The sequence below is a fragment of the Podarcis erhardii genome (genome assembly GCF_964252035.2).
Source record: "Podarcis erhardii genome assembly, chromosome: 12".
Classification (NCBI taxonomy): domain Eukaryota; kingdom Metazoa; phylum Chordata; class Lepidosauria; order Squamata; family Lacertidae; genus Podarcis; species Podarcis erhardii.
Genome location: NC_138513.1, coordinates 21,458,831 through 21,740,533, shown reverse-complemented (window position 1 = coordinate 21,740,533; position 281,703 = coordinate 21,458,831). Strand labels below are relative to the sequence as shown.

The window sequence follows — 281,703 nt, the reverse complement described above, 5'->3', positions numbered from 1 at the left end:
GTGGCATGTTAAGAACATCATGGCTCCTAGGCCAGGTCACTGAGAAGGGTTCATTTATCTGGTCATGGAGAAAATTGTGGGCCCTTAGGGCAAAACCTTGTTAGAATTGCTTTATAAATCCCTGGTAAAAACGGCCTTCATCACCACTGTTAAAGAAAACAAGTCAAGTGCAGGGTCAAGGTTAATTGTCCCATAACCTATTGGAAGAACACCTGAGCAGGACTCAAGGAGGACAGGACTCTTCCTTGTGTGTGCCTTTAAAAGCACAAGAAGAGTCCTGCTGGATCTGGCCAAAGGCTCATCTAGTACAGCATCCTGTTGTCATAGTGGCCAACTAGGGACCAATGGGAAGCTTGAAAGCAGGACCAACACTCTCCTCACCTGTGATTCCCAGCAATTGGCCTTCAGATGTACCTTGCAAAATGTAAGATAAATATGTGGTGGGTTGTGGTTTCTCTCTCTTTACATTTCTGAATTTAAGCGTGTTCACAAGCTTCCATTTCTATGGAGTTTGCAAGGGAAAACTTCCCAGTGGATTGTGTCCAAACTAAGCTCTCTCTACTCAAAGACTATTCCTTACAGCCTTTGTTAGTAAAAGAAATGGAATGTAGCTACCTCTCGGTAGTACCAGCACACATACCTCTTTGTGTGATCTTGTGCTGTGCTGGAAAGAGAGAGAGGCAGAGGCAGAGGCAGAGGCAGAGGGAGAGAGGGAGAGGGAGGGAGAGAGGAGAGAGAGAGAGAGAGAGAGAGAGAGAGAGAGAGAGAGATCTACAAATTTCGAAGCCAATCTTTTATGAAAAGTCAGTGTTAACAAAAAACCGTGCAGTAAAACTAAGTAGAAAACAAGACACCAGAAAAGGAAATAATGGTTTTGAGATTGAAATCTAATACAGAATGGAATAAATCCTGGCTTTCTTTGTGGATTCCAGGGCCTCATGAATACACAATCATGCCAGCTTTGGCCAGAGGCTATTGTAAAGAGGTTTAAATCTCAGGAACCCGGATAGGGGGGAAAAATGCAAAAATATAATCACAACTCTGATTTAGCTTTCATCCGTAGGTTGCATTTGAGAATGCGAAGAAGGAAACGCTCTTTTAGGTTAGTCCGCCAAGCATTTAAAGTTTTCATGTTTATTTTGGGAGCCAGAGTCCTTTTCTGAGATCTTTATGCTCCAATAAACTAGGTGTAACTAATATAAAGAATGCAATGAACCACATGATGCAAAGAATAAGGGTCTTGTATATGCGCAGCAGAAATCTTCAAAGGAGCAAACCGAGAACTATTTTAAGGGACGTTGAGACAAAGTAAGTTTAACTGGGTGACATTCTCAAATTTGCCACACGAGTATGTGACTATATCCCACATTGTGCAGAATTACACCCCCACCCCCAATATACATACAGAGCTCCTGTGCAAGTGTTGGTCCCTTGATTTCAATAGAAAGATCCAATTCTCATGCACACAAATACTCATATCCCTACAACCGCCCCCTGTAATATGGGATAAAATGGGGCAATGTGGGCTGAGGCTGTCCAGAATTTTACCCACTCCACTCCATTCCCCCTCCCTCCAAATTTTCCATTTCGCACCAATCGTAAGCCAGCATTCCATACCCACTGAACATGCTCAGTCCTCACTGAGCTGTTTCGAATGGTGCCCATTCTCAGCAACATTCAAAATCTTGGGATTTCTCCTTTGGCAGAACTCACTTCCATCTCTGGGGGCATATAAAAATGGCTTCATAATGTGAATCAAGACATTAACCGGCCGGACAATGAGATGATTCTCTACAATATGTACAGATCACTCAATTAGAACCCTCTGCTCACTCCAGTTTTCATTTTCCCCATCTCACCTACACAGCAGCCTTTTCTGTGGGTTTTAAACTCCTTTCCCACATCTTGGGGGTTTTCTCTGAAGACTTCCTGCATGTCTGCAAACCTCTGGGTTATCCAGATACCTTCTTGAGCGTGGTGGAAGGATGCAGGTTTGACCACATCTGATTTCACAGGTGAAGACTTAAACTGGATGCAGAGGGAACAAGTGGCGCCTGTAGCAAAAATGCTGCAGGATGGAGAACACTTGTTAATGGCTAGCTGGCTGGAACTCTGGCCAGTTCCAGGACACTCCTTTCCATGGCACCTCTCCTCCCCTGGTTTTATGTTTTCTTTTTCTTTCCTCCAAAAGTCAGCTGGTATCAGATATGCAATGCATATGCTCTACCACTGAGCAGCAAGAGAGGTGTAAAATATTAATAATCATGGATGGGTCTAGAGAAAGTAAATAGGGAGACCTTTTCTCCTTGCCTGATAATACTTGAACTTGTTGTTGTTGTTGTTGTTTAGTCGTTTAGTCGTGTCCAACTCTTCGTGACCCCATGGACCAGAGCACGCCAGGCACTCCTGTCTTCCACTGCCTAACGCAGTTTGGTCAAACTCATGCTGGTAGCTTCGAGAACACTGTCCAACCATCTCGTCCTCTGTCATCCCCTTCTCCTTGTGCCCTCCATCTTTCCCAACATCAGGGTCTTTTCCAGGGAGTTTTCTCTTCTCATGAGGTGGCCAAAGTATTGGAGCCTCATCTTCAGGATGTGTCCTTCCAGTGAGCACTCAGGGCTGATTTCCTTAAGAATGGATAGGTTTGATCTTCTTGCAGTCCACAGGACTCTCAAGAGTCTCCTCCAGCACCATAATTCAAAAGCATCAATTCTTTGGCGATCAGCCTTCTTTATGGTCCAGCTCTCACTTCTGTACATCACTACTGGGAAAACCATAGCTTTAACTATACGGACCTTTGTTGGCAAGGTGATGTCTCTGCTTTTTAAGATGCTGTCTAGGAACTTAGGGTCACCCAATGAAGCTGAATATGGGGGGGGGGGAGGGAATGGTGCTGAGTGTTTTGTCAGAACAGAGAAAATAAAGTGCTTCTTCACACAGAGCATAGTTCCACTGTAAACTCCCACAAGAGGTAATGATGGCTTTAAAAGCACATTAGACAAATTCATGGATGCTAGGGCTACTAGCCACAATGGCTACGTTCTACCCAAGGGTGGACCTTGGTAATATGGCACTCTGTGCGAGAGCAGAATTTGATGCCTCCCCCTGACCTCACGCTGCCTTCCCAAAGCCGAGGAAGAGGCCAGACTTCGGGAAGGAGGTGCAAGGGCTCTGGCACGGCCCTAGAGCACCCTCATCTCATTCCCAAAGCTGGACAAGCGCTTATTAGGCTTTGAGAAGGTGGTGGGGTGGTGGCCCTTTGGCTCGGGGCCCTGTGTGGGGGAACCGGTTATGCTGCGCTAAATCCGCCTCTGTTCTACCTCCATGGTCAGAGGCAGTATCTCCCTGGATATCAGGTGCTGGGAATTGCAAGTCAGGAGAGTGTTGTTGTGTTCAAGTGCTGCTTGCAGGCTTCCCATAGGGATCTGGTTAGCCACCATGAAAACAGGAGGCCAGGCTAGCTGGGCTTCTGGGTTGATCCAACAAGGCTATTCTTATGTTCTTACAATCACTCTCCAAATTTGTCTTCTCTCAGTTAATCTTGAACCCTTGGCCTAGGAGGGCTAAGTGTTCTCTTTGAAGGCCTCCTTCCATGAGAAATATTTAGATCTGGCATAGGCAAACTCAGACCTCCAGATGTTTTGGGACTACAACTCCCATGATCCCTAGCTAACAGGACCAGTGGTCAGGGATGATGGGTCTGGAGTAAGATCTCAAGCAGTTCCTGTTTGCCTTCCAAAAACAAGAGCAGCCCAGCCCACCATCATTTTAGAAAACCATAAATCCCACCATCATTTTAAAGGGAAAGTAATAGAATGAGGCCATCATCGTGAAATGCTTTTGGACTCGCATATGTGTCGAAGCCTTAGTTTTAAGATCCCAGGATTCTTTTTAAAAGACTTCATGCATCATAATAAAGTCTGGTTTATGGCTGAGGCTCCTCTTTTCTTCACTGCTAGGCTTTGAAAATATGTCATGCCTCACTCAGTCTCCACTTCAGAGGTCAGAGGTGTGCTGTAAAATGAAATGTTAATTTTATAGATATCTGGCTTTGGAATATCCAGACCAGTCAGTTCCAATACATTTCTTTATTTCTTTGAATTTCTAGCCCACCAATTCATATATTAAAATGTTGGAGTCCTGTATGGAGGTTGGGAGCATAGGAGTCTGCCGTATAGTGAGTCCATTTAACTCAATACTGCTTACACTGACTTGCAGTAGCTCCTCAGGGTTTCAGCCAAGGGTCTCTCACAACCTTAACTTGAGATGGAAGCTTGTATAAGGCAGCTTCCCATGTTCCCATTGTTCCTAGATAAAGGTGGAAAGCGTAATGCTGGTGGTCAACAAAAGAGGTTTAAAGACTGTCTCAAGGCAAATTTTAAAAAACGCAGTATAAACACCAACAATCGGGAAACACTTGCCTGCGAGTGCTCCAATTGGAGAACAGCCTTTACCAAAGGTGTCATGGACTTTGAAGACACTCAAACTCAGGACGCAAGGGAGAAACATGCTAAGAGGAAGGCACGCTCGGCAAATCCACACCGTGATCAACTCCCACCCGGAAACCAATGTCCCCACTGTGGAAGGACGTGTGGATCCAGAATTGGCCTCCACAGTCACTCATGGACTCATTGTTAATAACCATGTTTATGGAAGACAATCTTACTCAGCTACAAGTGATCGCCAAAGAAGAAGAAGAAGAGATAAAGGTATTTGGAGCCTTAAGTAGTGCAGGATTTGTGTCCAGGATAGGGGAACGGGTAGCAAAAATTTCAAGAAAAACCAAGAGCCTCGTAGTTTATGCCATTATAAATATGTTAAGTCTTTAAGGTGGCTTTCCTCCAGAAATAATTTCCAGGGTGAGCTCCAAAGCAATGAAAAATGCAAGGGCTTTTGATGACAATGGGCATCTACTTGTGCTATTTAACTTTAGCAGCCAGAAGCATGAAGTTACGCATATATAAATGCCAAGTTCTGTGCATTGCATCTTATGCCTGCTGCTGCTGTACTGTCACTGAGGGGGGAAGGCCCTTTTTCATAGAGTTGTTGGTACGGCATCAATAGAATGGTGGACCTGTGCTGAGGTCTTTAACAGCAGCCCACCCAGGCACAATTCAAGGTTATGTGGAATCTGGTAGATGCAAACAAAGCAGACACTGTGTCAACAGAGCACTGAAGTAATCTTTGAGAGCAAGATTCTCATATCTGCTGTATTCCTAAGAACTCTTAAATGAGGTCACAACCACACTCTCAATATTTTGTGGGAGGGATTCAAACCTACACCAGAAAATAAAGTCTGTACAATTGCAGTTGGGAAAGTGATGGAGAAATGCATAGAAAAAGTGTGGCTGAATTAATGTTTAGTGGGAAAATGTATAAAAACCACACAAGTACATCAGGATGAATGTTCATTGTGGCATAACCTCCCCACACACAATTCAGAATGAATGCTTGCTGAACACCGGACATGGTCTAACCTCTGAGTTTGCAAACAAATCAGGATGGATTCTCAATAAACTGGTTGTCAGGAGGAGCCACGAGTGACACTGGTTGCTGCACAGACACTGCATGGAATGAGTCTGCCATGTGCCAAGCATGCTCCAAACAACTTTTTTTTTTCTTCCCAAAATTTATTCCAAAATTTTTTTGAATACTGGCCGCCATTCTGAGTATTTGGATCTATTTTTAAATTTTATTTCTGGGAACATCCAGCTCATAATCACCAGGGAAACGCTCATAAATACATGCATATCAAAAGATGGGTAATATCACACAGATACAACTTGCTTAAAAACATGACCACCACCATTTCATAGCAATTATAGGCAACAAGATATCATGGTCCTTGCAGTCGTTCCGTCCTTTTCCTATAGATGGCACTAAAATGTTAAATGTTATAGCTCGCAGTTCTCAAGTACCGGTACTTTCCGTTGTGGCTCCTATGTGGAGTTTGAATATGTAACGAAATTGAAGTCCAACGGAAGAGGGGAAAATAGCTATGTAGAGATGGAGTGTCTTTACCTGCTTATTCTACGAGAAAGATATTTACCCATCTAATGTTGCACATGGCTATTGTGGATGGAAGAACAATGCAATGTTCTCTATAAAGTTCAGGCGTGGAGTTAAGAATCGGCTACTCTACTTGAAAGCTATCTTTCAAATTCTGTGTTCCTTTTCTTTCTCAGCTTCCCAGAGAGATTAATTTTACAGTCTTTGGGAACAGAGACAAAGGAAATAATAGTGAAAGGTAGAGATTCATATCAGTGAACTTAGTTGTGTGTGATTTCTTTCATTAAGAACAAAGAACCTCCAAGGGAGATTTGGTGAGTCTAATATCCGCAGGCAACAAAGACTTCATAATGTGTCCTTCATTAATGCAAGGCTACGACCTCACTGCCACTTTCAGCTGACTGTCATCGAATGCTGAGAAAGAAGCAATGCAAACTGCGTTCAAGGAATCCATAGATGCAGGCTTAATTTCTTGGGGGGGGGGGAGAGTACCTTTAATAGCTAGCTCTTGCCTAATATCCTATCACAGCACTGGAACACTTATCACACACTAAAGCTGCAAAGCTGTGCCCTTGCCATGCATTGTTCCACCATTTGAGGGATCCCGAAGTTCCAGACTGACTGGTTACGTTTGGACTTATATCAACATATCAGGCTATGATGTAGCCCTTTGTTCACACACAGAACCCCTTTGCTCCCCCATTTGCTGGAGTGAACAACTAAAACAGGAAGCCTTTTTATTAACCATAGTTTCCTGTTTCATTTGAAGCAAGAAACTATGGTTGCCAGTTTTAGAACAAGTCAGGATATTACAAATTGCTTGAAGTTGGTTTAATATCCTGGCTTGTTCCAATGGTGATAGCCGTAGTTTCTTAGTTAAGCTGCAACAGGAAACTATAGTAAATTAGAGACTTCCTGGTTTAATCGCAGGTTGCAGTGAAGGGAGAAGCAAAGAGGTTGCGCATGCGACTAAGGGTTTTGTGCATATCTTGGCTTAGTAAGAGGAGATGTGATCACCTGGCTGTTGTGTGTTCTATTTGCCAGCTCTGATGTGTGCGAATGTTTAAGTACAGTCGTAAGTGGCCACAATGGCAATATTCCCACAGCAAGGCTGGTCATATCATCCATTCTGTGGGGATGGGAAATTGTAGTAGAGAATTTGGTTAGTATTTTTTATTTAAAATATTGATTGTCTGTCTATAAAAATAGACAGTTGCACAAATTAATGTACAAAAGCCAAGACCAGCAAGAAGAAGAAAAATAGCAGCACTTAACCCCCCCCCCAAAAAAAACCCAAACCCAACTGCATCATTTCTGTGCTGCCCCATAAAAACCAGAGTTTTCTGAGTGGCTGACATCAAACATTAAACGTCAATAAAAAACTCAATAAAAGCACAGAAGCAAATGGCAGCAGGGGTACAAGTCCATAAGTAAGACGATCTAAAGAAACCCAAACAAACCTTAAAAGCATAGGATAATTTTAAACAATGCCATCGACATTCAAAATAGTGGCAGCAGTAAAAGTGTACCATTACAAATTCTAAGAACTGGTAAAAGCCTCAGTGAACAAAATCACTTAAATTTGCCTCCTGATTAATTGTCAGGAAAGTACATTCCTTAAATGGAGGTTCAGTTCCTGAGATGGCTGCCAATCACCTGATTTCATTTGCTGGGAGAATCCTGGTAAGGCTTTGGAGACATTCATGCTGGGGAACTTGGTTCTTTCATGTGTCCAGGGACCCAATGCATCTATCCCAGTGTGCTAGCGGAAGCCATCACAAAGACTAACGCAACAGGGCTTTCCCCACTCTTCTCCCCCTACGTGCCTCATGCCTCACCCAAATCTGGAGAGGAGAACCCCCCAGAACAGTGCACTGGGGGGGGGGGGGAGGGAGGGGGAGGATCATTCCACTGGGGAGGCAGAAATGCTTGCACTGATGGACCAACTGTAATTGTATGATGCTGAATTCCACCCCCAGTTCCAAGCTGTTGAGGCCTTCAAAGGTTAAGTCCTTGAAAGACACTTGGAAGAATAAGTGCAGCTATTTGCAAAATCAATTTTGAAATAAATGCTATGGAAACATACCCTCCAACATGTTGAGTCCCAAAACTGGGACATGCGTCTTCCCGTCTGTGCTCCTGCACAAGTCAATGTGACCTGTGTGAAATCACAGAGCCCAAAAGATAGATATTTGGAGGGGGGAATGATCTCATGTCATCTAAAAATGTGCGTTTTGGGGAGCCACGTAAGATCACAACCCCGGAAAAAGCACTTGGAGGGGGGGAGATATTTCGGGACAAAATCGGGCAAAAGGGCTGCTGTGTTTTTGTGGGGGAGGGAATGGGATACCCTGGTTTTTCCAGGACACTTGTGGGGTATGTGAAAATACCCTGAAAGTTGTGAACGTTCTGCATCATATGTCGCTGTCTATAACAGGAATGGGGAATCTCAGAGATCAAATGAGGCCTTCCAGGTCAGGGGGGAGGGAGAGAGGGAGAGAGGGAGAGAGGGAGAGAGGGAGAGAGAAGAAGAAGAAGAAGAAGAAGAAGAAGAAGAAGAAGAAGAAGAAGAAGAAACTATCCTACTGTAAAAAGGGAAAAATCTCATTTGCTGCTGTGTCTGTTTGCCTCTCACCCTCCCCATGATTTGCATGTGTCCCCCCAGAACGTAATCCAGAAGGAAATGCAGCTTTCATGCTGAAAAAGGCCCTCCCCCTGCAAGTCTATAGCTGCCCCTAAATATTTGGACAATTCCTTTTGCTCCATTAAAAGAGTCCTTCTGCAAATGCATTGCTGATCTAATGACAATGCAGCGATGTTTTAGTAATACTACTGTAAGTGTTTTACCAGTTTGGTTTCCGTCCTCCTGGGTAATATATTTCCATAAGAAAACGGTGTGTTTCTTTCTTTGTTGGCGTCCAGCCTCCGGCATCCAGACTGGTGAAAGGCGAGAAGGATCCAGAACTTATATAGTGCTCTTTGCTCTTCCAACATGACATCCTTCAGAGACGGAGCTGCTGACTTCAGATGTTATCTGCAATGTACGGTCAGGGATTGACCTCCCTTTGATCTTGCTCCTTTGCCCTATGGCATCCAGCCACCACCTGCTGATGCTGAAGCCACAGGGCAGCCAGCCCTGGGCTGTGTTGGCAAAGAAGATGGAGCGAACAGCGTCGGGAGAGCCGGGGAGCCTTAATAAGGATCTGAGCAGGCTGGGGAGGGAGCCTGCGAGGATCGAGGGAGAGGAAAGCCCTGCAAGACTTAGGGGAAAATCTGAGTGACACAGGCTCTATACCTAGACAGGCAGGAAATGTGGAGAAGGAGAGAAGAAGAGTTTTTGATATCCCGCTTTATCACTACCCAAAGCGGCTAATATTCTCATTTCCCTTCCTCCCCCACAACAAACACTCTGTGAGGTGAGTGGGGCTGAGAGACTTCCGAGAAGTGTGACTAGCCCAAGGTCACCCAGCAGCTGCATGTGGAGGAGCGGAGACGCGAACCCGATTCACCAGATTACAGTGGTGCCCCACAAGACGAATGCCTCGCTAGACGAAAAACGCGCAAGACAAAAGGGTTTTTCGTTTCTTGAGTTGCTTCGCAAGACGAATTTCCCTATGGGCTTGCTTCGCAAGACAAAAACGTCTTGCGGGTTTGCTTCCTTTTTCTTAAAGCCGTTAATACCTGGGGAATCCGCGCTCCGCAAGACAAAAAAATCGCAAGACGAAGCAACTCGCGGAACGAATTAATTTCGTCTTGCGAGGCACCACTGTACGAGTGTACCGCTATTAACCACTACACCACACTGGCAAATGGTGTTAGATGGAATTCACATAATTTAAGCAAGGTACTGTGAGATTTTGACCAGCTTCGGCCCATCTGAAGCTGAAGCTGATATAGGCTCGTCTTATCTTGAGCCCAAGCAGAGCGTCATCACACAGCAGAAGGATAAGCAGTAATTTTATTTACACTCTATGCTGAGAGAATACAAACATGCATCTTGCCTCTGTGAGAGCAGAGAAGCAACTCATCTCAGAAACAAAGAACACCGAGAGAAACAGTGAAAAACAGGAAACCAGTGAACGTCACATCCAGTCTCCCATTCCCGTGGGAACCCAACAGTAACTCTGACTGTGGAATGCAAAACAATGCCTTGTGACTGCAGTTGCTGCTCAGTGAGGGAAATAGAAACCAACAGGTACTTTGTGCCATAGAGCAACCCTCTGTTGGAAAGCCTCACAGGAGACAGGGTCCCCTGGAGTTGGCACGCCTGGTGGTGGATAGAAGTCCTTGCTCTGTCCTTCCTCAATGATTCTCTCTCTCTCTCTTTTTAATGAGACTTTCTCTGGTGGTCTGAATCAGGTTTAAACAAACACAGCAGAAGGGAAGATTGTCCATGGGTGTGCCGGCAGTGCCCTACTGCCCCTCCATGTTCAAGGCTGCCTGCTGTGGGAAGGTCCTCCTGCATTCATGGACACTCCAACCCATTTCTGAACCCTGGTTCCTCAGGGTGACTACAAGAGGCTTCCCTGCTGCTAACATCACCCTTGAACCCACACTGCTGATCATGAGGTGGAGGTAGTGAGGCTGGGTACACTCTGCCCTTTTTGCATGTTTTCTTGAGTCCCATTCAGAAGGCCTGAATATGAGTGAGGAATTTGTATCATTGCGTCTGCGCTTGCTAATTTTGCTTGCCATTTCATAATCCCATAGCCTAAGGATTTTTCAATCCAATCTCAACATTCACCTTTCGCCACATATGAATATTTGTGTGTCTGCATGTGTGCATATGCATTCCATTGGGATATGTATTTGTGCAGGATGTATTGATGCAAAATCTGTTCCAGAAGAAGGAATTCATAATGAATACATGCTCCTTCAGTGCTCTGTTCACTGACCAGTGAGTGAGTGTCCCAGGATTCATGTGAGCTACAGAGTACCTTTAGGCCTCATATTTTCATACTGGATCTGCAGTCCCCTGTGTGTACAGATGGGAAGTACATTCACAAATAAACACTTCCCCTGTCACCATGGCGATGAAAACACATTTTGAACAGTTCAGCAAAGTGCACAAATTTGCATTGTGCAAAGCCTCTGCTTTCCACAATTAACTGTAGCATATCGGTATACTGTTAAGCTTTAAATGTCCAAGACAAGAAATTGCCTACAACAGGAGCAACTTTTTTTATTTTTAAAAAGAAAAACCTACAAGTTATATATATTAAATTGCTTACTCTCCAGGTGTTCTTCCTTCGGACAAACCACTTTAAATAGTTTCCAGGTTTCTTTGCAAACAATGTTACATTTGCTAGTTTATAGTTTCCTGCCTTGAGGCCCGTTAACATGTATTCGAATCAATCTTGCTGCTCTGTAATCTTTGGGACCTCTTCCCTCAAATCTAGTGCACTTTTAAAAATGCCATTAAAAGGTTCCTCACTGTCTAAGCCATCACAGCTTCATGGATGCACATTATCTGGGCCTCGGACTTTGTCTACATAAACTCATTTTATGTTTTTATCGCCACTGCAGTTCTTATCTGGGTTGTCATCTGTGGGCGAGTGATCCCTGACGTACGCAGGCCCCATATCCCTAGTCCTTTGTATGGACGGAGACAAATGAACTGTTTCACAGACATGCAGTTTCCTATCATGCTATATCCGCTCGCTGCTATCTTCCTGCAGTGCACCCAAAAATTACCATTTGCCCATTGTGTATATGTCTGAAACACAACATTTGTTATACTAATCACGCAGTGCTCACAATGCCCGAGGAAACTCGCCATGCTCTCCATTAAGAATGAACAACACCATTTATCTCTCGAGGCAGAAGGAACGGTGCTTTAGGGTTAGAACAGTTTCACCTGTAATCCAAGCAAATCCATTGGGCTGCTGGACTTTGATACCAGCCCAGTTTTACACTGGCTGCAGCCTCATGATCAATTTTCCTCTATAGTGGGGATGGGGAACCTTTTTTCAGACCAAGGGCTGTATTCCGTCATGGGCAACCTCCCAGGGGCCACATTTCAGTGGTGTGCAGGGCCAGAGGCAAAAGTGGGTGGAACCAGTGGCAGAGCAAGCCGATTGAAGAGGAAGAAGAGAAGAGTTTGGATTTGATATCCCGCCTTATCACTACCCGAAGGAGTCTCAAAGCGGCTAACATTCTCCTTTCCCTTCCTCCCCCACAACAAACACTCTGTGAGGTGAGTGGGGCTGAGAGACTTCAAAGAAGTGTGAGTAGCCCAAGGTCACCCAGCAGCTGCATGTGGAGGAGCGGAGACGCGAACCTGGTTCACCAGATTACCAGTCTACTGCTCTTAACCACTACACCACCCTGGCTCTCAAGTTATATATATATAACTTGAGATTGGGCACATGGGGGCAGGGCCAGCCGCCTATGGGGGCATCGCGGGGCCTCCGAGGAGTCTGCCTGCCTCCTCCCACTCAGCTGCCCTACAGCTGAGGGGGAGGCAGCGGGCGTACTATTTGGGGCAAGCGAGAAGTCTGCGGGTGCCTCTCCCAGGAGAGATGTGTGGCTTGGGCACGCTGCAGGCCCCGTAATGAGTGCCACCCACCATTTTGTCACCCCCCTCAGTGGGGACACCCGGGGCAGACCACACCTACTGCACCCCCCTTGCTACGCCCCTGGGTGGAGCAAAGGTTTTTGGCATGGGTGCATATATCCATTTCGGTTTCTTTCCACTTCTCACTTTTCTGGTCTTAAATTACATTCTCCAGGTTTCTACATTGGATTGTGATTTTATTTATTTTTCAGTCCACATGAGAATTCATCATCATTTTAGTGCAATTTTCTCCCAATGTGCACATTACTGAAAAGCAATTTCTCTCAATATAATGTATTTCCAACAAAATGTGCCTTTTAATGCACACTTTAATGCACACTAGCATATGCACTTTTGTACAGATTACTTGGTTGGAGAAGTGTACTGCAGAATTGAGAGAAGTGCTTTTGTGTTTCTGTGAAGTGCCACGTTGAGTGGCATCCAACATTGCATGTTGTCGTTGTTTAGTCGTTTAGTCGTGTCCGACTCTTCGTGACCCCATGGACCAGAGCACGCCAGGCACTCCTGTCTTCCACTGCCTCCCGCTTCTGAATCTGAATTCTGATACAGCCCATCGGAACTCGCCTTATATCAAGCCAGGCCATTACTCCATCTATCTCAGTAGTGTTTACAATAGGCTGCCCTCACTTAATGCCCTCCAGTTCCCAGCAGCCCCAGTCAGCCTGGACAGTGGTCAGGGATGATGGGAGTTGTAGTCCAATAACATATGGAGGGCACTTGCTTAGGGAAACCTGATCTACGCAGACTAGAGGCAGTTCCCAGGAGTTTCACACCAGAGCCTTTCCCAGCCCTCCCAGGAGCTGCTGGGGATTAAACCTGGGATCTTTTGAATGCAAAGCATATGCTCTCCCACTGAGCTATGGCTTTCCCCCAGTGTGTACCAAAGTCACCAATGTCCTTGTTCAAAAGCAGCACAGCTGTGAGTACCAGACGATGGGACAAACACCAGGAGGGCTGTTTTCTTGACACTCTGCTTGTCAGCATCCCAGAAGCATCTGATTGGCTACCAGTACATACAGAATACAATACGAGATATTAAACTGAACCAGTGAGTTTCTTTTTATGGTTTTATGTAGATTAGATGTTCCTGAGAAATGTGGTGCATGAAAGAATCCATGTCTGCAAAGGAGCCTGTTTTCAATCCTCATTTTGGGGTTTTTTTGGTTCTTTTTTTTTTGGGGGGGGGGGTCCGCGGTGGATTGACCTTCCCTTGAAGAAATCTCCCTTTGATCAGAATGATTTCATGTTTGACTCTTCCCTCATCCATACACATTAGTTCCGAGTCGCAGTCGTAACCCTCAGCCAAATCTGCTCAGACAGACCTGTCTCAGCTATTTGAGCCACAGAAATTATGTAGGCACCTCTAGTAGATGGCTGTCAGTAATGCTAAGCCTTTGCCGTTTTGATATAAAGGCATGGAGTACTTCAGGTTTCTTGATTATTTCCAGAGGTTCTCAAGATGAGGTGTCTACAGTGTGCAGACTGTGTGTTTATCAGCAGCTGCACTCCATTCATTTGGAATTGTATCTCAGCTGCTAAAGTAGGAACATAGGTGTCATATTATATTAAGTGTCTGTTTTGTCTTCTGTGGCACCAAGCATGGGAACCTGACATTGTCATGGTCCCAGAGAGAGGACCTTCAGGGTCAAGTCCGAGCAGAATGACAAAGTCTAACCTTTGGAAGCTCCAGGAGCACTTTGGATTGTATCCAAAGCTAGTCCTACTTGAGGGAGATCCACTGAAATTAATGAACCTCAATTAGCTATATCTATAATTTCAACAGGTCTGCTCTGAGTAGGACCAGCATGGGATGCAACCCATAGCCTTAAGGGCATGCGTTCTCTGTTGACTTACAGGTATCCAATATGAAAACAGGATCCATACTCAAGTTTGGTGTGTGTGTAGAAGACTATATGCAGAGAAAATCCTGATCATTTCCACTGAAGATCTCAGGGTTAACACAGTGGGTTGGATCCATAACAACAGTACAATCCTCTGCATGTTTGCCAGAAGCCATTTCCACTGTGTACAATGGAACTTATCCCCAGGTCTGCGTTCACAGATTGCAGCCTAAATTAAGACCTACTTGGGTGTTTCTTTTTGTGAAGAGAGAGTAGGGTCATATTACTCTGGCCCCACCCCTGCCATTGTAGTCCCATCCCCATGCTGCTCCAAAGAATTATGGGAACTGTAAATTGTTAAGGGTGCTGAGAGTAATTAGTAATGTGAGAGTAATTAATAATGTGATAATCTTGCATTTCCATTTCTTTCCAACATATGGAAATAAAATATTTACTTTATTATTACAAGTGAGAGTTACTATTTCAACACTACTGTGTAGCAATCTCCTCTCAACATGAAATTTAAAGAAAATCTACGCATCATGTCCCATATAGTCTCCTGGATATCCATTGGAATTGTTATGTACTGAAGTTCTCACCCTGGGCCAGCAGGGGGATACTGTAGATAGTTTTCACTCAGGTCCACATATGCAAATAAGGAATTGAAAGTGAGATTCAGTGATTGGCTAGTTACAGAAAATTGTTACTGTTGCATTGTAGTGGAGCTCTATATAAGCAGGCTGGCTGAACCCTTCAGTTCAGTTCTGTTCTGGCCTTTGAATAAACAAGAGCTGTTTGAAGAATCGCTGTGTCGTCTGATATGTTCACCCACAACTTAACAGGGATAATTCTGCCTATATCTTGTGCATAGTTGTCCTTTATCTGTTGCAGTCCTGAATCAAATTGTAAAAGCGTTTTACAAATATTTGATAATAGACAGTCCCTAGTCTTTGTTATTAACCTGTCAGCTCGCTTAATCAGCACTTAAAGTTTAAGTACCGGTACCTGCTTACTGGTACCTAAACAACTCAAACTAAGAGGGATTTGTTTCATTTAATTCTTTCTAAATCTTAGAATACGTCGCCATCCTATCTTGATGTATTAAATTTTCATACCTACGAAAACTACAGACACACCCAATATCTGAAAATGACTGGTCATATTTCTTTCCAGCTCATCACAAATAATGAAGTTAAGAGAGTTTAGCAGAAGATAGGGATTTTCTGGCAGCTTGTTCCTTGGAGGACTACTAAGAATTGTCTAGTTTCACAATCATTTCAGATTCCTTTACAGGCAATGAAACTTTCCACAGATAAAATGGTTGCTAAACTGCTTAATATATTAAGTTAATGGCTTTTCCATTCTATCTTTACTTTGTGCCAGCCAATACGATGACAGAGTAACTAGTGGTCATGGATATATTTAATTTTATATACTGGTGCAGTCTTTTAGGTTTGTGTCAAATAACTGGAATATGAAAAAATGCTCCATCTATTTACCAAAAATTAAAATAAACAAAATGAAAGTAATGCCACCTCTGCATTGCCTGTCACATTGATCTCAGATGCTCAGTGAACATGTTTTTGAAAATAGAAGGTCTTGGGTTCAATCCCTGGAGACTCCAAGCAGGTTTGGGAAATGCCCCAATCTAAACTAGGTTGACCAATGGTCTGTCTTAGCATGAGGCAGATCTTTAGTATGAGGCAGACTTAAACCTGAGGCAGACTATGACCAGGATTGCAGTTTTCAGGTTAATATCCAAATCTTTAATGGGTAGGATAAATCTCCCACTCTTTACAGCCCAGTAAAAACATTTGGGATTTGTCCTTCTCAGAGTTTGGTAATGCATGCTGATTTTTTCATGCCAATTAAGTGTATTTGAATTAAGCAAAAGACCTTTTCCTTGTGAAGGTAAAGGTAAAGGGACCCCTGACCATTAGGTCCAGTCGTGACCGACTCTGGGGTTGCGGCACTCATCTTGCTTTATTAGCCGAGGGAGCCGGCGTACAGCTTCTGGGTCATGTGGCCAGCATGACTAAGCGTCTTCTGGCGAACCAGAGCAGCGCACGGAAATGCTGTTTACCTTCCTGCCGGAGCACTACCTATTTATCTTCTTGCACTTTGATGTGCTTTCGAACTGCTAGATTGGCAGGAGCAGGGACTGAGCAATGGGAGTTCACCCCGTCATGGGGATTTGAACTGCTGCCCTTTCGATTGGCAAGTCCTAGGCTCTTTGGTTTAATCCACAGCGCCACCCGTGTCTCTTTTCCTTGTGAAGGAGAATGCATATTCTTATTCTGGAGAAAAACGGGTAGCAGGCAGAGATTGTTTTGATAGCACCAACTCTTGTTTCACTTCAGAAGGTATAGAGACACCTCATCAGGCAAAATCTTGTGCCAAACATCTAGAATTTTATTTATTTTAAGCATCTATCTATTAAAAAACGTATAAATGGGCTTTCAGCCTGGTTTAGCTTATGAATGGGTGAGGTGAAAATGTAGCTTCCCCTAGCTAATTCAAGGCATGTTAATTTACAGTGTATCCCTATGCATATCTACTCAGAAACTACTCAGATGTCTACTCAGAATGAACTTATTCCCAGCTAAGTGTGCCTAGCATGGCAGCTACAATGTTCAACAGGGTGTTTGGGGATCTGAATTAGAATAAACAATTACTTCCCGTAATGTCAAGCTTATGTACGGACATTACAGAGTGAGTGGTGTAGTGGTAAATTTGGAAGTGCAGGAATTCATCCTGAGAAGCCCCTCTCAGAGTAAAAGAAATGCAAGTGGCTGTGTTGATCTATAGTCACATACATCCCGCCCCGCCCCCGCCCCAAGCAGCAATGCAGTACACAATTTCCAATTTATTAGGATCAAAGACTTTCACTGAATAGATGTTTATAGAATAAATTCACCATGTAAAAGAGATTTAGCAAAAGATCTCAAGCCAACTGAAATGCAATTTTTAGGCTTTCAGTTGGTCTTTCTATGCAAGATTGTTAGCCTTTCTAACAGTGACGAGCGAAACAGTGAAGCAGGAACCCCATCTAAGAATCAGAAAGAGCTATCCAGTGTCTTCTTGTTTAATTTCCGTACTCTCCACATTCACCCAATGCTCATCTGCCACAAACTTGAAAGCCTCGTTATCTCCTGATCCATTTACCAGCAGAGCAAGGAGGTTCTATCAATTGCCGTGGTGCTCTGGCAGATGACATCACCATTTCTCTGTTCTAGAGACAGCCCTGGAGCTGAGCTCCCTGCTGTTCCCTCTTCGCTATGCCACAGTACAAAACACAGAAAGTAGAGGCTGCTCAGATTGCTTTCGGATAAGAGTATTTCAGCTCCTTTAATAGATTAAAAACGCTTTGGAAAAGCTCGAAACCCATTCGCCGCCATGTTATCTTTTTGCTCTGTAAATAACCTAGCAAAGAAAACACATCCTGTGGATTTCTTTTTTCTTATTTTAATTTAAGGAGGTGTCTTTGGGTAACATTCTCATGACTCCGCACCTCTCATCTTGACCTTCTGCCCCAGGTTCTGGTGACAGGAAGTCAGTTGGATTTTGGAGGGTGGGTTTCGATTTCAGAGATGCTGCTGCTATCCAAGAAAGCAGGCAATTGATTGAGGTCAGCAGGTCCCACACATACCTTCCTCTTTGTTTTCCTGTCCTCCGGGGCAGCAGCTTTGAATAACAACTCTTCTCTTCTTGTAATTGAGGACATAAAAATCACTCTCAGAGGCTCAGATCCTGGACTTTACAAGCCATCTTCTCAGCGGGCCCTAGACTCCAGCTATTGTGCCTGTTTCGCATTGTGCCTTTATATTATTGACCCTGCTGCAGACTGTAATCAAGACCAAGTCCCATTGTGCTAAGAACCGCGCAGAAATGTAAGAAGCCGTGATCTTTGTCTCAAAGGGAATAGTGCTGAAGATAATCAGGTGGAGGAACAGGGACAAAAGACAACCTAGAAAGCAACATTTGAGCTGCTTTTGCCTGGCCACCAGGTAGCAGCATACACATGGCTCTCACATTGTTTGTCCTGCGGTGAATCACAAGAGTTTATGCTTCAAGAGGTGCAGCCCGGGCACCTGATGAGATAGGGCACAATCCAGCCAAATTCCCACCAGTCTCTCTTGTTTAAATCAGTGGGAGATGAAAGCTTCACTTTGGGTGAATTGCTGAAGTCAGGACTGATTGGGGGCATAATAGAGGTTTGTAAAAATTATGCATTTCACAGAGAAAGTGTCCAGAGAAAAGTTTTTCTCCTTCCCTCATGAAATTGGAACTTGTGGACATCCACTCATCACATAGTTCAGCTGTGGAACTCCTGTAGGAAGCAGTGGCAGCCTACAAAATGGCCACTGTGCCCTCGCATGAGAAAACAGGATGTCCCATTTCCCGCCCGGGACATGTGTGGGGTATGCTCTTGTACTTGGGTCCTGTTTGCAGGTTTCCCCCAGTCAGTGTCGGAACAGGATGCTGGCCTAGATGAGCCACTGGCCCTGGCTTCCATGAAGTCACTTGAAGGTTTGAATGAGTTGTATGCATGAGTACAAGTTGTCCATAAAACTGGAAACAAGTTTTTTTCTCTTCACTTGTCCCTACAGCGCTCTCCATTTGCATGCTGTTGTGCATGTGTAAGCTCTGTAAAACATCAGCTGAGCTCATGGAGGCCAGGAGTGGGAGCAGCAGCAGCAGCAACTACCCTGATTCCTCCCCCCACAAATTCATCCAACAGTGTGTGTGTGGGGGGGGAGAGGCTTACATCCACTGCAAATTGAGTTTCTAATTCACACCGGCAAATTTATCAAGACCCTTTTTCTTTTTATTTGCAAATACGTATTGATTTCACTATGAGCGTTTCTTCCTCACTCGTCTTTGAAACCAGGCATTTATGTTACAGTAAATGCAGCAACCTGATGCTCTGAAGATAAATGGGCCTGGTGAGGGCATGCCATATTTTATGGGCTATTTTTGTCCTTGGCTATGACCTGAGGTTGTTTCAGAGCCAAAGACCACTAATAATCTGCATGGAACGCATTAACATCCATCTCCTGTAAGCTCAATAGTGAGTTGTTTCTTGTGTCCCAAGTCAAAATGAAACATATATGGGTTTCTTTACACATTTATACATATTCCATATGGAAAGAGTCAACAATGCAAGCCTCAGAAATTCCTCTCTTTGTATGTAAAGTGGACATATTTGCTGGAACTTGCAAGAGAATGTAAAACAGTTTTAATGGCATATTATATGCAACTCGCATTTATATCACGAAGCTCCATCTCCCATCAAAAGGAGAATGAAGAGAACATTTCTTTTATTATTGCAATTATTTTGTTTACTAGAATTTTCCAAGGGAGAAAACATTTCTGAAAAGCTCTGAGAGGGTCTCTCTCTCTCTCTCTCTCCCTCAGTGTCCTTGAGTTCCCTCTAACATGTGGGAAATGTCTTTAACTCTTTATGAGTGGGTGGAAGAAAGATCAGCATTTGGGAACAATTTGGTTCAGAAACCCCATGTGGCTAAATCAATAGGTTTTGTGCTCCAGGGCTTACAATCAGTTCCCGCTTGATGTTCTCAAACATGCATCTAAGATATGCTTCCTGGAGGGCTTTGGGGGCCCCTCTGCCCTGTGAGGCAAAAGGAGCTGTTTTGCACAGCCAAATTCCTCAGTGCACTCTCATGCACATAGGTGGGCAGAGGTATGGAGGAAAGCTTGTGGGAACTTAGCTGTAAATGCAGGCGATCATCCCTGCGACTGCATCTGCAAGTTTAAGTAGGGCCACAGTGATAAAGTAGTTGCCAACTCGCGAAGGATGCAGCCTAGTGCAGCCTTCTCTCAACAACCCTGTGAGGTAGATTAGGGTGAGATTGAGTGGCTGGCCCAAGGTGGAGTGGAGATTTGAACCCTGGTCTCCCAGGTCCTAGTCCACCATACTAGCCACTATGCTACACTGGCGAGTTCCACAAATCTACATTTTAAAAATACAATAAATTACAACACAATCCTATGTATAACCTAAGTAAATTCAATTATACAATAGCCAACATTAAGCAAGCGGCCTTCCACTCATGTAATGGAACTTCCCTTTCCTCTCCTCCCCACAGAAATCCATTTCCCTCAGTGGAATTGGGGTCTGGCAGCACTGGAATCCATTCCTGGAACACTAAACTACTTGAAATGAATTCAAATCTCTAGGCCTGGTGAGCTGCGCCCAATTTAAGAAGGATATTGGCCAGTTGGAATGTGTGCAGTGGAGGGCGACCAAGATAACCAAGGGTGTGGAAACCAAACCTTATGAGGAATAGTTGAAGGAGCTGGGTATATTTAGCCTGGAAAGGAGGAGACTGAGAGGAGATATGATAGCCATCTTCTAATATCTAAAAGGCTGTCACACGGAGGATGGAGCAAGCTTGTCTTCTCCTGCTCTGGAAGCTAGAACCCAAACCAATGGATTCAAGTTACAAAAAAAGAAATTCCATCTAAACACCAGGATGAACTGTTTGACCATAACAGACCCCACCCCTCCATGAGAGGTCGTGGACTTTCCTTACTTGGAGGCTTTTAAGTGGCAGTTGGATGGCCATTTGTCACAAATGCTTTAATTGAGATCCCTGCTGAGGACTGGATTAAATGACCCTCAGGGTCCCTTCCAACTCTGCAATTCTATGATTCTACAAGGGTATTTATAGAATGCATACAGGAAGTGCAGAAACATTTAATCGTCCATTTGCCTTTCATAATGTTAAAATGCACTTTATTTGGGTATGTGAGATTGTGTGTGATATTTTACTGCAAGCTGCTTCCAGTACAGATGAAGTCTTTTATGAAACATGTCCTAGAGAAGGAATGAATAAACATTAACCAGCAATTCTGACTTTCCTTAAGCCTTTTCTACACAGCTATCTTGCAATTTATGATATGATTTTTGGAAAAAAATAGGATTTCTTTATTAGGCAAATGTATGCATAAAAGAGTTCATCAGTCAAGAGTACCATAAATGCTATATACATGCCTATCCTTCAACTGCCCCCCCCAACACATTTCCACTGCTATTATGACTAATCGGATAAAACCTGCTCTGTTGGCATTTGAAGGACCTCTGCTATCTTTTCAAACTTAAATCTGCCAAGTGCTGACACAAAATCTAAGGTGGGATGAGACATCTAGATTTTTATGTCTTTCAGAGCATCTGGGATCTTTAAAACCAAGAAAGGCTTTATGATTTATTACCTTTAATTGTCTCACACGGATGTTAGACAGAATAGATTGTTGCAAGAAACCAACATAATGCAGATGTCCCACTGCTGACACTTTGCAGGAGGGAGTATTTCTCCCATCTTTTGGAAATAAAAATTTTTTATTTTTTTTTAAATCTTATCTTCCCTCATTTTTCATGACACATTTTTTTTCTTTTACTTTTGTCCAGGTTTGGAGAGACATTTATGGTCAAAACTAAAAGCAAAGCTGCAGAGCTAACTTCCTTGCAGGCACGTTCAGTGCCCCAACACCCTGCACAGACTATGAACTCAACAGGAAACCATCCCACAAAGTCACTCCATTCTGCTGTGAAAATAGATTCCTCCATGGGGGAGTCGGGGTCTTCCCTTGTGCATTGCTGCGGATACTAATCTGTACTGGATGCTTACTGTGCTCCTTCTAGAGATTTGCTGGCCTCACAGGAAATGAATAGGCACAAAACAAGGATAGTCAAATCAATCAATTAATGCTTTCTTGTCTTCTCATTTTTCCAACTTTTTCTTCAGATCACTCCGTTTCTGAATTAGTTTGATTTTTTTTTTAAAAAAAGCACCAGTGTACAAATATTAATATGCATTTTCAAGCACATTTATCCTAATATATGCCACTTTCCTACACATTTTTTGATTCAATATATGGACGTTGAAAGCACTTTTGCTTAATATAATGCATTTATTATTATTATTATTTATTTAATTTCTATACTGCCCTTCACCTGAAGATCACAGGGTGGTTCATAACATAAACATGCAAAATGAGCACACAAAATACATAATAAAAAAGAACAAAAACAAACCAATACCCCCCCAAGCCATTTGCATATCATATCATGATTTTTTTTATTTAAGAAGATCTCCTGAAAATTCATAAACATTTTAGCGCACTGCTTCCCTAATATACACTTTTTTGCAAATACATTTTCATTAATATAATGCATTTTGCATCTTATTTTCACTAACATATGCACTTCTATGCATACTTTACCCCAGTATACACAGAGTTTTGCACGTATTGGCTGGAGAACTGCATTGAAAGATTCAGATGGGTGAGTTTTGAAGGACAGCTCTCATTGTGCATCTTTTTTCAGAAAGTGTGAGATAGGTTAAGTTCTCCTTTAAATGTGAACTGGATCAAATTTCTCCCTATCCCTAACTCATACCCCATCTTGTTACCATCATACTAGTAGTAGGAATCACAGGTGGTAAGAAAAATATCTGCACGTGTGTGTGTGCATGTGTGTGAGCGTGCGCGCACGCGTGCATGCACACACACACACACACACACACACACACACACACACAAAATGCAACAATATATTCTCTGAAGCTATTCTCTTTTTACATCATCAAAGATGATTATGTATTAATTCCATCAGGGTCTACTGCCATGTTGTCGTCATAGATGATATAATGGTTACAGCAGGTTACAGCAACAGCTGAGGTGACATTTTTCCATCTTTGCCGCATTAAGCAGTTGGTCCCTTACCTTTCCTGCCCCGATCTGGTCACAGTGATCCATGTGATGGTCACCTCCAGGCTTGACGACTGTAATTTGCTCTACGCGGGGCTGCCCTTGAAACTGTCCCACAAATTCCAGCGGGTGCAGAATGCTGCAGCAAGGCTCCTCATGGGGTCCCTGCCATGGGAGCATATTCGCCCAGTGCTTTACCAGTTGCACTGGCTCCCGGTGCAGTATAGGGTCAGGTTCAAGGTGCTGGTCTTGACCTTTAAAGCCCTTTGTGGCTTAGGGCCCTCGTATCTACGGGACCGCCTCTCGTGGTATGCCCCGCAGAGGACCTTAAGGTCCATGAATAACCATAGTTTAGAGGTCCCGGGCCCTAAGGAAGTCAGACTCCACCAGTGATGGCTCCGACCCTTTCAGTGATGGCTCTGACCTGGTTGAATGCTCTGTCCCATGAGACTAGGGCCCTTCAGGATTTAACCTCCTTCTGTCGGGCCTGTAAGGCAGAGCTATTCCGCCTGGCCTTTAATTTGAATTCAGCCTGATCTTTTATTTCCCTTCTCTTCCCTCCCCCTCCCCATTTATGAAGATCACCCGCTCTGAAACCCCACAGCTAATTCTCCCCCGGCCTCCTTGCTGGCCCAAGTAGGACCAATTCAGCCAGCTAGCCCTGGGGATTATCTAACGCTTATTTCCCCTAAATTGATTTTTGAATTTTATTGTTATTCATGTTTTTATACTGTCTTTTATGCTGCTTTTATAATTAAGTGTTTTAAATTTGTTGTTAGCCGCCCTGAGCCCGGTTTTTGAACTGGGAAGGGCAGGGTGTAAATAAAAAAATATTATTATTATTATTACTATATAAATAAAATGGTTAGAAAAAGCAGCTATCTATCATACTGTCTTGAAATCATTGATTTCTCCTGCTGCGCTGTGTCCTGCTGGACTCGGAAACACTGAAGAGGCAGCAGAGTTTAATTATTTGGATCACCATGCAAAGATAAAGCCAAACCCCATACAAGTTCTCCTTTCCAGACTGCTTCCTGTCTTTCCAGGCCAGGATGAATCTTTGGATATCCCAATGTAGCTTTCCAGCTACTTCAGGGCATCAGCCAGGATCTATGGATGGTTCACTTACGGAATAGGGATTCTGCCCAACTCTGGAAAAGATGGATTTTGATGAACAGATGACGGAGCCAGCCTTTGCAGATTTGGGGAAGGACAATAGCCAGACTTCAACAGGCAATGGTTGAAGCCCAGTATGTTGACACAGGCGGATGAGGACTTTGGCAATCTATATCAGTATGCATGCCTTCAGGCTGAACCTGGAAAGGCATGTCTGTGCCACCCTGGTCTGGAACTCAAAGTATTGTTTTTAAAAATAACAATGTTATTTATTTATTTACTCATACATACATACATACATACCCCACCTTTTACACTCCTCAATTATATCATTATAACTGCGTTACAATCATGTGACGCCAGATGGCACTGTAGAGCCAATGGGATTTTCCATTAAGAGCTTTTATAGTGTGTTTTTTTTGTAGTGTTTTTTTTAATAAAAAATTCCTGTATAGATCCAGTCCCAATAAAAAGTCTACATGAGACTGTGAGGCTAAAGCAGCTCCTCCTCTACCTGGTCTTCCAGTGTGTAATTGGTTGAAGGTGGGTCTTTTCCCTCCTCCTGAGTAGAGCCTTCTTCCTGGGTACAGCTGTGTTCAGAGAGATATACAGCAGACTAACAAAGGATCATAGAATTGCAGAGCTGCAAGGGAACCCTTCTCCTTGCAAGTGTTGGCTGCTTGTGTATACACTTCCATTTCTTATACATGCCAGTTTTACATCTCAGCTTGTCTGTAAGCTCCTTATGTAGCCACACCAGTTTCTATAGGTGCTTCCCACTTTTCTTTCTCGTTGGGATTGCCTGTCTTTGTGCCTTAAATATTTCACCTTTAACATGCCTCCATCCCTTCTCTTTGAGTTTTTCAGACCATGGGATCTCACCCAGTAGTTCCTTAAACTTTTTTGAAATTGGCCTTCTTAAAGTCCAGTGTGCATGTCTGACTACACTCAGCTTCCCCTTGCCTCTGTATAACGAAATCCAAGAGAGCAAAATTGCTTCCTCCCAAGGTTCCCAGTACTTTCACTTCATCAATCAGTTCCTCTCATTAGTGAGGACCATGTCCAAGACAGATGACCCCCTTGTTGCTTCTTCCAAATTCTGGGAAATGAAATAGTCAGTGAGGCAACTGAGGAATTTGTTGGACCTTACATTCTTGGCAGAGTTTCAACAGATATCAGGGTAACAGCATCTTAAAAAGCAGAGACATCACCTTGCCAACAAAGGTCCGTATAGTTAAAGCCATGGTTTTCCCAGTTGTGATGTATGGAAGTGAGAGCTGGACCATAAAGAAGGCTGATCGCCGAAGAATTGATGATTTTGAATTATGGTGCTGGAGGAGACTCTTGAGAGTCCCATGGACTGCAAGAAGATCAAACCTATCCATTCTTAAGGAAATCAGCCCTGAGTGCTCACTGGAAGGACAGATCCTGAATCTGAGACTCCAATACTTTGGCCACCTCATGAGAAGAGAAGACTCCCTGGAAAAGCCCCTGATGTTGCAAAAGATGGAGGGCACAAGGAGAAGGGGACGGCAGAGGACGAGATGGTTGGACAGTGTTCTCGAAGCTACCAGCATGAGTTTGACCAAACTGCGGGAGGCAGTGGAAGGCAGGAGTGCCTGGTGTGCTCTGGTCCATGGGGTCACAAAGAGTCAGACACGACTAAACAACTAAACAACAACAATGTGCTCTAGGAAGGCATCATCCAAGTCTTCAGTCTGGCTTGGGGGTCTATAGCAGACACCCACAGTAAGGTTACTGTTGTTCCCCCCTCCTACAATTTTCACCCATATACTCTCAATCTGCCTCCCATGCTCCAAGTCACGGATCTCTCCACAAGTGGGATTTTTGAAATTTACTAACACTGCCTCTGGGGGAAAAAAAAAATGCACAAGGGTTTCCATCTTCCTATCTGCACCATCAGGGATAATGCCAGCAGAGCAGCAGGAAAATGCATTTCAGGCTATGGCCTTAGAGCAAGCAATCTTTTGCTTCTGGATGATGTGGCCTCCATGGGAAGCTTTGTTTATCTCAGATAAACTCAGCTGCGCCCTGCATTGAGGATGAGGCCTCTTTGTTGACCTGCATGCAAAGAATTCCACGCAGAACCTGTATGCTTCTATTTCAAAAAACCTAAATAAATAAATAAATTTGAGGTTCAAGGGTTTCCATATTCCTCTAGGGCAGGGATGGAGAGCTTTTTCTACAGCCCAATAGCCACATTCCCTAGTGAGCAACCTTCTGGGGGCTGCATTCCAGCAGTGGATGGGGGAATGGAAGCCTAGCTTCTGAAAATTAAACAATTAGATCTGTCTCCCATCCACGCAAGCAAGAGGCTTTATTAGAGTTCAGGGACACACCTCAGCCAGCCAAAGACCCGGGAGAGGAGACTGAGCAGAGCTGGTGAGCGGTATGGCCCAAGGGAGTCCTGAAGTCCAGACAGAGAGGCCTGGGGGGCAGCATTTGCTCCCCAGGCCTGAGGTTCCCCACTCCCACCCTATGGAATGTGGCTTGCTGGAGCCATTTGGGATTATTTAGCAAGCACAATCCCTTTCCTACAAGCATCTGGGAGGGTGAACTTTTGCCATTCTCTTGTCTCCTGATAAAATATCTGATTACCTTCTGGCCTGTTCCAACCCAACAATATTTATCCCCAAGGGCTGTTTCCCCCACCGCCTCCCTCTGGCCAAATAATATTTTCCTGTGGAAATAACTGTGGGCCAGGATGTTCACATTTATTGAGCAGACCACTTAAAACACTTGCCAGGGCTTTAATGTTTTGCGAGTTTGTGTGTTCCTGAGACGATGGTTATCACGCAGGCGGCCTCTGTGCGTCCACTCCGTCTCCAATATGTGATTTTCAATTTAGGTCACTTTTGGGGTTGCTTTTCTCCTTTGGTTTTGCTAGTTATTAATGTTTCCAGATTTCTGAGTGGTGGAGAGAGGATGGTGAGCCTGATCGAGATGCTCCTTGATGAAACAGACCAAGGGTTTATCTAGTCCATTGTCTTGTTTCCAACACCAGCCATCCCGATGTCTAAGGGTGCATATAAGCAGGGCATCACAGTTAGGAATGGAGAATACTGTCAGTTTCAGTTCTCTCAGTTTCTCATTTGCCTAATCTTTTTTTCCAGTTTTCTACATTTCTACAACTGTTTCATAAAAATCTACTAGCATTTTAGTGCAAATTTATCCTGATACACACATTTTGGTATGTAGCTTGCCCTATCCTAAGGCACTTTTGTTTGCCATTTTCACTAATATATGCATATGTGCACAAACTTGGCACTAGTATGTGCATTTCTGTACGTCCACAGTACTTTGCAGGAGAACTGCATTTGAAGAATGCTGAGAAGTGTGTATTTGTATTTCAGTTTGTCTACTGCTTTGTATAGTGTGAATTAGCTACGTTTGCCTTTAAATGTGAACTTCCTCTCTCATTCCTAATCAAAGCAACCCCCTTCTCCCGTCACACATTTTCAGCATCTTATACAGTGGTGCCTCGCAAGACGAAATTAATTCGTTCCGCGAGTTGCTTCGTCTTGCGATTTTTTCGTCTTGCGGAGCGCGGATTCCCCGGGTATTAATGGCTTTAAGAAAAAGGAAGCAAACCCGCAAGACGTTTTCGTCTTGCGAAGCAAGCCCATAGGGAAATTCGTCTTGCGAAGCACCTCGAAAAACGGAAAACCCTTTCGTCTAGCGAGTTTTTCGTCTTGCGAGGCATTCGTCTTGCGGGGCACCACTGTACTCAGAGATAAACATGGAAGTCCTTTTTTGTACAGGATGTTTTTGCCATTTGAGCCATGTAAAGACCCACACCCAGGGAACAAAACATTACAGTGTGGACTGTTCCCATTCAAGGTTCTTGCCAGGCACGCCCTTTTCTAGGATACTCCATTCAGTTTGCCCCATCTTTAGTTTTTTGCTCCTCTGGAACAGATGCTCAGCAGTCATTGCCCACTTTGCATGCTCAGTCCTCACTGGAACATTTTGGGATTTCCCCCTCCCCAGTTAAGATTTTTTCTCTTAGGTTTTTTTGTGTGGAGGGAGAGGAGGAGACAGGGTCATGCCTCTGACAGTGGTGCTGTGCTAATCAGAATGGGGCTGGGATATGGGGAGGCAGCAACAGTGAAGTTGGGGGAGCTTCAGGGTAGCAGCCCACAGGCATTTGCACTTATTGGGCTGCAAACACCCCACAGTCCCTCACACCATGCTGTTGCTTCATTTCCTTCCCAATGAGCACAGCACCACCACTGGCAAGACACCGCCACATGCATGCCCTCCATAGACATCTGCTGTTCCTACGCAGTTCAGTGTAATGGTTAGAGTGTTGGACTAGGAGCTGGGAGACCAGAGTTCAAAACCCCACATGAGGTGACTTTGGGCCAGTCATTGTATTTCAAAAACCTAATCTACCTCACAGGGTTGTTGTGAGGATAAAATGCAGAGAGGAGAACCCTGTATACCCTTGAGCTCCTTGGAGGAAAATGATCACACACACACACACACACACACACACACACACACACACACGATTATTGGGATTCCTTAGGTATGTAGGAAAGGTGATTGTTTTTTGGGGAGGGTAAGGAGACCATTCTAACATGGCTCCTTCAAGCAGGCTGAAGACAACTTTCTCCACGCAGCATGAGTATATCCATCATTCTTGATTCGGAGGATGATAGTTTATTATTTCAGCCTAATTAAAATCAGTTGGATTGTTTAATTCCATATCTCCACCCCCACCCTCACATCTGTTCTTCATGGGCAACGTAGCAGTGGCACGTGGCAGAACTGGAACTCAAAGAAGATGCACCAGGGGACCAAAGAAAGCAGATTTGTATTCTGCCACGCTCCCACATACTCGCCAATGGAATTTCCACGAGATCTGGCTTCACTGAAACGAAGCAGCTCCTTTCTGCAATCTCCCTGAAGAAAACAACATTGCTGTATACAAGGAGCTTCCGTGTTGCCAGCATTCCAGCTGTCTCAAAGCCACAGCATTTAACTCTCTCCAGATGTAACCCTTCAGCCCCCCACCCCCTTATTACAAGATCATTCTCCTTAAAAATAATAAAAGCATGGAAAAAGGTTTCGGCAGGTGCCGATCAACATCAGAGTAGAGAAGTAGATGGTTTCCCCCTTTTCTCCGCATGTGTGATCCCCCCAAAAGAATGCTCCTCAAGCCACTGCCCCATTTTGCCCACAAGGCCTCCTAATCTTGAATAGCTCCGTAATTCAGAGAGAGAGAGAGAGAGAGAGAGAGAGAGAGAGAGAAGGTCCCCTGTTTCCCATTGAAAGAAGTGTGCTGAAAAGGTTATAGCTGCAGCTGTCAATTTCCATTGATGGGAAGGAAGTAGCCATCTATCAAGAACATCACTCTTATGTAGAGAGTTCTTGTGGGTTCAGAGGCTTTCATGCACTTACATTCTTATCTTAAGATGGGAACTGTGTTATTTTGTATGGAAGCATTTAACTTTTTCCAACTTGGGATCATTTATGATCCCTTTTGGTTCAGGTGTGTGTGTGTTAGGGGGAAGCCGCCATCAACAGGCTGCTACCATGTATTATGGAACTGAGTGGCCTTTTAGCAGCATTGTACTAAATCTTGTGCTTCCCACAGACATTTGGCTGGCCTCTATGAGAACAAGGATGCTGGACTAAATGAGCCGCTGGCCTAATTCAGCAGGCTCTTCTTGTGTTCTTAAAACAATTATTTGGGAGCTCCTTTTGAACAAATACCAGGAACATAAGAAGCTGCCTAGTACTGACCCAGATCATTGGTTCATCTAACTCAATGCCTGGCAGGCAGCAGATACCCAGTGTTTCATAGAGGGGTCTGTTTCAATCCAACTTGGATGTCTTTAAAGGAGGATTAGACAAATTTGTGGAGGAAAAGCTTATCAGAGGCTATAAGCCACGAAGGCTGTGCTCTGCTCCCACGATCAGAGGAGGTATACTTCTGAAAACCAGTTGCTAGAAACTACAGGAGGGGAGGGTGTTATTGCTAACAGGCTTCTCAGGCATCTGGTTGGCCAATGTGAAAACAGGAAGCTTGGCTAAATGGGCCATTGACCTGGTCCACCAGAGTTTTCTTATATTCTCATGTACAGTACTGTAATGCCATTCACAGATCATGTAAGGTAAGCCAGAAGAGCCGCCTCCTTGCTTTACTTGCAATGTTTCATAGTCCTGATATTTACAGCAAAATACCCAAAGAAACAAACAAAAGGTTTTCCAATGTTGATAAATAACAACAAGCAAAAAAGCATGTTCAGTTTCACAGCTTTGGTGTCTGAACTACCAACCCACAGGGCTGTTGTGAAGACAAAATGGGGGAATCGAGATAACAATATACACAACCTTGAGCTCTGGGAGGAAAATCAAGAAACAAATATATAGTAAGCTACGAATATGTGCAGTTTCACAACTCTCAGAAATATATATTTGAAACACTTTGTCAACCTTGATAAACAAAAAGAAATTATTGTGTTCAAACACAGTCAATAGTCATTTTAACTTGCAGCAGCTTTGAGATGTCCAGATATTTTGTGGCTGCATTTGTGGAGACATTTTGTATTTTATATTTTTGCTTTATGGTTACTGCATATTAACAAATAGCATCCCAGTTAAGACAAACAGACCAGTAGTGGCTGGGTGGGGGACTGTAATATTCCATTTTTTCTGAGGAAAACCCTCATTTATTTTCAAAGTGAGTTACTTTTCAGTAAAACCTACCAAACCCAGCCAGTTTCGTTTTATTCTTTAAAGGCAGCACATTGTGTAAATGAAATAATGGGGACACAAGCAAACTTACCGCCACGATCTCCTCCATTTAGCTTCTCCTGCTGCTTTGCAAAGGGCCTCTCCTGAGTCCCAGGTGGGGTGGTCAACATTCCTTCCTCTGATTGCTTAGCAACAGTGATTAAGTGACCTTAGCAACAGAGGCCTACCTAGGCTCCCTTGCACCCTTGGTATTGGTGTCCCTTGAGCCCTTGGCAAGGAGGGTGGGTGGGTGGGCTGGCTTCTAGACACCCCAAACCAGGGTCGAGAGGTGGTTGGGCAGACTCAACCAACTCCTAGGTATGTCCCTGCTTAGCAATGGTGCTGCCCACGGAGTGCCAAAGCCTTAGTGATATCTCACATATTGTTTTATAACTTTCATTAGATGTCTCTGATTCACTTCCTTTTTAAAAATGCCAAGTGCCTGGAGCCCCTGCTAGCATTGGGCCTGGTACTTTTGAATTCCTTGTACCCCCCCTCTGCCAGTGGCCCTGATGCAGTTACAACTATAGTATCCCTTGGAGATAGAAAGCTACCCAGTATGATGGCCTGGGATTCGGACTTGGATGCTGAACCTGAGGAATCCCAGCTGCACAGGATTCCCCGCCTCCAGAATCAGCTGGGCTGGGGCTGGGGCATGAGCCTGAAGGGTCCTCACCCGTGGCTCAGGTGCAGGCACCAGCTGAGTCTGCTCCGGCTCCTGAAGTGATGGAGGACCCATTGCCTGCAGGTGCTCTACTCTCAGCCCCGTCAGAGGAAGCTGAAGTTGCCTCTGGGTCCAGTAACCCTCCAGCCTCTTCTGAGCTGCAGAGGCTCAGGGCAGAGAGGCGGAGGGAACTAAGTTCCTGCAGGAGGAGTGCTCGCCTCCAGGCCAGGAGAGGCAAGTCACCAGAGGATCGGGGCCGCCCTATGCCTCGGGGCAGATAAAAGCCAGCCAGCCCCAGTCCCAAGTTGCGGGAGCAACATTGTTGGTTGCTAGTTCCCGCCTGAGCTCCTGACCCGCCCTGGCTCCCTGCTTGCATGCCTGTTCCTGACTTCACCCGACTCCCTGCCCTGCACCCAGCTTCAGCTACTATGGACTGCCTCCATGTTGCACCTTTGACCACGGACTGGACTTGGACCTCGCCTCTCGGGTAACCCACAGGACCAGCACACCCAGCTTCGGCTTAAATACTTCCTGCCCAGCCCCCTGCCTTCATATCCAGATCTTGGGCCGCAGTGCCTGATCTCTATTCTTCAGAAAAATGAGCAGCCGGAACCGGAACCTCTTACAGAAGTCAGGGAGTGTTACTTGAGCCACTCTGGCCTATCAGTGCAAGGCTTGTACCTTGTAGATTTTCTCATTTGGGCAGTTGTTTAACACCCACAGCATCCAAACAACTATCAAGGCATGGTTCTTTCAATGGAGAGGACAAATCAGCATATGTAGATGAGTACACGCAGAGTATGTAGATGAGTACACACAGAGAGGACTTCTACCTCAATTGATATGAATGGCGTAGACCTTGCAGATGGCTGGGGTGATGACTGCTTGAGGACTGGGCAAATGATTCCTGCATTGCAGGGGGTTGGATAAGATTACCCTTGTGGTCCCTTCCAACTCTACAATTCTATGATTCTATAGTGCCCCCGCCGCCCCCGGGGAATTGGAGGCGGCATGCCAGATTGGTTGTGCAGTCTATTGCAGGACCTGACCCCACAGGTTTACTTGCATGAGGAATGGGGCACCTGTGGCCCTCTAGATAATATAAATATCAATAATAAAATTATTATTATTTTAGAAGATATCTGAAGGCAGCTCTATATAGGGAAGTTTTTTTTTTTTAATGTTTGGTGTTTTATTGTGTTTTTATATTTTGCTGGAAGCCACCCAGAGTGGCTGGGGGCAACCCAGTCAATTTTATTATCTAAATAATAAAATCATTATTTAAAGTTGATGGGTTTCCATTTCTCAAGATCCTTGACCCCTGGCTATGCTGGCAACGGTTGATGGGAGTTGTAGCCGAAAACATTATGGAGAGCCATTGGTTTCCCATTCATGACCTATATAATGACTGATTCTCTCCTCATGCATATACCTCCCTGTTCTTGCAATTGAAGTACCGTATTTTTTGCTCTATAAGACTCACTTTTTCCCTCCTAAAAAGTAAGGGGAAATGTGTGTGCGTCTTATGGAGCAAATGCAGGCTGCGCAGCTATCCCAGAAGCCAGAACAGCAAGAGGGACTGCTGCTTTCACTGCGCAGCGATCCCTCTTGCTGTTCTGGCTTCTGAGATTCAGAATATTTTTTTTCTTGTTTTCCTCCTCCAAAAACTAGGTGCGTCTTGTGGTCTGGTGCGTCTTATAGGGCGAAAAATACGGTACTTATTTGACCCCACTATATTTTCTCTAAGCCCTTTGCTGGAGCATTGCAGCCATTTATCCAACCATAGGAAACAAGTATAACATACTGGCTAACCAAAAACAATTTCAAAAGTGCAGTTATTTGCGTGGACAGGCGGAGTCCCCAGATCCCGAGTGGTCCCCCCGTCATGTGGAATAACGACTCTAGACAACGTGCTATGGGATTAAATTGGCCACAACTTTATTAAATTTCAAATGTGGGTAGACCTTGGCTCAGGCATTGGGCGTTCTCCCTCCCTAGTCCCCAGCCGGGGACCTAGGGAGCATCAGGGTTATCCAGTGTGTGTGGGGGGGATGGGCCGGCTCTGGAGAACATATGTTCAAGCAGAGATAGCCGCCCCCGTTACGCCGCCGCAGGGGAGAGCAATGACGACCTTTCGGCGTACGGCCAAAGCCTCCCTTCAAAAACCCCTTTAACGGGGAACCCTGGTATCGCCGCCACAAAGAGGAAGATGGACTAAAGGATTCCGCCCAAGGCCTGATACCGCCAAAGTTGTGACGTTTTGCTACGGGAAAGGCGAAACCTGCCAATGCAGGGAAATTCCTTTCCGGCCCTTTAACAGCGACCTTATCGTAGCAGCGCCCGCATACCTGTGGAGACAGGTTAACCTGCAAAACCTATGAAGAAAAGTTAACCTGCAAAAGAAGACATTAACTGAGGGTGGGTAGGGTGGGAGAAGCTCTGGAGCCAAGTGAGGATTAACAATTAAGATCCACCCTCTATTGTGTGGGCAGGTAATCCCTCCCCTTACCTGGCCTGGTTTCCCTGGCAACACTTCCCCCAGGTGGGATTGGACAACTCGCTGGGGTAGGCGGGGACCTCCAGGTATCCCACCTGGGGGAAGGCAAAGCCTATGCTGATGGGGCCACTCCAGATCCAGGGCTGCACGCGTCCACGCAAAAGGCGCCCCCCGTTTTAAGTGGGGAGCGGTCATTCTGTTTCTGAAGAGGACTTCGTAGCGAAGCTCCATATGTGATACCAACTTCCTGAAAAAATAATGTCCTTTAATAGGAGTACATGGCAGGTCCCGATAGGACCCATGGATCTGAAGTGGAAAGGAGGTTTATTGACTATTAATGGCTCCCACCCACCTGGCAGGCTTTACACAACAGCTTGGGAAACAATTATCTGATGGCACTGAAATTTCTTAATGTTTGCATTGAAATACGAGTTTAGCTGGTTTCAGGCTGATGTTAATGGAATAAACAGACCTTCCAGAAGGTTAAGGAATGATGTCCAATTCCAGTCTCGATGCCTGTTAATAATACACCTAGTTCATTAAGTTTGTTTGCTATATTACATCAGTAATAACAGTTTGAAAACAAAAACAGCCACTTTTTAAATTACTTGTTACAATAGGCTGAGAAATCATCAGTAACGATCTTTTGGGGTAATAATGATGCATCCAGAAATTAAAAAGTCTGTTCCAGGCAAGTATTTGGTGCTTAAAAGTGGAAGTGATATGCAGTTACAACCTTTATGTTATTTCAACTTCCCAGATCTTATTCTTCAAACACATCACTACCAAATATCTGTAACTCATGCCTGCCTTTTGTGCTGTTCTAAATCCTCTTTAAAGTCAATGATGCCTCAGGTTCAGGGCTGCATTAAGACCTTTAGAGGCCATAAACTCTGAAAAAAGGTTATGGTGCCCCTCCCCCCTGCATATATAAAATAAAATAAAAAATAATAAAATACTAAACAGTAAAATAAGTTCTTTTTTTTAATGACACAAAACTTACACATATGCTGAAATTAAAATAGCAGCTTTCTAAATTTTTGGATTACAAAATTCTTTCAAAAACATGTTTCTCATTTTTCTGTGTGTGCCCCAACTTTGCTGGTGCCCTAAGCATGTGCTTACCTTGCTTACTGGGTAAACCAGCATTGTTTAGGTTTAACTATAATTTCAATGGGGTGAAAGCTAATTAGTAAAAAAGGAAACTCTGAATTATTATAATAATCTCCAATAGATTTATCAGTTTTCTGATAAATTGGGAGAAGAGTCTTTCTGGCAAAGCAACACTGCATTGATATATCCTTGTTTGAATGGGGGCTGGGAGACAGACTATGAGCGTAACGCGCCCTACTCTGATAAGGTGTAGGGTAGTTATTTCCTATGGAATACAGTGGGGTGAATTGAGTGTTGAACTTGATCCCTACCTAAATTCTTTCTCTGAATCAGCTTCTCTTTTTCGCGCTTGCACTCAGGCACGTGCGCGCGCGCGCACACACACACACACACACAGAGTAGGGCAGCAACACAGAACAGCGATGTCTCTGCAATACAATACGAAGTCAGTCAAAACAAGCACCAGTCCTTAGATATTAAAAACATTCCTGCTGTGTCACATCATGGCGCCGGCATAAGCTAAAGTCAAGACTTTATATTGTCAAGAGGCACTAACTTCAGACTGCATTACAACATGGATGTTTGCCAGCAAGCATAAATAAAGAACTCGCTCATAAACAATATCTTGAGGCAGTATGTCAAGCAGTTCTTTCTTTTTCTTTTTTTGCAGAAAAGAAAGCTTGCTACGACCGTCTGTTTAGGACTCTCTGTTGTCCTGTTGATCGTTGAGTTTTAAGACAAGCTTTATAGCGGTTCCCAGATGCTGGTGTATCTGACAATGGCAGTTGCAAGAAAATGAATGAGTAAACAGTTTGTAAAGCTTACGACTTGCTAGCTCTGGCGTTATACACCTTCATTTGTATGCATCCAGATCCTGAGGTGGGATAGCCTTCTCAGCAGATTCCAGAGGTGTTGGGGCACCATTTTTGTGAGAATTGGATTTGAACAAAACCTGAATCTTGAGCCTTGGAGGAATTTTTGGATTGACAGAGGTGAAACAGGATCTGTATAGGGCTGCATAAGTCAAAGAAGGGAGTCCCTAAGTGCTCTGTGGTGCCACTCAGATACAGCCTCCACTATCCTCTGACCTACACTGCTTTTAACCTTCCCCTGCTTACTCCCTTCTGCTGGCCTTCACAACAGGTTGGATCCAATGTTGATTCTGCTGAGAGTGGACCCATTAATTTGGCTGCTCATTTGTTTCTGTGTTCAGTTCAAGGAACTCACTTTCGTCCTAATGACTTAAGTGTCAGGGACTGGGCAGAGGAGAAATGGTGGAGACCACCTCCTCAGCTTGACCCTTTCAGTGAGCAGGAAGAGGAAGATGGTTTAGATTTACAACAGGGGTTTGAGGGAGGTCACAGCTCAGAGGCAGATGAGGGGAAAACTTGGGAAATAATGGGAGAGGAAGAGGAGGAGGAAGCACCAGGGGGACGACAGCTGATGGACACAGGGTCTTTAGAAAGCATTCCAGACCTTCCATCTCCCAGAACCCGGCGTGCCTTGAAAGTAGAAGAGCAAAGAGCTCAAAGACAGAGAGCACTTAGCAGCATCCATAGGAGAGACAATGAGACTGACGAATGAGGAAGTGGGGGAGACAGAGGTGGACATTCACTTGGGACAACACCAATATCCAAGAGGCTGGGTTCTATAGCCTCTCTCTGTAAATACTGAATAAAAAGCGGACAGTAAGAAACATTTCCTTGTCTTTGTCCACCCCTGGGCAACCGGCCGGGAGTCGCTGGCAGCAGCCTGACACTTTGGCCCTAACAGCTGAAAGACCAAGTCCTTACTTACAGACCTTCCTGCATGTTAAGATCAGCAGATGGGGCTCTCTTGGTAGGTCCACCTCTGACTTGAGGGTGGAGGTGCCTGAAATAACATTCTCTTTGGCTGCCCTTAAGTTGTGGAATACACACAGAAGTGCATCTGACTTCTTCACTGTACAGCTTTTAGCAAATGCTAAAGACACACTCCTTTGATCCCTGAGATGTGTGTTTCCAGGGCCCACCCTATTCCAGTGATTGTAATCTGTTTTGACTGGTTTTAATTTTGTTGTAACTTGCCCTGGGACCTGACGGTGAAGGGTGGGTAATAAATTTAAGACTAATAATTTCAATGGGTCTGCTCTGAGTAGAACCTACTTGGTTATGACCCTTGGCAGTCATGTGTGACAAAGGAAACCTCAAACATGCGCAACCTCGTCAACTGATACACACGTTTCTAGGATTGCGTTCTGGTATATTAACTTTGGTCTGCGAACCAACCTCAAATGAAGACCTGGTCATACCCATACCTTCACATAGACATAGCATTTCTGAGCTTTCAATTTCTAATTTATATCAACAAATCTAAGGAAACTGCTAAAAAGCTGCAGCCCTTGACAGCAGAAAAGCTACAAGGCTTCGGTGAGGGAGTGTAATATGCCAAGGACCAGAGATCTGAAAGTAAACAATGTCAGCTCATGCGCCTCTCACTTGCCTTCCTGTGACACTGTGCAGCTGCAGCCAATGGACTTCAGCCAAGCTAGTCGTGACTGATGTGCTTGTTTCCATTTCTGTAGCTTCCCATTACTGCTCTTCATTCAAAGAAATGTTAATGGTTAGGAACTAGGGATGTGAGGGAAATTTTGCTTGGGTTTGCCTTTTAATGTGCATCTTCCTAACTGAGGTTTCCTAAAACAGCATTTGAACTGAAATGCAGCTCTCATTTCTGGAAATGCTCTGAATCTTGCATTGAGTTTGCCCAATTAAAAATGTCTACTACATTGCGTATATCAGGGGAAAGTGTACACAAATTGGACACAAAACTGTGCACATTTGTGAAAATAACATGGCACAATGCAATGGGGAATATCACTTTCAAAAATGTGTGAATAAGGAAAAAAATGCACACTTAATCACTGACAAATATTTGTGACTCCCCCCCCCCCCCCATGGAACTGGTGCAGAAATGTGGTGATTTGAACTTAAGAAAAGAAAAATGAGTTACTAATATATTGATCCCTATCGAATCAAATACAAATTCATTTCAATCCCAAATGCTCTGGATGCTTCAATGAATGCCCAGTTGCTTTCTTGCACTGCGTTGATTCCATTCATTTAAATAGAGGAGCAGATCTGTAGGATGTGTAAAGGACCTGCCTTCTCTATTGAAATGAATGGGATCAGCCTATGTAAGAAATCCATAGGATAGCCCTTGTAAAATTCCCATGGCAATAGGGAAGCAATGAGCCAGTTCCATTGTGTTAATACATCTTGTGGCATCAGAGGACCCATATTAAACTGAAAACATTTTAAACACATGCTAACAAAGCCTGAAAGTAAGGCAGGGAAGTTATTTTTTTTATTTGGTTGTTAATCAATATATTCAAAAGTTTTCAGAGAATCACAAATGCCAGTGTAAACATGCGCCAGGTACATAGATAATATAAAGTATTGCACATAGAAAAAATACATATCATCCACATTTCCTAATGATGTTTCATCCATCTGTAGTTGATGTGTAGGTGTTCAGCCAAGCCACCTTTCTGGATAAACTATGGGTTTAAGTCAACAATTCAGCATTTAGAAAAGAGATACAACTCATTTCTTTTCCAAGGGTGGATATGTGAATAAGCGGGCAATGGTGTAGAAATCTGCAGCATGGTTTTGATACCTGAGGCAGTCATCTTCTGCATCTTATGAGTGCATAAGAGAAGTAAAAATGGCTGTAGCAAGAGAAAGCCCCCATCTTCACTGTCCTGCCTTGTTTCAACCAGGAACTGATCCCTGCCCCCTGAATGGTTCTCTGTAAAAACATAGCTCAACAGTTAAGTGGATGAGGGGTTCAGGAGCCAATTGTCCGTTTGTTCTTCCCAGTCTCTGGCAAAAGTAGTTTGGGTTTTGGCAAGGCAACAATTAGGATAATGGGAACGATTGAATCTGGGTCATAGGGTGTTAACGTGAATTCAACAAGCCAGGCAGGGAGAAGGGAAGAAAGTGAGCAATGTTAGTACTTTCCAGCACATTTACATTGAACATTTTACTTGTGGATTCAAAGGATATGAGTATAGAAGGTACAGGAAAACCTCATGCAGATTTTTTTTTTTAAAAAAACAGTGCATTTAGTTTTAAGCAAGGTTCACCATATGAGTGGAAGCTAATCTGGTCCAGCCATTCCAAAGTCTATGGACTGGTGGCTATTATGAAAGCTCATGTTTATAGGAAAACCTTGGAAATCTTCCTGGATTAGGTCCAATGATTATCCTGCTGAAATTACTGGGCCTAAACTAGTCTGAACAGGACTAATGCTAGATAAATTTGTAAGAGACAACAGGAAAACAAAAGTCAACTGTGGATAATAATAAAAAAGATCATTGCAATTCAGAAACCAGGTGTGTACATGGTGCTCCTCCATGTCCCCATTACTCTCAGTGGCGCCCTGCTAGTTTCCACACATGAAAAGGAAAGTACACAGATTAGCCCTCTCCACTGAAATTAATGGGAAACCATTCCATGTGCAGGAGTTCCCTACACATGCACCGCATCTCTCATGTTAAAAAAGAGACTTGCTGGATTGGGTTGTTAAAAGTCCAAGTGTCTCCAAATGGTTTGCTAAAAACCCAATAGTATGGAACTTCCTTAGGAAAGCTATGGGAGCAAAAAAGAAAGACATGACCCTTACATTGGTTTCAAACTAGATCTGGATACATTTATAAAGTTAATTTTTAATCTGTTATACAGATGTGCCACACTAGGATTAGGGGAGGTTTTGTTTCACTTTACATCTTCTTCACTTTGAATCATCAGTGGTTGTTTCAATTGGAAGCAGATGCTGAATGTTGGAAGCTCACTTGCGCTAGTGAGCCCAAGCTGAACTTTCCTTAAGAAGGCTTGGTGAATGGGGTTTGTTTTGCAGCAAAGGCTTAACTGATTTTGTTTAATTTACACTGGATGTTTTCTCCCAAATCAGGTTGGCCAGCTGATTTTTCCTGCTTTGCCTCACCTTATTGTATGGGACTTAGGATCACAGGAAGCTGCCCAGTCAGACAATTGGCCCATCGAGCCCAGTATCATCTACTGCGATAAACAGCAATTCTCCAGATTTTCAGACAGGGGACACTCTCAGCCCTAACTGCAAATGTCAGGATTAAACCTGGGACCTTCTGCATGCAAAACAACTGCTCTTTCATTGAGCCATTGCCCTTCTTAGTTGTATTATTGTATTACTTGAGTATGCACAATTTACTACTGTCTTTTCTACAATTAGGTTGCAATCCTATATAGGCTTTGTTGGGAGTAAGTTCCAGACTTTCATGTGAGCATAGGATTGCACTCTGTATCTCTAACATGGGACGCCAGACTTCTCTTTGCTTGGCAATCAGGATATAGTGGATAACCTTAGTCTGCTATGTCCACTGTGTGGGGCGATTAAATAAATGGAAGATTCTGTGTCATGTTCCTTAGGGTTCAGGGTTGAACTATAATCTTCAGGGTCACTTCCCAGGCCTGTGATTCTGCAATTCTTTATCATACACTCCAGCCTATAAAATAATATATACTTTTGCTTCCGTTCCGACTCTTATAACTGGTATATGGAATGTGCAGGATACATCCACTCTATTTACATGCAAAGTAATGTTATCATCAGTATAAAACTTCAGAGCCTATTTTGGTTAGGATGCCCAGCCTACAAAAAGATGGAAAAATAAATAATTGTGCCTCGCTTATGGAAAGTGTTTTAGAAGGCTACTTTTGCTTGTCAGAAGTACTTTCACAGTACCAACAATATTGCTTGTCTCCCTGAGCCAGAGTTTCATAGAAATTCCTATCCTTAGGGAGTCACCACAACATTATGCCATGATACAGTTGAGTTTGAACATTTTGTCTTTAAGCCATACAGCAACGCAGGCGATTCACCACCACATGGTCCAGGTTACAGGAGTGCTTCTAATGCCATCCACGTGTGAATGACTCAAGTGATCCTTTGTTTAAATAAAACACTCTCTCTCTCTCTCTCTCTCTCTCTCTCTCTCTTTGCTGCTCATCAGCTGATTATGTTTTTGAGGCAGTGATCATTGTTCTTGTCTTCCCTTCTAAGGTCATTTATGTAGTGAATGCATAAAACTCTGCATAGTATGGATTACAACCACATCTTGGCAAGAAAGTTCCTGGTAAGTGGAATCTGTTGTACTTTTCTGCTCTTGACCAGGAGGACTCTCCTCTTCCTATGTGTCAGTAGTCTTGTCATTTGTCAGTTGCACCCTGTCAGCCATGTCATCTCGAGGGGGCCTTGCTCTGTCAAAGAAGCCGCACTGGAACAAAACAAAGAATCATGTGTAGACAAGTTGGCAAAGCAACCATCTATGCTCTCTTTTTCAGGTCCTGCCCTCAGACTCAGACATCATGGCTTGGTGTCATACACCTGTATAAACATGTAGAGGAAATACATATGCATTGGCAGTGCTTTTGCCTTAAATTTTAATCAACCATCTCTGTATAAAAAAAACAAAAACAGTTTGCTTACCTGGTTGTGAGAAGTTTTTAAGCCTTAAAAAGATCTCACAACCAAATACCCAGGTATTCCAAACATTAAACCCCTTGTTGCCCTACTGGCTGCATATAGAATTATACCACGCAGAAGCTGTTTTTAAATGCCTCCACAAATTTGTGTGACTGTCTAAGTGCAGCATGAGATTGAATAGGCCTCCCAAAAGCAGTCTGGACTGCCTGTAGGAGCAATCCCTGAAACGAAATGTTTCAGGGGGAAAATCTGGTGTGGCATGAATTGCTCACAGCCACTGAGCTCAATCGAGCTATTCTGGACTAAAGGCTATCGAGTTTGCACCTTGGAAACTCAGTTAAAAAGTGAATTCATTTGAACAAACCGTCAAGGTGGTAACTGAAATGGAGAAGCCACTACAAGGTGATATTGTTTAAAAAAGCAGCAGCAAAGGGGCTGCTTGAATGTCCTGCAATGTCATAGTTATATGGACTCAGCCTGCTAAGTCATAAGCCCCTTGGAAATCTGCAATCTTATTCATTCTCGCAGCTTGCTTTTGAGTAAAGACTGAGCTGAGTCTTTCACAACAGGGCCCTGTAACAACGAACAAACAGCCTCCTGAGCAAAAATTAATTGACCCACCTTGGCATCATCTTGTTTATAACTTCAGCTATTTATGTGAATCCGCCCTAAGCCTCCCATGCTATTCCAGATGTTGCTGCAGTGATGTATTGACAATGCTGCTAGAACAGTGTTTCCCAACCTTGTGCCTCCAGCTGTTTTTGAACTACAACTCCCATCATCCCTGACTAGCAAGACCAGTGGCAAGGGATGATGGGAATTGTAGTCCAAAAACAGCTGGCACAAGGTTGGGAAACACTGTGCTAGAAGATACCCTGGGACAAAGATACACTGGGGAAATGGCAACTCTGTAGTTCTTAATCTTTGCAATGCGAACCACCTTTGGTTCTGTGATGGTGACCGTGGAGCAAGTGTTGCTGGTGCTGGTGGAAACCATGTGTTCAGCATCCGTACTCTAGTCTGCAACCCTTCACAGCTGTGAGCCATGAATCATCTAGTGGGTTAGATCAGAACAGTTGGCGAGTGCTCTGCCGAGTCTTATCTGTGCATTGCCATTTCATACAAACTTGCACTGTGGTTGACCTGTCCTGAAGTTGACCTGTTCTCAAACTATGGAGGCAAGATGTAAGTGTGGGGTAGATGACGGAATGACAAGAGTTTGGTGTTGGGCAAGAGCCTCTCACCTGCTTGACTTACCAGTCTAAGCGGCTGGATTTGATTATCTGCACCATCCTTTGGGGATCTTTTAAGTTCAAACAGAGATGATATAAAGGAATGGAATGCATTTTTAAAATATTAAATCTCTGCATGGCAGTCTTTGAAATTATCCTTTGGAAGGATTAATAGGAACAAGAAGCATGCTTGCTCTGTTCTTCTGAGTTTCTGTGCCAAGCCCGGCCAACTTGTGACCCTCCAAGAAGAAAGCAAGCCCACCCAACATGTGTGCCAGGGGCTCCACAGAGCTCCTGTTTTTGCTGTCTTCCCGCAAAAACAGAGGGGAAACCTAGCTTTGGCAGGATCTGGTCAGATTTTATACAGGCCTATCTGCCACGTATGGAGGATTTCCTTGCTGAACTGCCAGCCTGATACCTTGGAACTGACATGATTTATTTCAGGAGGCAAAAGTCAATGTGAGAGTTCCTGAGCATTTTCTATCTTCTTAATAGTCAAACTTTAAAAAAAAAAGATGGAAGGGGAAAAAGAAGTTTGAAATGGACATGAAACAAGTGGTAAGGTGGATGAATATTTATTTTCTTTTAAATCAGATGTTTCAGATTATTTATTTTAACTGTATTGTATCAGGGTTGTTGTTGGGTTTTTTAAAAAACAGTTCAAAACCAAATGTATGACCCTCTGTCAAACAATTTCATTTCTCCATTAAACTTGCTATTCTATGTTAATGGGAAACCCTGGGGAACAAGATATGACTTCTGAGGTCAAGCATTATAAATATGAGAAAATAAACCATGTACTGCATTTATTATTGTTGCAAGTTATGAATATTCATCACTCTTATCTACCAAACAACATGAATATTTACATTTCACCTCATTACTGTTTGACACAATACTTGTCAACTTTGCTTCTAAAAAGTTCAGGGGACAGTCTAGCACACTTAACTCTACTGAATTATGGCCCATGTCTTCCATGAAATGATTTGCTTAGTGTCCTTGCACACGTACAAATAGTAAAAAATATATCTATTAAATTCATGCTAAACAGACATCACTCTGTAGTGCAAAAGGCATGTAGTGGGCTACATGACAGAAACTTGGGATTATGATCTTAGCAAGATAAAAGTCCTGTTTAGTTGCCAACCAATATATTTTAATATTCGTAGCATTCAATTAGCATGCACTCTTGCTCAAGAAATGCATTAGTAATAAAATGGGAAATGTGATTTTGAATCAATTACTAAGGTTTTCTTCTTCTTCTTGGGGATTTAAGTAACCATTTAAATGGCCTTGATTTAAATTACTGCACTTGATATATGGTGTTATCATAGTGTTAAAGTATGCCCAAACCAGATGGCTTTCTGGATTTTCTCACAGGATTGTTTTGGGGATAAAACAAGAAAGGGGAGAATTATGGGATCCTGCCTTGAGCTTGTTGTAGGAAAGGTGGGATATAAATGTAGCAAATAAAATGAATAAACATCCAAAGTTAATTTAGTTACACACAATTTTGGTATGTGGTATCTATGGTATTCTTAAAGATAAAATAACCAAGTCTGTGGAAGAGTAAGTCTTGCTAAGCAAGGACAAGTCCTGTTTCATGAAACGGTTAGAGTTCTTTGAGAGTGTCAACAAGTACATAGATAGAGGTGATCTGGTTGATTGACACAATGTATCTGGACTTTCAAAAATCTTTCAATAAGGTAGCTCCCCAAAGACTCCTGGAATAAGAGGCGAATCTTGACCCTATTGTGAATCAAGATCTGGTTAAGGAGCAGACAGCAGGAATAAATGGGCAGTTCTCTGAATGCAGAGATGTAGAAACCAGTGTCTACCATGAATCGGTACTGGGACCTGCACTTTTTAGCTAGACGATCTAGAGTTAGGAGTGAGCAGTGAGGTGGCAATGTTTGCTGATGATACTAAATGGTTCTAGGTTGTTTAAACAAAAAGAAATGACAAAGAGCTCCAAAAGGACCATTCACAGAGTGAATGGGCAGTAAAATGGCAAATGCGATTCAATGTAAACAAGTGTAAAGCGATGCTCCTGTAGGAGGCAGTGATGGATAGCTTCAAAAGAGGATGAGACAAATTCACGGAGGAAGAGGCTATCAGTGGGGGAAAGACGGAAGGAAAGAGGAAGATGAAATAACTGGGAAAACATTGGATGAGGATTCAGAACTCAGCGTGGTCAGTAATAGGCATGATATAGACCACCGTGGGAAATGGCACCCATCAAACTGGAATTAAAAACAACGTCTACACATCAGAGACATAGTTTTAAGTACTTTGAAGTCAATTGTTTCCAAGTCCCTGAAACAAAAGCTTGTAAACTGCTAGTGACTCAGTGATTGCAAGACTTTAGCGATGTAGTAAAAACATCAAACAGGGCCTACCAATATTAAAATAAAATCACTTGCAGCCTTAAAAAGATAACATTTCTTTTCCTCTGAAGGGGGTGCTCGATCATGTTTCAAAAGATAATTCCTTGAGGTGCTTTGGGAGAAACAAACCTAGAGATGCTTCATTGTAGCAGGCTGCCGAAATCTAAATTCCCCAGACAAAAGAAGATCATAGGTCTTGGGAATCACAGCCAATCTCTCACTGCTCACTTCTAACTAGCCTTCAATAATGCAAACAAGCCACCTCTTTTGAAAGGTCAGAAACACAAACATGTCAGGGATCCAAAATAAATAACACACCCATCTCGTATGTCCATGATTATTTTGCTCAGAAGATCACACATTCCACCCCCTCCCCACCTCCCCATTTTGTTTTGGTATCATCTTCTCTAGTTTAACACCAATACATTACATACCTTCCACAATGCTAAGGTCAACATAGCCAAAACCAGCAGTCCAAGGAGTATGGCTAATATTATAACCCACAGTGGGATTATAAAGGAAATGTTTGGAGTAGCCCAAATAACAGATGTTTTGGTCTGAAATGGAAGATGAGAAGGGGGAAAAAAGATGAAAGGGTAAATGAAGATGAGTTATAATACAACCTGAAAGTGATTATATATGCAGAATTAGAAACTAATGGTGTATTCGTAAGGCCGCTGTTTTAAAAACTCAGCATACAGTATCTGTCAGAACTTCACAAAACTTAAGTTCTTGCAGTTATAGTGAGTGGTATAGAACTAAGTTTTATATAACTAAGTAGGCCCAATGAAATTAATGGACATGAGTTAGCCACGCCTATTGATTTTAATAGGCCCACTTTGAGAAAAACCTATGCATTTAAAGTAGTATCATACCACTTTAAACAGTCATGGCTTCCCTCAAAGAATCCTTGGAACTGTAGTGTGTTAAGGCTCTTGAGAGTGGTTAGGAGACCTCGGTTCCCCTCACAAGCTTGCTGAAGGCATGAGGTTGGATAAGAGTAAACAACTCTGTGGGGTAGGTTGAGAGATGGTGACTTGTCCAAGCCCTCCCAGTAAGCTTTAATTGTTGCTAAGCAGCAGATCAAAGCTCAGCACTTTGACCACTACATCACACCGAGTCTCAGTTTGGTTTTACTGCCATGGCTTCACCTCCAAATTGTAGTTTGTGTGGGGAACAGGAGCCTCAACTTATCAAGGATTCTCAGCATCATTCTGCACTTAAGGTTCTATGCTTGTATCAACCTATGGCCATCCTGATGTTTTGATGGCCTGCATCTCCCATTATTCCTTGCCATTGGCCATGCTAGTTGAGACTGATGGAAGCTGGGAGTCCAACACCACCTGGAAGGGACCAGATTGGAGAGGCCTGGCTTGCCAAGTCACTTCTGAAGCAGACACAGGTAGAAATACAGGTACATGTATTTTGTACTTGGCTATCTACCTGAATGCTATATGTCAGCTGAACTCAGAAAACCACAAGACCTAGGTTTGCTACAGTTAAACAGGTTTAAATTTATATTATAGCTTAAACCAAATAAATCTGAGCCTCTATAGGCAATGGAGTAAGCAAGAATGAATGTCAACATTGCTATGATTTGTATTAGACATTGTGGTCTCTAGTCAGCTGACGCAGCTACATACCTTGGGCAATATGCCGCTGGACAAAACCCCTAAGACAAAAGCACTCAGTCTTCTCATTACAGGAATAACATGAGCTTTCCTCCTCCCACTTTGAAAAAGCATTTGCTGTCATTTTTAAAGACCGTCTAGTACACTTTGTAAAGTGGCAGGTAACAAGTCTTTTACAACACATCACATATAAAAATAACTTGAAGTTCAACAGAAATATAAAATGTATTAACACCATTCCCCTACATTCTGGCTTAGCCCTGACCACAAAAGCTGGACCAAATAAATAGATCTTACAAAGCTTTTGAAATATACTTAAGGTTTGGATTTACTGCGTCTCCAGAGGAAAATTATGTGCTTTCCAGCAAAGTCAAATTATATATATTTCTAATCTTGCACATTTTCCAACATTCTAAAGCTCTCTTTCAGTAGATGTATATATGAAATACCCAGTTTCCATCCATCTGAGGTTTATGGTTCTGCTGAATTCCGATGTTGCCCATTCAGATTAATGGTGTGTTAACTGGAATTTGAACACAGACTTCCTATTGTGTGTATACTATAGATGCAAGTGCCACTAGGGATTTTGAATGCATGCTTGCTATGCTGGCTTGTGGATCTTTCCTGCGTTCAGACTGGTGACCTACAATGGACTCCAGAGCACGTAGCTCTGACTATAGGTGAGGTCTGCAATGTCAGCAGTTTCTAAGCTGAGAAATCGCTTCCAAGTCAGTGTTACTCCTTGAGCTTTGTCCACTCTGTTTTCCTCATCTCCTGGCCTCCCCATTTGGAAAACAACCAACTCAACCTTTCTCTAAAGCAACCTGCATTTGCTCTTCATTAGTATGTGCCTTTCTGAATCAGCCACTTTCCCCCCATTGCCATACTGCAGCTTACCATATGGGGCAGTGGGTAGCAGTTCATGACAGTACTTAAAATCACATATCAACAATGATTCATGCCCAAACTCTCTACATTCTCTTGCTTTCAACAAAACAGTTCTCTGAGTTTTCCAGTACAAAAATAAATAAAGAATAAATCTATTCTTCAGTTGTGAATAGAGGATTGAACACACTGGGAATGAATGGAAAGGCGAATAGTAGAAATCAGTGCCAGGGATCATTTAAGAGGAGCAGGTGGCATCAAACATGGTGTTTTATGATCCAGTATGAGAAAGGGGACATCAGTTTACTATTTTGCTGAGAGCAGAATAATACTTGAGATCCACCACCCCATTACTCCTGATCAAAGACCTAGATATCGTAGGTTTAAATGCCAATACAGAGAGACAGATAACTGACAGCCATTTCAATTTGGGTCTGTTGCATTCTGATTACATAGAGACAAGAGCTTTTAAGTGTAGCCAGAAACTGAGATGTGCACATTGTAAATATTGAAAATAAAGCATCCCAACTTACTGGTCAAAGGTAGTAAGCATTTCAGAGAAAGTCAAATACCCAACCCCCAAGACATCTGAATCTAAAAGGGCTGACATATGTCTGGGATTTGTCTGTCGAAAATGGTGTCTGGGCAGAATTTTTGAGAAGCAGCTGAAATGCCCAGACGTACGTCAGCTCATATCATGGGGAATAAAGCTCAACTTTTCTGTCCAGATTTTCACTTTTTGAAATATGGCAACCCTAAAATATATGGTGCAATGTGAATTTCAATAGCTCACTTTTCTAGCTGCTTTTGAGCACTGAATATTAACTGCGGAGGCTTCCTAGGTCAGTAAGTTCAGTGGTTGTGGTAGAAGGGGCTCATTTTAATTAGCTAATAAATATTTTTCAATGACTTTCCTTGTGTTCCTCAATAATGCTCTCTAGCTGGCATGGAAACATAAGGGCAGGATGAGTGAGGGAAAAGGTCAATGGCTCTCATTTGCAGCAATCCTCTACACAGAACTCTCAGTCAAGGAGACAAATGAACTAGTGCGGAAGGTTGCAGGATGTGGACGCTACAGACATTACAACATCTGGGACCAACTTGGCCAGAGAACAGAAGCAAGGATTTTTCTCTCCTCCAGGACAGATCTCGCTCAGCAGATATTTATGATCTTTGTTACAGTGCCAGACATCTTAGTAGTGCTCTTAAGCATGTAACCATTCCCCATTTCTCAAGTGGCAAGCAGTTTCAAGGGAGGCCCTAGTGGGTTTAGTTCCCGTTGGATGAGAAAACAGTGGAGATGCAAGGATGAGGAACTGGGCCCACCTGGTGAGCTGAATCCTTATTTATCCCACCTCTTGTGGGTCAAGTGGGTGGGGCTGCTTACCCCACAGTTTTGCCTGAAGCCGTAGCAACCAGGTGCAGCAAATCTCTTCTCAGCCCAGACTTAGCTGTACTGATTCCCTCCCCCCCAATGTCATTTATATGCCAGGTGCAGGACAGGCAGACATGGCTTGGCCAAAATGGTCTGGCAGGCCAAATGAGGAAGCCTGGTGGGCCTCATTTGCAATAATATAATAATAATTTATTATTTATACCCCTGCCCATCTGGCTGGGTTTCCCCAGCCACTCTGAGTGGCTCCCAACAGATTAAAAACAGAATAAAACATGAAACATTAAAAACTTCCCTAAACAGGCCCCCCCTCCACTGACCTAAAAGGTCGTTGTCATGCTTGCTTTATTTACAAATACACAAGCAGAGCACAAACTGAGGTGAAGAGGCACCTTCTACAAGAGAGAATATAGTCACCATGCCTTGAAGCCATCAATAACTTTAGTTTCCATGACTTTATCCAATCCCCTTTTAAAACCACCTAGATTGGTGGCCATTACTACATATTGTGATAGTGGCTTCCATAGTTTTAACTCTGTGCTATATGAAGAACCCTTTGTCAGTCCTGAATCGTCTCACGATCGACTTCATTGGATAACCTCAGGTTCTAGTACAGTGGTGCCCCGCAAGACGAATGCCTCGCTAAACGAAAAACCCGCAAGACGAAAGGGTTTTCCGATTTTTTAGCGGCTTCGCAAGACGAATTTCCCTATGGGCTTGCTTCGCAAGACGAAAGCCCATAGGGAAATCTCCGGGACAGCGGGGAACCCTCTTCCCACCGCAAGCCCCGGGAACAGAGGAGAAGCTGCGTGCCTTCCCCTCTGTTCCCGGACCTGTCCTGAAGGCTTGCGGTGGGAGGTCCGGGAACAGAGGAGAAGGCGCACAGCTTCTCCTCTCTTCCCGGGGCTTGCGGTGGGAGGAGGGTTTTTCCTCCCCACCGCCAACATTCAGAAGGCTGTTCTGAAGGCTGGCGGTGGGAAGAAAAGCCCTTCTCCCACCTCCAGCCTTCAGAAGAGTTCCCCGCAGGGCTCCCCAAGCGGTGAATGTCTTCCCCGCGCGAGGGGCGCTCTGCTTAAGAGCGCCCCTCGTGCGGGGCAGCAGGCTGCTATTCGCAGCTTGGAGAGCCCTGCGGGGAAGTCCTGCAGGGCTCCCCAAGCTGCAGATGTCTGCCCCGCGCGAGGGGCGCTCTGCTTCAGAGCGTCCCTCGCACCGGGCAGCAGGCTGCTATTCGCAGCCTAGGCAGCCCTGCAGGAACTCTTCTGAAGGCTGGCGGCGGGAGAAGGGCTTTTCTTCCCACCGCCAGCCTTCAGAAGGCTGTTCTGAAGCCTGGCAGTGGGGAGAAAAGTCCTCCTCCCCCCCCCAGCCTTCAGAAGAGGTCCGGGGACAGACTGTCCCCGGACCTGGTCTGAAGGCGGTCTCCCTAGGAACGCATTAATTGATTTTCAATGCATTCCTATGGGAAACTGTGCTTCGCAAGACGAAAAACTCGCAAGACGAAAAAACTTGCGGAACCAATTAATTTCGTCTTGCGAGGCACCACTGTATTCTAAAAAGAGAGAGAGAGAGAGAGAGAGAGAGAGAGAGAGAGAGAAACCTTCTATCAACTTTCTCCAAACCATTCAGGGAAATATGGTTGGCTCCAGATTTTAAAGAAAGCTTTTTTTTTTTTTTCAAAGCCATCTGCTTTCACTGGCTGTTAACAGAAATGTTTTATTGTATATATTGCTGTCGAAGCTTTTGTTGGTGACACCATTGGGTTTATTTAAACTGATTGTTTTATTATAAACTTAATTGAATGTTTTCATTTTTTTGGAACTGATAAAAATGTATATTTGGTATTAAATGTAAGCCACCCTGGAAAGGCTATAGTTTAGAGATACAGTGGACGCTCGGGTTGCGAACGTGATCCGTGGCCGATGCATGTTCACAACCTGCAGAGTTTGCAACCTGTGTCTGCAATTTTACCTAATATACACATTTGTGCAAATAATTCCCCCCAATACAATGCTTTTTTGTACATTATTCTCACTTATACAGTATATGCATTTTTATGCACCCTTTACTGTAGTATATGCATCTTCATACGCGTTAAATGGCTGATGAACTGCATTGCAAAATTCAGAGAAGTGTAAATCTCAAAGGATGCCTGTGTTTTGGTTCATATATTGTTTTGGAAAATGTGAATCAGGAAGGTTTGGCTCTCAATGCAATTTGAACTGAATTTCTCCTGAGGGGATTAATGTTCATTTCATGGTTGCTGAATGTACCACCTAGAGTAGAATAATTATTTTTATTGTGATGGTCTGTGTGGCATTTCTACAGAATGTTGTGAGCCACAAGGCGTTTTATTGTTCTGAACCAGAGCTCCGCAAGGTGGGTTAGGCCGAGGCATGACATTGTGTCTAAGGCCACCCATGCAGTGATCTTTATGAATGAGAAAAGATTTTTGCACCTGGACTTCGCATGCGTGGCTCTCAAACCTTTTCTCTTACGTAACTTGGGGCTTCCTGGCCTTCATTATTTTCTGCAGTTTTCGGAACATGCACATGCTCAGGTTTTTCTCCACTACCTTGAAGACTGGGGATACTTTCTTAAAGGAGAGAGAGAAGCTGTTCTGATAAAATGACCCTATTTTGCATGAGAAAATCAGATTTCGTCTTGTAAGGCAAGATGCCAGCCAGGCATATTTGGGTTTAAAATATGTATTAAAGAAAGGGGCAATTGCAACAGTTGTCCTCCTTGCTGCTGACTTCTTTAGGCCAGCTAAAGGCATTTCTGTTCACTGTTTAGAAGAAGTGATAATGGGAACCATGTCAACATAGACACTATGGAGACGCTTGAAGCCTTCTGCTATGTATAATGTTTTAATGTTGGTTTTAGATTTTCATGCTGTATTTTATGAGGTGCTGCACTTTATGGACTGTATAAACCACCCTGGGGTCTGGTTAGATAAAGGGCAATTAGAAAATAACCTATACCAGCTAAAATATTTTGTACTTTGTCTAATAATCCTTGTCACAGGTAAACACAGGAAGTGAGGAGCCACGCCATATACCAGCAAAGTCACTGACCTGTGCACATTGCATGGAGTATGGCAGTAGAAACATAGGAAGCTGCCTTATCACAGAATCAAAGAATTGTAGAGTTGGAAAGGATCCCAAGGGTAATCTAGTCCAACCCCCTGCAATGCAGGAATCTCAACTAAAGCATCCATGGCAAATGGCCATCCAACCTCTGCTTAAAAACCTTGAATGAAGGAGACTCTACAACCTCTCAAAGGAATCTGTTCCACTGTTGAACAGCTGTTATTGTCAGCAAATTCTTCCTGATATTTAGTTGGAATCTCATTTCTTGTAGCTTGTGACAGCCCTTGAGTTATTTGAAAATGCCTATCTTTTCCAGGCTAAACAAACCCAGCTCCTTCAACCGTTCCTCATAAGGCTGGTTTCCAGACTCTTGATCATCTTGGTTGCCCTCCTCTTGTGGTGTCCAGAACTGGACACCGTATTCCAGATGTGTCTGACCAAGGCAGAATAGAGCAGTACTATTACTTCCCTTGATCGGGACACTATACTTCCGTTGATGCAGCCTAGAATAGCATTAGGGTTTTTTTTTGCTGCTGCATCACACTGTTGACTCATGTTAAGTTTTTGGTCCACTAAGACCCCTAGATCCTTTTCACATGGCCATCCAGGTGTCCCCCATCTTATATTGGTGCAGCTGGTTCTTCCTGCTTAAGTGCAGAACCTTATACTGATGTCCTTAAACCGAGTCAGACCATTGGTCACTCTAGTCGAGTCCTGTCAACACTGACCTGCAGAGTCTCCCTAGGGTTTAAGACAGGAATCTTTCCCAGCCCTACCTACAGAAACTGGTGAGTGAACCTGGGATCGCCTGAATGCCAAGCATTTACTCTAGCACTGATCTATGGTCTTTCCCCACCTCTATTGAAAGTGGTGTCGTACACCAATCTGGAGAAATGTGTTCAAACCCCCTTTCACTTAGCACAGAGATATGCCTTTATGATTGGAAAACTACTGGCATTTGTAGAAAGATGGTTGCATCGAACTACAGGCAAAGAGACAGAAGCGTCTGCCAACTGGACCACCCGCTATTCCCAAAGAGCATTATATTTATGACTTCATGTAGGTGTTCATTCTTCAACTTGGATGGCTCCACTATTTTCTCATGTGGTTTTAGGTTTAAGACAAGGCTGTGAGCCTAATGCCAGTTCAGAAGTGCTTTATCTCTTTTAACAACTTTTTTATTGTGGAGGGTGGGAGGCAATGGAAAGGACAGAGAAACTCTGAGAGATAGGAATGAAGTTGCTCAACTGATATTCCTTTGCCCATCCTTTTATCCAAGGTGGTCAGTGATGCAGCTGTGGAGATTTTAATGCACATCATATGGTGTTTCTGGCAGAGCCCTTGTGACACAGACTGCCTACCTCACATGGCCAAAGAGCTCCTTATGCTTAGAAGAACATTCCTCTATCGATGTAAGAAGGGTTATTCTGGAGAGGGCACATGCTTTCCACAATATCAGTTGCATGGGAGCTAGAAGCTGCTTTGAAATGGGTCAGACTATTGTCCAGCTCATCTAATATTGCCTACTCTGAACTGGTGGTGAAGGTGTCAATAGTAGATAGCTCAATGAAGACGTCAACCCAATGTGCGGACGGCTGTGAAAAAGGCAGATTCCATGTTAAGGATCGGTAGGAAAGGAATCGGAAACAAAACTGCCAATATCATAATGCCTTTAGGTAAATCTGTGGTGCAACCACACTTGGAAGACTGTGTATATATATTTCTGGTTGCAACCACACTGCTCCAGGAGATGCATAGATGAAGGCTAGTTTTAACAGCATTACAGTAGTACCTCTGGATGTGAACAGGATCCGTTCCGGAGCCCCGTTGGCATCCTGAAGCGAACACAACCCGAGTCTGCATGTCTGCGCGTTGTGATTCACCGCTACCGTGCATGCGCGTGATGTCATTTTGAGCGTCTGCGCATGCGCGAGCGGCAAAACCTGGAAGTAACACGCTCTTCAACTACTTCAACCCGAGGTATGACTGTACTTTTAGCAGCCTTCTGTCGCTTCCTGCAGGGGCTAAGCCAGGCACCCCCAAACTCAGCCCCCCAGCTGTTTTGGGACTACAACTCCCATCATCCCTGACCACTGGTCCTGTTATCTAGGGATGATGGGAGTTGTAGTCCCAAAACAGCTGGAAGGCTGAGTTTGGGGATGCCTGGGCTAAGTGCTATGCAGCACAAACATATATATATATATACAGATAGCCATTGTAGAACAAACTTTGCAGATTCAATACACTTCTCAAATCCTCACCGATTATCATTTTTGGTAAATGGCATCTGAATGGCCAAACTCTGACTTATCTATCACAGAGTAACAGTAGCTTTAGGCTTACAGTAAATGAGGTATTCTTGTAGTGCGATTGGTGCTTGTGTGTATAATAGCCCCTTTCTCTGATCTTCAATCATTTCTGCTTAGAGGGGTTGAAAGATAACAAATTACTCTTTCATTGTTCTGCATATTCCTCTCAGGCAAACATTTGCCATTTTTTGAAAAAGGGCCCAAAGTAGTAGACAAAAGCTCCCCTGAGTTTAGACTCAGAATTAATATTGACGTGTGTTTGCATATTATAACTCCCTTGTATAAGTATACTTTGCAGGGAGAGCAAGCATGTTTAAAAGAAATTTGCCTGAACACTGATTCTGTAGAAGCATCCCATCAGAGAGAGGGTAGAATTTAACTTATACTTAGAGAAGACCTATTGAAATGAATGGATTTAACTTAGTTGTGTTCATTCATTTCAACGAGTCTGTTCTGAGGTAGGCCTGGTACTGAATTCTACCCAGAGGATTTAAACCTGGCTAGGGTTCAAGTGTTCACACACTATGCCAATAGCACACCAGGAGATACCAGTTACATGATTCAAGTACATTTCTCCCCCTTTCTCCACTGTCTAAGAATTTGTTCAAGATAACATACGAAGGGCACAATCCATAGAAAGTTAACTGCGTTTTTAAAATCCTACTAAAAATCAGAGGAAATGAATTATCTTACTTTGGACTTTACTTTCGGTTGACTATGATGATAGTATTTCAAGATCATCCTTCATCTTCTTCCCTAAATGGCAATTACTTAAATCTAGTCTGATTATATTGAAAACTCTGCTTTGTACGCAGGAGGTCCTAAGTTCAATCTCTAGCATCTTCAGGTAGGGCTAGGAAAGACTTCCTACCTGAAACCCCAGAGAATCTCTGCCAGTCAGTGTGGGCAATACTGAGCTTGATGGACCACTGGTCTGACTCAGTCTGAAGCAGCTCTCTATGTTCTTTTGTACCAGGCACTAGGGAACAACAGTGGTAGAGGGCTATGGCCCTGATTTCCTGTTTGGGTTTTTCTATAGACCATTGGTGGCGAACCTTGTCCCTCCAGAGTCCATGTCCAATGGTCAGGGATGATGGGAGATGCAGTTCAATGCCTGGAGGGCCAGAGGTTCCCTATCACTGTCACAGACAAGGGGCTGGCCACTAAGGGGAATAGGATGCAGGACTAGATTGGTCTGACAAAGCAGGTCTCTTCTGGCACATAACCATGTGTAATCCATAATGCATGCAATGAACACATTCATGCATGAGACAGAAACATGCAGAGATATGACAGCTAACTGAACTTCCAAGTCCACAGACAATATACCTTGGAATACCTTCCTGGAGACTACAGGGGAGGGAAATTGCCTTCCTGCCCTGTTTAGGAGCTTCCCAGAAACATCTGGAGGACCAGTGTTGGGGGGGAAATGTTGGACAAGTTGGGCCTCTGGTATGATTTAGGAAGAATCTTATTACACTTTTATCCTGGGACAACAGGCCCTGAATTAATTAATGTTAGCTTCTGATTTTATGTCGCAAGGGGTGGTCTAGGTTGAAGTGAGTTGAAAGGGAGTCAACAACCCCTGACAAGATCAGGAGTTCTTGGCTCCTGACTCATTTTCATTCATCAAGGGGTCATACAAACAATAGCAGGGCTGTTTTCTCTACAGCATAGAATTTTTCTGCAGATAAGTGGTGCCTTGTGAATGACACAAGATAGCAAGGTTGGTTGACGGAAACACTGGAGCTTCTTGTTCATGTATTTCAGGATAACAACCTTGTCATGACCATCACCAATACTCCATACACCAAAACAATAAGCACAGCGTAAGTAGCAAATAAATAAATAAATAAATAAATAATAAGCAAGTATATATGGTCATCATTCTGGAGGATGATAATGTTGAAGCTTTAATGAATTTCCAAAGTCAAGGCAAGTTCTTAACCATGATTCTGTAAGCACGTTATAAGTAGCAAAACTTCAAACAAATATAATGATGATTATCAATCTGAATGACAATAATGTTGAAGCTTTAATGAATTGCCAAATTCAAGGCAGTTTCTGAACCTTGATTCTGTAAAAACAGTGTAAGTAGCAAAACTTCACATGGATAGGATCATCATTCTGAATGATAACGTTGAAGTGTTAATGAATTTCCAAATTTTGTACTTACTTCGACTCTTGGCGTTCCAAATAACTCCTTCTAGACAAACACTGAATCCAGGACTGACTGACTTCAGGGGGGAAAGTATTGCTAAGAGAAACTTCAAAAGAACTTCTACCTACAGCACATCAAGCTGCATGGTTGGCAAACCTCCACTGCCAATGGCCAGATTTAGGAGGACATAAAAGCACTATCATTTTTCAAGAGTTTACAGTTGCTGTTTTGGGCATCTGGCAGTAAATCACCTCAGTGGAATAATATGCTTCATTCTCAAGTAGTACTGTAAAAATGCTTATCTGATTATTCAGTATATCATCAGAGACCTGTTGAGAACAGCAGGCGATCACCTGTGGCAGAGCGCAATTGGAACAGCTGGGAGACAGTACATAGCAGCCATTTTGAGTAACATGTGTTTCTGCTACAAAACACATGCAAGGTGGGTGGGTGCGGGGAAGCAGAAAGAGCTGGGATTTATCTTTGATTGTGGTATCTTTGAACCTCTTTGGATGAGCAATGAATATTAAGGATCAAAACGTTCTCCTTTTGAGCCTAAAGGTAAATCATCCCAGTACAGTAGGCATCAAAGAGAGAAGCCAGTCATGAGCTAGTCAAAAATTCCTGTCTATTGGCTGAACTCCTCCCCATCTGCATATACTTTTCTCATTATGGTGCTAGTCCTGCTGTATGGGGGAAACCACTCTTGTTCAGTGTGCACAATCACTTTTATTTCTTCTTAATCCTTTTTCTTTTCTTATATAAAAAAAGACTTATACAGTAATATTTTTCTGTAACTGCTTAATAACTGAAAGAAAATGAAAATACCCTGAATATTTCACATAGATCTAATTCATATATGTTTATTATATGAATATATATAAAATATAGGGACGTGGGTGGCGCTGTGGGTTAAACCACAGAGCCTAGGACTTGCCAATCAGAAGGTCAGCAGTTCGAATCCCCGCGACGGGGTGAGCTCCTGTTGTTCGGTCCCTGCTCCTGCCAACCTAGCAGTTTGAGAGCATGTTTCCGTGCACTGCTCTGGTTCGCCAGAAGCGGCTTAGTCATGCTGGCCACATGACCCGGAAGCTGTACGCCAGCTCCCTCAGCCAGTAAAGCGAGATGAGTGCCGCAACCCCAGAGTCGATCACGACTGGATCTAATGGTCAGGAGTCCCTTTACCTTTATATGAAATATATATATATGAAATATATATTACAGTATATGAAATATGTTTATTTGTGTGCGGTGCAAGAACTATATCAGAGTCCTGCGTCTTATATAGAAAGCACAAGAGAGCCCATGAGGAAACAACAATATAAAGTTAGCAGGTTGGGAGGCATGAAACTAGGAAGAGCTGAGGTTGGCTTGCTGCACCCCCCCCCCGGCTGATTCCTTCTCCAATCAGAAACAGGTAATGAGTCCTCTACCTCATTATAACTGAGTAAAGATGGGTCAAACCATATTTAGCATGAACACATAAATGAACAAGCACAAATCTGTCATTCTGGAGTAATCTTACCATTTCCAAAAGGCCTAATCTTTTGGTAAATGGCAGCAGACAGCCACAGTTGTTTGGCCTCCCTGCTGTAGGGCTGGCGGATCTGTGCCCCTTCACTTTCTGTTGGACTGCAGCTCCCATCAGGCCCAGCCACCATGGCCAATGGTCGGGGATGGTGGGAGTTGCAGTCCAGCAACATCTGGAGGGCTGCAGGTTCGCCATCCTTGCCCTAGCCCTACAGACAATCGCCGCAGGTTCCCATTCTCTAACTGCATGGACTGAGTTCTGTCTAAATTAACCCATTCCCCCTTCTGAGCATCATCATTTCAGAAACTCAGCTGCATAGCAAACGTTACAGTTTATTTTAAACTCTCTCACACAAATAACCTTTAAATAGTTCTCAAAGGATGGACCTGTACAAGAAACACAGGAAGGACTTATCTTGGATTTCCCATCTATAAATATTTCATACAGCAGCAACCAGGATGACCAAACAATGCACGTGTTTTGCATCAGTGTGTTATTTGTTTTCTGTGCTACTCACTGCTATGCTTCCTTCAGGGAGTTTTGTTGGCTGAACTTTGTACGGCATCTTCTTCACTTCGAATGACACATTGACGGAAAGAGAGTAGTGGTCATTTCTCCTCTGGAACAAAAAAAAGAAATACAGACAGAGGTTTTCAAATAATGTTTTGATTAGTCTGAGTTATCAGTTTGATCTCCCTTCTCATGTTGTGGAAATAGTATATACACGTGCTATACCATGTTCCCCATAATAGCTGCATTTGCACAAATTGTGGCTTCATAACAAGCTAGGCTATGCACAAGTTCCATGTAAATCATGGCTTATCTCTAGGCTTGTTTGGAAGTCGTTAACAAGAGTTCCCTGGTGTCCACAGAGTAGGAATCTATGGTTCACAGTGGCTTCCTGGTTTATTTCCTCACTTGAACTAATGTTTGCCTTATGAATCCTGGCTTGTTTGGATACCACTAACCATAGTTCTAAATTAGCACCTAACAAAAAGCTATGGTTAACTGCAGCTTCCTAGTTTGTTTTTCTGCCTTGTGCAAAGGGACGTAGAAGAGAGGAAATGTATGCCAGGATGATTAATTCAGGATTTGATCATGCAAACCAAGTCTATAGCCATCTTTCTTTCGATCAACATACATAGTGTACATCAGCCTTTGCCAGCCTGGAGCCCTCCAGATGTTGCTAGACTCCAACCTCCATCAGCCCCACATGGCCAATGGTCAAGGTTGATGGGAGTTGTAGTCCAACTACATCTGGAGGGCCAGTTTCCTCAGCCCTGTTCTAAAGCTTCCAATGTTTCTTGAAACAAGATTCTTTTCAGGGATATACTGTATGATATATTTCCCAATTTCATTCAGAAACTGAAATGAACATTTTGGTTATTTATTTAATTTATTTCCCACCCTTCCTCCTGAGCATCCAGGTAAATCCTTATGGCTCATCCACCTGTGATGGAGATCCTGCAGTCCTTCAAATATTGTTGTACTACAACTCTCACAAACCCTGACCATTGGACATGCTGGTTGGGTCTGATGGGAGTCGAGCCCAGGAATAGCTGGACAGTAGCACATATCCCATCCCTCCTATACACACTTTCCTTGGAGTAAATTCCACTGAACTCAGTGCAGCTCTTTTCTGCTCAGACGTGTATAGGATTGGACTGCAAGGGTTTCATTCTCAAAAGCTGCTCCATAGTTTGGCACCAGCAGCTCACAGACTTGTCGAGTGGCCGAGGAATGAATTGGCACAGCATCTGAATTATCCTAACAATATGATCCAAACACAGTTTTTGGCTGAATCCACATGGAAATCTCGCTTTCATGACAATTAGAATCAGAACAGGCTCATGATGAAGTTTACTTGGTAACTTTAAAAGGGCGTGGGAGAAGAAGAGACCTCGGTTTCTATTCTTCTGAAAGTACAGTGGTACCTCTGGTTAAGAACTTAATTCGTTCTGGAGGTCCGTTCTTAACATGAAACTGTTCTTAACCTGAGGTACCACTTTAGCTAATGGGGCCTCCCGCTGCCACCATGCGATTTCTGTTCTCATCCTGAAGCAAAGTTCTTAACCTGAGGTACTATTTCAGGTTTAGCGGAGTCTGTAATGTGATGTATTTGTAACCTGAAGCATTTGTAACCCTAATTACCACTGTATAAAAAGGTAAAGGGACCCCTGACCATTAGGTCCAGTCGTGGCCGACTCTGGGGTTGCAGCGCTCATCTTGCTTTATTGGCCCAGGGAGCCAGTGTACAGCTTCTGGGTCATGTGGCCAGCATGACTAAGCCGCTTCTGGCGAACCAGAGCAGCGCACCGAAATGCTGTTTACCTTCCCGCCGGAGTGGTACCTATTTATCTACTGGCACTTTGACGTGCTTTCAAACTGCTAGGTTGGCAGGAGCAGGGACCGAGCAACGGGAGCTCACCCCGTTGCAGGGATTCGAACCGCCGACCTTCTGATCGGCAAGTCCTAGGCTCTGTGGTTTAACTCACAGCGTCACCCACGTCCCGTTACCACTGTATACTTCTGATCAAAAACAAATACAATACTCCCTACTTTTGGATGCATTTTGGACGATGGGAACATAATTCAGAACACACAGCATTTCCTGTTTTGTTATCATTTCATATCTTGGTTTCATCTTTGGCAAAACTCCAGTTCAGAGACTTCATTGCCCACCTTACATCCCACACCTGGGAATCTCTCCTTTGTTTCGAAAAAGGATCTCCCTTCTCTGCTCCACAACCAACAGATTCAGGGGCTCGTTGTGTTATAACATTTTCAGTGAGGCCAGCATTCTCATCTCACCAGTGCAAAGTGTTTATATTCTTTGGAATTTCCGGCAGCATAAGCTTGCTCACCCCCACCCCATTATGTTAGGGCTACTTTCTGCCATTGCAGCTGCTGTTCAGAGCAGGCCTCCTTAAGTTATGTTATCTCTCATCAGCGAAGAGGATTTATGAGTACACTAATCCCTGACCTTTGCACTGGAAGGCGGGCCTTACACAAACCACACTCTCATTTGAAGGGGCATGTGCTTTTGAGAAATGTGTCATTGTTCCCCAAAGCTGAGAGCTAATTCTTTCATTTTAGTAACAAGAAGCCAGCTAAGCAACTTTCACTGAATTAAGTGTCGGCAACATCGGTGGTTTCCAAACATTTTGGGGCCAAAGAAATAACAAAGGGAAGCTGTCTAGACCTGGGGAAGGACAGGGTGATCTAGGAGGGGTGGCTGTGAAATACTCTGCTTCAGTGTAGTATCGTCTCCCATCCATATGACAGTATCTGTCAGGAATGGACCGTAAGCAATGCTGAGCCAAAACTGTCTTCTACATTGTTTTCCCTTTCGCAATTGTCACAAGGCCAAATTTCAGCTGCCTAGGTGGTGTGGCAATGAATATCCCAGAGAGAGCTACAAAGGTGCAGTTTTTATTTTTATTTTTTTCTAGGAATCAGTATATTTGGGGTTATGTATGTACCAAATTTCCAGGCTTTCTGATGGTTTGTCAGGAAGCAAAGAGCAATTTTGATAATCCCACCAGACCACAGTGTTTTTACAAATATAATGTCAGTATTGTAACTTATAAATCAGAGACCATCCTGTGATTCCCAGGTTTGGTCCATTCTGTAACCACGAGGTTTCAACCTAAAACAACAGTTCCCATTCCAATACATGACCTCCTACAATGTTTTTGTATATCTCTTTCTTAAATCTTTCCCATTCTCTGTTGTTTACAGCTACTGAATCCCCAGATGATCTCAAACATGTTTAATATGATTCCCCAAGTGTATGACCATAACATTTTTGCGCTGTTCAGTCTCATTCCATTTCTATTACTTGGGTTCAGGAGGTCATCCCATTTGCCCTGTATAATTTCTTGACCTCCATCTGTAGTAATAATACTGCCTCCCTATTTAGGGTTATCAGCAAATGTCATCAATGTACTCCTACTTCCCTTGTACTTCCATTCCCAAAAATAAAATGGGTCTCACACACTTGTCCTTAAGGAGCTCTATTAATTACTTGCCTTCAACTTAAAAGTCTACTTTTTGGGCAAAAAGGATAGGGTATCCCCCCCCCCCTTTAACAACCCCCTAATCATTTTATACACAAGTTTTCCATTCTGATTGGTTACCCTCTATATACCATTGCATAAACAACTATTTACAACTTTTAGAAGACATCTGAAGGCAGCCCTGTATTGGGAAGTTTTGACGTTTTATCATGTTTTTATATTTTGCTGGAAGCCACACAGAGTGGCTGGGGAATATTATTATTATTAACTAAAATATAAATTTATTAGTTCTGCTGTATTTCCTTTGGGGAGCAATTTGGTTAAAACTCTTAAAACAGAAATTTTATTTGACCAAGAATTAGCTATTTGAAGAATGAAGAAAGGCTGCTTAATGAATGTATATGAATATGGCAGTCTTCGAAGAGTCTAGTGCAGCATTAAAATCTTGGCTATAAGATCCTATAAAGATTCTGCCTTTCCACTTTTTCCAAATTCTGCAGTGTGTTCATTCCAAAGCTTACATTAAGCAATTCAGCACCCCCAACCCCAGGGAGCGTTATATGCTCATCTGCTCACTTCCAAACAAGCTACTAAACATACAGCACTGCATGCAATTTATAGAGAGATTTTGAACGAAGAGCATATCCTGTCTTCCTCATTAATTTGACATTATCAGACCATGAAGTGATACCCCACAGTGTCTAACTGATGGATGAGCAGTTAAGGGAATTAGCCATTTCCAAAGACCCTCTACAGTACATACGTCAACTTAAAAAATAAAAACTTTTTTCACTGCAGTGTATGTTCTCTTTCGATGATGAGACTGCATTACTAGCAGCAACTCCACCACATGGTATTTCCTGGGGATTAACATCTGCCAGGACTTTTCTTTTTTTAAAGTTGAACTGTGCCTTGGGCCACTGCATCCTCTCAGTTGCTTCTTAAGCTGCAAGACGTACTCTGGAATTCAATTTCGATCACTGAAATCTGGAATCTGAAAGTGGAGGGGGGTATGGTACAATGTCTCATTTCAATATCCAGTTTCAGACCCTCCAAGTGTCCCTATTTTCCAGGGATAGTCCTGGATTTACAGAAGCTGTCTTGGTTTCTGATTTGATCCCAGAATGTCCCGCTTTTCCTTAGGATGCCTTATTTTCATCAGAGAAATATTATTGGAGGGTATGGAGTTATGCGACCTCCAAGCCAGGGAGATAAGTAACTATACAACCTTTAGAACAGTGTTTCCCAACCTTGTGCCTCCAGCTGTTTTTGGACTACAATTCCCATCATCCCTTGTCACTGGTCTTGCTAGTCAGGGATGATGGGAGTTGTAGTTCAAAAACAGCTGGAGGCACAAGGTTGGGAAACACTGCTTTAGAAGACATCTGAAGGCAGCCCTGTATAGGGAAGTTCTTTAATGTTTTTATATATGTTGGAAGTCCTCCCATCTGCTTCCCAAAGCTGGGCGAGTGCTAACTAGGCTTTGGGAAGAAGGAAGGAGGAATCTAGGACCTTGTCAGAGCCCTCAAGCCTCCTTCCTGAGGTGCATACAGTGGTACCTCTGGTTAAGAACTTAATTCATTCCAGAGGTCCGTTCTTAACCTGAAACTGTTCTTAACCTGAGGTACCACTTTAGCTAATGGGGCCTCCCGCTACCGCTGCACCGCCGCCGAGCGATTTATGTTCTCATCTGAGGTAAAGTTCTTTACCCAAGGTACCACTTCCGGGTTAGCAGAGTCTGTAACCTGAAGCATTTGTAACCCGAGGTACCACTGTACTAGACTTTGGGAAGGAGGCAGCAAGGTGCCCTCTTGGCTCGGTGCCCTGTGAGGGGGGAGAAACTGGTTGTGATGCCCTAAATCTACCTTGGTCTGCGTGTATTCAGCTGAATGCAAGCAGATGCCTCATTGCAGATGTTTGCACTAAATGCAATTGAGTAGGCAGGACCTAGTATCATAGAATAAAAGAATCATAGAGGTGGAATAGGCAGCTGTTCCTTACAGGAATCAAACCTGCAACCTTGGCGTTAATCAGCATTATGCTGTAACCAACCCACCTGTAGCATAAACTGTGTTGAAGCAGGGGCAGTTGCCCTTACCCATGTATTAATGGGTAGCATGTTGCTAGAACAAATATAAAATGTGTTTCTTCCCACCCTCTTCAGCACCGTGATCACAGTTCTGTTCCAGTGGTTCAGCGATCTAGAGAGCTTCATGGTCTCCGCTTACAGTTGCACTCGTATCTTTATCACTCTCAGGAGGACCAACACCCTAACCTAGGTATGTTCAAACATATACCTTCTATTGAGGTGTTGAAAATTTTGACCCTTAGAGTTCTGGCAAATGAAAAACACATGGGTTCCTGGATTCAAAAGAGTTAAGCACTTCCAACGCACGCTGAGAACAGTAACTGCCTGCATACTGGCCAGACTCATGCAGAGGTAATTTGGAAAGCACATCAACCTCCTGGCCCACCTAGGTAGTGAAAAACAATTTAACGAGTTCTTGGTAGGCATGTTGATGGATGATGGTGCCTGCTTTGGTCCCAATGAGGCACAACAGCAGAAGTCAATAACCCACTCGAACAGATACAGGGGTGGAGGCCATGCAAGGCATATAAGGACAAAAGAGAGAGAGAAAGCAAGAGAAACATGCATCTGGCTTGCAGGTGGGAATGTTGAAAGAGGAGGAAGAAAAGACGTTATTTTAGCCAGTTGGAACAGTTGACTGCATCAAGTAGGGTTCCTATTTTCCTCTCAAGAGGATCTGAATGATGTTCCAACCTTTGAAACTATATTGGCTCCTACACCAGAAGAGCCAGCCCCAGAGAACTTCATCTTGCTGAGTTATGTTTGAGGGAAAGCCGTCCCTTTCAGGAGGGAATACAAGTTACTTGGAATTGCAAGTGGAGAGAGTGCTATTGTCCTTGGATCCTGCTTCCAAGAGGCTTCTGGTTTGGCCACAGTGAGAACAGGAAGGTGCACTAGATCCCTTGGCCTGATCCAGCAACACCATCAACCTTCTTATAAGGGACAAAAATCCATGTTCCTTAATTGAGGCCTTGTGGTAGTTCTGAACTTTGCTCCCCAAACTGAAGCACACTGTTAAACAACATTTTCTGGTCATGTTATTGTAATAATGTTAGTCCTGCTTCACTGAAAAGAGGGAGAGGTTACACCTCATTTCCTCTGATGTCTGGCATATTTAGGTGGAGGAAAGTGAGAAATGTGCTGTTGCCATTTAAACACACACTTTGGGAATTCATTAGCACTCCTTCCCAGCTTGAGATCTAACTAGTAGGAACCAAGAAAATGACCCTGAACAAATGCCATGTAATATAAGCAATACTTCACTCCAAGATTATTATTTCAAAAATTGCATTGTGAGAGATCATTGCACACAAATGTTGTTTGTAAAAGGTAGAACAGCGTCAAACAAGTTAGGGACAAACTACACCAATGATTTATGTTCAGAAAAGCAGTTTCTGGAGCTGCTCTTTTGAATGTTGAAGGAGTTGCCTTATCATGTCCTTCTCCATATCTTCTCAACTCCAAATCTCCCTGAAAGAAGCTCTGAAATGTAGGGGGTGGTTCAAATTTTAAATATCCCTCCTCCTGCTGCTTCCCTATTCAAAATCACAGCTTCCTCAAGTTGCTGTTCAGGGCATCGACCCATATGTTTGCATGCAAAGTACAGTTTGCCTCTTTGACTAGAGTTTATTTTATAAACACATCAGATATGTCATAAATTACATAAATGGAAAGCTAATAGAAGTCATAGTGGAAACACGATGTAGTCTTTCCAAATAAGGCTATTTCTTTTTTTGTATGAATTAGGCAATTGATGATTTGCTGGTTCAGCAAGGCTGACTACAAAATTTAACATATGTTCTTGTTTGCATTCAAGCTTTGAAGGAAAGCCAGAAACTATCCTCTCCTTTCTTGGCTCTGATTCAACTGCCTTCATTATCTTTGTTGGCTCATTGGGAGACCCTGGGCTGCTTGTTTACCCAAACATGTTTAATCATCTCGCTTCATATTACTGCAGTTTGTGATAACATTTTAGGCTTTAAGGCGGCAGACTACAACTTGCAGTGAGGCAGATGTCACTTTAATATTTCAGAAAGTTAGAAAGTTGTTCATTTTTTTAAAAAAAAATCTATATAATTTATTCACTCTTTGAAATGAAACATGTGTTCTTTATTCCAAAAAAATAAATCACAATGGATTAAATACTCGGCAGGATTACACTTTTGTATCTGGAAGGAGAAGCTGCTGTTCCATTATTTTGTTTAATGTCATACTGAACGACATAGGGTTGTTTGAAGAAGAATAAAAGTGCTTCTCTTTTTAAAATTCCACTATCAGACATTTTGCACAGATAGTTGGTTAGACAGGCAATTGTGTAAGGCAAATTTGGGGGAATCGGATATATTCATTCAAGTTAGGTGATCCCTGGAGCATTTCAGCTTATGCAGATGAGGGCAATTCCTCAAAAGGAATGTTGCTGCTGGATCTACCTGTATGACACAGGTCTCTACCAGTAGTGGATGCTGTGGTATGGCGGTACTCATCTGAACTCCCAACAGCTGAGTCACTGCTGCTTACTGAGAGGAGAAGGGGTGCACTGGTGAGATGAGCACAGTGAAATGCCCCAGCAAGGGTACCAGATTGGCACTGCTGGTGGTGTTTGCACCATGCTGACCTCCCTGCCCACTTCAGAGGCTTAGCTGCTGAGGGGGCAGGTGAGCACCACCAGACCACCACAGCATCTATTACTGGTCACTGAATCTTTCCTGAGGATCAGTGAGATCCAGTGGATCACTGGAAATAAGGGTCACTTGCCTTTCCCCAATAATTTCAAGGCAGCGTCACACGTTACATTGAGTATGTCCTAGCATGCTGTTTAAGGGAAAACTCTAGTGGAGAATTCGTAGACATTTCTCTCAAAAGGTGGAGCTGAGATTGTATTCCCCAAACAGTTAAGTTGTGCCCACACCATCTAGAAACTTCAAAGGTTTCTGAATGGTACAACCCAGAGCAGCTTGTTACTAGCGAAATGTGTAAGTGAGACAATTGACTGTCTCACCTTGGAATGAAAGGGATTCCCAAAGGTATTTCAACATTGGTTAGAAAGTTGAAATGTGGCACATACAAAAGAGGCATGCATTGTTTTACAGATAATGCTAAAAACTGAGATAGGAAATTTAGCCCAAGCTTGAGACTTGGACCTCTGGCATGGAGTAAGCCAAGCTGCACACAGAAGGGAAGACCAGTGTTTTGAAGTTCACTTTCGCCTTTACACACTTGAATTGGGGTTTGATTGGAGGAGATGAGATTTCTAGTGTCTTACAGGCCCAGGGCAAGGATGGGGAACCTATTGCTCTCCAGATGGTGTTGCACTACAGCTCCCATCAGCCTCAGCCATGTGGAGGGCTGCAGGTTTCCCTACTCTAATCTAGAAGCAGCCTGTAGCTATGATTTCAGAAGCCAGAAGAAGAAGAAGAGTTTGGATTTGGTATCCTGCTTTATCACTACCCAAAGGAGTCTCAAAGCGGCTAACATTCTCCTTTCCCTTCCTCCCCCACAACAAACACTCTGTGAGGTGAGTGGGGCTGAGAGACTTCAGAGAAGTGTGACTGGCCCAAGGTCACCTAGCAGCTGTATGTGGAGGAGCAGAGACGTGAACCCGGTTCCCCAGATTACGAGTCTACCGCTCTTAACCACTACACCACACTGGCTCTCAGGGGAAGCTTCATTTTGCAGTACATAATACACATACAATACACAAAACTGAAACATTTCCCAATATTTTAGCTTGCATTTTCTTACCTGTAGAAATGTTGAAGCCCACAAACGAGACCGTATTTTCAGTGCAGCACTTTTCCCTCTTTCTAAGAGTCCCACTGAACAAGTTATCATCAAGCACTCCACATTTGTGCAATTCTGTACAGGAAACAATATGACATTCTAACTATCTTTTGGGATCTAGACAAAAGCATTAACAAACAGTGTGTCCTGCATGCCATGTGCATTCCCAGCAAGATGGATTTTCATTTTTGGAAAGGAAAAATAGACTGAATTTGTGTTTGTTTGTTTTTTTTTTTAAAAAATGAATTACTTAAAATGCATATATAGTCATAAGAATTGAATCTATATTTCCTTGGAGACACTTGTGTAGAACCTAGGTTTCCACAATGGAAAATTAGCACATTTCATTCAACACAATACTCTCATGGTTTCACTTTTGTTATTTAACTAAAATCCCATGTAAACTGTAAAAATGAGGAAACAACATATTTGAATTTTACTTGGGGTTGAATTTTAGTGGGGTCTCCATTATGGTGGACTCTAATGCACCCATTGGGTGAAAACCTTGTGTGTGAAAATTATGAAACATACATGGATAGATCATCTAATTGGCTTAGTTAGGCTAAGACTACTGATGAGGTTTATGATAAGAATTATCAGTATCGAGGTTAGTTAGTGACACTGAGAGCTGATCAGCTGTAAGCGAGGATGAATTGAAGGGCACAAAGGAAGACACCTGCAACATACATACATATATTATGGCACAATAAACACCAAGTTGTAGATCTTTTATGTTATCCCTGACTCCCCCAACACTGAAATTGACACTTTAATGTTAGAGCTCCTCCAAGCATCTTTTTTTTTGCACAGTCATGATGATTTGTGCTCATGATGCTGTAGGAGTGGTCATATGCGAACTACCGTATTTTTCGCTCTATAAGACGCACCAGACCATAAGACGCACCTAGTTTTTGGAGGAGGGAAACAAGAAAAAAAATATTCTGAATCTCAGAAGACAGAACAACAAGAGGGATCGCTGTGCAGTGAAAGCAGCAATCCCTCTTGCTGTTCTGGCTTCTGGGATAGCTGCGCAGCCTGCATTCGCTTCATAAGACGCACACACATTTCCCCTTACTTTTTAGGAGGGAAAAAGTGAGTCTTATAGAGCAAAAAATACGGTAATTGTTTGCACATGCAAAGATATTTGGGGAGTCACACTGCTTCATTTCCAACCAGTGCATCTCCTGTAATGTCTTGCTGAAATCCCTTAACTTTTTATACCCCACAAATGTTCTGTTTTCGGTTTGGTCCTGCTTTATAGCAGGTCCGGACAGCAATAATGTGGTAGCACTGGAGAAGAACCGCAGAAGCAGAGCAAACCCACCACTAACGCAGTATCGTTGCATCAAGAACATGTCACAGAATACACCCGCAATAAAACAACAATTTGGAGGGGCCCTGCATTTCTGTGTAATGGTGCTCTTTCCGCACAATTGTATCTTAAGAGAGGAACTGGATGCTTTGGATTGCAAACTCCCTAAATGGCGGTGCGAAGTTAAATTTGTACAGAAAATTACATGATGCTACATAAACGTTCAGTTCTCCATGAGAGCTGAATGAGAGATTGTGTTTTCTCAACTTGTGTTTTCTCAGCTCCCATCCACTTCCTCAGCAGGGCCTTGATTATACAGAATTTACTGAAAAGCAATGTTTTAGAGGACATGTTTGTTTAGTTTCTCTTATTTAATCACTCTTTAATCTAGCTTGATTTGTTTATCTCTCTGTCTTGTAGGAGCAAGCGAGGTATGTATTATTTTTTCAATTCATAATCGCACTAGATGAAAGAAAGACTCACATAATGAAAGGCTTCTGCAGATATTCCAGGGATTTTTTCAGATGTATGTAATTTGCATTCTAAGGGTGATTTTGTTGTTAATATTGCAGGAACTGGATGAACTTATAAGCCCAGGATCCAAAGAAACTTGCAATTACTTTTCTGCGCTCACAGGGGTTTTAACAACCCCCCCATAGAAACATAAGACCCTTCCTGCCCTCCACCTTCCATATGGTAACTCTGCTTTTTAAACTCCCCTCCATTCCAAACACTGTTTGGCACTGACATTGCTGTTAGAGGGGGAAATATGTCAAAAATTCTACTATGCTAAGGCAAACCCTGTGGCTTGCCAGAAGTAGATTTTCTGAATCCCAGCCATGGGCTGCAATCCATGGACTTCAATATTACACAAGATTTTGAGCAGTTCAATATGTTTGTTCTCCCTCCATGCTGGGGGATGTTCCATGATGTGCACAATGGAATTGTGTACGGGGGGCATTCCTTGCCCAAGAAACCAAGGCAGGCTGTCATGAGAGCCCCTGAGTGAGTACTGCAGGGGGATGCTGAGACCAGTGTAAGCAGCAGAGCACAAGATAAATGGTGTGCTCTTCTCTCCCTTTAATCATCTCCCTTCTATACTATCCAAAAGATGACATGAGAAAGAGACACAGTACCAAATGCTGTCAGGCTAAATCCAAGCACAATAGTAGTTGGAGCAAACTACTGAATAAAAGATCTGGCTCTGTTTGTTTTTACTATATAAAATGCAGATCCCACACACAGTTAACATTGGGGCTAAGCATTTGCAGTTGTTGAATCTGTACTGGCAAACAGGCAGGCCAGTCATTGTGGGAGATAACAGATAATGAGGCATTAAACAGTTTTTACGGCTGAGCGGTAATATTTTACAAAAGGTGGTCTCCATGGAATTTAGAATACATTTTAGTTTGTCTCTGGCAATTAGAATAAGAAACCAAGATAACTGTAAGAAGATTTTCATACTGCCAAATTAAAACAATAACTGATTTCAGATTTTTCTCTTGAATTTCTTTCCTAAGGTTGCCATATTTCAAACAGTGAGAATCTGGACAGAAGAGTTGTTGAGCTCTCTCCCCCCCCCCCGCCCCAATGCATAATCTGAATCCTGCTCCAAATCATTCCCTCTATTTGCAAAATTCAGGGTTGAGTGACAAACTCTATGCAGCCAAAATGGCACAAGGGGGAAGGTACCAGTAGACTTGGTGCAATCTCAAGCTTTGCAGAACGAAAAAACAAAACAAAACCTAAGGGGGAGAGGAAAAAAAACACCCACCCTAAAGTTTGAGGGGAGGACAACTCACCTGCCCTCCCCCACAAATGAAAGAAATTAAACTTCAAGAAAAAATAAAATGAAAACTTAAATATTGGTATTTTTAAAAAAAAATCTGGAAGAACTGGTAAACAAATAAGCAGAGTTTCTTGTTGGCAGCTGTCCTAGTGTTCAAAAAATAATACGTGACAGCTCAAACTGGGGAGGAGGATGGATGGATGTGTACTGGCCATGCCCATTTCACCCTGACCTTCCTGTTGCAAGTGGGAAGATCTGAAGAGGGTTCTTTAGTGTGGCGCCATCTGAACTATAACTTGAAAGCGGTATCGCACCACTTTAAACAGTCATGGCTTCCCCAAAGAATCCTGGAAGCTGTAGCTTGCTAAAGGTGCCGATAATTCGCAGGACCCTCCTTCAAAATCCCTGAAAATGAGGGAAGCCTGGGCAATATGTGAAATTATTATATTTATATTGTTTTGTTTTATTAAGATGATTTTGGGAAGCAACAGTATATCTAACAGCGCATGGTGTCCACCACCTTTGGGATACTGTTGGAAATTTCATATTCATTTGACCATTTGAAAATTGGTCATCAGGACTGCAGATCTGTGTGCTCAATTGCCAGACATTCTTTCAGACAAGCTGTAATTATATGTGGTAGGCCATAAACTATGACATAAGTGTTTCTGCTTCTGGTTCTTTCTCCGTGTAAGAACAGGCAGTTAAAGCTCACAGCATACTCCCCAAAACACGAAGGGAAGTGCAGTTGTCACTGGTCATACCAGCACTAGAATAACAACAGCCCCCCACTCATCCTTAAGACTGCACCCAAAAGTCTTCAATGTGCAGCACTGTAACTTCCATCCATCTCACCAGAACTTTTGCAGAGTTCTTTTGATGCTCCACCACTTTGGCTTCCCTCCGTCCAACATAGTGGGGAATGGAGGAGTTGCGTAAGAAAGCAGCGAGTTCCGGAGTGTCCTCTGGGACAGCAAACTGCAAAGGGAAAGAAGAAAGAGCTGTGAACATAACTCTGCAATTGCTCTCTAACAGAGATCTTGGGTTTGCTATTGACTTTTCTTCTTTTCGTTTAACAGCTCTACCCTGAGAGCTGATACTTTGCCCTCTTCAACTAGCAAGAGGATTAACTACAGCCAGGAAGGATACTGTAAAATATTTTGTTTTAAAGACTAGATAACAAGATTGGTTTGTTTCTTTTGCCATCTGATTAACTTTCATGATGCTATTTTGCTTTAATTAAACTCCTGAGCCTAGGGTTCCATTTATTTTCATCCAGGCAGAAATTTCTGATTTCTAGAAATCTTGTGAGTAGTTGTTAGTATTTTTTGGTACCAGTAAATACTTCTGGTATGATCAGGATCAGGTTGAGTGTGTGTGTGTGTGTGTGTGTGTGTATGTGTGTGTGTGTGTGTGTGTGTGTGTGTTTACTTTCTGGGAAATGAATTATTCCAACTGAGGACTTCAGCACTGCTATGTGGGGTGGGGGACCTTTGGATGAATGGCTCCAAATATAACATCTGTAGATTAAATCTTAGAACTTACATTTCTTTTTGTTGATATGTCATTTTTTTGTTCATAATTACAATAAAATTATTTTAGTCTCATTTTTTTTGCTTCTCTGCAACATAAGGAGGACGTCAACTTTGGAACAAGCAGAGAGAAATTGTATTCTGATGTGAGTCGTGCGACTAGAATAAATGTGCAATTTTTCACCAGGGCTGAACAAATTAAAGCAAAACATTATACAGCTCATATGACAATGCTGGCAATAAAAGTGATCCTGGTATTACTCCAGGAAACAAACAACTGGAAAGATCTCGTGGGAGAGAAATGAAGATAATAATACAGTTTAGAACACATCACACATGACAGAAAGAAGAAAAACAGAAAGAAAAAGGCATAGTTGGGGGGAGTAAAAAGACAGAGGCAAAGACCTGCTTCATGTGGCAGGGAGGGGGGCAGTTTTTGAATTTTAAATTCAGTTCTCCACATTTCCACATCACTTTGCAATTATTTTTGGAAGAAAAGTTCTCATGAGGCCAGAGGAACATCGCCCGGCTGTAAGGCGTGAAGGCTGCTCCCTGCAAGGCCTTTTCCACCTGGCCTAGGGAGCGGGGCCCACACTCACCCAGTCCTACTATGTTAAATATGTATTCTGTAGTTGAGCTCCTTTGTAATGTTTTATTATGAAATCTTTAAGATAATTTTTTTTTGTTTTCTGTTATGTTGCTTTGACTGTATACTCTATATTTGTCTTTCTTCAGATTGTTTTATTTATGTCTTATTGATTCAATATGCTGTAAACCGCTTTGGGATTTTTCTTGAAAATATAATGCGGTATAGAAATTAAATAAATTAAATAAACAAATAAATGAAACTTCATCAGCATTAAAGTGTGAATTTATCCTAATATACAATTTTTTTGTATGCAATTTTGCCTAATACACACATTTTTGTATGCATTTCCTCCCTAACACATTTGTGCATGTTATTTTCACCAATACATGCATTTTTATGCATATTGCTTGGCTTGAGAACTGTGTTGCAAAATTCAGAGAAGCTTTTGTATTTCAAACGATGGCTATGTTTCAGCTCACATATTGTTTTAGAAAGGCGGAATTAGGTGGATTATTTAATTAGTCAAAGGTCTGGAAAGAAGAGGAATGTTCTTGCCTGGCACCTAAAGATATGTAATGAAGGTGCCAAGTGAGCCTTCCTGGGAAGAGCATTCTACAAACTAGAAGCCACTGCAGAAAACGCCCATTCTCGTGTTGCCACCTTCCAGACCTCTTGTGGAGGAGGCACACAAAGAAGGGCCTCAGATGATGATTGCAGAGTCCTGGTTGGAACTTTGAGAAAATAAACAGTTACTCCAGATAGGTGAACCAAGAAACTCCATGTAAGTCCCCTACCTTTATTTCCAAACTATTGATTGCAGAGCTTGTTTGACATTGCAGTGGTCCATGTGTCTGAATGTGAAGGATGTAAAGAAGGAATTCCTTTCTGCTCAGAACTGGCCATTCCACATACAAGACTGTATCATTGATGGCACTTGGCCCAATGTTCTGCAACTATGGAGTAGACACACACAAAGAGGAGAATAAATTGAACTGGAATCCTGCAGCCCAAGATACAGTTAGTTAGTTCATTCCCATCAATTCTGCCCCTTCCCTTCCCAATGTTTTCTGCTGCTTGTTGCCAGGTTGTAATGGTGTGGCGACAGAAGCCAAAACCAGCTGAATTCTCTTGCCATGCACTTGATTCTACCTTAGCAATCCTATGTCCTCACAGCTCTCTTCATGGCATGCCAACTTTCTCCTGGGTAATTGCTCACAGCCTATAAATTCTCTTGGCCTTTTGTGTAGCTTTTGCGCCAAACGACTTTCTTGCTGGTTCCTCCTTTCAACTCTGGCTGTGTAAACACAGCTGGGTCATTCTTTTCCCAATTGAGATCTAAGCTGGTGGTCAGGAATGATGGGAGTTGGAGTCTGGAAACATCTGAAGAGTCACAAACTCTGTATTCCCATTCTGGAGCTCTCCTCATTCCCTAATGCCCAGTGATGTTTTTCACAGGGCTCACACACCCAATTGAGTGGCCATATCTGGGGCAGGAGCATTGTGAAGGGTGGGGAAGTCTCGCCCATGTTCAGGTTAATTTGGTTGGAAGATGACCCAGAGTGGACTGACTCCTTTTCAGGTTTCAAGAAGTGGGGAGAGAGTTTTTTAATAGGTATATTTGTGTGTGGTGTTCAAAGGCATGCTTTTCAAGCTTAAAAACAACCTTTATTCTAATATAATTTCCTGTTATTAGTATCGGATACCTCTTGACAAACATGTGTGTATCATCTGGTTCCATATACAGTTCTGTCAATTTCAATCTTGCCAAGGCAACTTCACTTTTTGTGGGTTTTGTGGTGGCTGTGCTTGAAACTGACAGAGGCATGTCTCACAAACTCAGCATTGCTGCATGCGAAGTGTTGCTGGCTGGCCAAAATCCCCAAAGACTGCCAAAGAATAATTTCACGGTTTGAATCTTTTGGAAGTCAATGGTTCATTTGTATATGCATATTTACCTGGTATATGTGCTCCACCAAAGGTCCAATCTCATCTTCTTTAGTAGGTTCGTCCTCTGGTTCCCAGTTATGAATTGGCAAAATGATTTGTGGAGGATGGGAGACTCTGAAATGGTACAAAAGCACAGCCCTATCCGATCAATTGTCTGTTATACAAATGAAAAACATTAAATCTGATTTAAGGAAACAATGGTTATGTATGATAGCAACTAGAAATTGACTGCAAGCATGTGGGAATTTTTCCATGAGCATATACCCATGTAGCTTTTTTTTAAAGTGTGGGAGCATGGTATTGTGTTTAGCGCATGGCTATTTTCCCCAAACCATGTCCACCTGCCCCACCCTTGATGTCATATGTGATGTCAGGTGAGAGGCAAGCAAAGGCGTGGCTGCCATCACTTAAAAGTCAGTTTGAAGCAGTTTGCATTGAAAACTATTTGAAACACACTTCAAAGTGATGCCTCTTAGTGCCCATTACCTGACTGGTGAGACATTGCCTTTGAAAGTCCATTCGCAAGCAGTTTTGTATTGAAATGGACTTCAAAAGGAGCCCCTTTCAAGTTGCCATATGAAGTCATAATGGTGTCAGATGAATGACAGGCGGTTGGCACTGCCCACCTCTCAAAGCTGACCCACAAGTGGTGAGGGAAGGAAGAATCTGGCCTGCTACCAGATCCAGTTCCCCACCCCTGGTTTAGGGTGTCGGCCTAGAACAGGAACGGTGAACACATATGGCTAATTTCGCTAGACTGCAACTCCCATAACCCCGTGTTTTGCTGGCAGGGGCTGATGGGAGCTGTAGTCCAACAGCTCCTGGAGAGCCACTGGTTCCTTATCCCTAATCTAGAACCAGGGAGACACACATTCAAATTCCTCTTGAGCCTGGAAACTTGCTGGACACCCTTGTGCTGGTCACTGTCTCTCTTAGCCTGACCCTTTGTGCAGCATTGCTGTAAGGCTAAGAAGAGAGCTGTAGAGAACTACATACATTGGCAAGAGACATACTAGACTCAAAACTGATTGTAATTTGGCCTAGTAAGCCAGGATCAAACAGTGGTAAACATGGTAATCTATGGTTTGCCACAAATCAGCAAGAGGGGGGGTGGAGGAGATTGCATAATGCAATAGGAGGAGAAAGAACCTGAAATCAAAGTTCCATTAGGTTCCATTCCTGTAGAACCAAAACCTTGGTTTGACAATAAGTCTGAATGTCAGATATGTTTATTATGGAATAATAAATACCGTAATACTGTGTTTATTATGGAAAACACCTACGTAACTGCAGCAAGCTCAATTGCTATGAGAAGCAGCCTTATGCTTTGGTAGATGCTGACAGGGTTCAGCCTACCTCCTCCTCACTGCACCCCCCCCCAAAATCCCCTTTCCTGTATGTGAGCTTCTCCACCACAGCCAAGCTTCAGTCCTAGTTACCCAGCATCCATGTTTGAGGGAATAAAGAAAGAGGGAAAGGGGTGAATGTATAGATACTGCCTAGTAGGGATTCCTTGCGTTCTGCCTCCCCAAAATGATACAACAGCTTTCCAAGGCTCTTGGTATCGCAGAGAGGAATATTAGGAATGTTGGGTTTCTCATTACGGCATGAATCTCCAGGCTTTAAGGAAGAGGCAATTGTGCATGAAATTAATCACAGGGTCCTTCCAAAGAGACCACCGCTCCATCTTCACACAAATGCCTGTTTGTTCAGCTTGAGGGGGGCACCTCTCAGTTTATAGAGAACATGCTTCAACAGTCTTTCTAAATAGTTAATAGCAATGCAAAGAACCAGACTGCAAAAATTACAATATATCCATTTAAATATATCCATGAATAATGATAAGGTAACATTATGATTATTTTATTATGGTGATGTCTGTTGTTATGCTTTTCATTATGTTTTTATTATTGACGCTCTGCAATGTGTTCTTATTGTCGTATACCACCCAGATAAAGGGCAGTATATAAACTGAATAGATAACAGCAAGATTTTTAGTAAGCATTTAATTTTCAAGGGAAATTGCTTTGTAAGAAGCAAAGGAAGGAAGGAAAGTTTAAGATGTGTTTGTCTAGCCAAAGATGTATTATTTCATAAACAGCATCCATTTTAATGCACTTTGGAGATCATGAGACATTTCCATGTTATGTGATGTTACCAAGCCCTGCAAAGGCAGGATGCACTTTTAGAAGCCGCAGAGTTATGGCTAAGACTGGCTATGTCCAGCCATAGGATTTTAACATCCTGTACTATTCTTTTTATTTCTTCACCTGCCTCCTTCTTAGCAACAGATGTTTACATTTAGGCACTTGACTCAAAGTAGATGCATAGGAATATGCACGTGTTTGATAAAAGTATACTTAAGATTGCTGATATTTTATTAAGGAAACTGGCCGCTCTCCAGTGAATTGCTCAATTAGTTCCATGTGCTGTGTGGACCTTTGGCCATATTTCCACCAAGAAGTGTTCTCCATGCTGCAACGTGAACCGGTTTGGAAACTTGGAGAGGTTTCAAGAGCAATTTGTGAGACTGTGTGGGAATGTTGCTCCCAGGGAATATCGCCGAGTGCACAGAAGCCCTTGGGCAACCTGATGGAGCTCTCTGGGCTATGCTCCACATCTAAACTCGATTAAGAAAACAAAGGCAGTGGGTCCGCCAGCTCCATTCTCTCTAACTTTTAAAAACATTTTCTAGAGTTCCTAGTTTAGGGATTCTGAATGCGAAGGAAGCACTAATGTCTGGTGCTAAACCAAATGTGCAGAAACAACCACAGTGGACAATGGAGAGGGGCACATTGTGCCATCTGCCATGTAGCTCAAAGTTAGACAGAGGGAAGGAGGACAAATATACAAAGCACAGTAAGTTTTTAATCCCCATAACAAAGTTAATACACCTAGTCGCAAATATACAATCTGCCCATTTGTATGATGTGGTAGGTTCAGAACATCAAGCTCCTGCGCATAGGACTTCTTTGTATGAGGAATTGTTCTGGCAGAATGAGAAATCAGTGGAAATTCTGAATGGCAAAGTTCTATTGAGCAGGGCTAGCCTGAGACTTTTCGGTGCCTGAGGCAAAGGACAGGAGGGTGCACATGAACCTCGCATTCCATGTACAGAAGATGAAGATGTACAGAAGGGGCCCCCTCAAATATTTTATTGGGAGGGCCGAAGACCCCTCAGTCCCCATGAGTTGGCTCCTATGATCCACACTGGCAATGGGACAGTGTTCTTCAACACATCCCTTGGTGGCAGGTGAGCTTGAGGGGCACAGAAAAGTCTAGGCACAGGTAGGACCAAGTGACACACACAGATCTGTCATCTAACAGATGAGAATAAGCTCAGGAAGAATTGTAGGTTGTTGTCTTTCCGCCTCACTCCAGCATCTGCAACCGATATATGACTCACTCTGTTTAATGATAGGACCAGCTTGCTTTTGAGCCCAATCCCATTTTTGAACCAATCAACATTGTGGCCTAACTATTGCCCACTCACAGTAAGCTAAGCAAACAGTTATGGTTAGGTTCTTTTTTTAATGTCCAGCCTGAATACAAAATGTACTTACCCTCTGACCTGTACTTGAGCTACTGCACTTATATTGATCTGAAGGTCAACCAGATTACTGTTGGGATTAACCTTGTTGGAACTAAAAGAAATTTGTAAAAGGTTAATTATGTTTCACATATATAAACCTGAAAGCATTTTTTACTTAAGCCTATCGTGCTCGGGGCTACAGCACTTATCAAATTAACAATTCTCTATTTGAGAGTTGGAGCAGGGTAGTAGTGGAAGATGCACCCAACTGTCTGGGGCCATTGGAATAATAGATAAGGCCTGGATCTTCATGAATCAAGGAAACGTCACGTGTATATTGATAACTATGAAGGAATTGGTTCTTCCTCCACATCCTTCTCCCAATATCCTAATAATAACCTACCCAAAATAGGATATAGGTTATAAAACCTTCCTTCCAACATTATTGATCAATTGCTACCAGAGGTGACATGGATGAAGGGGTAGTGATTATCACTCCTCAGTGAAAAGGAAGAAATATTAGAAATAAGAAAGAAAGCATTTGTGCCATACTTTGAAGAGTATACAAATATTTCCAGAGGGTCTATGCACCACCGAGCTGGCAAGCAGTATACCTGGAAAAATCACCTGTTGCATTAGCTGTTGCATTTGTAATATGCCACTGGCTTTGTAATTTTTGTAATCTACCAGTTTATTCCATAGTTTCTTTGTGTAGAGAGAAATCACAGCTCTAACCACATTCCTGACTACTCACACAGGCTGATTTCACAAGTTTAAAAAATGCTAACTAAAGAGGCACACATTTAATTAAATGAAGAAATATGTCTCATTTCTACTTCATTTACCTATATATTATTATATCAACATGAAAATATATTTACTATGATAGTAATCAGATTACATGTTCCAATAATGCAACAAAACCCAGGACTTCTAAAGACTGATCTTGTGATGTGCTTAGGAAACATATCTAGAGTGATGATAGCTGCTCTTTGGAAAAGCCCCATGACATATGTCTCTTATCCAGTAATCTTTCCTTCTGTAGCAACTGCACCAAATTCATGGACATGTGGACTGAACTAGTGATAAACTGCCTTCTGCTTTGTAAACTTTGATTTGACCATTCCTTTGTTACTGCTGAGAATGATGGAGAATCTCTGGAGGAAAGTAACTATCTTTTGGAGGCTTTCCTACCCTTTCAAGGTAAGAAAAAGAAATTTTATTTCTTATCCCTCTGCTAAATACACACTACAGAGCAGAAATTACCAGCATGGCACCTTAACGGTACCCTTGAGGTTTTTCTTGGTGCTCCTAAAGCCTTTAACATGTGCGCACAAAGCAGCAACTTGGTCATGAGGTCATGAATGCGATTACCTTTTCCCCCCTTGAAAACTACGTATGGCTAAAGGAGGAAGTTGGGAAAGTAGCACTCTTTCCAACCTCCTCTTTCAGCTCCGTGCACTTTTCAGTACTCAGACTGAGTCTCCAGGATCACAGCTTACCTTCTCACTTGCAGTTCAAACTGGATGCTGAATTCGGCATTTTCAAAACGCTGAACGGTAAACCGGATGCCTGTAGAAAACTAGGATTCAAAATTCACTAATTAGAACTGTGAGCATTTGACTGCACTACATTTAAAGGCGATAGCCCTCAGTTGGTCTAAATTGGACCCTAGATGGTGCCATTTGGAAATGCAAGGTATACCAATGTATAGGGTTGCAAATAATTCTTCAAGCTGTGGTTGCCCACTCCCTGCTCATCAACTAACTTTAAAGAGCCAATAGGTCTTCTTTTCCATAAAGAAATAAGATTGCCAGACTTGCTGTATACGATTAGAAGGGAGAATGAAAAATTATCCTCATATCCTTAAAGGTTTCGCTTAGGCATCTGGTTGGCCTCTATGAGAACAGGATATTGGACTAGACAGGCCTCTGGCCTGTTCCAACAGGGCTCTTCTTATATTTTTAATGCACCTGCCCCAAAGTCATAACTTAGGTAATAATAATAACTGGGCCTTGGACCAGTATACCTGAAGAAGCGTCTCCACCCCCATCATCCAGCCCAGACACTTATGGTCCAGCTCTGAGGGCCTTCCAGCAGTTCCATCACTGCAAGAAGTGAGGGAACCAGGCAGAGGGCCTTCCACAGAGGGCCCTGTGGAACACTCTCATATCAGATGTCAAGGAAATAAACAACTACCTGACTTTTAGAAGACTTCTGAAGGCAGCCCTGTTTAGGGAAGTTTTTAATGTTTGATGTTTTATCATGTTTTTAATATTGTGTTGGGAGCTGCCCAGAGTGGCTGGGGAAACCCAGCCAGCTGGGCAATAATCATTCACACACACACACACACACACACACACACACACACACTTTTTTATTTGTACCCTGTCCATCTGACTGAGTTGCCCAGGTGGCTTCCAACATATATAAAAACACAATAAAACATTACATACTTAAAGGCTTCCCTATACAGGTAATATGCACTACAGTCATGATGATCAACACATGAGCCTCACTTTGAAACTTTACATAGAACAAAACTACACTCCTGTTGTAAGGTACTAATGAGTAGCAGATGACGCCTCTGAGTGGCAACAGTTTTTAAAGGTGGCTTTTGGTCCTTGACACTCCTGGTAATAAGAGGCAAATGAGGTTCACATATGCCACCAATAAAACTCCACAGAGACTAACGCACAATGTTTTACTCAGTTTAGTAAGTGGGAACATAAGAAGAGCCCTTTGGGGTCAGATCAAAGGCCCATTTAGTCTAGCATCCTGTTAACGCAGTAATCAACCATATAATTATGGAAAGCCTGATATCAGGACCTGAGTACAACAGCACTCTCTCCCATTTAAATCTTCCTTTAAATTCCTAGGAGTTTATCTCAGTGAAGACCTTACTTGGTAAATAAATATAACCCAGGTGGTTAAGAAAGCCCAACAGAGACTCCATCGCCTCAGAGTATTGCAGAAGAACGATGCCAATCAACATTTGATGATCGCCTTCTACCGGTCAACAATAGAAAGTGTCCTTTCATACTGCATCGCGGTGTGGTACGCTGGTTTGACATATACTGATAGTAAGTGCCTACAGAGGGTGGTGAATACAGCACAAGATATTATGGGCTGTCCCGTGAATCTGATGGATGAAATAGCGGAAGAACGTTGCCTCAGGAGAGTGAGGAAAATTCTCAGGGATGATTCACACCCTGGCCGGCACTTTCTTGATCTCCTGCCCTCAGGCAGAAAATATAGAAGCATGATTGTCGCACCAACAGGGTAAAGAACAGCTTCTATCCATGGGCTGTTAGGCTGCTGCTGAATGAAAAGATAACAACAGGGCAACTGACTTTCGGGTTTGGTGGGTGTGCGTCAGTAAACGAGGGGAATTAAGACTAAGAGAGCTGAGTGGGGGGTGCTCATGTAATCTCACTGTATACAAGTTGTACAAGTGACAATAAAGTATTTCAATTTGCGATTCCCAGCAAGCGGTATTCAGAGGCACACTGCCTACAACAGTGGATGTGGTAAACAGCCATCAGGACTAATGGCAATTAATAGCCTTTATCCTACATGAATTTTCATAACCCCCCTTTTAAAGCTGTCGAATTTGGCGGCCATTGTTACAGCGTCTGCAGTTAATTCAAAAGTTTAGCTATGCCCTGTGTGGCGAAACACTTCTTTTGTCTGCCCTGAGTCTTCCAACATTCCACTTCGTAGGATAGCTGCAGGTTCCAGCACTATGACAGAAGGCATATAAACTCTGCACACTTCTATCATGTCCCCACCCCTACACACCTATTTTTTAATTGACAAAAACCCCATCCTCATAGGGGAGCTGTTCCAACCAACCCGAAAATCAGTTCTCTGGAACTTATCCGTCAATAGATTTTACCCCAATGCCATAAATGTAGGTGAGCACACTTTCATTTTTTAACACATGCAATTAAGTTTGCTTGAATTATCTATATATTCCCTGGCATTTCATGCAAAACAACAACAACAACAACAACAGTCATATACAGTGGTACCTCAGGTTAAGAACTTAATTCGTTCCAGAGGTCTGTTCTTAACCTGAAACTGTTCTTAACCTGAAGCACCATTTTAGCTAATGAGGCCTCCTGCTGCCGCCACACAATTTCTGTTCTCATCCTGAAGCAAAGTTCTTAACCCGAGGTAATATTTCTGGGTTAGCAGAGTCTGTAACCTGAAGCGTATGTAACCCGAGGTACCACTGTATAATGATCTTAAAGTCCATCCCATCACAGAAAATACCAAGGGGGTACCAGCAATTGCTGCTTTTTCCACTCATATTTTTGTTTGCAAATAAATGCACTTCTAATGTTAGTTGTGATTCAAATGACTATGATGTAAACAAAACCATGATAACAATCAAGAGTAACGTATTTTAGTGTTTCCACCCATCACAAAACAAATAATATAATCAGACCGTGGAAATTCTCAAGTGAATTGTCCTTAGTGGGGACATTCCTTTCCGAATCAGATGTATGTACCTACATTCAGTAATTGTTCAGAAGTGATGTAAACCATTTTTCACATGTCTTCTGAATAGACATGTAAAGGATTGCATTGTCAAGGATTATGCAATGTATTAAGCGAGGCTTAGAGTTCAATGGGTTTATTATCAGGCAAATGGATAGGACTGGAGTCTAAATCTCAGTGAAAGCAATCAGACAAGTGTGCACTTAAGTACTCAGGTCCAATTAATTTGCCAGAATATGAGCTGATTACTTCAAATGGATTGTGGCCTGGTTCATAAATAAGTTAACCAATCAGTCTATTATCTTTTTAAAAATATAATGTAACGCTGTCTTCTATTATATGAACCATTTCCTGGCCAAATATATCTATTTTTAAAGCTGCCTCTTATTGACACAAATTCCCCTAATTGAAGCAGTTTTCCATTAACTCCCCCAAACAATTCAATTTGATAAAAATCAGCAAACGTTTCTGGTGTTGTCTTACATTTGTTCCAGCTGCCATGGGGTTCCCAAGGTCACAAATCACCATTCTAGTTTCATTTTCCATCTTGTAATCGCAGCTCAGCACGCGCAAGGCCTGTAACAAAAGAACACCAACAGGGAGGTCAAAGGTCAATCCAGAATGTATCCTGTTGGCAAAATGAATGGCTTTTAGATGGCAAGATTACTCCTGATCTCAAACACCTGCACAGAGGCCCAATCTTTCATTCATGCTTAAGCAAGGCTTGACACTTTGAAGAGCATAATATATCTGTCTTTTCTTTTTCGGAAGGAAAAAATAAGATTTTCATATTTATTTCTTGCATTATCTGCTCTTTCACTACAGATACGAAGAGACAATATCTACGGAGTGAAGCCAAGTTGCTAGCAAAGTTGCATTGACTGTGTACAGCTATTGGAACGGAGTTGAGCTTTAGGACAAAAGAAATTTTTTGCAGTGCCCAAGAGCTTCGTGGAAGTGAGTGAGAATAATTTACCTTTTCCAAAGTCAGTAGGATAAGTACCTTTTTCACCTCCATATTAATCTCATTGGTGACGTTTGTGCTTCTGATTGAAATGGAAGGTTCCCCCTTGGCGAGACTGTCAGAGCATTTTCTCCATGCAGTGGGCATAACAATTAAATAAAAGTTTCTTACCCCTGCTGGGTGCTGTTGTCTATACATGCCACACTTGCAAATCAACACAGCCACCATCGCCAGGTGGTGGATACACAATGCTAGATTGCAGAGTCTGCATGTCTCTGGGCCAGTGCAGGGAATAGGAATCTTTCAAATGTTATGTGTATAATGTGAAACAGTTAGTGGTCCCCATATTGGGGTTTTAATATTTCATAAGGCACATAGCTCAGTGGTAGAGAAACTGCTTTGCACTCAGAAGGTCACAGGTTCAACCCCTGACAATTCCATACTGTCCAACTTTTTCAAGCCCCAAATTGGGACATGTGTCTTCCAGGACATGCTCTCAGGTGAGTCATGTGATCTGCGCATCGCTCTCGCCCCTCCCCCAAAAGCGCCTTTTCAGGGATGAGAGAGCATTGTGAGAGCACGCAAGATTACAACACCCAAAATGGCTGCCGAGATCTCGCGTGAAAGAACGGGATGTCCCATTTTGAACGGGGCACTTGGAAGGTATGCAATTCCAGACAGGGATCAGAAAGATGCCTGCCTCAAACCCTGGAGAGTTGCTGATAGTCAGCGTCAACAGTACTGAGTTAGATAAGACCAAACATCTGACTTGGCAGCTTCTCAGGTCCCTAGCAGCCCTCAAGAAGGGAAGATAGTGAATGGACTTTCACAGATTCATTTAAGATGGACTTTCACAGATTCTGTTCCCACAGCCTCACTTGTCTACACACAGACAGGGAGAGTTGGGTGCTTCGAAAGTGTGAATTCAGCTTGAATCTGTGTGTTGAAAAGGCATCCAAAAATGTCCCTTTTGTGGGTTTGTGTAGGTGCGCAATTGATGTGTGTGCAAATGGATGGATGGATCACGGCAGGTGTGAGAGTCAAAGAGTGTGCTGTAGTGATGATCTTAAGAGAGGAAGCATTTGTGGGGGACCAGCCCTGCCTACCATGGCTCTGCCCCCAGACAGTTCTCCCCCAGTTCTGCCTCCAGACAGTTGCCCTCAGTAGCAAAAATGTCGCTCACTCCTGATGCGTACATCACCTTACAAAAGGCACTCATAAACATTTAAAGAGCAGTTCCTGGATTTGGAGGAGGAAAGGTGTGTAACAGGTGTTAAGGAACCTCAGCCCAGGCCATCCCCCTAATCCCTGGCCCTGTTCTGTGCATTGGGCCTTGCTGTAATGTGCCCCTGAAATGTGGGAATGCTTTCTGCTTGCCTGGATAGGGGACAGAGATTTCTGTATGCATCTGGTATGTAGAAACCTCTGGCTTTTGCATGGCTATAGTGTCGCCTTCTGTGCAAAAGGCAACAGCCACATACCGTATTTTCTGAAGACAGTCCTGTTTAGGGAAGCTTTTAATGTTTGATGTATTACAGTATTTTAATATTTTTTTTTGGAAGCCGCCCAGAGTGGCTGAGGAAGCCCAGCCAGATGGGCGGGGTATAAATAATAAATTTATTATTATTATTATTATTATTATTATTATTATTATTATTATTATTCCGTGCATAAAATGCCCCCTATTTTGGGGGGCTCAAATTTAAGAAAATAGGAGGAGGTGGCCGACGTTGTTGAGCTTTATTTGGGAGGGAATGCAGAAAATCACTAAGCCGTCAGATAAACACTGACAATCACTCGCGTCGTAAAAGCAAACAAGCGTCTGCCCGCTCATCACGTCCAATTGTCGTAGCAGCAGCCAATCCACAGCAGCCATTGCCGCATCAACGAATCAACCACTCAATTACCACAGCAGCAGCCAATCCAAAGCAGCCCTTCCCACAGCCACCAATCACCCACCAAATCACTGCTGACAAGCTGCAGCTCATGGCTGCAACCAATCATCCGTCCCCCTATGCACTATCTATGTATAAGACAACCCCCATTTTTAAACATTAATTTAGAGTAAAAAATCCTTGTCTTATACATGGACAAGTATGGTACACTGCACTGCCCACTTCTGCCTCTGGTGATGCCCATGTTTGGCTTCAGCCCACAGGCATGCAACCCATGGAAGGCATCCTCCAACAGAATGCAACCCTTGGGCTGAAAAAAGGTTCCCAACCCCTGGCATGTGGTGACATCACAGGCACTAACCAATAGGCTACCTATAACCAACAGGTTATCCCCATTCAAATCGAAGCTCTCTTTTTTTTTAAATAAAATTTTTATTGGGTTTTTACATTTTATAAAGACACACACACACACAAAAAGACAAAGACAACACATATACAATTTCATACCCTTACTTTCTTTACCCTCTTTCCCTGACTTCCCCCCACCCCCTCTTCATACATCCCAATTCCGATAATTAGTTCAGCAAGTTCTTATCTATAATCTTAAACATATTATTATTATTTTTAAAACTTAGCTCTTTTTACTTGTCCACATTTAATTTATCCAATTCTCTTATAAACATTAAATCCTTTTTCTAAGGTCGATCTAACTTCCCTTCCACGAATTTCTCCCTTTATTATATTAATTATAGGTCACAATGGCCAAATACAAAAATCATAAAATTTTGAAATTCTATTCTCCCCTCCCTCCCTATCCCGGTTTCCATCCCTTCCCAAGCAAATGTCCACAAAAACAGTTCCTAGCCCGGATTCCTCACATCCGAGGCCTTCAATTCTCTGTCAGTCTCTCTCTGCCGATTTTGTTGGTAATCCTTTTTGTTGGTCCTCAGGTCTCGAAGGAGTTCTGTCACAGTCACATCAAATTTTCTTCCATCCAAAATGTTTAAAAGCAATTGCTGCAAAAGGTCAGCTGCTCTCCCATACTCAAAGAGGAAGTCCCGATCATGTTTCTTTATTCTTTTAAATTCCAGTATTCCAAGTACTCCGGGGACTTCCTTCCTCATCTTTCTCATCTTTCGCAGATTTGTAATCCAAAGATCTTCTTCTTTATTTTCTGACGATATAGGCTTCTGGTTGGTATTTTCCACCTGTACTTTCTCCACTCCTTCTTTCCTCTCCGCCAATTCCAAAGATGTCTCTTCTGGTTCAGCTGCAGATTTTTTATCAGTCGAATCCTTTATGCATTCAGCAGAGTTGTTTGTTTTAGAATTCAAGGTCATAAGTTCTTTGTTCATAGCCGTACTCTGCTCTTGCAAGATTCCCACGAGAAAAAACATTTTTTCTATCTCTGCCAGTAATTTTCCCTCTGCAGCCATTGTAATGTCTCTAGTTCCCCCTAGGGGGATTCCAATTGCTTAATAGTCCTTTTCCAACAATCCGTTACTTTGTTGTTTATTACTACTTTGTTTCCAACCACCTCAATTCAAATGTAACACCTTTAGTTCAGAGAGTTATTAAATAGCAAAATTCTTGACTTTAACTGCCCGTTTGACAGCTCCTTTGACAGCTGTCAAACTCCTTATTCTTTTTCCTCCGGCACACACACAGGACGCTCCCGGGTTCGGGGGGAGGGGTTACACAAAAACTTCCAAAATTCCTCCCTTTCTCTCCAGCACAAAGACTTCTTCTGTCAAATTCATGGAAATATCTTTTATCTAGCACCAAAAAGACAGTAATCTCTCCACCTTAGTTCTCCAATCCTTGCTTTAGATCGTTTGTAGGTAGGGGGGGTGCGGACTTCCCTTTAGCACATCCCCCGGTCATGCCGAATTCAAAGGTAAAAATTTTAAAGTCCAAATTCCATTCTACTCACAGGTTGTTTGTTTTCCAGTCCAAATTTTGGGGAAAAAGTCAGCGCTCTCCGGCCATGGCTCGCGGCTTCGCTCCACTGAAGTAGCGGTCTACTCACAGCACCACGCTGCTCTCCGTACCCTCTCCGTAGCCTTTAAAAAGGCTCTTCGTGGGTCGGGGAGGGCGCTTAAGGTGCCCGCCGAGTCACCAAGTCCGCAGGCTTCCGCGCCTGCGGTTTCTAAGGGTCCCCGCGTCGCCGGCGCGGTAAGACCCGTCTTCAGCAGAGCCGATTCCCTCCGGAGCTTGGAGGGAATCCGCCATTAACCGATCGCGCTAACCCGGAAGTGCAAATCCAAGCTCTCTGAAGATACACACAACTGTTTTAATTTTCTTACTGGAAGGGAAGCACCAATGAACCTCTTTGGCTGCTCTTAAATTGTCACATCTGTCTTCGCTTTCTGAAAGGACTCAACTTATTTCTGCCCAAGAGAACAGAAGTAATTAGCACTCTACTAAAGAATTGTGTTTTTCTCAATCACCCAGAGAAATCTGCTGCTGATGGATGTTCCAAAAGTGTTGAGGGCACATCTAGCTGTAAAAATGCAATAATTTAAGTACTGTGAATGCATCCAAGGATTTTGAAGTTAGGGTCCTGCCACCCCTGTGTTCTGACTTTCAGCCCTGCGTTCTATCCACCCCATAACGCAGGCTATTTTTTGTTGCTTTGATGGGGCTCTTCTTTTCTTTTCTTTTTTTAGACTAAAGACACTTCTGATCTTTCTGTGTATTATCTCTGGCCTCCTTTCTCTAGCCAGGTCATCTGTATAAACACAAGGGAACAGAGGGAGAAAGAACAGGGAGCTGCAAGACAGGAGAAGTTGCATAATAGGGGCTTGAACAAAAGAAAAAACAGACTTATTTGTCTTTCTTTGCCTTAATTCGTTGGCATCGTTAGCTAGAGAAATAAAATCATATGAGGAATGTATACGGCAGAACTTCTGAAAAACATGAGGCGCTGTGCATGCCCCAGTGATTGTACTTTTACATACAGTGGTTCAGAAATGTGAGGAATCCTGTGCTTTACATAACAGCCAGCTAATTTAACTTTATGTAGGAAACTAGTTCCTGGCAGCGGTCACCAATGTGGCTCCTGGGAGCACACATGTGCCCGGAGAGGCCATTCCTGGCACCCACAGGATCTCACCCGCCACTGAAATTAGACTTGAAAGAAGCGGTCTGTTGGTAGCCAATGGAACAGGTAGAATGGTGTACTTGGTTGTGGTCTGTGTGTGGTGCCCATGGCAGCTTCTCCAAAGTCCTTCAAGAGGGAGTGAGTTTCAAAGAACACTGGTGCCACAGCACACAAGGCCCTTTCCACCCGTGTTCTTTCTGATGTTGTTGGACTCCAATGCCCACCAGCCTCAGCCAGCATGGCCAATTGTCAGGGATGATGGGACCTGCAGTCCAGTAATATCTGGAGGACCAGAAATTGCCCATGTCAACCCTATTCATCACCCTCATTGACCATCCAAGGACCCCTTACACAGAACTGACTAGGTGACCCTTATGCCTCATCCATGAATATCAAGTCTCTGTAAGACTTGGTAGCATGCATTAGTTAGTCTTTTGTGTGTTTTCTTCACAGTATTTTTCTGCTTGCCCTTTGTTCCTTATCTTTATTAATGAAAACAAGGCACACCCAAGAAGCATCACACCACTGACCTAATGGATAAAGCTCAGTTCCTCCCCATATTTTAAACCCACTTAGCTCAAAGGACAGCAAGATTGCAGAAATTATTCTTGTATCGGAGAATAAAGACCTGGGTATTTGCAAAGGAGAACAACTGACACATGTTCTATTGGCAGTTCCCCATGTCACATTTGCTAATCCATTAACACCTCCAAATATTTAGCCACACTAGCCTTTTACTACACACTAGGAATGACTTTATTTCCCCTTTTGTAGGAACACATGGCTTATTTTTACCGCTCTGAACAGTAGCAAAACCTGACCAATTAACATCAGCACCAGTGCAACTTGGATCTGGTTTCAAGTGGAAACAAGAGGAATGTGGACGAAAATGGGCAACCTAGCAGAACTCCCGGATGAATGAAGCTGTGTAGGCTTTAAAACTGGCAGAGCTGCCTGTGTGATGATGATTAATCACTGGCCACAAATGATTTCCCCAAAGGCCCGGATATTAATGGCCTGAGTGTTAGCTGTTGACATTCTAACACCCAGCTCCGGCACAGAAAGTTACATGGAATTAAGTGCCACTAGCATCAAGGACACCTGCTCCTGGTGTGAGTGTATTTAAGACATGGAATCTGGTATTTCTTTTTCTCCCCTCCCCTCCCGGGGTGGTGGTGGCAGCTCTAATTAAGCTGATTTCCGCTCCCCCCCCCCGCCAGCTAGCAGCTAAACGTTTATTCCTCAAATGAGCAAAAAAAACCACACAAACAAATGAGTTTCTGCTTTGACACACATTTGTCTAGCCGCAACAGTTGTTGTTGTTACTATTTAAATATTTGTTAAATTTATAACCTGCCCTTCCTCTTAAAGATGCCCTGGGTGACAAACAACAAGTGATAAAACACTAGAAACATCTCTAAAACATCTTAAACACTTTTTGAGTGACGCCATAAAATTATGTCACCATCAGTCCTAAGAGCCATTTCTGTACTTCACGTTGTCTGGACAGTTTTATCCTAAAGTAACTCCTACTATGTTTCGTTAACTGTGTTGTGTTATGATCCATGTATACGATGTGCTTTTTCTATGCCAATAAAGGAGATTGATTGATTGATTGATTGATTGACATCTTAAACACATTTCTAATGCTGATTCTAACATACCTGCCTCAGCAACTCACACCCTCATAATACAATAATAAAGCTTCATGCTATGACCTTCACAACTGCACAAAAGACTGGACAGAACACCAAAACACATCTGGTAGCAAAAGGGTCAGGTTTTTAAATATTATTTTTAGAGATGAGTCTACAAATACAAGACAAAGCTTTGTTTAATTTAAAAATATAGCCTCTAAGAATAGCACAGTTCCTTTCTTGTCAACTGTTACAGACAGATCTTTCTTACCCCCTTCAGTGAGTTTTGCATCAGTAGAACAGGCTAAAGAAGAGGAGCAGGAAGTTATTTTCAACACAAGAAAAATATTTGATTCTCGAAAGGAAATTAACTTGGCACACCTTGGTTCCTTTGGGGGGGGGCGTGTCATGCTTTGAACTATCCAAAATAAAGTTCATGCTGTATCAGCTTGCAGGCTTTGTAGTCAGATGAATTGATATATACTGCCCTGTAGTGAGCACATGAATTGTCTGTGTATTTAGGGGATAGAATTTCATCTCGGCTCCTCCAAAAGTGCCTCTAAACTTTTCAACTAAAACAAACTACAGCCAGCTCAGTTCAGGCTCCACTGCTGAACAACATTACAATAACCAGCCTTCCCTTGCCTGGTGTCCTCCAGGTGATGTGGGACTACAACTCCTATCAGCCCCTGCCAGCATGGCCAATGGTCAGGGTGATAGAGGGCACCATATTGGGGGAGGCTACTATACATCTTTGTGTGAATAATTCATTTTAAAATATTATTTTTCAGGGCCTGCTATCCTACTTGGTTCAAATAAATATAATTGATGTCAAATATCTATGACTGCCATTGCTTTCCTCCCGTAAAGTGCCTGTATAGGTTTCTGCTATGCAGCCTCTTGTTAGGGAAAAAGAAGATGGCAAGGCAATGCATGTTACCTTGCTGATACGCTCGACACCGGTGTAATCTGCCTCTGGGGGTATCTTAATATGGAGCTCAGCCTCATAGGCACCTTCGCCTTCATTTCTTGAGTTGATCATAAGTGTGACACAGTTTTCCTCCCCAATTATGATCTGATCTCTATCCCTGTAAGAAAGAAAGCTCATTTTCATAACAGGTTTTCAAAATACACAACAGTGCCAATTTCTCAGCAAACTGAGATCCCTTCAGCAGATGTGAGGAGTCATCCCTGTGTCATTATTGCCAAGCTGCACATTTCCTTTCACTTGTGACTTTCAATTAGGGTGGACGTAATGACATAAGCAAAGCCTGCTGGGTCAGGCCTGTGGCCCATCTAGTCCAGAAACCTCTTCTCATAGTGGCCAACCAGATGCCTATGGGAAACCAGGGAGCAGGACATGAACACAACAGCACTCTCCCCTCCTGTGGTTTCCAGCAGCTGGTAATCGGAAGCATTACGGTGTCCAACTGTGGAGGTAGAGCCAGGGTAAAGGTAAAGGACCCCTGGATGGTTAAGTCCAGCCAAAGACGACTATGGGGTTGTGGCACTCATCTCACTTTCAGGCCGAGGGAGCCAGCGTTTGTCCCCAGACAGCTTTCCGGGTCATGTGGCCAGCATGACTAAACTGCTTCTGGCACAACAGACGGAAACCAGAGCGCATGGAAATGCTGTTTACCTTCCTGCTGCAGCAGTACCTATTTATCTACTTGCACTGGTGTGCTTTTGAACTGCTAGGTTGGCAGTAGCTGGGACAGAGCAACGGAAGCTCACCTTGTCGCAGGGATTTGAACCACCGACCTTCTGATCAGCAAGCCCAAGAGGCTCAGTGGTTTAGACCACAGTGCCACCCACGTCCCCTGGAGGTAGAGCATGGCCATCATGGCTAGTAGTCACTGATAGCCCTCTCCTCCATGAATTTGTCTAATCCTCTTTTAAAGCCGTCCAATATGCTGGCCTTTACTGCACTGCAGAGGTGTGCTTTGGGAAAAAAGGATGCATGATGTGAGACTAGAATTGCTTTCAAGGAATGCCCTGAGGATGCAGGGTTTTTTTTCACTCCCATCCTCGACCCAGACATGCTTCTCTGTAACAGTACCCTTTCAGCACTGTTGCCAGAAGAGAAGGCTGCAGCCTTGAGCAAAACCAATCACCCATGGCTTTGCTCAGGAAGGATATCTAAAACATTTTTTGCTGAAATAAGCAAAATCTGAGCAAGCAGAGCTGTTAAAGAAGTGGCTTTGTTTTGTTTTGTGTTTAGATGTGACAAATCTTTGAAGCTACACATTTAGTGGCTGTAAAAAAAAACCTTAAAAGCTCATATCAGCATTCAATAGTTGAAATATCTGCTTCCTATCGGATGGGGCAATCTTGGTGGGTTTCTCGTCCCCACCCCCTGCCCACAAGCAGTTTTTTTTTTTTAATGAACACCTTTATTCCATTAAGTGCAAAACACAAGTTTATTTGCTCAAACTTACGGCACAGCGGAAAGTTTCAAGTCAGGAATGCACATGTTGTCTTCTCCACAATCCACAAGAATGTAAGCCTGCATTGTTCAAAACATGCATCACTCATGTTAGGGGCTCTGCTTGAAAGGAATCCCAGCCATTTCCTTTCCCTTCCTTCATGCTTGTTTGATAGCCATTAAAAATAAGTCCCTGCAAAGGCTGGATGCTTCCAAACCCCTGATTCCAATACAAAGAGCCAGTGGTGACTGGCTATATATGTAAAGGCATGTTAACGTACTGCATATTAAAAGAGTGAGCACATCTTTCTTTCATTGCTGCAAGGAATATGATTTACAGGCTGTTGCAGTTAGCTAGGGCTAAGAGAATGAGAACATTCAGGAAAAAACACAGGCTGAAAGAGGTTCGAGAAATTTCAGATAGGTCTGGTTCAATTAGCTCACCATAATGAACAAATTAAGCTCTTGTTGCGCACACTGAAAGAATGCTGAAACCCTGAACAAAGCTGCTTATAAAAGATGCCACACAGCATGGTAGCTTTCGTTAGCTGTTTGGAGGCATAAGAAATACACATGCAAGACCCCACCTGCTCCCCGATGTAGTTTTCTTGGTAATAGTTCAATATTGGGTCCACAGCTGAACCATCTGAAAAGGTGGATTCATCTAAGCTGTAGTTCAAACTAATGCTGATTGGAGACAACTTATCTCGGTATTCAGTTTCATCCTGTGGTAGAGAAATCACATAGAAACTCTTCACTTACATTGCATGTCATTAATGTACTCTCTCTCTCTCTCTCTCTCTCTCTCTGTGTGTGTGTGTGTGTGTGTAGTCTTTGTTTCAGCAATGAAGCAATTAATATCCTGATCCTATGACTGTCTACTAAGAAGTGAGGACCACTGGATTTAGTTCAACTAGGTAAGTTTACAGACAAATGCAGCTAAAGTCTCCAAAAAGGACAAAGAACAAGTTTTCACTTATAGCAAAGTTTCCAAAACACACTGCTTCTGCAACATCCACACCTGAGAAGCAGGTTGCTAATCTGTGCAGAGCCAGAACTATTTCAAAGCAGTAGTCTGCCATGATGTTGTACTTCTAAAGAGCTCAGTTCCCACAAGCTCTTTGCTGCAATGGAAGCAGCACACATGTGACCTATGGAAGGAATAGTGTTGATGTGTTCCATAGGAAAGGAATCACATGCATCGGTTTTGAAAAATTCTCCACCATTACCTATAACATTCCCTTGTATGTAACCCAAAGGTGCCACCCAAACCCACTTGAGCAGATTGCTTAATCATTTGAATTGTCAAAATAACTCCAACTTGTTCATAATCAATAGTGTCTCTTTTTGAGTCTTTCTGAAAAGCTGCTCCCAGAAAACCAGCGATAACGAATTGTTTCCCCAGATCAGAAAGACCAGTGAGATAAAAGCATTTATATATTTTTTTGTGAACTAACCTACAGAAATTACAAAGCTCACAGTATAAGAGTTGTCTCTGATATGGTAGTACAGCTCTTTCCACATCTGTAAAAAACATCTGCCCATACAATATGGGGGTGTACTTATATTAGTTCTGTTGACAGTCCTAGTTTAATCATCCAGATAGTGACTATATTCTGAAAGAATTCCCCCCAAAGCAATAATTTTCTGGACACAGCAAAGAGCAAAACTTACTCTGAGATAAACCACGAAGTCCTTGCAAGTGAGCCGCTTCTGCCTGTCTATTGTGAAGAGGAAGACATGCTGGGACTGATGGTAATCAAGCAAGAGGGCACGCTTAACAGCTCCTTTCACTTTTAACACATCTAGCTGGAGTTCAGCTCTCAGAGCTAAAGAGAACGTAAGCAAACCAAACATCATAAAAACAGTCAATTGGATGCTCCACTTCAAATTCTGATCTGCTTTTACAGAAAGCTTATTATTTTTGTTTTATCAACACCCGTATTTCTGATGGAAGTTCACCATTTGTTCAGTTGACCAATGACTGTTTCCCAAAAGGAAATGGTCCAGATACTTCTTGTGTCATTAGAGCACAAATTGACCATTTCAAAATATTGTACAAAAATGCAAGCAATAATCTTTCAAGTAAAATGTTTTAATCAAGTACGGTATTAGCACTCAGCATGATGAGGTAAATGCCAGGGCCCAGGCAATGCCCTTTCCCAAGGAACTCTGGGAACTGTAGTTCTGAGAGGGAAACAGAGTTCCCCTGAGTTCTTTGGGGAAAGCCGTGACTGCTTAAAGTGGTATGATACTGCTTCAATTGTATAATGCAGATGGTGCCTATATTTGTAAAACCAGGGCTTTTCTTCAGGGGAAACTCACAGGAACTCAATTCTATCACCTCTCTGGTGGGTGCCATTGCCATTGTAAGAGAACAAGGGAGGTGTTCATGGTGAGTTCCGGCACCTCTTTTTTAAAAGAAAAATAACACTGTGTAAAACCCAATCTATCTGGTTTCTTTCAGGTTCAAGGACTGTGATTAGTACAAGTAGGCCAAATGCCTACATGGGCATTCCGAATGACTTCTAGAACCCAACTGAGCATGAAGTTAATAATCCCAGTGTGGGCTCTGGGACTTCCCTTTAATGAAAACAGCACCTTTGGAGAGTCAATGTTTGTCAGGACTGTGGCAAGGAGAGGCAGAGTGAAATTCCCCCTTCCCACCCATATGGTGCTCAGGCTTTCCCATGACTGCTATTTACATAGAACTCCCACATAGCTCAGTCGCATGAGACTCAGGGCCGTGGGTTCAAGATTCCCACATTTGAGGGACCCTCATGGTCCCTCCCAACTCTGCAATTCTATGATTCTTTGACCAACAATTGAGGTTGTGTCCAGTTCGGCCCTAACAGAGCCCTAATGGAGCTTAACAGGGCAGGTATCGAAGGCAAGTTTAAATATGGCAACAGAAAGTCAGTTAATCTTAAACCACAATCTTACAGATGTTAAAAAGTCTTACCTATTTTTTCTGAAATGCCTGGACCTTCAAAAGCCACACAGACGGTTACAGTAAAACTACAAAGGAAATGGGAAGAATAACATTAGAACGTAAGGAGAGCCTACTGGACCAGGTCAGTGTCCCATCTAGTCCAGTGTCCTGTTCTCCCAGGGGCCAAACAGATACCATGGCAGGCTCCAAAGCAGGACCTGAGCTCAAGAGTGCCCTCTCTCCCTGCAGTTTCCAGCAAATATTCAGAAGCATACTGCCTCTGATGTGGAGCACAGTCATCAGGGCTAGTAGCCATTGGTAGCCCAATCCTCCATGAATTTCATGGAATCTCTCTTTTAAAGCTGTCCATAGTGCACTTGTTGAAACTCCTCATAGGAATATAGCTGTATCTATATATTATGACTTTTGGGTTTTGTTTCTCTCTTTTCAAAACTGCCATAGAAAGTAACCTGCTCAAGATCCATGACACGGCCACCATCTTGAATTAATAACTATTCCATCTCCACAAGGACCTTAGGAGGGAACTCTAATTCTATAAAAATAACTTGGGTTTTTTGAACCTTTACTGAATGATCATGCTCACGAAACCAAATGAGTTTAAATGGAAGCCTTGGAAAAATAGAGGCCTCAAGACTTCAAGCAAGCCCTCTTGGACATAAATGCTATTGAAGAAAGTGGAAGTTTGCCCTCTCATGCATTTCCTATGAGGAAAGAGCATTAAACTCCTTCTCTTTTACCTCACTTACAGAAGACAATGGAAGTCTTGCATGTGCAGGCCTTAGATTATTTTATTTATTACATTTATTTATCACATGGAGTTCAAAGTGGCATAAGTAGTTCTCATTACAGTTTATTCTCTTAATAACCCTGTTAGGGAGGTTGGGCTGAAAGACAGAGACTGGTCAAAGGTCACCCAGTGAGCTTTGAACCTGATTAAAAAGGACCCCTGACCATTAGGTCCAGTTGTGACCGACTCTGGAGTTGCGGTGCTCATCTCGCTTTACTGGCCGAGGGAGCCGGCGTACAGCTTCCGGGTCATGTAACCAGCATGACTAAGCCACTTTTGGCAAACCAGAGCAGTGCACGGAAACATCGTTTACCTTCCCGCTGGAGCGGTACCTATTTATCTACTTGCACTTGACGTGCTTTCGAACTGCTAGGTTGGCAGGAGCAGGGACCGAGCAACGGGAGCTCACCCCATCGCAGGGATTCAAACCACCAACCTTCTGATCGGCAAGTCCTAGGCTCTGTGGTTTAACCCACAGCGCCACCCGAATCCCAGTTGAACCTGATTACATGTGCTTAAATGAACTGATCTTCAGTCTATAAAGCTGGCACGAACCAGCTAAGATAAATATGAGCCTACCTGCTAAGTCCAATCACACCAGGAACATAATTTAAACTAAATATTTGATATAACACATTTCTTCTGACTTACCAAGTCAGACTTTCAAACCAAGCAATTCTTTTTTTAGATAGAACATCCCAAATCATAAATTGAGAAGCAGCTGAGCTGCAAGACATTCCTTTGCATTATGAAAAGATAAATTTTTAATCAGGCTATGCTAAAAAGGCTTTCACAAACAACTACAGATGGATGTTAAATCATTATAACCAACTCTATCCTGCTAGAAAAGTACAATTTCCTGCTAATCAGTGTTGCTGGAAATCCATCATTTGTGACTTGCTCCTGATGACAGGTCAATCTATGTGTTCAGAGGTGAAACTTGAAAAACAAAACCCCTTGTGAAAATTAAACAGGATAGCACGGGAACGTTCTCTATACAAAACCTGAAAAATCTTATTTGGTGATTCCAATTATTATTATTTTGGAAATGTTATAATTTTATCATTTTACAAAAACTGCAGATTAAGTAGAAGACAGCTTCTTGGGCAAGACCTACTGTTCTTGCATTAGTCATTTTTATTTTCAGTTCCAAGTTACTAAATACATATCTACGGACACTAGAAGTTCAAAACCAGCAACATCACCTCTGGAACAACCTCTAATCTTATTAGAATTCCGTATCAGCTTCCTCTGACAGTCTTGCTGAAAAAGGACCACATCTGGGTTTCATATAATGTGCTTGACCTTATTCCAGTTCTTCCTCCAGGGCAAACAATTTGCCACATATCATTAAGCAGGGCTTTCCCATAAACTCCAACGGTTGTTATGAAGGGTTATTTCAGAGCCTTGAAGAACCCCCAAATTCTGACCCATTTCCCTTGGAATTGCCAAGAAATGAATAACTGAACATTGCTTAATTTATGGAGCAGTGCAGAGTAGGAAATAAGGGGAGAACGATGGACATGGCATGCACATTGTCTAATGACTAAACCTGATCACAAATAAAAAGCTTTCTTATAGGGCAAACTGATCAACAATGCAGGACGTGTAAGGGGGACTGAATGGTTTTGAAATAGAAAAACGATTCACCCGTATAGGTAAAATTAGTGAAACCTTTGTATCTCCATTACTCATATGCCCAGTCTCCCTGATCCTCAACAGATTTCATGACTCCACACATTCCCTGCCAAGAATGCTGAAGAAATCACCATTTGTACCCCACAATTTTTGTCTCTCAAGCTATTTTACAGTTTGCTTGTTTTCCTCTTCCCTCCTCATCCATTTTACTTTTGTGTTGGGCCCTTTAAATTGTAAGCCTGTGGGCAGGGAGCGACTGCCTTATTTTTATTCTTATGAAAGCTGCTCTGGGAAAGTTTTTGTTTTAATGAAGCACCTTTACCCTTTCACCTCTATCTAGAACTCAGCTGCCAAAATCAATTATGTCTCATGCTGCTCAGATCATGCAACACTCCTCTTCAAATTCCTAGAATGGCTCTCCATTCCTTCTGCACTGAGAACAAAGTTTCTGTCTTTAGTTTTAGAACACTTCATATCCTTGGCCCATTCTGGTTACTAACAATAAACTATGGTGTTTTTCAAAAAATATATGTGAAAGACTACAGGAAAACCTCAGGCTTGCATACTCCTGCCCCACTCTCCTGGGACAGCAGTAAGGAGACTGGAAGCTTTTGCTTCCATTTTCAACCAACTGCAACTTTGGGTTATGTTCAAACCCGGATAAACTATTGTTAGGCTTAACTATGGCTGATGGAAAACAAGACAACCTGACACCAGGGGTTACCAATTCCCTAAGGAAGACTCAGAGAATAAAGTATGCTTCACCCAGAAGATATCGCCCTACCATTGTTCTTGGACTTAGAAGATGAGTGCTCCAACTTCCTGACCAGGCAGAGGTCAACAGATACAAAATCAGGCACCACTGCTCAAAAAAACCAAAGGGATGTGTGGCCAACTATAGCTTTTCTGCTCAGGCAGCAATATGAGGGAAGGCACAAACCAGAAGGACCCATTGGGAGCTGTCCATGGTTCTGCCCTCCCTGCCCTTAAGACTTCTCAGAGTCTGTCTGACACGGCCTGCTCAGAAGTCACTCAGCATGACCACATCTACATCTGAAGGCAGCCCTGTTTAGGGAAGCTTTTGATGTTTGATGGATTACTGTATTTTAATATTTTGTTGGAAGCCGCCTAGAGTGGCTGGGGAAGCCCAGCCAGATGGGCGGGGTATAAATAAATAAATAAATAAATAAATAAATAAATAATAATAATAATTACTTTCCCTGCAAGCCTCAGCACCAATAAAAGAGGATTCTGGGTTGTTTCAATAAGCCACCAGTTTAGGGTTTGGACATAAGAGGAAACTGTGGTTAACTGGAAAGATAAATAGAGTTTCCAAGATGGGAGGAGGGAATGCATGAGCCTGAGACTCATGAACATAACGATGAACCATAGTTTATTATTATGCTTCAATGCAGCCACAAACTGTGCATTTCTTTCCTTGCAAATAACCATTGTTCCTCCCACTCTGACATCCTTGGCTACCTCTCCTGCTCCATTTTCCCATGCTGCTCTTATGCTTGGAAGTCCCATCTAGAACTCCTATGTGGTATCACTTCTTACACTCCTTTCAAGTCCCTCTTCTTCTGTGAAGTCCTTCACTAAGTTCCCATCCTCCAGCCAAGACAAGTCCCTAAGTATTTGATACTACCTTTGGCCATATTCATCCCTCGCTGTTCTTGACTCTCTCATTCCTCCGCTATGGAAAGGAAAATGCTGAAACTAAGATGCTGTACTTTAAGAAGCTGGCAGAGAAGTCAAGCTGACTGCAGTGAACCGGGAGGGTTTATGACCATGGAGATTAATTTATAACTCTGCACAAAAACACATGCACATCCAGACCTATTCATAAATGCCAGTTTTAGAACAATTAACGGATGGAAAAAAACTCTTCCATGTAAAGTTTGCATTGTTTTGGTGGCAAAGGATCTAACACTTCACCCTGACAGTAAGGGGGCTGATAAAAGATCTGTACAATGGACAACTGTAGATGGAGACAGATCTTATAAACTAGAAATTTCCTTCCCTTGACCCGGGGTTACTCAAGGAGGTCAGACTAAAACAACTCTTATTTCCCTTCAACCCTGCCAGTGAATTTTCACACATAGGAACATTTGCAATACATATTTGTAAGACAATATGTTTTCTCATTTGTGATCTGCCCCCAGATATTTCTGCTTTACAGTGTAATGCTGCAAATGTTTACTTGAAGCTAAGCCCTACTATATTCATTAGACCTCACTCCCTAATAAGTGTGTGTAGGTAGGATTGCCTCCTTACATACTGTTACAATATGCCTTCATGCCTTCAGGATGTTCAGACTGCAAAAATGTTTACAATTGCTCAGATCAATAAATGATTAAATTCCACTATGCTTTGAGTTTCTAATTCAGGGCTGGGGAAACTCAGGTCTGAGGGCCAAATGCAGCTCTCCAGGCTTCTCTATCTGGTCCTTAGGACTCTCCCCAGGTTACAGCCCTCCTTGAGTGTTCTTGCCTCTTGGTTGTCTGGATGGAGGACAGAGAGGGGTGTGTGTGTAGAAACCAGCCTACTGCGCACAGATGACATCTGCATTCACTGCTCCACCCACGTTTGTCCCTGGCCCTGCCCACCAGTGTCATGTGACTCCCCAGACGGTTGCCCAGCTGAAAATGCACTCCTTGGGTCTGAAAAAGGTTCCTCGCCCTTGTCCTAATTCAATGCCTACAATGATCCCAAGAGAGACATTGGTTGTCCACTCATCATAAAGCAGGGATGGGGAAGAAACCCAAGTCAGTTCACATTTAGAATTGAATTAATCAAATTTGCACTTTCTGAAGCAACATGAGAAGCAAAACACAGCCATCCTTCAAAATTCAGTTATCCAAATTTTGCAATGCGGCTCTCCAACCAATGTTTTCAAAAATGCGTATGTTAGGGGGATATGTGTATATTAAAATGAATATATTAGTGAAAATGCACTAGAGAGATTGCTTGCATAAATGTGTACCTTAGTCAAAAGTACAGCAAAAAAAATTGTTTATTAGGATGAATTTGTACAAAAATTCAGATTTTTTTCCCCAGTACACATTGCTGTAGAAACTTGGGGAACTGAATTTAAAATTGGAAAAATGAGAAACGGAGAGAACCGAAATTGACCGATCCTCCCATCTCTTATCATGAGGCCTGTTTGGGTATACTGCCCACATGTAAAGATTACATACAAGCGCAGCAGGGGTGAATGTGCTAAGCTCTGACTCCCTATTAGAGGCTGAAGTCTGAAGCAGGGAGCCTCCTCTATGCATGGAGGTTCCTGTGTGATTTAGAACCTTACAGAAATGGGGTTCTAGATCACACAGGGAGTATTTGGGAATAGGAGAAGCTTCTTGCTTCAGGCTTTCCTCTCCAACTCATGGAGACTGGTGGGAATAGTCACATGGGGGTGCAGCTTAGCAAGTTCATTTCTGCTCACATGTAGCCTTTATCTGTTAACAGGATGTCCAAACAGGATGCTCCTGAAAATGGATGCGAAGCCATCCCAAAAAATCAGTGTCTATTTGGATCCAAATCAGAGCCAGTCCTCTCAAAATCTTTTGCACTTGGGACATCTGAGTACAAAAATGGACTGAGAAAAAAAAGTTCAACTTGTAAGAAATCCTTAAGGTACAATCACCTTTGGTCAGCTGTAATTTACAAGGGAGGGGGAACCCAGCTTCTCCCCGCCCCCTGTTTATAACTTCACATATTAACACATTTTAAGGCATGCTTGGTTTTAACTACATATTGCAGAGTTTTTCTGTCTCTGTAGGAAAACAAAGCATACACATTTTAATAACAATTTCCCACATGGTTAAAACAATATTTGCCTTATACTGGGATAGTGTACAGTAATCCAAATCTTTAGACTCCCTGAGCTTTTTCTGGTTAAGATGACCTCCTTTCATTCATTTTATTTTGAAATGTCAATCAACGGGCATTTTGCACAAGTTGCACAGCTGGCTAAGAGATACAGAAATCTATCCCATAGGGCAGAGGAAATATTTGTCTGTTGGAGTTTCCCTAATAATTGTTTGCATATGTACAACACGAGGTTATAACAACTACAGAGAAAAATTACAGCATAGAAAACGAACAGCTGCTCTTCCATCATTTCGAAGACAGGATTAAAAAGTTTTATAGCCGGAGTAAAAACCTTTAGGGAAGCATATTTTATAACAAAATGGTCAGGACCATAACCATCTATCTGTTGTGGCACCTATATAACATATACTATTATATATATCTATGAGAACATACACGTTTAAGCAGTTCCTTTCCCATGGAGTCAAGTTTCTACAGAGGTAGCAGAAATCAGAATATTATTCTGGTGCCTCCAGACCTTCAGAACAAATGCAGGTGAATAAGAATCCTGAGATGGCAGAATGGACTGTGCCATGTGAGAATGCAGGCAAGGAATAAAATTTTGAATGCTCTCCCACATAATAATTCTCTGCAACTGAAAACAACAACAACAGCACACCAGGGAAAAGAATTCTAGCCCACATCACTTCCTCTACGCCAGTTTTCTTTTTGCACGGACAATTTTTGTTTCCTCCCCCAATAGCGGAGCAATTAAAAAATGATGGTCTGAAGTGGAACATTCCATTTTTTAACCTCGTGACTGTGCCAGTGCTTCATGCACTCCTCATTCTGATACATGTATAGATCAGGCATAAGTGTAGTGTTACGATGGATCCATTTATTGATCCTAGCCAAGATTTCAGAAGACTCCAAAAGGAGAGGGTCTACTGTACTTGTAGACTTTAGTGCCTTCTGCAGATAAAAGAGGCAGGTAGCTTTTAAAAAAATAATAATCTATGTCTTTCTGTGGACCCAGATATAATAAAACTGTCCAATATTTGTTGTTTGCTTGAAACGTCAAGCGCTGGTGTCCATTACTTCTGATGGTTCCGACAGACCCACAAATGTCAGTACCCTGGAGAATCCAATTCACATAGTTTACACCAAAGCTTGCATTTACATTCCTGCAGAGCAGACTTCCACTAACTTTGGACTGCCTATAGGTTTTCAGGAAAGCTACAACTCTTCGTATATAAGAAGCTGAAAAAAGCACTTCCTGGTTATGGCATTCCATGTGGTTGGTGTTACACTTAAAAGCCTCTGACCCTGTGCTTCGGTCCAAGCACACACAACATCTCACTGTCAGTGATAAAAGTCACCCAGCGTCTGCAGGTCTGGCAGGACCACATGGAGTCATGGTGTCTTGGACAAATGTGTAAACCAGGGGTCAGCAAACTTACCATGCCTCGGGCCAGCGGGGGAGCACGTGCCCATATGCATGTGCACACGCTATTGCCGGCGCACTTCTGGGTCGAAGGAGCACCTGAAATAGCTCGTGTGCATGTGCATGGACCTCCTCCGACCCGGATGTGCACCAGAAATAACGCTTGCGCATGCGCATGTGCAAATAACGCTTTCACATGCGCACAAGCTGTTTCCAGTGCTCTTCTGACCCGGAAGTGGGCAGCCTCGCAGCGCAGTGCCGGTAAGAGCGGATGGCGGCAGCAGGCAGTGGGGGTCACTGCGGGCTGGATAAACGAGTCCCTCGGGCCTTATCTGGCCAATGGGCCTTAGTTTGGGGACCCCTGGTGTAAACTATGCAGTGATTTCATAATCCAATTCAAGATTCTGTATCATGGACAGGTGTGATTTGCTCCCCCAAAATGTTTTATCTGTTTAACAGCTGCCATTGGGTTTTATTTATTGCGCAGGAACTATGGAGTTTCAAGATCATAAGGTTAAGAGGACAGTCATAAGAACATAAGAAGAGCCTGCTGGATCAGACCAGTGGCCTATCTGGTTTAGCATCCTGTTCTCATGGTGTTCAACCAGATGCCTATGGGAAGCCTACAAGCAGAGCCTGAATGCAACAGTTCTCTTTCCTGCTGTAGTTTCCAGGAACTGGAATTCAGAAGCTTAATGCATCCAGCAGTGGAGATGGAACACAGCCACCATGGCTGGTAGCCATTGTTAGCCTCATCTTCCATGGACTGGTCTAATCCTCTTTTGAAGCCAGCCAAGTTGGCGACCGTCACTGCCTCCTGTTGGAAGTGAATTCCGTAGTTTAACTATGCAGCAATAGAAAGCAGCTTAAAATGGGAGGGGAAATGCCATGGCCCTGATTTCTTGGGCTGCCAGCACACAGCTCTGGTGCACAGATGCTCACCTGCAAGCCATCCTCACCCATTTCAGCAGAGGAGCTCTGTGAGCACACAGAGATGCGCCTTCTCAAAGATATGCATACAAAGGGGCTCCGTGCACAGACTGCTGTGGATGTAAGACTCTGGTGTGAAAGACTCATCTGTTGTTATTGCCAACTTACCAAGCCACCAAAGTCACTGAGCCGGGAAGCTGGCAGGTTTTATTTTCAGGATTTACAATCACCGGCGTAAGCAAGAGCTGCGCATCGACTGTCACCACCGGCCTCGCTCTGCAGGGGAGAAAAGCAAAAGCTGAGCATGTAGAAGAGGAACAAGAGACAATAGAAGAGAGGAAGAAGAATATTTAGTTACTGTGGATGTTAATTACACGTGGGACCACAGAAAGCGTGAGTCACACTTCCTGTATTAGTGCATATCGTAAACGATCAAACTCCTGCTGGGAGGTGCACGCACAGTGCCCACATTAGGAGCACACACATTTTTCCACAGGGACAGTGTGGAAGCCCACGCTTTGGAGGTTAATGACTCATTCATGTTCCCTGTGTTTGTATATCTGATTAAGATCTAGCCTAATTCTGTTAATAGTGATTTGCTAAATGCATCTATGCACAAAGAGGCAAACCCACGCGTGCGGACAAGGCTAATATTATTAGAGCAATATATACACCACTTCCCAGCCAAAGCTTTAAAGTGTTGTCTTACACAGCTCTAACATGATGCAATATAAAACAATTGTAAATCCAGTAAAATAAGCAGCGCAGACATCAAAGTTACATTAAAAATTGCTTACACACAGAACAAGTGCACAGGAATTCTCTAAATATTTTCCCAAGCAGGATGGTCTCACATTACCTTTCGAAGGGCTAGAGGATCAGGAAAAGGGAAGCTTCTTCTTTGGGAAATATATTCCACAAAGAATGAATTACCACTGTTAAGATCTGTTTGAACCTACCACTGATTTCACTGTTATAGCAGAGAGGACTTTTAACAGTGGCCTTGAATTTACATTTTAATGACAGCTTTATTCACAAAACAAGAGATGGCGTTAGTGTTGATCATACTCTGAATAGGCTCGCTGAAATCAATGATCTTAAGTGCATTTCAGTGCTCCAACTGTGGGTATAACTTAGTTGAATGTCACCCAATGTTTATCCTAAAGCCCAGCATGTGAGTCAACCATTGACATTTCACTTGTGAATTCATGGGCTTCCTGTATGTAATGAAGTGTCCTGAATGTGTGTATAAGAGCCTGTGCATGCAGGATTAGTATGCATCAGCCTTGTAAGTAAGTCCACAAAAGTTAGTAGCCTGGAAAAAAACCCATCAACAAGCAAGCAAGCAAGCAAGCAAACAAACAAACAAACAAACAAACAAACAAACAAACAAATAAATAAAGCCTTAACCTAGTCAAATTTGGTAAAGGAGGGATGGAGAGCTGTATTTCTGTGCTGGGTACAAAGAAGAGGATTGTTTCCTCCATTCTGTGCTGGACACAGAGGACCCATGTCTGCCAGCCTGCTCAATGACCTGCATGAAATCTTCATCACCCATGGCTACAAAACCAGTGCTTAAATTCAAGTCTGATGCCCACTAGATGCCCTCTACAACTTCCATCAGTCTCAGCCAGGTCTGCCAGTGGTCAAGGATGATGAGGGCGGGAACCCAACAACATCTGGAGAGGACCACACTGTGCACTAGGGGACCACACTGCCACCCCCTGGTTCAATCAATGCATGGAGGTCATGAGTGGGGCCTATCATTGCAACCACGCTTCCCTTCCACATCTTGATCATAGAACATCTTGATCTTAGAACATCCACAAAGGACTGTTGTTGTCTCTCAACAATGTAACATTCTCAACAATGTAACATTCTCCAGCAAAGAAATATTCTGTTTCAGTTCTGCCACATTTTGCATTTGTGACTCATATGATTTTTGGGAAGGAGAAAGGGAACTTTTTTTTCAAACTGTTCTATGATACAAAGTAGCTGATAGATCTTAAGCCAAGTGGTCTACAAGCCAAGAAGGAGAAGAAGTCATAATAGAAAAAGCAGCTGGAAACAGTCCTGGCTACAAAAATAATTACTTAGAATCTCTCCAAGTAACTTGCTTGTAATTAAATGCATAGCTTTAATTCAACTCCCTAGGAAAAAACTAAATGGGGAAAGGTGAGAAGCCAGGATAGGCTTCCTTTCAAAATCCACAGACTGCAATAGCTGCATAAATAGAGTATGAGGAAATATAGCAGACTATAGCAGAGATAAACAATGTAGTGCCCCTAGATCTTTTTGAACTACAACTCCCATCAGTCCTAGCAAACATTATGAATGATCAGGGCTAATGGGAGTTTTAGTCCAACAACATCTAGAGAGCACCACATTGGATACTCCAGGAGTCTATAATTTCTTTAGAGGGAGTACCGTGTGGATCATCTCTCAGATCAGTATATTAGAAATTAACTGTGTAAACCAAATGCATTTAGAAAATAAAATGCCAGCACTACCACCATTATTTCTACTGCTCCTACAATTAATTTCTTCAGACAAACTGTATTCAGATTGTAATGGCAATTTCCCCAGCTCAGTTTTATATTATTATACTATAATCATTCTAAAATATTTATATTACTTTTTCAAAATTGATTTTTCTTTTTAATTGGGCTAAATGCTAAAATGCAGCATTTTATGCAAAAAGGAGCATAAAAATGGAAGGATCTACCAACTTTGGGCCTCGTAGTTTTGTCATTTTCCCCATCTTAAATTCAATTCTCCCTCTTTCTGCAGCAAATTGTGAATATTTTTTAATGAATCCTCAAAAGAAATTCCCAACATTTTAATGCAAGTTCCTCCTAATAAACACATTTTTGCATACATGTTTGAATAATGTGCACATTTTGGAAAACACTTTCTCCAAACAGAAGTGAATGTTACAATATAATGCATGTCTGAATGTTATTTGGAGAACTTCAGTTGCAAAGTTCAGTGCAAATTTCAAATGATGGCTCTGTTTTGGTTCTCATGTTGTTTCAGAGAGAGTGTATTTGGCAGATTCACATTTAAATGTAAACTGAATCAGTTTTCTCCCCTATCCCTACCTGTGAGTGACAATGGCAGAATCTTTATGTATGCATAAAGTAGTACATACCTGTAAACAACTACCTTGCCCGCTCCAAATGCACCTACAATCAAATCTGGAAAACAATGGTGAAAAGGAAACACTTAAATACAGGCAAAAATGACAAAACATTTTCACTAGCTTAAAACTATGTGCATTGGAAAATTAATAAACTAACACATAGGCAACACTCACAGGAAAAAATGTCAATTTCATTAATTGACGTTAAATTCAGCCACCCTCCTCTTTACCCTGATATGAGTGGGCTGCGGTCCTCTGGCAAGGCAAGCAGATCTCTGTTCTTCAGTGACAGAAACACCCAGGACAAGCCCTCGACCAAGCCTTTCCTCTATAACTAGGATGGGAATCCTCTGGGACTAAATAATCCCAGCACAGATCCCAATTTGGCCCATGAGGCTGTTTCTCCCAAACTGCACCCATGTTCCCTGATACCCAGCGTTATACATGACATCAGGTGTAAGGCAGGAAAAGATGCGGCTCAAGGATGGGGATGCTTAAAGTGAGCTCCCAATTATACATTTGCAATTGGCTGTCAGTGGAAACCAGGGATGGAAAACCACCTAGGAGGAGAAATAGAATGTAACCCTATGGAGGACGACACGATGGACTGGATCCTCATCTGCATTATTCTGCATGATAAAGCAGAATAACACTGTTCCCCTCACAAAGCTACAATTGTGTATCAAGGCCCCAAATCCATCCCCTTTGTTGGAATAAATCACTTGACACCAGTATTTTAGGTTAATGGGCTAAAAAAGGCCACAACTTTATTGGTTACAGAATGTGAGTGGCACTGGCTTAGGCATTGGAACCAAACCGACTATATCTGACTCCTGCCCACCTGCAGGAAGCCTCAGAAGGGTTAACCACCAATAGGGGGAGCCCTGTTGATGCAAATCAACTTGAGCTCCCCCAGGGTCACTGATAGGGGTCATGCCATGGCCCTAGCCCCCACCCAGGCTTCAGACAGGATCACACACCCCAGATTCTTTTAATGGAATAACCTTGAAATAGGAGGGGTAGGTGATGGCCTCTACCCCCCCTCCCCTCCAATCTAATACTCCAATGCCTAACCGCATTAGAAGGGGTGTTCTAACAACCCTCAGCACCCTTAGCAGACTACAGCTGCCAGGAGACTTTGTGGGCAGCCATGACTGTTTAAAGTGGCAAAATACTGCTTTAAATGTATGGTGTTGGTGGGGCTCAGAATAGTTACTGGAGCACTTCACACGGCAACATTTTGTCATAATTATTTCCATTGCATTCTTGTTTTACATGGTCCAGTTCAGCTCCGTGGAAAATCAATTGGAAGTTTCCCTTTCACATCTGTAGAGAAGGGATAGCATTTAACATTCGGAATGCCAAAATCATTAATGCGATTGATAAACATTTTTGATTCTGCAAAAGAAAACAATCAAAATCAAGCGTTTGAGCCGTCTATGTTATCTGAAGTCTGGCAGCACGGCTACCCTAAAAATAGAGAACACTTTAGTCATCTCAAACATATTTCTTCCCAGAAAATGCCACAGATAGTGTTTGCTAGCTGAAAGCAAAGTGTTTCACACAATGCAAAATATTTGCAGAAAAGAAAGGAGAGACAATAATCTTAAACTAAGTGTTCTGAATCCTTGTCAAATGAAACCTGAAGAAAACTTCATGAACTGGAATATTAAATTATACTGTTTCATTTACTAGGGATTTGACTTTCTTTCTTTCTTTCTTTCTTTCTTTCTTTCTTTCTTTCTTTCTTTCTTTCTTTCCTTTTTTATACAAAAGGGAGAACAAATCTCTGCGGCTTCAGTGGCGTAGGTTGTCAGCAATTTGTCAGTAATTTGCGCCCCCTAACCCGTGGATTTGCGCCCCCTAACCCGTGGATTTGCCCTAACCCCAGATGTTGCGCCCGGTGTGGCCGGCCCCCCCTGCACCCCCCACGCTACGCCACTGTGCGGTTTTGATGTCTGGAAAGAATTGCCTATAAATCATTACTAGGATATAGCCGACACTCCGCAGTGTTTTTGGACTTGATATTCCAACTCTGAATTCTATGCAAGCATTTCCACTTCCTAAAGGGAGTCATCATCTGCTCTCCATATAGGTAATGAATAATGCCCAGTGGTGCCTGGGGGATATGACTGAGTACTTAGGAAGTAATGAAATAACCATGGACAATGTTTTTTTTTTAAAAAAAGTTTCCATCAAACAAAATCCCAAGGTCTCTCGATTGCAGGCAAAGGAGACTTTCAGTCGTCCTCTGTGACCCCAGTTTGTTGACATAGGGCCACAGCAGACAACAGAACTACAAGGACATAGTGTACCCCAGTGTGCACTGTATTTGAGTATATTATCGATCAGGGGCGGCCTGAAGAGTTTCAGCACCTAAGGCAAAACCCCTCACTGCCACCCCCACAATGGGGACACAAACTCTATAAGGAGACTACCCCACCGGGTGGGGGGGGGATAGATCCTCCTGCCTAGCAGTAGGGCTTTGCATTGACTCTTCCCTTCAGGAGAAGCCAGTGCAAAACTTCATCACTGCTGGGTGGGCTGGGGGAGATCTCCCCTCCCTGCCAGGTAGCAGAATGCCTGGGTGGCAGAATGCCTCCCCTCTCATTGACTCAGCAAGAGGGGAGGTGTTCCACAGAGCTTTACCACCAGTCCCTCTCCGCCCCTAGAGGGTGGGGAGACCAGTGGCAAAGCTGGGTGGTGGAACGGGGTGACACCCCTTGCGGGGTGTTGCCTGAGATATTTGCTTTTGTCCTGTGACACCTTAATGACTAACAACTTCATCACAGCACAAACATACATGGACTATGGCCCACCTTATCAAATGCAAGAGGTGTTTTTATGAGTTGCAGTCACACACACACACACACACACACACACACACACACACACACACAGTGTGGAGTAAGGTGGGTGGGAATTGTAAACAGTGAGGTCCAGAGGAAATAGTATGAAGAAAAGCACAGAGGTGACAAATGTGTTATTAACACTGGATTAATAGCCCATCATGAAGTACCAACAGTCTAAAGTTGACAGGCCGCTGAGTTGACCAAAACTAGGCATTGACTCCAAATGTCAACCTCTCTTTGGTGCTATTACTGACCACCTCCTATTGTTCTATTATAGGTTGAACCTCCTCACCCAGATCTCCAGTGTTCTTGGCTAATGGTACCTCTACCTTGTCTGGATTAAGGTTCAGATTTTCAACTCCCATCCTCTACCGAACTGACTCTAGACACCTGCTTCTCATGCCTGCCACCTCTCTGAAGTTGGCCAGTTGTTGCTATGTCATGTTCATTATACTCTCCCCAAAATGGAAGCATATCGTAATTCTATAAATCAGAGGAATAAGGCATTTGCAATGAAGTGGTGACAAGCCAATTGCCAGTTCTTGGCTCCTGTCCATTCACTTTGCAACCACAGCCATGATATGGCTCTGTATCAAAGCTGTTCCTTACTTAATTTTCTTTTTCCATTCTTTCCCTTCCAACCCACCCTTGTCTTGAATATCTCCTCTGAATAGATTCCATAATAAGATATATTCTAACTTGGATGGAAACGTGGTAGGTGGAGAATTGTTGGCACGTAGCTTACAACTCTCCAAATACTTTAAATCCTGCAAAAAATCCCTGCTACTAAGAAGCTGGAGGGTCTCTTCCTCCTGTAGACCCTGATGTGTTGAGCATATGAAATAATCATACAACAGCATTTTAGGAAGAATAAGCAAGGCAGTTCATTTTTTAGGAGTTGGTTTCCCCTTTACCATGGCTGTTACTTTCCTCAAACATTGCTTCAGCTGTTCTCGCAGCCTATAAACAACAACTTACAATTAAACCCAAACTCAAACCAAACCTAGACTATGACATAAAGACATGCTGGGCAGGCTGAGATTCAGTGCCAGCTCCAAGATTATCTGCGTTGAATGCATAAGGTAGCATATTTAATCCCCAGCACCTCCAGGTATGGGTGGCCTCAGGGATTGGTCCGGATCTGAAGATTGGGGAATGCAGTCACAGTCAGATCAACTCCTCTCAGAAGAGGAGAGGGAACAATCACCTCCCCCCCCGCCTCCAGTGTTTTCAGAAGCAGAGAGAGAGGCAGACACAGAAACTGCATAGCTTAGAAAGGAGTTATTCAGTTATGAGATAAAGACAAGAGAACCAGAAGGGAGTTATTCAGTTATGAGATAAAGACAAGAGAACCAGAAGGGAGGGTACAGCTAGGAGAGACATCAATTGAGAGTGTGGGGGACCCCCCCCCTCACCACGGACTTGGAGGTCCGAATGTATCAGAGAACAAAGGAGGCGGGGGAGGGAGGAACTTCCCATTGGCACCACAGCTGTCAACGTTCCCCATTTTTTTAAAGGAAATTCCCTTATTCCGAATAGGATTCCTCACAAGAAAAGGGAAAAGTTGACAGCTATGGTTGGAGAGTTTAGAGTAGGCAACTGCCCTCCTTGCGGAGAGCTGTATATCTGTGCTTGCAACATGATGCCATAATAAAAGGACTATAAATATATCAACTGCTTGTTAATTCTTATCTGTGAAGTTACAGATAGGTAGCCGTGTTGGTCTGCCATAGTCAAAACAAAACAAATTCCTTCCAGTAGCACCTTAAAGACCAACTAAGTCAGTTCTTGGTATGAGCTTTCGTGTGCATGCACACTTCTTCACGAAAGCTCATACCAAGAACTGACTTAGTTGGTCTTTAAGGTGCTACTGGAAGGAATTTGTTTTGTCTTATCTGTGAAGTTACTGAAGGGAGGGGGAGGACTCTCCATGACGGACAGCTGGGAAAGACTGGAGAGCTGCTGCCAGTCAGTGTAGACAGTACTAAGCTAGATGGACTGTTTGCCTCACTCAGCATAAGGTAGCTTCTGATGTTTCTGTGTGTGAGTTTATGATGGAGAACACATGCCAGAATGGTGACGACAATTCTATCCCACCTTTCCCTCAAGCAGGTCCCCCATCTCCATTTTACAACAACCCTATAAGGTAGGTTAGGCTGAGAAACAGTGACTGTCACCCAGCGAGCTTTGTGATTGAGAGGGGGGCCAAGGTCTCCAAGGTCCTAGCTTGACACTCTAACCACTACGCCACATTGGCTCTCACAAGACAACTTCAGCTGGATGCCATAGCTTGGGAGAAGTGGGGCATGAAATCACAGAATTCTCTTGCGCTTCCTCTGACCCCCTTGGGTGCTCTGGTGGAGTGGCAGGGCTGAGCCTCTCCCCAATACCTAGGACCTTGGCTAATGCCAAACCATTATCATCATCTGGAACCAGTCTGTTTAGATGAACAGCTGAGGTGGTGAATAGTCCCACTGCCCTGGGTTTTTTCCTTGACTTGAACTACATAGATCCTTCAACAACCACCACAGGGCGTTTTTATCAGCAAGAAGGCTTTACATGGTGAATATTCACACACATTGCAGGTCAGGCAAGGTGAGGTGGTACGACCTTGCTTTTTATTTCTGTCATTAAATGGTTTAACAATCTTTAGGGAAAGAGAATGATAAACATCCCAGTAAATAAATATAAGGAATTCTGGTCAGAAATGTTTGTGTGGTTCTCCAGAGGGTGAATATTGTATATACTATCTAAGCCAACAAAGCTGATGAGCCAGATTTTTATTTTTCAGAAGGTTCATTTGCTGCTTAAATTTGCATCAGCAATGTAACAGCTACAGACACATTCCATCTCTGAAAAGTAGGAAAAAGGTCTCACAAGCAATTGGTCTAAATTCAGAAATTAGCTTGACATGTTTAAATAATGCTCTACAATAGCCAAAATGGATGCTGTTATGATTAATCATTTAGGTATTTATATTCTCTGTGCCATGTTTATTATTTTAGCAGTTCACCAAAAATCTGATACAGAGCCCAGTTAGGTTTTCTAAAAATATGGATATATTCTAATTCAGCCTTCAACAACCTGGTGTCCTGTAGATGTGCTGGATGACAACTTCCATGAGACCAGCCAACCATTCTCTCATTGGAATACTTGACCTTGGACTTTGCCTCAAGATAATTTTCAATGCGGACTTTGATGTTAAATATTAAAGTGAAGGAAAACAAATTTCCCGCTAAGCCCAGTTATCTCTGTTAATTCTGACAAATATACCCACTTATGTTTTTCAGATTCAAACACGACCTCAAATATTAGGTTTCAAAATATTTTTAAGGCTGCTGTCCTCAGCCCATGTATTTTCATTTTTGCTGGCACAAACAGGTACATTTTGAGCCAACAGCATATTTTTAACTGGGACATATTGGCAGTTTTCTTTCCCCCCACCAGTGTATCTATTAGTGTAAAACTGTTAAGACTGGAAAGGGCATTAAGGCTCTTTGACTAAATTTTAAAATGAGGTCTGTTGCCTGCTCATTCACTTATTTATTTAAAAGACTTTATACCACCCATTATCAAAACTTCTGAATAGTTTACAAAACCAAAATAATATACAAATAACATATAACATCATTAAAGCAACAACAACACCCTGCTTCATTAGGAGATGGCAACAGAGTAATATGTCCGGGAATAGAAAAATGTATTTCCCTGGGGACAAAAAGATAACAATGTCAGCATCAGTTGGGAGGTGCTACCACTAAGAAGGCTCTTTTCCTGGCCACCTTAACTCAGATGGTGCATTTTGACTAAAGAATCTCAGGCAACTGACATACTTTAAAAGGATTAAATCTGCATCAACTTGGAAAAACGTAAATATTCTACTAAAGAAGAGAGGAAGAAAATACTTGTGTTTAAGTGAAAGATAGCGTGAACCCATAGCGTGAACCCCCGAGACCTGCGGTTGTAGGGCGGTATAATAATAATAATAATAATAATAATAATAATAAGAAGAAGAAGAAGAAGAAGAAGAAGCATTCATTTGTGCTTGAGAGCAAAGGGGGAACTGCCTCTTCAAAGATGATATCAGTCACCCACAGTTTTTGCCAGTGGCACTGAGGGAAAGGTTATTTAATATCTAACTCTTTCTACAATCAAAGTTTCTCTTCCTGTTAACCAGTGTTAGCCTTGATGGGAAAATAACACAGCAGCAATGCAGAAACCAGTTATTTTGCTCATCGTCACATTTGTGCTTACAGCACTTTACTGGGATGGAATATTTCAGCTGGAGAAATGTTGATGCTCCAATTCAATACCTCCCCCCTCCAGAGCAGCTTAAAAAGAAGAAGTCAGGATAGCCAAAGGGTGTCAGGAGATCTTATACTGTGGCAGCTGGACTGTTTGCCAGTTTGACTGTTCTGGGACTGGTTTACATGAAGAACCAACTTCACCCACACCACCTCATAGACCTGCACCAGAGGCCCTGTTTCTGTGCACACCTGTGAGGGCAATGTTAGTGGTGGCCACATAGAGCAGGGCCTTCTCGGTGATGACCCCAGTTCTATGAAATTTGCTTCCTAGTAACATCAGTCAAGCTCCACCCCAATCCTTTTTCAAGCCGGACACCTGTTCTCTGCCTCTTTTATGGAGAATTTCAGGCTGCTTCATTCTGGGCTGGGCTGTGTGGGCTGCTGCTTCCACGTGCTGCCTAATTTTGAGGCTTTTGGGGTGTTTCAGAGCTTAACGTTTTATATGGTTTCAGACTGCTGTCGTGTGTGATGTTTGCTGCTTTGTGAGGAGAATTCTCTGAAAAACTGGGAGAAAAATCTACCAAATAAAGGAACATCCAACCAATCTCCCGTGTGGTTTGGCCCAGGTCTTCTCTAGTTCTGTGGAACTTGTTTCCCAAGTAAGGGATGAGTAAGATTAAGCCTTTGTAGCGCTGAAAAACCCCAAAGGGTAATAAAAACACCACACATTTTGATCCTCGTTTTTTCCCTGTTTTCAAAGGCGACGCAAATGAGAATACAAAGCTACAAGCCCAGCCAGCTGGATTAAGGCAAACAAAGGGAGGGAGGGGGGAATAATCAGTGAAACAGTCACAGAACATAAACTATCCGAAAACATTAGTACAGTAGGTTAACAGAGCACAGTGGCAGAAGATATTTCAGGATGTTCGTCCAGCATTGTCCCATTAATTACAACGGGGCTTATGCCAGCAAAACAATCCTAAGGCTTGCACTACAGCAATTCTACTGTGTGGGTTGTGTTACAAATGCAGAGGACCTTCTCAGACCCCAAGAAAAAGAAATGCTGCGGTTTGCCTTATCCTTCATCCCAGAGGAGTTGGGGGGAGGGGTGAAATGGGAGAAAATCAAATTAAAATGATGTTGTGCATTTAGGCTACAGATGGTGTTGGAATGCTGCCCCAAACTGGATAAGCTCCACTTCAGAAATAAAGCGGGAGAGCTCCTATAGTGAAGCAGTTGTTGATAAATACCAGATGACATCAGTAAAATATTAATCGTTGAGGGAAAACATTCGAAACCAAACTAATTAAAGAAGAAAGATCCAGGCAAGCGAGCAACGAAGGAATATCTGGAACCAGGAAGACCTCTCACCTCTTCCTGTTTCGAATAACTTTTTTTAAAAATACGTCCAATATTTAAATAATGCTTCTCCTCTAAGTGCTCAAAGCGCTTTACATATCCTCTTAGTAATCCTTAGAATAACCTGGCAAGGTAACCAGAGGGGCTATTGTTTCCCTTGCTTGGGCTGAAAGACAGATGTTTGCCTAAAGCCATCCTGTGAGTTCATAGCTCAGGAAACTTTTGGCTCTTAGCTCATCCCCTTAACCCCAATCCTACGAAGGAGTTCGCAGCAAGTGAGACCCTCTTCACTCAAAACTGGACAAACCATATTTAAACAACCTCCAAACAGACAAAAGGAACCATCCCCTTCTTAGGTATACCAAGAGGATCCAACATGAGAGGGGATATATCATATCTGCTATTTCTGGTGCCTTTGTTGGTGCCTTTGTTCTGTTCTACAGTGACAATTTCGTTATCTGTTTTGTTATCTTGGGGATTTTCACAATTAAGATCCAGGAAGTGCTGTAGCTCAGTGGTAAAGAATCTGCTTTGCATGCAAAAGGTCCCAGGTTCAAGCCCTGGCGTCTCCAGGTAGGGCTGGGAAAAGACACCTACCTGAAGGCCCAGAGAGCTCTTGCCAGTCAGTATAGTACTGTGCAATATGGACTGATGGTCTGGCTCCATATAAGGCAGCTTCCTGTGCTCCTGTTTTTATTTTATTTTAACAACTTTCCGAAATGAGAAGGAAGCCATCCAAAGTGCAGAGAAGCAACTTTTTCATCGGCTTTCTGACAGGGAACTGAAGGGTTACAAGCTCCCCCCCCCCTTCATTTCCGTCTTTTTTTAACAATTCAGGTGTTTTATGTTAATGTATCTATTTCAGTCCTTCTCGCATTTCTGGTGATTTCTCACAACAGGAAAGGGAGTATTTGTTCTGTCCAACTCTAAATTCTCAGAGAAGCAAAGCGAGATCCACACACAAAAGCACAGCCCTATTTGGGATTTTGACCTCGGCCTTTCCAAAAAGAAAATGATGCATTTTCCAGAGGTGGAAGGGGATGAAATCCCTTCTCTCTCGTGTGGAAGATCCTTACCTGGGTAATCATTCTTGTCTATGTCGGAGTCTCCTCTTAGTGTAAAACCAAATCCCGCAGGCATCGACTGGGAGGCCCACATACCGCGGAGAACCTGGGAAGGGTTAGGATTTAACCCATTATTAGCTCCATTGAAAATGAGGACTTTCCCCCTTCTGTCTTCTCCAGCAAATGGTGCTCCTATTGCAATGTCTGAAAAAGAACAAAGAGAGGTGGGAATGCTTATGGCGAGGGCTGCTTTAATTCCTCACGGGAGTGAAGATCAGAGAGGCCTCTGATTTAACTCTTCTTATGTGCCACAGCTACTTTTAATGCTCTTGTTTTGTCTCATTACTGCAATTTTAGTAATTTAGAATATATTGATTATGTTGTAAGCCACCTTGGAAAGGAAGGTAATATCCTAAAAAGGTAGCTTTTTGCTTTCTTTATTTACCCTGGCTTTTGACACTTGAGATGTCTATTTTCAGAACCCACCTGAATCAAATTTATCAAACATCCCTAGTCATCACACATTTAGCTTTTTTTTGGGGGGGGTGTAGTCTCCCGCTCTTAAGAACACCTGGCTCAGTACAAACATATAAATCACATTCATTATTTTGGCCACTGCAAAGCAAACTGTCTTTGCAATTGAGCCATTCCCTTCTTCAACTGTCTTGAGCAATCTGTGCATAACCTCTAAAGAATACTTTGTGTAGTACCATTAAATCCATCCTGGTTTAGATCTCCGAGATGTGCGATGGAATTGCCAAACCTGCCAAACACCTCAGTGCCAGACAGCACCTGCGGTTCTCTGAAGTACAAGGCACTCTCTTGGAGGTAGAGATACACCTGCCCAACCTCCTTAGGGTTGCTCTCAAATTCACGCTCCATAAAGAGAGGAGCACCGACAAGGATGTCATCCAACCTGGAGAGAGGAAAACAAGCAGAATGGTCAGTGCAAAATTCAGAGGAATCCTCCTCACTTTAAAAATTAATGACTCTTATGCTTTCAGCTGGCCTTCCCCAATCTGGTGCCCTCTAAATGTTGCTGGACTCCAACGACAATCTCAGACAGCATGTACAGCATCTAGGGGGGACCACAGGTTCCCCACCCTGGCACATGAAATACACTACTTTAGGTCAATGTCCAAGGGAACCAGGGAAGAGGACTGTGTGTTGGGCCAGAGTTTTCTCTAGAGTTCTCATCACTGCAGTCCTCATAACCAAAATTGGAAACTACAGTTTCACTAAGAGCCAGCTGTGGAACCTACAGCCCCCCCCACAAGCCTGAATATTTCTAGCCCTATAGTTAAGAAGGAACACTAAACTATGGTTTAGTATTATGTGAATCAACCTCAGGCTTATCAGTTTCCCCTGCCTTCTCCTCCTCTGAAGATGACCATAAGCTTTGGCTTTCATTTTTAAGTAGTGCAGTTCAGCATCATGACTGAACCAGGCAAACATAGCTGGTCTTAACTACAGTTTACTGGAACAAGCCAACTTCAAACTGTATTCATGGTTGCCTTGTTTTAGTGTATCATAGTTAAAATCAAGGTTCAGATATAATGCTAAAGTTCAAATAGTTGGAAGTGGGAATGAAAGTTTCCAATCTTTTGCTTCTGGCAGTGGTGGGGAGGAGGGAACTGCCAAGGCTCATGCACACAACACTGACCTGTTGTTTACCATTTACAACCAAACCAGTCCACTGGCAGCAAATATTTGCCCTCCATGGTGCTCAGATTTGATACTGAAATCCCTGGTACATCACCAGGGCCAGCCCAAGACATTTTGGCGCCTGAGGCAAACCGCAAACTCCCACCCCTTGCTAGGGAAGAAGGGTTGAGTGGAGATTGACGCCAGGAACAAGGGAAGGAATAAAAATTTACATCAGGAACAAGGAGGGGAGTAGAAAGAAAACAGCAGCATTGCCAATTCACCAAGAGACTGCTGTAGAGGTGGCTTGAGAGGGGCTGCTGAGAAGGTGGCAGCTTCAGCCCCAAGGAACACGCCACAGCTGTTGCTGCCACTATGACAATAGTCGTGGGCTGGATTTGCTGCCCCCGTGACTCCTGCTGCTTGAGGGTGTCACCTCACCTTGCCTCACCTTGCCCTGCCTAGCACATCCAATAAAACACCAACAACTGCCTTGTGCTAGGTGCCACAATTGTAGGAAATCCGTGGCAGCCATTTGGATTTTGCATTAGGCCTCCTGCACAGCCCTGCCCTAACATGGCCTCTCAAAGTCCCATATGCAAAACATCTGGACTGCACAGGGGTTGAGAGGGATGCAGCGCGAATGACCCTGCAGCACCAGTGTTGGGGGGGTAGAACCCTGCACGGTCCCACTCGCAAATGGACTGTCCCCTTTCATTGGCATCATCTCCTTTGGTCTGATGAGACCATGCTTCAGTGCAAGGACTCAATATTTATCAGGCTGTTCTTGTCACCGCTCAAGATATTTCCTGTCCCATCCCTCCGTTTCCCAATTTGGAAAAACAAACAAAAACAATGATGTCAATTTCACTTCTATTTGTTCTCTCTCTCTCTCTCTCTCTCTCTCTCCCCCCCCTTCCTGCTTCTCCATTCCCCCTCCTCCAGCGTTCAAACAGTGTGTGGGGAGTTGTATGTTTTAAAACATCTGTTTGCTGTAGATTTTTTTAAAAAAAATGAAGAACGTTTCTGCTTGTCTTCAGTTATAAATAGTTTCATTTGTTGGGCCAAACTCAAGCTAAAGCAGCAAGAGGCACTAGGCTGTGATCCCGTTCAGTGGTGAGAGAATTGTCTGAGCCACAACAGTGTTTTACTGATTTCCTGGCTGTGCCACGGTGCTGGATCGAGCAATTTGTTTGCTTCCATGCCTTCCCAGAGGAGAGGCATGGCTGCTTCCTTCTTAACAGAACAGCATTCAAGAGCGCAAGCTGACCACCTGCTGAAATTTTATGCAATTCCTTTGGTGTGCCGCTGGGCAGTTAACAGCGGGAGCACGGAGTGGTGTCAAGAGGTTAGGGCCTTAGTATTTGAAGCTTTGATATAGTGCAAATAAAAGATCGCTAATGTATTTTTATTAGGCGCACGGTTTAACCCAAAGCAAATAATTCTCTCCTGTGCTACGAAATCTCATGCACCTAAATCGCTCCCCAACTGGCACTGTTTGTTTCAGATACAGGTAAGCATCTATTTAGAGAACACTAAGACCCTGCTCAGTGGGTAAAGTGCTTGCTTCACATGCCAAAGGTCCAAGACTCAATCCTTGGCGCCTTCAGAGAGGGCAAGTAAAGGCTCCTATCTGAAAACCCTGAAGAGGAACTGATGGGGGTCACCAACATCTGCCCATCAGTGACCTGTGGGGGGAGAAAAGCAACTAGAACAGGAGGTTCCCACAGCAGTCTCTCATCATTCCAGATGAGCCCATGGCCTAAGAAGGTTGACTACCAGGGCTAGGGAAGGTTGACTACCAGGGCTAGGCTCCCCCTAGGCCTGGGGACCAAATGTGACCATCTAGTCTAGCCTTTCTCAACTTGTGGGTCCCCAGATGTTGTTGAACTACAACTCCCATCACCCCTAGCTAGCAAGGCCAAAGCTCAATGATGATGGGAGTTGTAGTCAACAACATCTGGGGACCCACAGGTTGAGAACCGCTAATCTAGTCCTTTCTGTTTGGCCCTCAGGATTCTCCTCAGAGACCACCCTCTCCTTGAGTGCTTTTACTTGACTGGAATGTGTCCTTGCGCCATGGCCATGTTTTTGTTGGCTTGGAAGGGGGGTGGAAAGAGGTGCAGCCACTTCTGCCAGGCTTCACAAAAGGCAAAAGTCACATCCGTGGCTCTGCCCACTTTCGCATCTGCTCCCACCCCCTACTGGCCTGCGGCCCCTGGTAGATTGCCTGTGAGAGAATGTGGCCCTCAGGCTGAGAATGGCTTCCCCACCCTGGGGTAGACAATGCTGAGCTAGATGACTTTATACACTCCCACCAACCAAAACTCAGTCCAGAACCTTTCTCAGTTTGAAGTGGGTAGACAAACACGGGTAGACAGACACAAAGGTCTGAAGCAAAATATTTTCGCCTCGTCCTTGTCTCAGACCTTTCGTTTTCCACCCACTCCCACCTCCAGCTGTGTGATAATTCCTTACAGATCTCTAACAGTGTTCCCTTCCTTGGTTGCTCTTAGCCAAACTCGTCGAGTCCTGAGCATTTCTACAGATTTAAAGAAGATTTGGGAAGAACTGTCTAAACCAGCAGCTGCAGTGGCAGAAGCAAAAATACTAGGTAGCTTGAGCTGAGCTGCAAGGGGAGAGCAATTGATTTTGCTGAAAAAGAAAATCTGCTAAAACTTAAAAGTCCGGCTATGTTTCTTTACTGTTCTCTGTCCCCCAATGTTGAGGCTGAAGGCACAACCCTGTGGTACCTAGGAGGGCGTCTCAGAGGCGATTCTCCCCCCTCTGCCCATGAAGGGTGAGATCCCTTCACACACACACACACACACACACACACACACACACACACACACACCCTAATAGAGAGGAAGAGTAATCAAGTCCTGCAGCTGGCATACAGAATTTCCCTCCCATTGGGACCAACAGGAGGAATAATCCATAAAAAAAAAATACCGGTCCAATATTAAAGCGAGGCAGTAGGGGCTGTTGCCCACTGGGACTGGTAGGGTGGAAGGCAAAGAGGCCAACAGTAGGTGGAACGAGAGTCAGATGGCAGGAAGAGACACTGGTTTTACTCTCACTTTCCTCTCTGCTGAGTTTGATGGTGACAACACTGAGACGGAGGAGAAGCTGCCAGCCTGGGCTGGATGTAAGTAAGAGAGCAAACAGGTGGGCTGCGCTGGCTGAGAGTGGGCTGAGGTAGGTGGAGCAGTGCCCCACTCACTGCAATGCACCAGCTTCCATTGCAAAAGGAGGAGCACCCAGCTTACGCCTTCTGCCCTACCAGCATGAGCCTGGCAGGGCTTTGGATTTGGCAGCCCCTCTGCCTTCCATTCTCATTCATCCCACCCCCTTTTGAGCTGTTCTGCCTAGGAACGCATCTACTGGGGAGATATAACTGGAAGCACTCAAACACCTACACAGTAAATTAATAACAATGCATATTATAGTGCTTAAAATGGTGCAGGTATGGCAGGAAAGAAAGTGTTTCTTGCCATCAATGGTGCCACAGGCCTTAGCAGATAGATGCCCAGACTCTCATGCAGCCACAGTGCATGTGGTACCCGTTCCAAACTGATGCAATCACAGTGTGGGGTGGAATGGGATGGTTTTCCAGTGGCAGCCTTGTAAATCTAAGCAAACAAAAATTACTAGCCTACAAAAAAATTACTGGCCTCTTGGGTGTTGGACTGAGAACTCCAACTCTCCTCTGGCAGCGCATTTGGTGTCTATGTTTGGCACGCAGCAGAGACAATGTGGCCCATCCCTACTCTCCAGCCCCCCCTCTCTCCTACATAAATTCCATGGATTCACCTACATGACATTCCTGGTCGCCTCTGGTGAGCAGGCTATGTACTTAAAAACAAGGTCGAATCATTGCAGTTTCAGTTACAGACGTGCTAGCTAGGCAAAAGACAAATGCATCCCTGCAATACTCAAGTATATGGTTGTCTACAAAAGAGCTTATTAGAAAAATACCTTTCCACCAAAGCTGAGAAAACCATAGGACCAAGGAATGAAACCCCATGAAAGAAAGACTAAGAGATTTATTTATTTTGGCTTTTGAGCAGGTTAATATTATTTTTTAGAAGTATGAAATCATAACCTGTGATATCTACTACTGCTGGAAAGTTTAGGAGGAAGGATGAAAAGATTTAGGAGTCTAATTCTAACTGAATATAAATAGCTAAGCTACAATCTCCCTCAAGGCGCTTAGTCCAGGGTGGTCCTGGAATAGTCTCATGGACTTCAGAGGGAGCGTTTTGGATTAAGTGGCTTGGACCCACTTGAAAACCCTAAATTAAACAGGACAGGAAAAGAAGATGGAGGACAGAATGAATACTTTTTTGTCTTTAGCAACTTACCCATCATTGTTAACATCTGACACTGCAACCGTGTATCCAAAGTAAGATGCCATCTGCAAATAAAAGAGCATTTTTACATCAAATATCCCTTTAAATGCTGTATTTGCAGCTGGCAAAATCCCATCATATCCCAAATCATATTGCAAAGGATCCCGCCAGACTGCCAGAGTTTTGTGGGAAAGATTTAAGCACATCCAGGGAGATTTAGGTTGGTGCAATTAAAGTGGATTAAAGTGTTCAGCTCCCTTCCTGCCAACAAATCCCCTTTAAAGAAGAGGCAGGCATTTTGCAGTTAGGAAGGTGATGAAGAAGTGCATTGAAAAGTGTGGAGTGAATGCATGGTTAATGGAAATGTATATGAACACCCCACAATCAACTCATGAGGGTGCTCATTGTCATATAACACCCCCACAAACGCTCCATAAAGACCAGGCAAAATCAGCCTCCAAGAAAACTTTGTGCAAGCAAATCTGGATGGATGCTGAACAAACAGGCCTGGATGTCCAAGTAGTGTTGCTTAAATTTGAGCTGCAACTCATTGGGCAGCATTGTATTCCCTGTTTGGAAATGCTGATATGCTGAATGATTGAAATTTATTACCTGTTCACCGGTGAAATTCTGAATAAAGGTCAAATCTGTGGAATTTATAATCGAAACCTAGAAACAGAAAACAAGAAGCTGCGGGTTCATGCCACAAAGGGTTATATTCCAGGATAACTGCTGCAGTGCTACATCTCAAAACTTGTACTCCCACCATTCTAAATATTGTATACTATTCCCCAATATTTCAAATAAGTTCAGAAGACACGGAGCAATCCTCAGAAGTAAGTCTATTAGAGTAAGTCCCATGGAACTCACTTGAATTTATTTCTGAGTGGACCTCCTCAGGAAGGTTCTGTTTTTTTCCTACTTATTTGGAGGGTTAGGAGCATATAGGATTGTAGCCAAGTAACTAACAATCCAATGGTCCCTGGAAAGGAATCCCTGAAGGTATAGATTAGAGCAGGTCTCCCATGCTGCTCCACTGTCAGTTGTCTGATTCCAGGGAGGGATAGTGAAGACTTTGAATGGTCCTGAATGGGGTAACTGTGCCCCTGAAGGACCAGATGTGCAGCCTGGGAGTCATTCTGGACTCACAGCTGTCCATGGAGGCGCAGGTCAGTTCTGTGTACAGGGAAGCTGTTTATCAGCTCCATCTGGTACGCAGGCTGAGACCCTACTTGCCCACAGACTGTCTCGCCAGAGTGGTGCATGTTCTAGTTATCTCTCGCTTGGACTACTGCAATGCGCTCTATGTGGGGCTACCTTTGAAGGTGACCCAGAAACTACAACTAATCCAAAGTGCAGCAGCTAGACTGGTGACTGGGAACGGCCGCCGAGACCACATAACACCGGTCTTGAAAGACCTACGCTGGCTCCCAGTATGTTTCCGAGCACAATTCAAAGTGTTGGTGCTGACCTTTAAAACCCTAAATGGCCTCGGTCCAGTATACCTGAAGGAGCGTCTCTACCCCCATCATTCTGCCTGGACACTGAGGTCCAGTGCCAATGGCCTTCTGGCAGTTCCCTCACTGCGAGAAGCCAAGTTACAGGGAACCAGGCAGAGGGCCTTCTCTGTAGTGGCACCCGCCCTGTGGAACCCTCACTGTGAGAAGCCAAGTTACAGGGAACCAGGCAGAGGGCCTTCTCTGTAGTGGCACCCGCCCTGTGGAACGCCCTCCCATCAGATGTCAAAGAGAAAAACAACTACCAGACTTTTAGACAACATCTGAAGGCAGCCCTGTTTAGGGAAGCTTTTAATGTTTAATAGACTATTGTATTTTAATATTTTGTTGGAAGCCGCCCAGAGTGGCTGGGGAAACCCAGCCAGATGGGCGGGGTATAAATATATTATTATTATTATTATTATTATTATTATTATTATTATTATTATTATTAGAATGCACTGGCTCCAAAGCCCTATGGTTTCCCCAAAACGGGGCATGGGGAGTGTCAAAGAGGAGGTCGCGAGTCCTCCCTCCAAGCTGCTAATCAATCACATGCAGGCACCAAAAGGATTATCAGGTTTTACTAGCTGCTTCTCTGGCACCATCAAACAGGGAGTCTAAAACACGATGTGTTCTCTTCCACCCCTGGCAGGTTAACTCGAGGGTTTATAGAGGCTGGGGAATACTGGCAGCCAGCTAACCCCATCACATGCTCCCACTTTGGGGACCATTTGTTTCCATGATAAAACCAAATGGAAAAGTGCAGACACAGCCTTTTTATTATTCAAACTCTTAACACATTAAGTTTTGGGTATATCTAAATGAGCACATTGGATCGTGCCTTGCATTTAGAATGATACATAAGCTTTCCTCTTTGTAGTATCAGCAGCATCTGTGCTGAAATCCCATTTTAAAGTTCATCTCAGGGTAAGTGGTCAGCCACAGTTGGCAAATGAGAGGGGTTTTTCAATGAGTAGAAGTCTGTCATGGCTGAGATTAGTTTAATTGCTATCGCCATTATTATCATTATCATCATCATTACCATTATCATTATCAACATTATCATTTCTATCTTTGGGGAAAACAAACACACCTTGTTCAGTTCTTATTTGTAAAAGGGGAGGAGGATAAAACATTTGGTAGATTACATACATAGCCAAAGTTCTGTGCACCTCTTGGGACTCCAGCTACCAGCTCTAAAGAGAAATTAACAAAGTCTGAAAATTAACTCAGTGCAATACCTGCTGACACAATAAATACTCAGAAACTACTAGTGGATAACCTTTATATTTGGGGGAGGAAACCAGGACTATTAAGAATATAATAAATATTAATGTATATTTGAATGGTGTGATGCCAACATTCAATAAAAAAAATCAGCTACTAGATGCAAAAAATAGGAAATTTACTAGGGGTGCCATATTTCCAAAAGTGAAAAACTGGACGGTTGATCTTTTCTTTCCTTTTCTTTTTTCACTGCTCGATTCCCAGACATATCTGGGGAATATAGCATGTCCTGCAATATTAACACACAGTTCCTCAATTCAGCTGACCTAAAGCTGCCTATACACTGTACATGCAAAGCACATTTAAATCACATGGCTTCCCCCAAAGAATCCTGGGAATAGAGCAGTCCTTATCTTCTAAAGAAGGGGTGGGGAAGTTTTTCCCAGCATAAGGGGCACAATCTCTCATGGACAGCCTCCCAAAGATAACATGACGATAGTGGTTGGGCCCAAGGCAAAAGTGGGTGGAGCAATTGATGAGACTCTTAGTTTTTTTTGCAAAGCAGGCTGCATTCCAGCCACACAAAATCCAGAGGTATCTACACACACACACACACATGTCCATCCTCCAGCCCAGCAGAAGCACTTAAGGAAGGTGAACAGCAAGGCTGGTGAGAGGGGTGTGTGGCCTGAGGAGGAGACATTACATGGAGAGCATCCCAAGGGTCAGATGGAGAGGCCTGGAGGACCACATTTGGTTAAGGATGCTGGGGATTATAGTTCTGTGAGGGATAAACTACAGTTCCCAGGAATCTTAGGTGGTTCCCAGACCTGAGATTCCCTATCCAGTTCTAAAGATATGCCCTTATGTTGCCATCTGTGATGAGTAAACCTTGGCTGAAGTCAAACATGGTTCCACTGAAAGCTGTGGCTGGATAAAGTGTTGCCACAGTCATGGGAACTGATGTGAGCCACATCCTTGTCCGTGTGCTACATTTTTTCTAAACAAAAGTGTATCTCAGGCCCTGCTGTTATTTATACAAATAAATTCTTTACACAGTTGCCAGGGAGAAAATCCCATTAAACTCAATGGGGCTTACATCTATATAGGACTGTATAGGACATATATAGGACTGCACGTTAACCACAAACTGTAAACTTTTCACAGAAGGATATTATTGGCTTCTTACCTTGTTGAAAATCTCCAGTAAACTCACCAGCAGCCACTGAGTATCCTGTTGAAAAACAAACCAACAAGCATGAAGCCCAACAAACCACTTATGTCTGAAGAGACTCGTTTCTGGAAGAACAACCAGATCCACCCTCTGTTTCAATAATCTCCATTTTAAAAAAAGCTTTATAAACTAGAGTATCTAAGGCCAGGAAAGGGAAAACTATTTGTCAGGATTTTACAGCTAGCTTGGTTATATGTCTCAGAAGCTCAATAAATCTACAGAGTGAAGCAACTAGGAAAACGCACGGCTGTAATTATTTCTCAAGACAAGCTCTAAGAGCATCGATGCTTTGCAATACACCTGGATGCAACAGTTATATTGTCACAACAAGGGGTACAAGATGACACCGTTTTCCATTCCACACTATATTGGTAACAAGCAGCACTGTTTCCGCTCCACCACAGCTCATCTTCCAACAAAAACTATGTGATTCATCTCACTATCCACTGCAGCAAAATTACATAACCTATGCAATTAATTGTGTTGTTGTGACGCTATTCCACCCTGTTCATTTCAGTGCAAAGGAAACGCAATGCAAACGAGGGGAAAGTGAAATCTATTATGTATCATTCATGGAATGAAAGCGGCAGCAGCAGCAGCAGCAAATGCTGACCGTATTTACTGGATTGATTTCCATTCCAGATATGGGACAAATAATAGAACATCAGCAATTTCCACTCCTGTTCCCATTTCCTGCTGGGATTTTCTGACATCTCTAGACACTAGCGAGATGCACAACACCACTGTCTATTCGTGTGTGAAAAGTGAAGGTATGCACATCATTTATTTTATAGCATACATTGCACATTGGATATTTTCTGCTGGAGCAGGGTGAGCGTTATTTTAATATCCTATTTCCCCACAAGCATCATGCATCTTACCCAGATAGTTGTCGTCATATATTGACGGTGCCACTCCAGTTTGTTTTTCTCGGCTTAGCTTCTTCAAAATATTTTTGAAGGAGTAGTCTGTGATAATATCGGCTATGCTACTTGTGATAATCTGGCCTGTGGTTCAAAAATGGAATAGATTAAAGGGATCTGCAGAGCAGCCAATTCAAGAACAACAATTAAGGTTACATTTCTAAACCATGTTATTTATTAAGCAAGCAATATGCAGTAAATATTCTGTTGGGAGCTGCCCAGAGTGGCTGGGGAAACTCAGCCAGATGGGCAGAGTATGCATGCATACATGTGTGTATGTATGTATGTATGTATGTATGTATGTATAAATACATACATACATACATAATAAGTTGTTGTTGTTGATGATGATGATGATGTTGTTGTTATATTGACAGGCCCAAGATCACAGTCCTACTCTAGCCACTATACCACGATGTTTCTCTGGTTCCGTGGCTCTACATATAAAATGTGATATGCAAAAAGAAAAGAAAACTTGGGCAACATTTCCTTTGGGAGGGGGTGTGATCTGATTCTGACCTCTCCTTCCACTTGTAAACGGAATAGTTGCCAATTTTCAGGCATGTGAATAAGGATGGACTTAAAAGTCATCACCATTGCAAAGTTTAATGCCTCCTGTATGCATTAACTCAGAAGAAAGTCACCCTGGGTTCAATGGGACTTACTCCCCAGTGTGTAAGGCTAGGACCTCAGTCTCTTCATGCTTGGCTTTTAAAGACATTCATTTCACTCCAACTTTTAATTCATTTTGGGGTGAGGGCTATATAAATAGAAGAACGTACCTTGCCAATAAAAACTTCCAGGTCCCCCTAGTATGAGGTCTCCATTCTATATACATAACAGATAACAGGAGCATTAGATTATGATTAATAATACATGAGAGATCAAAACCAAACATGTGAAAAAATGATTCAAATAATAAACCTTCATCAAATGGCATTGTTTATCCCATCCTCATCCAACTGAGGGCCCTCCAGGTGTTTTCTCTATGTTTTTTAGCAATTATTGTTTTTATCTGTAAGTCACCTTGAGTCCTATCAGGAAAAATAGTGGGTGGGGTATAAATAAATCTATACTACTAATAATTTTTGACTACAACTTCCAACAGCCCCAGCCAGCGCGGCTAGGGCTGTTGGGAGTTGTGGTCAAAAACATTTGGAGGGCACCAGGTTTCAAGAGGCTGGTTTAGCCAGAGGCTGATTTAGCCAGCCGTAAAGCAGGGAGATGGTGGGACATGGGTGGCGCTGTGGGTTAAACCACAGAGCCTCGTTCTTGCCAATCAGAAGGTCGGCGGTTCGAATCCCCGCGACGGGGTGAGCTCCTGTTGCTCGGTCCCTGCTCCTGCCAACCTAGCAGTTCAAAAGCACATCAAAGTGCAAATAGATAAATAGGTACTGCTCCAGCGGGAAGGTAAATGGCATTTCCATGAGCTGCTCTGATTTGCCAGAAGCGGCTTAGTCCTGCTGGCCACATGACCCGGAAGCTGTACGCCGGCTCCCTTGGCCAATAAAGCGAGATGAGAGCCGCAACCCCGGAGTCGGTCACGACTGGACCTAATGGTCAGGGGTCCCTTTACCTTTGCCTTAAAGGGGGGAGATGGGAGGAAAGCCCCAGACTGCCATTTTGAAATCTCTGGAGTATATGCATCTTGCCAACTGGAGCCTAAATTTTACCACCAAACAGAAGCTTCCTCATTTTATAGGTACGTACGGAAAATCAAGTCTCACATTCTCGTTACAGAATGGTGTTTTCATTCCTTGGCATAGTACACTAGGTAAAGTGGAGAACATCTTCCAATCACGGTAGGGACATCAAAATTTGGATAAATTTGTCAGCCTAGAATTATGTTATTGCCAGGAGTGGCCAGCACGGCAGGATAGTGGAGTCACCCTCCTGACACTGCCATCGCTGCCACGTATGAGGACAATGTGGAGTCACAGCACGGTGGTGGTGAGCGTGGATCTTTGCAGGTGCACCGGCAGAATTGACTCTGCTGGTGCTTGCACACAGCCTCAGCACATTCTGAGTCCTGCCTACAGTTAGTATTAGAAAGGGAGAAATATTAGTATTGAAGAGTATTTGAATGAAACCCAATGGGTTCTAGACCAGGCATAGGCAACCTTGGCCCTCCAGATGTTTGGGGACTACAATTCCCATCACCCCTGACCACTGGTCCTGTTAGCTAGGGATGATGGGAGTTGTAGTCCCAAAACATTGGAAGGGCCGAGGTTGCCTATTCCTGTTCTAGACACCTAATACTATATGAGGCATTTTAAAAGAAAATTTTAATATGACAGCTGATGGATTGGTAGTGAGGGGCATGCATTTCAAAGCGAAGAAGGAAGCGATTAGACGTTCCAGAGATAAGTCAACCAGTGGGAGTTCTCACCTTGTAAAAGTCTAAGCTGAATCCTGCTTGACAGTAACCTTGTCCCTCAGGATCCGGATTGTCTGAAGGTACCAAAATATGATCACTGAATTAGATTCAATATACGGAGTGACTCAGACATTGTCTCAGCAAAAAGAAGAAAGAGCTAACAGGCTGCAAATCTGATACAGGGTGTGTGGGGGTTTTTTTGGGGGGGGGGCAGGTTGTGCTGAAATTTAAGAACCAATTCTTGAGAGCAATGTTGGTTTCAAACAAGAAAGGGGGAAGAATCTGACCATCCAAAGCTGACATCAAAACCAGTATGTGAATTTTGCCAGGGAAATTTGAACCCCAAACAGTAAGTTCATGCTTTGGCAGACCCAAAGGTGAATTTGAGATGTTCCATTTGTTTTGTCCCAAGTCAGAGAAATGACCTTGGATTGCACAGCCTTTATTGTAGTTCTTGCACACACTATTGCCTTTGGGATGTGACAGGCTCCTTCTCTTGTGCACTGAACAGTGACAGTCATCAGAAGGAGTGCAGGAATTGCACAACCCTCAGTTACTTAAAGAGTTCCCCGCTCCATACTGCGATGTAACCCATGGCTTGCTAAGCTCACCAAACAACATGGATTATCTTAACGCAGGTTCAACCTGTAGGTTGCCAGTTCTATAAAAAGTTCCATTTGGAATAATCAGCTGCTTTTAAAAGCTGGCTTCTGCTTATCAAGATCTGTTTGCTACATTTTTAAAGCTCTTTTAAACCGAGCCAGTTCTGTCTCTGCATGTCAAGGCAGAAACACCAGCTTCATCTCTGCTCTTTTAATTAAATGTAAAAGCGTCCATGCAGAAATTTATAATTTGATGTCTCTCCTGAACCGAGATTCCCCCTTTGCAAGGAAATGCCTCTCTCAGTAAGAGCCATTTGGCTCACTGTATACCTGGCCAGACTGCATGAGGATACATATTGCAACCTCAGCATTGCAATGGCCAAATCCCGAAAAATCAAGCAGCGTACCGTTGCGACAAGGAGAGTACTCAGCATAGGCGCTGAAATTCTGAATTGCTACATAGCAGGTGCCAACGGGATCCTTTTCAGGGACTGCCCTCAGGGTCCTCCAGTGATACAGGGGAGCACAGGCCTATCAAAACAAAACAAAATAAAGACAAAAGGTGTTGTGTCTGTTTGGCTAGGCTCCTCCCTTCCTTGTCCACGACACGTCAGATGCGCCACTACAGTGGTACCTCGGGTTACATACGCTTCAGGTTACAGACTCTGATAACCCAGAAATTGTACCTCGGGTTAAGAACTTTGCTTCAGGATGAGAACAGAAATCATGCGGTGGTGGCAGGAGGCCCCATTAGCTAACGTGGTGCTTCAGGTTAAGAACAGTTTCAGGTTAAGAACGGACCTCCAGAACGAATTAAGTACTTAACCTGAGGTACCACTGTACATTTGCTCTTGTAATACCAGGTGCAAGCTCGCTTTTGCTTTCGCTTCAAGCACACTTAGGTGGGATTTTAATGAAGCCTCTTTTACATGCATAAGATCTAACCCCAAACAACTCTGCAGTTAAAGGGAACCTAGGCAGCAGGGCAAAGGCATGCACCGTATATGCCTCCATGAAAGGATGCTCTGGACTGCAGCCTTAGAATGCATTCTGATACGATACGAATCTTTATTGTCATTGTCCCATACAGAACAACGAAATTGAAAAAATCTACATCAGACATTCAAAAACCAACAAGCCTGCTATCCGAGCTATCCGAGCCTGGTTAGCTCCCTAAAAACTCTGATACCCCATAATTAAATACAATATACTCCCATAGAGACTACCAAACACTGCGTTTAAAACCAAAATCACATTTGAATAGAAACTGTTTCTCAGGCGGCTAGTCCTAGTTTTTATAACGCTGTACCTTCTTCCAGAAGGCAGAAGCTGAAAGAGATCATTTCCGGGGTGTGCACTATCCTGCACTATCTCTGCACCATTCTGATGGTGAGGAAACAACCAGGAGCTGCTGCAAAAGCTTATTGAACAATGTCTGCATTGCGTAGAGGCACAAGCACCCATAACAAACCTCAGCATTAGCGGTGGTAGTGACAGCAGTCTCCACCTTCATCTCCCCCTCTTCACTGACTTGCCTTGAGGAAGGTTCTGATTTGTTCCTCAGAAGAGAGAATTGTGTGCCATTACTGCTTTTCCAAATCAGCCAGAACGCCCTTCGTCTTGTGATCACCCAGCTCACCCCTCCAGGTGGAGTCCCCTGGAGAAAGGCTTTCTAGGATGATGTGGGCAGAGGTGGTCATTTTTCAAGTCGTTTAGCACTGTAACAGTTAACGCTATCACTCGATGTACAGCACAAGTGTGCTAGGTAGATGAAAGGATGACAAGGAGCCTCCCTACCTTGCAGAGTTGCTCTGCTCCCTCTTTCTAGCAAAGAAGGAATGAAATGCTAATGGAGGAATCGTGACCTCTTCAGTCCTGCTAGAAAAATCTGGCAGGTGTGGCAAAAACCACTGATTGATAGGTTTTGCAAATAAACCCATTAGCCTTCTGCAATGACCAGAAATGGATTATCTTTACGTGCACACACAAAAAAGCTTCTTCAGCAGTTCCACTGTCTCCCCCCCCCCATAGTCTTTAAATTGTGGTCTTTGGTGAGGGGAGATGTTGCTTTAATAGCAATCACAGGGAGACAGGAGGTTCAATCAGGATCCCAATGCAGACACAATTTTTTCAACCCTTCATCTCTTCACTGCGGTCCCCACACCTCCTTGCAAAGCTGCAATTTATGTGTGGGAGGGAAGTTGGTTTGGCTCTAAGTGACAGCTTTCCCCCAACTCAAATAGCTTTCAGCATGGTGGATTTTGTTTGGGGATGACAGTGAGCCAGCTCCGGAAGCCCTGATGAATGACCTTTTCAGAGAACAGGGCAGGATGTGTGCAACTTTGCTCCTGCTTCTAAATCTCTGTGCGACTTTTGATACTTTTGACCATGATATCCTCCTGGACTGGTTCTCTGGGAATTGAGGACACTGTGTTATAGCGGTTTCAGTCCTAACTCTAGGACCGAGTCACAAGAGTAGTACTAGAAGAGTGCTTTTCAGCCCCTTGGCAGCTATGCTATGGGATGCCACAGGGCAATATCTTATCTCCATGCTATTTGATATCTATAGGAAGCTTCTAATAGTGGTCATCAGGAATTTGAGGGCCAGGGGCCATCAGTATGCTTAGCTCTATTTCTCCTTAGCATATGAATTGAGAGAGGACACATAGGCTCTGGATGCAGTGGTGAGAAAAAAATTAGCTGAGCTTAAATCTTGCTAAGATGGAAACACTATGGGTGTGTAGTTCCCATATCCAAGAAACTGGTTGGCTACCCTGGATGGGGTTGCACTCCCTCTAAAGGTGCAGGTTTGTAGTCTGTGGGTGCTTCTGTCACTGGAGGTCCAGGTAGCCTCGCTTGAAGGTTTTATACAATTAAATAGAGGACTGTCCTCTGAGAACCTTGAAATACAGAACTGTCCCCTGTTAAGTTGGCCATATGGTCACCCTATTCTTATTCATGGTAAGAAACAAAGCTATGCTGAGGGTTGTATGTATGTGTGTTTGATCTGACACTCTGGAAGAAAATGCTCCTTGCTCATCAACTAATATGCATGCATATGCTTAGGATTTTTATTTTTGGATCATTTTTTTTAAAGCAAGAGTCAAAGGGAGAGAGAGAGTGAAGGTGCCACTTTTGGAACCTGAGAGCTACAATGGCTCAGAGGGAGGGCTGCTGGGAATCTGGCATCCATGCTAGTAAAAAAAAAAAAGAGAGCTTGATGTTTTATTCATCACCTGTTTTATGTCAAAGGAAAAGAAATATTCTTTTCTGGGGTTAACCACATGAGTGACTACTGAAAGCAAGGCATTTCCTTTCGATGCACAGGCGCATTAGGAAATAATTCAAACCATTTTAAAACAAATCCCAAGACGACACTTGTTGCTTCATTAATTGTTTTGGGAAAATGAAGCATGACCGAATGCAAGGTTCACAGCGCAAGATGTTTTGATTCGTCATTTACGAAAAGTGTTTTCATTTATTTATTTATTTATTTATTAAATCCTACACGTCGGCTGCTAATGCAAAATGCCTGACTGTGCAGGGAACACATCACCATCACCTTACTAGTTAATAAAACTGCCCAAGAGAAAACAGAAGTAGATCGTTATGGATTTCCACCTGGGGGTTTCTAGTGGTGCTTGTAAAAAAGGCCTATAAAATCACAGCATCTACACCGAGACTTTTAAATGAAACCTTTGGACTTACAGCCATGATTGCATTAACCCCACTGCAGTATAGCCAGAGTTGTACAACTGTGAAGTAGGGTTGATTGGCATAGACAGCAAAGTGTCATCCTAATAATCAACTACATGCCCATCAACTTTGGGGGAAATACCTGCTGAAGATAATCAAATATTAAGCTATTACCTCTTCTGAATACATCAGCACCAGCATCTTCTATCTATCTATCTATCTATCTATCTATCTATCTATCATCTATCATCTATCATCTATCATCTATCTATCTATCATCTGTCTGTCTATCTATCTATTCATCTATCCATATCTGTCACCTGATATCATAGACTAGCTGGAAGCAGAGGAGTATTGGAAGGCACCAGCTGGGGAACTCCCAAGGAGGTTCAGAACCAGGGCATTGGTGGTGAGATGACAATGAGCGGTCAGAGGGAGAAGAGGGAGCAGACGGGGGGGTGGGGAGGAGGTGTCAGAAGAAGAGGTAACAGGGTTTAGTGAGCAGAAAGACGCTGTGGCAGAGAGCAGTCCAGACTCAGAGGCAGGAGAGGAAGGTGGTCAGGAGACAGAGATGAGGTAGCCTGCTGAAGAATCCAGGGAGTCTCCCCCTCCTGCTACGACCGACTACAAAATCAATGTGCCAAGATGCTGCAGGCTGTTAAAAATGTGATTGCATTTCTAAGAACCCCAGTTTCTGCTGATCTCTTTCACAGCCATGTTCAAGGCCACCCTTCCCCAGCATGGTGCCTTCCAGATGTCAAAATTACAACTCCCATCATCCCTGATGATTGCCATGCTGGCTGCAGCTGCTGGGAGTTGTAGTTTAAAACATCTGAGTGGAGAAGGCCGTTCTAGAGGATGTTGTAGGAAGTATAAAAGTTGCTGTTTCATTATGCATTTGATGCATCTATCTGATTCCTGTGTGCCCACCATGGATACTGTTATACTAGTGAAGACATTCAGTGAATGCTTGAATTAATTATATCCCAAATGGCTGCATCTTGTGGCATCCAGATTATTCCAAACCCAACCTGAGAAACTGCATACACTGAATAGACTTTGAAATATCAAAATCAGCGTCATTTGTGTTTTTTGAACATATATAATTGAATCAGAAGAAATGTTCCAGCAAAACGAATGCCAAAAAAGTGTCAAAACATACCACAACTTTTCCTTTATGAGCTCTGACTGTTGCTCCAAACCACTGCTTGGATTTAAACTCAATGGGCTCCCTTGTACCATTGACCTTGATTTTTCTGTTGTCTGGAAAAGAGAGAGAGAGAGAGAGAGAGAGAGAAAGTAGAATGCTTGCCAGGAAAGAACAGAAAAGTAAATTATTATATTCAGGATCGTTTTCCTTAGGAGTTGGTATTTACAATGGGTTGGATCCAGACCAAGTTCATTGAGCTTAGGTCACAACTAAACATGTCCCATTGATTTCAGTTAGAAATAAGTGCAAATTATTTTGTCTGGCTCCAACCCAATAGCTATAAATATACATTCTTCCACTGAAATCCATCAAAATATACTTACTTCTAAGTATGATTAGCAGGAAGGTGTTGGCATAAAAACAGCATTAGTTTTTCTGTCATTCTACAGCAGGGATGGGCACCCCATGCAGCTCTGTATATTGTTAGACTCCAACTCCCATCATCCCTGATCACCAACCAGGCTGCATGGGGCTGATGGGAGTTGGAGTTCAGCAACAATTAGTTGGTCACAGGTTCATTATCCCTATTCTACAGGATGAAAGCTAAATTCACCTAGAAAGGTTACAGTTGATCAAGTCTTGGACTTAAGTCTTTCGGGTGTAATATCCTGTTGACTCACACAATTATCCTACTTCCTCATGTTTGCATGAACTCTGAGATGCACAAGGAGCTCCTGTGCAGAGCAGAGCAGAACAAAACTGTCTCCCACAGCAAGAAGAGGGATGCTCCAGGTGTGCTCTTCAGGCACATAATGAAGCTCCACACCAGGGTGAGCATCCGCTGTGAGAATTCACTTCTATTTGTGCACATATTCAGAACAAGAAACAACACAGCTTACTTCCAAATAACAAGCTTAGGATCAGGACAGGATATAAGCAGTTATCAAAGTTTTCCACTTTTCAGAATCATTCAAACATGCATTTGGATGTGTTTTGGTTTTTTTAAAAGAAGATGAGATAAGCAAAACGATCTGACTATATTTAGTTTAGCTGCAAAAATAACAACAACTAGGGAATTAATGTAAAAGCAACCTTGCCCAGCAATCCAGCCAGCTAGGAGATTCTATAATTTGTCAGTATTCAGATTGTAAATGAATCAAGTCACTAAAAAAAAAGGAAAAATATATTTTTTCAAAGAAGTCCCTTTGATTTCCATCCCCCGCCCTTTGGGACGAGTTACAAAAGTGTGGTCCATTTCAGCCAGGCCAATGCCGTTTCTCTCTAACTGTTATTCCACAACCAGCACTAAGGAAAGGAGAGGAACTTAGTCCTGATCAGTATTACATGTGTCCCCCCGCTGCCACAAGAGACAGCTCTTTAACACTGCTTTATATACACGTCGCAGATGTCAGCCTAAGAAAAGCCATCTGGGTAAAAACCCAGTCCAATTATAATCCATTTCAGGTTTTTAATGAAAAGCAGGCCTCCCTTTCTTTCACCCTTAGTCATCTGAAGTAAACTGATTTCCCACATGTTCCTAAACTATGTTCCTCCCTCGGCAGTCACTCCTAATGAACTTCTCTATCGATACCCAGAAGGAAACACGGAGCCTCCTCCTAGCCCCTTGGATCTGGGCAGCCCCTGCGCTGGTTTCTGGTTCGTATCAAGGAGCCGCTTGACAGAGCCTAAACTTTTGTTATTCGAACTAAGTAAGAATGAAAACACACATGCTGTCAAAGGAGGAATTTAAAGTATTTTTTTCAACGTCAAATGATATTACATGCATTTACAGAACTGAAACACACACACAGGTCGGTACAGCAGTCAATACTTGGACCCAATGCAGAGACAACGCCCTGGTCACCTAGCTATAGTGCCATAGGGCTTGAGGGTTCTCTTCCACCTTCTGTGATATGTCCCGGCTGTTGGATTGCATCATGGTTGTGTCAGTGCTAATGTGCTTGTGTCCGCAGTGGGTGCAAAAGGGAAGGGGGACCACTGGTTGAGAAACATGCCACAAACGTTTTGTTTACAGCAGATCCTCAGACCTCTCTAATTTTTGTACTCTCCCCAGGCCATGCCCCCTCCCCAACCAAGCCCCCTCTCCCCAGGTCACACATCCCACCAGCCTTATTTCACCTTTCCTTAAGTGTTTTTTGTCTGGCTAGAATGTCACACCACTGAACTGTCCTGATTCAAGCGAGACACCCCAGAATTACAGAAGCCATTCTGGCTTCTAATTGGATCCCTGAATGTCCCTTTTTTTGGGGGGGGGTCTGGCCCTCTGGAGAGAATCAGCTGGCCCCCATGAGAGCTAGGGACTAAAAAATAATAATTGAGCACCATAATTTGGATCACCTGGATGTTGGGTATGGAATATCCCCTTCAATTAAGATCATGCTTCTTGCTTGTAAAGATGGAGAATAAAGCAAGGGGGTGATGCGTGTGTGCAGAAACTAGACTATTGTAAATTATGCATTCACCTTTCACCTCTGGCCCTGCCTACCAATGTCATGTGGCCCTTGAAAGGTTTCCCAGAAGGTAATGAGCTGGAAAATGTTCTCCAACCCTGACTTACAGCTTCCATGAATTTGGCACTGGAGCGAAACACCAACATTGTTGACAGCCCAAATGTCCAAAGTGGAAACATTCAACCTACCTGGATGACCATGGGAGAAAGAGTAGCTTAAGACAGTGGATGGGATGACCAGCTCACTGTCCCTCACTATCCACTGTCCCTAACCTTGGTGGTGAGGGGCGGCTGTCACTAGTCACCTACTGATTTATGGGTCTTGAACTTTCACATGACACTGAAACCACAGCCAAATGATAAGAGTATCTGCCTTGCAGGCAGAAGTTCCCACGTTCAGTTTCCGGCGTCTCCCGTTAGGGACGGGAACAGGTTCTGTCTGAGACCCTGGAGAGCTGCTGTCAGTCAGAACAGACCATGCTGAGCTAGATGGATCCATGGTCTGACTAAGGCAGCTTCTTATATAGCTATATCTGTCAGAACCTAGCCTCAGAATGGGTGGAGTAAAGGGCCAGAATGTGACATTTTGCCACCTGACGCAGAGCAACAAACTATGCTTTCCCTCTAAGGTCTGCTGCAAGCATCAGTGATTTGACTGCATGAGTGAAAAGAAACACAACAGTCTCGTGAGTGGGGTGCCAATAGGTTAAAGCCTTCCCTCTCTGCATTATATGGGGAGGTTTCAGAATGGAGGAAAGGGGGAAATAAAACCTTTTGTTGCCATCCCACTTTCCAGCACCTCTCCATCCCAATATATAATAATGCTGAGGGGAGATTTGGAGGGTGGAGGAAATATACATAGGAGACTCTTTCTATTTGGGGTTGGGGTTTTTTTTGGGGGGGGGACACATTTCCCCTTAAACCTGCCCCTCCAGCTTTGTATCAACAGCACTCAGATATGGGGCTGGCAGGCAGCCCCAACCCCCTTCCCTAATATATTAAGAAAATTATGTGCCACCTCTTGGCCCTAAAAAGGTTGCCCCAAGGCAACTCACAATAAAATCTCAACACTATTAAAAGGAGACTATTCAGAGCCACAGTAAAAACAAGTATGAGTGGAGTATGGCTGCAAGATTAAAATACACGAAAAGCTGGGCAGAAATTTTAAAACGTCTACAGGGCAACTGAGGAGGAGCCAGGCCAACCTTCTTTGGAAGAGTTCCACAATCAAGGTGATGTCCCTCCTCCCGCAAAAAAAGGCCTCATTCTGAGTCCCACTGATGCAGTGGCGTAGCGTGGGGGGTGCAGGGGGGGCCGGCCGCACCGGGCGCAACATCTGGGGGTTAGGGAAATCCACGGGTTAGGGGGCGCAAATCCATGGGTTAGGGGGCGCAAATTACTTGCCTTGCCCCGGGTGCTGATAACCCACGCTACGCCACTGCACTGATGGCACCCTTGTTGGTGGTGGAACACAGAGCAAAGATGAGGGCAGTGGGTGCCTCTCTTAGTGCAACACTCTTGCATCGCACCCTCACCCTGAAAAAAACTGGGGGGAGGGGCCAAGATTGTGGCACAGGTCACATGACTTGCCCAGGAATGCAACATGGAAGACACGTGTCCTGGTTTTTTTTATCTGAAAAAGTTGGACAGTATGTCACCACGTTGTAGTGGGGACGAAGAAAACCAGGTATGCCAACTTGAGCAGCTTGGAGGAAAGTTGGGGTCTGAATGTAGTCAACAAACAGCAATAGCAAATAACACTGTAGTTTGCCCGGTTACGGGAGGAACCGCAGCTCAGTGGTACAGCCAGGGCTTTCTCTGGAATAAATGGTGCCCCCTGTGGCCAGCACTGCAGCACTGTCAAGTTGTGCGGCTTGTTTGGGATTGCAAAGCCTAGCAGCATACATCTCAGCCTCCTGCTCCCAGGCTTCCCCAGAGTCCAGACACACCCATGAAAAGGAACCAGAACAACCTCAATTTAATGTGAGCACACTCAACAACAACAACAACAACCTTTATTATGGTCATAGACCAGCATAAGGAGGGAGAGGTACAATAATTTAAAATCATTTAAAATCTAAAAAAACAAAAACAAAAAAACCTAAAAGGAGTTAAAACAGAATATATATATATATATATATATGCAGGTTTTGGTGTCCTCGGGTGTCTTCCCGTGTAAAAGTTGGGGTGTCTAGGCGACGTTTCGACGAGGTCTCACTCGTCATCTTCAGGCTGGTGCTTTCGGCTTCTTGTTACTGGAACAGAGCAGGATCTCAGTGTTTGAGTTCCTATAAATACTGTAGAGGGGGTGTGGTGTATAGCCTCCAATGTTCTGGGCAGAGAGGAAGGATCTATGAAATACCCTGCAAAGTCTGAAATACCCTGCAAAGTCTGCAAAGTCTGAGAGGATCTATGAAATACCCTGCAAAGTCTGCCCAGCCACGTACATTGGACAAACAAACAGACGAATAAATGCACGTATCGCAGAACACAAGAATGCCGTCAAAAAAGAAGAAAAAACTTCCTCTCTTTTCCAACACATGAAAGAAACAGGACACGAAATTAATTTTGCAGATTCCAAATTGCTCTTTAACACGGAACATCACCACAAGAGAATAATCATGGAAGCCATCGAGATAGAGAAACACCCTCACAACATGAACAAGCGTGACGACACATCCCGCTTGCCAGACATCTGGAAATTAGCCCTCCCCACAAAAACTGACACCAGATCCAGAGGCACACAGAACGCCAACACCAATCAACCACACCAGACCCAACACCACCAGACCCAACACCAATCAACCACACCAGACCCAAACCCAGACCCTCTCCACAGATGAATTACAGACACCATCCAGTAGCCAATCCATGGTGGCACCTCCGGATGCTGCACCCCCCTGCAATCCCTACACAGACCTGGCTGACACAAGCCACAAAACCACAGCTCGCCCCTATACACGAAGCCAAGCCAGAGCACAACTAAGTACAGTACAGCCATCTTCTCAGGAAAACTCTTCACAAAGTTCAAGAGGTCAAGACACAAAGACTTTAACAACTAATCCACACCTAATGACCCACCTAAGTGGTACTCAGGATATCACTCAAGAAATCACTCAAGATATCTCTCAAGTAATTAAGGAACAAAAGAAGAAAAGGCACACTAGCCTGGGAACTTCCTCTCTGCCCAGAACATTGGAGGCTATACACCACACCCCCTCTACAGTATTTATAGGAACTCAAACACTGAGATCCTGCTCTGTTCCAGTAACAAGAAGCCGAAAGCACCAGCCTGAAGATGACGAGTGAGACCTCGTCGAAACGTCGCCTAGACACCCCAACTTTTACACGGGAAGACACCCGAGGACACCAAAACCTGCATTCCTGTACCCGTGAAAATCTACGAAAGCAAATATATATATATATATATATATATATATATATATATATGTGTGTGTATGTATATATCCATAAGAATCCAAAAGAAGCTAAGAAAGTCTAAAAGAAGGGGTAGGAACATCAGACAAGAGTGAAAGAGCGCAAAAGGCTAATACATATAAGACCACAGACACCAGTCTACAGAGCACTCAAATACGAGTGCTCATTATATCTAGTTTGTGGCACAGGCCATCATCCGTTGAATCTTGAGCGCTGCTGTGCAGAATCTGGCAACGTTGTGTGTTATAGTAAGATTGGCATCTGAAAGCAGCAGGGAGGTACTGAATTGACCTGTGCACCTTGGGTACTTAAGCAGTGGCTGGTACGAATGTCTCTATAGTAAAGACACTGGAGAAGCACATGCTCTGTTGTTTATATTTGCCCAGAGTCACAGGGGCATTGCCTCTCCAGATAAGCAATCTTCCTGTATCAGCCTTCAAAGACAGCTGAGGGCATGACATTGAGCCAAGGTAAAGGCCCTCTGGTGCTTGGGGACTTCTAGTTTAGCTAGATATAGCCATAGGGAAGGCAGAGTACCTGGAGGATTCATTGGCAATAAAAGTTGGGGTCCTGGCTAGATCCAATTGGCGCTCAGTATCTGCAACACTGAAAGCTTTGGCCTGTTCCATGTCCCATGCTGAGTAGAAAACCTGGAGTAGAAAGCCATGATCTTAGTTTTCTGATAGTTGAGTTCTAGCTGGTTCTCCTTGCAGTATTGTGTTAATGCTCTCAGTGCTCTTTGGAGGCCAGTAGGCGTTCTTGAAAGTATTGCTGCATCGTCTACACAGAGCAGGACAGAGATGTGTCTTCCAGAGAGCTTTGGAGGGTAAAAGTTTATGTTGTGGAGATGGCCCACCATGCAATTAATGTAAAAATTAAATAAGAGTGGGGCCAGTATGCAGCCTTGCTTAACACCTTTCTCAGTTGCAATGGCATTAGTAAGATGGTCCCGGGGGCTACATCTTATTTTGAGTGAGGTCCCTTCATGTAACATGCATATTAGATGAAGCAGTCATGGGTCTATTGAGGTGGCCTCCAGTTTTTCCCAGCGTTTAGCTCTGGATATCACGAGCACACTCAGTGAATACCAAGGGTTGCGTCCAATGCTAGTCCCATTTAGAACAAACCCATTAAAATCTATACCTTTGGTCAGATAGAACCTAAGCCCAAATGCTCAGCTTGGTGGCGCCTTTGGCTTGGCACCCATAAGTTCCCCATCAGCACCATAAGTCCAGCCCTAGATAGAGCAAATGGAAGATTCCAGGTTCAGTCCTTGATATCTCCAGCCCAAACATAGCTGCTTGAGACTGGTGCCAGTCACAGTGGACAACACTGGGGGAAACAAGTTAACAATATGCCCTGGCATAGGACAGGGTCCTGTGTTCCTACGTAATACATTTTCCCCCTCTCTAAACAACAGCAATTTGGCCACGGTCCTCCCTGAATGGAAAGCCCATAAAAGCAAACTATTTTTTGATTCACTGGGCAAACGGAGCCAAACGAGCAAAGCCTTGTGCTTTAAAGGTTTTCTTTTTGATTAAGCTAGCATATTTGAACGCATAAGTTGCTCAAGTATGCAGCTTTGATTGAAAACAAAAACTTCCAAAGCCTGAAACACAGACATGACCTTGGCTTAAAAGGAACAAGCCCTAGTCTCCTTCTAATGAGTAAATGCGCAGAAGTGCTTCTCGCCTGGTGCTTCTCTTCAGAGCACCCTTTCCCTCTGCCGTCTGCCATAGCTCAGTGGAAAAGCATCTGCTTTGCGTGCAGAAAGTTTCAAGTTCAATCCCTGGCATCTCTAGGTTGGGCTGGGACAGACCCTTGTCTGAATCCCTGGAGAGCTGCTGCCAATCAATACCAAGCTCAATGGACCACTGGTTGGACTTGTGTAGGGCAGATGCTTATGTTCCTATGCCAGCCACCCCACCATCCTGTCACAGCAGACCCAAGAAGGTGGTGTTGGTGATGAGGCCTCAGAGGGTACTGTGCCCAGGGCCCCTTCAAACCTGACTGTGCTGGTCCCATGGGTTAACCGAGAGGTGAGGTCTGAGTCCAGTCCGAGGTCATAGGTGCAATATGAAGGCAGTCTGTAAAAGCTGAAGCTGGGTGCAGGGCAGGGAGTCAGAAGCACAGGCCAGAAAACAGGACAGGGTTCAGGCAGGAACTGGCAACCTACAAAGTTGCTCCCGCAACTTGGGACTGGGGCTGGCTGGCTTTTATCTGCCCCGAGGCATAGGGCGGCCCCGATCCTCTGGTGACTCGCCCCTCCTGGCCTGGAGGCGAGCACTCCTCCTGCGGGAACTTAGTTCCCTCCACCTCTCTGGCCTGAGCCTCTGCAGCTCAGAAGAGGCTGGAGGGTTACCGGAACCAAAGGCAACCTCAGCTTCCTCTGACAGGGCTGAGAGTGGAGTACCTGCAGGCAATGGGTCCTCCATCACCTCAGGAGCCGGAACAGACTCAGCTGGTGCCTGCACCTGAGGAACCAGCACAGGTGAGGACCCATCAGGCTCATGCCCCAGCCCCGGCTCAGCTGGTTCTGGAGGCAGGGAATCCTGTGCAGGTTGGGATTCCTCAGGTTCAGCATCTGAATCTGAATCCCAGGCCATCACACTGACTGAGACCGGTATATGGTACACCATGGTACAGAGACTTCCCTTCACAAAAGTCAACACCTTTCTTTACACCCTTACTAGTATCAACTTTATTTGTTCCCTACAGCAGGGCTGAACCATGGCTCATTATTCCTAAAGTTGGAACTGCTACCATGGAGAGTTGGCCAAGTCTTCTCTGCAAATGTTATGTGCAACAAAACAGTTGCATGGCACTGTCATCAAATGGTGACACGCTAACGTGTGGCTGTGCCAAATGTTCCCAACATGGAAGTGATGTCCATACATGGCAGTCTGAAATAGCCGGTGGAATCTAGGAAAACAGGGCAAGTAATTACAAACAGAGTGTCTGGGCTTCTACAAATCCATAAAAGTACCACAAATAATGGAATACAGCTTAGAGAGCACTAAATTTAGTCTGTGTGTTTTTTTAAATAAAAAAAAGTACCACAGGAAGAAGAAATGATAAAAAGTAAAAATAAAATAGTATTCCGGTGGATTACTTTAATTCATCCAAATCTGAAAATCTAACTCAGTTGGCAGATATTTCCATTCTCCATAAAGTCAGAAATTGCTTCATCCAAGACAATACCAGCATCATGATTCTTAAGCTGTGCTTGCACTATAGTTTCAACCTGTGCAATTTCCTTGGACTGCCAGTCCAATTCTTAAATTTAGAACTTGTAGCCCTCCCATCACCCCTGACCACTGGCCATACTGGCTGGGGCTAATGTGAGCTGAAGTAAAACAGAATCCAAAGGATTCTGGATCTCTGGGCTTAAGTTGAGAGCGGAGAGTGGATTTTTCAAGCCTTAGATCCAGGTTAACTAAGCTGTGTCTCTTACTTTTAAAAAGTCACAGTCGACATCAGGAGCCACACATCCACCACAAGCACTTTTCCCATACATGGTTAGAGGTTCCTAAACATCTTGTATCAAAAAACAGTGAGACGGTGAGCTTTTCGCTTCTTTTCTCCAGAAATAAATCCTGTCTTGTAGTTAATGTCCCACAGCGTCTCACCATCTTAACAGTGAATAGCTTCTCCATGTAATTAAATCCCTGGCGTATCAGAATACATCCTCTCCTCTCCTTAAACAAGTACCTGGCTCTGGTTACAATCAGCTCTGCTCCTGGCCAAACTGACTCATGCTTTATCTCAGCTGCACACTTGGCCAAAGATCTCGCCTCCTGCAACTTGACAGGGAGGCAGCCTTTGGTTGATAAGCACAACCTGTTTCGTCAAGGTGTGATTGAGCACACCCAAAGGGGAAGGAAAACCACCTAATCGTTCAAGATTAGCAAAATCTCATTCCAACAATTCTGGGCTTCAGGAAAAGAAAAGAAGCTATTTTACAGTAAATTAAGATTTTTAAATATATATTTTTAGTGTGTCACATTTTTAACAGGATAGGGATTCAGAGATCGTACTGAACAAATATTCTTAAATTTAGAATTGTGAAGACAGTGTAGGGAAGTATTTTTGCATTGCTCTCCAGCTACCCCTTCCGGCCACTTCAGAGAACTGCAACAGGATCCTTATTTTCAAAGGCAGGTTGGCTTTATTAATTAATTAAAATGCTTCTAAGTCCACCTTTTTGCTGCAACAATCTCCAAGATGGCTCATTAAGCAAAACAACAACAACAACTCTCAAAATGTAAGTTGTGCTCCAGGTGGCAAGGGCAAGTGTAGCAACACCTCCAAAGAAGTTCTGAATATGCATGTAGATCACGTCAGCAATGAGGCTTCTCAGTGGATAGCAGTGGTACCCAGCATAGAAGCCTTCAGATACTGTGGGCTACAACTTCCACCATATCTGGGCAGATAGAAAGGCATTTGAGCCCTGGGCCTGAAGGTTCTCAACCTCTGCAGTCCCAATGGCTCAGGGCTGCAACACCTCAATATAACCATCTTGGACTCTGTGTTCCCCATATAAACCATCCTGGACTCTGCGTTCATCATCTGAGTCCCTTCTTGGTATTCCTCCTCCACAAGAGGTCCAGAGGGTGGCAACAGGAGAATGGGCCTTTTCTGTGATGGCTCCCTGTTTGCACAATGCTCTCCCCAGGGAGGTTTGTCTGGCACCTTCATTATAATCTTTAGGTGAAAATGTTCCTCTTCAACCAGGCCTTTGGCTGATTAATATTCCACAGCCTGTTAAATGTGTGTGTGTGTTTTGTTTTTGTCTTGGCATTTGGTATTTGTGCATTTATCCTGTATTTTTATCTTGTGAACTGCCATGCTATCTTCAGTGCATAAATTTAATTAATTAATTAATTAATTAATAATGCAGAGTCAATGTGCATACAGCAGGCTCCACAGCAGACGTTTGCCCATCAAAATGTGGAGGGCAGGAGAAACTGGCCTGAGGACATGACAGAAGGAGCAGGGATAGCACACCCCCCCCTGCCTTCTGCCTTATAATACTCATGCCTTTTGACAAAACAGCTTTATTGCATGAAGGAAAGACTACATTTTGTAAACACATGGTGCACACATTGGTTGTGGGCCCCCAGCATCTCAAAAGCCCCCCCCCCCCAGGGCAAGTGTCCTCAGACTCTCATTTCCCCTTCAAGCAGTACAGCAGTCATCAAGAGAGAAGCACCCGATCAGCAGCCAATTTGTAAAGCCTGAACTGACCCACAGGCATCCTTTTAACCCAAATGGAACTCAACTGCAGGTTGTCATCCCCCTAGATTTACTGGCTGCGAGCAATTCCTCTCCCTTCCTCCCTCTCTAATCAAACCAAAACATGCTCTTGGGTTTTCTGTTCTTTTCATTCTGCTGAAATCAGTGGGTACCAATTTGTATACACAAAACAACCGGAGGGAAGGATTTATGGACTTTCAGGAACTGAACCCAATAGCAGAGTAAGGCAATAAGGACATAGGCTTTGCTGCTTGTGTTTTAAAGATGGAGACATGGAAGAAATAAAAGTAACCAAGGGGAAAGCTATTTACTCTTCTTGGAACCGGAATTATAACTGAGCTGTTTGCTCCCAGTTCAGCCAGCCTAAAACTAAAAATCTCAATTCTCAATTAAGGAGATTCAAAAAGGGGTGGGGCTTTTTGTAGGAATAAGAGTGTTAAAAATAAAGTGGAAATTGTAAAAGGCCTAAGAAGCAACAGCTGTTGAAAGAAGCTGTGTGCAATCCTAGGATAGCATTTTCCTATATACCCTTCATGATCACCAATAGGGCTTTTGGATGGACTCTCATGGAGGGTCTTGAAGAGAGGTTTGATGTCTTTCTTTAGCTGTGATTCCTGCATTGCACTGATGACCCTTTGAGCCTCTTCTGATGCTACAGTTCTGGTTGCAAGTGGATATTGGAAACAAAGGGGTGCCAAAGAAGAAAAAACAAGGCAGTTCAGAGTCTCATATTAAAATATATATTGGGCTGTGCAATACTATGCATGCCTAGAAAGAAGTTATTTCTTTACTACATGATGGGCACCAGCCTTTCCAAACCTGATGTCCTCCATTTGTTATAGGACTCTGGTTCCCATCAGCCACAGTCCATGTACCCAATGGTCAGCCCTGTTGCACAATCTGATGTGTTCTTATGCCCACAAGATTCAATTTTCACGTAAAGCACCCCCAAATTCCACAACATATTGCTTACCTTAGTGGGTGGCCTCTTGGGATGCCAAAGAGGCCATCCATAATCCCTGTGCTTATCACACTATGGTTGGAATGGGTCGGGGGATTTTGCATGCTCCATAGTTAAGCCATGCCTTCATTTCTTGCATCTGGAGCACAACTTTTTGCTTTTAAAATTGAACTTCTTTGCTCCCAGAGAAAAAAATGGGGACCTACTGTTATGCGTTTGAGAGGGGGACCGATTCCCCTAAAAGTCCTGGGTACAATATCCCCCCCCCTAATTTCTAGAGTTAGTAAATGTAGAAGATTACTAGATGCTTGAAGTCTTCACCCAGGTGTGAGGCAGCTTAACAGTGTAGTAATTCAGGCTGAATCAGTTCCCTGGAATTGCCTGGGGAGAAGAACTATCATGCAGTATAAAGCAAGGTAATGGGTAATTAGGGACGCGGGTGGCGCTGTGGGTTAAACCACAGGGCCTAGGACTTGCCAATCAGAAGGTCAGTGGTTTGAATCCCTGTGACGGGGTGAGCTCCCGTTGCTCGGTCCCTGCTCCTGCCAACCTAGCAGTTCGAAAGCACCTCAAAGTGCAAGTAGATAAATAGGTACCGCTCCGGCGGGAAAGTAAACGGCATTTCCATGTGCTGCTCTGGTTCGCCAGAAGCGGCTTTGTCATGCTGGCCACATGACCCGGAAGCTGTACGCCGGCTCCCTCGGCCAATAAAGCGAGATGAGCGCTGCAACCCCAGAGTCGGTCGCAACTGGACCTAATGGTCAGGGGTCCCTTTACCTTTACCTTTTTAATGGGTAATTGACACAAACAGTCACCCTGTGCTGGGCAGTGAAGGAGAGTGTGAGCCTCTCCTTCCATGAGGTGATGGTGAGCAGAGACAAAGGGCAGGTAAGAGATTTTGGGGGTTTTGGTGGACAGCTCCATGAAAATGATGACCCAGCTGTAAAAGGTGAGTAATGGTAAAGATTTGTAAGAGTATGTATGCTGGAAAGAAACTAAGGGGGATTTTTTCTCCTTCTGTCAAAACAGCAGAACTCTGGGTCGTTTGGTGAAGGTGATTAGTGGAAAGCTCAGAAGAGACAAATGAAATACATCTTCACACGGCGCAGGGTTAAACTATGGAATTGGGAGCCATAAAATGCGGCAGTGGGCAGCACCTTAGGCAGCATTCAAGGGGGATTAGACAAATGCATAGAGGACAAGGCTATTAACCCATACTAATGATGGCTATTTGCTGCCTCCTGATCCAAGAACATAAGGTGCATGCTTCTTAATAGCATTTGCTGGAGAGCAACAGCAAGGGAAGCTATTCCCCATTAGGGCAAAATAAATATTTCCCTAATGTTAGCTTGCAGGATTCCCACTGGCATCTGCTTGGCCATTGAGGAAAACAGGATGCTGGGCCAGATAGGCCTTTGGTCTGATCCCACAGGGGTCTTATTATGCTCAGATCCTCAGCAACAGCCATTCATAAACTTCCAGCATAAAGCCGCTGCAAGAGAGATCGTGCCGTTGCTCCAAGTCAGCCATGCATTCTGAAGCTTTGGGTGACAACGTTGCAATAGTTTCAAAATTGGACCAAAACAGAGGAATTGCTGTTATGGCTCTTTCACAAAGGCCGCTTGTAGGAAGTGTCCTCATCCCGTGCTCCTGCTCTGTTGACTTGTGTGGCAAGTGTTGTTGGCGGAGGAAGCCAGAAACTCATCCAAGTGTGCTGTGGGGTCTCCACGCACTGAAAGGTTACAAGTCCCATAATGCTTTCTAAATGCCATCTTACTCAGAAAACATGTCTAAGGAGTCCTGTGCTCAGGGGTTAAGGACAAACTGGAAGCAGAGACTGAAATGTGGTCTTTTGAACCTCTTTCATTAGGAGTAGAGAAACCACAGGCCTGGGGACCAAATAGGGCTCTCTGGACTTGCGGCTTTCCTCAGACCCCACCCCTTCTCCCCAGGTCATGTTCTGCTCCAGGCCCTCTTCAAGTGATTTTGCCTATCTGGAAACTATGATAAGGTCTCTTTCTTACCTGGATTGGGGTGGGTGTATATAGAAGCCTGAAGCTTTTGCATTGCTGGAATGTGTTGTTGTTTAGTTGTGTCCGACTCTTCGTGACCCCATGGACCAGAGCACGCCAGGCACTCCTGTCTTCCACTGCCTCCTGCAGTTTGGTCAAACTCATGCTGGTATCTTCAAGAACACTGTCCAACCATCTTGTCCTCTGTCGTCCCCTTCTCCTTGTGCCCTCAATCTTTCCCAACATCAGGGTCTTTTCCAGGGAGTCTTCTCTTCTCATGAGGTGGCCAAAGTATTGGAGCCTCAGCTTCAGGATCTGTCCTTCCAGTGAGCACTCAGGGCTGATTTCCTTCAGAATGCATAGGTTTGTTCTTCTTGCAATCCATGGGACTCTCAAGAGTCTCCTCCAGCACCATAATTCAAAAGCATAAATTCTTCGGCGATCAGCCTTTTTTATGGTCCAGCTCTCATTTCCATACATCACAACTGGGAAAACCATAGCTTTAACTATACGGACCTTTGTTGGCAAGGTGATTTCTCTGCTTTTTAAGATGCTGGAATGTAGTCTACGGTTAAAGTCATTGCCCCAACCACTTTTGCCTCTGGCCCTGACTGCCACTGGCATGTCGCCCCTGAAAGGTTGCTAATGGTAGAATGTGGCCCTTGGACTGGACCTGCTTTAACTTCTTGCCTGTAGCTGTTGTCCAGAGTCCACACTCATGCAGCACTAAGAGTTAATCATTTATTGTATTTTTGTGCATAAATAAATGAATTTCAAATTATGCCCAAACTATTTTTTTTAAATGTTACACTAAGCTTTTGGATATTCAGACCTAAAATATTATGTATTAACACACCCCTGCCCACCCAACTCTCATTTTCTTTTTGAGGTCACACCCAGAACATTGGTATTAGCAAGCCCCAAGTCTATAAAATGACTGCAGTGTTTGATCCAGTCCCATTTGTCTGTAATTAACGCCAGTTGGCTTCCATTCCCATTCTTCATTAAACTGGAAAATCTCTTTTTGCGAGTGGGAAAGGACCGAGCAGTGACGTAAGACATCAGAGGTTCAGCTCGGTGCCACCAAAATGTTTCCTTGTGTGGCTCTGACTAGTCATATTAAAATAACTTTTCTTTTGTTGCAAGATTTAGAGCCCAAAGTCTAGTCAAATGAACTGCAAGAAAACAGATTAAAACAACACAAGAAGCATGGCCACAGATGAAACTTGGCTCCTGGCTCATCCCTTGGTGGTGGACAGCTAAGAAAGAGAAGCTGGAGGGTTGTGGTCAGCATCACTCCCTAGGTCTCTGGTATCCCTGCTGTCTCATGGGGACAACGCTGTTGCATTTAGATCCTGCTTCCGGGCTTTACATAGACTTTTTTTTTTTAATAATATTTATTAAAAATTTTCAAATATAACAGAAAAGAAAAACATCCAAATTTAAGGCCTTATTTTCAATATCATCTTTCCAGGACTTCCCCTCCCCTCCCCCTCTTGTATTCCAGTTCTTTCAAATAGATTCAGCAAATTCTTACCCCAAGTTTTAAAGTTATTATCATTAACCCAATTTAAAAAATATTTTCCCATCCCCTAAAATCGACCTGTTCCCTTCCACGAGTTCCCCTCATTTAGTATACAATACAGATTAACATAAAAAAAAAAATAGAAAAAAGAATAAAATGTAATTTAACACCCTTTGGATTCCAAATTTCCCTCCCCCCTTTCCCGGTTGCGTTCCCAATGTCCGTCAATGTCTACTGTCGTCCTGGAGCTCCCACATCTAAGCCATAATCCTTCACCAGTCCGCTTTGCCGTCTTTTTAATAGTCTTTGCCGTCTTTTGGTCATCTTTGATTTCGAATGTCCAATCTTGGAAGGGGTCTATCTTCCAACTTTGTCCAGTTCTTGTTATTCTTGTTGTTCTTGTTGTTCTCTCTTCTCCTCTTTTTTTTTTTTTTCCTGCTCTCCTGCACAAATGTTCTAATTCCAAAAAGCTTGTAATTCCTCTACAGAGGCTTTGTTATTCAGGAACAAAACATTACGTCAAGTCCCTTCCATTCTTCAATAGATAAATCTATTGTCTCCTTTAGTGTGTAGACCTCTGTAGACAAAATAGTGTTCCATTTCTGCAGTTTCCCAGGAGATAAAAAGTCCGATTCAAATTCCATACCAGCAATGCTTGTAATGACCCACAGCTCCTCTAGAGGGATTATAATAACTCAGTTTCCTTCCCGATCACACCCACCAGTCAAAGTAACTTATTATTCCTTGTTTTAAACAGTTTATATCCAATTTATAACAAATGTAACCAGCAAAGTCCTCGTAACAAAGTTCTCTTTTTGTTCTTCAGTTTTGGCAGCTCCTTTGACAGCTGTCAAAACCTCTATTTCTCCTCTCCCGGCGCTCTCACGGATCGCTCCCGGGGTTTTTCGGGGGGGGGGGTTGTATTTTAATTCACATTCCACTTTTCTCCTCCAGCCCAGCTTATAATTTTCCATCGCGAAATTAATAACTTTATCAAAAAAAAGGTTGCACTCGATCTTAGTTGTCAGGCCCTTTGCTTTAGCTCCTCTACAACAGGGGGGAGGCTGACTTCCTTTTTGCACCTCCCCCGCTCGCTCCAAATTTAAGAAAAAAATTGTTCCCCTTTTTAATCCAAGTTCCAATTACTCACGGGTTATTCTTTTAAGTCCAGATTTTCAATGGAAGAAGTCAGCGCTCTCCGCCAAATGGCATGCGGCTTCACTCGGCAGGGGAAGCGGAGGACTCACAGCACCCCCGCCGTCACCCGCTCCGTAGCCTTTAAAAAGGCTCCTTCGCGTGGTCGGGGGGGGGCGCAAACGGTGCCCGCCGAGTCACCATGCCCATGGGTTTCAGCGCCCATGGTTTTTGAGGGTCCCCGCGTCGCCGGCGCGGTAGAACCCAGCCCCTGCCGAGCAGGCTCCCTCCGGAGCTCGGAGGGAGTCTGCCATTCGGCGATGGCGCCAACCCGGAAGTCCTTTACATAGACATTTGGCTGGTCATGTGAAGGCAGGATGCTTGACTAGATGGACCACTGGCCTGATCTAGTCGGATTCTTATGTTCTTAACACTGGATGTCACTGTCTCCAGGAGACAGGGCTTCTCTTCATCCAGCCAGATGAAGTTTGGCTCCTGGCTTGCCTCTGAATTTGGATGAATTTGGATGCTGGCAATGCGTGATGCTAGAGGCATATGATGTCAAAGTCTCCTTCCCAGGTCTGTGGTGTTCTTGGTGCTGTTGTCCTTGCACACTCACAACAGAGCCTGGTGAAATAGTCTCTCTCTCTCTCTCTCTCTCTCTCTCTCTCTCTCTCTCACACACACACACACACACACACACACACACTCCCAGACGCTGCCAAGAGGTGCTACCTGTAGCTCCAGAGAGCATGGCTATATTAACAAGGTGAATTCTAATTACTTTCCAGTGCTACATTATCTGGATTGGTGACTTCTCATACTCTCTCTCTCTCTCTCTCTCTTTCTTAAAGATACAGGTGCAAGACAAATTTGGGAAATGAGTCCATCACTACACTTTTGATGTCACTATGATACTTGAAAGTATGTGTGCTAGTCAACTAAAGCCATGATTCTAAGGAAACTTGATGGAGAAAGAATATGCTCATTGAATGGGCTTACTTCTAATGAAACATTCTAAGGACAGCATGGCATAGCGAAACTCTCTCACACATACACTCACTAACATAGATATTTAAACTAGAGATTTTGTACATATTGTTCATCACATTATTCCAAGACCTGAATGCTATTTCCTCTAGTTTAGTTCTGCATGAGTAACTCCAAATGTGGGGTCGCAATACAGTAGTAGCCAAAGGAAGGTAGACAGAGATTATATGAATGTTAATGCAATCAGTAAATTTGTGCTGTTAGCAGTGTTTGAAACTCCCATTGTTCTAGGTGCATTTTGCAACAGGGAATTTAATTAGTGCAAGCAGTTTCTGAGCTCTGGACACAGCATTGTGCCCAAGATTTCAGATTAAAACCATAGAGTGGAAGGAAAGGAGGACCTTTTTCTGCCTCCCCACTTCCAGCTACTCTATGAAGATGGGAGAAGAGACCCTCTTAAGAATATTAGGTGGGTGGGCTTGGGAAGGACTAGACCATGTGAAAAATGAATATAATATTTTAGTTGCAATTCACTCATTTTCAGCTTTGTATTCTCCTTATTAAAAAAAGAGTGCCTAGACATTCCATTGTTGCACCCATAACCTGTATTTAAGGTTCCATTTAGCTCCTAGCTTTCATATCTCAGTTTCTAACACTGTCTCTTAGCATCCTACCTCCAACCTGTTTCTGCATTCCTGTGCTCCCTACTTCTGAGAGCATTGATCCACTACTGTTCTTTCCTTTCCTACAAACCTTTGCCCATAAATTCTCAGTTCTGAGAACCTGTTTTCATGACCGCATCTGCAAATGTCAGCTGGGGGGATAAGTTTGTTCCTCTTGACTTCCACCTGTCCACAACCTGTGGCAAGGAGATCATGTGTGCTTGCCTACAGACATAGGAATCCAGGTTCTGTTCTGCCGCCACTAACTCACATTTAGGAGAGCTTACAGAAGTTTGTCAAAAGACATTATCATTCTGTGCACATTGGTGGCACATCAGCAGGCATACATGACCAGCTGTCAGTGGGCTAGGGAAGTGTTCTTCAACCTAGAGTTCAGGGATGGTGGAAGCTGTGGTTCAGCAACATCTGAAGGGTTAAAGGCTCCCTACACTTGCCGTGGGAAAACACATACGCAAAGAATGTAAGTAAACTCAACATTCTGGTCGTACAGCATGGACATTCCCTCAGTGTACCTATTTCTCAATCTGCTTTGTTTTTAGTAGAGTCCCAAGGTCCATCAACTGGAACCTGATGCAAAATAGTGACCAAGTAGTGGTGGTGGTAGCAGCAGCAGACATAGCATGTTTAGGATTAAGGAGCAGGGCACCTCTGAACACAAGTTCAGCTCAGGAGTGTCCGTTTCCAGAACTGAGTTCAGAACTCTTTAACACAGAAATCTGCTCTCTTTTTCTCTCTCCTTAAGCTTCCTTAACAAGGACTTTCTCTTTCCTCTTTAAGTGGGTTCCTGCAATAAAGAGGAAGAAGAAAGCCCTTGTTGTTGCAAATGTGAAACAATTGGGAACCAGGAATCCCTGCTGATCTACCACAGATCACCCAGAGCTCTACCAGTAGACCCTGATCCAACTTCTGCCCTGCTATAGACCCCAAAGTAAATTGCTGAGAGATATGATTACAGGGGACAGCACCCTGTCACCTGGTCAAACATACCTCCCATTGGGGGAGTCTTGTTTGGTTGTCAAATAGAACTTTGACAACACACTTAGAAGTCTGGGAACTGTGTAGCTACACGGGGATTCTTAAAGCTATTGTGGGGTGGGAACACCATTGTTTATTTGTAACTGAGTCATTACAAAGGACTGTGTCCTTAAGTTTTCTTTCTCTATTGTCCCACAACCATTTCATGTGCTCAGACAGGACATACAGCGAATTACACAATACTGTACAATGTTTGTACCCATCTAAACTTTGCTTGTTGAGCTGAGTTTCACTTCCAACCTCCTTACATGAGTCTGAAGGAGACCTCCCCCAGAAGACACTGGTGTGTCCAAAGGTATCACCTTACTAATTTTGCCTCCCTCTCAGGGACGTTTTGAAATAGATGTTTGCAGAAAGGGGGCTGGGTGTACCCATGTTCTCAAGAAAGCACCACTAAAGTTAAACTAAGTTCCATGAATCATAGCCCCCATCCCTTCTAAAGATCAGATCTGACTAAATTAAAACCTTTCAGTTTTAATGTTTCAGAAGACACTAGCACTAAATGGTTTTCAAGGGCCATAAAGGGAAAACAACAGCAAACATAAACAGCCCGAATTGTCTCAAATGTGTTTTCCCTTTAATTAAATAGGAACCATCTGTCGGAGGGGGTGGGGGAGGGGTTTGAAGTGGATGCAATCCATCCATATGATGCCTACACTGGTTTCCACCCAGCCTCCATTATCCTGAAAGTTCTCCCCTCTGAAAAGAATTAAATAAGCATGCAGCGCAAGGGTACCTTTTCGCTCCACCCAACCAGACAGAAATCCCTGCGCATATGGAGATGCAAAAGACTGGGTGCTAAACACTGAGTGCACACAGATTTCTGCTTCAGAGAGGAACACTGAACAAGGAGCTCACTATGTAAAACTCAAGGCCGGTCCTCTTAAAAAAGAAATAGGAAACAAAAACAAGGACTCCAGTATAAATCACATTGCATGAAAACATCCGGGGTGGGGGAAGGTTCAGGACACCCAGCCCAGGAAAGTTAGTGAAGGTGGAGAGCCTAAGACCACATTCACAACACCATGGTGCCACTTTAAAGACTTCTGACTTCCCCCAAAGAATTCTGGGAACTGTAGTTTGCCAAGGGCGCTGAGCAGGGCTGGACCAATACATGTTGGCACCTGAGACATATCACAGAACGCTCTATGTCCCCTGCCAGAGCAAAAAAGGGGTGAGTGAAGATCTATATTGGGAACGGGATGGGAATAATGAGCTACATCAGGAACAAGGGTGGTAGGAGACCAGCAGTGCCTCCTATTTGCCAGAAGGCTGCTGTAGAGGTGGCATGGAGTGCGGGCGCTACTGAGGTAGTGTCAGATGTGACCTCCAAGGAGCGCACCACAGCCATTGTTGCCACCACAGCAGCAGCAGGCTATTCATTTCTTGGAGACTTGATCTGGTGGCCCTGTAGATCCTGCCACCTGAGGCAAGTTGCCTTACCTTGCCTCATGGGTGGGATAGCTCCTTTTTTACGAGTTGTTAGGAGACCTTTATTCCCCAGAGTTACAATTTCCAGAGTGGTTGAACAATCAATCCTTCACAGGGAACTCTGGGAATTGTAGCTCTGGGAGGGGGGAATAAACTCTCAACACCCTTAACAAGCTATAGCTCCCAGAAGGAGGAAGCCATGTTCAAAATAGTGTCATGGTGCTTTAAATGTATAGTATGAATGTGGCCTAAGTAGAAGCACTGGAGGGCATAGCACTGCTCTCTCTTTGGGGAACCCCATGGAATCCTTCTTCACAAAACACATACATACAAACACCCAAGAGTGGCAAAGTTGCAGAGAGTTAGGTCAGGCAAATGACCACCATTGGATGGAATGCTACAGGGAGTAGGCACAGCTTCATCAGAACTTGGGTTCAACTGCATGTTTCCATACTGATGTTGACACAGAACCAGTTCACTTACTTGTATTATCAAATGGGATCTGTTTACAGTCAGCGACTGGCCAAGGGCAATGGTAGACTGCTCCTCCTTCCACGATGTCTGGCTGGGTAGTGTTGGCCTTAGGAGCTCCAACTAGGACACTTACTCTGCAAAACACCCATAGGCATTCATGAACAAGGATGAAATAGCAAAGGTCAGCCGTTTCATTGAAACATGGCTGTTTGCTGAAGGCTAGCTCAATAGCTAATTAAAAAACAACAACAACTTATAAGCATTCAACAAGAATAAATAATGGTCAAGCACTTTTTTGGAATAGGTAATTAAACAGTTGGTTGGTGAGCACTTAGAAAAGGGTGCTGTGATTACTAAGACCCAGCATGGGTTTCTCAAAAACAAGTCATACCAGATGAATCTCATTTCGTTCTTTTTTGACTTACAAGCTTGATGGATAAGGGAATACTGTAGACATAGCGTGTCTTGATTTCAGTAAGGCTTTCAACAAAGTCCTCCATGATATTATTGTGGAGAAGCTGGTAACCAAATCCAAAGAGTGCTCACAAACAGTTCCTAATCATCATTGAAAAAAAAGTGCTGCAGGGTTCTATCCTAGGCCCATTGTTGTTCAACATCTTTGTAAATGACTTGGATGAAGGTATTGAGGGGATGCTAATCCAACATACATGCCACCTGAGAAGCTACGCCATGCATTCCGCCTTCTGCCTTATTCTTTGAACATCTAAATAGGGTTACAGGACTTCTCCAGCAAGCTCATCATTAACATGCCCCCATGCCCTGCTGGTGGGTTTCACAGAAGCATTTGGCTTATCTCTGTGGGACACAGGATGTTGGGCTAAACAGGCCTTTGGCCTGATCCAGCAGGGCTCTTCTTATGTTCTCAAGGAAAATTCATTGCCACATTACATTGTGAGGTCCAGTAGAGTAGACAGCTTTCAAAGCAAAGATGAAAGGGATTCACAAGGGATAGGTCTCTCAGTGGTCATGACATTGCTACAAACAAGCTCTATGTATGTTTAGAGGCAGTGTACTACTCATCGTAAGAAGCTAGGAACAAACAAACAACTAGGGGTTGTGAACTGTTTGTGAGCCATCTGGGGAAAATTGCTGCATAAACAGACTTTTGGCTTCACCAGGCAAATTCTGTTGATCTCAGTAAGAAGGCCAAAGGGCTCATTCGGTACAGCATGAGACCCTTCATCTCAAGGTCATGGGTTCGAGCTCCACATTGGGTGAACAATTCCTGCATTGCAAAGGGTTGGACAAGATGACCCTTCCAGCTCTACAATTCTATGATTCTGTGAGTCTATGAACTGGCTCTCACATCACCACCATCCATTGGAAGCTGGTGCATTAGGGGCGTCAGTCACTACTGTCAGCACCACCATCATATGCTGAAGGCAGAGAGGAGGCAGGTTTGAGGGACCCCACCCTGCCACTGATGTTGTTGGACTCCATCAGCTTCCATCAGACCTAACCAGCATGGGCAATGGTGAGGAATGATAGGAGTAGTCCAGCAACATCCGGGTTTCCCATCCCTGCTTTAAGGTAAGTCAGTATTATTATCTCCCAATTTTGGAGACAGGAGGACTACGGGCTGAGAAAGAATGGCTTTGTCTAAGGCTACCATGCGAGTTGGTGGTGGAAGACTCAAACCAGGGGCTTTCTGAGGAGATTTCACCCCTCCCATATCCAAGAATCTCCTGAGGTCTCTGCTGACTCTACAGAGAGGAGGAGTAATGTACTGCTCTCTACTTAATTAGTCAAGTGAGTGAGTCTCTCTGTGTGTGAGAGAGAGTCAGTCAGTGTGTCGGAGAGAGAGTGCAAGAGATTGTGTTTATAGATAAGATTGCTGCTAAAAGCAGCTGCAGGCACTCAGAGTATAGCATTGATTTATGCTCAGAATATTTAGCTCTGTATATAGTTTTGTATTATAGCTGTAGTTATAGAATAAAGGAGGATATTTTACAGAGCTGCTCTCCGAGTGGTTTATACTCTGCAAGACTCTGCAAAACGCTGCTGCGCGACGACTGTATTATTGAGACAGTGAATCCGGTGCTCTCAGCTCCAAGCTGTGAGTCCACAGCACTGTGACCTGTTCCTGTGGGAAAGGAGGTCTCTGGCAGTGCTACCCAGCTCGCCTAGCCCAGTCGGGGCTGTAGTGCATGAGTCCAGTTGGTACACTGGCTCAAGGGCGATGCATAGCTCTTAGACACTATGCTCCATTTGCTCAGTATAGGCGGTGGCCCCAAAGCTGGCCAATAAGCCATACACCAGCATCTTCCCTGCTCCAGCAAATCCCCTCGCAGATCTCCAGCAAATCCCCTCGCAGATCTCCAATGTGATGCCAACATTCCATGGATTCATTTCTCAAATATCGGGATGATTCTCTACTGCCCCTGGTCCACATCCCCTCCAAATATCTGATAGACCCAGGAGCCATTCATATGTGTACATTCACCACTAGGCTACTGCAAACACAACATGTATGTGTGAATGGGACATCACAGATCAAACACTGTAAACAGAACTCATCTCAACCACCATGCTTTTCAGTGGAGTAAATCTATGCCAGACATAGGCAAATGCGGCCCTCCAGATGTTTTGAGATGACAATTCCCATCATCCCTGACTACTGGTCCTGTTAGCTAGGGATGATGGGAGCTGTAGTCCCAAAACATCTGGAGGACTGAGTTTGCCTAGGCTTGATCTATGCATTCTGCTACTACATGTACAGGGTACATGTACAGGGTAGACTGATGGTATGCAAGCCTGCCTATGGCCACACCTGGTCTCATCAAAGCAATCAGCTCAGTCTATTCAATCTGGCAAACAATCCACAGCTTACAAGAGAGAGGTTTTAGTGCAGCACCACTGACGTCTAAAAAAAGAGTCCACAGAACTACTATCAATAGAAAACTGCTGTGCACCTTAAATTGGACAATTGCAGTTTGATTTCCTGCCCAGTTAAGGCAAAGTAATTGGCTTTAATCCTGTCAAATTCAGTAGGGCTGAATCAGCAGAAAAATGTGCTTCTATTTACCGGTAAGTCGCAGAAAGCATTTCACTGTAACACACACACAACTTGTTCTTAATGGGCTTCACAGATGCTCTATGAAATATACACAGTCTAAACCCAGGGGGTACATCTCAAGTGACTTGCCAGTGATACTGTCAGGCTGTGCCACTGAGCCTATATGTGCCCCTGACGCAGCCTCACAGAAACTCCTACTTAAATCTAGATTTCTACAGTTGCATTGATTTCAGCACCATGACTGTGTACAGTATGGGCACCATGCATTTAAAGCAACCCCCCCCCCCTAATCCTGGAAAGTTTAGTTTCCCTTCACAGAGCTACAACTCTTAGCATCCTTGACAAACTGCAATTCCCAAGAATCTTTTGAAGGAGTGGGGTGGGATATGCTTTAAATGTGTTTTCACATCAACCCACGGATCGGTAGACCTGCACATTGTGACGCTGCTCTGGAGGAAAAGGATTCTGGATGCCTCGCGATCTGTCCACATGCATTAGCAAGAGACGCTGCATTTGGGTCAACTTAACTGCCTTGAAATCATGCCGGACTCTGCGATCTGGACTAAGAAGAATACAGGATCCACTCGATTCTCTAGTCCAGATCGCAGAAGACCTACCGGTGGACCTTCCCACCAGCCCATTGCAATCTCTCGCTGTATGATGAGCAGACCGTCCCATGCATGTCTACTCAGAAGTAAGCCCCATCGAGTTCAATGGGCTTACTCCCAGGTAAGTAGCCTTGCCTATGTAAACCTATATGTACGCCTACTGGAAAGTATGTCTCGCTGGGCTCAGCGGAGCTGCTGACTTTCGAGTAAACCAGCTGCGATCCCTTCACTGGCTTGGGAGTAAGTACTTCTTTGGACTTGCTTCCGAGTAGCCTCGCCTAGACGGCTACCGCTAGGAAGGAGTGCGCGCATTGCTCTTGGCCGCGGGCTCAGGGGCAGAGCATCGTCTTTGGATGTAGAAGGTCCCGGGTTCAATCCCAGGTTCAGGTAGGAGCTGGACAGAGAAACCCCGGAGAGCCTCTGCCCGTCAACGCACCGAGCTGGATGGACCAGTGGGCCTGATCCGGCACAAGGCAACGTCCTCTGTCCGTCCCAAGGGCAGCCGACCGACTCCCACCAGCTCGCGAGGACGGACGGCGAGGGCTCCGCAGCCGCTGAGCCCAATATATATATATATATATATATATAAGTGCCGGGCGCTACTTACGCGTGGGGCGCAGGGCTGTAAAAATCCAGCGCGTAGCCGAAGTAGCTGCCGTCGGGGCCGCCGTAGACGGCGAGCTTCTCCTGGTCCAGGTTGAAGGCGCGCAGCGTCCCGGCCAGCGGCGCCAGGAGCAGCAGCAACGAGAGCAGCGCGCCGCCGCCCGCAGCGCAGCGCCCGCACCAAGGCGCCGCCGCCGCCGACGACGACGACCCGAGCAGCGGCAGCAGCGGCACCAGCAGCAGCCTCCGCCGCCGCCTCCACATCCTCCCGGCAGCCGCTCCCTCCCTCGCTCGCTCTCCTCAGGAGTCCCAAGCGGCAGCGGCAGCGAGCAGCTTGAAAGGCGCCGCTGGGAGCCTCGCCGGGCTACCTCTGGCCGCCGCCGCCCCCGCGCCTCGCTCTGCGCGCGCCGCCCGCCCGCCTGCCAGGAGGTGGCATGGCGAGGGAGGCGCAAAGCCCGCCGCCGCCGCTGCCGCCGCCGGCCGTCGGGGCAGCGCGCGAGGAGTGCCTGAGTGGGCGCCCCCTGGTGGCCGCGGCCGGGCCGCGACGGGGAGGGGAGGCGGGAGGGCCGAGCCCACCAAACGCGGACGCCGCCGCCGCCGCCGCCGCTGCCAGAAGAGCGTCCGGGCTGGAGCTTCTCTGACGAGGAGAAAGCTCGTTTCCCACAGAAGCCAGCGACTGAGGTCACTTTACGACGCCCACAAGGTCTGGCGTCTGCACGCCGCTGCTCTTGCGAAGGGTCCTTCATTGGGCACTCTTGCGACTTCGCGGAGGGTCGTCACGGACTTGCGCCGTTTCAGGGCCACTTGACTCCTCCGCGCTCCGGTTCTTCTTCCCGTCTACCCTCAGATACAGCTATTGCACTTACAGCCTCTGCGTTTTTCTCCAAGGAGCTGGAGGTGGCCTCCCTGGTGCTCACCCTCCCAAACAACCACCCTGTGAAGTAGGTTAGACTGGGCCAAGGTCATCCAATGAACTTCATGGGGAGGGGGGATTTGAAGCCTGGTTTCCCAGGTCCCGCGTCCAACCACATTGGCTACTGAGGCAGTTCTTCATCCATCTGATGAAGCGGACTATGCTCCACAAAAACTTATGCCAGGGGTCAGCAACCTAAGGAGGTTGTTTGACTGGCTCACAAGCCACCCCCAAACCGAGCTGCCTGCTCATGTGCTGCGCTAAACCGGCACAGCGCAGGGACTCACTTTCGTGGCGCCGGAGATCGCATGCGCAGACACCGGAAACCATGAACGTGCACACACACAGAGGGATCTCCGCGGGACTGATCTGGCCCAGGCAAGATAAACCTTGCTGATCCCTGCCTCATGCCATAATACTCTCAAAAATGCCCCAAGCTGCTGCTGCTGCTGCTGCTTCACCCCACCATGATTCCTCCCACCCCCTCTTCCAGGACTTCTTGCTTTTCAACAAACCAAGAAGGCTGTGCTTCTGACTTCTCCCCAAAAGTCAAGCTGGGTATTCTTTTGCCAGAAGGAAGAATGAGGAATGGCAAAAATCCTCAGAAAATGCTTATCTGTGGCCATATTTCTCAGCATTCAGGGTTAGGAGGGGAACCAGGGACCTTTCAGGATTTTTTCATAGGAGAGCAGACTTTTGTTGGGAAGAGGGCAGAACATCAGATTTGTATTGGTTTTATTGATACGCCTGTGCATCCAGATGTTGCCAGACTCCAACCCCCATCAGACCCAGCCAGCATGGCCGATGGTCTGGGATGATGGAAGTTGTAGTCTGAAAACATCTGGATGACTGCTTCCCTATCCCTGGTTAAGGCAAACTATTGACAACTTTCTCTCTCTTTCCTGAGTTCTGTTTATCAGTGTTGTTAATATAGGCAGGACTTGCCTGTATTGTAGTTTTCACTAAAACAAAGGGAAGGGGGAGAGAGATACACCCTGATGGAGCCAAATTGTCTCCTGTGTTTTTTTTTCTGGCATGAGAAAACCGCCCTTCCTCACACACATCTGGGTACTTCTCTAAAACCAGCTTATCTTGTAGCTTTTGGCAGGACAAACAAAAAGCCGTGGAAGGAGAGAGATGGAGGAGTTAGTTCAGAACATTCTGAAAGAAGGCATTTAAAACAAAGTCAGAGACAGTGTAGGGTGCATTTATACATATAGCAGTGGTGTGAATGCATATGAGAGCGGCAGGCAGAATTACTTGGCCACATCCAACCACTGCAAGCAAAGAGCAAAATTTATTTCCAAGGTTAAGTGCAGCGCCTTAAGCTGTCATCACCAGCTTGCCCTGCCTCATGCTATTTGACTTTTGAGACGCTCCTATCAGCTGCAGTGTTAAGTGAGATGTAACCAGAGCTGTTGTGCAGATTTTTAAGGGTGAAATGAACACATCAGCTTCCCATAGTGGTGGGAATGGAGCCACGGAGGCCTCTCAAACTCAAGAGGGGGAAGGGAAATATTTGGCCCTCTTTCAGCATAACTATGACAAAACAACCACACCATCTATATTACAATTAATTTATTTCCCAACATCTGGTTGTTTTCTTAAAAAGGAATAAAATTGGCTGAAATTTTAAAAAGCAGGATAAAATAATCTGATAAAAAAGAAAATTTTAGTTGAGAAACTTATGTTAAACCTTATTAAATCTTTATTTCTGGTACAGTGGTACCTCGGGTTAAATACGCTTCAGGTTACAGACTCCGCTAACCCAGAAATATTACCTCGGGTTAAGAACTTGCTTCAGGATGAGAACAGAAATTGTGCTCCAGTGGCACGGTGGCAGCAGGAGGCCCCATTAGCTAAAGTGGTGCTTCAGGTTAAGAACAGTTTCAGGTTACAAGAAGCCTGAAACTGTTCTTAACCTGAAGCACCACTTTAGCTTTCTTCTTGGAATAACAGGTTCGGAATTGCCCAAGAAAGATGTTAATTTATTTTTGTATGCCACAACTGCGGCTCGTATTTTGTTAGCTAAAAAGTGGAAAACCCAAGAATTACCAACAGTAGAAGAATGGCAGATGAAGATGATGGATTTTATGGAGCTAGCCGATCTAACCGGAAGAGTCCGCGACCAGAAGGAGGAGGAACACCACGAAGAATGGAAGAAATTTAATGATTATTTAGCTAAATTTGTTAAGCTAAAATAACTGGAAATAGCCTCCAGATACTTAATGGGCTTAGGATTGTATTTATGTTAACTGATAAAATAATATGTTTAATACAAGAAGGAGAAGATTTAAAGATGTTAATGTTTAATTTAAAGGGTATTAAAATTAGGATCTGGAAAACCGTTATAAGGATATGCAATGAAATTCAACTAAGGGGAAACGAGGAAGTCGTTCTACAAAGTAAATAACTGTTATTTTCAATAAGGTTATGATTGATGTTTGTTATGTTTTGTTTGTTTTATGTTTTTGTTTGTCGTTGATATTGTAAAAACTAATAAAAATTTTGCAAAAAAAGAAGAAAAGAACAGTTTCAGGTTAAGTACGGACCTCCGGAATGAATTAAGTACTTAACCTGAGGTACCACAGTACTTCAAATAGGTGAATATGGTTTGACAGAGTTGTAGCTAATAGTGAACTGTAAGACAGGAGTGGGGACGATTTTTCACATCAAGGGCCATAATGGGCCACAGGGGTCAGTTTCCCCAACCAAGGCAAGACGTAGAGGCGGCAACCATTTTGCATCCATCCAACTGATGTGTGGGACATGGGTGGTGCTGTGGGTTAAACCACAGAGCCTAGGACTTGCCGATCAAAAGGCCGGCAGTTCAAATCCCCATGATGGGGTGAGCTCCCGTTGCTCGGTCGCTGCTCCTGCCAACCTAGCAGTTCGAAAGCACGTCAAAGTGCAAGTAGATAAATAGGTACCGCTCTGGCAGGAAGGTAAACGGTGTTTCCGTGCACTGCTCTGGTTCGCCAGAAGCTGGCCACATGACCCAGAAGCTGTACACTGGCTCCCTCGGCCAATAAAGCGAGATGAGCACCGCAACCCCAGAGTCGGCCACGACTGGACCTAATGGTTAGGGGTCCCTTTACCTTTTTAACTGATGTGTAACCACTGATGGGCAGGTCCTTTTTGACTTGGAAGAGGGCAGAATGGGGGCACAGCAGGCTAATGTGGGTTCTGTAGATGCACACGGGGGCCAGGAATGGAACCCCCATGCAAAATGGTCACTGCCTCTATCGCCTTTCTTTTTGAACTATAGCAATTATCCCTAAATAGGCAGCAATAGACACAAATTAGCACATGCAATGTATTATGCAAACCTATGTTATTTTTGTGGTGCATAAGTAACTACCCTGCTGCCAGCAGAGGAAGGGTTCCCTGTTTGAGACAGTTATTCTGACACATCAGTAAGTTTTGCAATTATTTCTGGTTCTGGAAGGGAGCATAAAAAAAATGAGAATAAGAACAAAAGCAGCAGCAGCAGCAGCAGCAGTATCCTGTAACAGAAGGAAGTTGTTACCTCTCTCTTTTAGTCTATCTCTTGAGGAAAAGTAAGCCAGTAACTGTGAAATATGGAGAGACAGTTGACCTTGAACCTCTGCTGCTCCAGGGTAGTGAGTGCATTGAAATAAAGCAGGGAAAGAAACAATGTCACCCCCTGCCCAATATAATTACCCTAACAAAAATAGTTATCTCCCAGAAGAAGAAGGGCAGGGTCTCTGAAGGGGGGTTGTTTCCAAAGGAAACTCTGATCAAGCCAAACACACTTTTCCCACAGAGGGCCTGAGTTTATTTTACAGGGCCCTTGCCCACCCAGAAGAACAAACAAATCCAAACCAAAATCCCAGGGCTCTCTCTCGCCATCTTCCCCTCAAAGTCAACATGAAAAGTATGGGGCCATCTTAAAACACAAACAAGATAGCATTTGTGCTCTTCAATACCCCTTTGCTTCATTGGCTAAGGATGCTTCAAGTGCCTGATCTCTCTGCAGTCAACCCAGCTTTATCGGGGAAAACAGAGTTCAACTGCACTTGATTCTCTCTCTCCAGAAACACATTCTCTGCTGGGATTTGACAATGAAACTCTACATATCAGTTCTGGGCCTGCTGCTTCATTTTTCCACGGGTGCTACTGAGGAATGCAAACGACACAGTGTTAAAACAGGGGGTTGAGTTTTGTTAGATATTGGGCAGCAAATTGCAGACATTGTCAAACATAATACAAAATAGCACAATTAGGTTAATGGTACTGATAAGTACCCAAGACAAATTTCTGCAAGGAAAATGATGTGCTCTGGATATTATAAAACAGAGCCACAGACTACAGTGCCAGTTACATGATCATGAGACTGGGGTGCGGGTTACAAACCTCCAATAACGAACTGGAACAACTTGGTTTCAACAGCATTTTACTGCTACTAAAGCACATGCTAGACCTTCCTAGACATATGACTCCTGCATAATAGTACATTTGTGTGCATTTGTAACCTTCAGTAATATGCCTTTTCTCCTGCAGTCCAAGCATTTCTAGCCATCTCCAACTGTTCTTTTTGGAGAAAATAACTGCAAGCCAAGAGCAGCTGAGACTATTAGCATAACACATGCTTCTAATAGTTATTTTGTATTTGCCAGAGTACAGCAACATTGATTTTTTTTAAAAAATCTGCAAGTTACCATCTCACCTTTTCAAACAGTTCTGGCCTTTTGAAAAAATACTATTTGTAGTACAGTCCCTGGTCAACGAAAGGCTCCTTTTAATAGCACTTATTTCTACAGAATAGCTGCACAGATCGGCAAGAAGGTTTTGCATTTGAGAAGATGCACATTTCTGCCTCTTCTGGTGGACTAAAGCAAGGACTGAGGCGAGGTTAAGAATAGTGAATCAGGTTGCATTATAGCAATAGATGTCTGAATATTTTTGCTAGGGCGAAGTAGCCCATTTATTGAAAGGAAAAACAAGAAGATTGTTTACTCCCAAATTCATTAGAATATGCCTGAAGTGTGTGCGTTTTAAAATAAAAATTCTGTGCAACATCAGTGACACTTGGGCCAAGGAATTTACGTGAAGAGCTCCATGCATGTGACGCTGCCTCTACCACTGAAGTGAACAGAGAAGCCTTGAAATGCAGGAACTTCAGGTGGAAGTGGGAGGAGATGAGAATATCAATGGGCACAATGTATCTCTCTGAAGGCCACACAACACCTTTCCTTAACATTCTGAAAAACAGGGTAGCCTTAAGTATGACTTAAGTACAGTGGTACCTCGGGTTACATACGCTTCAGGTTACAGACTCCGCTAACCCAGAAATAGTACCTCGGGTTAAGAACTTTGCTTCAGGATGACAATAGAAATCGTGGTCCGGCAGCGCAGCAGCGGGAGGCCCCATTAGCTAAAGTGGTGCTTCAGGTTAAGAACAGTTCAGGTTAAGAACGGACCCCTGGAACGAATTAAGTACTTAACCCGAGGTACCACTGTATAATATACCATTACTCAATAGCCATAGAGCTACTCTATGACATTAAAAAATAACAAATAAATGTGACCAAATTGGGTAGGCAAGGAGGCAAAAATCACTAGTTCACTATTTGGGTAGATTTTTATTAAGCCCTGCTAGAGAATAAATAATGGACTATACTACTTGAATAACAGATGTTTTCATGCATGTAACACATACAATAGTGCTGGCTTATGTTTTTTGTTAGGACATGTTGAGAAGAGGTATTTGGCAATAATAACATGAACAGCTTCAAAAATCGCAGCACAAATTCTCTCTGCTGTTAAGGCTTTTTTATATTTCCTTTATACAATATCAATTATTATTATTATTATTCTATTCTTCTTAAATCTTGCTTTGACTTTCAGTGTGCCAAATATGTAAATTCTGGGAACAATACAACTGCCAATAAATAGCATTAATCATTTATAATTAGCCATTTTAAAAACAAAAAATACCCCACATCATTTTTTTGCTGTTTGTGCAAAGCCATGTAGATGAGTCTTAAGATTTCTAGAAGAGAGCAGCAGAAATTTAACTCATCTATACATATTCAGTGCAAATGCCAATCTAGTCCCAAAGTTGTGATACTGCAGTGTATGCCAAAACCCACCCAACAGCTGCCTTGAATAAGCCCTGAGAACTGGGTAAAAGCTACCATGCTCTTGCACAGCTCTCATCCATCCTTTTAAGTGGGGTGCATATATGGAAATTTCCTGATGGGTTGTGCCCTAAGGCAGAATGATCCAAATAAAACATATGGCCAAACAAATGTGTAAACGGGTGAATACTATGATGATGTTTAAGACCAATTTCATCTAATATGCAGATACTGCACTACTAGACCATTTCCCAGGTTATTTTTGGGCTGAACAAGGAGGCTTCTGGGTGAGAACTCACAATAACTGTACTACAATGGCCAAAGAGGAACTAGTTGGTATAATAGAAATCAATCCAATTGTTAAAAAAATTAAATAGTCTAATCAACACTGAAAAGTGTTTATTTACAGTTTCTCGGTGACACCAGTGTATAGCCACGCAATCAAAAGTATAGTTTGCTTGTGTGTTTTTTTTAAATAAAGGCAGCTGCCTACCCAACCCTCATTCAAAATGTTGGATATTTATAAGTACATGGTCTTTTCTTAGAATCAATTTAACGAAGGGGATCGATCTGTGGTCCAGAGTAGTTCTATGTATGGCCATTTAGTCTGCAAACAGCGCTTGACTGGAGTATCATCAGTTTGTAGCATTGGGTCTTCAAAGCCCATAATCACTGCTGTGCCTTCGACGTACATGACCTGTGAAAATGTAATTATCTTATTTAATCTCCTGTTCCAAAGAAATACCATGTTATTTTAAAGACCAAAACCAAGCCATTCTATTTTTAAAAGATCACTTCGAGAGCAAAGGTTCAAATCGATTTAAATCTTCTGCACCTTATTAACAAGATGAAATGGGACTCATAGGACTCTTACGTTTTTGTGCCGTACTACACGTTCACTATTAACCAGAAGCATACATGAAGAAAGGATATAAGAGGGACTCTAGAACCAGCTTGGTCTTTAGTTTGTTAGTCTCTTCTGGGGTGACGGAACATGGGGCCTTGAGGACAGACCTAAACTCTTAGCCCTTGCGTCTGACTGAGCTTGCTCTGCTGCCAACATGCAGAGGCAGCATGTGGAATTCTCTACCTCCATTAATTTTGGAACGAGCAGGTGGGGAGTCTTTAAAAAAAAAAAAACCAACACAGTTGTGCACATCTCAGGGATCCACCTAAATCTGCAGAAATCTCCCTGGGCCTGTTTTTTCATTCAGTGCGCCTACACAGGGAACACTACATAGTTTACAACATAAGATGGGGTGGGAACCATATCTCTAGGCACCTAAACTGAAATGGGAGAGAAAACCCTACAGCGATGGACACGAAACAGATTATTCCATAAAATAAAAGCTAGTTCTGTAATAATTTATGTTTTAAATAAAGCAAAGCTGGAAAATTGTTTTAGTGATTAGTGCAACAACTGCCTAGTACTCTCCCCCAACTCTTTTCTTGACATTTTGAAGCACAGTTATTAAAAATTTCATGATAATTCTAAATTCGCTTATTTGGTGGAGAGAACTGGTGACAAAACACTGACATTTCCAAATGCCTCCATAATCATTTGCATTTCCGTAGTTTTCTATTTGTTCTTTTTTTTCTAAGAACATGTGTCACCAGCCAAACGGCAAGTGGTGGTTTTATCACACTGTGGACTGTCCACTTAGAAATAGGCTGAACCCAACTTATTTCCATGGAATATCTGCTATAACATGCAGCTGCCTAATTAGGTGTATGAGAAGTCACTGCTGCCATACCTTTTCATTGTAATTAGATTGCTTCAATCCATTGTAGTGGTATACAGTGAATGATTCTTGAACCTTGGACTCCTAAGAGAACACACAAGACAGTTACTTTCAAGTCATAGGTTAACATCATTGAAGGTATTTGTTCCCTTTCTCCACTTTGAATGAAACAAGAAACTATAGTTAATGGGAGAGTTCCTGGTTTCTTTGCTGGCTTATGAAGGGAGGACTGAAGCAGCTGCATGAAGAGGCTGCATGCATGGATATATGGATCATTCCTAGCTTGACTTATTAAGCCAAGATACGATCATCCAAATGCAGCCATAATGTATATTAACTACAGAAAGGTGAATGCATCACTGACCCCCATTTGTTTAAAAATGCCCTATTGCAAGAATAGAAAGAAGGGGTTACATTACCTGTTCAGGGAAAAATTCTTGAAGAAAGGGACCTAGTAATATGATTCCTAGTCCTTCTGGATCTAATTTCGTTTTCATGAGATTTACACTAAGATAAGATGAACAACACAAAAATATCAGTGTGGTGCATTCATATTCTTGCATGACTAAGCTCTATGGTTCTACAACACTTTTAAATGCCAAAAACAATCAGGCTGTTGTATTTAGAATCCTAATAGCAATTGCAAAAGAATGGCATCTGGTTGCCAAATAAGAGAGTTATTTTTAAACCAAAGTAATCTTATTTAAAATCAATGTAGCAACAACAATTGACACACTACGCCTTATTAGGTAAATCTTTCAGAAAAAGTACACTGTCTTAATTCCTTGGATTTTGTAGCAGCAGAAGAGAGTGAAGATAAGTCTTGAGCATTAACACACACATCGTCTTTCTAACTGTCCTGAGAAGACCCACCCTTGTTTTATCTATTTGACAGGCCACGATGAACAGAATTCAGCATGTAGAGATGGGGGATTTGTAGCCCTCTAGATGTTGCTAGACTACAGCTCCTGTCATCACTAACAACTGACCATTATGGCTGAGGCCAGTGAGAGTCCAACAGCACAGAGGGCTGCAAGTTCCCCATCCCTGCACTAAAATAGACTGAGGAAAGAACGCTGTATTTACATAGTACATAGTACATTTTACATTTATCTTTGATACAATGTTACATTCATGCTGAGAAGGAAATAACCAAGCATTTCTCCATTCATGTGAATGAAAATCTCTCTCTCTAAAACTAGCCTTGAATTTGTATGTAAGCACCTTGCTCCTTACAAGTACAGCTGATACGTATTGAATTAGTTGTGTGCGCTGTAGCAAAAAACAACCACCATTTAGGTGGAATTTCATCCTGGCAAAGGTTTTCTAAACAGTGTTCTAAAACAGCTGCCAATTTGTGCTTACTATTCAGGATCTGATACAAGGTCCAAAGCCTTCATTACATCTTCTAGAAGACTGTCTGGTATAAAACCATTATCTGAAAAAATAAGGAAATGTCATTAGCATGAACTAGCAGGTGTCCAAGAATTAAAAATATTTATATGGGCTGATTAATACTGCCTCTTCTGAAATGGGAAGTAATGTGCATCTCTCTAAATATAGATATGAAAAAGCAGACTTTGAAAATGCAATTTCTAATGATTTTCAGGGCATTGTAACTTGCAGTTGCAATTTTAACCAAGCATAACAATGCATTTACTTTTAGAATGAGAGAACTGCGTTCCTGCAAGAGAGCGTATCAAACAATGCAAAGTTTCATTTAATGAGCCAAGCTATACCAGTGCCAAACACCATAAGAAATGAGAAAGCGTGAATATAACTCATGCAATTTATATTCTCTGTGGAGTAAAAGGGATAACTGATAGTATCTGAATGCTTTTAAAGCATTATTTTTACTGTCATTTGAAAACATATTGTGAACTTGTCAGAGAGTGCTTTTTTCTATCATCATGTCACAATGCATACTCTTCTACTGGTCACTAAGAACAAGAATTTCTCTATTTTATGCCTACTTTAAATCATCCGATGGTCCTAATTTGGCACCTTAACATTTAAGAGTGAACTCATTTGCATTTGGTTACAAGTAAGCATACATAGGATCATACTACATATCTTACCTTCAGGGTCATACGTTTGAAAGACTCGTCTGGCTTGTTCTGAGGGAGCTTCAGGAGCAACAAGAGCTAAATCCTTAAGAGAGAATTCCACAAGATTAAATACATCACTGGAAAAATGATGAAAAGCAATAAACACAAACAATGAAATGCAGAATGTCATCTTCATAAATGAAACATCTAGGAAAGTGAGGCATATGTTTGTTTGTTTGTTTGTTTGTTTGTTTGTTTGTTTGTTTTAGTACTAATAGAAAATCGTAATTAATAATCAACCCTAGTGAACAGTAGGACCAAGCCATAGTAGTAGTAAAAGATGTTGCAGTAAGTGAAAGGCCAAAATGGTTCACTTCAGACACAATAGCAAACAATAGTTAAGAAAGCTCTATTGCAGTTTTAAATCATGTCCTAGTTGATAAATATAGTGACTGTCAGGGTTTCTGGGAGAAGTGAGGAGATGGCAGAGGAGACGGAAAGCGAGTGGGAGGAGGGAGAGAGAGACGAGGAAGAAGATGACGGAATTCGAAGGGAATCTATGAGCCTAAGCAGTGAGTCAGAGGATTCCCAAAAGGGAGCTAGCATGATCAGGCGAAAAGCAGGAGAAGAGAGAAGCTGTGAAAAGTCAGGAAAGGAGGGGAGAAAGCCCAGTGAAGCACAGACGCTGTCAGAGGGGTCTCAGCCGGAACGGAGTAAAGGGGGTGGAGTTGTCAGCCTCTCGGAGGGAGGAGGAACAGGAAAAAACAGAGAGAGGGGGTTGGAGCAAGGTGTTCAGCCGGAAAGGGTAGAGAGTGGAACAGGGGGCAGTATAGAGGACGAAGGAAAGGTCAAAAGCAACGTACGCGCGCCAAGTTCAAACATAGAGGCGCGCGGAAGTGGGGAAAGCTCAGAGGAGGAGCCCGGCCCCAAAGCCAGAAGGAGGGGGCAGGAGGCGGCAGAGGATTCAGCCTCAGGCGAATCCCGGAAAGAGAGAACCCAGGGGGGCAGAAAGACCCTGCGGAAAAGAAAGGAGAGGAAGAGGTGGTCTAGAGCCAGGCTATTAAGTTGGTGTGGAGGAGGGGAGGAGTCAGAGGGGGACTTCGGCGGTCTAACGTGACAGACGTACAGCCACAATGCTGAACTGTGAAAGAAGCAATTATCTTCAATAAACTTTTCCTGTAAGTAAACTATAACGGAGTAGGGTCTCTCGTGAGCTGGGACCCACCTGGGTGGCTGTGACAGAAAGTCCCCCTCCCTCTGAAAGCAAAAATTTTTTTTTTTGCGAAGCTCACGAACGGGGCAGCCATGAGTGCTGAGGAACAGCTGGCTGCACTCCGGGATCAGATTACCACTCTCACAACGGCAGTCATTGCTTCGCAGAAGAAGAATGCTGACTTGGAGAAAGCGTGCCAGGATTTGCAAGCAAGGTGGGAAAATGCGGACAAGGCGGGGACCCCGGGCTCCAGAGCGGAGGGCATTGCGCTTGGAAGGAGGGGGGGTGCCCTAGTTTCGCATTTTAATGGCAACTTGCAAGACTATCCCAACTTCAGGGCAGATGTCGTGTATGCACTGCATTTACTCCGTCATGATTTTAGAGATGAGGAGGAGAGAGTGGGATTTATTGTTTCGCACCTGCATGGGGAGGCCAGGGCTTGGCTACGCAATCTGTGGCGCGAAGATGGACCAGCCCGTCGCAATGCAGATGCGTTTATCAAGGCAATGGATGCTTGTTTTCAATCCTCTGTGGATAAGGACATTGCGCGCCGGCAGATGCACGGGCTGAGGCAGGGGAGAGCCACTGTACGCCAATATCATTCTAAATTTTTTGCATTGCTCACCGCCTTAGATTGGCCGAAGGACAGTCTACCGGTCAGGGATCTTTTTTGGGAGGGATTGAGCCCCTCCGTCAAGGATGAGATCGCAAGGGGGGACAGACCCCAGACCCTGGAAGACGTGGTGCAACGGGCTTTGGCTATAGGAATTCGACATGAGGGACGTCCGTGGCACGAGGAGGGGGGGCCCCAAGCGCGCGCGCAAGCAAAAGCTCTCCCTTTTGTGCACAGGGATTTCAGCCGTGCGCACCCCTCACCAATGGGGAAGGAAGGCGAAGAGCCAATGGAGATTGGTGGTGCTAGGGCTCAAAAGCCATCCCAGAGCCCCATCCCTGCTGCAGCCAAAGCGAAGCCTCCTAGAGGGACCAGGAAGTGTTACATCTGCGACAGTGCACACCATATGGCGAAAGAGTGCCCCCAGAGGCTCCAGAAGCACACTGCAGCACTAGCAACTGTGACAGCAGAGGTGCAATCAGAGGAGCAGCTTCAGGGAAACTGCAGTGCCTGGCTGGAAGCAGAGCTACTGGGGCTCAGCCAGGCGGATCTGTAGAGAAGTCCCCAGCATCCTTGCAGCGCATGGACCCTTTACCTCCCAAACCAGCAGTTTTACTCACAGCAACACTCCAGCTGCCTGATGGGCGACTTCTCGAGGTTCCAACAACCATCGATTCGGGAAGCAACGCCGATTTCGTGGGATTAGAGTTCGTCAAGCAGCATAACATAGCGCTCCTGCCTGCAACGACGCCTCTGAACGTGGTCACGGTAGACGGCAGGAAGTTGCTGGGGGGGCAAGTGGTGCAGCAAACCCCTCCCATGATGATGCAAATTGGAGACCATCGAGAGCTTATTAGTTTCAATGTCACCCACTTATCGGACACGCCCATCGTGTTGGGCATGAGTTGGCTGGACAGGCACAGTCCCGCGGTTGCTTGGTACCAGAGGCAGATCACCTTTTGTTCATCGTATTGCGCCCAGAATTGCATCCAAACCGATCAAGGAGGAGAAGCCGAACAGCAGCTGCATCTGAGTATGGTGCAAGCGGTTCCTCACAAGTACGCGGAGTTCTTGGAGGTTTTCTGCGAAAAGGAAGCTGACAAATTGCCGCCTCACAGACCTTACGACTGCGCGATTGACTTAGTGCCAGGCGCGCAGTTGCCAACTGCCAAGCTGTACTCCATGTCGGAAGACGAGCTGCAAGAGCTTCGGGAGTTCATAGAACACAACCTCAAGCGCGGATTCATCCAGGAATCTAAAGCAGCGGGAGGCAGTCCTGTTTTCTTTGTGAAAAAGAAAGACACGCCCCAGAAGAGGCTCATTGTGGACTACCGGTTCATAAACAGACTAACTAAGCCCAAGGCCTTCCCCATGCCCAAAATTGACGACCTTTTGGCTACAGTCAGGAGGGGGAAGATTTTTACCAAGCTGGATTTACGTGGAGCTTACAACCTCATCCGCATCAGGAAGGGCGACGAGTGGAAGACGGCCATGTTCACTCCTTTGGGCACGTACGAATACAGAGTTATGCCCTTCGGTCTACAAAATGGCAGCCATGTTTTCCAAGCATTCATGCATCACGTCCTGGCAGGTCTCCTCTACAAGAAGTGTGTCTGTTTTCTCGACGATATCCTGATTTTCTCGGAATCGCCAGAGGATCACGATAAGGACGTGAAGGAAGTTCTGCAGAGGCTGAAGGAACACAGGCTGTACGCCAAGTTGGAGAAGTGCCAGTTTGATGTGAGAGAGGTAGATTTCCTTGGCTACAAGCTGTCCGACGAGGGACTGGCCATGGACAAGACTAAAGTCCAAGCGCTGTTGGACTGGAAGAGCCCTCGAAATCGGAAGGAGGTCCAGAGGTTCATCGGCTTTGCCAATTTTTATCGCAAGTTTATTAAAGGTTTTGCAAACGCGACGGCGGCAATCACTGACACCCTCAGTTCCAAGAAGAAGAAGTTCGTCTGGACCGAACAAGCAGAGCGATCCTTTCGGAAGCTTAAAAGCCTTTTCGCCTCCGAGGAGCAGCTGCTGCACGTGAATCCTGGCAGGCCCATGCGGGTAGAGACAGATGCATCAGACAGAGCAGTTGGGGCCGTCCTCTTGCAAGAGGATTCGCAAGGCAACTGGAGACCGGGTGCATTCTACTCCCGGAAGCTCAGCAAGACGGAGCGCAACTACACCATATGGGACAGGGAGTTGTTGGCCATTCATGCAGCTTTCAAAGCGTGGCGACACTTCTTGATAGGAGCCAAGCACACGGTGCAGGTCCGCACGGATCACAAGAACTTGGAGTATTGGCGGACGGCTAAATTGCAAACCCAACGACACATGCGCTGGGCGGAATTCTTTGCGGATTTCGATTTCAAAATAGAATACATCCCTGGAGACTCCAATGTTATAGCAGACGCGCTGTCCTGAAAGCCTCAATACCTGGAGGAAGTAGCTCCAATCGCAGCAAAGTACATTTTCGCACCGCAGGCGTGGACGTGCGCTACCATCGCAGTCGACCTGGACGCGGTGCGACGCGCGCTGCAAGAGGATCAGTTTGCACAATCCAAGATGGAGGAGCTCCGCAGAGGGTCGCCTGACAACAATGAGTTTCAGTTGCAGGATGGACTTTTGACTCGCAAGGGCGCCCTTTACGTGCCCACCGACGAGCTTCGCGCCACGGTTTTGCAACAATTGCACGATGCCCCGAGTGCGGGCCATTTCGGCAAAGAGAAGACGATGGAGTTGGTGGCAAGGAACTTTTGGTGGCCCCAGATGAGAGGAGAGGTGGCGGACTACGTAGCCAGGTGCGATATCTGCCAGAGGTCCAAACCAGTGCATCAGAAGCAGGCGGGATTGTTAGAACCGCTGGAGACACCGCAGCAACCGTGGGAGAGGGTAGCGTTGGACTTTGTTACAGACCTGCCCAGCTCCAGAGGTAAGACGGCGGTGTTAGTGGTTGTGGACTTGTTCACCAAGATGGCGCACTTCATTCCTTGTGCCAAGGTGGCGACGGCAGAACAGACCGCAAAGCTCTTCATCGATCACGTCTTCAGAGTGCATGGACTACCGCAGTCCGTCTTGTCCGACAGGGGGCGCCAATTTGTTTCCACTTTCTGGCGGAAGCTTCTGGGCATCTTGCACGTCAAGATCAACCTGACGTCGGCGAGGCATCCACAGACCAACGGTCAAGCGGAGAGGGTCAACGCGATCATGCAGCAGTACCTACGGTGTTACGCCAACCAGCGACCCGCGGCGTGGGTGGACTACCTGCCGATGGCTGAGTTCGCCTACAACAACACGAAGCACGCATCCACCGGGGTGACGCCTTTCTTCGCGAACTATGGACGTCATCCCAGAACCTTCCCGAGCTTTACAGCACCTGAAGGGGGGGGACCTCAAAATGCCGACCAGTTTGCAGCAGAGTTGCAAGAGGTGCACGAGGAGCTGCGGAGACATTTGGAGCTGGCAAAGCAGGCGTATAAGGTGCAAGCCGATAAACACAGAAGGGCGGGGGAAGACATTCAGGTTGGGGACTGGGTATGGTTAGCAGCCCACGCGATGCCGGCCAGGTCGTTGGCCAAAAAGAAGTTAGAACACAGGCAGCTAGGACCATATCAAGTTGAGGCTAAGATCAATCCGGTGGCTTTTCGCCTAGCCCTTCCGGAGGGCTCCAGGGTGCACCCGGTCTTTCATAGGTCGGTGCTCACTCCCTACAAAGCCCCACACAGGTTTCAAGAGTCAGGAGCACCTCCAGAGCCACGTAGAAGGGCGCCTGAGGGAGGGGAGTCGCCAAGACCAGAACCTCTTAATGAGGTCACAGAGATACTGGATTCACGATGGGGGGAGGAGGGAGTTGAATATTTTCTCGCCAGGGAAGGCACTCCAGTCTCTGCAAATAGCTGGGTGCCGGGTTACGCTTTGGACGAACCCCTGTTGAAGGAGGAGTTTCATGCAATTTTTCCGCACAAACCCATGCCCGAGGAGTATTTTGATGATTGGCTTTTCACGCCCACTTTGTCGGGCAGCACGTTCGGGGGTTTCTCCTCGCCCGAGGGCTCTACGCCCAAAACAAGCCCGACCAGGGATCCCCGCCTGGGGGGGGGAGAGACAAACCCTTATTGGTGGGTGGATCAGCCAAGGGAGGTATGGAGTCAGAGGTGGATGATAGGTCCTTGGCAGGCAGCGCCAGGAGAAGCAGTGAGGGAGGAAGAGACTGTGATGCCTTCAGGGGGGGAACCCGAGTTCGAACACACGTATACGGAGCTGCCAGAGGAGAAGATTGACGTGGACACCCGGTATCCTGAACCGACCCAGGAAGAACCACATTTCCCTCAACCTGCACCCAGCGACCGGGAGGGGGGAAGGGGGGGCTTCGAGGGGGGGATGGATGTCAGGGTTTCTGGGAGAAGTGAGGAGATGGCAGAGGAGACGGAAAGCGAGTGGGAGGAGGGAGAGAGAGACGAGGAAGAAGATGACGGAATTCGAAGGGAATCTATGAGCCTAAGCAGTGAGTCAGAGGATTCCCAAAAGGGAGCTAGCATGATCAGGCGAAAAGCAGGAGAAGAGAGAAGCTGTGAAAAGTCAGGAAAGGAGGGGAGAAAGCCCAGTGAAGCACAGACGCTGTCAGAGGGGTCTCAGCCGGAACGGAGTAAAGGGGGTGGAGTTGTCAGCCTCTCGGAGGGAGGAGGAACAGGAAAAAACAGAGAGAGGGGGTTGGAGCAAGGTGTTCAGCCGGAAAGGGTAGAGAGTGGAACAGGGGGCAGTATAGAGGACGAAGGAAAGGTCAAAAGCAACGTACGCGCGCCAAGTTCAAACATAGAGGCGCGCGGAAGTGGGGAAAGCTCAGAGGAGGAGCCCGGCCCCAAAGCCAGAAGGAGGGGGCAGGAGGCGGCAGAGGATTCAGCCTCAGGCGAATCCCGGAAAGAGAGAACCCAGGGGGGCAGAAAGACCCTGCGGAAAAGAAAGGAGAGGAAGAGGTGGTCTAGAGCCAGGCTATTAAGTTGGTGTGGAGGAGGGGAGGAGTCAGAGGGGGACTTCGGCGGTCTAACGTGACAGACGTACAGCCACAATGCTGAACTGTGAAAGAAGCAATTATCTTCAATAAACTTTTCCTGTAAGTAAACTATAACGGAGTAGGGTCTCTCGTGAGCTGGGACCCACCTGGGTGGCTGTGACAGTGACAAACAAAAATCACAAATCATAATTTGAAATAACTTTGCAGAAACATTGTTTGGCACAGTATCAATCGACAAACCATAATTGTGGCTGTTTCTTTACCATCAGGGCTGAATGCATGTACAGACTAGTGTGCTGAGTGGATAAGCAGTTCTAAAGCATGGCTTGCCATCTAGATCAGGGGTCAGCAAACTTTCAGCAGGGGGCCAGTCCACTGTCCCTCAGACCTTGTGGGGGGCCGGACACACACACACACACACACACACACACACACACACACACACACTCTCTCTCTCTCTCTCTCTCATCTATCTATCTATCTATCTATCTATGAATTCCTATGCCCCACAAATAACTCATAGATGCATTTTAAATAAAAGCACACATTCTACTCATGTAGAAACACCAGGCAGGCCCCACAAATAACCCAGAGAGGCATTTTAAATAAAAGGACACATTCTACTCATGTAAAAACATGCTGATTCCCAGACCGTCCGCGGGCCAGATTTAGAAGGCGATTGGGCCGCATCCAGCCCCCGGGCCTTAGTTTGCCTACCCATGATGTAGATTGTTATTAGTGCAAACTATGGTGTGACACTGAGTTACTGTATGTTTTCAGCACCAAAAACAGTGCATAAAGGGACTTCCTGGATTATACAAAACAATAAAGAAAGCAATGATTACATATCTCACAAAGCAGTGCACACACCCACACATAAAAAGTACTGCTATTTCAATTTTAGGCCTAGGGTCACTCAAATTAGAGCGCTTTGGATTTTTTTCAATCAAACAGTTCTCATGAGTTGAATGGTTAGCTGCTCCTTTTCTCCCAATTCCTTCCCCTTCCCCCTCCTTTTCTCTATTCCCACTGCTAAATTTCAGTAGTTGTTATAAGCATTATGATGGGCAAAGAGGGAAAGTATAATTATTTCTTCCCAATCCTAAACCGATAATTGAGATAGAGAAAGAAGCAGCAAAGGTCTGGGGATGGTAGCTACTCCAAGAAAACACTGGGGCAGGTCTAGGAAAGAAGTAGACCTGGCAGTGATCCTTGCTCTGTCAAAAGCAACAGCCTCAGTGATTTATGGGGTAAGCGGGTAGCTCAACAAAAAGGCTCTACCACACTTCCTTGTCTTATTATGGAGGCTCTTGCTGCAGATACAAGTGGAGCAGGCTGCTTCTGCAATCCTGTCTTATGCTATGCTTAGTCTGCACCAAACCTGCTCCACACCCCAATCAAAAAGTACAGCTTTAGTTTTTGCAACATTTGTATTTTGTAAAAAGCAAGCAATTCATTCACTTTGGGCAGCAACACTTATTTAAAAAACAAAATATCCCAAAAATGAACTTCATCTGCCAAGCATTTACAACTTCTGCCAAACACAAGCACCCAGACCTTGCAAAACTGTTGTCTAACAACATCCCAACCCCCAAATCTTCCATAGAAGGAAATCCTATCAGTAGTTTACCAAGCATTGTTCAAGTACACCATGTCCTAAAGGCAAAGAGGTTCATGTTTTACCCTTTGGACTTTGTAATATTCCTGCCCAAAACCATTTTGGTGTATTTTTAAATGCTATTCTGATAACACAAATTTATTTGAGAATCTCATGTTTACCCTTAGAGGCAAACACACACCGTTAGTACATTGTGAAAAAATCTCAGTCGCTTTTGTTCTCAAAAATCAAAAACAGCACATACAATCTCTGTAATAACTGCAGAGCTGATAAACATCATTTAAAAAAATACATCACTGATTTTTTTTAACTTTCTAAATACCATTGCTCTAAAAACAGTACATAGCTGTGGACAGATGCTGTCATTAAGCTAGCTAAAAGACAAGTCATATTAAGCTTAAATACCCTAAGAAGGGACGCGGGTGGCGCTGTGGGTAAAACCTCAGCGCCTAGGACTTGCCGATTGTATGGTCGGCGGTTCAAATCCCTGCGGTGGGGTGAGCTCCCGTCGTTCGGTCCCAGCTCCTGCCCACCTAGCAGTTCAAAAGCACCCTTAACTGCAAGTAGATAAATAGGTACTGCTTTATAGCGGGAAGGTAAATGGCGTTTCCGTGCGCTGTGCTGGTGCAGGCTCGCCAGAGCAGCCTTGTCACACTGGCCACGTGACCCGGAAGTGTCTCCGGACAGCGCTGGCCCCCGGCCTCTTAAGCGAGATGGGCGCGCAATCCCAGAGTCGGTCACGACTGGCCCGTACGGGCAGGGGTACCTTTACCGTTTTACCCTAAGAAGCAACAATATGGGCATAGACTAGCAGAGAGGTTTTCAACCTTTTGGGGTCCACCTCTCCCTTGACCAACTACATTCTTTCTGTGGCACCCAGTGGGGCTCAGGAGCCCAGTTATGCTACCCCTTGCCTGCAAAGCAGCCTATCACACTTTTTCCAACAGCCTCCTCTCCTTGGGAGTCTTCTAGGCAGCTGCTGCTGCTGCCCGCCCCAAAGAGAGATGCATTCGCCTTATAGCCAGTGCTGCTGCAACAAACGGCTGTGCAAGCCTTTGGGAGGCAGAGACATGAGAGGGCATCAGAGGAAAGAGGGACAGAGGCCAGTGTTGCCTGCAGCACCCCTGACCATCATTCAAGGCACCCCAGGGTGCCATAGCACTCTGGCTGTAAACCACTGGAGTAGCAGACTGCTTAAAATTCTTAAGATCCAGAACCATTTAGGACCAATGTCTGTCAGCTGCTCACTCTACCCTCACCACAGAGTCTTCCACCTACATCCTAAATCTGAATTAGGCAGGGATGGTAGAACAATTGTGACAGCAACATAGAATCATAAAATTGCAGAGCTGGAAGGAACCATGAGGGTCATCTAGTCTAACCCCTTTTGCCCAATGTGGAGCTCATACCTACAACCCTGAGATTAAGAGTCTCATGCTCTACCGACTGAGCTGTACAGAGGTACAAGATACTGCACAAGTTGTAAGACTTTCCAACTTCAGCAGAGCTAATGTTATACCAGAGTCATCACGAGGCTGAAAAATTATACTTAAATTACAGCTTGCTTTCCAATAAAACTTAAGGCATGAAGATCACATCCACTGATTTTGCTTTAAGCAGGTGCTACTCCCAACAGGAGGGCTCCTAAACCATTTGATGCAGTTCTAAAGAAGCAAATATTTTCACAAATTATAGCATGTTTTCATTTTGTACAAATTACTATTCATTGTTTACTGGATTTTCTGGAGGACACAGGAACACAGCATTAATTTTATTATCAATTTGCTAAGTTCTTATTCTTCTGTTGGCTTAAAGTAGGTTACAAATTTAAAACAACAATAACATGTAAAGATAACGATGTCAGTAAATGCATACTTTTGCATTATAAAAGTTGCATCGTAACAGTATTTAACAATTACATTATGCTACACTCAAGGCACAGTAGCTCAAATTGGTTATACATGTATAATATATACTTCTTCAAATACACTAGTGACTTATGACATCTTGACTATTAATTTAAAACTCATGCATTTATTTATGGGCTTAGCTCATGGTCATCAGATATCAGTGTTAGTGGTTTGCTAGATTGTCCTTGATTCAGCAAAGGTGAGACATGTGTGGGTCATCATTCTTAATTGCGACTTATGCATGAAAAAGGATGCTGGAAACATTCTGGGCAATATCCAAGTTGCTCAATCCCATAGTAGACCATGGAAATTAATATTACTTAAGTCCATTGATTTCATTGGATTGGACTCTGTTTACACCAAGTTTCAGAACAAAATCAAGATATTTTTATCTGAAAGTATTTTGCCTGATGTGTAAAACTGAGCTTCCAAAATTCATGACTTCCTCCTCCCAAAGTAGCACTGATCTAATCTAGTGCTAACAAACAAGAGAAAGATTCAGCAATTCTGAATGTATTGGTGTGTCTTGGCAGTAAGATTTAAAGAGTCTTTAGAATGGTCTTACACATCCTTCTTGTTTGGAACTGCTGTCTTAAGGAAAAATCAAAAGCATTCAATATGTGTATATACAAAGATCTTCATCTCCACACAAAGGAGACAATTAAGAGAATGCAAAACAAGCTTATCACAGCTTCAAAGAGGAGTATGAAATGGATTTGCAAGGGTATTAATTGCACTTGTAAAGAATGAAACTGAATGCTGTATCCAAGGTTATATGCTGTGTAGGTGGGCAGGCAGCAGCTGTCACATGCATTACTGTTTGCGCAATAATCAAATAGCTAACAGAAGACAAACTGATTTTAGTAAAGCTTTGTCATCCATGTAATTGTATCAGTGCCGACATTACTATTAGACGTATGTTAAGGTATTTAAACCTCAGCTGGAAAGCACGCAGCAGGCAACACAAATCCAAATTAAAGTCCAAAGACTAATGCTTCATTCACACTCAGGAGTACGGTGGGATCTGAACAGCTTTGTCAAGTATTTGCTACCACTTGCAGCATCTTATGCTGCATTAGATGCTATACCAGACACCAACCAAGTTAATTTTTGAGATGGGTAGCAGAGCTACAGTGTGCACATGAAAAGAACACATAGTTCTTTGGATCCTAACCATATATACAGTAATGAATCTACAGAGACCAGAGAAGGACACAACCACCTCCATTTTCAAGTGGTAGAGTCTCAAAAAAAAAAAGAGAGTGTATCACAAGCCTTTTCTCTTTCTATAGATTGACTCTTATTTAAATAAGCTAAAAAATACAGACTAGTCATAGATATGAAGTGGTATTCAGTAATTAGTTAATATACAATGCATTGCAATGTAATTCAAGAACTATGAGATATATGCCTAAACACCACAAATAAAACCCATTTTAGAACTGTGCTTTTGTTGTTGTTTTTTGCTCTTCAGTTAAAATGCTTCCAGGCACTGAATTATGTTAAAATAGAATGTGCCAATTTGTATTGTTGTTATTTTTCTGGGAGTGCCTTATGTCTCTTCTATGAAGTTGCATTTCTTACAAAAGAGAATTGGATTCTGCATAACTGATTTCAGCACTCTATTTTTTTTGCTAACTAAACTTGTCAGCATAGACTTTAAATATGGTAGTCCGAAAGGTCACTGTTCATGGCTGAATGTAGACCATTAAAAGGTAATTGTATATACCTCTAGGTGGTAGAACAAATTATTTCCTTTAGGGGAGGGGTCTATCAGCTTTTCTTCAAAATTTTAGCAGCAAAGTGTAAAATCACAGAAAAATGTTTTTTATGTTATGTAGGCATAGAACACTAATGTGCAGAAATACAAATATTAAAAAGTATGAGAAATCATGTTTTATAACTAAAGATATACTAATCTTTCTTCATATTACAGTCTCTTTAAAATTACAGGGTCAAGCAATGTAATCATTAACATCAAACACTGAAGTTAACCATTAGAATGTTTCTGTGCTGCCTTTGTTTTACCTCCAATATTAACATGATCTTACAGATTACTGCAACAAAGTACTATGAGCCAATAACAATGTACTTAGATCTTATTAACTGTTGTCTGAAAACAACATGCCCATTATCAGCTTTGACTAAAAAATGTGCAACATCTCCAGTGCTAAAAAAATAATTAAAGTTTCTTTGGTCCTCTTGCAAGTTTGGGAGCACTCTGAGACAAGCGCACACACATCCTTCTTAGTCAGGCATAGGCAAACTCAGGCCCTCCAGATGTTTGGGACTACAATTCCCATCACCCCTGAACACTGGTCCTGTCAGCTAGGGATGATGGGAATTGTAGTCCCAAACATCTGGAGGGCCGGAGTTTGCCTATGTCTGTTCTTAGTATTAATAAATATTCCAACTATTATCTTGAATTCCCTAGCTTCCACCTCCCCAAATACCCCTGTTCTTGGATGCTTTCCTACATAGTCATTTTTTAAAAATCCACACAGATCCTGCAGTTTCACACTTATCCAGAAGTTAGCTGTAACACAGAATTCATGATGAATAACTCGTCTAAGTCCAGAAAGCAGGAGGAAAATGTCATCCTTTCCATTCACCAAAGATCAGTGGAATGCAGCTGCAGCACACCCCATCCCTTGTTTTGATGAAGTTTCAGGATCAGTCAGAGAAAAATGTATTACTTCCACACTTGGTAAGACATAGATTGCAATGCTCAATACATAGCTTTGCACAAATAGCCATGTATGGTAATAGTTTTAGCCAAGCAGAAGGGTCTTTGGGACTTGATTTCTAACTACTCAGAAAAACTCAGGAAGATGCTGAAGATGAGTTGTTTTCAACCATAATTCTGACTGAGTAGTTTGCTTAAGACATTCTCAGAAATCCAGTATGTTTTCATGTAACATGTATGCCAATAAATTATTTTAAACCTTCGGTGCTGTGTAAGAAGAGAATACTGTAGAAAATATTTGAACTGTAGACTTAAAATAAGATGTATTTGACCTAGGGTGATGAAATGAAACAAAAGAAAGGAATCCTACCTTGGCAAAAAAGACTGTGAGATGAGTTTCACTGCCAAGTATCCAAATAGGGAACTTTGGGGACTTCAAATAGGAGCCAACCTAAAATGAAAAGGAAAAATATGTAGCAAGTTCATAACCTAACACCATACAACATTTTGTCCTCAAATATTGCAGTGTACGCTGGGCTAACAGTACTCTGCAACAGAATAGCTCTGCACCCCAAGAAAATAAAAAACAGACATGGTTTGGCGAATTAAACCATCTATGGCCTTTTAAACTGTGTGTGGAGTATTGTTATTGTTTGTTACTGTTGAATGTCTTTTTGTATTTTAAACTGCCCTGTGATCCTCCAATGAGGGGTGGTATAGGAATTTAACAAATAATAATGCTGCTGCTTATTTTCTATTCCAAAATCCAGGTCAGGTTTCCCCATATGCATGAGGGAGCTTGGTATGAAAGGACTAAAAGAGGAGACGGTTACAAAAATTGGTGAAAGCTAGCTATGTACAGTATTCATCGCTGTGACCCCTGATTCCTAGATACTGTGTTTGGATCCTACTTTGCCAGACAAAACTGCACGTTGCAAGGTTCACTCTACCATTCTAATAGCCATCATCATGAACACCACCATCTTGATTAATAATAACAACCAACACGAAACTGAACACTTAAAAAAAAAAAAAAAAGTAAAACTGGCCACTGTCAGAACAGGATGCTGGATTAGATGGGCCACTGACTGGATTCAGAAGACGACTCGTATGTTAATTATCAGGATGAATTCTGTATTATAATGAATAGTGTACTTGCATGGTAACCGTAAATACATGTGTAAAAACTAAATTTAGGGTTCCAAAGTTTTATTGGTTTTTTATGCACGAAATAAGAAAGTTTCAGAACTGAACCAGTGCATGAGTGATCCTCAGAGGGACAAATCAGTGTGGATGCTTCAGTAACGTATCAAATATATTGGGTGTAATTCCTGCACCTGCAGGATTCCTATAGCTCTGTTTTCCCATCTTCCCCTGCTTACAAGGGCCCATTAAGAGTGAATGGTATGCTCAGAGCAAACTATTAATGGTTTGAAACAAAATTTATACTGAGGCAAGAGGGAAAGCTGGTGCAAATGGATCTTAACTACGCAAATAACTTTTCATAGGCAAGGGGAGGTGAGAAAACAGGCATTCATTGATCCTATGATAATTCTTAGGTGGACTAGATTGTGCCTTTTAGATTCTTGTGACAGGAGAGGGAAGCGAAAGACAGACATAACTTGTAACTCTGAATAAGCTAAGTTTCTTCATTGCTTACTCATTAGCAAGACATATGACTTTGCTGTTGCTAAAAAAAGGTGATTCTAAAAAAGTTTTTTAACTTGAGATTTGAAAAAATTAGATGACATATGCTTCATCTGTGATTTCTCTTCAACAGTTAAAGGCTGAAGTTGAAATATCAAGTTTTCAAAGGAATTTCTTTCTGGAGTTAACACCAGCCATGCTTTTACATAAGGAGCGATATCCAATTAAGTCATACTGATACAGAAATACCTACAGAAATAAATTGACTTCAATTATTTCAATGGGTCTACTCTTAAGTCTGAATAAGACAGCATATCACCCATGGACTTTGAACTATCTTACCTTACAGTATCTTAGAGATTCCATAAGTGTCAAAAAACCAACAGTTGCTTGTTTATGTATTCCAAGTAGTTCTGAAGAGAAATAAAACTCTGTATTAGATTGCAAAATTTGCGTCATGCTACATGGCATGGCACTATGGCCTACAATCAATCATGTAACAGAGCACATAAAAACTAGGCAGAGAAATAAGGGTGCAATCCTATTCCCCAAATCCTCTGACTGAATGGACCTTGGAAGTGACAAAACTACTGCCTGACTCATGGAGAGAAAATCATGTTGATGGAATGAGATATCCACCCCCAGAATGATGGTTGAAGGCAAGAGGCAGAGGCCAAAGTATAGTGGTGGAGGGGGGCATTCTTGGCCCAAGCCCCATTACAAATTTTCAAGAGTAACTTATCATGGAAATCAAGTCATAACAACAGAACAAAAAACTGATAAACACATACAATATAATAATTCTTTCTCTCTTTTGTTTACAAGACACTTTTTGTTTTAAACAAAGCAAATGATGCCAAATATATGATAAACTCTTAAAAGCAAACAATTCTAAGAACTAGAACATCCTTCTCAATGGGCTTTTTCTTTCCATTGCCAACTTGTCCTCTGCGCAGAAAATTTTGAAGAAAATTGGCTTGTAAAAAAGCCACTCTAAGAAAAACTGAAGACACAGTTGGTGTACTACAAATTTATCTGAACTCAAGAGCATGATGTTAACATATCAGAAAAATCTGCCCCAGACCTTCCTGCTTAACTTGAGGCAAACTCCTCCTTTCCCCCAGTCCTTTTTGCATTCTGTAAGGGAGAGTTATACAACATCTCAAGAAAGGTACACATATGTTGCCTGGACCAGTGGTTCCCCAAACCTCCCCCCTCCCACTATGAACCACCTGAAAATCAGTACTTTATTATTATTATTATTAATTATTTCTTTAATTGATTAATTAATCAAAATTGAGTGGGCTACTTTTTATGAAATAACAAATACAATATAACCACCAAACTTAGTTATTCTAGTTCTTAATCTGTCAAAGGAATTAATAAGGGATACCTCAGAGAAATTTGTGGGTGGTTAAGATATAAGAATATTCTTTGAACAGACAATAGGGAATGGAAATTGGCTATAGCTCTGGGGAAATTACTCATTATTTCAAAATGGGGGGGGGTATGAATGATAGAAAAGAAGAGGAAGTGCCAACATTTAGTGTGTTGGCAGAAGAAATTGAGATGTTTTTGAGTAAAGAACTGAATGATGTTGAGGAATGAATGTGAACTCTAAAGTTATTTTCTTAGAAAATAAAAAGGAGAGTAAACATGCACCTGGAATGCTCACAGGGATATAATTTTAGAGAAGGGTCAAACAGGAGAAGAAAAACAAGTTGGCAAGGAAAGGGTTAAGAATCACCCAAAAGTACTTTTTGTTTGTTTCTTTGTTTAAAAGAGTGGCCTTTGGGACTTCATTGCAAACATCATACAATTTGATTTTTAGCCACTTTTGCTAAAAAGGAATACATTAGTACCCAATCAGGTAGGTACTACAGACCCCGTTTTTCAAAAGCCAAGCCATAAAAAAGGATATTTCTATGGTAGTTTTTGTTATGTTTTGTTATGTGAGTGATGCCATGAAACTCTGGGTAGGTTGCACAGACCTCCTGGGGTCTGCAGACCACCAGTTGGGAACCAGTGCATTACTGTATTGTATCTAGGCTGTATCTGAACATTACAGAAAAAAGTCAGGATTATCAGCAACTCTATACCGATTTTCTACATTGTTAATCTTGAAATTCTGGAAAGATGAAACAAACTACAGCACTACATTTTCAAGTTTCCTCATCCTTTTTCAGTGATTCATTTATAATCAAATGGCTATATATGGCAATATACTAGGGACAAGCACTCTGTGGGCAAACAGATCGTGTTGGGTGGGGTGGGGGGAGTGACATGGGGATTAAATTAGTGAACATTTTACATGTTTTTATTTTTCATTCTACTAAGAGCATAGTTCTAGATTCAAGGAAGAATTCTATCAAGATTCTTATAAGCACATTGTCAAGGAGCTTGATTACATGAAACCACTACCAGCCTTCCTATTTTAAGATATAAATGCTTATTAAAGGGGAGACAAAGGCACTGCATAGCTATCCCACAGTAAATATCTTGTGCAATGTCTTTCATAGCAACTAGATGATTTTGGAGAAGTTTACCCACATTCTAAACACTTCACTTATTTTTCTTCCTTAGGACCTACTGCCATCTTGTGGTAAACTAAAGAGTACAAGTTTGCTTGTGCTGTACAGACGCTTCAGGTTACAGACGCCACTAACCCAGAAATACTACCTCGGGTTAAGAACTTTGCTTCAAGATGAGAGCAGACATTGCGTGGTGGCGGCGGCGGGGCGGCGGCAGGAGGCCCCATTAGCTAAAGTGGTACCTCAGGTTAAGAACAGTTTCAGGTTAAGAACAGTCCTCCAGAACGAATTAAGTTCTTAACCTGAGGTACCACTGTATACAGTACTGGTAATTAGCTAACATGGGCTAATGCTGACTAGAATTTTGCAGTCAAGTAGTATTTTAAAGTGGACTAATATGTCAATATACATAAATAGACAAAAAGAAACACAAGCATTCGTATAAATCCATAGCTTTAGTTTGTAAGAACTATATACAATTCAAATGCAAAACATTTAGTATATCTCTTGATGCTGCATCACAACAAAGTCATATCAAGTACAAACTTACTCATTCCTGAGCATTCCCTGTCTCCATCCCAGACGTTAGATACTGCATGCCCCGTCAACAGCAGGTTAATTAAGCTTTGGCTTAATATGAAGAAAACAAGCTTTTAGATTTGCAATTTGCATTAACATTTTTCTAAACAAATTTATTTTGATGGCACTACAACTTTTTTCTTGAAAAGCACATAGGGAGATAAAGCAAGCTACAACATGCACTTAACTTTCTTCAGAAGGTCTAGGTTCAATTTCAGTTCATCTGGTATAAAATCATACCTCTAACACAATGGGTGCTAACAATATGAGATGCTTCCAGATGAAATGATAAAAAACCACTGTCCTACATATTCACCATCACTTCCTTTGTAATTAATAATGGCTGAAACGGTGTTTCTAAAGTATGATTTGTTCAGAAAACAGGCAGTACTTTCCTTAAGGAAAGTATAGGACTAACCAGAGCTTACCTTCCATGACCATACACTGGATCTATTAATGGCTCAGTTGAATCTTCAATTTCATTTTTTATGTTTTCAATGCCCTAGAAAACAGGAACGCTTTCTGGTATATTTACTGGCATAGTGGCCACATCTTCCTGCTAAGAAATATTTTTTTTTCTTTTAACAAATAACCAACCCTTAACATTTTGTCAACAAACCTAAATATTAGTATCAGGAAAAACTGATACATATGGTTAGTTTGCCCTTCATTTTGACTAACTTGTTCCAGCAAGATAAATGAATTGCCATTCAGGCTGTCACTGAACAAGAAAAGGATCAAACTGGGCATAGGACAGAGGGGCACATGCAAGTCTTGGCCCCAGTGATCCTAAGAGAAGCCAGCTGCTGTTTAGATCTTTGTAAAATGACCCCAAAAGTCTGAATGAGTTAAAAAACACACACACCATATTTTTCCGGGTACAGTATAAAACGTCCCCATGTATAAGATGACCCCTATTTTTTTTAACTCAAAATTAAGAAATTAAGTTGTTTAGCTTTTTGGGGGGATGGGGAAAGTCACTTCCGCCAATCGCTCACCCGCCTGCCCGCCACTGCCAATCGCTTGCCACAGCCACTGCCGATCGCACACCTCGCCGCAGCCGCCAATTGTCTGCCCACTTGCTGCAGCTGCCAATCGCCTGCCCGCCTCACCTCAGCTGCCAATCACTTGCCCAATTGCCACAGCCACAACCAATCGCCAGCAGGCCTTGCCGCAGCCACCAAACACCCGCCCAATCGCCGCTGCCAATCTCCTGCTTGCTGCTGCCATTAATCACATGTCCCCCCTTTGCATTCACTATGCCTAATTTTTTTTTAAGTGAGACACTGCTGTCACACACACTGTGAGGTTGGGAGAGTGGGGTAGGCGTAGTGATTCTTCATTCTTTTGCTTAGTGTATGTGCAAAGTTTTTGTGTCAGCGTTGCGACGATAAGTTCTTTATTTTTCTGTTTGTTTTTGTTCACACGTTCTTGATTTAATTGCTTAGAAGCAGCTCCCACAACTCAAAAACCTGTTAAGCCAGGGTTCCTACTTGCAGGGAGGTTTCACAGTACATTCAGTCAAATAAGCTTAAAAATGCCCTTCAAACCTATGCACTGATCTAAGATCTAAAAAGCAGCTGGCTTGGGGACGCCCCCCACCCACCCCATCCATGATTAACAAGTGCCTATACAAAGCTCAAGGTTCTCCTACAGTGTAAAATTAACAGTTTACAGTATTAAAACATCTAATTGTAGATTATGAAACCAAAATGGGAAGATCAGGCCAAACAACAGGAAGTTAATATATATGCCTGCCTCATGCAGGCACACACATGGTACTGAAGGTGATGGGATGGAGGAAACAAACCCCTTTAATCCCCTTCCTTCCTTCTTCTTTTTCTGTTAGTTTAAGAAAACAAACATTTTTAAAAATAGAAACAAACCTTTGTCAGTATCACAGAATACAGAAAAAGCAACACTCCAAATTTGTTTGTCCAGACTGAATACTGATTCCAAACTGCTTCTTTGAAATCAGGAAAGCTTGTGAATGACTGCTTGCTGAAGATTGAAAAGAAAAGTCCATTAGACATGGTACTGAGCTTTGACAGAGTTCAATTTTGTATTTGTTAGCCGACTAGCAACAAAATGCAAGATAACGTAAGGTGCAACTGAATGCTTAAGGCATGCAATAGTATCTGTGACCAATACATTTGCAACACAATTAGCAGCAACTGTCTTAATGGAGAAAAAATAATGGTTATAGCATGTACACAGTACAAGTAGTGTCAATATGGCAGCACGCGTCACAATTTTAGAAGCCTGGTTTTGATTTTTCACCTGAAAAGTTCTCATACGACAGTGAAAATTGGCAGGTGTTAGATTTAGGTCATCACAACTTTAATGACTACTTAAAATTTTGTTCTTGTTGGTAAATACACAATGGGCAGATAGTAGCATTTGCCCTTATAAACAAATATTCTCAAATGGCAAACGCCTAATTAAGCTAATAGCCCCATATTGAACTGAGTTCAGAAAGCTGTAAGTACAGAAGACTGCATGCCTAATGCTGTGCTTACACAATGTTCCCTTCCATCACAAACCCCATACATTCAACTGGTGGTGTAAGTTCAGGTGCCCTTTCTTCACTCCTCCCTGGAGTCAAATTGTGCAGAGAGAATTCACTTAGATACCTCTCACAGCACAGGCCCATTGACATGTCCTCAAGTGTGAATCACTGATTAGTGGGATTATGGGTCTGTACATCTTTCATTCCCAACTTAGCTTTTGAGCATCTGGGAAGTGTAACCTGAGTTCACGTTAAGATAGATACTGCTGAATTGTGGTGATTGAGTAAGAAACTGGATTGCTTAAAACCATGCAGTTTTTTCTAAATACATGTGGCTCACAGGACAATTTTGTATACAGGCCACTTGAAATGTTCAACCATGACTCTTCTAAGCTAATGCTGAAATAAAATAAACACCTGAATTAAAGCAGCAACAAAATCAAGTTAAAATTACAGATTTGGATAGTCACAGTTGTTTTGATCTTAAAGCAATAGCTTTCTTGAGCCTAATTATCTTTTAAACCTTGATGTTTAACTGCATTAAGTATGAGGCTTACACCTGAAAGAAGTTTTGTTTACTGGGGAATTACAAGATAGTGTATTTTAAGTGTTCCAACATGTTACTTACTGAATTAATGAATGAAATCGCTCAAAGCCAAGCTCTTCGACAGCCAAGGCAGCTATACACAAGAGACACTTTTCAGCACTACACATGGCAAAAAGTGACACAAGAAACACACAGCAAGCTAGAATACTTCCAAGTCTTTCATAATTTAACCCCAACCCCCACCCTCTTTTGGACCAATTTCCACTTGTATAGTTACATGGCACAAGCCAATTTAATGTAACCCAGTTAGGTCTCCACAATACAGGTACAAACAATTTAGCTATATTGAGTCTAGACTAGCAAACCATTAGTTCAATAGCCTTGAAAACTTTCAAGTTTTGCATAAATTATGACAACCACGGCAGGGAGGTCACCAACTGCAAGCAAAATGAACACACAATTCTGCTATTTGAGTAAATTTTCCACAAGAGCAAGCGAGTAGTTATACAGATAACTTCAGAGCAGAACCGTGTTAAGACAGCTGTATTTCATTCCATTTCTCTCAACACATTTTGCTTCAGAACAACTAATTAGAAAAATGTATTTTAAGCAATGCTCTTTTTAAAGATAACTATCCTCTATTATTCTACTCAAGTATGTGTTAAGTAACCCAACAGTAGGAAAAAATACAGCATTTAGTGCCTTCCTAGGTTCAGACTTTATACCACCTTTCCCTCATCCTCTGTAATTAAATTAGAAGTGGGTTTTTCCTTTACCCAATGGATGCCTTGCCAGTTAACTAATGTGTTACCAAGTATTAGTGAAATGGGCTCAGCATAACATCATACCTGCATGGGAACCACATATATGTTGCTTTGAGTGACGTGAGACAGAATATAATATACAGTGGAACCTCAGGTTGCGGACGTAATCCATGACAGAGGCACGTCCACAACCCGCAGCTTTTGCATCCTGAAGTGCCGTGTCTGCGCAGGTGCGATTTGGCACTTCTGCACATGCGTGAAGCGTGATTTAGCGCTTTTGCACACGCGCAAGGGGCAAAACCCGGAAGTAAACTGATCCGGTACTTCCGGGTTTCCCGCAGTCCGCGACCCAAAAACACGTAACCTGAAGCGGCTGTAACATGAGGTATGACTGTAATATAAAACTCAACAACAACAAAACTAGGCTATTTATAGAAAGATAAAAATACACCCACTAAAGAGGAATGGGTAGTCAAATTGTGTGAGTACTTGGAGCTCGCAAAGCTGACACATGCAATAAGAGATAAACCTAAAAAATTGGTGAAAGAAGAATGGGAATGTTTAATTAATTATTTGAGACGGCTACAGCGCCGGTGGCAGATAACTCATTCTGAATCTGACCGGACACGGGTTAGAGCTCAACGTCGAGCCTACCAAGTGGCGATAGCGACGGCGAAGAAGACTTTCTTCACCGCCTCTATTGCATCTGCAGAAAACAGCAGCAGGAGACTCTTTCAGGTGGTTCGCAATTTAGCGGAACCACCTGTAACATCGGGGCCCAGTACGGGCCACATGTTCTCCTGCAATGATTTTGCAAATTTTTTTGCAGATAAAATCGCTCAGATTCGGGAAGAAGTAGACTCCACCGTGGGAGCAGGGCCGGGGCGGGAGAGTGCTAGAGTCCTGTCTGGTCAAGTTGTGTGGGATCAATTTCAATCTGTTACCTCCGAGGATGTGGACAGGCTGCTTGGACGAGTGAAGCCAACCACCTGTCTCCTGGATCCTTGCCCATCCTGGCTTATAAAAGCTAGCCGGGAAGGACTGGGCGATGGGCTTCGTGGGGTGGTGAATGCTTCCCTCCGTGAGGGAGCCTTCCCAGACCCGCTGAAAGAGGCGGTTATTAAACCGCTTCTTAAAAAACCATCTTTAGATGCGGCCACGATGGCCAATTATCGCCCAGTCTCAAACCTCCCATTCTTGGGCAAGGTGATTGAGCGAGTGGTTGCTGAACAACTCCAGGCACGCCTGGAAGAAGCGGACCATTTGGATCCCTTCCAGTCGGGATTCAGGCCTCATCATGGGACTGAAACTGCCTTGGTCGCACTGGTTGATGATCTCCGGCGGGCTAGGGACAAAGGTGAGAGCTGTTTCCTAGTTCTGCTGGATCTCTCAGCGGCGTTTGATACCATCGACCATGACATCCTTCTGGACCGTCTTGAGGGGCTGGGAGCTGGGGGCACTGTCATACAGTGGTTCCGCTCCTTCCTCCTGGGCCGTGTTCAGAAAGTGGTGGTGGGGTATGAGTGTTCAGACCCCTGGCCGCTCACTTGTGGGGTGCCTCAGGGTTCTGTCCTCTCCCCCATGCTTTTCAACATCTACATGCAGCCGCTGGGAGGGATCATCAGGAGGTTTGGGCTGGGTGTTCATCAGTATGCAGATGATACCCAGCTCTACCTCTCTTTTAAATCAGAACCAGTGAAGGCGGTAAAGGTCCTGTGTGAGTGTCTGGAAGCGGTTGGAGGATGGATGGCGGCTAACAGATTGAGGTTGAATCCTGACAAGACAGAAGTACTGTTTTGGGGGGACAGGAGGCGGGCAGGTGTGGAGGATTCCCTGGTCCTGAATGGGGTAACTGTGCCCCTGAAGGACCAGGTGTGCAGCCTGGTAGTCATTTTGGACTCACAGCTGTCCATGGAGGCACAGGTCAAATCTGTATCCAGGGCAGCTGTTTACCAGCTCCATCTGGTACGTAGGCTGAGACCCTATCTGCCTGCGGACTGTCTCGCCAGAGTGGTACATGCTCTGGTTATCTCCCGCTTGGACTACTGCAATGCGCTCTACGTGGGGCTACCTTTGAAGGTGACCCGGAAACTACAACTAATACAGAATGCGGCAGCTAGACTGGTGACTGGGAGCGGCCGCCGAGACCATATAACACCGGTCTTGAAAGACCTACATTGGCTCCCAGTACATTTCCGAGCACAATTCAAAGTGTTGGTGCTGACCTTTAAAGCCCTAAATGGCCTCGGTCCAGTATATCTGAAGGAGCGTCTCCTCCCCCATCGTTCTGCCCGGACACTGAGGTCCAGCTCCGAGGGCCTTCTGGCGGTTCCCTCACTGCGAGAGGCCAAGTTGCAGGGAACCAGGCAGAGGGCCTTCTCGGTGGTGGCGCCCGCCCTGTGGAATGCCCTCCCATCGGATGTCAAGGCGATGGACAACTACCTGACATTCAGAAGACATCTGAAGGCAGCCCTGTTCAGGGAAGTTTTTAATATGTGACATTTTAGTGTATTTTTTATCTCTGTTGGAAGCCGCCCAGAGTGGCTGGGGAAACCCAGCCAGATGGGCGGGGTACAAATAATAAATTATTATTATTATTATTATTATTATTATTATTATTATTATTTAGGGGATAAGGGCTCAGTAAGAAAGATCTGGCTATGTTTAAAATGATACCGCATAGAGAAATGCTCCCTGATACCAAGATGAGGGATTCCTTTGGAATGCAGATAGAGTTAATTGATAAGAATAATGATCTGTTGTGAGCTTGACGGAAGTGTATAATAGATGAGCCTTCCTGCTTTGGCTCATCTTTCTTTTTCTTTTTCTTTTTTTCCTATTTTTCTTTTTTCTTTTCTTTTATCTCCCCCATAGTTGTTATGTACTTCGATATTTTTTGTAGTTTTTTTGTAGTTTTTTCTCATTACTATTAGGAAATTTCCTTTGTAATTTTGGTTGTCTATATTTATATGTACCTGTTTAAAGTAAAATAATAAATAATATTAAAATAAAACTCAACATCTAGGAAAACTAGTGCAGAAACTAATGTTATCTGTATCACTGTTAATATGGGGTCTTAAGGAAAAGGTGACAGCGGCAGCTTCTGCAATTCTTATTACATGACAAGAATGACAAGCCCTCAAAATCAGACTAGCAGCCTTACTGCTGTGGTTCCCAAACTTTCCCTTCCTCATGGAACACTTGAATGTTGAAGAGAATCTTGGCAGACCATTTAATTATTTTTCTGCCTGCTGTTGCAATTTATAATGTGCTGTGCTTAATGATCTGATTTTAAGTGTACTTTTACAGACATGCTTTGGACCACCTGAATGAAGCTCAGGGACCACCAGTGGTCTGCAGATCACTGTTTGGGAACCCCTGCCTCAGTGAAAAGTGTTCTAAAATTAATTACTGCACCAATTAATTATTGCACCAATCACATCCAATAAAACCAATTAAATTATGAACACCACAACCTGAGGGACTTATGATATAAAGGTATTTCTGAACCTGTGAATTAGCACTATTACAGTCAATGAATGGCAAACAAATCATAGTTGTGCACAACATAAAGCAGATGAAACAAGTAGACTTTGCATTGGCAATCTGTGGACCAGTTACTGTTGCCAATTTCACTGACCCTGCTGAACTGAATGGAATGGTAAGAACAGTATGTCAAGAGATGGACTATGATTAGAGGAACACAAGTACTGTTGAGAGAAACAGTCCTGTATAAAACAGGAAGGTTTGAATTAGGTTGCCTGATTCACTATTTAAGGAAGTATAAAATGGGAAATGGGAAGCTTTAATATAAAGTATCTGTACAAAAAACATGATTTACTAAAGTTCCAAGGGGTTGTTTTTTTGCAGCAAACAACACACTCATAAAATGTATTAGGGCTCTATGGTTACTAGAAAAAGAATCTGTTTTAGTTTAGTTTCATCAGAAGTGTGTAGACAAACAAGGGAAAGTCGCAGACTTTTCAGCTAACAGTTTTCCCCCCATATCTGTTCGTTGGGGGATGAGGAAGAAACCACAAGTCCTAAAAATTTATATAAAGATATTGCCCTGGGTCATAGTTTTTCAGCCACAGAAGACTCCAGTATGTATGCAGAGAAGCATGTGAATGGGAAGGTAAAAACTGCCAGTTTTCCCTTCCAGCAGCACCCCTTGGGCCCTTTGGGAGGCTGCCACCAGAAGGGGGAGCTGAAAAGGCCTTGTGAGGAACACTTTTTGTGGTACTTTGCATATATTCCTAAATATACATGCCTTTCTTCCTACAATAAGTTGCAGCTTCAAAATTGGTATGCATTGAGGAAAATGAAATTTGAGTAAAAGTCAAATACAAAAAACATGCCTGACGGGCAAAATGCAGGCAGGTGATCTGGTGTTAGTGTAGAGAGGAAAGAGAGGAAGCAGAAAGTTACAGGTGTTTATTTTCCTTACAAACTAGCAGAAGGTATTCTGTATAGCAAGTTTCAATATTACATCCCATTTTATGAACTCAAGGCCAATTTCTACACTGCATTTTACAGTCACTTTGTGCAACCAGGAACTCAAGTCAAATCCCTCCCTCAAATTTAATTCACTGTTTGACAGAGACAGCAGTGTGAGAAAGAATACCAGGCTAAATCTTAAAAATGACAATCATCTTAAAAATACTATTCATACCTTTACAGTGTGTGTGTGTGTGTATAAGAGTGGGTGTTGAATGTCTGTCTATGTATACAAGGCTTCACAACTTGAACCTGGCCACCCAAAGCCTCCTCATCCCTGCCTTTCTGAAGGGAGCTACAATCACAATAGGGCATTATGTTTTCTTATTGCTCCAGTTTTGTAAGCCTATTGCATAAATGCTAGTTATCCAGTACTGGGTATTACTTGTATCCTTATTCCAATATGTCTTTTCTGTCCTATCCTGCCCCTTGCAGTCCCTGTGGTCCCCCCCCCAAAAAAAAAATAACTCCAGAGGGTTGGGAGACCCTCCAGAGCAGATGGGGATTTCCCATCACACCTACTGGTGAGACACTGGAACTTTCCTAAGATTTGAAGTGGGTTTCCACTACCCAAAGTCAAGACTGAGTAGTGTCTGCTGGTTTTCTGACATAGTAAGCTGTGGCTTATCAAAACTGAAAGAGAAAGCTTCCTAAGTTCTTCTTGTCAGCTTTGCTAGAGTGGAAAAGCAGCATGTGAGCAGAGTGGGAGGCCAAACTCATTCATATAATGCTAAGCTATGGTGTAGCATTACATATCTGAAAAAAGAAGGAAGTACATAGGACAATGGACAGGACAATTCTGCCAACTGCTACTACTTAAGGGTCTAAAACTGATAAATGATATTATCAATCACTTCATGGTCACTTTCAGCAGCAGGCAAGCCAAAATGCATCCAAATGAGACTTTTGGTTTTGGGCTTAGCTACCAAATGGTGGTATTCAGTACAATCCAAAGTACGGTGATGAATCATAGTGAATAGAAATAATTTGGGACTGCCAGACAGCCTACTAAGTGGCAGAAGCAGCAGTGGCAGAAACAGCTTGCCATGACCATGGTACATGTTGGCAGTAGTGGTGACAACCTGCAAGGCCTTGTGGTGGCACCACAATCAGTGGCAACTTGCGAGGCCTTGTGGTGGCAAAGGGAGGGGGCAGCTGTAGCAGCGGCAGCCTGCAAGGTGGTGGTGGTGGCACAAACTGTGGTGGCCTGTGAGGCCTTGCAGCAGTGAGAGTGAGTGACTGCAGTAGCGGCAGCAGACTGTGAGGACTTGCAGCAGCGATGGGAGGCAGTGGCAATAGTGGTGGCGGCCAGCAAGGATGGGAGGTGGCAGCAGTAGCAAAAGTCCCTGTTGCGATGCGTTTTGACTTGTCTGCTGATGAAACTGAGTGTATGATGATTGATAATATTGTCATTTATCCGTTTTAGACCTCTTTAGTAGTAGCAGTTGCTTGGACATTGTCCTGTTTGCCTCTGTATAGTTCTACCCTTATTTCAGACATTGTGGATGATTCCAGTGTTTAACTAGTGATGGCACTGCAGTATTTAGCTGATGATATTGTGAGGTTTAGCTGGTGATAACATTGCAGTGTTTAACTGGTGAGTTATTGTAATGTTGAAAACCAGTTATTGCCTAGCCCTTACAGAGATTTTGATTCACGATACACTGCCAGCTCAAATATTATGAAACAATGATCAAGCTGGTTTTGGACGATATGTTGATGTATCACCCAGCCCTACTGTAAGGAGCAAGAGCAAGTCCCACTATGTGAGCAGATGCCCACCTGTACAATGTGAGATGTCACCAAAAGTTCCCTGTATTGAATAAGTGTGGATTTGCTTGTTGGTTTTAAAAGCCAGACTCTTCGCATGTACTTAGAACCTGATAATGGATAATGGATACTGAATACTTGTGTTACCAATATTTATTAAATATGTGCCCATTCTGTTGCAATTAAATCAGGAAAGAATAGAAAAGTACATATCACGAGTTGCTGAAACTAAGCTGGTAAATGTCACACAATTATGCAGAAGTCGATACCAGTGATAGGAATGTGGTGTTCTCTTTTACTAAAAGGTACCCATAATAGCACTTTTCAGAATGTCATAGAATTATAGTGGTTTTCCAGCATTCTCTTTTTAAAAGTAGCTTTTTAAATAAGAATAATTTGAACTGCAATAACATGATGATAAAGTGTATTTATGTGAGGGGGAAGGTTCAATTTCGCCTTTTATTTTTATGACCCATGTATGAATAAATTTACTTAGAGAAAATGTTCTGACAAGAATATCAGAACACTAATCTCATGCAAGAGTCTTCATAGCAACTCTCCTCTAGTGACTGCCCATTGTGAATGACCTAATGATATCATATTAAATTGACTGCAGGTGGAAACTAAACAAATGTGTAAAAATTTAGCTCAGCCGCTCTGAGCCCGGTCTTGGCTGGGGAGGGCGGGGTATAAATAAAAAATTATTATTATTATTATTATTATTATTATTATTATTATTATTATTATAATAAAATAACCCAAAGTAACTATGGAACACACAAGGGTAGTAAGATAAATTTAACAGTGAAAAGTCATTTCCAAATCACTCACACTGGTCCTCTTCAATTAAGTATATATTTAATAGAACTGACATTTGATCAGTCGATCAATCTTATGTTTAATAAATATTAAACTGATGAAAATTTGCATATGAATACTTCTGAAATTCTTAAATTATGCACATGTCACATGAAGCAGATAGAGGAATGCCTCTTCAATATTATGCCTCACACCTACAGCATTTCTAAATTATTGTATCAGAAAAATATTGCTATACAGTCTGCTGCCTAATTCATTAGGGGCACCATTTTATTAAGTCAAAATGTGTTTATATAATCCAAATATTATAAACCTAATATTCAATAGCTAAGGGTTGCCCAGCACCATAAAATGGGATGCAACACTAGGCTTGAGTGTTTGTCAATGTCCTTAGATCAGGGGTGGCTAACCTGTGACTCCTCAGATGTTGTTGAACTACAACTCCCATCAATTTGAACCAAAATGGCCAATCATCAGGAATGATGGGAATCAAGTTCAGTGACTTCAGGAGAGGGGATGCTGCACAGGTTAGCCTGCCCTGCCTTAGATCAATGGGACTTAAATGAGTCTGTATTGAGCTTAATTTTTGAAACTGAAGAACAACTAGTGCCAGGATAAGAAGTCTGGTATACAATAAAAAGCATTCTTAAAAACAAAATAAAGCTTGTTAACAAAACCAAAGCAGTGTTCAGAATCATATTACACAAGGCATATCTTACAAGGCTGGTCCTCTTGGTGGCTTGACTCAGCAGAACTCTCAGAAATACTAGCAGTTTCTTCAGCAGTCCTTCCTCTTCGCCATGTTACCAAACAGTATGATTCTGAATTATCAGAGGAAGCCAGTTCCAAAATATCACTTAAGGTATGACAGAGGAGATTCTTCTGCTCTTCCTCTGAAATATTCAAAGTCAGAACAAACACAAATTTTGACATTGAACTTGCATGCAAAACATCTGGCAATGTTCATACTACTCAGGGTTTTCCTTAAACTCTGGCAGCTTTAAGGCAGGCTAGGAGAAGGATTAGCAACTGGTGGTTTCCAGGTCAAATCTATATCTTGAGGCTACCTAGACACCTAATCTACCAGTCCAATTTTTCTATTTAATTCAGCAGGGACAGGAGGATAAGAGTACGAAAATGGAACAAGGGAGGCATGATGCGGAGCAGAAAAGATCTGTTTACAATTCATGTTATGATCACAATACAAATGAGTTCAACCTTAAGAACCAGTTTTTCTTTGGCAGATTCCAGTTTTTTCTAGGGGGAAAACTACACATACACACAATTAACTTCTACTAAGCCTTAGAAAATCAAGGGTAATGGGCAAAGGTTCTTTATTCATCAGAGTTCCAAGTGCCTCCACTTATCCCAAATGAATACAATGATCAATGAGGATAAGTCCACCTTCTCCAGTCTTAAGATAAGAGAAACAAGTTCAGCAGAAACAGTAAGACAAACTGTGTAGTAAGAATAAAGAATATACAGTGACTTTTCTGCCACTTGCCTAATTTACATGACAATTCCATTTGCAGGATTTTGACTTTCTTGAGCCCCACTTACCGTATTTTTCGCCCCATAGGACGCACCTAGTTTTTTGGGGGGAAATAAAGGAAAAGCCTGAGATTCCCCCAACCCCAGCCCCCAGAACAGGCTGCCGCCCCAAGCCTTGCGCGCCTGGCGGGACCTCCCGCCGGGCACGCGAGGCTTGCGGATAGCTTCCTGAAGCCTGGAGAGCAAGAGGGGTCGGTGCGCACCGATGCCTTTCGCTCTCCAGGCTTCAGCGAAAGCCTGCATTCGCCCCATAGGACGCACACACATTTCCCCTTCATTTTTGGAGGGGAAAAAGTGCATCCTATAGGGCGAAAAATACGGTAAATTTTGTAATGCTGAATTCTATATCCTCTATTTCAAAATCATCAGCAAATAATGCATTTGTACACTAATTGTAACATCAAATTACTGCAGAAGCATACTGCTAATAGCTCATGAATAATAGTGAACTATAATTTAGCTTAGCACTGTGTAATTTGCTGGCAAGTACTATATCAAAACACTCTTGTGGAGGTAGGTTTATGGTTACCTTGACATTGTCTCCAGGTAGATTTCTCACAAGTAAAAAGCTTCTTCAGAAGGAATGCCTTATATTAAAGATAACATTGACATATCAGATATGTATGATTTGTTCTTCAGTGGTGCAAAGTATTCCATTTTCAATATCAGTTTAACTTCATTTAAAAAAAATAAAATACATTCCTAGTTACAGAAGGCCTTTTTCCCTATGCAAAGGTACAATTTACTTTTTTGCTCACTATCACTAAATTATTTACATAGCTACGGGATTAGAAATTGCTTAACTATAACAGCATGATAAATTTTCTCATGCAATTATATCATTCTCTCCGAATCTTACAAATGTTTGAAGCCTTTGATGGCCAATTTAGAGGACTAGATATCTGCCCCTACCTAAAACATAAAATGAACTTTATCAAGAGTTAAGTGCTGCAGGAACTCACGGAACAGGTTAGTTCTCAGATCTATATCTGCAACTTATTTAAGCAGGCATATTGATTTTATGTATTATATTAATGCTGCAGACAACAGTGGCTCAAAACAGCAGCACTGGTAGTGTTCAATCTGTACTACTTCAACAGAGAATAATCACCTAAAGTAAACCCAACCAATATATATTTGTCACAGTGTTTACTTTAGGTGTTCACATAAGCCAAAGGACAGAAGGTGAAAATAGGTATGTTTCAAATTTACATAGTTTCCACAAGCTTCTATAGTATTACCTGAATGGGTGCAATCACAGCGCAAGGGCCTCCTTCAAATTGTTCTAATGCAGTTGATTCTGATTCACTAAATACAAACCCTAATAGGAGGAACCAAAATAATGGGTTAGTTGTTTCCAAAGAAAAATGTCCATTAATAGAATAGTCTTTCATACTTACTCCTTGTCAGAGTCAAACTACTGAGTTCTACTTTCAATATTCTGTCTCTCCCTAACAAAACTCAAACAACCCTGCTCAGTTCTTTTAATGGTAGGTAATTATCATTTCCTAGTGTTTATATCCTTACTTATCCTACCTTCTGTTAGAAATGTGCAAATGTTATTCAGTCTGGCTTGGCAAAGGCCATCAAATCCTCATTCCAATACAAGTGCTGCAGTGACAGGCATATCTTTATTGTATGTATGTATGTATGTATGTATGTATGTATCTATCTATCTATCTATCTATCTATCTATCTATCTATCTACATACACACACACACACATACATATATTCATATATATCACTACATTTCTTCTTAAACCAGAACCTAGGCAGGTTCCAACATTGTAAAAGAAATCTTTTTCTTAATGTTTTAAGAAAAAGTCCTGGGGACAAAGTATAAATAAATGACTGGGGACGGGGGAGTGGAAACCTACATGGTAATGTCCATATACTGGTGGGCGGGTGAGAGGACACAGTTATGGTCTCATCAAATGACTACCTTCAACTGGGTTCAACAAATAATAAATTCCATCTGAACACAGATATCCTAACTCCCCAATGGTACATTCCAGCCACACACAAAAACTGTGCTCTGCAGTTTTGCTCAATTTTGTATTGAACTCCATGCACTTTCTAGGTCACATTCAATCTAGAGCAGTGTATTGCTTTGACACAAACGAGGTATTGGAGTGAACAGAGTGTACAAATATGTCGCTTTTGCTTAGCTTTTCCAGTAGCAGAATGAAACCATGAAACAAACCAAAAACAATGGATACAAGTTTCATCTGCCATTTCAATATAATGGGTGAAGGGGGTATTTTTACAAGACACAAACATTTACAAGGTTACTGTAGGAAATGATAAACAAGTACAGTCCATCTCTGAAGCAGGTCAACATAAAAAGCAAGACTTGCATGTAATTTCAAGGACTATGAACTTTTAAAAAAGCGTATTTATGGGGAATATTTTGAATGTGAGTACTGAAGATTATAGTCACAATACGATGTTAGAACAAACTTGCATTGAGCTCAGCAGCAGGTCTAAAATTGTTATATGATAGGACAGCAAAACAAGGCCAGGTTTTCTGACTTGACAATAACTGAAGCGTATATTAACACAAAGGCACTGTAAAGCTTGAAAGCTTCTATTCCAGTCCAAGCAAGTTGCTGGGGTGAAAGGGGGTGGGAAAAAGCTGCAATAGAACCAAAACCAGAAAAATCCAACTTAGGGGAGAAAGAAGTGAAGAATAAAATATATTAACCAAGTCAACAGAACAGATGGCAACAGTCATCTATTAACAGACACTGCAGCATATACTGGATTTGTGACAGAGGTGTTTATCCTGTCTTACCAGAAATCTTCTAGCAGATCACACAACTTTCTCATATATCACAAAACAATTTTTCCATCCTGTGCAAACACAGAAATTGCAGCTGACTATACCCCCAGTCACTCAAGTTCACACACTGTCTACATGAGTGAGTACACGAGAATGTGATTTATTATGTACACAAAAGGACCAGGGTAGTGATCGAAATGTTTTTTATCCAACCTTTGCAAAAACAAAATTCTTCTTCAAATTAATTACTTAGCTGGGATTTCTTCAACTTACGTTTCTTTCTTATTGATCCTTCAATTATAGGTACAAATAGTTTAAATTATAACCAAACAAGCTTGCACTTCTGACCAAATTATTTCAGTACAGTTAGTAATTACTAATTTAATAGCCTGAAATACTGCCAATCAAAGTGAACCTTTTTTAAAAAAGAAGAAAAGAGAAGGCCAAGACAACTTTATGATTCATCCCTTTTTTTTTGGTCAACACATTTCAGAGATTTAGGATTGTTCATCCATGAGATTTCCTGTCCATTGTTGCCAGTATTTTTCTGAAGGCAACATGGAGCCCTAACATAACCCTAATCTGCTCATGAAAACAAATTCATTGATTAGCTCCTTAAAACAGACAACTGCCAGAACATACTACTTGCCCTTCCCTTTCTTATCAACATATCCAGCTGCCAGGTCCCTCAATCAAACAGACTTTAATATAAAAGCATTGACAGCAGCAGCCAAACTACAGAACCTAAGATAATAGCTTAACAATAACAAGTAAGATAGTTACAAGCACATATAAGCTCCAAAATGTTAACTGAGCATGCACACACAGAGAGAAATGCACTCAATGCAATACCTGTTTATAACATTCCTCTCTATGTAAAACAGGAAAATAAATTTAAAAAGCTTTCGTATGCATGCACACTTCTTCAGATATCTGGTATCTGAAGAAGTATGCATGCACACAAAAGCTTATACCCAGAAGAAACTTAGTTGCTCTCTAAGGTGCTACTGGACATTAATTATTATTTTTTAAAATTTATTTCGACTGCATCAGACCAACATGGCTACCTACCTGAATGTAAAACAGGAAATAAAGGGAAAATAGCCGTTCCCAAGAGGGGACAACATAATGTGTGATTATTGTTTCAGCAGCCAATACACAAAGGAGAACAGTTGTAGAAAAATAAAGGACAAATCACATTGGTCTAGAATGCATATCACATTAAACCATAGTTTAAACAGGCTGTAGGGCTACTGCACACTGCTCAAAGTTCCTGTGGTGTTCTTCTCCTGCTCCTGCTCCTATTGCTCCACAGACAAAACAAGCCAGAGTCTGGCCTGTTATCTGAACCCAGGCTCATTGCTTGTTTCTTTCAAACCAACCATGAACAGAAATGAAGGTTTGTTCTTGGTTTAACCCTCATGGTGTGGCTTGAGAAGAACAAACCACAAGCCCAGGTTTGAACAATATGACAAGCCAAATTTTGGCTTGTTTTGTTTGTGGTGCAGCAGGAAGATTGAAGGAGGACCACCTTAGGAACCTATAAGCGGCATATACCACCTCACTGCTCATTCACTTTGAACCACAATCTATTTTTAATGTGATGTATGAAGTAGGCCACTGGAAGCAAACAGGAGCATTTCTATAACACCAACACATTTTGAACATGGTCATAACCACAAATGCATATTTTATTGATGATGAAACATGAACTGTGGCCAGAACTGAACTGAGGAGAGCAATTAGCAGCAGCATTCTGCTGCAAGAAGCCAAACTTCCAACTAATCGTTCTTGTTCTCTTCCCTCAGTTACCTTTTATTGAAAAACAAATTATTTCATTAGAGTGGTTTGCCATGCATCTGAGATTCAAGTTGATGGAAATGATGGAATGGGCTAAGACAGGCTTCCTCAACCTCGAACCTCCAGATGTTTTGAGACTACAATTCCCATCATCCCTGGCCACTGGTCCTGCTAGCTAGGGGTCATGGGAGTTGTAGGCCAAAAACATCTGGAGGGCTGAGAGTGAGGAAGCCTGGGCTAAGATATTGTCAACCCAGAAACAATAACTTTAGGGGGTGCCTTTTTCTGTAGATCTACCAAGGAGTTAGTTACCTGGGTACAACATTTGGAATGGTGGAGACGATGTATACTGCAAAGACAAGACTAACTACACGTGTTACTGCCCAAGTAATTCATTTAACATGTTTACATTTCCATTTAACTTATCAGTGCTACATAAGCATATACTGGCTAGGTTGCACCAGCAGCTATTTTAAATAGGCTATAGGGCTGAATCATCTTGTGGTGTCCACAAAATTTAGCAATTTCCAATTACAGAATGGCACTTCTAAAAGGACATTATAATATATTGTCAAATGAAAAATACGGATAAATTAAAATGAGGACCATATTAACTTTCTAAAAAGATTACATTGATGATTCCTAAATGCTGTGTTTTAGAGGGAGCTTTCGGTGCCATGCCCAAACACAGTAATTATTATTGGATAAATATTTGCACTTCATTGTTTCTATTGCCAGTGCTGTAATAAGCAATTCAAAGCTTTTATTAACCTCTTGGGAATCAGTAGTATGGACACAATCCATAATTTCTTTCTACCAAGATCACAGTACATCAACTTTTAGGTTACAAAAAAAATCCCCCAAAGCAAAACAGAAAGAACAGAATAACTTGTAAGGTTTTTATATTCATTATTCATGGACAAGCTGTTGATAGCAGTGTTTTTTTATCAATGCAATCAATGTGCATCATTATATGCATAGAGTAAGCCAAAGTCAAGCTTAGAGAGGAGGAAATGTTGAAACCTTTTTCTACATATTCCACAACAATCTAGACTATAAATGTGAAATTATACTAAAAGGATATCACATCCCAAGTCCATGCAGTACTTAGAAGAAAGCCTTGCTAACAAATCAAAAAGTATTTCAGATTCTTGGGCAAGAGCACCAATTTTACAGCTCTGTGAAACCAGACCAAAAGCATAACATGCAATACAACAAGGCAGAAATTTATCAGAACAACTAATGGTTAGAATGACTATCTTAAGGAAACCCAGGACCCTTGACTTACACACATGACGGAATAGCACCAATGTTACCCAACCATGTAGGATAGTTATTACAAATAGCAATAAAACGGTGCTGAACATAGTAGCACTGTTTACAACACAGAACTGGGAGAAAATTACTAGTTTGTCCTTGACTACAGGCAAAGGAGCAGGAGATGTATCTTGTCACCTACTGGGTTTAGAGCTGGGTGACATCAGCTTTTCAACATCATGGTGTACCGCCAACCAAACATCACAGTTTGGCGATATACCGTGATGTTGAAAAAAACAAGATGCATTGGCTTATACCCACAAGACACCAGGTGAAACTGCCCCAGCTTTCACCTTGAGAGCTAAGGCAGTTTCACCCAGGCTCGCAGGCTAGGACAATGCAGATTGTTTGTGCCGCTCAGCTGAGCGGAGGTTCTCCCCCAGCTGAGACAGCCCCAGTGCTCTCACCACTCATGTGCCTCATGTACGAAGCATTGGGGCTCCTCTGAATGCCCGCTGTGGGGAGTGGCAAGCGCGCTCCCCTCAGCTGAGCAGTTTCACAGAGCCCCCACCACGCTTGCAGAAGCCAGTGCCGGGTTGGGGGCTCCTTTAACTGCTCGACTGAGGCAAGGGCAGTTGTACACTCCTCAGTTGAGCAGTTTAAAGATGCAGAGGGAGGAACAAACTGTATTGGTGCCTCACCGATACAGCTTGTTTCTCCCCCTCTATCGTATGAGGGCAGAGTGGGGTGGCAGTTTCAGTCAGAGATATAGGAACTCTTGACTGTCTCCAGCAGACACTGCTAGAAGAGGGACTCAGGAGCAGAGGCGGTTTCACCAGCGATATACCGCTGAGTGAAACAGACATCACGGTCTGCTCCTCATACCGGTCCTGGGTGATATATCACCCGGGCCTACCTGGGTGGCAAATACACCCTTTCACAACAGTAAATATACCAAAGACTTTTACAGACAAAGAGAAAGGGTTTGCCAACCTTATGGTGCAAAATATATCCCCAGCTCATACGTAGATAGGGTGGGGGTGGGGAGGCAAATGACACATCTTAACAGCTATCATGATGACTGTGCCACCACTATATTTGGGTCCCTTCCTGCCCATTTCAAAACAGGAGAATAACAAGCAAAGGAAGATGCATCAAGGGGAGAGAATATATCTCATCTCACTACTTACAGTGCAAAAAAAGGGGGGGGGGGCAGAAGAGCAAGAAGGGTGGAGATCCCTTATTCTCCCAAGTCACAAACCACCCACCTCTCTGCCATGATGCAGTTCAAGGCTGCGCCAGCTGGGAGCGCTTGTCATGCCAGACACTACCGACGGCATCACGCTTCCCACCAGCGCCTGACGAGGAAAGGGGGAGAAGGAAAGAGCACAGGGGTCCAAAGGCAAGAAGACGTGTGTGCAGGATCCGGAGGGAGGGGGGGTGAAAGGGAAATCTGAAAGTGAATGAAGGTGGGAAGAGGGAAGGAGGATCAGGGGGAGCGATGGGGGGGGGGGGAGGGAAGGAGGCCGGGACGTACCTTGTGCCCACCGGCAGAAGATGGTGTCGGCGAGGCCCTGCGTGCCGGGCTTCTTGCCCCACACCAGGTGGACGACCTCCTGCCCCAAGTCAGCCATGGCGGCGGCTCCCGGCGGCGGCGGAAAGGCGGCAGCGGCGGCGGCACAGGCGACGGAGGGGCGGCGGCCAACCTGCGTTCGCTGAACATGGGCAGGAGGCGGAGGAAGCGGCGGCGAAGCGGACTCCTCACGAGGCGGCTGCCGGGCCTGAAGGGGGAGAAGCGGGGGGTGCTGAGGAAGGAGGACGGGGGCAGACGGAGGCCCAGCGCCGCCCGTTGAGGCGCTTCTCCCTCGACAGAGGCCCGCGCCGCCCTCCCCCGGCTTCCCCTCAGAGGCCGCGCTTCCCCGCGAGGGGCCGCCTGGACCGACTCCCCCGTCGGCGTCGCGGATGCTTATACTGACCGGCCTTTCTGCTCTTCCTTCCACACTGCTGCGCGCCCGCCCGCCTGCCTCACCCGCTCTCTTCCTCAGGGCTCAGTAGTAATACTGAATGGCGGGGCTGGGCACTACGGGCAGTCCCCATTGGAGCAGCTCCTTGACAAGCAAGCACCCCGTCGAATCGGAGACGTCGAAGCGGGGCTCACTTTCTCCCCCGCCCATCCTGACTCGGGGAGTTAACAACACGGTCAGAAACGGGGCGGGGAAGGGAAGGGATGCACACAAACACGCTCGGCCGCACGCCAATCAACAACAGGGCTGGCTGTGATTCGACTGAGCTGCGCGACAGGCATGTAGGCGGGCCAATCCATGGAGGGCGGGCGGAGCCGGAGGAAGGGCGAGATGCTCATTCATAGGGTGGGTACAAAGAAGGGTTCGTTTCAAAGTGGGAGAGTCCCGCCCGGCTCTCGCTTCCTGTGTGAATGCTCTGTGCGCGAGTGTCCAGGTAAAAATGGGAAGAGTCGTCGTGCACGCCGGTTGGATTTCTGTTTTTTAGTTTAGGAGGTTTTAAAATATTGCAGAATAGAATTTAGAAAAGGAGGATGAAGAGCATATTAAGTCAAAACAACCCATAACATACCAGTTACGAAACAAAATTTTAAAAAATTCATTCCAGTAGCACCTTAGAGACCAACTAAGTTTGTTATTGGTATGAGCTTTCGTGTGCATGCACGAAAAAAGCTCGTTCAGTGCATGCACACGAAAGCTAGTACCAATAACAAACTTAGTTGGTCTCTAAGGTGCTACTGGAAGGAATTTTTAAATTTTGTTTCAACTGCGGCAGATCAACACGGCTACCTACCTGTAACTATACCAGTTACGATCCAATAATGTAAAGAAAGAAAAAGCAATTGGTTGCACAAGTTCAATGCTGGTGGATCAGCTTTGGGGCCAAGTTCCCCCCAGGAAGTGCTGAGCAAAGCACTTTTTGACAGGTGGGTGGTACATATTGCATACCCTCCAACATTTCTTAGGTGAAAATAGGGACATCCTATTTATCAGCATCAAGAGCAATTTTTATTATTTATACCCCATCCATCTGACTGAGTTTCCCTGGCCACTTTGGGCTGCTTCCAACCTATATGAAAACATAATAAAACATTAAAAATTAAAAAGCTTCCCTATACAGGGCTTCCTTCAGATGTCTTCTAAAAGTTGCATACCTCAGGTTGCGAACGTGATCCATGCGGGAAGCATGTTCGCAACCTGCAGGATTCGCAGCTTGAAGCGCTGCGCATGCGTGTGACACGATTCAACACTTCTGCGCATGCGTGTGATGTCATTTTGTGTTTCTGCGCATGCGTGAGCACCGAAACCCAGAAGTAACCCATTCCAGTACTTCCGGGTTCAGCATGGTCCACTCCTCAAAAACACGCAACCCACAGCGTTCATAACCTGAGGTATAACTTGTAGTTACTTAGCTCCTTGCCTTGGGAGTGGGTCCCATGATAGTCTAAATTGCTGTAAGTGAGCCATCAGGCGTCTCATTGTGCATTTCTCAGCATCTAATCCAGTTCAGCCCTAAGAATGAGGCCTTTCTTGAGCTTATGTAACATCCCTTTTTCTGCTTGATCGCCATTTGAGCACCGAAGTACTTGTATCACATGTGTGTGTTTGTAAAATAGTAGCGGAAAAGTGCCAGCAGTAGAAAACTGGGCTTGATGGAAAGAAAGAGGAATAGGAAACAATTTCCAGTGGGGTAACCATTTTTGTCTGCAGCAACAAAAACACAGTTTGTGGCCCTTTTAAAAGACAAGCAAATTTATAATGGTATAAGGTGTTATGAACTGGAGCCCACTTCATCAGATACATGACATGTTATCCAAGGTAAAGCAGTATACTTTTGACAGCAGAAGATTCTTTGCACTGACGTTGGAGGAAAATGAAATGCATAATAACACAGACTCTGATGATTATACAAAAAATCAAATCAATAGAGAGACCATTCACAAAGCAGCATTGAAGACAACACAAACATCCTGGTGTTGGCAACCTAATTAATACCTGCAGAGGTTGGGGGGGCTGTTCTTTTATCTCAGTTCAGGTCACAGGTGAAAAAACTGAACTTCTTGAGTACAGTGGTACCTCGGGTTACATACGCTTCAGGTTACATACGCTACAGGTTACACACTCCGCTAACCCAGTAATAGTGCTTCAGGTTAAGAACTTTGCTTCAGGATGAGAACAGAAATTGTGCTCTGGTGGCATGGCGGCAGCAGGAGGCCCCATTAGCTAAAGTGGTGCTTCAGGTTAAGAACAGTTTCAGGTTAAGAACGGACCTCCGAAACGAATTAAGTACTTAACCCGAGGTACCACTGTATAATTCAGCAGTTCCACACTGGAATTTCTCTTCCGTCATCGATTGTTCAAGTGTGGCCACTGTAAGTTCTGTGGATCATATTTTCCCATTTATTGATAACTCTCAAGATATAGATACTCCTGTTTCTTTTCTCAGCTGCCCTGAGGGGAATCATAGATAGGTACTATGAAAATTCACAAACTGTAGTAGACTACACACACGTAAATGGAGATGATGGAAAGTTCTACCAACACAATCCATCTTTCCCTTTTAAAAAATAATACTCTGGTATCGAATAGGACAGGGGTAGGGAACCTCTGGCTGACCAGACCTCCTCATTTGGCCTACAAGACTATTACCCCCACCTGCCCCACACCTGATGGCATATGTGGCATCAGGTGTGGAGCAGGTAGAGGTATACCTGATCCCTGTAAAAAAGCAGAATTAATCAGCTTGTGGCAAATACTTGCACTTCTGTGCAACCTGCCTATGTTGTGGTAATGGATCAGACCCCATATTTGATACTCCTATTAATAATTTTCCTCAACCTAATGTAGCCCAGCTGAGCCTATTGCATGGGGAAAGAAGGCATCACGTTTTCTATGAGATTCCCTCATCATAAGAGGCAACACAGGCCAGATTCACACACTGATCTTCTGGTTCCCTCACCTCCTATCTTAAAACAACATGACTTTGTCTCCCTTGATAAACCATAAAACTTTCAAGCTTATCGTAAAGCCATAAAACCTTGAATGGACAACATCTATTGCAAGCAATAAGCCACACTTACAACAAATCCATAAACTACATGTGTTTAAAAAATGCTAATTGCTCCCAATTAGGCAGGAAGGTTTGTTTTCACGGAGACAGCAAGCTGCCTCAGAATCTTTAACTGACAACTTTTAGCATGCCCAGTTGCACACCAGACATGTTTCCATGTCCAAAAGATTGAATGAATGTTATTCTAATAGTGGAATTTATTATTTTTCTTTTATGCATCCAAAGAAAAACCATCCTGCTATAATTTACTGTAAGTTTGTTTTCCACTTGTAATTGTGGTAGTTAGCAATTAAGTTTAGGAATGGATTGTAGATTTATATTCTTCAAAGGAAAATTTAGTATAAATATTCCTTCTTTGGGGCATCTCGCCAGTCTTCTCTTGAAATGACTCACAACTAGCAACCAGGTAATTATGGATTAAGAATGCATAATTCGATACAGTTGCCCAACTCCACCACCACAATCTAAAAAGCCCCACAGGGTGTAACTTTTCCCCATAGGGTAGTTGTTCCCCCTATTGATCACTCTGGTTGCCCTTTTCTGACAATATAGCTTCAAGAATGAGGACTGCTTGAGGTATGTGAGAGTAGCAACAGTGTTTTCCACTCAGTGCTTGGAACAGGGCTATCCCTACAACACCCTCACATAAGGCAAGATGAGGGGACTGCCTCGGGCGGCAGGATCCACAGGGGCAGCAGATCCCAGTGTAGATCTTTATTCCCCCTGTGTTCCTGATGTAGATCTTCGCTTACCCCTTTTCCCTGATTGAGAGAGGGTACCATTTTGTGCTTTGCGTCAGGTGCTGAAATGTTTCAAGGCATCCCTGGCTTGGAACTACCGTATTTTTCGCCCTATAGGACGCACCGGCTCATAGGACGCACATAGATTTTTTGGGGGGTGGGAATAAAGGGGAAAAAATTATTTCCTCCCCCAGGCACGGGGCTGGGGCGGGTGGAGCCTGAGGTTCCCCCTCCCCCAGCCCCCAGAACGGGACCCAGAGCCATGCCGAAGCTGCACGCAGCTTTGGCATCGCTCTGGGAGCTTGTGGGGCTGGGGGAGGGGGAAGCCCCGAGCTTCCCCCTCTCCCAGCCCCCAGAACCGGACCCAGAGTGATGCCGAAGCTGCGTGCAGCTTTGGCATCGCTCTGGGAGCTTGCAGGGCTGGAGGAGGGAGAAGCCCTCCGCCAGCCTTCTAACCAAGTCGGGGGACAGGGGGAAAGGCACGCTGCGCCTCCCGCTGTCCCCCGAGTTTGTGGGGCTGGCGGTGGGGCTCTCCTGAAGCCTGGAGAGCGAGAGGGGTCGGTGCGCACCGATCCCTCTCACTCTCCAGGCTTCAGCGAAAGCCTGCATTCGCCCCATAGGACGCACACACATTTTGCCTTCATTTTTGGAGGGGAAAAAGTGTGTCCTATAGGGCGAAAAATACGGTAGCCAGTGACCTTTTTAAAAGCCCTTTAATTTTCACAGCAATACTGCTGATCTAACACCAGGTGTCAATGCTGCTCTTCCAACTATCGGAGTTCCTGTGTAGGACCTATTTCATGAATATTCTCTGCGCTTCCTCTGGCCTTTGATTTTGGTTTGGGTCCATTAGCTGCTGCTTTATGTCAATCAATATCTTATATGGCTAGTGCATCAAATACTCTACTGCATCTGCTCACGGTAGCTCTTCACTGCAGTCTTGCAGAACCTGGATAAGATTTTAAAATCAAGATTAACTCCGAGTTAATTAAATTGAAGCCATGTGAAGGAGAAGTGGGTTTCTACCTAGAATGGTTGATCCTTAAAATGATGGCATCTGTTCTCTCAGGTTTTGCTTCCTTTTTTTAAATAAGGGACATAGGCTATAAATTGCTGGCATAGCTCACTAGACTTTGAGTAAGTCACTATCAGCGTAATCTATTTCAGAAGCTTACTGCTGAATCACCACTGTGAGTTCCTTAGAGGTAGTGTTGGGGTAGCAGCTAGAGTGTTGGACTAGGCCCTGAGATACTACGATTCAAATCTCCACTCAGCCATGAAGCACACTTGAGTGACCTTGGACCAGTCACTTACACTCAGCCTAACCTACATCACAGGGTTGTTGTAAGGATAAAATGGAAGAGGAAGAGAAGTATGTATGCCACCTTGAGCTCCTTGAAGGAAAGGTGGGATAAAACTACAATCAATCAATCAATCAATCAATCAATCAATCACATTATATAAAAGCTACATAAACATCAGGAAGGACTTTCTGACATTTAGAGCCTGTTTGACAGTGGAACGGGCTCCCACAACAGGTGGTGGACTCTCCTTCCTTAGAGGTTGGATGGCCACCTCTCATGTATGATCTAGTTGAGATTCCTGCCTTGCAGGGGGTTAGACTAGATGACCCAATGCAGTCGCTTCCAACTCTACAATTCTATGTTTCTATGATTTGCATTTAATAGTGACTTGCTCAGCCTGAGGTTCACATTGTGAGAAGCAAAGCTACAGGGAATCAGGCAGAGGGCCTTCTCGGTAGTGGTGCCTGCCCTGTGGAACGCCCTCCCATCAGATGTCAAAGAGATAAACAACTACCTGACATTCAGAAGACATCTTAAGGCAGCCTTGTTCAGGGAAGTTTTTAATGTGTGACATCTTAGTGTATTTTTGGTCTTTGTGGAAGCCACCCAGAGTGGCTGGGGAAACCCAGCCAGATGGGCAGGGTACAAATAATAAATTGTTATTGTTATTGTTATTGTTATTGTTATTGTTATTGTTATTGTTATTGTTATTGTTATTGTTCCCTCCTTGGCATATTTCTGGTTGTAGGCATGACCTATGGAAGAAGCAAGGCCTTCTTCGGGGGTTAATACTCTGAACGTTTCCATCTTAGGCTTGGGTTGTATATATGCATAAATAAACCTATGTCATAAAAACACCACGGTATCTGCTGTCTCTCATTCCGAAGGAAACAGAAACTCTGGAATCTCTCACTGCTCAGCGACTGGGCTGCCATGCAACAATATGTACATAAGCAGGAGTTCTTGTAAACAGACTGTGGTGGCTTCGTGGAGGGATGCAGAGGGCCCAATCCATATATATAGTACACCAAGCCCAGGGTATCCTCTTGACAGCCCTGCTAGTTGTTAACATGTGTTTATGATTTGATTCAGCTCCAAAGTAGTTTCATGGTTGAGCCACCCTGATATTAATGGTTTGCAAACAGATTTAAAACAGCAACAACTTGCAGGCAATCTTAAATATGGATGTTGAGACAATAATGGGGTGAGGGTGAGAGGAATATAATAAGCTTTCATAAAGCTTTTTTTTTCCCATGTAGATAGCTTGTATACGGCAAGTCGAGTTCAGTATAGACAAAGAGGAAATAATTAATCTGGGAGCAAGAGACCAGCCCAGGAAATGTGTGCCAAATGGAGCAATCAGCCCATATATTGGCTAGGGATGGCAGGGGAATTTATTGTGGAAAGATCTCAAGACCGATCAGGTCAGTGCATAGCTTCAGTGACAACCGAGGGTGAGCAATTTACTAGGTTGAATAACGGACCCATGCAGAATACAAAAGCAAAAGAAATGGAACTTTGGTTAGAATGCAGAGGAATAACAGTCAGAAGTATGTCCTGAGCTGTCCAAGGGTTTGTGCAGATATCTACAATTTTAGCTGGGAGCTTATGCTGGAAATGGACTCCCTAATATTTTGTGCCCAGAAATAAGAATCCTGCATTTCTCTCCTCTGCCATTCCCTATCACATAACAAGAAAGGTGAAATATACTCAGAGTCGCAAAGTGATTTCATGCTCTTTATTCAGCTCATAGTGGTGAGGAGGAATGAATGAATGTCCCCTCAAAGTATCTGCTTTATATACATTATTTACACAATGGGCTGCACATGATTGGCTAATTCCAGGATTCTACTGTAGGCCAATCAGGTCGTGGATTCACTTCTATCTGGAGCATGATTGGGTGGTTCCTGCTAACCAATCATACTGCTGCATTGTTCTAGGACCAATCAGACTGCTGCATTCTGAATCCTATTGTTCTAGGACCAATCAGACTGCTGCCTTTTGGAGCCTATTGTTCTAGGACCAATCAGACTGCTGCAGTTTGGATCCTATTCAACTCAGTACATAACACCCCTCCCCTCTAAGTTCCAGTCCTGCCCGGAAGGTCGCATTCATAGTCCTCAAGGTACGCCGGTGGCCTACGTGTGCGTTGCGGCCTGGGGTGTTCCCTGGTCCGGGGTTCAGGTTCTGGCTCGTGTTCCAAGGATGGGGCTGTTTGGTCTGGCGCAACCGGCTCGCTCAGTCGTGGTTCTGGTTCCGGTGTCCTTTCGGCCTCGCGGGTCCTCTCTGTATTTACTGATTCTGCCTCTCCTGCTTGCCCCTGCTGCTCTATGGGCCTCACTGCCCCACTGTTCCCTTGGGACTCCTCTGACCTGTCCTCCTCCTCCTGGTTTTCTCCCGGGAATCGTCGCCGTATCTGGTCGCAGTGGCGGCGCCAGCATTGCCCCCCATCTGTTAGCACCTCGTACGACACGGGGCCCGTGACCCTGGTGACTGTGGCAGGTACCCATGCAGGGCCTGCCCCAAAATTCTTTGCGTACACTGGGTCCTGGGCCTCGAAGGTCCGGGGGTTCCTGCCTTCCCCCACCACTACCTCATCCTGAGCTCTATCGGGGTGAAGGCGGTCCAATCTGATTGCAAGGCGCCGACCCATTAGTAGTTCAGCGGGGCTCCGGCCAGTCGTTGAGCTGGGGGTGCTGTGCTGTGCTAGAAGGAATGTGGCAAGGCGGTACTCCCAATCCCCTTGCGTCATGCGGCGAAGGGTGTCCTTGGTGGTCCGCACCATGCGTTCTGCTTGGCCATTGGTGGCAGGGTGGAATGGCGCCGAACGGATGTGGCGGATGGCGTTCTGCACTGTGAAGGTTTGAAATTCTCCTGATGTAAATGCAGTCCCGTTGTCTGAGACGAGAGTGTCAGGGAGCCCGTGGGTTGCAAACAGCCTGCGTAGTACCCGGATGGCTGCGGACGTAGAAGTGGACGGTACCAGTGCGACTTCCAGCCATTTGGTGTAGGAGTCCACCACTATGAAGAATGTTTTCCCCTGAAAGGGGCCAGCGAAGTCCACATGCAGGCGTGACCATGGTGCTCGGGCGGACTCCCAGGACTGGACTGGGGCCCTTGGGGGATCTGGGCGGGATTCCTGGCAGGCCTGGCAGTGTTTGACCCAGGCCTCTATCTCTCCGTCGATCCCCGGCCACCACACATAACTCCTGGCAAGGGCCTTCATTCTTACTACCCCTGGGTGTGTCTCGTGTAGGGCTGTGAGGACCCTTTTGCGGAGGGGCTGGGGAACAACGACCCTGCTTCCCCATAACAGGCACCCCTTGTGGGCTGACAGTTCATGTTTGCGGGTTGTGTAGCCGGCGAATTCTGGCCCGGGGCTGCGGCTGGGCCATCCCCTCCACACCCAGTCCAGGACCCGGGAGATGACCCTATCTTTCTTGGAATGGTGTGCAACTTCTTGTGCCTGAATGGGGCGGTCAGGAAGCAGCTCCAGGCTCATAACCTCTTGTGCAGGTGCTGGGTCGGGGCCTGTTTCCGGTAGTGGTAGCCTGCTGAGGGCGTCTGCATGGCCCATCGCCTTTCCAGGGCGGTGAATCAGTGCATACTGGTAGCTGGCAAGGAAAATTGACCACCTGAGGACGCGAGGAGACAGCACTTGGGGGGTCTGCTTTTCGGGGGCAAACAAGCCAAGCAACGGCTTGTGGTCAGTCACCACGGTGAAGGGCCGCCCGTACAAGAAATCATGGAATTTTTTTACTCCCTTCACGATTGCCAGACCCTCCTTGTCGATTTGCGAGTAGTTCCGCTCGGTTTCGTTGAGTGTCTGGGAAAAGTATGCTACCGGTACCTCTCTTCCATCCGGGAGTTGGTGTCCCAGGACAGCGCCGATGCCATAGGGCGAGGCGTCGCATGCTAGCACCACCGGCAGCCTCTCGTCGAAGTGTGCCAAGACCGAGTTTGAGACAAGCAAGTCCCTGACTGCCTGGAATGCGGCCTCCTGGCGCTGGCCCCACACCCAAGGGGCCCGCTTGTCCAGGAGTCTGTGTAGGGGCTCCGCTACCGCCGCCTTGTGGGGAAGGAAGGAATGGTAAAAGTTCAATAATCCCAAGAAGGCCTGAAGTTCAGTCTTGTTCTTGGGCGCTGGGGCATCACAAATGGCCCGTACCTTGTCCCCAGTCGGGTGAACCCCTTCTGCATCCACCATAAATCCCAGAAAGTCCACTTGAGGCACTCCTAGTAGACATTTTTCCCGCTTCACCTTGAGACCCGCCATCTGGAAACGGTGCAGAACAGTGCGGAGGCGGTCCTCAAACTCCTCTGGTGTGGGCCCGGCAATCAACACATCATCAAAGAAGGGGGTGACACCAGGAATCCCTTTAAGGAGAGAGTCCATTAGATTCTGGAATATGCCTGGTGCCACGCTGACCCCGAATTGCAGCCGCTTTACCCTGAACGCTCCTCTGTGCGTCACAATCGTCTGTGCCTCTGCTGTGGCCTCATCTACTGGCAGCTGTTGATATGCTTGGGCCAAGTCCAGCTTGCCAAAAATTTTCGACCCAGCCAGGGTGGCAAGGACATGGCTGACCACTGGCACTGGGTATGCATGGGCCATGAGGGCCTTGTTTATGGTACATTTGTAGTCTGCGCAGATGCGGACCGAACCATTAGGCTTGACGGGTGTGACGATTGGGGTTTCCCAGGGGGCATTAGGCACCGGCTCCAGCACTCCTTGCTCCACGAGTCGGTCCAATTCCTCGTCTATACGGGGTTTCAGGGCGAATGGGACCCGGCGGGCCTTGAGCCTGACTGGTCGTACTGCGGGGTCAAGCTGTAGAGCAATGGGGGGGCCCGTATACTGTCCCAATTTCCCATCGAAAACCCCCGGAAACTCCTTGCATATGGCGTCCACGTCCACTTGTAAGCTCATGTGGTTCACCCCGGTGATGGCTAGTCCCAGTGGTCCAAACCATGCCAACCCCAGTAAGCTAATGTAGGGGCCCTTGACCACAAGCAAGTCCAGTTGCCGCGTCCGCCCTCGGTATTGCACCCTGAAGGTCCCCACCCCCATTGTGGGGACCTTACGTTTCTGGAAGTCCCGGAGGGTGAATGGGGCCGGCCTGAGTTTGGGACCCCCAGTAGGACACAGTTTCCTTAAGGTCCTTGCCGAGATTATGGATAGAGTTGAACCCGTGTCAAGCTCCATGCGGCATGGGGCCCCCTCTATCTGTACCTCTACATAAATTTTCTCTACGTTGGGGTGGGGCAACTGGTATACCTGGAAGTCTGTGAGCTCCGTCGAGTTGCCTTGGTGCGTTGGGCCCCGGGACCTGGGGCTCTTGGATTGGTCATCTGATGCCTGGCTTCGGGTGGGCCGAGCCCGACACACCCGGGCGATGTGTCCCAATTTTCTGCACTGCCTGCACTCTGCGTTGCGGAAACGGCAGGTCCTCCTCTCGTGACTTTCTCCACAGCTTGCGCAGTTCCCTCCTTCTCGTCGAGGCAGCTGTGGTATGTGGGCTGCTTGAGTGCGCTGCTGTACTCGGTGCACCTCCTCCCTGTCGGATCCCGAGTCGTTGGTGAGGTCTTCGTGGTGGACCCTCGGTTGGGACGGCTGGCTCAGCCGTGCCTCTTGCGTCGACCTCTCAGCAGCTTCCGTTGCCAGGGCCTCCTCCAGAGCGACCTGGAACGTTAGGTTCTTCTTAGCGTAGAGGCGTCGTTGCAGCTTCTCATCCTTCAGGCCACCGACGAGGCGGTCACGAAGCATGTTCTCCAGCTCTGAGAAGTTGCAGAACCAGGCAGCTTGGCGGAGAGAGGTCACAAACCCAGTTATGGTTTCCCCAGGGGCTTGCCGCTTTGCGTAGAAGGCATTTCGACGAGCCACCACTGAGGGCTGTGGCGAAAAGTGCCCCTTCAGCTGTTCCATTATTGTTTTGTATGGAACAGTAGCGACGTCTTCAGGCGCAAGGAGAGCCCGGGCGATTTCAAATGTCTCCTCTCCGCAGACGCTGAAGAATATTGCCCTCTTCTTGGCGTCTTCTTCATCGGTGACCCCTTTGGCTTCTAGGAGGAAGGTGAAACGGGAGGCGTACGCTTCCCAGTCTCCAGATGCTGGGTTGAATGGCGAGAAGTTGCTGTCAGTTGCCATTCTGAGTTCCTTGTGTCCCGGAGCTGAAGCCTGGATACACGGTGCGAGGCAGCGGTGCGGCAGGTGGTGGTGCTGCGGTGCTGTGTGTGGCAGTCAGGTCAGCGGGATCCCACCTTCGTCGCCAGTGAAATATACTCAGAGTCGCAAAGTGATTTCATGCTCTTTATTCAGCTCATAGTGGTGAGGAGGAATGAATGAATGTCCCCTCAAAGTATCTGCTTTATATACATTATTTACACAATGGGCTGCACATGATTGGCTAATTCCAGGATTCTACTGTAGGCCAATCAGGTCGTGGATTCACTTCTATCTGGAGCATGATTGGGTGGTTCCTGCTAACCAATCATACTGCTGCATTGTTCTAGGACCAATCAGACTGCTGCATTCTGAATCCTATTGTTCTAGGACCAATCAGACTGCTGCCTTTTGGAGCCTATTGTTCTAGGACCAATCAGACTGCTGCAGTTTGGATCCTATTCAACTCAGTACATAACAAAAGGAAATTTCATTTGAAATGATAAAAGGGAAGAGAAATTATCATGGGTGGGAAAATAAGGTTTTTGCTGTCTTCAGCTTACTTTTGAAGTGGCTAAGAGGTGCTTGTGAGTCTCTCCTCATTCATCCTACAAATATTACTCAGTTGTTTGCACTCTGCACACTTCCCAGGTTCCCATGCTTCCTGCAAACTCCATGATGTCCTTGACAAACCTTTCCTGTAAATGCCGAAAGCACGTTTCTGCCTACCAAGTCAAGTCAAGTCAAGTTTTATTGCGGCAAAAGCCAGTGACACAGATTCTGCCTACCAAGTGCCTGGGTTGGGCATTGATTGTAAAATAACAGCAGCAGCAGCAGCAGCAACAACCCTTCCCCCATTTAGAAGAAATAATTGCAGAAAGAGGTAAAGAGTAAACGGAAGATCTTCCCTTAAAAACAAAATCAGCCAGTGCACTAATCTCAGGCAATAGGTAGTCACCCTCCCCGGATTCCCACACACTGATTAAAAGACAGGAGAAGATACGAAGCAAAAGTAAGTCTTCCCATAGAAGTTCTTCAGAACAGGAAGCTCAGGCATCTTGGGGAACTAGAGAGCTATGGAGAAATGTTAAAATGGGAAGGGGAGGAGAGAAAGCACCACACACAGTGATTAAGTAAACTCAGTCCTGTTGTTGTTGTTTAGTCATTTAGTCGTGTCCGACTCTTCGTGACCCCATGGACCAGAGCATGCCAGGCACACCTGTCTTCCACTGCCTCCGGCAGTTTGGTCAAACTCATGCTGGTAGCTTCAAGAACACTGTCCAACCATCTCGTCCTCTGTCGTCCCCTTCTCCTTGTGCCCTCAATCTTTCCCAACATCAGGGTCCTTTCCAGGGAGTCTTCTCTTCTCATGAGTTGGCCAAATTATTGGAGTCTCAGCTTCAGGATCTGTCCTTCCAGTGAGCACTCAGGGCTGATTTCCTTACGAATGGATAGGTTTGATCCTACACCCACCAAAATCCCCGATAATTTATAAAGTATCTTGTGAAAGATTTCACATTTTTCCTGTAATCTTGGCAGCCTCCCCCTTTCTTGTCTGATGGCTTATCTCACCTTGTGTCATGGTGATGGCTCAGCCATCACTTGTCTCTGTTCTTCAGTGGCATCTTTCTAAGCCCAGATCCTGAGGAAGCTTGTTTGACTTCATATTTACTAATTTCAGGAATTATAGGGAGAACCCAGGAATTTTAAGGGATCCTTGCAAACCCATAACACTGTGAATAGCTGGGAGGACAGGAAGATGCAAAGAGCTAACCCACACACCATTCTTAATTATAGTAAGTTTATGACCTACTGGGGATATAAAACATCCTATTGATTTCTCCTGCAGCTTGTATTAGTGGTAATCATCTTTTATCTAGAGGGAATGGAAAGTAAAATGATTTATAGTTCTGTTTCTATGGAAGCTCCTAATTCTAATTGCCAACAGGCTTTTTTAAAAAAATTGCTCTTACACTAAATTCTGACAATGTATTTTTAGCCCAAAGGCACATTTTGATGTTTGTGCTCATCCTGAACTAGGCATTAAAATGCTGTCAGTGGATGGATATGCACCACAGATTGAAAACTACTTGATCTAGCACAATACTCATAATTTAGTAGGATCATGCAATCCTGCGTACGGTTTCCTTGGAGGAAGTCCCATTGAGCTCAGCAATGCTCATTTCTGACTGCTGAGGTTCAGCTTGCAAACACAGCGAGCTTTAGCAAAAGACCTTCAGCTGGCTGAAATTCAATCATTAGCTTCCAATCAGGAACATTCTCAAAGAAGTATTGCCATTTAAGCTTCCAGCACGAAACTCAACAAGAAAAAATATCCAGCCTCATTTTCCTCATGTCCTGAATTGTTCCATGGTCATTCTGACACAATCAAACAGTAAAACTTGAAAGCTTTGTTATTACCTCATCCACTTGCTAGAGACAGGAGGGTCTGTCAGTTACCCTGGCAATGCAGCAGATGATGTTATTGCTCTAGCTTGGCGGGCGGCAGGATCCTAGAGCTTCCCTCTTCTTCATTCCTCTTCTATTACGTCAATGCACACAAGGGTGAGGAATAAGAGAAACATAGTTTCCTTACTGATGGGTATTCACCACCCACCTACCTTTTCATCAGTAGTGGATGAAGTTGTGGGGCGGATGCATTTACCTGGCTTCCAGGCAGGTGAGTCGCCGCTGGTTACTGAGGGGCAAGGTGGATATGGTGCAAACACACCAGCAAAGCCAATCCAGCATTCCTGCCTATGTGTTTGCAACATGCTGCCCTCTCTGCTGCCTCACCCTTCCCGTTCCTGGTAGGTTGTAGTGACTCATCTGCTGGGAGGTTAGGTAAGTGTCTCTCAACCATCCCACTGTTCACTATTTCTTCTCATTATTCACTGTGGTGGGCATATCTGGTGTTATACGAGTGATAGTTACAATCTAAGTCTATACCTCTGTGACAACAGGATACTGGATTTGATGTGCCACTAGCCTGATTCAGCAGGATCTTTTTATCTTCTTAAATGTTATTTTTTAAAAAAGGGGGGAGAAATAAATAAATGCAGTCGTACCTTGGTTTTCGAACAGCTTAGTTCCCGAATGTTTTGGCTCCCAAACATCGCAAACCCGGAAGTGACTGTTCCAGTTTGCAAACTATTTTTGGAAGCCAAACGTCCAACGGGGCTTCCGCACCTTCTGATTGGCTGCAGGAACTTCCTGCAGCCAATCAGAAGCCACAATTTGTTTTTCGAACATTTTGGAAGTCAAACGGACTTCTGGAACGGATTCCGTTCAACTTCCAAGATACGACTGTCGTGACCCGCAGTGGAAAATCAGAGAATATACATTCTCACAAGGAACAGAGAAACATAAAACTTTTAAGTTGCCAAGTATGTCAAGAATTGTTGTGTGCAATCCTGACCTCATAGAATCAATTGGAACATTGCCATTGATTTCGGTGGGAGGAAAAGCGCTGTGTGTTCTGCCTCATCGGCATAATGACTGTGACAAAATCCATATTTATTTACATAGCCAATAACCGATAGTCAGTGGCAATAAGAAACAGTTTTGAAAGATACAAACTTATTAATGTTGCCAGGAAGTGAGAATCAACTGGTGCATATTTCGTTTGTTCATTTATCTTCAGCTCTTTAAAAGAATCAAGTCATGTATGATATGGCTTACTTAACAAATACTGCATGAGCATTGTTAGAATTTGCTGACAAAATCTCCAGGTTACGAAACAGGTGTGTAAGAACAATCATATGCCTGGTTTCTTCAGCCTCTGGATACTGTCAGATTCCAGCTCCCATCAGTCCAAGACCAACATAGTCAATGGTCAGAGATGATGGGAGATAGCAGATCAGCACTGCTGCCTGCATTTTGGACTGTCCTTGGCAATGGAAGCTGTCACTGTGAGCTTCTGCACTTCAGAATTTGCCAGCGCACCAGCACAAAACAGTGCTGACCCCAGCACAATAAGTGTACATTTGTCCTCTTGCGCTGATCTCACTGAAGGGCTGGTTCACACATGCGGCTGAATTTCTTACCCAGGAATGACCAGAATTTCATGCCTGGATTCACATGGAGAAAGTAGGGTGTGGCACAAATCTTTCCCAGCTTTACTCAGCAATTGAAGCTGTAGCACCCTGCTTGTGGTTAACGCTTAGCTGGAATGAAATATTCAACGCAGCAATAGAGAAATTAAAATAGTAATTTATTTGTCAGACAAATAAATAAGAGGCACAGTGGTACGTGGTTACCAAGCTCTGGCCTGCCTCCTGCCATTCTGGCCAGCACTTATATTCCCTTAATCCAGCCCCCTTTGCTCCTCCTGTGGCTGCCTCTGTCCAATCAGCCTGGTTGAAATTCCTATTGGCTGTTTGCTAGAACCAATCACAAAAAATACACCCACAAAAGATACACCCACTTCCTTGCCCTTATAAGGGAGACAAAGAGCTATATATATGACATATAAGTAATAATATATCTTACATGGAATCTTAATTACCAGCTCACCTCTTGCCCTTCTTGCCCTACTGCCTTCTAAAACAAATGTTTAATCTTACATTTTTATGTTCAACAGATGTCAAGGATCTTGAGTTTCACATCAACATTGAAAGATTTCCTTCATTTAATGTTTCTAAACAAATGCCTGACAACTATATATCAAGACTGCTTGGATGGCGTCTTCTGTCTGGCAGGGGGGGGGGGGGGCTAGGCTCATTTGCCCCTCTGGTCTCCTATTGCAATATGACTCTATGAAATAAGAATCTAGCATTCCTTAAATCCTTTGCATAATTACATTTAAGCCAATATATTTAAGCTAATATATTTCATACATTTATCATAGGTAGCCTCTTAAAAGAATAAAGCTTTTCAAAGTAAAAAGGAAGAAACTCAGTAAAACAGCTTTTAAAAGAAGCCTCTTCAGTTTAAGAAAGAATGGCTTTAGAAAAAGACTTCCCCAAAAATGCTCTCTTTCTTCTAGCTAAATGTTTTTTTTTTCCATTTGCTCCTGGCCTTTCAACCTTAGAAAGAAGATCTGGCTCATTTTACTGGGAGGCACATTAGTATTATCTTACCCCATTCCTAATGGTGTTTTTTCAGCCTTGGGGCAGCATATGTAATTCTCCCTTTTTATGACTTTGAGAATTGTTTTTCTACTATAAATCAATGGGGCCCTCTTGTCTTAGGAGAATGGCCAAGGTTTTCTCTGCCTGGCATGAAACATTTGAAAATCCTTTTTTAAGCTCATTTTTAAATACAAGCCTTGATTGAAATATATAGAAGCTTTGATAAAAATGCAGGCTTATGGTTAGGTGCCTCAAAGCTAGGATCTTTTAAAAAATGCCATGCAGGTGCTGTTCCCCTGAGAGCATGGGCCTACCTTAATGTCACTGCCTGTATTTATTAGAATATATGCAATTAGAATGGAATAACATGAAGCTGCCATATGTGATCATGTAGCTGATTGAGATATTAGGTCTTGGAGGACTTTCAGCAAAGTGGGAGCAGATTGACAAAAGCTTTGTAGGTCAATATATAACTACTATGTACCCCAAGTTAACTTGCTTTTGGCCAAAGTTTGTAATGGCAATGGTTTTGCCAGCCGTTTCTATAATATATGCCATACAGAGGTTGCACGAGTGCAGTGGAACTTAGGAACACAGGAACCTGCCGTACGCTTAGTCAGATCATTGGTCCATTGAGCTCAGCAGTGTCCAACATTGACAGGCGGCAGATCTCTAGAATTTGAGGCAGGGATTTCCCAGCCCTACCTGGGAAGTTTCATTACAACCAAATGGAACATAAATCTTGTGAAATAAAAATAACTTATCTGTGCAAAGCAGATGCTCTGCCACTGAGTTGCAGTCGTTCCCTTAGAAAGTGCGGTTACCCTCCAAAATTATGGGAGTGCCCAAGAGGTTGCTGCTGTGATTGTGTAGCATTGGAAGAGTTTGTTCATTCATTACAAAAGGAGTCAGGCCCAATCCTGGATTCTTTGCAGGTGCTTAGTGGTAGATTTTATTTATTTATTTTCTTGAATTTCTGTCCTGCCCTTCTTCTGTGATGGAGCCCAAGGTGACACACACACACACACACACACACACACACACGGTTCCCAGTCACTGAAGAGACACAAATCTGCTTAGTTGCAGCAAGGTGGCCACCTCTTTTACCTTCACACCCTGAGATTTCTGAACCCAGCCTCTGCAATGCATTGTCAGGTGCAGTAGTGACCTTGAGCACTCCCATTGTTTTAAAAACGGTAATTTGGAAATGGGCTTTTGTTCGCTTAAGAATCATTCCGTCACACATTTCTGCCCACTAGAGGGCACTGAAGTTCTTAACATAGTGTGAGCATCAGAGCTGTTTAATTTGCTAAACCCGAGCAAGATTCTATGGTGGAACAAGGGAACAGATAAGAATTTAAGTACCAGTGTGAGACGCTAGCTTACGCTAGTTGAACATGGTGATGTGCCAGAATTTGTCCTCTAATTTCTCAAAAGTTTTCTTCTGCAGCGAAAGAGGGTTCCATTATTCTGCTCCTTGCTTGGGGCTAGGCATGTACAAAAGCACAGTTTCCTATTCCTCCCTGAATTCAGTGCATATGGCCCTGTTTCTGTTCGACTGCAGGTCATCTTCTGCCACAAACTATGCTATTCATTTTGCTGTCCACCATGGGGAAATCATGTAACTTATTTAATTAATCACTGTCATTATGTTATTCCATCCCATTTGTTTCAATGCATAGGAAACACAACATAAATTGAGAGGCCTGGGGAGACATAATCATTACATATCATTTGCAAACTGAAAGCAACAACAGTAACAAATATTGATTTCTGGATTCATTTGCTTTCTGGACATGGGATGAATAAGAAAACATTGGCAATTTCTGCTCCCATTTTCACTTATCCATACCCAGGGCACTTTAAAAATTCATATAATTTGTGGTGGGGTGAGCTTACCTTATCATCGTGAGGTGGCTGTAGCTCATGTGCATATTTCTTTCAATTAAGCATCTTTGCAGCCTCAACTTCCTGACCTGAAAAAGCCCCATGGAAGAAGTTAACTATTGACATCATCCCATGAGCTTTAACTGAAGCATGAGAATCCAAGGAGGTCCCTTATTGAGCCCCTACTGTGCAGTCACTGATTTTGTTTTTAATGAAAGTCCTACCTTTTATCTTTCAAAAAACAAAAACAAGAAACCCCTCTCTCACTGATTTATTTAAAGAGGGGCCTCCCAACCTTCCTGTTCTTACAGAAAGCCAAGGTAAGGGTGTCACTGAGGTTTTTTTAAGGAAACATCAGCATCCAGGGAGGCTGCACAGTGCAGACCACTGGAGAGTCAATTTGCAGAATAAAAGAAAGGGTGCCCACAAAGACCCTTTGGCCACCTTGAAAGTAAGGTGAGCAGAACAGAAATCCTGAACCTTGTCCACGAGAATTTCCCTGAAATGTTCTTTCCTCTTTCACCATTTTTGGATGTAACTTCTCATAAATTTATAGTGTGTGTGTGTGTGTGTGTGTGTGTGTGTGAGAGAGAGAGAGAGAGAGAGAGAGAGAGAGAGAGAGAGAGAGAGAGAGAAAAGGAGAAATATTCAGCCCAGCATTTCTGGAAGACCTGGCTTGAAAGTTTCAAACACTCAGCAGCTCAGCTATGCTTTTCCACAACATTCATGACTTTGAAAGAAGAGTCTTGCCAGGATTGAAAGTTTAGAATTCAAAAGCTTATATCTTATTAAAGATGACAAACCACAGATCCCAATTTTAGTGTCTAGTGGACATGCCCAAATAAGTACCAATTGAAAAGTCGCTGGTTGTGTTGGGGGATAAAGAACAATAACAAGTGGGGTCCCTAGAAGCCAATGCAAGAGCAATTAGAAAATATAAAAATGGCATGGTATTATGCTCAATAAATATGTATAAACCATAAACTACAGAAATAAAAAATGAATAATACAAATCAGAAGATCACATGCCAGTCGGGGAAAAAAAAATCATTTTGACTGCTCAGTCTTCTTCAATTTAGTCTGTTTCCTCAGTAGTCCTTGGAGAGAGTGATAACCTTAAACTCTCGAAGATGCATTCCAGTTCTTGTGCTTTTCTGGCAAATAAAGCTTGTCTCCTCATGCAGCTGCTTTTACCTTGACAAATTATTTAACTGTAAGTACAACTTATTATTATATATCCAACACAATATCTATCTATCTATCTATCTATCTATCTATCTATCTATCTATCTATCTATCTATTTGTTGCACTTTCCCAATATGAACCATCCAATATTTCACTCAACTTCTGCACATAAACTTCTCCCAGAAAAAAGAGACGGAATAAACACAACTTTCTGAAAACCTAATTTATAACGGCTATGATAATGCCTTCGAAGGTGATTAATTACCAGCAGATGTTACAGGTATGAAATTAACTCAAACTTGACACTGAATCCATTAGGACTTACAGAATTTAAAGGGAACATTCAATGAACCTCACGCTTATTGAATGTGGGTCTTGCCCTTTGAAATGAGACATCAAGAGACCACAGGGCTGTTTACAACACAAAGTACAAAATACATAATACTGTATAACAGAAGTTGTTGTTTTTGTTTTTTTTAAGACCACACCCCCACCATACTTTAAAAGGCCATAGACTGGTTAACATTTGAAGATACAGTGGTACCTTGGATTAAGAACTTAATTCGTTCTGGAGGTCCATTCTTAACCTGAAACTGCAACTTTCAGGCATGGCCCCAACAGAGACCTCTAGGATTTTGAATCAAAAGGAGGGATAAGTGTATTCAAATACAGTGGTACCTCAGGTTAAGAACTTAATTCGTTCTGGAGGTCTGTTCTTAACCTGAAACTGTTCTTAACCTGAGGTACCACTTTAGCTAATGGGGCCTCCCGCTGCCGCCACACAATTTCTGTTCTCATCCTGAGGTAAAGTTCTTAACCCGAGGTACTATTTCTGGGTTAGCGGAATCTGTAACCTGAAGTGTCTGTTACCTGAAGCCTCTGTAACCTGAGGCACTACTGTATGTTACAAAGGTACCAAGCGAGCCTCCTTTAGGAAAGCATTCCACAAACAGGGAGCCAACACATATGAATCTGCTCTATGACAATAAAAGCATACAATTCTTCTGGAGTATGTTGATGTTCTAAAAAAATATGTAGCTAATGGGGCCTCCGTGGAATTAGTGTAAATCTTACTCTTACGCTTGCTAATATTCATTCTTCAAGTTCTGCTGCTCTGCTCCATTTGTAAAACTACTGAGGGCAAATATCATACCATCCTTAGGATGAATAAGAATGGTAGGAAAGTTATGGTTTAGGAAACCTATACTGAATAGTTTTACTGTCAATCTATTAATGTAATATGTGGTATTTTGTATCCTTGCTTATTAATCTCTGTGGGACAAACTAGTAGAGCTTCAAGAACTCATATAGTGAGTATATGAATATGATCTGCAGTAATACAATGACAAAAGCAGCTGCGTGGAAAAAAACACCCCTTTATTTGCCAGAAAAGCACAGGAAGAACCAGGAGTTGAATGTTACCACTCTCTCCAAGGACAATGGGAAAAAATGGACTGAATTCAAAAAGACTGAGCTGTCCAAACAGATTTTTGTCTACCAGGGTCCTGTCTTCTGATTTATATCATTTGTGTTTTTCTTTCTGCATTTTCATTGATGTAGTTTATAAATATTGAGTATAATGCTGTGCCATTTCTGGGTCTCATAATTGTTTTTGCACTGGCTGTGTTGGGCTTACTGTGGAAACCAGGTTATGCGATAGGCAATATTGGAAAAAAACAAAAACTTGGGAGTTAGTGGCAATTAATACCTATTCCGTTGTTTTTCTTGGGCTTTTGTTTCCTTTAAACCTGTAATCTGTGAACTAGAAGGACCTCACATAGTCTGGCCACAAATAAATTGGTGAGCCACAAGTGGGAGCTGCAATAAAATGTTGCAGAACGAAGTGCTGCTGCTCCAGAATTCCACTACATTCCATGTCCCCACTCTGACTGGTTTTATTTCTCCCTCACCTCCAAGACCATTAAGCAAGCTTAGTCCTCATCGAGCTATTTTGGGGGTTCACATCCCTCACCCCCCCTTTTTAAAATCCTGTGCACCTTGAGGTTCCCCCAGGCTTCCGATGTCCAGTTTTGGCTTCATACAGGGCTGGTACCAGATTTCAGGGGGCCCCCATCTCTAACACATACACACCTCAGCCTCGCCTCAGCAGGGAGTGGTGGCACAGCCAGTTTGGGTCAATGAAGGTTCACTCTGAGCCCCTGGGACACTAGGCCCATATCTGACCTGGCCGGCTGCTGGCACCAGGCCTGGCTACATACACAATGGCACTCACAGACTGAACCTCATAAACAGAAGGAATGATGCCAGGATTCAGCTTGTGAAAGCCACCTGGGACTGTAACCTGCAATCCATCCGCTGTGACACATTTTAATCTTATGAACGTTTCAGTGACTCAAATGCTTTCTGATCTTTCAAGGACCAGCTGATCCAATAAAAGATACGGCGGCACCAATTCCGCTTCGAAAAGGAGATTGGTTTGAGGACAGCCGAGAGAAATTTCATCCTAATATATATATTTTTCCCTCGAGAAAATTGTTGGCAAGTGAGAAATAAGGTATATAGCGAAAGGGCCGGTATGCGCCACCCCGCGCTCCCAACTGCCAGAAGAGCTCTGCAAGTCTGTTATTATGTCAATACAAAAGGAAGAGAGTGAATAGGTGATGCAGAGACATTATGGCAAAGCTTGTTCTGAGATGTCCTAGCCATTCTTTGGAGACTTGATGAGAAAGAGCCTGACATTCACATACTCCATTGGGTGACAGGAAATAGCTGGAGCTGAAATGCATTCTATTGAATAGCATGAGGCTCAATGGCAGCCAAGTGTATAGCAGCAGATATTGTTATTTTGACCTAAGGAGTCGTACTATCCCGCCTTGAGTATAAAATAGAGAGGATGGGTCTGAACTGCAAACTCCTCTTCTTCTCTGAAATTAGAGGCAAGGAAGAATTCTTAACAGTGTATTAGCATACTCTGAACATAGATTCTAATGCTACTTCCCTGTAAACTCCAATTAAGATCTGGGCTGGGGGTGGGGAAACCTCCACATCAATCCTGTCTCTCCTAGCACAAAAATGTTCTTGTTAATACTGAACATTGGTAGGAGTAGAACCCAAAAGGGGCCACTGAGAAGAGGAGCCACCATGCTTGGATGATACCTGAGCCCTTCAGAACGAGAGAAAAAGAGGACAAACACTCAGGGGGCAGGCCTCTCCCCAGCAGCCCAACGGGGGTTGAGCATGCTCGCCACAGAACACAGAAAACACAGAAAACACAGAACACAGAAAACACAGAACACAGAAAACACCGAACACAGTTAGTTGGAAAAGAAGACCAGGAGTTAGCCAGTGTGGTGTAGTGGTTAAGAGTGGTGAACTCGTAATCTGGTGAACAAGGTTCACTTTCCTGCTCCTCCACATGCAGCTGCTGGGTGACCTTGGGCTAGTCACACTTCTTTGAAGTCTCTCAGCCCCACTCACCTCACAGAGTGTTTGTTGTGGGGGAGGAAGGGAAAAGGAGATTGTTAGCCGCTTTGAGACTCCTTAGGGTAGTGATAAAGCGGGATATCAAATCCAAACTCTTCTTCTTCTTCTTAGTGGGGAAATAGGATATTCTGCTCGGGGAGAAGGACTGGCTGGAATCCTAAACAGGAGGAGGAAGGGATGTCAGAGAATTCCAATGAAATGGGAGTGGAAATTGTCAATGTTTGCTTATTCATGCCATGTCTGGGATGAAAATCAATCCAGGGAATACGATCTGTATTCGCTGTGGCTGATGCTTCAGTCTGCAAATGATATGTAACTGATTACGTCTCTCCCCCCCCCCCCCCGCTGCATTTGCATTTAATTTCCTTCGCATTCAAATGAATGGGGTGGAATGACATAATAGCAATGCATTCCATAATTAATTACATAAACTTTGTAAAATATGCCATTTTGCCACAGATTAACAGTGTCTTTTTTGTGTGGCAGATGAGCGTCAGCAAAATGGAAGCAGTGGTACATGCAATGAACACAAAGTGAAAAGGAAAACAATGGCTCCTTACATCCCTTAGGATGGAGTATAGGATACACTGCAGTATTTTATTGCGGTTTTCATTTGTGTCATTCTAACAGTCCAATCATAGTTAAAGCTATGGTTTTCCCAGTAGTGATGTACGGAAGTGAGAGCTGGCCCATAAAGAAGGCTGATCGCCAAAGAATTGATGCTTTTGAATTATGGTGCTGGAGGAGACTCTTGAGAGTCCCGTGGACTGCAAGAAGATCAAACCTCTCCATTCTGAAGGAAATTAGCCCTGAGTGCTCACTGGAAGGAAAGATCGTGAAGCTGAGGCTCCAATACTTTGTCCACCTCGTGAGAAGAGAAGACTCCCTGGAAAAGACCCTGATGCTGGGAAAGATGGAGGGCACAAGGAGAAGGGGATGACAGAGGACGAGATGGTTGGACAGTGTTCTCGAGGCTACCAGCATGAGTTTGACTAAACTGCGGGAGGCAGTAGAAGACAGGAGTGCCTGGCGTGCTCTGGTCCATGGGGTCACGAAGAGGCGGACATGACTAAATGACTAAACAACAACAAACAGTCCAATCCCAAAGATGGATTCATATGCCAAAGTGACTGACCAGGTCAAATACTTTGCATACAGAAGATGCTAAACTCAACCCTTGGCATTTCCAGCTAAAAGACAGTGATGGAAGAGACTTCTGCCTGAGACTCAGAAGGCAACTGCCAGCATATTATACTACTACTACTACTACTACAACTACTACTACTACTAATAATAATTTATTACTTAAAAGATGCCCATCCGACTGGGTTGCCCGAGCCACTCTGGGGGGCTTCCAGCAAAATATAAAAACAGAACAAAACACCAGACATTGAAAACTTCCCAATAAAAGGCTGCCTTCATATGTCTTCTAAAAGTCAGATAGTTGTTTATTTCCTTGACATCTGATGGGAGGGTGTTCCACAGCATGGGCGCCAACACCGAGAAGGCCCTCTACCTGGTTCCTTGTAACTTCACTTCTCACAGTGAGGGAAGCGCCAGAAGGCCCTCAGAGCTGGATCTCAGTGTCCGGGCTAAATGACGAGGGTGGAGACATTCCTTCAGGTATACAGGGCCAAGGCTATTGCATACCATGCTGATTGTTTTTAGGTCATGCCATGATGAAATTTGGACACTGTGCATGATAAGCAGCTCCAGAGCAGCTCTGACATAGCACTTAGACATGCTTTACCAACATATTACAGGGTTACATTCTACCTGCAGGGCCAGAGTCAGTATGCATTTGTAAACCCATTCCTGGGAATCAAAAGCAGAGAGAGTGCTGTTGCACTGAGCTCCTTCTTGTGGGCTGTCTGTAGGCATCAGGTTGGCCACTGTGAGAACAAGCTCCTCAACTAGATAGGCTCTGGCCTGATCCTGCAGGACTCTTGCTATATTATTAGCTTAGATTAGAGTTATCCAATGTGGTGTCCTTCAAATATCTGTGCTCCCACAGCATCGGGAGGGTAACACATTAGTACCTGACCCTGGTTGAAAAAAGTAAATTTCTTTTATCATATCAATTAGCCTTGGTCCAAATCCAAGAAGCTACAGTATAATGTCTGGGGCAGAATGCTAAACCTCTTTCATTTTAGATGTGATCAAAACAGTTTAACTTCCAAATTTATTGTTTGGGTAAGTTATAAAACATTATCGTCTCACTTGGGAACTAAGAAAACCAACAAAGCACAGGGCAAAGGCATTTAAATCACGACCCAGACACTCCATCACCGTCCAACTTTACATCCATTTAAAAGGGCATTATGTGCCATTTTCACCCTATAAACAAAGAAAGGATAAAAGATAAGAATTTATTGTTGCTAATAAAGAAAAGAGACAGTGGGATGGAAAAAAAAGGAGCTGAAATAATGTAACAACTTTTTGCAGTTCAGCAGATATCACAAACATGGAACACCCCAAACAGTCCATTATACATTTTAATTCACAGTATAATATCTCTTCACTTTATATAGAAAGTCAAAACAATGTCATTAATTACGCTGTGATTTTTAGGATTTGCCTAAAATGCAAATCTTGAGTTTGCAAGAATGGTTTCTGTTTATGTAATGTAGAAACAAGGGTAGCATGTGTTGCTGTTGTTTTAAAGAAACCCCTAAACTTTACTTTAAGAAACACAGCATATGTTTCTTGAATTTCAGTTGAACTTGAAAGTTTCAAATGGCTTTTAGTTCATGATTTTTTCCTGCCATTTCTCGCTGTGTGCAACAATAAAAACAGCAGTCACATAGGTGAGGATGGAGGAGGAATTCAATTCAGTTATCATTTAAAGGCAAACCTACCTAATCTGTACTTCCCCAAACAATATGAGAACCAAAACACAATTGTCCTGTGAAATATCATAATTCTCTGAATTTTGCAATGCAGTTCTCCAGCCTATGCGTACAAAAATACATATACTGGGGGCAAAGTGTCCATTAAAAGAACATTATTAGTGAAAACAATATACAACAATAGTTTTTTTTTAAAGGAGAAATAGCTTTGCAAATATGTGTGTGTTAGGCAAAATTGCATACGAACATGCATTTATTAGATGATATTTGCATTAAAATGCATGAATCTTCATGGATACTATTTTTATAGTCACAACTTTATATGGAAATGTAGATTTGAAAACAAAGAACAGAAAGTTCACCCATCTAGATACAAAGGTTAAGATAGGCTTCCCCAACATGGTGCCCTCCACATGTTTAGGACTACAACTCCCATCACATATTGGCTGAGGTTGATGGAAGTTGTAGTCCAGAACACCTGGTTGCTGAAAGTTAGGTTACAAAAAATGCATTGAAACTTATGAGAGCCAGAATGGCATATAACCATCAATCCTCTTGCCAGGGAAGTATGAGAATGGTAACTGTGTGAGGGGGATAGGCGTCTCCTAAGAACTTTTCAACACCCTTGACAAACTACAGCTCCCAGAATTCCTTGGGGGAAGCCATGATTGTTTAAAGTGGCATGGCACTGCTTTAAATGGATGGTGCCGATGTGAACAAAGTGCCAATTCAATTTAAAACAAATAGCAGCACAGCAACACCTCATAAATAAAAGGGTTTGTGGTATGGAGGAGCCACCTGTGCCATCTTTTGTCCCCAAGAAACTGACCCCGAAGAGAAGTTTCTCGCTGCTTGGTGAGAGGGGTGCAAAACTCTATGCAGAGAGTTTCTGGTTTAGTTCCCTTCTGATGAAACCTGTCATTGATAAAAGAGAGTTCAAGCTTCACTAAACCAATTAAAATGTTTTTTGGCCTCAGGAGGTAAATAAAAACACATGATAGAACTAAAGCAGAGTGGAGAGTGGTAATCAGTACAGTAGTTCGGTATTGAACAATATTGAACACTGTAACAATAACACATAATAAATCACTTTGAAAGCTGCATTCGATATATTTTTTTCCAAGGACGAACGAAGTATACTCGCGAGGATTGAAAGGAGGCCCTCTGTTGGCTTCATGATTTGTATTAGGAAGAAATGGCAATTTCTTTTTAAAAGGAAAACTTTCCCCTCTTGCACTGTACAACGTTCCTGCTATAGCAAGGGGAAGTGGGTGGGTTGAGTTAAAAGCTTGTGCTTGACGCAGTACCTTTGAGCAACTGCACACATTACATGCCTAGGAGAACACCAAAACACTGTGATTGTGATAAACACATGAATTTATGAGCAGATACTTAAGGGATATGTGACCAAACCTCTTGGCTGCAATTGTAGCTCCTTTGCTCTTGCCTTTGTGGCATAAGCAATCAAACGAGGAAGCTTCTAATTCAAGGATGATCCCCCTTGTGCTGGAGAAGGTGTTTGGAATATATATTTTTTCAAGCGTGGGGGGAATGCAGAATAGTAAATGTGGTTTGGTCTTAGTATCTGACACAATTTCATCAATAATGGGTCAACTCCTGTTGCTTGACCCTTCCCTTTCACTGTTATCACTGGAAAGTGACCTTAATCCAACAGGTAAGCATAAAAATATTGTCTTATTTTTGCTGGTGGCTCAGATGGTCATTGCTCAATAAAGGAAATTATGTACAGCGCTACCTAAAGAGCCATGGTTCAATAATGTTTGGGATATAGCCCTGTCTGAACATCTTACACAACACAGATTAGTGGGGAGAGGTGAAGCACAGAAAGAACAGCTTGAGGAAATGTGGTTTTTATTTTTATTTTCCTTTATTAACAAGGACTCAGAATTCTCAGGCCCACGCAATACCCACGTCCCACTTTGCAGGGGCTGTGCTCATGCGTAAGAGTCACACAGACCTAGTAAAGATTCTGCTAAGATAATGTAATAAATTTGCTGTGCTCTGGTCTGACTCTGTGCTAAGTATTCTATAACCTGTATCTGTAACTAAATTCAACTGTGTATGGTTTCTTGAAGTTCTTTCATTTTGTTTTCTTGAAATCAATACAAAATTATTAAAGGGTGGGGAATGGCTTACTCTTTTTATGCAGAGAGCTGCATTGCTCTGTTGTAACACCTCTGAGGGCCACATGCTGGGGTGGACCTGGGCAAAAAGTAGGTGTGGCCATAACACAGTCTTAGGCATGTGTGTAGACGCCATTAGTTTATCCTGATTTGCTTGCTCAAAGCTTACATGGCAGTTAGACTAAGTTCAGTCTTCGTTGCACATGGTCAAGATTTGTTTGTGTGCTGGTTTTATGACAATGAACATTCATCCTGGTTTGCTTGCAGATTGTTTACATGTCTTCCCATGAATCGCTCATTCATCCCACACTTTTCAGTACATTGCCCCACCACCTTCCTAACTTCAAAATGTGAGTGTGTTTAAGTGAATTTGTTGTGCATGGGCAACAGAATATTTTAATCCAGCATTTCCCAATCTGATGGTCCCAATCCACTAGTGGGCTACGAAGCCTGTGCAGGTAAGTTGCAGACTTTATAAAGGAACTCAAAATATCCTGTGATCAGATGAAGCAAAACTGAATAATTTTGTAAGTACTATAAATATTTCAACAATTCCACATTAGATAAACTTTTGCTTGGGTGCATCAAGTAATGATTATAAAATAAGCAAACGCAGTTGCAATGTGCTAAATCGATGGCTGTATTTACGGTACCTAAGGCCGAAATTCATGTGGGAATGAATTGATGGGTCACCATGCCAAATAAATTTGAACTTTTGGGTTGCCATACCCAAATGTTGGGAACCATGGCTTTAATCCTCTTTAACTGCAAAAAACTCCAGTGTGCGATTATTCCTTCCTGCAAAATAGTGACAGTCTGGAGACATCCCATGATGATTTGAAGAGCAGAAAGGGCAATTTCCCCACCCAGTTCAACACTGTGATGTGCTGCCTGGTGCTGCCTTTAATTTGTTTGTGGGTCAAAAGAAAATGTGCCAGGCCGCAACTTGTGGCTTGCCACACTATGCGCCAATTAACCATTTCATCCTTACTGGGAAACTATAGTTATGATCTTTGGAATAAGTCATGATCTTATGTCAACTTTAAACCATAAGCAGCAGTGAAAAAGAATTAGGAAAATTGCCTGAGAATTCCCAGTTCCACACATTCAGATCACAAATACCTTAGTGCCAGAGAGCAGAAACCACAGGGAAATTATGGGTTGAGGAGGATGTAGCATGAGAACAAATCTTCATGGATTTAATATCACGCCAAGCTCTTTATAGTAAAACTTGTTCAGGTTACTCTCTCAGAGATTTGGGAGGATGCAGGTCAGCTAAACTGTTATATAGCTTGCTCTTGAGCTGGACTTTGGATTGTGTGGAAAACTCCTATGGGAAATATGCTTGATTTGGTTTTAACTCCCAGAGGACAACAGTCTTCATCATGAGAAGACTCACAAGGCTCTATTAGCCTTTGCTGCTCAGCGCAAAAACCCCAACACAACGTTTTCTCACCTTCCTAGAGGACTGTCAGAGGTCAAATGCAGGGAGTCCAATCTGGCAAGGTGTTGTGTGATGCTGTTTGTCACAGCACCTTCATTTGGGGAGATGTTTCTGAGTAGCACGTTCTGTTTCTGTTTTGCCAGTCTTGCAACTCCATTGGAAATAAATAATTACACTGACACTTGAGGGAAAAATAACTTGAAAATGACCCAGTGTTTGTTGCTGAGAGAAGCTTTTCACACTATAGTACACGAGGAACTGGAATTCACTCTGATTATAGGCCAAGAAAGGCTTGGTTGGTGTAACGGACCCTCAACCAAGGGGTTTCATGTCTCCCTGAGAAAGAGTATGGGCAGTTTTAACTCTACCATTAGGCAGATTGGGGTGACCACCTCAGACAGCTACTTTTGGGTGTCACGAAAGGGCAGCAAATGGTTAAGGTATTATTGCTGCATTTTCACTGCCACACAACTTTAGATTATATGATGTTTTGTCCAATGCTAGTCCTACTCTGAGGAGACACATTGAACTTAATGAACCAAAGTTAGTCACATCCATCAGCTTCTAAAGGCCTACTTTGAGTAGAACTAGCATTGGATGCAACTCATTAGTATTATTTTATATGCCACTTAAAGCTAAAATAGGAGTCAAAGTGGTTTACAAGTATGAAACATATACAAACATCACTAAGCACCGCAACGGTAGGGAGGAGCCATTTGCTGCTGTGCTTTAACGATAGGCAGTCTTGGGCCATCCCTGGAGATGTCTGGACTTCTTCTGCCAAACAGGTTTGTGGGCATAACCAAGCTGCAGAATTAAACTTTATCAAAAGTAATTCCCCCTTCCCAGAAGATCCCTGGCAATCTGTGGTCGTGAGAATGGGGTGCTGACTGGGAATCTTTAGTGGAGATTAGACACTGTTAAGTTCCCATAATTCTTCAGTGAAAGCCATGACAGTCAAGGTAGTGTAAAAGTCAGTCTATGTTATTGCAGGGATAAGGGATTGGTTGCTGGAATGCTGCTCCCATCATCCTTCACCATTGGCCAGCCTGGCTAGGACTGATGGGAGTTGGAGTATCTGGAGGACCACAGGTTTTCCATGCCTGTGTTATAGTATAGGTCTTGAGCATGGTTTTTTTTGTGCGCGTGGGCGCTTTAACTAAAGATGCTACTACTTAATTTTACCTCTAAATATAATATAAAAAGGTAAAGGTACCCCTGCCCGTACGGGCCAGTCGTGTCCAACTCTAGGGTGGCGTGCTCATCTCGCTCAAGAGGCCGGGAGCCGGCGCCGTCCAAAGACACTTCCGGGTCACGTGGCCAGCGTGACGAAGCTGCTCTGGCGAGCCAACACCAGTGCAGCGCACGGAAACGCCATTTACCTTCCCACTATAAGCGGTACCTATTTATCTACTTGCACTTAGGGGTGCTTTCGAACTGCTAGGTGGGCAGGAGCTGGGACCGAACGACGGGAGCTCTCCCCGCCACGGGGATTCGAACCGCCGACCTTACGATCAGCAAGTCCTAGGCACTGAGGTTTTACCCACAGCGCCACCCGCGTCCCTAAATATAATATAATTTAATGTAAAACAATTCATCTCTATTTTGTCAGTGATCTCCAAACCCCAGCTGGCCAAAAGTTCACTTTTGAGAACTTTTCATCCCATCACCAGTATCAACAGCCCGGAACCAAAATAAAACCTACCTGTAGAACTTTACAGAAGAAGAAGAAGAAGAAGAAGAAGAAGAAGAAGAAGAAGAAGAAGAAGAAGAAGAAGAAGACAGGTTACAAAATAATGAAATGTTGAAGTACCTACTCAAGGATAAATTTGCTGTTTTTTCTGTTTTTGTTTTCAAAGCACATTGTGGTAGAAGCTTTGGATGGCAGAAATGTAAAACATCCAATACTTAATATTATCTGCTTTATGCATGATGTGAATGGCTGTGCAATGCAGCTTTACTATTCCCAATTAATTGTGGAAAAATACTGCTTCCATTAGTGGCACAGTAAAAGGTAGCCCAGCACTAATGATAATAAATTGCAGCATTTATAACAGAAATGGAACAGTTCTTTAAATTGCTTTTTGCCTTGCAGTATGAGTGTGGTTTAAAAATAATTTAACCCTCCATTCCTTTTTTGTGTGTCTTTATTTTACATGATGCCATTATACCTAGCCCATACAATGTCAGGTTAATAATAATGATATTGTAATATTAATGCAAGTAGGGGGGGAACTATACGTTTTGATGAATAATGGCCCTGTGTTTTTGGATCCCCTTGCCAAGTCATATTAAAATGACAAATAATTGCAATTGCTTTGCAGAGGAATGAAACAGGCTCTGTAGTCAAAAAGCGCATTAGGGACCAGGGGTGTCCATTTGTTATCCTTTGTCAGGAAAACATGGTCCTTAATGAAAGGGAATGAAGGGACTCTGATTGAGGACAGTGACACTAAGCCTCTTTCTCAGCAAGAGCCCTGACGTGGGTATTAAGAAGCAGATTGAAAGGTTAAGGCACAACTTTGGAAACTCGAGAATCTGAAATAATACACCTCTTGTCACTTGCCAAAACTGCCATTAAAAAAACAAAATAAAACCCAAAGTTTGGGTGCCCTGGTCATCAGAGGTCACAACGGACCAGAAAGCAGATGGCAGGTGCTGCAGAGAAATGCCCCTTGAAAAACAAAAACAAAATAGGGGTTGTTGTTTTTGTTTTTTAAGAAGCCTTGTTTCCATTTCCCTGCCTGTCTTCCTAAGTGCTTTCCCTCCCTTCGACTCATTCTCTCCCTCGCCACTGTTCCTGCAGCTAACAGCCTCAGCTGGGGCATTTTCCTGAGTATTAATGAGTATACTGGAGAGAGTCGATGGTCTGAGGTCCACTCCAGCCTTACGGAACGGAATCAGTCATTTGAAGAGCAGATCTTCAGCTGCTGCTGATTGCCGGTTGGTTGACTGGAGTCGAAAGACACATGCCAATTTCTCAGCCCCCCAGGTGCTGGCTGGCCCCGCTGCTCCCCTCAGCCACTGCAGCTGAGCTCTCATTTGCTTTCACCTGGCAATAAGGACTCAGATCCTGGCTGCCCCGGGCAGCGACAAAGCTCCTCTCTTTCAAAGCTTTGCTTTTCCCTCTGCAGGAAACCCCAGCCCTATCTGAAACCAAAACTCCATGACCTGTGCAAAAGAGCTTATTAAAAATGGAAACACATTCTGGGAGAACTTGGAAAAGATGGTGGGTCTCTATCTCCCTCTCTTCTCTAGTGTGACCTCTCTCTCCTGTGCCACCTGATGCCATAGCTGCACATCTACCTGGCTTTGTAATCCCTCCATTTCCCAGAGAGTCAGCAGATGAGCAATGTGCTCTGCCATCTCTGCTTCTGGTAGATATATGAGCATGGGAAGTTGCCATATACAGCTTGGACTTTTTCTTTAACTGCTAGCCCACTGTTATCTGCTCTGAATGGCAGGATCTCAGGCCATCACCTGCTACTGAACACTTTTAACTGAATATGCCAGGGATTGAATGTGGGACTTTCTGCCACAGGGGTAGGGAATCTTAGTCCTGGGGGTCCAAATCCAGCCCTCCAGGCTTCTCTGCCTGGCTCCTGGAGCTCTCCTCAGGCCACACTCCTCACTGACCTTGCTTCATTTCCATTTCCCACAATGCCATGGGCCAATGCTACGTGAAGGAATTATGGGAAATGATCATGGTGGCTGTCTCCGCAGCCCACCTGGCACCCTTCAGGTGTTTTGGACTACAATTCCCATCACCCCCAAGTAGCACAACCATGTTGGCTGGGGCAGATTGAAGTTGTAGTCCAGAACACCTGGATGGCACCATGTTGGAGAAGGCTGATGTAGGGAATTGCAATGGATTGGGAAAACTGCTGGTTTAGTTAATATCTTAGTGAGACTTAAATCCCACCTCCCTCCACACACACCTTCTGCTGAGGTTTTCTTGACAATGACAAGAGGGACAAATTGTTCATAGATCTTATGTGGCATCTCAGATACAGTATATTTTCAGTTCTGTAATTTTCATGTGCAGTGCTTGGACTGGTAGGAGGAAGAGACAGAATGCCAATATATTGGTGAATAATGGGCTTATTTTTCTTGTTCATAGTCTGATCTTTCTGGACTTTCATCCTCAGAACTCCTCGTTCTCATGAGACTGGAGTACATGACCCAGTGATGTGGAATGGAGTCTGTCTAAATGTGAAGGAATTCAGTGTAGGGGGAAAGTAACATTTAAAAGATAAAGAAGGGGGGTTCTTGAAAAACACTACTGTCTTGTGTAACCCATGATTATATGTTCATGAATATGTGTCGCTTTTACACTGTTTTCCAGTTGGGCAAAAACTCTGAACTGAAGGAAGACTTTGTATATGTGAAAATGAACATACAAAGACCCCAGCAGGATCAGGCGCATGACCCCTCTAGTCCAGCATCCTGCTCTCACAGTGGCTACTCAGATGCCTATGGGAAATACCCAAGCAGGACCTGAGTGCATGAATTCTAGCAACTGGCATTCTTATCTCCAGCTTTGGAGGTATAAAGGTAAAAGGACCCCTGATCATTAGGTCCAGTCATGACCAACTCTGGGGTTGCGGCGCTCATCTCGCTTTACTGGCCGAGGGAGCCGGCGTACAGCTTCCGGGTCATGTGGCCAGCATGACTAAGCCACTTCTGGCAAACCAGAGCAGCGCACAGAAACACCGTTTACCTTCCCGCCGGAGCGGTACCTATTTATCTACTTGCACTTTGATGTGCTTTCAAACTGCTAGCTGGGCAGGAGCTGGGACCGAGCAACAGGAGCTCACCCAGTCGCGGGGATTCGAACCGCCGACCTTCTGATTGGCAAGTCCTAGGCTCTGTGGTTTAACCCACAGCACCACCCGTGTCCCTTTCTTTGGAGGTATATCACATAGCCATTGTGGCTTTGGACCCCAGCCATGGCTAAGAGTAAGGAACAGTAGTCAGACACCAACAGGGCAGCTTCAAGGGGAGCTGGGTTCCCACGTGATTGAGGACATCATAAAAGCAGCAGGTGACAGATTAAAAGCAAGCCTAATTTATTTATTTTTTTAAAATGTAAACCCCAAAGACGCCACAGCACTCTTTGAGGGTTTATCTACAGCAAATTTACACAGCTATCTCGGGCATTTTGAGCAGTAGCAAGTTTTCATTACACACACATCAGGTGATAATCTAGCAAGCGTGGAATCGTCGAATTGTTGAGTTGGAAAGGGTCCCGGGGTCAACTAGTCCAGCCCCCTGCAATGCCGGATTCTCCACTTTGTTCCCTTCCCGGCAATTCTTTTACACAAAACAGATACAGAGACTGCAATGTGAAGAGTTTCACTTTCCCATCTGTCTCTACTTTTCCCTTCTTCTTTCCCCCTCCCCCCCTCTCTTTCCTTTCTGCCCTTTCCTCTGCCTTAATTTAATAGGAAAACCAGTCACACAAGATGCCAGGCAGACAAATGTACTGAAGCCCTGTTAACATTTAATCTCTTTTTAGATAGATGCAAATATTGCTGTCAATGGTATCGGAGCCGGGTCCAGCAATCATTCAAGAAGCCTGCTCATCCATTTTCCAAGCCCGTACTCATTACAATCAGTCACTGAAAATTGCGATCCAGAATATTCGTTCTTGATGAAAACAATGGAATTAAGCCACCCAGCTTCAGAGAATTGCTTTCATATTCAAGCAGCACTACAGACATACAGACACCTCACTGATGATTTTACTGCCCTGAAGAAAATATATTGCTCCTGCCAGAAACCTGTCTTTTGGTGCTTTGTCACTTACGAGTGATGATAAAATTCCAACAGAGAGACTTCTTTTTAATCTTACAGGTCATCGTTTGTACTCTGGACAGTCTTCCCTTTTGTCCTCATTTAGTCTAGTTAAGGAGGAAATTCTTTTTAGTTGCCTCCAAACTTTGAAACCACACTCAAAAATCAAAGCCAGGTTTCAGGTGGAGCACAATTTAACAAAAGTCCTACCCACCCACCCACTTTTTTGCATGGGTAATCCTTTACATAATAGGACATTGCACTACCAGGTACACTTCTGATTGCTAGATAGAGCCATATAGTACTTGGAGTGAAATCTAATCCATGCAATACCTTGACAAATACTATCTGCAGAATAATTATATGCTCGTTCACACATTACACAGAACACAGGTATGAAAGAGTGGTTTGTGCTGGTGTTGTATGGGTAGCTGTATGAGCTTACATCTCAGCTCTTTGCGTACCCAGATTCTTCACTCCCTGAACACAACATGTGAATACTCTTATCATTATCTAGTTTGGCTCACCATCAGTCAGGTATTGTGAAATTCTTACAGAAATCGCTCTCCTTTGTCTAATCTAGGAACACGGAGTTGCCAGAAGAAAATGACTACAATTGCTGCTGAATAAAACCACAATTTCCTCACAAATATCAAAGGAAAGGACTGTTGCAAAGAAGTAAACTTGAAGGGGTTATCGGCAGACGCACCAGTTTTAAGGTGCCCAGTCAGTATTGACCTTTCTGCTACACAAACTATATAATAATTATTTCCCAGGCCTTTCTCTCTTAGATACACTGCTAAAATATCCAAATTTTGCTAGTGTTTCCAATGTTTTTCTCATGCTCTTGGTTGACTGCAACTCCCATCACTCCTAACTATTGGCTGTGTTGGCTGGGGCTGATGGGATTTGGAGTCCAACAGCATGTGGAGGGCATCACACTGGCCGCCCGTCCTCTAGCAACACACTAGGAAACAATCTAGGCAGGGGATATGCACAGGAAGAGGCGGGCCTTGTGTAGATGGGGACAGGGTCAGCGTCAGGTTTGAGGGGGTCCTGGCCAGTGTCCCTCTAGTGCCCCCCCTCTCAGACAGTAATTCCTGGTGTGTTTATCTGGACACTGAATGGGGTTTGTATGTGTGCATCTAATGACATTTACACTTCCCACAATGCCTCAGGAAGACACTAGGACCATGTCACCTGACTCTGCATGTCACCTGACTCTGCATGTCACCTGACTCAGGTGCTGGGCTTGGGGGAGGTGGTGGAATAGGAGGCCTGGGGACAGGCATTAACTGTGGGCAATACCAGATGCTAAGCTGCTAGCAGCTGCCCAAGGATGCTAGGTAAGAACACTGCTACTGGCTCAAAGAACGTAAACAATTAATTTTAAAATAATCACAGTTGAGGCACAGAGCCTCTAACAGCAGTCAATCATTTTATCAATAAACAAAAACAAACAGGAGCCGTCCTTCCCATGCTGCCTCTTGAAGGCAGGGCCCCCCCTCCTACAACTACAGTCATACCTCAGAAGTCAAACGCCTTGCAAGACAAACATCTTGGCTCCCGAACACCGCAAACATTTTTTTAAAAAAATGATATTTATTAGAAGTTTCAAAAATTACAAAAAAAGCAAAAGAGAGAACAACAAAAAATTAACAAAACATACATAACAGTACACCAAAAAAGAAAAAAACACACACATAAAAACCAATACACCAATAACAATAATAATAATAAAAAACACATCCAATATTCCATATCTCCATCCTTCATTTACTTGTTTCATCGACCTCCTCACACCTCCCTTTTTGTATTCTAGTTTAGTTATTTGTTTCAGCAAATTCTTTCCATCTTTCTCAATTTTTATTGAGTAATTTGTCTTAACATTCTAACCTATTAGTTAACTCAGCAAATCCTTTCCATCTTTCACTATATTCTGTCATTCAATTTACCTTAATTTATTTTAACCTTATCTTTCTATAAAATACCTTAAAGCTTAAAACTTAATATTTATTTGTACATAATTCCTTATATCATTTCTACTAAAGCCAAATATTTTCATTCCAACATTTTCCTAATGCTCATTAATTTTACACTAATTCCCCGATATAAGTTTTGGGTTTTTTTTTTAAAAAAATTCTTCCAATCTTCCTCCAGGGTCTCTTCTTCCTGGTCTCAGGTTATGTCAGTCCTTACTGTCCGTTCCATCTAGTCCATCAACCTGGTAATCTTATGTCCGAGGCTCTTAAGTCTTTTCCATGTCCCTTCTGCAGGTCTTCTTCTTGTTTGTACTTGCACTTTACCTTATCTTTTGTTGATCTCTTTCTTAATTCCTTTCCTTTCTCATTGAGGAGTAGGTCTCGGGGATGTTCCAACTCAAAAATATCTCTGTCTCTCCTCAGCAGATCGGCCCATTCCCCACAGTCCCATTCCCCACAATCAACAGTGTAGTCCAGAAAATATTTAAAGGCATGTTTCAAAGTCCCTCCAAACTTAAGGGCCCCCACAACTCCAGACCCCCCCTGGCCCACTCCAGATTCAACCTTCAACAACAACGGCTTATGCTCCTGTAGGGCCTCGGGCTTCTCCATTTGTATTACTTGAGGTTCAACAGCAGCCTCCTCCATTATCTTCTGCGTTTGCACTTGCTCTGTCAAAGCAGGTTCCTGAGTTGGCTCCTGGATGGTTTCTGTATAAGTATTCACTGTTTGTCCAAAATTTTTGATTGCAACAGTCATCAAGTCCATCTTCTCATGCATCTGCTCCAACAAAGCGCTTGTCTTGCAAAAGGCAAGCACCAAAACTTCTTCCAAACACATTTTTGTTCAAGGTCACAGTCTGATCCCACGATCCTTATCACCGCAGCTGTAGAGTCCCCAGATCAACTCCAGCAACAATTTAACAAGCTCCCTCTAGAGGAGACAATTTCTATTTGTATCCATCTTTTGAAAGCAGATCCAACAAAAAAAAGTTACTTTCATTTTTCAGATTTCTTGTTTCTTTTAAATGCAAAAGGCAACATTGGAGACAATTTGTTTCTCTTCTTTAACTATCTGTCAAAGGATGCTCCTTTCACAGTCAATGAACTTCACCAAAAATCTCTGTCTCTGACACCCCGTTCCCAGGTTTGAGACGGTGGAAATTTATCTTTCTTTACTCTCTCTCCTGCAGGCTTAAACAGTCAAAATTCCCCCTCTTTACTCCTGCTTCCAAGAGGGGTTTAGATGGTTAAAACAGGAGGAATTTTAAACCTTTATGTACAACTTTCCAGACTTTAGCTTGCACAATTTTTGCTTCAGGCTATTTACAAAAGCGGAAGGCGGACTTCCTGTTTAGAACCTTCCCACTCGAGTGCCAAATTAAAATGTTTCTTAGCCCAATTTTCCGTTCTACTCACGGGTACTTGTTTAGAGTCCAATTGTCCACAGGAAAAAGTCAGCACTCTCCGGCAACGGCTGTGCGGCTTCACTCCACAAAAATAGCGGTCGTTTCAAAACACCGCGCCGCTCACCCCACGTCGCTTCGGATCCCCGAAAAATGGGTTTCCTTGCGTGTGTGGGGGGGGCGCTCCTGGTGTCAGCCGAATCCCACGTTCCCAGGCTTCCTCCGCCTGGGATTTTTAAAGGGTCTCCGCCTTCGCCGCGGCGGCAAGACCCGATTTTCGTGGAGCGGGTTCCTCTGGATCAGAGGAATTCCGCCATTGCCGATGGCGCTAACCCGGAAGTCACCCACTGCAAACATTTTTTGGAACCCGAATATCCATCGCGACTTCTGCAGCTTCCGATTAACTGCAGGAGCTTCCTGCTGCCATTTGGAAGCCGTGCCTTGGTTCCCGAACGTTTTGGAAGTCGAACGGACTTCTGGAACGGATTCCGTTCGGCTTCTGAGGTACGACTGTATTAACTCTTTGCTCTCCCAATACTGCTGGGTGCACTTTACCACAACAGCCAACAACACCAGTAATGGAACATATCAGAAATTCAATCTAAAAGCTAGACTGCATAAAACAGCAAGGTGAAACCCAGTTTACAAACATAGCTGCACACATCTAACAATGCTGATGAGCCCCAATTGATATAAATTGATACCAGCAAAAATACCAGCAGAAGAGCTGCTGTATGATAGTGGCCTAAGAGACTGAACTCTGAATCAGGAAGTCCATGGTTCCAGTCTTGCCTCTGCTATAAGCCCACAAGGTTTAGACAAGTGGGCATTGCAGGGGGTTAGACTAGGGTCCCTTCCAATTCTATGATTCTATTTTTTTCAGCCTCAGTCCCCCCACTATCCACAATATGGAGGCTAATAATGCTTACAAGGTGGTCGTAAGGATTACAGCTTAGACAAGGTATTATTTTTAGATTAAAAAACAGAGCAAAGTGTCTCAGGCAAAGATACTCTCTGCCAGCTAGCAAAACATCCTAAGGGAAAGGAGTAAGATGAACTTCCTTTGGAACCCATGTCTAATCCCGACATGCAACAGGAACACTTATGCGTATACCCCTTGCAAAGCTCCATCAAAATTCTTTTACGCACCCCGATGAACCACTTTGGATCGCCCTAGCTGCAAAAATCATCCCTAGCCAAAAGAAGCAGCAGTATGGCAGTGAAGCTTTGTACAAAACCCACCAGCTGTTCTGATTCAGTATGACTAAGGTGCACAATAGTCCTTTGATTCACATAATTGTCTGCCAGTGTGACCCCTATTTTGGTGTCATTTCAATAGGAAATGCAGTTACTGAGCAATGGGGGAAAGACTTAGTGACATCGTCACACTCATGAATAAGATGTCAGATTCTAAAGCGAGAGGCGTTTAAAGGAAAGGATGATGCAAAGACAAGAAAAGGACTGTCGCATTGCTTAGCTCACAAGTGGGCAGAAGGCAGATTGGTATTTACTAGTAGATAGATCTCTGGGTGATTTGCAATAGATCAGCAAAGATTTCTGACTCTTATTTCAGTTATTACAGAAATTTTTGTTTATTTCTGTTATTACAGAAATAACAAATTGACTTGTTTTCACTGAAATTAGACTCTGGAAATGAAGAAAACCAGGAGCAAACTTTTCTGTGAATGCCCTGTGAGCATTTTCCACCCCATCCTGTATGCGGCACTGTTTCTGTTCCATTGCAGCTCATCTTCTGCTAAAGATGACATTATTTGTCTCCTGTACTTTGGTGAAATTATATAAAATGTGTCATTTATATAATTCTTTGTCACCTTTTAGCTTTAAGTGAGAATATCAAAAGACAAACCACTTCGAGGTTTTTCCCCTGACAATCAAGCAGTGTAGAAATTTTATGAAATAAATAATAAATAAAGATCCCAAATACAATAGTCTGATATTTATAAAGAATTTATTTTAAAAAACAACAACGTTACTACTCAGCACCAATAATAATTATTATATTTTCCTAGGAATGCGGATGAAACAACCGCTTGTCAGTGGTTTTGTCATGTAGTTTTTATGTAGTTTTATGTAGTTTCATGGTAGTTTTATGTAGTTTTTATGTAGTTTTATGTAGTTTTTCAATTTCATTGTTCCGCAAGGGACAATGACAATAAAGATATCGTATCGTATCGTATCGTATCGTATCGTATCGTATCGTTCAAACAATTGCATATTTCCTTGGTGTTTATGTAGCCTATAACCCATGACACCTGCACTGCAATTCCATACATGTCTACTCAGAAGTAAGTCACATTGAGTTCAATGGGCCTTACATCCATGTAAGCTTAAATAGGATTGCAACCTGTGTCTTTTCACCCCATTTCCTCATTCTGTGTGAAGATGTGTGGAAGCAAGCCACAACACCATGAATTAATATTAATCCAGTTTAGAACTGTAATGTCTTGAGAAGGGGGAAGGGGAGATTATTCAAACCTCTGGGCTATATATAAAAGCTAATTATAATCTATAATGGTGTGCTGTCTTTGATCACTAGCAACACATCTGTTTGCTGTTAATTTACTTTTGCATCTCAGTTCCCAGTGTAGGAATAACTAAATTAAAAATTAATCCAAGGATGCACCGAGGTGAAAAATCTTTATTAGTCACAATACTATAGGTTTGTGTTTGTGTGTGTGTGTGTGATTTGCTTCTAACCTATAGTTCTGAGCCACTATGCATTGACAAATGAATATGAGACATTTATTGGCTCTGTGGGACTCGCACGAAGGGCTTTGATTGGCTGGAACTCCTGCTTTGTTTGAAGGTTATGTGAAGACTTTGTCATTCACCGTCAGCACGCTGACAAGCTCTGTCCTCTGAAAGGCTTGTCTGGATTCTAGCAGACAAACACAAGACACACGGCATGTGATGTTCAATTATTTTGTCCCGTCACTATCACTCATTAAAAGGCCTGCATGATCCACAGCTTTTGTCACTGGTCACTCAGGGTCCCAGGACTGGCAAGAGTTTAATAATCAATAAATACTATGCGACTGCACGAATTGGAACATAGATCTCTGCAGTTCTGCCTCAAAACCAGGGCTTGCAAGATTCTGCAAATATGCAACAAAGGATAGGGTGTATTATTTAGTAAGGCATATGGACGGATGAATCCATCCATTTCAATTTCTCTCATTTTCCCAGTCTCGGGTTCAGTTTGCCCCATTTCTGTGTAAGCTTGCAATTTTGTTTAAAAAGTCCTTGTGAAAAATCGGCAGCATTTTAGGGCACATTTGCAGTTTCACCTAATACACACACTTCTGTAAAATGTTAAAAGGCACGAAAAGCCATTGGTTGATAAGGGGGTAGGAAGGAATATGAAATCCTGGCCCTGCTATGAACAAATGCAGAAGATTACCTGATTTACGAGGATTTATAAAATTTCAAGGTGCCCAAGGCAGAAGACTCTGCAGGTAACAATGAGTATATATTTGATTACGGGCTTAGGGGGAGAGACAGAGAGAGAAAGAATGGTCCATCAAGTCTCAATCATTCTTTTAGAAACTGTCCTGAAAATAGACGTTTTCCATTACTGGTAAATAGAGCTTGCACTGTGGAAAAAATAAGATTGCAATTCCTGGATGCAACAGGAAGTGACCCTTTTTCTAGGTTCAAGTTTAAGGATAGTGTAGGGATTGCAAACATGGTACCCTCCTGGTTTGGGGAGGGTACAGCTCCTACCCACTCCATCCACAGTTGGACATGCCGTCTGGGGCCGAAGGGAGTGGTAGGCCAACAATATCCAGAGGGGAGCACATTGGCTATCACTTAGAATCATAGAAGGTACCACAAGGGTCATCTAGCCCAGTCCTCTGCAATGCAGGAATCTTTTGCCCAGTGTGGGGCCCATACCCACAATTCTGAGATCAAGAGTCTCGTGCTCTACTGACTAAGCTATCTGAGCTGTATCTCTGATCTCTGAGCTATAGCTCTGATATAGTGGCATGTCCATATCCCGGCATTCCATCCCAGTTGCAGCTTGCCTTTGTACAGAGCTCAAACTTCGGCCTCTGTGGTGAGAGGTATACTTCATGGTTCTGCTTTTGAATGTTTGCCTTTTTTATTTTAAAAATGTCCAGTTTCAAGCCTTGCTCAGTAATCAGCTTGCTTTTAACTATGCCTTGCACCATGTTTCTGCACCAAGAAGTACCAATGATCTAGAACTATTTTAAACATTTGGGGCGCTAAACTGTTTTAGGGCTTATCCACACTTAATTTGCCATTTGCCCTGATTGAGCTTTAAAGAAATGTACATGTGTCCTCTCCACCCAAAAACTTTCTTTTTAAAAGGATCAATGTGTCTTTGAATTTGTAAGGTCACTTCCAGGTGATCAATTTATTGAACATTCATCCTGATTTGTTGCAGGGAGGTTAGATGCTGTTTCGTCAAAGCAGGTATAAATCTCACATTTTCCCATGACTTTCCTTACAGAATTACCATATTTTCCCATGTATAACACACCCCTGTGTATAAGACACCCCTCTTTTTGGGGACTAAAAATTGAGAAAATGGGGGGAGGTTGTACCATGTATAAGACGAGCCCAAAATTTTAGCATAACTTTTAAAGAAGAAGAAGAAGAAGAAGAAGAAGAAGAAGAAGAAGAAGAAGAAGAAGAAGAAGAGTAGTAGTAGTAGTAGTAGTAGTTTGGATTTGATATCCCGCCTTATCACTACCCGAAGGAGTCTCAAAGCGGCTAACATTCTCCTTTCCCTTCCTCCCCCACAACAAACACTCTGTGAGGTGAGTGGGGCTGAGAGACTTCAAAAAAGTGTGACTAGCCCAAGGTCACCCAGCAGCTGCATGTGGAGGAGCGGAGAAGCGAACTCAGTTCACCAGATTACGAGTCTACCGCTCTTAACCACTACACCACACTGCCATATACCTAGTCATATACACAGAAAAATACGGTACTTTGGGGGTGGGGAAGCAGGTTGTTCTACAAATGCTACAACACAACTTCGATTGTGCAACCTGAATTTGCCAGTATTGGACCGAATCCCACCTGAATGTAGCAGAAGTAGTCTGGAAGTGTCCTAAGTTCTGAATTTCAGCTTCCAGCTGCAGTGGGGAAAATATTGACAATTCCCTTGTTTTGCGGAGCAGAAGCACAAATGTTCAGTTTTCATACTTTTTTATTTGGGGGGGGGGGATCTTGGTTTTTAATAATATCCTGGCTGAAGCTGATGGGAGTTGTAGTCTACAACATCTGGAAGGCACCAGGTTGGCAAAGGCTGCCATATGCCATCCTCCTATGAAAGCTCAAAGAATGTGGAATAAAAGAACTTAGCATAAGACACCCATGCAGTTAAGTGAATAGCAATCACCCAACATATACTACCAGTCAAGACAATAATCCAATTTACACTGTGTAAATTGAGAAAGGAGTGCAAGCACGAACTATGGAGAGAGAAATGGGTGTCTGTATGGGTGACCCAGCCCTTAAAAGGTAAAGGTAAAGGACCCCTGACAGTTAAGTCCAGTCGCAAACGACTCTGGGGTTGCGCCGCTTATCTCACTTTATTGGCTGAGGGAGCCAACGTTTGCCCACAGACAGTTTTTCCGGGTCATGTGGCCAGCATGACTAAGCTGCTTCTGGCGCAACCAGAGCAGTGCACGGAAATGCTGTTTACCTTCCCGCTGGAACGGTACCTATTTATCTACTTGCACTTGACGTTCTTTCAAACTGCTAGGTTGGCAGGAGCAGGGACCGAGCAACGGGAGCTCACCCTGTCACGGGGATTCAAACCAAACCGCTGACCTTCCACTCAGCAAGCCCTAGGCTCTGTGGTTCAGACCACAGCGCCACCCATGTCCCATGGCCCAGCCCTTACTTCCAAATAAATATGTTAATAGTTAATTTAATTAGGCGTTTGATATATATACCTTGTCTTTACACAAAAAAAATATTTTTTGTGTCTAGGATTTGGCATGCCAGTTTTGTTCCCTAATAAACCCACATTCTCAGGAAAGAGATTAGGATCTGGACAAAGGCTGTTGGCATCACAGATGCCAGACAAATGTCATTTTCTGGCTACATTTGAAAACCCAGTGCTCTGAAACTTCCCCCTGAGTGGAATTAATTTGCCAGAAAAAAATTAATTCACAGAGTTCAGCTCATGCAGTGGCCTAAAAAGAAAACAAGAAAACAACTTCAGAATTCTGCTATGGCTCATCATACTTGATGAAGGTAATGAAGGCAAAAGGAAAGAAAGAAAGAAAGAAAGAAAGAAAGAAAGAAAGAAAGAAAGAAAGGAAGGAAGGAAGGAAGGAAGGAGACAAAGCTAATAATTTTGCATATGTTGGGAGAATCATAGAATTGTAGAAGGGATCCTCAGGGTAATCTAGTCCAACCCACTGTAATACAGGAATCATAACTAATTGTAGATAGTAAGTTTCCTGCACCTCCATTAATTCTTAATTGTCCATATGACATTCTCTTCTTAATCACTGCCTTCCCACCCATTTCTCTCCCCCAGTCTGGATTTTCTCATACATTCTCCTTTTCAAGGTATCCATGGGCACATAGGTGCCAACTCCCTGCAGCCCTGGGTGCCCAAGCACCCACAAAGTTCCTTATGAAGGGGCCGGGCACCCACACATATCAGTGCCAGGACCATGCACACTGCATGACACCCACAGCCAAGGGCACCCATGGGTGTGGGGCCAAGTTGGCACTCCTGTGTGGGCATGAGAATATTTGGATTGAAGGAGGGGAATGCTTTATTTTAATAAAAAGGAACAAAAGATATCGTTGATTTTTAACAACATGAATGGCATGGGCATTAGGGGAGTTTTCTAGAAGGGTTGTGAGATCTCTCCCACCCCAAACACTGCTAAGGAGGGAGGAGAAACCTGATATTGTTTGCATTTTAATGCAAAGCTACCTAATTCACATTTCTCAGCTCCATGGTAGGAGGCAGTAATGGTTGCTAGAAACCACAGGCGGGGAAAGTGGAATTGAGTTCCAATCCTGCTTGCAGATTTCCCACAGGCGTCTGACTGGCCACTGTGAGAGCAGGATGTTGGATTAGATGGGCCATTGGCCTGATCTAGTAGGCTGCTATCTTCTTCTGAACAAAACACAACTATTCTCTGAAATCTGCACTTCTCCAGACCCCCTTCCCTTTTTTTGCATTTCCCCATTTTTTTCTCCTCCAACCAGTTCTCAAAAAAACAAATGATTGGTACGAGATTGCACATTTTGGAAAAAGTATGCATAAAAATTAATGTGTGTTAGTGAAAATAAAATTTAAAATGCATTGTTTTAGAGGAAATTGCTTGCAAAAATGTCCACCGTGGTCAGAAGTGCATTCAAAAATATGTTTATTAGAGGAAATTCACACTTAAAGTTCTGGTGAATTTTTGTGAGGATTTTTTTATTAAAAAAAAGAATTCGCAAATTATTGCAAAAATGTGAAGAACTGGATTTATGACAGGAAAAGAGACAGAGAACATAGATTGGCAAATCCATCCATAGGTGCCAACTCCCTGGGGCCCTGGGTGCCCGAGCACCCACAAAATTCCCCACAAATTTCAGTGCCAGGGCCATGCAAGCTGCATGGCACCCATGGCCAAGGGCACCCATGGTCTTGGGGCCAAGTTGGCACTCCTGGCTCCATCCATCATTAACTGCTGGTCACCCTCCAAAACTCTTGCCACTTCTGCACAGACCTGTGTACAGTTTGGCATTGGTCTTCCACGGCTGCCCACATGACATTGCTGAAGATTTATCTTCCTTTGCTAAAACGAGTCATTGGATTTATCTCTTTCAGTATCATAGGTCTTCATTCAGTCAAATAAACCATATTTTGATTACCACCCTGGAAAGATATAAATGCTAAATACTGTTTAACTTTATTTTACGAGATGGAAATATATATATTTTTTCCTTTTCTAGTGACCTTTTATTGCCTTGCGAATAAAAAAATAATTTACCAGGCAGAAATAACAGCCAGAGGAAGAGGCGATTTATGAGCATGCCAACTCCACTAAAACCAAAGGATAAACATAATGGTCTCAGAACAAAAATAGTGGATTATCTATTTCGGTAGTCTCAAAACTCGGGGGTGGAAAACCTACACTGGCTCCCAAAATCAGAGGCTACCTCATTTCATTACTCTGTAGGGGAAAGAGCATTTGACACTTCTCTCTGTATTTAAAACTCTTGCCTGCTAACCAGAAAAAAATTAACTGGATTAGTATGAATATACAGTACTTTTAAAAAGCTTGTAACTGTTCATGAAATGGGAGAGGAAGTGGAATCAGCAGCTACTTGGGGTCATAACATGTCACTAAGGATTGCTTTTGTAAGTTCTACATTTTGCTTTGCTGAAGGCTTTTTGGAGGCTCAGATGAACCCCACCCCATTCACTGAAAGAATGGATCGTGGGTGTTGTGGGGGCAGAGGCTAGACTTACCCCTTCCCATCAACATGCCCAGAGACCGTGTCCCCCACCCTATTCCATCCATGTGTTATGCCAGCATGTGAAAAGTATCTACACACATATCAAAGTATTCACGCAGGACAGGGCTGGGGAGCTGTTGGCTCTCTAAATGGACTACAACTCCCATAATCCCTAACAGTTGACTCCGCTGGCTAGGGATGATGGGAATTGCAGTTCAACAACATCTGGAGGGCCGAAGGTTCCCCAGCCCTGACAGAGTTTCCAAGGTCATTCCCCCTCAGATGGAGGAACTGTTTATGTGTAGTGACCTTTCCACACGCTGTCTGAATGTGCAGATGGCGGGTGGGCATGGCTACCAAGCACATTGGCAGGGGGGACACAGCCAACCCACAATACTACACAACACTGCTAATGCAGTTCTTTCAAGATGGCATGATCTGAAATCTCCTTCTTGGAACTTACAGAGTGGTCAACAGCATGCATTTTTCAGCAAAAAGGCACATTGGGAGGCAGAAGTTCAAGCTGCAGAAGCAGCAAAGGGTGCCAGCCCATCTACTGTGGACCGATCTTCACATCTTTGGCCAGATGGATCACCTAACAGTAGCTCCTCCATGCCATATGAATTTTAGTTAGCCTTTATTCAGTCTGCAATTATGCTCAGTAGTAGGATATAGGTGCTGCAAGCTGTGATTTGGCGTCTAGCGCATTCATTCAAGCCGTGAGGTTTATGAATGCAAATGAGCTGAAGTCTTCTAATTGTTGTTCCTATTGGAGGTCGCTTCTCTCAGGAAGAGAAGCGTGTGGCAACATTGTGAAGCGGCCCATAAATGGTGGAAAGAATGGATCAGAGCAGTTTCAGAGCGGTTCAGATAGATTATAACAATGATGATGCTTCTTTTACTTGGGCATAACCTGTAATAATAATAATAATAATAATAATAATAATAATAATTATTATTATTATTATTATTATTATTATTATTATTATATGCCACCCATCTGGCTGGGTTTTCCCAGCCATTCTGGGCAACATAACAAAACCTCAAACATTGAAAAACAAGTTACAGATAGGTAGCTGTGTTGGTCTGCCATAGTCAAAACAAAATAAAAAAATTCCTTCCAGTAGCACCTTAAAGACCAACTAAGTCAGTTCTTGGTATGAGCTTTCGTGTGCATGCACACTTCTTCAGATACACTGAAACAGAAGTCACCAGACCCTTCTATATAGTGAGAAGGTGGGGAGGGGTATTACTCAGAAGGGTGGTGGGATTGGGTGATTGGCAGATAGCTGTGATGAGCCTGTTGACGACTCTTATCGTCATGACTAAGCCATTTTTCACCTTCTCACCCCTTGCTTTTTCCTGTAAGACCTATTGCAGTCGTTAAGAGTCGTCAACAGGCTCATCACAGCTATCTGCCAATCACCCATTCCCACCACCCTCCTGAGTAATACCCCTCCCCACCTTCTCACTATATAGAAGGGTCTGGTGACTTCTGTTTCAGTGTATCTGAAGAAGTGTGCATGCACACGAAAGCTCATACCAAGAACTAACTTAGTTGGTCTTTAAGGTGCTACTGGAAGGAATTTTTTTATTTCGTATTGAAAAAGAAGATATCCTATACTAGCAACAAACAAACAAATAAATCAATAAAAACCAATAACAATGATAATAACAAGTTTACAGTTATACCCAAATTAAAGTAACCACCAAGCCCAACTACAAAGTTAACCAACACCAAGCCGACAAAAATGAAACAGATGAGCCAAAATTAGAACCATTTAAAACATTTTAGCCAGTTGTCCCATCCCAAGAGTTGCTCCAGCCCTGTTTCTCTGGCCTCCCAGGAGCCTCTTTTAGCTGTGCAGGGTGAGTGTGGGCCCCGCCCCCTAGGCCAGGTGGGAATTGGCCTTGTAGCAGGGACCAGGTCTTCCTTCCAGCACTCAGGCAGCATCCTGTGGGGCCTTCCTTTTTGATCAGAAAACATCTGCATTAACTTTGTTTTGGAAAAATCCTTCATATTTCTGGAAGCTCATGCACTTATATTCCTGCGGTGTGGGGACTAACTGTTGGACAGGAAAAGCATGCAAAGAGACTTACGATTCAAGGCTAGAAGGATAATGCCTGCCATCCATGGATCCCACGGTCTGAAGACCTTCCTGCACTTGAACGTATATGTTATCATCATCAATGTTTGCACGGAAGAGCTCCGCCGGCAGCACGGCCCAGGGAAATATTTCAGAGGCTGTTGAAGTTGCTCATCTCAACGCGAGTCTCTTTTCAAGTGCACGCTGAAAATTCCAGTATAAATATTTATAAGTGTATAAATGCCTGATAGAATGTAGAGTTTAATTACATTCCATTATTTATAAAGAAGCCATTTATTAATTTATTTAAAATGTACATTTTAAATACAGCGCCCTAACGCTCAGCCCGTTTCAGATTTCACTGGCCATTCGATAGGGAACTTGAAAGGAAAGGAGCGTCGCTGGGATATTTAAGCGCTCGGCACAAATATTGTTTAATGAACATGCGGAGATTTACCTAACGGCCTCTTTTTGCAGCCTTGGCTCTAGATCGGGAGGGTGGGAGAGCTCCTTCCTTCCAAAGGGAGCTTTAGAGGGAAAGCAGTGGAAGGAAGCCAAAATCAAGGCGATCCAGGTGTGCAGATCTTTTGCATCGCCATCTTTTGTTCACAAGCTCTTCCCTGCCCTGTGATCACCCCAGAAGAATTACAGCCCAGACTTAGGCTGCATACACACCATACATTTAAAGCACATTCTACGCCTAAATAATTCGGGAACTGTGGTTTGTTAAGTGTAGCTCTGTATGGGGTAAGCCATAGTTCCCAGGAGTCTTGGAGGGATGTGTGTGTTTTAAATGCATATGACACAGCCCTGTTTATCTTAGTCCCCATCCACACCATACATTTAAAGCAGTATCATACCACTTTAAACAGTCATGACATTCCCCCAAGAATTCTGGGAGATGTAGTTTGTTCAGGGTGCCAAGAGTTGTTAGGAGATACCCCAGTTCCACACCCTAGCAATAATTCCCAGAGTGGTATACCAACCACTCCCTCTTCACAGGGAATCCCTAATGCAATTTCAAGACATTTTATTCTCCTGGAAACCTTTGCAAATTGGGACTCTTCTGTTGTTTGGGAGATAATTCCAAGAGTACTGATTGTACTGCATATGCAGATCAGTGCTAGAAGAAACATTTCTTTCACCTGCAGTCATAGAGACAGAGTCGTAGAGACAGAACAAAACTGCCGCCTTGGATTTGCAGCCATTGCATGTTGCTAGAAGTTTGCCGGTTTGCCAATGCAGTACCGTAGTACCTCAGGTTAAGTACTTAATTCGTTCCGGAGGTCTGTTCTTAACCTGAAACTGTTCTTAACCTGAAGCACCACTTTAGTTAATGGGGCCTTCCGCTGCTGCCACGAGATTTCTGTTCTCATCCTGAAGCAAAGTTCTTAACCCGAGGTACTATTTCTGGGTTAGCAGAATCTGTAACCTGAAGCGTATGTAACTTGAAGCGTATGTAACCCGAGGTACCACTGTACAAACCTTATCACCAGCTAGGTGGCTGGTTAGCTATCAGAGTCCTTTCTTATTGATCTGCCTGAAATCTTTTCTCACTTTGCAGATGTGAGTGGCTTGAAGGAACGCTACCTGAAATGTTTAAGTTCCATATTCCTGAAGCCAGCTCTTAAGCTGAAGGTGGTTAGGCATCTCTAAGGTACTATCAGTCGGCCTGGTCATAAATCACTGAGCCTTGTTGTTTACTACTCTGACTGATCTCCAGAACTAGGATCAATGCAGCTCATTCCTCAGATCTGAAACAAGCACATATAAGAGAAGATGTCAGGAAAGACCGTTTTAAAAAGAAGGTCACGCCTAACCACGTCTAAGGCCCTAGAAATATTTCTTACAGTCCCCCTGGGGAAGATCACATTGTGTTGCTTGGAGGGCGACATTGTGCTGGCTGGGAAGACAACAAGTCCAATCGTTTTGTGTTGCTGTTGTTATTTTAATGGATCCTGTAACACAAGGGTGAGGAAAGTTTCTGCTGAGAGCCACATTCCCTTGGAGGTAATCTGTTGGAGGATGCAAGTCAGCAGTGGGCCAGAACGAAGGTGGATGGGCCACTCCTTTCTCTTTCCATTTCCCCCCTTTGTCTCTTTCTCAGTCTCCCTCTCTCCTGCCACCTCCCTCCTTCCTCCTCCAAACCTGGTGGGCTGCTGAGAGAGGGGTAGATCATCAGTTGCAGGAAAACATGGGAGGGGAGAGTGCTCTTGTGCTTGAGCCCTGTTGGACTCATGTTCTTACATTTTTCACTTTTGATCAAACAAAATAATTCCCTGCCACTATTTCATCTCTCCACCCCTTTTGGTTCCCCCTCTCTCATCCTTCTTTCCCTTTGGGCTCCTCCACCCTAGTGTAAATTTACCAGGGGTCAGCAAACCTTTTCAGCAGGGAGCCGGTCCACTGTCCCTCAGACCTTGTGGGGGGCCGGATTACATCTTGGAAAAAAAAGATGAACGAATTCCTATGCCCCACAAATAACCCAGAGATGCATTTTAAATAAAAGCACACATTCTACTCATGTAAAAACACCAGGCAGGCCCCACAAATAACCCAGAGATGCATTTTAAATAAAAGGACACATTCTACTCATGTAAAAACATGCTGATTCCCAGACCGTCCGCAGGCTGGATTGAGAAGGCGATTGCCTTTGTTTGCCTACCCATAATTTAGCCACCCCATCCATATACAGTGGTGCCTCGCAAGACGAAAAGAATCCATTCCGCGAGTCTCTTCGTCTAGCGTTTTTTTCATCTTGCGAAGCAAGCCCATTAGCGGCTTAGCGGAATAGCGCTATTAGCTGCTTAGAGGCTTTTAGCGGCTTAGCGGATAAGCGGCTCAGCGGCTCAGCGGCTTAGAAAAAGCGGGGAAAAGGGGGGGAAAGTCGGAAAAACTCGCAAGACATTTTCGTCTTGCGAAGCAAGCCCGTAGGGAAATTCGTCTTGCGAAGCACCTCCAAAACGGAAAACTGCTTCGTCTAGCGGGTTTTTCGTCTTGCGAGGCATTCGTCTTGCGGGGCACCACTGTAGCAAGTCTCAGCCATGATTTTCCCTCCTTTGCACACTCACTTCGTATATAAGTGGCTTGTGGGCTGGATTGAGACACTCCCCCTGAAGGTAACTGTACAGATGCACATGCTGAGATTTGTGTGACCTGCATGTAGACCTGATTTTGAGGGGGGAGAATGGCCCAAATGCTAAGCATTATATTTGATTCCAAATGAAGTCCAGATGGTATCCAAATGCAGATGAAAACCTGCTTCTTGATGTCAGGAACCATAATGCAAAATAAGTAGCAAATAAACAACATTCCAAAACCCATAGTAGGTTTGATGGGTGCCCTTAAATCCCACTGCAGGACAGATAATAAGAGTGATGGTTTGGTCCTTTCCCATCACAATATGAGAGAATGTATCTAGGGATCCAGAAGCAGATGTTTGAAATCCTATACTTAGATGCCTTCCGGGTTTTTTATAGTACAAAACGTAGGCCCTCCCTCCTTGTATCAATAAGGATAATGAACCATTTTAAAAGGCAAAAGGGTTATAACTGTGGAAGCAAACACTACCTCTCTAGTGTGCATATCCAATGATGGTCATCTGTCCCCGTCCCCCATCCCCCAATCTCTTTTACAAAAGCTTCCAGGCAAGCAAAATTCCCACTAATTAATGCTGATTGCAGTCCTCTTTGAGAAGAAATAATGGAAAGGAATCAGCTGATGAAGGAAATGAATGGTGTCCAATTACAGCAAATGGTGATAAATAGAAACACATTGGAGTTGCTTACTCTCACACTAATGCAAACTGGTCGGTCTAATGTATATTTGTTTCTTTGTTTGTGCTCTCTCTCTCTCTCTCTCTCTAAATAGGGCAACTTGTTGTTCCAAATCCAATGTTAAAAATGATCAATTGGGAGGAGTACATCTGTCTGATCAGCAAGCAGATAGCAACGCTCAGTGGTGGTAAGGAGACAAATGCCAGCTCAGCTTAAACTGCTACCAATCTCTGCTTCTTCGCAAGCTCTGTTTTGGGTGTTTATTTTAGTCGCAAGACTCTTAATTCTCACAAGGAAAGCAGGGGGGCATCCTCTCTGGACCCCTTCACCGCATCAGTGTCCCATAAGTTGAAAAGTGGATGGCCTTTGCAGCAGGGAGACTCCCCTACTCATGGATGTAGTGTGAATGGCCTGTCTCTTAAGGGACATGTCTGCCCTGTAATTCAAAGTGCCTGTGTGAGTGTCTGGAGGCGGTGGCAGCTAACAGATGGGTGGCAGCTAACAGATTGAGGTTGGATCATGATAAGACAGAAGTACTGTTTTGGGGGGACAGGAGGCAGGCAGGTATGGAGGACTTCCTCGTCCTGAATGGGGTATTTGTGCCCCTGAAGGACCAGGTGCACAGCCTGGGAGTCATTTTGGACTTGCAGCTGTCCATGGAGGCACAGGTCAATTCTGTGTCCAGGGCAGCTGTTTACCAGCTCCATCTGGTACGTAGGCTGAGACCCTACCTGCCTGCAGAATGTCTCACCAGAGTGGTGCATGCTGTGCATGTGGGACTACCTTTGAAGGTGACCCGAAAGCTACAACTAATCCAGAATGTGGCAGCTAGACTGGTGACTGGGAGTGGCCGCCGAGACCACATAACACTGGTCCTGAAAGACCTACATTTGCTCCGAGTATGTTTCCAAGCACAATTCAAAGTGTTGGTGCTGACCTTTAAAGCCCTAAACGGCCTCAGCCCAGTATACCTGAAGGAGCGTTTCCACCCCCATCACTCAGCCTGGACACTGAGGTCCAGCTCCAAGGGCCTTCTGGAGGTTCCCTCACTGTGAGAAGTAAAGTTACAGGGAACCAAGCAGAGGGCCTTCTTGATAGTGGCGCCCACCCTGTGGAACGCCCTCCCACCAGATGTCAAAGAGAACGACGACTACCAGACTTTTAGAAGACATCTGAAGGCAGCCCTGTTTAGGGAAGCTTTTAATGTTTGAGAGACTATTGTATTTTAATATTTTGTTGGAAGCCACCCAGAGTGGCTGAGGAAACCCAACCAGATGGGGGGTATAAATATTATTATTATTATTATTATTATTATTATTATTATTATTATTATTAATTAAGTCCTCTCCCATCTCTGGGTGTATGTACCTCCATAGCTCAGGGGGAATGAGTTCAACCCCTCGCCTTGCTTGGGTAGCAAGTCCAAGCTGCTAGGTTGAGTTGCTGTCGTGTTGACATAAACACAGCCGTTGACATTCTCCTGACTCCTGCAACTTCCTGGCATTAGGGCAGACCTGGTAGTCAGTAGTTTTCATGATTCTGTCCTGCTTTTAATGTTTATTTTATTAAATAATGTTTTTCTGTTGCCGCACACCACTCTGATATGTAAATACCTTTATGTAAAGTGTGCAAATACTTCTATAAATAAATAAACAGAAGCCTCTGTGAGAGGCCAAATGCTCATTTGGGAGAGAGGGAAACTCCTTTCTCTTCCACTTCCCTTCCTGCTTGTAGTGCTGTTAATTGCACAGATTCATATCAGTTAATGCCTATGCCATAGTTTTAATGAAACTGAATGGAAAGCAGATAGATTCTCACGTGTATTTCCATTGTCTATATGGTACACATTCTATGAGGGATAAACAATCTCATTGCCCATGTCTGCATTAGATCTGTTGCAGGTGTGCAAGCATCTGTGGCTACACATGAAGGCGGCTGATGTCACTGCAGGAATGGATAACGCGACAATATCTGCTCTTCCCCGGTGGCGACAGGCAGCCTTTCTTTAGCATTTAAGTTTCCGGAGAGACGCCTTGTTATTTCCAATTGATGGAGAAGGAAAGGAATCTGAAAAGACACCAGATGAAGGTAGATTCTAGTGTTGTATTGAGGGAGGGGGGGAGCAGTTCAAGAACAAAACAGTTCAAGAACAAAACAGCTCCAGGTTCTCCAGGTTGAAAGTATCCATATTGCAGCCTGTTCTTATACTGCGCTGCCTCATAATGACTCACATCACGGATCCATCTAGTACCATATTCTCAACATGGATTGGTAGCAGTTTCAGGTAAGGGGCATTGAACTTGGCACCATCTGCATGAAAAGCAAGTGCTCTACAAAGGAGCTTTTACGCTCCTGCTCAATGGAAGCCAAACCTTCAGCTGATTCATATATAGTTGTTGGTTTTTTAGTTGGGATATATTTGGATGAGCACAGTATCACCTCATTCTCTCACAGGGAAGTGTTTCTATGACTGTTGTGAGCATTGTAAAAAGGTAAAAAGGGGTAAACGACCTCTGGATGGTTAAATCCAGTCAAAGGCGACTATGGGATTGCGGCGTTCATCTCGGCTTTCAGGCCGAGGGAGCTAGCGTTTGTACACAAACAGCTTTCCGGGTCACGTGGCCAACAGGACTAAACTGCTTCTGGCACAACAGGATACTGTGATGGCAACCAGAGCACATGGAAATGCCATTTACCTTCCTGCTGCAGCGGTACCTATTTATCTACTTGCACTGGCATGCTTTCGAACTGCTAGGAAGCGTGGAAAATAAAGCTTCTTAAATGAGAAATGATACTTCTCAAAAAGAACTTCAGATGTTAACAGGTTATATCCTGCTAAGAAAAATATCTGACTGCACTATCTAAATTAAACACAACTGGTTTTGCCCCATACCTGTAGTGTGGGGTAGGTAAGGATGAAGCTCAGCCGAAAGTGAGTTTTGCAGGAACTGCCGGTCCGGTTTGACAAAGGGGGAAAGGGCCACCTAACATCATTGTGACATCAGGTGATTGACAGGACAATGACCCACTCACCTCTCACACTTGATACGTTGCAGGGTCGGAGAGATAAAGATCCAGGCTGCTGATTGGATGCAGTTCCCCACTCCTGTGATAAGTAGACGCCAGTCAGCACGGCTGTATTAAACTAGAAAAGAACAGCTTTGGACATTATTGCAGGAGTGCTGTCAGCTGAATGGGGCACCATTCTTTCATTCTGTCAGCAGAGCTTCCTGTAACACCTAAAGGAGAATCCGAACTATTATTTATTCATCATAAACCCACTTTAATAACTAAATTATTAACCCAGTTTATTTATAGACCAGCCTTCATTACAGGGTAATCCCAGGATGGTTGCCAATAAGTGTCTTAAACACAACAAAACACATGACTGCATAATGAAATGAAATGTTTAAGTGGGACAGTTACTAGCCCTCTACTCTTTCCCATCTCAGGCGCTGTGTTGGTCTAGAAAGGGAATTGAGGGTCACCTAGAGGGGGGGAAGACCTTAAGTGCTTCCCGTTTCCTGGTACCACCCTCCCCTGTATTTGGAGCCTGGCGGGCCATGCATGGAAGCGCTCAGACAATACTATGCCACAGGCCTGATGCTCTCTGTGAACGGCTTGCGAACTGTTTCCAATTCAAAGTGCTGGTTTTGACCTATAAAGCCTTAAATAGCCCAGGGCCTCAGTACCTCAAGGACTCTGTCTCTCCTCATATGAACCAACCCGGACTCTGAGATTGTCATCTGGGGTCCTTCTTTGAGTGCCCCCCTCCAGAGGACAGTGGTGGCTCACCTAACGTCATCATTACATTCCCTATCAGAATAGGCTTTGTTTATGTTCCCAGGACGTCGATTGTATGAAGCATATCCTATTGAATTGTGGGCAATATGAGCAAGCAAGGGATCAACTGATCAAACCCTTACAGGCAAATTTGCCTGGAAAATCTGAAGCCTCCCATATTAAATATCTTTTGGAAGACAGGTCAAATGATATTACACTGGCCACAGCAATGTTTCTTTTGGAGGTTATAAGAAACAAAGACCACTATGCCCTAGAAAAATACAAAATGACTGCCTTGGTTTCTTTCCTCTGTCTGTCTGGTCGTTTTAACTGTATCTAGTTTTGAAATTGTTTTGTGGGTCTTTGGACCGCAATAAAGTTTTGATTTGATATTTTCAGGTGCCAGGCAAAAAACATTCCTTTTTAACCATGCTTTTAACTATCTACAGCTTTTTCCTGTGGGTGGGATGTTTTAATGTAGGGGTTTTAAAAAAAGTTTTATTATGTTTGTTTTGGGGAGTTTTACTTAACATATTGTAAATCGCTTTGAGTTGATGTGGCAAGAAAGCACCTAATAAATTTAATAAATAATAATAATAATAATAATAATAATAATAATAATAATAATATACATCAGTCTCAGGTTGCTCAGGGCTTTGTAACTAAAAACATAAAATTGTGGCTGGCAACATATAGGCAGCCAGCCAGCACAGATCCCATAGAACAAATGTTAAATGGATGCATGCAGAAGCACCTCTCAGCAGCATTCTGCAACAGCTAAAATTTCCAAACCAACTTCAAGGGAAGGCCCACGTAGACTGTATTACAGTAGTCAAGACATGAGGTTACCAGGGCATGAAGCATTGTGGCAAAGCTATCATGGGCCAGAATCAGGGCATATTCAACATCTGCCATCTGTGCCTTTCCTCCATGCTAAAAAGTTTTGCAAGCTGAATGCAGAAGCCACACATGCATTTCAGCAGTGGCACTTCAGATAATGTTTAAAGCCCAAATGTCTCTCTGTTTTTTAATCCAGTCTGTCTCAACATACAATAGAGTCCAGCAAGTCGTACAGGTGGATTGCAACAGGACCAAAAGGTGTGGGTTTGTGAATGTTTTGGAGAGGATTTTCTCCTTCCTAGTGCACAGCAAAAGTTTGCATTCAATTAGTTTGAGAGTATTTGCTTCTCAAAGCTAAAGTGTTCTGTTTTGCTGAGCTGGGTCATCAGTGGAAGAGCGTAACATCCATCTTGCGGCCTACTTGAGTCAGGTCTTTTAATTAATGACTTGGGAATCTGCTTTATCTTTTAAAAAGATAAAATCTAATTGTGGTTCAAATTAGACTGTCTAATGAACGTGACCACAAAGCAATCGATCAAAAGATATAGGGGGAACAGCAGTGACTACATTAAATAAGCCTCTTGTTTGTTTTGCATAAGTATCTAAGAGGATCATCACTAGGTATATTGATGCTTTCTTTAGTGGAATTTCAGCCAATTATATCCGTGTGCCTCCAAGACTTTTAAGCACACATTTAAAGAATTGCAAGAGCCAAATAAATGCATTGTTCACACACCTTTTTATATGTAGTGTAGGGAGAAAAATACTGAAGGCATGAACCAGCCAAAGTTAGGGCTTCTAAAAACTAAAGATGTCAAAGGGGGTGTTGATCACATTCTGAAGTCTGCCCTGTAGAAATCAGCGGGACTCAAAAGTGCTCTGTGGTTCTAGGCATTTGTTTTTTCCTCAGAAAGTTACCTTAGTTTCATTAAGAGCATAAATACCCCCTCACTCATACACACTTGAAGATTCATATGGCAGCATTTACTCAAACACCCTCTGTCTGATTTTCCGTTTCATGGTACAGTCCCCCAAACTTCAACTTCCAAGGCCAAAATAGGCCAGATGTTGCTGTGCTTATGACCAGTTTTCTGGTTTCCCACAGACATCTGGTTGGCCACTGAGAGAAGAGGATGTTGAATTCGATGGGCAGTTGGCCTGATCCATATGTCTTATGTGAATGCATTTGTATATTTTTATTTCAAAACAAAACAGTAAATAGCTGTGATGGGAGGCATCAATGCAGATTTGGACTGCTGTACAGGGGGAAAGGAATTAAGCCTTTTGGCTGTGCTGTTTTCCCAGTCGACCCTCCCTCCCATAACCCCCTCAGGCTGCTATTTGCCCCACATAGAAAACTGCTGTGATGGGATAATGAGCTGCTTGTGCGTAAAAGCTTGATCCCTCTGGGGGTTTGGCTGGTCAACCAAACCGAATCACTAACGGAGCCCCCAAAGCATGACTCCGTCAGTCGCTGGTAGAATCTGACAGTGGGCGTCTACGGAACTTACTCCAGCATAAAAGCTGTTTGACGGACATGCGCCTCCTGGACTCTCTGCGTGACAGTTTCCGGTGAAGGGTGGGAGTTCCTAAGGGGGGTCTTGTTACCTCTTCACTATTCTCACTGGAAGTATCCCAGAGCCTCCCCTCCGACTCCCCTTCCGCCGGAGCTCCTGCTCTCCCCCTACTGGTTCCTTCTTCTGCTGCAGAATCTCTCCTATTCTCCTGGAGCCTTTCCACCACCTGTTCCTCCGATGGCAGTTCCCTGACATCCACCTCCCCCCAGGGCCCCCTTCACCCCCCCGCCTCCTCTCCCACTGGCGGTGAGGGCGGAAAGCCCCTGAAGGAACTCTCCTCGTCGTCTGAGGATTCAAACACTTCTAGCCACGGCGTACCGTCTCTCTCCCCGTCTTCCTCTTCTTCGTCGGAGTCGGCTTCCTCACCCACACCTGACTCTGGGAACCCTTCAAACTCCCCTTCCTCATCAGTGGTCCCAAAGTGTTCCCTTCTAAATCGTGCCACGGGTTGCGGTTTTTTTGGGAAACGCTGATGAAATGTTTCTATTAAAACCTCGTCGTTGACTACCTCTGCTGGTACCCAAGTGTTTTCCGACTCTACTTCCCCCTCCCATTCTACCAGATATTCCACCTGATTCCCCTTCCACCTGGAATCAATGATTCCTGCCACGTTCATGTCGCTTTCTCTCTCTTCTATCACGGGCGTTTGGGTGACCTCTCTCTCACGCTCCCCCCACTCACGTCCCTCTCGGTACGGCGACAGTAATGACCTGTGAAATACTGGGTGCAATTTCATGTGACTGGGCAGTCTGAGTTTGAATGCTACTGGGTTGACCTGCTGTATGACCTCAAAGGGTCCCAATCTTTTGGGTCTCAATTTTTTACTCCCTCCCTTGAACGGTAGTCCTTGGGTGGATAGCCACACCCGGTTTCCCACCCTTATAGTTTCACCTTCCCTCCTATTTCTGTCTGCTTGCTTCTTATAGTCTTCCTTAGCTTTCTCTAAGTTAAGTTGAAGCTGACGGTGGATCGCTTCCATCTCTTCAACAAAATGTTCCGCCGCCGGCACGCTCCACCTCTCCCCTCCTTCTCCTGGAAATGCCCGGGGATGACACCCATAATTTGCCAGAAAGGGACTCATCCCTGTGGACACGTTCTCCGCATTGTTGTAGGCAAATTCTGCCAGAGGTAACTTATCTACCCAATCATTTTCTCTGTCTTCTACATAACACCTCAGGTATTGTTGTAAAATCCCGTTTGCCCTTTCCGCTTGCCCATTTGTTTCTGGGTGCCGGGCAGTTGAAAAATTGAGTTCCACGTGCAGTAAGCTCATAAGTTTCCTCCAGAACCTGGAAGTAAACTGTTTCCCTCTGTCGCTGACCACCCTCAAGGGGGTGCCATGCAACCTGAAAATATGCTCTACAAACAACTTGGCGGTTTCCTCCGCTGTGACCGCATGTGAACAGGCTATAAAATGACACATCTTAGTTAATAGATCTACCACCACCATGACAGCTGTTTTGCCCTTGGATTTTGGCAGGTCCGTCATAAAATCTATGGATACTGCCTCCCATGGCCTTTCTGGTGTGGGTAAGGGTTGTAATAGCCCCGCTGGCGCCACCCTCTCCCCTTTCGCTCGCTGGCACCTGTCGCAACCCCTGACATATTCCCATACGTCCTCCCTCACCTTGGGCCACCAAAACTCCCTGGTAACCAACCACATGGTTTTGTGCTGTCCAAAATGCCCCGCTGTGGGGCTGTCATGCAACTGCTTGAGTACTCTGCCCCTCAGTTCCCCATCGGGTATGTACAGTGCCCCTTTGTAATACAACGCCCCGTTCTTTTCTTCAAACCCCCCTGTGTTCTCCTCTGTCCTCCTGAGTTCTCTGAGTTTCTCTTGGGCGTATTCATCGTTCTCAGTACCCTCTATCAGTTCCCTCTGCCCCACCAATGCCGCCCCACACACCCAGCGGTCTTCAGGGATTACATGCCTTGCCTCAGGCGCTCCCTCCCCCTCTAAGTACTCAGGTTTCCTGGAAAGAGCGTCCGCCCTCACGTTCTCGGAGCCTGGCACGTAACTAATCTCAAAGTGGAATTTGGAGAACTCCTGGGCCCATCTCACTTGTCTCTGGTTCAGCACTCGGGCTGTTCTCCAGTATTCCAGATTTTTGTGGTCAGTTCGGACTTGAACCTTGTGCTGCGCCCCAATCAGCAAGTGCCGCCATCTCCGGAATGCTTCATGAATGGCGAGCAGTTCTCGGTCGTATACTGTGTCGTTCCTCTCGGATTTGTTCAACTTCCGCGAGAAGAATGCACACGGTCTCCATTCAGACGTATCTTTTCCCGGCTGGAGAAGCACGGCCCCCACCGCTCTGTCTGACGCGTCAGTCTCCACTCTCATTGGCTGTTGTAGATCTACGTGCAAAAGTTGCTCTTCCGACGCAAACGCCTGCTTTAAGTGTTCGAACGCCCGCTGCGCTTCTTCCGTCCAAACAAATTTTTTCTTGCTGCTAAGACAATCCGTGATGGGCGCTGTTAAATGGGCAAAGTTTTTGATGAACTTCCTATAGAAGTTTCCGAAGCCCAGGAATCTTTGCACGTCCTTCTTGGTCTTTGGTGTTTTCCATTCCAGTACCGCTTGAACCTTGCTGGGATCCATGGCCAATCCCTTGTCAGACAACCGGTACCCCAGGAATTCCACCTCCCTGGTATGAAACTGACACTTCTCCAGTTTCACCCACAGCCGATTTTCTCGCAGTTTGCTCAGTACTTCTCTTACATCTCGCACATGCTGCTCCTCATTCTCTGAGTACACCAGGACGTCATCTAAGAACGCTACGCAGTTCTTGTAGAGCAATGGCCCCAGGACGTGATTCATGAATGATTGAAAACAGGCTGAGCCCGCCTGTAATCCGAAGGGCATAACGAGGTACTCAAAGGCCCCCAAGGGGGTGAACATAGTGGTCTTCCACTCATCCCCCTTTCTCACACGTATCAAGTTATATGCCCCTCTAAGGTCCAGCTTAGTAAAAATTTTCCCTTTTCTCACCCGTGTCAGAATGTCATCAATTCTAGGCATAGGGAAAGTCACTGGTTCTGACACTGCATTTAGGGCCCTGAAATCACATACAAGCCTGGGTTTACCCGTGTTTTTTTTGTCCACAAAGAACACTGGGCTGCCCCCCACCACTCGTGACTCTCTGATGAAACCTCGCTTGAGGTTCTTGTCAATAAACTCCCTTAACTCCTGCATCTCACTGTCTGACATTGCATACAGCTTGCCCACTGGCAATTGCGCTCCTGGGAGTAAGGTAATTTGACAGTCAAAGGGTCTGTGTGGGGGCAGTTTATCTGCTTCCTTTTCGCTAAAGACGTCAATCAAGTCAGCGTATTGTGGTGGCACCTTCCCCTTGTCCATCACTTCCATCCCTGCTAGAGTGGCCCTGGCCCCTGCCTGAGCCTCTCCCTCCTTGCAGTGTTCTAGGCAATGTGCTGATCCAAAGGAAACCACTCTCTGATGCCAGCCTACTAGCGGATCGTGTAGTGCCAGCCAGCTCATTCCCAAAATAATAGGAGCTCCTCCCAAGGTGGCTACGTTAAACGCTATCAATTCTGTGTGTCTTGCCACCCTCATTATCATTGGTACAGTCTGTTGGCTCACTTCTCCTCCCAACAGTTCCCTCCCATCAATCGTGGTAACCTGCAAAGGCTTACTTAATGGGATAGTCTGTATCTGGTGTTCAGCTGCAAACTCCTTACTCATGAAATTACAGGAGCTGCCTGAATCCAATAGCGCTTTTATCTTTAGTGGGTGTCCGTTTGACAGTTCCAGCAACACCTCTATCACAAGCGCTGGTCTTGGAGGTTCCGGCGTGGGCACATTCACTACTCCTTGGCCTGGCTGCTGTGCCCTGATGTTGGCAGCCAGGCGTTGGCTTTTACTTGCTCCTTGATTTCTCCTTCCTCCTTCCCCCCAACAGTTCCCGCCATCCCTTGCCATTCCTTCCTTTGCGGACAGACTCTGGCAAAGTGACCTGGCTGTTGGCAGAGATAACATCTCTTGGCGCTCTTTCCCTCCTTCTTCCGCCCTTCACTGGTGTTTGAAACTGCGCGTGCGCGCGCTGTTCCAAGTTCCATCGGCTCTGCTGGCGGGAAAGGCTGCTCCGGAATCTCTGGAATGCGGAAGTCCTTCCAACGTTCCCCCTTTCCTTCCCGCTTTTCCAAAGCTCTTGCCTCCTGGCGCGCTCCTATGGACAGCGCAGATTTAGTCAGCTGATCCATAGACTCCGCCCTAGGCGCCCGGGAAAGTTCATCTTTCACTGCCGGAGAGAGCCCTTCTTCAAACAGCATTTGAATAGGTTCACTCGCAAGGTCCCACCCCAGTCTATGAATCAGCATGGTGAACTCAGTCCAGTACTCACGTACAGATCGGCTCCCCTGTTTACACGCCATTAACTGCCTGCGCACCACCCCCTGCTCAATCTCGCTGGAAAACATCAAGTCCATGGCGCGAAAAAACTTCATTGTGTCCTTTAAGATTTCATTATTGGCTGCCATCAGGGGTCTAATCCAGTCCTTCGCCCCTCCCTCTAGATGGCCAATCACGTACGCCACTCTAGAGTTCTCATCGGGGAAGTCATCAAACAGTAGATTGAGAGCATATTGCATCTCTGTCCTAAAGGCTTGATAGTTCCTGGGATCCCCCCCAAATTTCTGCACCAATCCAGGCACCTTTCTGGCAAGTGGGGTGGCTTTCCCCTTATCCGCATCTTGAGCCCTCCTCTCCTCGAGCCTCGCCGTTTGCAGCGCGAGCTGGACCTCCAACGCCCTGTACCTTTCTTCCAGGCTTGGACCTGCTCCAGCTCCAGCTCCTGCTCCTCCGGTTCCGGCTGGTTCGCTCATGATGCCCTCTGCTTGCACAAGCTGCTTTCAAAGACTGTCAGATTGCTGTGATGGGATAATGAGCTGCTTGTGCGTAAAAGCTTGATCCCTCTGGGGGTTTGGCTGGTCAACCAAACCGAGTCACTAACGGAGCCCCCAAAGCATGACTCCGTCAGTTGCTGGTAGAATCTGACAGTGGGAGTCTACGGAACTTACTCCAGCATAAAAGCTGTTTGACGGACATGTGCCACCTGGACTCTCTGCGTGACAGTTTCCGGCGAAGGGTGGGAGTTCCTAAGGGGGGTCTTGTTACCTCTTCACTATTCTCACTGGAAGTATCCCAGAGCCTCCCCTCCGACTCCCCTTCCGCCGGAGCTCCTGCTCTCCCCCTACTGGTTCCTTCTTCTGCTGCAGAATCTCTCCTATTCTCCTGGAGCCTTTCCACCACCTGTTCCTCCGATGGCAGTTCCCTGACAACTGCTGTGAGCACAAATTGCTGCTTCCCTTCTGGGCAAACAGCAGCTCAATGATAGAGGGCAGTGTTTTTCTGTAAGGAAAACTAAGAGAGAAAGGGTGAAGCCCCTTTGCATCCACTGCGGTACCACAGCGGCTATTTGCGCGCGCTCTCTCTCTCTCTGTGTGTGTGTAAAATTAAAGGTAGGGAAATACAGTCCTGCATTTCACTTATCATCTAGTTCAACATGGTTGGCCTTAATGTAGTTTCAGCTGTTTGTTTTTAGAATTGTTTAGTTTTATGCATGGTCCTGGCCCCAACCCCCAGCCAAGTTAAGCCTTTACTGACAAAGAAGCACTTACAGGAGCACAGCTCTAATAGTGCTCCGGATACACACGCATACAAGCTTTAGCCTCTAGGCCATGGGTAGGCAAACTAAGGCCCAGGGGCCGGATGCGGCCCAGTTGCCTTCTCAATCCAGCCCGCGGACGGTCTGGGAATCAGTGTGTCTTTACATGAGTAGAATGTGTCCTTTTATTTAAAATGCATCTCTGGATTGTTTGTGGGGCCTGCCTGGCATTTTTACATGAGCAGAATGTGTGCCTTTATTTAAATTGCATCTCTGGGTTATTTGTGGGGCATAGGAATTCGTTCATTCTTTTCCCCAAAATATAGTCTGTCCCCCCACAAGGTCTGAGGGACAGTGGACTGGCCCCCTGCTGAAAAAGTTTGCTGACCCCAGATTTGTGCTCTGAGGAGCAGTTGCAGCAACAGAGGAAACCACACCCCCCAAGCTTATGACATTCATCTGATGGCGCACACATATGCAACCTGAGGGTCTGCCCATGCAGAAGCTGTTGCTGCTCTTCCTTCTTCCAGGAGACAGCAGGGTCTACTAGCCCACCCCTTGCCTGAAGAGTCTCTTCCTCCTCAGCCACCTCCTGTGCACTTCCATCCATCTTGGGCTGCCCTGCCCCTTCCTCCTCTTCCTGTCCTGACTCCTGCCTTGCAGGTGTCACTAAACCCCATAGATCACTGGTCCTCTCTCCTGGGTCACTCTCCTGGCCCCCTGCCTCCTCACTCTTCAGAGCCCTGCCACTCCCTCACATTCATGATCAGGAGTCAGCAGACTTTTTCAGCAGGGGGCCGGTCCACTGTCCCTCATACCTTGTGGGGGGCCAGACTATATTTTTTGGGGGGAAATGAACGAATTCCTATGCCCCACAAATAACCCAGAGATGCATTTTAAATAAAAGGACACATTCTACTCATGTAAAGACATGCTGATTCCCGGACCATCCGCAGGCCAGATTTAGAAGGCGATTGGGCCGGATCCAGCCCCCAGGCCTTAGTTTGCCTACCCATGTTCATCATGATGATTTAAAAATAGCCTAATGGAAAGGAAAGTGGTGCACTCTTATTATTAGGCTGGGAATGAACTGTTTTGTAGCATTTGTACAAAGGGTGGACAAACCATGCAGAATCCCAAAAGTTCACAAAGCCCCTAAAGAAGCTGCACCTTGCAGTTTTAAGGGAAGGCTGCATTCAATAGCTGCAATATTCAACAATGCAGACTACGGCACGAAGCTATAAATGGTCCTAAAAAGGAATTTGCCAGTCTCAATTCCTAATGGCCGAGAAAGGAATTAATATCCCCAAACATGGCCCCTTTTCCTTTAATGAGCAGGAGAGAATATGGGAATAGAGTGGATATCAGAAGGACAGACGGAGGCCAGGAATAACAGGCATTAGCAGACCAGGAAAGCAGAGATTTTGCTTTTCAGTAGTGTCAATCTGTAAAATATGAGATCTCAGAATAAAAGCATTGAATCAGCATAATAAGAAACAAAAGGGGAGGTGCTGTATGCGTCTGCAGGGAGGGGGCACACAGCAGAACAGCAGAAGCAGAAAAATGAATAAGTGCAATACATTGACAAATGGAGCTTACAGGAAGAAATGCAGCTGTCACACTCAGGTTTGTTTCAGAAACTGAGGGAAATGACACTCATTTGTGCAAGTTGTCAGTTTCCTGGAAGGGGGAAAAAAGAGTCTATAAAAGAGCTTGGTACTCTGCTTTCAAAATATCTTTTATTGCCATGCATAATAGTGCTCACCCTTTTCTCAACACTTTGTGGGGTGTTGATGGTGGTTCTGCATGCATTCCCTTGCAACAAACTGGTGAGAGAGGTCGGTGTTATTAGCCCCACATCGCAGATGGGAAGCCTGGAGAGGATTTGCCTAAGGCCACTGACTTGAGCCCATAATCCCAGAACCTCATAGAAACTAGACTACGCTCTTAGCCACTGGGCTACTGAGAATGTCCATCTTCTTTGGACGCAAACCACCAGAGTCAAGTACAGTGGTACCTCGGGTTACATACGCTTCAGGTTACATACGCTTCAGGTTACAGACTCCGCTAACCCAGAAATAGTGCTTCAAGTTAAGAACTTTGCTTCAGGATGAGAACAGAAATCATGCTCCAGCGGTGCGGCAGCAGCAGGAGGCCCCATTAACTAAAGTGGTGCTTCAGGTTAAGAACAGTTTCAGGTTAAGTACGGACTTCCAGAATGAATTAAGTACTTAACCTGAGGTATAAGCAAGGAGGTTTTCCAGTTTGAGGGGGCCTTTGGCAAAATGCATTAGGTGGGCCCCCTCCTACATCAGTGGGTTCTGATGGGCTTACCTGGTGGTGACAATAAGAAAAAGTGTTCTCAATCAGTGGCAAGTGGCTAGAAGCCACCACTTAAATTTCCCATAATGTCCCTGGCAAAGTTGTGTCAGGGACACTGAGGGAAAATTAATGTGGTGGCACCCAGACCCTTTTAAAAAAAAGGGGCTCAAGGCAGGTGTCTGAGGATGCCACACATAAAAGCTAACTCCTAGGGGCCAGGGTCCCTTCACCCCCCCCCAATAAAATATTTGAGGGGGCTGGGTCCCCCCAAAATTGATGGGCATTGCCATTCAAATGGTGTGTGTGTGCTGCTTCTTATGATCGATCATGCAGGGTGGGGCTTACCTGCCCCTCCCCCAATATTTTATTCAAGTTGGCACCCCTAATGCTCGTGCTGACACCTGAGTAGGAGGGAGGAGGGGGGGAAAGCTTGGTTTGCCCCTGAATAATTCTCACTACATCCGTATATAATTTTCAGTGCAGCATGTGGCAAACATCACCGTAAAGAAGGCATTCCAATACAGGAAGAATACTTCTTCTGAGATGACACTCCTAGCAATGTGCAGACAGCCTATAAAAACAAAGAAATATGCTTCTTGCTTCATAACTATCATTTTTACATGCAAATTCATGCAAATATAATGGTTACTCGGTCGAGAAGCCTATGATTAATAGACTAAGACTGCAGTTCAAACCCTCTTTCGGCTGGACCTACAACAGCACAGATCTCCTCATTCTGCCTGCAGCATGGGGTCCCCACCAATCGTAGCAGCCCCAACAAAAAGCCCCCTAATGGGGCATTCCAGAAGCGAGGTGGGGCTGAGCTGACCTGGGATCTGCTGGATCCTGAGCCAGCCCCACTGCTGTCATTTGACATTGGTTGGTACACCAGTTCCAGGTTAGCACAGTAATTTGCTTGCCACCCCCCACTGCCTTCCGACCCAGCTGGCAGAGGCAGATTTAGGGGAGCCAGACTAGTTTGCCTGCACTGGGTGTCAAGCCAAGAGGGGCATTGTGCAGGGGGTGCTGCGATAATGACAGACAATGGGAGGTGGGAGGCAGGGGGCCACCAGATTTTGCCGTCCCACAGTGCACCTTCGAAATTTCAAAGTCCAGAGTCTGCCACTGTGGCTGGCATGAGTGGCAGGGCTGTGGGTGTGGTGAAAGCTCTCTTTAAACCCATTGTTGTTGCCCATCCAGGGTTTGGACTGCAGTGTGAGAACCCATTAATCTGGTGGCAGGCCTAATTAAAACCATTGCAGAGTGCCTTTGGCAAATATCTTCTATCAACCTAACTTACTTTTCAAGACTAAACAAAGATGTGCTGTTTGTGATATGGTATGTGTCATTCGTAACTGCATCTCACCGTGTATGTGTGTGTGTGTGTGTGTGTGTGTGTGTGTGTTTTAAATTAATAGGAGGCTTGGGGTGATTTTCACAGGGATCACAGTGCATGGGGAGGTGGAGATTTAACCCTTTCCTTCCCTGCCATGGTTCTCTATGCTCCGCCAAATGCCTCTCTCCACCTTTCGCAAAAGCTACTGTTAGCTATAGAAGGAAATTTTCTATTTGGCACTAATGGAAGCTTTCATTGCCTCAGGGGCTAGTAGGAAATAGGAAGGGGAGTGATTTTCACTGGACCTGTGGGAAGGGGAAGAGTTAAACTGCCCCTCCCCATGTGTTGTGGTTCCAGTGAAAATGATCCTCCCATTTGCCTATAATTAATTTAAATTTGAAAGGAAACAGGCATAGTTGCTAATGACAAACTTAACTTTATGTCTCATTTGCCCCAGACCAGCTGATAGTCAGACAGATTTGGGTCACGACACTTCTCATCCTCCATACTACACTGAGCATGTTGGGGGAATAGAAAATTGTGATATATATATGTTTCTTTTATATATATATATATATATATATATGCTTTCGTAGATTTTCACGGGTACAGGAATGCAGGTTTTGGTGTCCTCGGGTGTCTTCCCGTGTAAAAGTTGGGGTGTCTAGGCGACGTTTCGACGAGGTCTCACTCGTCATCTTCAGGCTGGTGCTTTCGGCTTCTTGTTACTGGAACAGAGCAGGATCTCAGTGTTTGAGTTCCTATAAATACTGTAGAGGGGGTGTGGTGTATAGCCTCCAATGTTCTGGGCAGAGAGGAAGTTCCCAGGCTAGTGTGCCTTTTCTTCTTTTGTTCCTTAATTACTTGAGAGATATCTTGAGTGATTTCTTGAGTGATATCCTGAGTACCACTTAGGTGGGTCATTAGGTGTGGATTAGTTGTTAAAGTCTTTGTGTCTTGACCTCTTGAACTTTGTGAAGAGTTTTCCTGAGAAGATGGCTGTACTGTACTTAGTTGTGCTCTGGCTTGGCTTCGTGTATAGGGGCGAGCTGTGGTTTTGTGGCTTGTGTCAGCCAGATCTGTGTAGGGATTGCAGGGGGGTGCAGCATCCGGAGGTGCCACCATGGATTGGCTACTGGATGGTGTCTGTAATTCATCTGTGGAGAGGGTCTGGGTTTGGGTCTGGTGTGGTTGATTGGTGTTGGCGTTCTGTGTGCCTCTGGATCTGGTGTCAGTTTTTGTGGGGAGGGCTAATTTCCAGATGTCTGGCAAGCGGGATGTGTCGTCACGCTTGTTCATGTTGTGAGGGTGTTTCTCTATCTCGATGGCTTCCATGATTATTCTCTTGTGGTGATGTTCCGTGTTAAAGAGCAATTTGGAATCTGCAAAATTAATTTCGTGTCCTGTTTCTTTCATGTGTTGGAAAAGAGAGGAAGTTTTTTCTTCTTTTTTGACGGCATTCTTGTGTTCTGCGATACGTGCATTTATTCGTCTGTTTGTTTGTCCAATGTACGTGGCTGGGCAGACTTTGCAGGGTATTTCATAGATCCCTTGGTTTTCCAACTGGATTTTATCCTTGGGGTTTCTGAGGATATTGGCTATTTTTTGGTTGGTGCAAAAGGCTGTGTGCTAGTCCCAGGGGGGATGAGGTACTATTACCGTAGGCCAAGATCAACAGGGAGCCGGGCGGGGTAGCAGGAACGATGGTAGGGCAGAAGCAGGAAGCCAGGCGAGGAACCGGAACACTGGTAGGGTAGAAGCAGGAGTCCAGGCGGGGAACAGGAACACTGGTAAGGCAAAGCAGGAGTCCAGGCGGGGAACAGGAACACTGGTAAGGCAGAAGCAGGAAGCCGGGCGAGGAACAGGCACACTGGGAGTGCCGAACAAGGACTGGGTAAAGCAGATACTTCACAACGACGTTGCTCCCGCAACCTGGGACCGGGCTGCCTGACCTTTATCTTCTTCTAAGGCCGGGGGCGGTCCCGGCCCCCAGAAGCCCCGCCTCTCTTGGCCTTAAGGCGAGCACTCCTCCTGGGAGACACCAGTTCCCTTCGCCTCTCTGCCCTAAGCCTCTGCAGATCAGGAGAGGCCGAAGGGTTACTGGGCCCCGGGGGAGGCTCACCTGTAGCCACTGAGTCTTCCAGCACCTCTGGGGCCTGAATGATTTCACCTGGTGCCTGCTCTTGAGTTTCCTCAGCAACTAGGCCTTGCCCCAGTTCAGCCGGCCCTGGAGGCGGGGACTCCTGCGCCGGCTGGGATTCTTCCGGATCACTCTCAGACTCGGAATCCCAGGCCATCACAGGCTGTTTTGATATTGTGTTTATGG

At 43.8% G+C, this 281,703-nt stretch overlaps 2 protein-coding genes and 2 long non-coding RNA genes across 7 annotated transcripts; 1 reads left to right on the top strand and 3 right to left on the bottom strand.

Moving 5' to 3' along the window:
* Nucleotides 1-38,638: 38,638 nt before the first annotated feature.
* ITGA8 (integrin subunit alpha 8) lies at nucleotides 38,639-162,428 on the bottom strand. 2 transcript variants are annotated; one of them, XM_081881920.1, is made up of 30 exons: nucleotides 162,154-162,428; nucleotides 157,911-158,035; nucleotides 136,505-136,605; nucleotides 132,054-132,177; nucleotides 131,057-131,118; nucleotides 129,450-129,495; nucleotides 128,626-128,751; nucleotides 127,700-127,744; nucleotides 126,436-126,479; nucleotides 124,397-124,453; nucleotides 123,797-123,849; nucleotides 118,496-118,701; nucleotides 117,798-117,989; nucleotides 108,273-108,318; nucleotides 105,290-105,397; nucleotides 96,516-96,571; nucleotides 95,228-95,382; nucleotides 94,141-94,278; nucleotides 93,567-93,634; nucleotides 92,069-92,216; nucleotides 84,013-84,105; nucleotides 80,526-80,605; nucleotides 79,055-79,135; nucleotides 75,500-75,605; nucleotides 74,339-74,497; nucleotides 72,279-72,401; nucleotides 68,284-68,397; nucleotides 58,952-59,053; nucleotides 45,873-45,995; nucleotides 38,639-41,610 (listed from the first exon to the last, which is right to left on the bottom strand). In XM_081881920.1, exons 1-30 carry the CDS (start codon nucleotides 162,411-162,413, stop codon nucleotides 41,524-41,526), a joined length of 3,228 nt encoding a protein of 1,075 aa, XP_081738046.1. In that variant the 5' UTR covers nucleotides 162,414-162,428; the 3' UTR covers nucleotides 38,639-41,523. The 2 variants fall into 2 exon arrangements, with proteins under 2 accessions (XP_081738046.1, XP_081738047.1); XM_081881921.1 differs by lacking the exons at nucleotides 38,639-41,610; nucleotides 45,873-45,995; nucleotides 58,952-59,053 and adding an exon at nucleotides 65,440-66,024.
* On the top strand, nucleotides 105,389-112,567 carry LOC309325814. Its single transcript, XR_014150034.1, has 3 exons — nucleotides 105,389-105,514; nucleotides 111,393-112,444; nucleotides 112,486-112,567. It is a non-coding gene; the product is annotated as an uncharacterized lncRNA (long non-coding RNA).
* A 6,220-nt stretch (nucleotides 162,429-168,648) lies between the features above and the next one.
* MINDY3 (MINDY lysine 48 deubiquitinase 3) lies at nucleotides 168,649-211,229 on the bottom strand. Of its 2 annotated transcripts, XM_081882280.1 has the most exons (16): nucleotides 211,033-211,229; nucleotides 210,594-210,837; nucleotides 204,457-204,536; nucleotides 203,745-203,802; nucleotides 202,384-202,557; nucleotides 193,896-193,947; nucleotides 192,645-192,759; nucleotides 191,187-191,260; nucleotides 190,730-190,809; nucleotides 187,991-188,061; nucleotides 186,372-186,452; nucleotides 172,987-173,059; nucleotides 172,274-172,346; nucleotides 171,328-171,415; nucleotides 170,921-170,992; nucleotides 168,649-169,863 (listed from the first exon to the last, which is right to left on the bottom strand). In XM_081882280.1, exons 2-16 carry the CDS (start codon nucleotides 210,688-210,690, stop codon nucleotides 169,714-169,716), a joined length of 1,338 nt encoding a protein of 445 aa, XP_081738406.1. In that variant the 5' UTR covers nucleotides 210,691-210,837; nucleotides 211,033-211,229; the 3' UTR covers nucleotides 168,649-169,713. The 2 variants fall into 2 exon arrangements, with proteins under 2 accessions (XP_081738406.1, XP_081738407.1); XM_081882281.1 differs by lacking the exon at nucleotides 211,033-211,229 and having other exon boundaries at nucleotides 210,594-210,963.
* Nucleotides 211,230-265,825: 54,596 nt separating this feature from the next.
* LOC309325816 lies at nucleotides 265,826-267,675 on the bottom strand. Of its 2 annotated transcripts, none has more exons than XR_014150036.1 (3): nucleotides 267,622-267,675; nucleotides 266,929-267,134; nucleotides 265,826-265,962 (listed from the first exon to the last, which is right to left on the bottom strand). It is a non-coding gene; the product is annotated as an uncharacterized lncRNA (long non-coding RNA). The 2 variants fall into 2 exon arrangements; XR_014150037.1 differs by having other exon boundaries at nucleotides 267,588-267,668.
* Nucleotides 267,676-281,703: the final 14,028 nt, after the last annotated feature.

Bases quoted from the DNA above. Each gene is read 5' to 3' on its own strand.
- ITGA8 (XM_081881920.1), bottom strand. From the start codon at position 162,413: ATGTGGAGGCGGCGGCGGAGGCTGCTGCTGGTGCCGCTGCTGCCGCTG. The intron at 124,454-126,435 runs GTATGTAATCTA...TTCTGTTTCTAG, and splicing joins GTGCACAGAACTTTGGCTAT to GTTTCGATTATAAATTCCAC. The intron at 96,572-105,289 runs GTAAGTTGGCAA...TTTCCTTTGTAG, and splicing joins TCAGTGACTTTGGTGGCTTG to TTTTACTGTAACCGTCTGTG.
- MINDY3 (XM_081882280.1), bottom strand. From the start codon at position 210,690: ATGGCTGACTTGGGGCAGGAGGTCGTCCACCTGGTGTGGGGCAAGAAG. The intron at 190,810-191,186 runs GTAAGCTCTGGT...CTTCATATTAAG, and splicing joins CCAGTGTATGGTCATGGAAG to CCAAAGCTTAATTAACCTGC. The intron at 186,453-187,990 runs GTAAGATAGTTC...TTTTCATTTTAG, and splicing joins AATCTCTAAGATACTGTAAG to GTTGGCTCCTATTTGAAGTC.